At 43.3% G+C, this 288,358-nt stretch overlaps 1 protein-coding gene across 1 annotated transcript; it reads left to right on the top strand.

Annotated features, from left to right (window-relative positions):
- The first annotated feature begins 94,999 nt into the window (after positions 1-94,999).
- On the top strand, positions 95,000-275,305 carry LRFN2 (leucine rich repeat and fibronectin type III domain containing 2). The gene is made up of 4 exons (XM_064158330.1): positions 95,000-95,310; positions 95,986-96,112; positions 229,474-230,866; positions 273,557-275,305. The coding sequence occupies exons 3-4, from the start codon at positions 229,494-229,496 to the stop codon at positions 274,473-274,475; spliced, it is 2,292 nt and encodes a 763-aa protein (XP_064014400.1). The 5' UTR covers positions 95,000-95,310; positions 95,986-96,112; positions 229,474-229,493; the 3' UTR covers positions 274,476-275,305.
- Positions 275,306-288,358: the final 13,053 nt, after the last annotated feature.

Genomic DNA, 288,358 nt, shown 5'->3' with positions numbered 1-288,358 from the left:
GGTTGACAATCGATTGAACGTGAGCCAGCAGTGTGGCATCCTGGCCTGTATCAGGAATGGTGTGGCCAGCAGGACCAGAGTGGTCATTCTGCCCTTGTACTCAGCACTGCTCAGGCCACACCTTGACTACTGTGTCCAATTCTGGGCCCCTCAATTTAAGAAAGATGTTGAGGTGCTTGAACGTGTCCAGAGAAGTACACCAAGGCTGGTGAGGGGCCTGGAGCCCTGTGAGGAGAGGCTGAGGGAGCTGGGGGTGTTCAGCCTAGAGAAGAGGGAGGCTCAAGAGTGACCTCATTGCTATCTACAACTACCTGAAAGGAGGTTGCAGCCAGGTGGGGGTTGGTCTCTTCTCCCAAGCACCCAGTGACAGAACAAGAGGACACAGTCTCAAGCTGTGCCAGGGCAGGTTTAGGCTGGACATTAGGAAGAAATTCTTCATGGAAATAGTGATTGGCATTGGAATGGGCTTCCCTGGGGAGGTGGTGGAGTCACCATCCTCAGAGGTGTTTAAAAGGAGACTGGATGAGGCACTTAATGCCATGGTTTAGTTAAATAGAAGATGTTAGGTGGCAGATTTGAATCGATGATCTTTGAGGTCTTTTCCAACCTGGTTAATTCTATGACTGTGTGATTTCTTTCTAGTTTCTCCAGTTGTTCAGGAGGTCTCCCTGCCTCTGTATAAAACAATCAGTGACTGCCACCAGGGACAGGTATTTTCAGTGTCCAACTTCAGCAGCCTACTCCAGCATTTCTTTGTGTAGTTTTCTGGGCCACTGTATTCTCACTATGCAGCTACTGTAGTATCAGTATCCTGGTATCAAACACTTTTCTTACAGAGTGCTGCCAAAATAGTCTGCTAAAAGAGAGAGTTATGCATTGCAGATAGACTGAAAAAATAGCCAAGCTGTTTTCATTTATAAAGACCATGAAATTAGATTATCATAGATGGAAAAGAAGGCAAGGTTGGCATCATTGTAATGAGCTGAAATAATGTACACTTTGTAAACTTCAGGGTTTTTTTTTGTGCAGAGCACAAATTGGCAGTATTCAAGTCACACTTATGGCCCATCCAACATTCTTGGGACCTGTAACTGTACCCCCATATAAATCAAATGTTATACATTGTCTGCTCTGCTGGCTCAGTGAGACTGCACATTTCTGTGGGCAGCACAGGCCTTTTTCTTTTAGTTGCTGCCAGCAGTTGAATTAGCACCATGGAGCTGGTTAGCTATTGATAGCAGTGAGCACATGAGCTTCCAGACTCTAGATGTGTCATTACAGAGTGAAAAGGACTATTATGTAAAACTTTCACCACTGTAATTCAAAATGAGACCTTCCCTTATATTGGAGTAAGAACCATAGAATCATAGAACTGTAGAATCAACCAGGTTGGAAGAGACCTCCAAGATCATCCAGTCCAACCTAGCACCCAGCCCTAGCCAGTCAACCAGACCATGGCACTAAGTGCCTCATCCAGGCTTTTCCTGAACACCTCCAGGGACGGTGCCTCCACCACCTCCCTGGGCAGCCCATTCCAATGCCAATCACTCTCTCTGCCAACAACTTCCTCCTAACATCCAGCCTAGACTTCCCCCAGCACAACTTGAGACTGTGTCCCCTTGTTCTGTTGCTGGTTGCTACTGTCCCCACTGCTGAACTGGTGTCTCCCTGCTCCTGTCCCTTGAACACCAAACCCTTCTCTGTGTGAGGAACAATAAAGAGGTGCAAATGTTTTTAATGCACACTGAATTTCAGAACAGACAGACATAGTCCTTTTTACTTATGTTTTTCTTTGGCATAGTGTCTTGTGTGTATGGAAGGTTTTCTCCCTTTTCTGGCAAGATATTGCAGGGTAAATTAATAACATAACAGGAAATTTTTTGATAGTTAAATAGTACAAACAGCCATCAAAAAAATCCCAAACAACAGAAATAAACAAAGAAACAAAACCAAATCCCAAAGCAATCAACCAAAAAAACCCAACCCCAAACCAAAACGAAGCAACAAACAATAATCCCCCAACCAACCAAAACACCAAACCAACAAAAAAAAAAAAACCAGACCTGAAAAAACAGTTCATGAAAGTGAATTAGAAAGTATACAAATTTAAGGGCTGATCTTTGTCCTAGCAGAAAATGATAACCGTGAAGACAGTGATGGCAAAGGTGTAGTGCTGAGACAGCTTCCTTGCTCAGGAGACTGGAAAATGTCTTCCTTAGCACTTTTCACCTTTTCTATAGAAAGCACTGATGTGCTCACATTGTCCATCCCAATATGGAGGGAAGTTGATTCAGCTAAGTCATGGCTAAGTGTTCAAGGGGGTCTCTGGTTGTTAGTAACTTCTGCCTGTTACTACCTTCTTCCTGTTAGTACTTTCTACCTGATTTATCTTGATTTCAGTAGAGCATTTGACACCATCTCCCACAGCATCCTTTTGGCTAAACTGTATGATAGGGTAGTGAGGTGGATTGGGAACTGATTGAAGGAAAGAAGCCAGGGAGTTTTGGTCCATGACACAGAGTCTAGCTGGGGGCCTGTAACCAGAGGAGTCCCACAGGGGTCAGTACTGGGGCCAGTTCTGTTCAATATATTCATCAGTGACCTGGATGAGAACACAGAGGGCACTGTCAGCAAGTTTGCTGACAACACAAAACTGGATGGAGTGGCTGCCACACCAGAAGGCTGTGCTGCCATTCAGCAAGACTTGGACAGGCTGGAGGATTAGGTAGGAAGAAATTGAATGGAATTCAACAAGGGCAAGTGTAGAGTCTTGCTCTTGAGAAAGAACAACCCCAGGGCTCAGTATAGTTTAGGGATTGACCTGATGGGGAGTAGTGAATAGGCAAAGGACCTGGGGATCCTGGTTGATGAGAGGTTGACCATGAGCCAGCAATATGCTCTTGTAGTCAGGAGGGGCAATGCCATTCTGGTTTGTATTAGAAGAGGTGTGCCTAATAGGTCGAGAGAGGTTCTCCTGCCCCTCTACGTTGCCCTGGTAAGGTTGCATCTGGAGTACTGTGCCCAGTTCTGGGCCCCCCAGTTTAAGAGGGACATGGAACTGCTTGAGAGAGACCAGCACAGAACCACAAAGATGATGAAGAAAATGGAATATCTCTTTAATGAGGAGAGACTGAGGGAGCTGGGGCTGTGCTGCTTGGAGAAGAGGAGACTTAGAGGTGACCTCATCAGTGTTTATAAAGATGTGCAGGGTGAGTGCCAGGAGGCTGGAGCCAGGCTCTGCTCAGTGATGCTGGGTGACAGAACAGGGGGCACTGGGTGGAAGCTGAGGCATAGGAAGTTTCATTTAAACATGAAGAGGAATTTTTCACAATGAGCATGACAGAACCCTGGAGCAGGCTGCCCAAGGTACTTGTTGAGTCTCCCTCTCTGGAGATATTAAAACCTTCCTGGATGCATTCCTTTGTGATCTGGTCTAGGTGATCCTGCTCTGGCAGGGGTATTGGACTGGATGAGCTTTCAAGGTCATTTCCAGCCCCTGACATTCTTTGATTCCTTATGCAGCTACTCCAAAATATAAAAAGTCTCCATGAAAACACTTTCTCTTCAAGGACTGCCTCATATTAAACAAAGACAAGGCACAAAATTCAGTAAAAAATTACTTCAAGGCAAGTTTTGAAAATCTAATATAAAAGAAGAGATCCTGTCTACTCACCCTAGAGTTGAGCAGCCTTTCATAGTGTCTATTTTCCCCCAAGTTTTTATTTGAATATCTTTAAAGAAATGTCTTCTTTGGCAGCAAAAACTAAAATTAAACTTCAGAAAAAAAAAAATCTAACACTACAGAGCTGAGCATTGTGTGTGGATAGATTAGAGCTAAGGCTCATTTGCAAGAGAAAAGCCAGCACAATATTTGCAGTGAAAAGAGCAGAAAGGATCTTTGCCTCGCTCTTTCATTTAATAGAGGTAGTTTGGGGAGAAATTCTAATGAATCCTATCCAACCATAGAATCATGTAGAAAATGAATTGTAGCTGACAATAAAATAAAAGTCAACCAAATTACAAGGTTTCTATATTCACAAGACAAATTAATTTCATGTTTGGAATACTGATTGTTCGCTGTATGGCCTGCAACTATTTGTTGTCATTGCTTCATTTGTTACCAGAAGTTTTGCATGTGAGGGTGATATGCTTTTGGCTGTATCATCAAATCAAAATGAGCAGTCTCTTGGAGAAGAGACTTTCTCATGTGTTACCCACTCTACTGCCCAGAAGAATTGGTGGAAATGCTTTTGAAGGGTAGATGACTTGTCCTTTGAGTTGGAGGTAAAACTACAGCAAAGCTTGATCAGTGCTATTACCACAGAATCACAGAAACGTCCAAGTTGGAAAAGACCCTCAGGATCACCAAGTCCAACCTATAACCCTACTCTACAAGATTCACCTTAAACCATATCTCTAAGCACCACATCCAAATGACCTTTAAACACATCCAGGGTTGGTGACCCCACCACCTCCCTGGGCAGCTCATTCCAGTGCCTGACCACTTTCTCTGTGAAACACTTTTTCCTAACATCTAATCTAAGCCTACCCAGTCTCAGCTTGAGGTTGCTGCCCCTTATTCTGTCTCCCACTACATGTGAGAACAGACCAGCTCCATGCTCTCCACAATGTCCCTTCAGGTAGTTGTAGACAGCAATGAAGTCTCCCCTCAGCCTCCTCTTCCTTGAACTAACCATCCCCAGCTTTGTTGCCCTCCTCTGGACCCACTCCAGCACCTCTGCATTCCTCCTGTATTGCAGTGCCTTGAAGGACATCATAGAATCATAGAATCAAGCAGGTTGGAAGAGACTTCCAAGATCATCCAGTCCAACCTAGCACCCAGCCCTAGCCAGTCATCCAGACCATGGCACTAAGTGCCTCATCCAAGCTTCTTTAGAGTACCTCCAGGGATGGCAACTCCACCACCTCCCTGGGCAGACCATTCCAATGCCAATCACTCTCTCTGTGAAGAACGTCTGACACAAATTCCTCAAAGTCCTCATGAAAGGAAGAAGAAGCAGATGGGGCCCATGATGCCTGCATATCAGAGGAGCCTGGCTCTCTTACAGCAGACAGTGTACACTTAAGATCTAAAAAGCAGCTATCATTTGGCATGGTTTTAAGGACCAGCTCTTCTTTGGTGCCTGGAAGACAGCTGCAGAAATACCCAGGTAGTTCAAAGGAGACACCATTGGAGGAAAAAATGTAGTTTATCTCTCTGAATTAGTGAAAAAGTAAAAAGAAATAGAACACTTTCTATCACTATGTGAAGGCTGAATTTACATGTAGTTTAAAAATGTTTCCAATTTAACCCCCCCCCACACACACATTAAATGTAAACAGCAGCTTAAAGAAATGGTAATTCATTGGGAAATGTTGACTGTTCAATTCCATGATGAGTTCCATTAATATGACTGTTTCTAGGAGAAAGAAATGAAAAGTTGTTTCACCCAATAGGGAACTTGGAGTAATAATTTTTCCTAAAGAGAGTTCATTTTGAAATGTAAGCCTTCTCCTGAGACCAAATCCTGACTCCCTCTATCTCCTAAAATTTCAGATGTGTTACTGACTGTCAGGTCTAATGAATTGCTTTTGCATTACTTCAGAGCCACCTGATACTTGAATTTAGTTCAGAGCTGCATAGAATCACAGAATCAACCAGGTTGGAAGAGAACTCCAAGATCATCCAGTCCAACCTAGTACCCAGCCCTATCTAATCAACCAGACCATGGCACTAAGTGCCTCATCCAGGTTTTTCTTGAACACCTCCAGGGACAGTGAATCTCCCTAGTTGTGCCCTCTCTACTCTGTATTAATTTTTCTCTGAGGTAAAGTTAACCAGAAGACTAGACTGGGCTCCAGTCACCAAGATTCTTTTTGGCACCTTTAAAATTTTAGAAGAGTTTGGACATGTGATGGTTTGGGTGTTTCCCACCCCCCTGCTCCAGTGAAAATCACCCAGACTAGACTCAGCTGAGCTGGAAATTAGAGCTAAGCTTTATAGATACAGCTTAGCACAATATACAGGCAGATTCTTACAATATATAAGCTATAGACAGAAATACACAAGTTAAAAAAGTAATACAGAAACACAACAGCCCTCCCAGAAACCAGAGTCCCCAGGAGGGGCTCCCAATCATCCTTCCACTTCCTTTCCACCCCTCTACCTCATCCCAGACTTTGCCTTATGTTCAAGGTGAGTTTGGAGAATTGGCCAGGGAAGTCAGGAAGCAGATGGATTAGTTGCACAGACAGCAGGTTAGAGAGAAGAGAGCATGCAGCCAGAGCCAGAGAGCAACTGTGTTATCTATATTTGTGTTCTTGATTTTATGCATCTCAGCTAGCCTATGAGTGAAGTAGACATCACTATTGTTTCAGTTTCACAGCCTATAATCTAATTCCTCTCACTAAAATATCCCAGCTAGGCTCAAACTAGCATAGGACAATACAGTGCAAACTATGAGGGCTCCCCCTTGTCCAGTGTCTCTGTTCTAGCATCAGCTTCTGAAACAAAGATAGAATTTGGGAATTTCTCAGGTAGGGCAAGCAAGTCCTAAAAGAGCTGAATCAGGGAGCTGGATCCAGTATCCTCACAGTTGGGAAATGTGCTCATTCATTTGCATGCTTTGCCAAAATGATGGGCCAAACATGAGAAGTCATGGTCATCTGGGGAATTCTGAATGATGCAGTCCTAGTCTGTCCATGTTCTAGTGGGATGCTTCAGTGCTCCTCCATCTGGAGGGGAGAAATGAGATGCTATGGCACCCAATAGGATGCTTAAAGCAGCCATTTTCCTGGAAGATAAAATTGTGAGAAGAGATATGAATTACAGGACAGCACAAAGTCTTACCTTTAAGACTTCATCCAATGTTGGATAGAGGGCAGGTCTTTGGCAGGCCAGGTGGAAACATTTGCACTTCACACTCTGTTTCATTTCAGACCCTTCACACTAGTTTATCTTGTTTGCTTTCTTTTCCTTGCCCTACTAAACTCACTTTTGAGGGGCTTGAACCATCTCCAAAGCTGTGTTGCAGCAGAGGAATTGTTTTTTTCCTACTGACTGAGACAAAGTTTTGATTGAGAGTGCCTATGCTTTTCATGTTTTCCTCCTACTTGCCTTTTGCCTGAATCCATGCCTTGTCCATATGATACACCATTGTGTTATTCGTTTATGTGCTCATTCCCTCAATCCCTTTCTTCTGAGCATTTAAACTGCTGCTCTCACTTTGGCAAACCAATTTTAGACAGTTTGACAGGATTTCCCACAACTTAGGAGGATTTGTGCTTAGTATATGTGTCTGCCAAGAAAGCTCTGATTTATTGGGCCAAGGGCTGTAGCCTTACACTCACCACTCAATCCTGCTGATTCAGCATTTCCCCCTGCCAGGCATGCAGACCTGCTATCATGGAATGCAAGTGGCTCCCTGGATCTTCCTACAGCTGAATCCACCAGCGTGTTCTTCCTTCACTTGGAGTGTTGAACGATTCCATAGAAATCATTTTGGAATGAACAGGATGAGCAGATCAAAGCTTAACTGAAAAGACCAATGGGATGGGTAGAAGACAGAAATATTGCACGCAGCAATGATGGCTACTTGCATTTTGTTCCAAAGGATTTGACTCTCCCCACCTGACACACTTAGGCTCTGAAAATTTTCCTAGAGAAAGAAAAAAGAAAACCTGCCTTCACCTACACTGAACAGATTAAAAAGTCCCTTCACTGAAGAGGAGTGCAGTATTCTTGTTCAATTTTGCTTTGTAGGAAGAGCACAGTCTAGGGGGTTCACTGGCAATGAAAAGAAGGATATACAAGCAGACAGAACCTTTGCAAGAGAATATAAGGCTGCAGATCTAAATAAAGAAGTGGAACATTTAGAGAGTGAAAAGAAATGAAGGGAAGGAGAAAGAGATTCAGACTTTGTTAAAAGAGACTTCACCTAAAATTTCAGTAAGAGTGAAGAAGAATCTGTCCTCCAAAATATTCAGACATATATTAGAGATTTACTTGTGCACTTATATTACCACTGAGGTTGAATACTTCCTTCTGAACTTTAACTTCTAATTTTTCTGAGTAGACATGCATTAGATATCTCAAAAAAAAATAACAGTTGATAGCTGAAAATATTATTTTTTATTAGATGTATTTACTATCATGGTAACTGTGAGAAATGTTCTCAGTAATAGTGTTCTGTTCTCTCCAACTAGCCATGATAAATCCAATATAACGTGAGTAAAATGCTTTAGGAGGTATGAATGTAAAATTCTTCCCATCAAAGATCATCCATAGACATAGACAACTACGTGCAGATGTGTTTAACAACCTGGACTTGCAGCCTGGGATAGCTGGAGTCATAGGCTGCCAAATGAGGAGACCTCTTGCTGCCATGTAGTGGTTTTGAAGTTTCCAACCCCCCACTAGATGAACTAACTCAGCCATCTGGAGTTTAGGAAATGAAGCTTTATATTTACAGCATAAAATATATTACAGATATTTACAACTATATATAGTAGTGTACAAGTTAAAAGTAGTATAGAAATACAAGACCACTCCCAGCAGCCCAGGAGGGACTCCCAACCACTCTTCCAACTTCTTTCCACCTCTTCCCTTATCTCAAAATCTCCTTTATGTGCAGGGTCATCTGAAAAGGTCAGCAGGAGGTCTTAGAAGCAGAATGATTAGTTGGATGTGCAGGTTTGGGCAGAAGATTTAATAGGGCAACAGCCAGGCAGAAATTGTCTTATCTTTCTTTGTGTTCATGTTTTCACACATCCCAGCAGAACGAATGGGTAACACAGACATCACTTTATTTTCTTTTCACAGCAAATAATCTAATTTCCCTCATTAAAATATTCCAATGAGCCTCAAACCAGCACACATGTTCATAGACCTGGCATGATGTCTGGTAGAGAGTCTCTACTGGATTTCTGCAGATCCTGTACAAGATACAGGAATGACAATCCCTGCCTTATTTGGAAACAACATAATTTACTTCTGATCAATCCATTTGAACCCAGAATTTGGCAGCAACCAAGGTCAAGTACTTCCACACACAGAAAAGATAACCCTAGTTTGCAGTTTCTTGCATTTAGGCAAGCCAGAAGCTCATGCCATCGGGCAACCAGCAGCAGCTCCTGCATAGATACAATATACACTTGGTGCCATGGTCTAGCCTTGAGCTCTGTGGTAAAGGGTTGGACTTGATGATCTGTGAGGTCTCTTCCAATCCTAATAATACTGTGATACTGTGATACCATTGGTGTACCAATTAGTGATCTCCAGATTCTGCATAAGACTGTATTGACAGTCAAGTCTGAATGTGTAGGTGATGCTAACATCTCCCTTGAGTGGCCATGCTGATGAGAGGTGGCAGATCTGTCTGACCATGGAAGGAATGAAGCAGCAGCAGAAGCTGCATGCTGACCTTTTCACTGTGCTGTAGGGATATTATCATTCCTGAGCATCAGGTCATTAAGTTAAGGAACCAATTTTTCTGAGGCACAAATGCCCAGACATTTGCTGTGTGAGTTGGTTTCAGTGGTGTGAACATGTTTTGAGTGGTGCAAATTGAGATCACAGAACTCATGGCACACCCACTGTAAGCTTCTTTGGAGTAAAGGGAGGAATAAGCTTCCTTGGAGTAAAGGGAGGAATAAGCTTTACACCTATAATGGAAAAAAAAAAAAAGCTGTGTGATCTCTTACCCAACCAGCTCCCCAGTAAACAAATGTTTGTGAAGGAAGAAAATATATGTGCTAGTTGGAAGCTAGCTAGAATGTTTTGGTGAGAAGAACTAGATTACAGGCTGTAAAAGGAAAACAAGGGTGACGTCTACTTCACTCATAGGCTTGCTGAGAGGTATAAAATCAAGAATCCAAACTTCTGCTTCTTGGGGCATTGCCTGAGCTGCATTTCTCTCTCTAGCCTCTCTGCTGTTTCTTTAATTAATCCACTTTGCTTCCTAACCCCCTGGCCAGACCTCCATTCTTCCTTGGACTGGGGTAAGGTTGAGAGGGGTGGGAGAAGGTGGAAGGGCATTTGGGAGCCCCTCCTGGGGACTCAGGTTTCTAGGAGGGCTGTTGTGTTTCTGTATTCCCTTTTACCTTGTCTATTTCTGTCTATAACTGTATATACTGTAAATATCTGCTTGTATATTGTGCTAGCTGTAAATATAAGCTTCATTCAAATTTCCAGAGCTGGCTGAGTCTAGTCTGGGTGATTTCCAAAGTGTGGGGGGCCAGGGAACACCCAAACCACTGCAATATACTGTAAGTATTAAAGAAAGATGAACTCAAACATTTAAGAAAAGGAAAAAATAGGAACATTTTCTTCTTGTGACATTTAAAAGTCCCATTTTACCATGGTAATAATCATTACCATTAAAAAAAGTGTGCCCTATATGCTTGAGGTTACAAAGGAGGAAGAACATCAGATGCCAGTGAAACATTGCATCTTGAAACCCAGCACAAATAAAAAGAAGTTTTATAACATAATTACATTCCCATTAATATGTTAATCTCATATATACAGACATAAAGAAGCAAATACATTACTTTAAATAATTAACTCTGCAGCGAGGTTTTATTGCTGGGAAAGAAGGCTTCTCTGTGTAAGGGTATTTAACATTTTAATTAAACTTCTTTTGATAGATGTTTATTGTTGCTTCTATTTCTGCTTGAAACAAGACCCAGAAGGATCAGGAGAAAATGTAATTTTCTCCTGAGAAGGGGAAGATATGCTTTTGAAGGAAGGACATACATTTCTTATGGAAAGATTCCATTTTGCTTTCTTTTTTCTGTCAATAATTTCTTTCTTTTAGTGCTACTGAACACTGCCATCATATTGAACCTTCCACTCAAAGTTCCTTATGTTTTGTTGAGAGAAAAGACCTCAAGAAGGATTAAAAACAAACTTTAAAAAAAAAAACAAACCCTGATGGTTCTCAGCTAAAAGCTGCCTAAGAAATCAATAGTATGGGGAAAGTATCCTTAAGGAATTGCAGAATCACAGGATCTGGGCAGAGAAAATGAAAAAAAAATGGGGAAAAAAAAGAACAAGGCTGAAAAGCATAGAAATCAAAGGTCTGGTGAGGATTGTCAGGCAGAGAATCTGGAAAATGTACTCCTCTGAAAAGAAGTCAGCAAATTTTATGCATGAACTGGCAAGCGAGCTTGATACATAAATAATAATAATTTAAAGGCTTTGCAGAAGGACACCTGCTTTCCAGGTCTGAAAATGTGCATTCAGAGAAGCTAACCCTGCACTGACTTTCTCCAGTGAACCTGGGTGTGAGACAAGGCAGAAAATGGCTGTGTGAGAAAAATTGGTATAGTCTGCATGATTTCATAAGCAGTGCTTGAAGCTGCCAACTGCAAGGGTCATATCTGGTGATGGATTGTGCCAGCATGAGACTTAGCCCTGGTAGGAACAGTCCAGCAAGCCAGCACTTCATCTTGTGTAAGTTTTTGGATAGTCCAAGGTGTAGGACATGCTGTGTGAAACCCAGGTAGGAAGTGAGACTGCCGAGTTGGCCTCACTTTGGCCGCGCAGGAGAGGGAAAGACACGGACTCGTACCCATGTGGTACATAGGTGGTCAGGCTGTCTATTGAAGCTCAGTGTAGTGCTTATATTATGGATTCAGTACAGGGGCGTGTACTTCTGATAGGCTCACACAGCAGAGTGTGGGCTGTCCACATGCACAGAGGCAGACCTGACCCCCTCTTTATTCCCCTTTGTGCAGCTAGCCATAGATTTTCCCATTCCCAGGGCTGACCAGCCTGCCCTCCTTGCACAGCTCAGCTACAGATAGCAGCTTCTCTGCTAGCCTCCCAAGGCCACTTTTCTGCAGCTGTGTCTCCTTATCAGAATGACCCAAGTCCATTCAGTTACTCAGCCCTGCTCAAAGCCTGACATGAGACAAAAAAAAAAGAAAAAAATAATTTCTTCTCTGGTTCCCTGAGCAAATTAATAGCACCTTCTCCTTTTGGTCCTTTCACCTGGAAGGATTTAGGTGTCAAGTCGGTGATTTCAGAACAAATCTATAGAACCCTGTTTTGAAAATGCATGAAAAGTCCTGCAGATGACAAACATAAGACTCCCTCTGCAAGCCATCCTGACACCACATGCACAAGATATATGTTAAACTGCTTAGGTGGGAAAACACCTTTCAAGCATTTGCAACAGCTCTGGATGCTATTCATCAACAAGGAGAGATGAGCGCTGGGGCTATTTGTCTTAAAAGGAATTCACTAAATACAAGGAAGTTCTGTTACAGTAGACTTTGAAGTCCTTTATTGAAAAAAAGAGTAAATGAAACCAGAAATCAGGCCATGCTCTCCACTGGTTGATAGTGACCTACACAGATGATAAAGCAAACACCACAGCCTCAGCAGATTTGGTCTGTGAAAAGCCATGGGGCACTGAAGCCTGTCTCTGATTCTGGGACCTCTTAGGTTATAGAATCATAGAATCATAGAATCAAGCAGGTTGGAAGAGACCTCCAAGATCATCCAGTCCAACCTAGCACCCAGCCCTATCCAGTCATGTTGCGGGCCAGCTTGTTTAGCTCCTGAGCTCCAGGAGATAGGCTGTCTCTAAACATGTACACCCTGTGGCACTGGCAAATAAGGCTTCTGCCATTCATAATCCACAAATACACCCCCCAGAAGGGTGGCTGGACAATCATGACTCAAACTTGCACAAGAGCTGGGCATTTCCAGATTTCCTTCTAATGCACATACTAGTGAATTGGATGGATGGAGAGATAGAATCCTAGAATCATAGAATGGTTTAGGTTGGAAAGGACTTCAAAAATCATCTCGTTCCAACCCCCTGCCATAGGCAGGGACACCTCCCACTAGAACAGGTCACTCAAGGCCTCATCCAACCTAGCTTTGAACACCTCCAGGGAGGGAGCAGCCACAACTTTCCTGGGGCAATGTCTCACCACCCTCACTGTAAAGAACTTCTTCTTAACATCAAGTTTAAATCTCCCCTCTGCCAGTTTAAGCCCATTACTTCTCATCCTGTCATTACAAGACCTTGTAAATAGTCCTTCTCCAGCCTTCCTGTAGGCCCCCTTCAGATACTGAAAGGCTACTACAATGATTGAGACAGAGAAATAACAGAAGCTACATTTCTTTATCACAAAGCAAAGCAACGAAATGAGCCTGCACAGGTGACTGCAGGCCAACACTGCACGAGTCTTCCACACCACCTACCCTGTGTGTTCTGGCGAACAGCCCTGTGCTGAGCTCCATGTGCGTGTCAGGTTATTCGCTTTCATCTACAATGAGAAAGATGAGACCTCATAAAACATTTTTTTCTTGTTCCATCGATAAGGGAGGAAGAGAAGAGACAAGATGGTCCTTTTGGGTAGGATCCCAGTGGAGAAGGTCATTGCTGATTAAGTCTGATGATGTGGCAAGGTAGAACAAGCGGTGTAAACAGCATTGTCCTTGTGCTACATGTCAGGCTGTATCTTTCAGCTCATCTCTGAAAGAGGCAGGAAGAATGGGGTCTCAGAAGATAGAGGCTTCAGGTTTGATTGTTGTTCTCCCAAGATACCTATTCCTTTCTGATGTGGAAATCACACAGAGATTAGTAAATTCTGTACTACATGCTTATACTATCTGTTACAGTGTCTTTTCCTGAGGCAGAGCAGACAATGACCCAAAGGCTACCAAAGCACCACCACAAGCTAAAGTTAAGATCCTGGGAAAATCATAACAAGATAGTAATTTTGTGACCTGATCAGATTTTTCTTGACACAGCAGACAGGAGCTACATCTGAAAATGAAAATTTTGGCCACCAATACTGACCATTCATTTACAGGGATAGCATGACAGAGTTCTTCAGCTTGAAGAAGACTAGACTCTGGGAGTATCTTATAACTGCCTTCCACTATATGAAGGGAACCTACAGGAAGGTTGGAGAGGGACTTTGCGTAACGATGTCCAGTGATAGGAAGGGGGAATGGTTTTAAGATGAGGGAGATTAGATTTTAGGAAGAATTTCTTCAGTACAAGAGTGGTGAGACTCTTGCCCAGAAAGACTGTGGATGTCCCCTCCCTGGAGGTGTTCTAGGCCAGGTTGGATAAGGCCTTGAGTAACTAAGTGTAGTTGAGAGGTGTCCCTGCTCGTATCAGGGAGGTTGGAGTAGATGATCTCTAGGCCTCTTCCAACATGATCCATTCTATGGTTCTATGACTCTGCAACAGTCTTTAGAAAAATAAAACCACTTATCATGGCAAGAAGTCCAATGATAACTTTTCTTTCTGAAAATCCTTTTTTTTTCTGCTGCTACACAGTGATTGACTTCAGATGACTTTGTGTCTTGTCTCTCTGCATCCTTCCACCTATTAAGGGCAGATTTCCTTACTCTTAACTTCTATCGAACAATACTTTGCTACAATTTCAGTGGGATTAACTTAGAATCATAGAATCAACCAGGTTGGAAGAGACCTCCAAGATCATCCAGGCCAACCTATCACCCAGCCCTGTGCAATCAACTAGACCATGGCACCAAGTGCCTCATCCAGTCTTTTCTTGAACACCTCCAGAGACAGCGATTCCACCACCACCCATGGCAGCCCATTCCAATGCCAATCACTCTCTCTGCCAACAACTTCCTCCTAATATCAAAAGTATAACTCCCCTGGCACAACTTGAGACTGTGTCCCCTTGTTATGTTGCTGGTTGCCTGAGAGAAGAGACCGACCCCCACCTGGCTACAGCCTCCCTTCAGGTAGCTGTAGACAGCAATGAGATCACCCTTGAGTCTCTTCTTCTCCAGGCTAAACAATCCCAGCTCCCTCAACCTTTTCTCACAGGGCTGTTCCAGGCCTTTCATCAGCTTCATCGCCTTTCTCTGGACACATTCTAGTATCTCAACATCAATGCTAATCTATATTGTAACCAGGTGTTTGCCTTCTCTTTTTGTTTCTTTTCTCTTCAGATATCGTGAAGGATTCTGATACCCATGAGTAGTATGAAACTTCAAATCCCTGTCTTAATTTTACAGGATGTTCTCTGTCATTACTTATCTCTGCATGTGTCATACCCAAAACAGCAAACATGCTGTTGGAAGAAAGCGATGCAAAACAAAGCTATGTTTCACTGCCAGGATGCTTTTAACCTCTTCTCTGACTGCAGTGAGATGCTCAACAAAGAAAGAATAAGGAAGTTATTTAAAAATAAGGCAGGCTTTTACTTTTGATTTGGAGAGCTCAAAAGTCAAGAACAAACAAAACCAGGTTACCACAAAAGAGCAGCATGTCTTCTCTGCGAGGTAGAGAACAGGAAATGCCTCCCCACAGGTACTTCAGTGATCTTGGAGTACAATATAAAGGAAAAAAACCCCAGCCCTATGAGTCACACATTACAGAAGCTAAGATTATTGGTTTTGCCTTCATATCCTCCTCTTGAGGACTGGCTGTCCAGTGGGCACTGCAGTAGCCCTTTTCATAGAATCATAGAATCAACCAGGTTGGAAGAGACCTCCAAGATCATCCAGTCCAACCTAGCACCCAGTCCTATCCAGTCAACCAGACTATGGCACTAAGTGCCTCATCCAGGTTTTTCTTGAAGACCTCCAGGGACGGTGCCTCCACCACCTCACTGGGCAGCCCATTCCAATGCCAATCACTCTCTACCCCAGCACAACTTGAGACTGTGTCCCCTTATTCTATTGCTGGTTGCCTGGGAGAAGAGGCCAACCCCCATCTGACTACAATGTCCCTTCAGGTTGGTAAAGACCCATGACCATCAATGCTGAGGTGTTACTGCGTTTGCTGTAGGTACATTCTGGTTTCCCATGCCTGGCTGCGAGTGGAAAATTGAGAAACAGAGTATCTTTGCTGTGTGCTGGGCTAGAAGCTAGAACAGGGGTTCTCAAACTACATCCCGCAGGCCAGGTATGCCCCCCCAGGGTCCTCAGTGTGGCCTGCCGGTATGTACAGAACCTCCCCACCCCATGCCCGAGGGGGGTTGGGGAAAAACCAAGCGGCCGCTTCCCGCCGTTTCATCTGCTCGCCGGCACCCAAGCACCCACCGGGGCTGGGCTGCAACCAAACTGCAGTCTGGCCCCTGACACTACTGGGCTGGAACCAAACTGCAGTCCAACCCCTGACACTACTGGGATGGAACCAAACTGCAGTCCAGCCCCTGACACTACTGGGATGGAACCAAACTACAGTCCAGCCCCTGACACTGCTGGGCTGGAACCAAACTACAGTCCAGCCCCTGACACTGCTGGGCTGGAACCAAACTACAGTCCAGCCCCTGACACTACTGGGCTGGAACCAAACTGCAGCCCAGCCCCTGACGCTACTGGGCTGGAACCAAACTGCAGTATGCCCCCAACAGTGTCCGAGGGACAGTGACCAGCCCCCTGTTTAAGAAGTCTGAGGACCCCTGAGCTAGAAGATAGGTGCACTCCCGAGGTAGAGTGGAGGGAGGACTCTAGGTTTGCTTTCCCCTAGCAAGGGTTGTGGTTCTTCATCTCTCTCCTTCCCCTGTCTCCTCCTGAGCCTCTTCCTTTCTGAAAGATAATTGAAGCTCTTGCTCAGGCACTACGTAAATACAACAGATGTACCCCATGCAGTGAAGGTATTGTGAAATAAAATACAAGAGGCTCTGAATTGCTGAAGAGAAGGAGCCATTTTGGCAGTGCAATATCATCACTTCCTCTGCTCAGCTCAGTTTGTGAGGGCAACACTCTGTCAGCCCTTTGCCTCTAAAAGAAACACTCTAACACTCATTTTAAACAATTTCTATCATGCCTTTATGATGAGGAAAAGCAAAAATGGAGTCCTGTTGCTGTAATGAACTCCATTTTTTCAGAGATAGCATCAAGCAATTTTCAAGGAAGGCCAAGTGACTTTATTCTCATTCAATAGGAGAAGGGAAATGGGCAGAGATACAGTTTCCTGACACCGTCTGGACAAATAATGATAGGAGGAGGATTATTCTGGTCCCTAAAGTGAGTAGGTCTATCCACAAACTGTACTGGGGGTGAAAAAAAATAGTATTGAATTTGCAATGAGTCTGAAGAGCAATAATCAGTTAGCAATCGATCCATAGTTTCAGCAGCAGCTCTCCTAGGCTGCTGAAACCTTGGTCACATCACATCTCTTTGTCGCAGCTCTCTTACCTCCGAAGTGAGGATGAACTGGTAGCAGCATAACTACTTGACATGAGTGACTGATCCTGAAGCTCTCCAAGAACCATGAATGCAAGAGGTGGACTGAAGAGTTGCTAATTATTTTAAAGCTCCTTCTTGTTCAAATTAATCAAAGTGTCAAACTGATCCTCTCTAATCTAACTAAAGAAGACAGAGCTTTCACAGTGGGAAATGCTTTAAAGTTCACCATGCTTGCATGACAAATGTACTGTATGCTTCCTTCTTTCTGGCTCTGTGCATGCCTGAGTGGGTTTTCTTCTGCTGTTTCTACTAATTGTCAGAACTACTTCCAGTGGCTTTAAACAAATGTTGACTCAATCCTGCTGTGACATCTCGAAGCTGAATGTTTGCTACCACAGATATAGGAATAAAATACTACTCAATATAGTACCTGATTGGTGCAGAGTGAGGCTATGAAGACACAGCCTGACCCAGAAAATGTGTTTAATAGACAGAAAAGGAAGCTTCTAAAAAATGTATGAATACATGTATAAGTGGATCTAAAATATGCATTTGCAGAAGCCAAAACAAGATATTCCTAGAGAGAACAAGCTGTCTTCTGGGAAAACATTGCATATTTCAGACATTTCCATGGATGGTTTTGCTTTTGCTTTAGCAAGAAATTCAGTGCAAAACCAGATAAATCTACATTTCCTTTAAACGTTGCCTGTGAAACAAAAGATTTTGTAAAAACTCACAAAAGTCATGAAATTCCAAGTGCCTTCCCACTGCTTTGCTCTTCAGTTAGTGTCTCTAAGGACAGTGTGCACTTGTGTGGCAGCAGGAAGAGCATAGAGCATCAGCCATAACGCAATGTTTCCCAGGCATTTTGTCATTTTGATCATGTTTTCATAGCTGGGAACTATCTGAACCAAAATGCTAGACCCAGACAGCCAAACACTGTTGGAGAAATTCTTGTTAGCAGAGCACACAAGAATTGATAAAACAATGAGCAACCCGTGGTGGGAATGTCCTTGAATCCATCTTGGGAGTTTAGATAGCAGGCACAGGGTAGCTTCCCCCCACATGCAGCTGCAGGGGGTGGAGTGCAGCTGCAGGTGGGCAGAGTTTAGCCAGCCCCAGAGGCTGACCCTCAGATTGTTATGGTATGCTGACCTATTGATGCCTTACATGTAACTCTGGACCCTCTGACTGTAACCAATCTTGGTGGAGCACGCCTATTGCTAGAAGTGCATATAAGTCACTGCATCACAGAAATAAAGGGGATTTGACCATCTAACCATATTGGTGAACAAAGAGTCATCTTCCCATAGCGCTCCACTGAACGTTTCCCAACAAAACACAGAGCCACTTTGCTACTTACTGTGCTTAGTCCACAGAGGTGATCAAGGTTTTGTTGGACAAGGGGATGCCCAAAGGAGAAGGTGGGTGAAGTAACTGCAAGGCATGGGTATGGGCATATTGCAGCAGTGATCAAGACGTTAAAAATCAGTGGTCATAACTTACTATTAGCTGTAGTAGAATCAGAACCAACCAGGCTGGAAAAGACCTCCAAGATCATCCAGTCCAACCTAGCACCCAGCCCTAGCCAGTCAACCAGACCATGGCACTAAGTGCCTCATCCAGGCTTTTCTTCAACACCTCCAGGGACGGTGACTCTACCACCTCCCTGGGCAGCCCATTCCAATGCCAATCACTCTCTCTGCCAACAACTTCCTCCTAACATCCAGCTTGTACTTTCGCCTGCACAACTTGAGACTGTGTCCCCTTGTTCTGTTGCTGGTTGCCTGGCAGATGAGACTAACCCCCACCTGGCTACAGCCTCCCTTCAGGTCGTTGTAGACAGTAATGAGGTCCTCCCTGAGCCTCCTCTTCTCCAGGCTATAAAAACCCAGATCGCTCAGCCTCTTCTCACAGAGCTGTGCTCCAGGCCCCTCACCAGCTTTGTCACCCTTCTCTGGGCACGTTCCAGTTCCTCAACGTCTCTTGAATTGAGGAGCCCAGAACTGGACACAGTACTCAAGGACCAGATGGATGGTGGTAAGGAATTTCTTCCCTCTAATATGATCCCTGTTTTTTTTGTGTCTGTGTGATGAAATGTATCATGCAGATGATGACACTTGGTACAAAGGACAGTAAATGCTGGAACTTGAACTATTCATAATTCCCTTTGCTTACTTGAAGCTACAGATGTTTTCACCAGTGTTAGCTGAAATGATATCCAGTGACAGGGGTTGGATTTCTGTATTCTGTGTCAACCTCTGAAACAATGTTTCTGTCTATTTTATTATTTTCACTTGAAGGACTTCAGTCATATTTAAGAGAAAAAGCCATAGGCCACCGTGGATGGAAGAGCTGTAATTTACAATAAAATGTTATTAACTTAAACAAATCAAAATTACACACCCCTGTACACTTAGCTTCAATAAACAGACTGACCATTATGCATCACATTGGCATGTGCCTGGTGTCTCTCCCTCTCCGTCGTGGCCTAGAAGAGAGACCAACTCAACACTTGTTGTACTTCATATTTTGGGTTGCCAGCTTTTTGGGGTTTTGTTTGTTGTGTTTTTTCTCCTGCATTTTCACACTGCTACAGTGTTCACCCCAGCTTCTTCCAATCCATTCACTTAGCTCACAGCTAAGTCTGACCCACATGCTTATTTCTGGTCCCCCAGCAGTTTTTCTTGTTTATCTCTGCACTTTGATTGAGTGCCAGTCTACCACAGGCAGCTGACAAAGTCATATTCATTGATTTAGGCTTCTCTACAAAATGAATGGAGCACATCCGCATGACAGCAGGTCGAAGGATTACAAATTATCATTTGAGATATGAAAGAAGAAAAAATAACTGTTTCCCTCCCCCCCACCTTTTCTAATATTATTCCTATACTCCCCCTGCTTGCTGAGATACTTGCTTTACTGGGAACATCTAAACAAAGCCAAAAGTTCAAGTCAAATGTTTGCCACTGGAATCAGTAATTGTCAAAAATCTCCACTGAGATGTGACTTTTGATCTACAGTTTGAAATAGCCACAGGTTAAACTGAGACCTTGTATGAGATCGTGCCTGGTTTACAGTCTCTCCAGAATCTGCCTTCAGCTTGCAAGTACAAAATATTGCTAATAGGTATCTAAAAACCTTAACAGGAAACCAAACCAAACCAAACCAACTACTTAACTCAGGAGTTAGGAACCAACCTGCTGTCGTTTGCTAATGAAATGTTAGCCTTGGTGTGCTGAGCAAGGAGATCAGGGTCCTTGTGCACCTTCTCTGAAGACAAGGTAGAGCAGCTGGTTTACACCAAACAGGGCCCTGCTCATCCATTTTCATCACATTTTCCTCTAGAAGTGCAAATCTGCTAAAGCAAAATCATCATTGTGCTTTATAGCTTCAGCAAAAAGTAAATACATGTTTGCTCGGTCAATGTTTAAGTTAAGCGGAGGCAGTGTATGAGCAGAGGCTTCTCTGACCTGGATTTATGTATTCTGTGGAAACTGTGCAGTGCTCTGTAAAAACTGTCAGATTAATTATCCTTCCTTGAGACTCATAGTAGTGACAATAATCACCCCAAACTGGTTTTTTATGCTTGCATGAATGTCACATGCAGTTGTTTGGGAAGTCCATCACTCTTCAGCAGGCACTAGTGTTCAAAGCCCAGAGCTATGCAGGGACAGTCCAGAACAGCCTCCAGTGCAAGTGGTTCCCAAACACACACCGATCTTAAATGATGAGTGTGGATGTGGCTGGCAATGACAAGCTAAGGTTAATAAAATCAAAACCTCTGTTGTGTATGCTTGGAAGGAAGATTCTCACTGCATGTCATTGTATAGGTTAAGGGTATCCTTTGAAGGGTATTCATTTTGGTGGGAAAATTCCCCAGACTAGCAAATGTTAAATACTGAAATCAATTCAGGGCAATCCTGCTTCAAGAGGATGCATGTGTATGTCTCATCTTACAAGTAAGGGAAGCAAAGGCATTTGTAATTCCTAATCATGGCAGATTAAAAATTATAATTAATATAATCATTATACTGATCCAAACCCCTGAGGACCCTTGCCTAAGCGATAAGCTTACCAATAGCTTACTCTTTGTCCTGGTTTTGAAGGAGCTAATACCACATAAAGCTGGAAGTGAGATAATGGATAGGTGGACTTAGGAGTGTGTTGGGAAAGAATAAGCACAATTTGGTATAACTGGCCAGATGTACACAACATCTTGTGATTCTGATCTCTTGATCCACTCTAGGTGAAATTTGCCCCTCTTTAGTCAAAGTCTTTGGGTTATTTTTAGTATCAGAGATAATGCTTAACTGAGTATCTGAATGTTTTGTAAATGTCATGCTCATGCCATGCACAGCAGCAAGCTACCTACCTTTCAAGGACTAGTTTGCCTGTTGATGGATGTTCAGTTCTAGCCCTTACTGGGGTAGAAGGCTCTCTTCTCAGGGGTCTTCTCAAAAGGTAGGAGGGCACTATTCCTCACTAACTGCAGTTCATTACTATGCTTCTTTTTCCCCAGTCATTTATTATCAACCTTACGTGAAGGTATGGATAGAGCATGGTTTGCAAAGACTCCTGTGGTGGCTTTTGAAAGGGCAGCATGGATCTTGGAAATTCAAGGCAGCCCATCAGTACAATTCTTCAGAAAGTTACAAACAGATCATTTTACAGTTATAATGGGAAAGGCTTTATAGTCTCAGACAGAATCTTTTTTTTTTTTTTTTTTTTTTTTTTTTTTCCTTTTGGTCAAAAAGCTGCACAACCTGGATTGCTATCAATTACCAAAAAAAAAAAATTAAAGTCTTTCTTGGACATCAAAGGAAATATCTGTTTAAATTTTGAAATACAGAAGAGGGAAACGGAGAAAGAAAAGTTACTTTTAATGAGGAAATCCAAATTTAAATTCCTCAGGAAAAGTCAGATTGTGCTAGTTTGAAGCTAGCTAGAATGTTTAGGTGAGAAGGATTAGACATCAGTGCTGATGTCACAGTATCACAGTATCACAGTATCATCAGGGTTGGAAGAGACCTCACAGATCATCAAGTCCAACCCTTTACCACAGAGCTCAAGGCTAGACCATGGCACCAAGTGCCACGTCCAGTCCTGCCTTGAACAGCCCCAGGGACGGTGACTCCACCACCTCCCCGGGCAGCCCATTCCAGTGTCCAATGACTCTCTCAGTGAAGAACAATAAGGTCACCTCTGAGCCTCCTCTTCTCCAGGTTAACCAATCCCAGCTCCCTCAGCCTCTCCTCGTAGGGCTGTGCTCAAGGCCTCTCACCAGCCTCGTCGCCCTTCTCTGGACACACTCAAGCATCTCAATGTCCCTCCTAAACTGGGGGCCCCAGAACTGAACACAGTACTCAAGGTGTGGTCTAACCAGTGCAGAGTACAGGGGTAGAATGACCTCCCTGTTCCTGCTGGCCACACCATTCCTGATGCAGGCCAGGATGCCACTGGCTCTCTTGGCCACCTGGGCACACTGCTGGCTCATGTTCAGGTGAGTATCAATCAGCACCCCCAGATCCCTTTCTATCTGGCTGCTCTCCAGCCACTCCAACCCCAGTTTGTATCTCCCTCTGTGCTTTGCATGAGAGAGAAAAGGTGCGAAATACCTGTTCCCTCCCTTGCCCTGCAGGTGTGAAGTGGAGGGAGCAAAGGGCCCTTCCTGTGCGTGGGGTGCCCTGTACAGATGCCTGTGCTGGAATTGGGCTGGTGATTGGATGTGGTCTTCACACCTAAGAAGTGGTAAATTGACTCTTTGTCTAGTAAAGGTATAAATATTGAGGTACTTCTCACCTTGGGGGTCCCTCCTTAGCATTCTCCTCTGCCTGGATACTTCCTGCAGAGAAGGACAAGCTCCTGAGGGACCGGAGTGTCCCTCCTTTGGATGTCAATTTGTGCAAGCTTAATAAGCCTAACAAGCCTCGGATGCCTGAAAGAGAGTGACCTGGCAATCATCTGGATCACTCTTTCTCTCAGACAGCCTTGCTCACCCGTGGGTAAATTTTCTGCTCATCCTAATTAATAGTGGGGAATGCTGTGTTTATAGCTTAGCCTTTTCCATTTCCTTTGTAAGATATTCTCTATGAAACCAAGTCTGCTAATTAAAATAAATTAATTTCTGTATATAGATTTGGGGGTGGGTTTAAGGAAAAGAAATCAATTCTATTTTTATATATATTCCTGACTTGGCCACATTAATTCCCTGCCTCCACAACAAATTCCATTACAGAATAACATCTCAGCCCTATTTTTGGGGTGGATAGTAGCATGCTTTTGTGAATAATGCACTATTTGGGTGGGTAAGGGACTTTTTTATTGCAGGAGATAGCTTCCTACATTATATAGCTTAAGTTCCTGAATTGTAGGAAATGGAATTGACATGTCCCAATGGACTTATGAAGGCACTAGTTATTAAGTAAAACTAACAACAGTAAAACTCTTGCCTCAAATTAGCTCTTGTCATAGAATCAAGCAGGTTGGAAGAGACCTCCAAGATCACCCAGTCCAACCTAGCACCCAGCCCCAGCCAATCAACTAGGCCATGGTACTAAATGCCTCATCCACTCTTTGCTTGAACATCTCCAGTGACAGTGACTCCACCACCTCTCCAGGCAGCCTGTTCCAAAGACAAATCACTTTATGTGAAGAACTTCCTCCTAATATCCAGCCTATACCTACCCTGGCACAACTTGTGACTACATTCTATTGCTGGTTGCCTGAGTGGCCCATAACTGGACACAGTACTCAAAGTGTGTGGACTTAAGTACATTTTTCCCACTTCCCAATCTCAAAGCACTTTAAAAATATTTTGATGTAAGCGTCACAATACCTCTAATAGGTATGTTAGGAATTTGTTGTTCTCTTCTGTGAGAGTCTAAATTGTCTCTCCCTTGTTCAAATCAAGAAAGATAAATACTGCCTTTGTTAACTTCCTGAACTCATGTTCCTGGCTGAATGCTCAGGGATGTAAATACAGGGGTTTTGTGACCTTCCCAGACTCAGCCCAGATTGAATGCCAGGATGTGTATGAAAAGTCTTATGGAATATGTGTATTTGGGGTATGGACAGGTAAGCTGTGCAGGGAGGGGACAGAGGCCCTCCTTGATGTTGTCACTGGACCCCTGCAAATGCATGAGAATACACAGGAAGATTCCTTGAGAAGCTGCACCTGGACATCAATTTAAAAAAATGTATTAAAAGGCCAAGAAGAACACCTCCACCAGAACACCTCCACCAGAACACCTCCACCAGAGCATCTCCACCAGAAGAATTTGAGGAACAACTCCTGCAGAACAACTCTAGAAGAAAATCTCCTGATGAACTCCATGGAAGAACACCCCTGGCCCACACAAATGTCTCTCTCTGCTCCCCCCATCTGTGGCTGATGGTAATATAATCCTTGCTCTTTTCCTTCCCTGCTCTTTTCTTTTTCTCCATTGTTCCTTCTCCCTCTCTCCCCACTTCTCTCCCTCCCTCTGTTTTGCTCAACTTTATCCTTTAATAAATAGTTCTGTGGTGATATATGGTCTTGCTTGCACCTTAATTTCACAGCACAGAAATCCATAAGAACAGATCTTGCTTCTCTGGACAGAGATATTGTTAATCTCTGTTCTTCAGACCTTGACATTTTCTGATTTTGGAAAGGAAAACAAAAGACATTTAGTGATTCACCTGAGGTCATGGAACAAAAGCTAGATTATGTCCTTCTGTTCTCAGTTTTTGCTCTCACTTGCAAACCCAGACTGTAAGCATCACATTGTCTGGTTAGGGTACAGCAAGGCAACAAGGCAAATATAAGTGGCAGAGAATACAGGAAAACAGCCAAGTGGGAAAGCCTGAAATGAGGCTTGCAAGTCCAGCAAGGAATTGGCTCAGGGATCTTTTAATCTCTGAGCAGCAGAGCTAACTATTGTGCAAAAGAAGCAGCTCTTTAGGTGAAATCATTAAAAGCAAGCACAGAGAAGCTACAAAACAGAAAATACCATCTTTTCACAGTGGGCACTCAGCCAAGCCACTGAGAGGCCTAAATCAGCTCAGCTCCTACATGGAGATGAAACCAGGCACCAGCAGGCTATGTGATCTTCGTCAGCCAAGTGGGTTTCTTTTTGTCACTCCTGACAAAAAGATGGTTGCTCACACATTGGGTATTTGTCACACCAAGGGGCAAATCAATCAGAACACAAGGCCAGAGACTTGATGTCTCTTTCCCAGAGCTGAAGGCTACTTCCACACTCAGCAGAGGGTGTTGCGACCCTGGCTGCATCCCTGGCTGCATTCCTGGCTGTATCCCTGGCAAGACTGATGTGGGTTGTTTGTAGTGCTGTGGCCCAAAGAAGAGCAAACTTAACAGGACCTAAAGAGTACTAATGATCCTTGGGCTTCTGGGAGACCACATGGTGTTGGGACACACATTTTACAACACTAATAGTAAGGGGTGCAGGAAAGAAGTTGACATCCATAATTTCTTTCCACATCAGCTTTTCAAATATATAATTCACATCACATCAGCTTCTCACACACACACACACATATATATATTTCCAGGCTGCCTGGTTGGAGTTGTGCATGGATATGTTGAATACATACATAGACTGAGTGACAACAAAGGGTGCAAGATTAATTCTGACCTTTCTTAATTTTGAAATAATATTGATAAGGAATGCAAATATTCCGTGAGCATTTTATGACAGTTACTGTGTTACTACAAATAGAAAACCTCCCAATAACATATTTTTTTCAGCATTACTCAATGAATCTTTTCCTAGTCTACATTGTGCAAATATACAAGGTCCACTTCAAAAACAATCAAACCAGAAGATGACTCTATTAAAAGAGACATTTCTCATCATTTAAGCAAGATGCCCACAGTGAAGCAAAAAGATTTGCCTTGAATAGCATTTTAGAAGCTTACAACTTTATTCTTCTTTCTTTTCCAGAAAAAGCAGCACCTTTAGTGGCATGATGCTTACAATGTTGCCCTAAACCAGCACTGGTCAGGCCACACCTTGAGTGCTGTGTCCAGTTCTGGGCTCCTCAATTCAAGAGAGATGTTGAGGTGCTGGAAGGTGTCCAGAGAAGAGTGACAAAGCTGGTGAGGGGCCTGGAACACAAACCCTATGAGGAGAGGCTGAGGGAGCTGGGGGTGTTTAGCCTGGAGAAGAGGAGGCTCAGGGGGGACCTCATTGCTGTCTACAACTACCTGAAGGGAAGTTGTAGCCAGGTGGGGGTTGGTCTCTTCTGCCAGGCAACCAGCAACAGAACAAGGGGACACAGTCTCAAGTTGTGCTGGGAGAAGTCTAGGCTGGATGTTAGGAGGAAGTTGTTGGCAGAGAGAGTGATTGGCATTGGAATGGGCTGCCCAGGGAGGTGGTGGAGTCACTGTCCCTGGAGGTACTCAAGAAAAGCCTGGATGAGGCACTTAGTGCCGTGGTCTAGTTGAGTGGCTAGGGCTGGGTGCTAGGTTGGACTGGATGATCTTGGAGGTCTCTTCCAACCTGGTTGATTCTAGGATTCTATGTTTGCCATTCACTGAATCCCCAAACCACCTCCACTGCTTTCAGATTTCTCTTAAGTGAACATCCATCCAGTTCTATTTAAGAATGTTAAAAGAAACCAAACCAATCCAACAAACCAACAGGTTAAGATGCAGGGGAACTATAAGAAAGCAGTTGCTTTTGGCCCTAGGTAAATTCTGGTTGTGTCTTAAGTAAATAGTGAATAGTCCTGTAGGAAGTAGTATTGTGGAGAACTATAGAAATAAACAGAAATTAGTTAAAAGCACAATCTGAAGAGTGATATGAAATATTAGAAGTCAAATTACAGGGATGATTTAAGGTAATCATAATGTAGTTGTCAACTGTATTTTCAGCTGAGAGCTGTAGAAAGCAACAGAAAAAATTGGACTACTTAGAAATAATAATAGCAGTGGACTGGGAATTGCATATAGAAGCAACAGACCTGAGGAAAAGGTGCTTTAATCTTTGCTTATATCTCTGCTCATCATAAGCAGGTATTTAGTCATGACCTGGCTCAGATCTCTCTGCCTGGGAGAAGAGGCTTCAGAAATTGTGAGGAGAATTAGTGCCAAGAGGAAGATAAAATCTGAAACTCCTTAGTCATGCACACCAATGCTTTAGCTCAAAATTCACCATGTGAAAATAGCAGGGCATGCTTAATGATGAATCTCCTTGAACTTTAAGATGGTAAAAAGTCCCAGTAACACAGCCTTTTCCCACAGTCCAATTTGTCTGGCTGTGGTGGAGTCAAAAAGTCCAGAGAACAAACTAACTTATTTAGAAAGAGAAAGTTCTTCCCAGAGAGAGTGATTGGCATTGGAATGGGCTGCCTAGGGAGGTGGTGGAGTCACCATCCCTGAAGGTGTTCCTGGCATTTAGTGCCATGGTCTAGTTGATTGGCTAGGACTGGGTGCTAGGTTGGACTGGATGATCTTGGAGGTCTCTTCCAACCTGGTTGATTCTATGATTCTTCCTTGCATCTGAACAAAAGCAGCAGCACAGGTAACTGACCTAGTGCTTTTCGATGTGTACATCTATGGCAGCTGCTGAGAACCAGTTGGAAATAACCCTGAGGGAGGCCACAGTCACAGTCAGACATGAGAGACTCTCACATTTTACCCAGAGGCTACATAAGCACAGGTTCTATTCAATGCACTCATGCACAGAAATTTGTTTTCAGTTTTACCTTGCTATCTAAAATCCCAGTCTGCTTAGATTGAGTTACTGCTTCAAATTTGCCACATGTATGTCCAGTGTAGAACTGGACTGGTTGCAGGGAAAACTATGGGTAGCTTTAGTCCTCAAGTCCTCTCCCCCAATAAAAGCCTCCAAAGAGGCTATATCCATGTCTAAACATCAGGCAGACATCCCAGTCATGGGGACCAATCTTCTGACATCTCATATTGTAGCCTTTGCCTTCTTCTTGTTTCCAGTGCACCAGGAGCAGCCATGCTTGCTGTGTAGAGTCCCAAAGCTGGAGAGACAGTAACTCTTCACTGAGAATTGCAGAATGTTCTGCTAGAGGCAATATGGGGATTTTAGTAATTTGGAATCTGTAAGAAAAGTTAAGAATGTAAGAGCAGATAGAACTGAGTCAGGGCAAAAGTCGACCTCTCACAGAATCCATGCTCTGAGGTTGACCCAAATTAGAAGGATGAGAAGGAAATGAACAAGAATAAAAATATATATAGAGAACTTTCCTCATCTATTCTCCTACTCAACCATTTTCAAGTCAGGAACTTCCTGACCTAAGATAAATGAGATTTCTGCATATTTATGAAACCTCAGTAGGTTTCTTTTGAGTTTCCTCTTGAGGCCACATAACCATCCTTTGGCAAGAAGTGCCAGAACTCCACTATGTGTCGTGGGAAATCTTTTGCTCATTTTGAATCTAAGTACCTCTAGCACCATTGGATGCCTCCAGCTTTTGCTTTGGTAGTGACAGAGAGCAGTCTTTTCACTCTCCATGCCATCTCCATGAGATTGTTAGGTATTCACCTTGCAATGCCTCTTTTCCCAAGTAAAAAGTCCTAGCACAGTAAAGCATTCCTTGTGAAGAACTTTTGATGCTGCAGCTTCAGTAGCTCCTATGAGGCAAAAGAGCTGGAATTGCAAATGATACCAAACATGTGGCTAAACCTTGGAGTTATATTTTGAGAGAGAGAGAGAAAAGGTTTTCTGTTTTGCTTCTTGTGTTTCTCTAGTATTTTATGTGATTTTTGAGTCATAGAATAAAAAATCATTTCAGATGGAAGACACATTTAAGATCATTGATCATTATCCAACGCTACCAAGTGTGGTGCTAAACCATGTGCTTTAGCACCATATCTATCTTTTAAACACCTCCAAGGATGGTGGTTCAACTACCTCCCTGTGGAGTCTATCCCACTGTTTCAGAACCCTTTCAGTGGAGAATTTTCTTCTACTATCCAACCTAAGCCTTTCCTTCTGCAACTTGAAGCCATTTCCTTTCAGCCTATCACTTGTTCACAGGTAAATTTAGTATGATTGCTGGTCTTTTAGGTTCAAAGGATTAGAGGATGTCAGGGATTGGAAGTGACCCAAAGAGATCCTAGAGTCCAACCTCCCTGCCACAGTAAAATAATACAATCTAGCACAGAGGAACGCATCCAGACAGGCCTTGAAACTCTTCAGAGAAGGAGACTCCACAACCTCTCTGGGAAGCCTGTTCCAGTACTCTGGGACCCTTACAGTAAAGAAGTTGTCCCTTGTGTTGAGGTGGAACCTCCTGTGCTGCAGCTTACATCCACTGCTCCTTGTCCTATCCCAGGGAGCAAGTGAGCAGAGCCTGTCCCCCCCTCCTGACCCCCAGCCCTCAGATATTTATAAATATTTATTAAATCCCTTCTCAATCTTCTCTTCTGCAGACTAAAAGGCCACAGGTCCCTCAGCCTCCCCTCATCAGGCAGTGCTCCAGTCCCCTCATCATCCTCATTGCCCTCTGCTGGGCCTTCTCCAGTAGACCTCCAGGTCTTTCTCTACTGGACAGCTTTGTAGTCACTCTTCCTCAAACCTCTAGCATCATGTGGGGTTGTTGTGACTGAAGTGCAGGAGCTGGAACTCAGTCTTATTGAATCTCAGAAAACTGGCCTTGGATCCAGCTTGTCAAGGTCCCTCCCAGAACCTCACACAGTATCACAGTATCACAGTATCACCAAGGTTGGAAGAGACCTCATAGATCATCAAGTCCAACCCTTTACCACAGAGCTCAAGGCTAGACCATGGCACCAAGTGCCACGTCCAATCCTGCCTTGAACAGCTCCAGGGACGGCGACTCCACCACCTCCCCGGGCAGCCCATTCCAGTGTCCAATGACTCTCTCAGTGAAGAACTTTCTCCTCACCTCGATCCTAAATTTCCCCTGGCGCAGCCTGAGGCTGTGTCCTCTTGTTCTGGTGCTGGCCACCTGAGAGAAGAGAGCAACCTCCTCCTGGGTACAACCTCCCCTCAGGTAGTTGTAGACAGCAATAAGGTCACCCCTGAGCCTCCTCTTCTCCAGGCTAACCAATCCCAGCTCCCTCAGCCTCTCCTCGTAGGGCTGTGCTCAAGGCCTCTCCCCAGCCTCGTCGCCCTTCTCTGGACACGCTCAAGCATCTCAATGTCCCTCCTAAACTGGGGGGCCCAGAACTGAACACAGGACTCAAGGTGTGGTCTAACCAGAGCAGAGTACAGGGGCAGAATGACCTCCCTGCTCCTGCTGACCACACCATTCCTGATGCAGGCCAGGATGCCACTGGCTCTCTTGGCCACCTGGGCACACTGCTGGCTCATGTTCAGGTGGGTATCAATCAGCACCCCCAGATCCCTCTCTGTCTGGCTGCTCTCCAGCCACTCCGACCCCAGCCTCCCTATCCTCAAGCAGATCAACACTCCTTCCCATTTTAGTGTCATCTGCAAGCTTACTGAGAGGTAATGTCTTGAGATGGGGTTTTCAAGGAAGTATCTGTTGTAACCTTCAAGCCCTGAGATGCAGCTCTCCTCATTTTACAGAGTGTTGTTCCCTGAATGTGGCTGATGGCATTTGTTTGCACCAAATTTCACCTATCATGTCATTGTTCATTCACTCTCACAAGGTTGATCAACAAGACTGGGTGGCTTGCAACATTGACCTGGGTTAGACACCTAAAGTTAGATGAAGCTACCAACAAAACAGGAGTGCAAAGCAGGAGAGACATTCCCCACATGAGAGAGTGCTTTTGGATTCTTGCTGTGCTAACACTGTGAGCTACTACACCTGAAGTTTAGACCTGAGTCTCTAGACTTAAAATATTACATAGGAGCTCCTAGCTCAAGAATAAAGGCCAGGCCTCTTCTCAAGAATTCAATACAAGGAAAGAAGCAAGGCAAGTGTTGTCTTTCTAATATTTTCTAGCATCATTTTCTTAGCATCAGTCACAGAGGAAAACTGACACCCACGCAGGGTGAGGAGGGTGACAGCACTGCCCTGTGATGGCTAGTGTGAGTCCCCATCTGCTCTGTCAAACTTCCTTCTACTGCTCCTGTCTTGCAGTTCCTTCTCTTACTCCTGACCAGTCCTGTGCTAGTTTGAAGCTAGCTAGAATGTTTTGGTGAGAAGGACTAGATTACAGGCTGTCAAAGGAAAACAAGGCTGGTGTCTACCTTGCTCATAGGCTTGCTGAGATGTATAAAAATAAGAATCAAAACATAGATAAAGGCACTTCTGCTGCTTTCTCTCTCTAGCCTCTCTGCCGTTTCTTTAATTAATCCACTTTGCTTCCTAGCCCCCTGCCTGAGCTCCCATTCTTCCTTGGGGCTGGGGTAAGGTTGAGAGGGGTAGAGGGAAGGTGAAGGAGTGGTTGGGAGCCCCTCCTGGGGACTCAGGTTTCTGGAAGGGCTGTTGTGTTTCTGCATTACCTTTTCCCTTGTCTATTTCTGCCTATAACTGTATATACTGTAAATATCTGCTTGTACATTGAGCTAAGCTGTACATAATGAGCTTCATTCATATTTCCAGAGCCCAGCTGAGTCTAATCTGGGTGATTTCCAAAGTGTGTGTGGGGGGCAGGTAACACCCAAACCATCACAAGTCCCAAATTAAAGGCAAAAGCTCAGGCAGCTCGACAGCATGGGGCTTGGACACCCAAAGGAGGTTGCTACAAGGCATGCTATTCTGGCAGCAAACCAAGCACAGCTCACCCTATGGCCTGAAGACAGATCCATTGACACCCTTCATTCACTTAGCCCTAAGGGGAACACCTTGCTTTAGTGACAGGGGGCAGCAGCCAGCGTACTGTGGCTGGTGGTAAACTTTGCTTTGTAAAATGGAGACAATTTCCAGTGACCTTGGTGAGCTTTAGCCCTGCACTTTTCCTAACCTGCAATGTAATAGTTCCCGCTGTGGGAACAGCAATGTTTCATCCTCACCTGAAGTCACATTTGTTCATTGTTTCTCTGAGATTATGTGGAGTGCGAGTGGGCGACTTTGTATCTCTGGGCCTTGACCCAAGGTTCATTGATGATAATTTGGCACACAGGCAGTCTACTAAAACAAGCAACACAGAAACTACTCTGCCTGATCTGCTGCCATGGGCTACGATGCCACAGGCATCAGAAGAGACGGGGAGATGCTTGATGCAAGCGATTCCAACCCGTTTATTGCATTCCAAAGGTGTTTCTATACCTTTCATCAGAAGGCTACACATTGTATTAAACTGCAATTGGTTACAGGTACTTGTGTTAGAAACTACATACTAATTAGCATAGATACCCATCATATTCTCTCAGCAACACCTACATTGTGTCTAAGCAATCTAAGTCAGCAGAGATAGGTGAAAACCACAGGCTCCAGCCTTACATTTGTTTGTATTTGTTACACCATTCTCTAAGGTCATCCCAACCTTCTATTTTATCTTAACTCAGCACTTCTGAGCTCATCCACTCTCACCTGTCCATGGCTTATGTTCCAGTGTACCATAATCAGACAATTCCACAGAATCACTACATTTAATATTACTATTCCCAACAATCTGCTGTCTCATAGGAAGCAGATTTTCAAGTGTTCTTCTCCCTGTTCACTTTCAAAGCAGGTAATTAAAAGTATCAAAGGGAAGTATCACTGTCTCATTACATTCCTCATTTTTATGAACATAATATGCCAGAAAATTATTTCAAGCATGAAAGAAATAGGAAAAGCAGCCTAGCAGCTGCCTAGTCCAATGCTGTAATTTTGTAGATAAGAGAATGAAGACCTAACTCTTAATAAATAATAAAACAAAATAACACTTTAACCTAAGTAAAGAATTAAAATAATGGATACACTGCATATAAATACATGATTAACTGTCTGTGTAGCTTATTTTTTTCAGCAGGTATAAATTAACATCCCCAGTAGCATAAGCACTTATAACTGCTTATATATTTTGCAGTATCTCACATCAGAGTCTCGTCCTAATAATTATTCTTTTTTTCAGTGCTGAAGTGCAGTCATTTAAATAACACTTTTGTCATATTAGAAGTTTAACGTAAAAGGAGGCTTATTATCAGCATGTCAGCATTTGTTTCCCAAAAGTGCATGCTTGTGTGCTTCACTGAGGTGTTACACTAGAAAGCTGATAGGAGAAAAAAAAAAAGAAATGGAATGAAAAACTTGCTTGCAATTGGATAGTGTCTCTGGGAGTCAAACCCAGGTCTCCTGCTGGGCTTTTGTAGCTCTGTTGATAGCTTCCTGTTGGATGCAAGATTTCCTATTTGTAAAATAGAGATATCCTTGCAGAAACACTGCTAATGAAAAGGGCTATTTGAAGGATTGGCATGTGCTTGATGCTCATAAGAAGTTCGACTGGTATCAGCCTGATACTACAAGTGGTGAGGTAAACAGGAGGTCATTTCAAGGACATAAAGATATAGCCTTTTGTTCAGCATTTTCAACTGTATTAAATGCTTTGAATTTGCAATGTTATTGACAAAAGTCAGTTTTTCCACTCCAGTGAAACAATTAAATACTTGTACACCTTCACAGAGAAGTCACACATTAAAGAAAACTGAGGCTAATTAACCTAATTAACACACACCGTACTTAATGAAGCAGGAAAATCAAAAATTCAGCACAGAACCATTATGCTGAGAATCATAGAATCATAGAATCAACCAGGTCAGAAGAGACCTCCAAGATCATCCAGTCCAACCTAGTACCCAGCCCTAGCCAGTCAACCAGACCATGGCACTAAGTGCCTCATCCAGGCTTTGCTTCAACACCTCCAGGGATGGTGACTCCACCACCTCCCTGGGCAGCCCATTCCAATGCCAATCACTCTCTCTGGCAACAACTTCCTCCTAACATCCAGCGCATACTTCCACTGGCACAACTTGAGACTGTGTCCCCTTGTTCTGTTGCTGGTTGCCTGGCAGAAGAGACCAACCCCACCTGGCTACAATCTCCCTTCAGGTAGTTGTAGAAAGCAATGAGGTCTGCCCTGAGCCGCCTCTTCTCCAGGCTCTGCACACCCCCAGCTCCCTCAGCCTCTCTTCATAGGGTTTGCATTCCAGGCCCCTCACCAGCTTTGTTGCCCTTCTCTGGACATGTTCCAGCACCTCAACATCTCTCTTGAATTGAGTGGCCCAGAACTGGACACAGGACTCAAGGTGTGGCCTGACCACTGTTGAGTACAGGGGCAGAATAACCTCCCTTGTCCTACTGGCCACACTGTTCCTGATGCAGGCCAGGATGCCATTGGCTCTCTTGGCCACCTGGGCACACTGCTGGGTCATCTTCAGCTATTATCTACCAGTAGCCCCATGTCTGTCTCTGCCTGGCTGCTCTCCAGCCACTCTATCCCCAGCCTGTAGTGCTGCTTGGGGTTGTTGTGGCCAAAGTGCAGAATGACTAGCCCCTCCACTCTTTAGATATTCACTGCTTGGAAGAGTTTAGGTGTACACTTTTGTACAGTTGTGGTGTAGCATAAATAGCCAGGAGAGCAGAGTCCCAAAATTCAAAAATGGGTCACTTCCTGGAGGTCTGCTTGAATCTGGAAGGGAAAACATGAAGACAGGACTAGAAAGGACTGCAGGCATCTGTACACAGGTGTTTCCACATCAAGCTGCAGTCAATCCCATAGTATTTATTGATCTGGCATGACGAAGGCAGGTGTGGCAAGACTTTCTTAGGTGAAGCCAAATATGGTGGGTTTAAGATCTGGAGGACTCCTCAGTCTTATTTGATACTGTTCCCCTTGGCAGATCCAGCCAGTAGCAAGGTTTAGCTTGGAGTTCAACAATGAAAAAAGGCACCACACAATACATGCACTGCCAAGCACACACACCAGCGTGGACAGAGAGTAGACACATTTATCAGCACCCACAACCCTCATACTAACAACAGCAGCATATGTGCCTGATTCTGATCCTGTTTGCCAGCTCACCAGGGCTGCACCTTCCCAATGAGCACGTAGACACTCCTGCTCTCTTGATTTAAAGGCTTAAGAACTCTCAACCAGACTCTAAGTCCATCCAAAATCTTACCTGTTTAATCTCAGATGCAGCTTTGGGATTTTTGGTTACTGATCTCTGGGTAATGCATCCTGAAGCTTGGTAGCAAGTCACATACATGCTGCCCTATGCACATTTGGTAAAGTAAGCAAAGTCAAGAAAACAGAAGTACATTTTAAGGCAACAACAGGACAGATTGCTGTGATCAGGCAGATGTTCTGACTGGCATCACAGTTACACATACCTCACTTCTTTTGTCCCTCTTTCTGTCTTTTTCTCGCACTTGTTTGTCCCCAGATAGCAATGTGATGCCTCATTTCCCAGCCTCTATTTATCTTCTAAGCATCCCAGCCTAAGCTTCACACAATCCCACAAATCCCTCCACTATCCATCATAACTTTTGTCTTCCCTTGTGATCCCTGAAGATTTTGTTTCACTCCTTACAGCTACAAAGTTATGGGTGACTTTTTCAAGGGTTTCAGCTGCACAGCTACTAACTAGGTGCCATTACAAGCCTAGCTGTCCTTGCTGTCCACTTGTGTTTGCAGGCATCACTTCCCTGGGCTGCAGTGTGGTACCAGCACATGAATGATCTCTTTTACCTGGTAAACATCAGCAATGCATATGTCACTGCTCAATAGTTTTTTCTGCATTAGCTTTTAAGACATAGTGTATTACTGAAGAAAAATATACATGCTATTAGGCACAGTTCATTAAAAATCATTGCTGTCTGAACTAATCTAGAATGGACAGACCAAGACAAGGCTGTGTTAGGCAGAGAGATTATTATTTTTTGTGACATGAAACACTAAAGAGTCATTAGTTAAAGAAAGGGCATGTGTGGAACTATTTGCATACTCTTTTGAAAAGTGAAATAAGCCTGCACTGAATTTCCACCACCAAGCTGTCAACATTAACAGCACTGTCATGATAACATGGAAAGAATTGCAGGGATAAAGGTAATGGAGACAGGATCATTATCACTGGATGAGAAGCTTTACTTCTGAGCAGAAAAAAGAGATGACTTCCTGTGCTAGTTTGAAGCAGGCTAGAATGTTTTGGTGAGAACTATTAGATCACAGGCTGTGAAAGGAAAACAATGATGATGTCTACTTCCCTCATAGGCTTGCTGAGATGTATAAAAACAAGAATCCAAACATAGATAAGGCACAACTTCTCCTGCTGGGGTGCTTCAAGCTGCATCTCTCTCTCTAACCTCACCCTCTGTTTCTCTGACTAATCCACTTTGCTTCCTAACCCCCTGGCTGAACCTCCATTCTTCCTTGGGACTGGGGTAAGGTTGAGAGGGGTAGGGGGAAGGTGAAGGGGTGGTTGGAAGCCTCTCCTGAGGACTCAGGTTTCTGGGAGGGCTGTTGTGTTTCTGTATTCTCTTTTACCCTGTCTATTTCTGTCTAAAACTGTATGTACTGTAAATATCTGCTTGCATATTGTGCTAGCTGTAAATATAAGCTTCATTCATATTTCCAGTGCTGGCTGGGTCTAGTCTGGGTGATTTCCAAAGCATGGGGGGCAGGGAACATCCAAACCATCACACTTCCCCATAGCAGGAACCCATGTGGCAGAGACTCTATGACAGCAGGATCAGTTTAAGATGGAGAAGTGATAATTAGTTGTCTTGTGGGGACATAGTGATTGTTGCTTTTGTTAGACACAGAAAACAATATTGCAAAGAAGCCTAGAGGAATTCACAAGAGATGGAAGATTTTCTGACCTTTCATCAGCTTCTTTATGCAGGATTGGGGAACATTTTGCATAGATGCTTCCTCCTCTCCTCTTAGTCATAAAGCACTTCTTGGAACTCACAAGAACACGAGTGATCATACTGTGAAAGACTCAATACTGCCAGCATTTTTATCACATTACTTGTGTTAGAAGAATGTCAGTCATGTTAATTAAAGTGTTGTAGTACAGCGTGGGTCAGCTGGATAATAAACAAGGGCAGCTGTTGGTAGCATTGCATAAGAATTATGTTCAGGCTTGGATAAAATTCTGGGACAGCAACACTTTTCAGGAATTTATTAGGCTAAGTTCCAGGCCAGAGTGACTTATGTTTAAGGGTCATTTGGATGTGGTGCTTTGGGATAGGGTTTAAGGTGAATATTGTTGAGTAGGATTACAGGTTGGACTTGGTGATCCTGAGGGTCTTTTCCAACCTGCTAAAGATCTGCAACACATCTTCGAGGGCCAGACTGTGGTTGTAGCAATTTGTTACGAGTTGGATCAGAATGAAAAGTCTTTCAAACTCTTGGCTTGCAACATTAGAATTCTTAAGTCTTTCCCCCTCCTCTCTGCTCAAACACCTTGCAGAATATGATTGTAAGTAATTTCAGCCACATTTTATTCCAGTTATCATGGAATATTCTCTTAATTTTCCCCACTTGTCCAGTCCCACTATGGTGTTTCTGATCAGCAGTTTCTCTTCTCCTCTGTGTTAAAGCATAGCAGCAACAGTAAGAGAAGGAAGTTGGAAGAATTGTGCTGTATACCCGAAACGAGGTGATTTATGGTTCTAGTCAGGAGAAGACATAACATTGGTGCGTATTTAGAGACTAATATTTTAAGAGCAGTTTTGAACAGTGGTTATTACTGCAGCAAGACAGAGAAATGGGTGAGGATATCCTCTCTGGGCTGAGAGTAATCAGGAAGAATGCCAGTGTCTGGCTCTGTAGATGAGTAGAATTTGCAGGAGGGCAGAGAACTGGGTCTTGAGTTACTCACTCTGGCAGCCACTGAATGTGGAGTCCCATGTAGGAGCTGATGGCTGCAATTTGGCTACTATATTTTCGTATGGATCTACTTTGAAATGTGGTTGTGAAACCAGCATTTTCTCTCTACATTTTGCTGCTTGGTGTTTCACAGGGTTGTTGAGGTTTGAAAGCATTTCTGGAGGTCATCTGGTCTAATTCCACCCTTCTTAAGCAGCAGCCACTTATGACAGGCTGCCTAGAACCATATCCAGATGGCTTTTGAACAACTCCAGAGATGGATCCTTCAACCTTTCTGGGCAACCTGTACCAGTGGTTACCATCCTCTCAGTCATAAAAAAAATGTTTTCTGAAGTTCAGATGGAGCCTCCTGTGTTTCAGTTTCTCCCCATTGCCTCTTGTCCTATCCCTGGGCACCACCGAAAAGAACTAAGCTATTTTGTTTATTCTGCTCTGGCTTCAAGAGCAAAAATTAAACAAGATGCCCCAGAGAGTAAATTATCCAAGACTAAGACTATCAAGGAGCTCAGTGGGGCTTGTTTTAAAATCCCTTGTCCAAGACAAGATACTTCCTTTACGTGGAAAGGAATTGAGAAGAGCATTTTCACTGAGTTGCTCTTTACTTATAAGCATTAAAAGGTAGATATTATGATCTCTTTAAAATACCACTGTTAAGGAATGCAATATTTTTATCTGGATTCTTGAAGACACATCTTCTAACGAGCTCCTAATGTTCTCTCAGTGCTACCTATCCACAGCAACCACTGGATGTCAAGGCATTTTTGGAAAGGCTTTTGTGTGCTCTCACAGTGAGCTAATTACATTTCTTTGTGTTCTAAATGTGCACTTTGAGGATTGAAACACTTTTTACTTTGTCAGAACTGGCCATGGACTGGATTCTGCTTGGCTTTTGCTTCTGCTATGATGCTTCAGTTTTGTCCACTTCTTGGCAGGGTCAGACCTGACATCTCTCGTCACTGGCCTATGCTTGGTGTTCGTTTCAGGCAAGCCCTGTTTTCTATCAAATTTACTCCCCTCCACTCTTTGGAAATCACCCAGACTAGACTCAGCCAGCTCTGGAAATTTGAATGAAGCTTATATTTACAGCTAGCACAATATACAAGCAGATATTTACAGTAGATACAGTTATAGACAGAACTAGACAAGGGAAAAGGTAATATAGAAACACAACAGCCCTCCCAGAAACCTGAGTCCCCAGGAGGGGCTCTCAATTGCTCTTCCACCTTCCTCCTACCCCTCTCAACCTTACCCCAGTCACAATGGAGGCTTGGCCAGGGGATTAGAAAGCAAAGTGAATTAATCAGAGAGACAGCAGAGAGGCTAGAGAGAAATGCAGCTCAGAGCTCCCAAGCAGAAGAAATGCCTTATCTATGTTTGGATTCTTGTTTTTATACATCTCAATAAGCCTATGAGTGAAGTAGACATCAGCCTTGTTTCTCTTTCACAGCCTGTGATCTAGTTCTTCTCACCCCAAACATTCTATCTAGCCTCAGACTAGCACACACAGTTTCTAATTAACTGCCAGTGATGTGTCTGTTCAGTCACAGGCAGCTGTGTCCAGGGTCTTCTGGACACATTAGCTTGCCAAATATTTACCCTGTCTCTGTAAACTGCTCCACACAGGCAACTATTGGTGTAAAAGAAAGTAACATTGAGGTGCAAGCAAGTGAGGACAGGAATTGCAGGTCAATAAAATATTGCTTATGCTGCAACAGTCCACAGGCTTCCAAACTCATGTTGAAAGACTTTTGTTGTTTGCCCTGTTCTTTCTATTTAGTTGCAGCATTTCAGTCAGTGGGGTGGGGCAAGGAGGTGTTGCAGTGTGTCCTCTCTGATGCTGAGCAGCACCAGGAATTTTGGGAGTTTCCAGAACCCATGCATATGTGAGGTAGTCTTGCACTTGCTACAGTCTCCTGAATTTGCACAAAACAATTAAAGCCTGGAAGCAACAGATGTTATCCTTTGCAATTGTCTTTCTAGTCTTCCTTCTAATACCTGCTTCCAAAAAGCAGTTGATGTATTTCTGGATGGGTTTGTTCCAAATATTTTCCCCTTTTGAATCCAGTCAGAATATTGGCACGTTGGCAATGAGTTCCCCAGCCTGATTTCACACTGGATGAGCAATGCTCCTTTTTCCACATTGCAGCTTCCTTTGTTCTCATACTTTGAGACAGGGTAACTTGGATGCTCTCAGCCCAGTTTCTTTGGGCTGTGCACCATTCTATAAATTATTTCCTTTTTTCACTTGTTTATTGCCCAGCCCAGGTATATATAGATATAGATATAGATATAGATATAGATATAGATATATGATGATTGCTTTTCCCTAAGCAATTGCTTCCCTAAGCATTTGCTCAGTTTTATCACTGTTCTGAGTCCTTTCTACTTAAGAGATGTCTTATTTGGATGGCATGATCATCACACAGCACTCCAGGGAAGACTGTGCTGTTACTTGCTGTTCTAAATTCCTCATCTAAAGGAGATTTAATAATCTATGGAAGATAAACAAATGAGTTTAGAATTGGATGTGACCCAGAAAGCTGGATATAAGCACGTTTAATCTTCAGTGAAACTTGGATCCAGATCAGAGGGGTTTTGGCTCATATTTGGAGCGCAGTCAGCAATTATTTCCATGACTGCTGAACTCAAGCAAAAATTTAGTAGAGGGTTATGTATGGATCTTTTAATCTGCTTTGGAAAACTGCCCATTTCTATGCTAGTCAAAGAGTGAGAAATTGGAAAGATGACCTAAAGCCACCTCTGTCTCCTTATCTCTTGCAGAGAAGACAACTTGGTGCACTAGAAGAAACATCCAATTGCTTTTCTTGTGAATGCTTACATCTCATATTGCCTGCAGGTCCTATGTTGTGCCAAGCCCCTTGTTTCCTAAGTTGTGCTGGCAAGTTAGAGACCTCTTCAGTATCTGTGCTCAGCCCCTGTGAAGTATCTTCTGCCTGAATTTTTGTCTTACGTATGGAAAACGACACAGAGAAGTTAGTGGCCAGATCTGAAGATACTTTGTTTTCCTCGTGAGTAAAGCTCTCTAGGAACATGAAGCACCTATCAACTGGAACTGCTAATCTTCCAGGAATAGGAAGTTGTAAAGAAAACAGTAAGGTTGGACTGGTGAAACACAAGATGTCAAAAATGAAAGTTCAAACATCACCAGGAAATTAAAGAGGTTTTAAACTTATTTTCCAATTTAAACTGTTCAGGATGAGAGGCAGTGGTGAACTGACCCTGCTTTGATCCTGTGATCAGAGAACACCTGCTTTTCACCTCTGACTTTCACATATTGACAGGAATTTGCTTTTGACCCCACTCTCCTCCCCCCTCTTTTTTTTTTTTTTGTCCTCTTTGAAAACTATTATGTCCCTTGTTGAGTTATGAGAGCCCCTCCTGGGGACTCAGGTTTCTGGGAGGGCTGTTGTGTTTCTGTATTACCTTTTCCCTTGTCTATTTCTGTCTATAACTGTATCTACTGTAACTATCTGCTTGTGTGTTGTGCTAAGCTGTAAATATAAGCTTCATGCAATTCTCAGAGCTGGCTGAGTCTAGTCTGGGTGATTTCCAAAGTGTGGAGGGCAGGGAACACCCAAACCATCACAACAGTAGTGATGGACAAACTTCCCTACCCTTCTGCCCTCACAGACTGAAAATTTGAGCATTGCTCAGCTTTTAATTTTTTCCCAGTCATGGATGAAAAGCCAACTTAGTCAAAAACCTCTTTAATGCATCTTAATGTGATGGCAAAAAAAAGTAAGCAGAGGCAGTTGGAAAATATAATTTCCTCTAAATGAGTGGTTAGCTGATTTTCTGCTTGGTGAGGACTATGAGCTTCAACAAGGCCAAGTGCTGGGTCCTGCACTTAGGCCACAACCACCTCATGCAATTCTGCAAGCCTGGGGAAGAGTGGCTGGAGAGCTGCGTAGTGGGAAAGGACTTGGGGGCACTGATACACAGAAGGGTGTATATGAGACAGTAGTGTGCCCAGCTGGCCAAGATGACCAAAGGCATCTTGGCCTGTATTAGAAACAATGTGGCCAGCAGGACCAGGGAGGTGATTATCCCTCTGTAGTCAGCATTGGTAAGGGTATGCCTTGAATACTGTGCTCAGTTTTGGACACTGCAGTACAGGAAAGACATCAGGGCACTGAAGTGGGCACAGCGAAGGGCCAGTAAGCTGGTGAGAGCCCTGGAGAGCAAATCGTATGAGGAGTGGCTGAGGGAACTGAGGTTGTTTGGTCTATAAAAAAGGAGGCTGAGGGCAGACCTTATTGCTGTCTACAACTTCTCAGGCTGTGTCAGGGGAAATTTAGGCTGGAGGTGAGGAGAAAGTTCTTCCCTGAGAGAGTCATTGGACACTGGAATGGGCTGCCCGGGGAGGTGGTGGAGTCGCCGTCCCTGGAGCTGTTCAAGGCAGGATTGGACGTGGCACTTGGTGCCATGGTCTAGCCTTGAGCTCTGTGGTAAAGGGTTGGACTTGATGATCTGTGAGGTCTCTTCCAACCCTGATGATACTGTGAGACTGTGATACTGTGAACTACCTGAAAGGAGGTTGTAGAGAGGTAGGCACTGGTTTATTCTCACAAGAAACTAATGACAGAGTGAAATGGCCTCAAGATGCACATGGGGAGGTTTAGGCTGGACATTAGGAAAATAATTTAGTGGAAAGAGTTGTTAGGCATAGGAACAGGTTGCCCAGGGAAGTGGTTAAATTGCCATCCCTGGGCATGTTTAAGAGCTATATGAGCAAGAGTCAGTGGGTGGAAGTAGAGGCATAGGAGGTTCCATGTGAGACTGAAGAATTTTTTTCCCTGTGAGGGTGACAGAGCACTGGAGTAGCTGCCCAGGGAGGTTGTGGAGTCTCCCTCTCTGGAGGTATTCAAGAACTGTCTGGATGTGTTCCAGTGTGATCTGCTGTAGGTGATACTGCTCTGGCAGGGGGGCTGGACCAGATGATCTTTTGAGGTCCCTTCCAATCCCTGACATTCTATGATTCTATGATTCTGTGGTATTTTACATTTATCTTCAGGTTAATACAGACTTTGTTGATATAATTGTTTTTGAATTTTATATTCCCTGTCTCTAAACCTCTTCCCTTATATAACCTCTCATGGGGAAAAAAGAAACACCACCCCTCAAAAAAAAAACCCAACCAAAAAAACCCCAAACAGTTCCATGTCTGGGTTTTTTTTTTGGCCAATGATCAAGATAAAGCCTTACTTTTACACTTCTCCTGCAGCACTTTATCCAAGTCTCTCATTTTCTCAGCCAGAACAAAATCATCCACCTCACTGGATTCTTCCACCTGCTCCTATGCCTCTGGAACTGATACTCTGTTGACTTTAATGCATGTTCTTCTGGGTAAAGAGCAGCAGTCCATTTGGTCCTGGGGGCACAATAGTACCTTTGTCTCTAGACAGTAGAATTATCTCCTAGGCACAATCAAAGACCACAGAATGTCTTTGTTCTGTTCAGCCAGGTCTGGCCTTAAGGTTTTATTCATTGAAGATCTTTATTCCACACATCAGATGTCCATCAGACAGTTCACTTCAATAGTGTGGTGCTTCACCAAAGATTTGCTTTGTCATGGGATGGAAGTCAGAGCCACATCTATTGTGGGGAAAGAAACAAACAAAATAACAAAACCCCCAGCCCCAAACATGATGGATTATGCTGGCCAGTGTATGCCTTGGTAAGAACATCTTTTCCATGTTCTTAGGTGTTGAGCTAGGAACCACAATGCAGGAGACATGTGGAGGTGCTGGAGTGGATCCAGAGGACCTGGAGAATAAATCTGATGAGAAGTGAATGAGGGAGCTGGGGATGGTTAGTTTGAAAAAGAGGAAGCTGAGGGGAGACCTCATTGCTGTCTGCAGCTACCTGAAGAGACATTGTGGAGAGGCTGGAGCTGATCTCTTCTCACAGGTAATTTGAGACAGAACAAGGAGCAATGGCCTCAAGCTGAGACTGGGGAGGTTTAGACTGGACATTAGGAAGAAGTTTTTCATGGAGAGAGTGATCAAGCGCTGGACTGAGCTGCCAAGGGAGGTGGTTGATTGACCACCCCTGGATGTGTTTAAAGGTCATTTGGATGTGGTGCTTAAGGATACAGTTGAAGGTGCAGCTTGTAGAGTAGAGTTATAGGTTGGAATTGATGATCCTGGGGGTCTTTTCCAGCATGGATGTTTCTGTGATTCTGTGATGGTACAAAGCATCCCAGCTCACAACTGAAACTGTGAACTAGTGGGAGAAGCAAGCACAGTTTGTGGTCTGAAGGCCTGTAGTGCTTTCCAGTGAATTAATTGAGTGAATTAATTCAGTCTGAGGACAGCTCTAAATCTCTCCTGGGGTGTTCATGTTTGAAAATAATAACTCGTGTTAAGTTTAATACTACAGAGCATGGTATGTATTCACTAGAAGTGTGACTGTATTACCTCCTAAGAGGAGTTTAAGTAGCTTTCCTGCAGAGCAGTCAAGGAAGATAGTAGGATGGAGCTAAGCAACAGCACAGGGCTTATCCTTTGCAAATCAATAGCTTTGTATCTTGATGACCCTTCTAAAATGCATCTACATTCGGGCAGCTGTCGGTCCACAAAAGCACTTTGCAGACAATGTTTGGTACACAGATTAAGTGAAGCTATTTGATGTCCTGTAAGGGTGGAAAAGGTCTCAGTCTTGCAGGGTTTCATACTGCTAAAGAGAGTGCCTGGCATCTGAGTGCCCATCAGCTAAATCCCTGTGCAATGAGAGATATGGTAAGACTGTCAGGTGCCATGTGCCACTTTTCTGTCAGTGGATCAAGCAGTGTGTGAGAAGAGATGTGACAGCATGCTGTTACAGGTAGACCAAAGAGAGCTGTTGTCTGCAATTTGCAAGCTCTCTCAGAGTTGCTTGCACCAAGAGAGGCAGCTCTGTGTGAACTTGCCTTAATCTTCACAGGAATGTGGTTATGTTTAGGAAAACTGAGCGATGAAGGAAGCTAAAGAGTTTGATGTTATTGGCAAGTGTGCAGAATAAGCAGGTCTTCAAGAAAAAGGGAGGGAGGGTGAGGACTGTTGGAGGAAGACAGAGACTTCTGACCTCCTAGAATTGGAAAACTTTAATTTTGCTGAGAAGCAATTCATAAAAAAACGGGGCTAAGGTCCTGTCCAGGGGTACCCCAAATTCCTTTCTTGTCCCTCCCACTCTATAGGTTTGAATGAGAGAAAAAGGGATCAAAACTGCTTCCCCCCACCCTGCCCTCTGGGCTTGAAAATGGGCAGCAAAAGATCCTTTTGCTGCACATGGGCTGACCCTGTGGAAGCCTGTGCTGGAATCAGGCTGGTGGTTGGCTGGGTTTTCATGCCCAGTATAAATGGTAAATGGACACTTTGTCTAGAAAAAGGATAAATAGAGTGAGACCTCCTGCCTTGAGGTTCCCACACTGAGAGTTCCCATCTTCAAAGTCCCCTGCCACTGCAAAGGACAGGCTCCTGCCGTGACTGGACCACTCCTGCTTTTGGACAACACCTACCTTTTGTAGGGCTCTTGTTTTTATCCCGTCTTTGCTTTTGGACAGTTCTCCTCACTTTTGCACCCTTCTGTGAAAGCTCGTAGGCTTGGCAAGCCTGGGGTCTTTTGAGAGAGAGAGAGAGCCAGCAGCATCTGGACTGTCCTCTCTCAGACCCTAGCAGTAGCCAACTTCCTGGTTTCCTCCCAGATTGGGGATGCTAGCAGTTTTGGCTTTCTCCTGCCACTGTGAAGGGCAGCATCATTCCATGATCATCCCACTCAGGAAGAAGTGCTCGAGACATTTCTGAGTTTGGCATCTCTCCAACTCACCTCAGGCTTCTGCTGCATGGATCTCTATTACCGGATATTGCCTGCAATGCCAGAAGGTTGCTCCTGCAGAGGAATCCAGCAAGGGATCTCTGCTGAATGCCTATCTCACCTGCTGTTCCCTTAACCTTCTGCTCAGCCTGATTGATAATGGGGCAAAACTGTGTTTATAGCTTAGCCTTTTCCATTTCCTGACTTCCTAAACATCTAAATTTATCTATAATATCCTTTTGGAAGAAATTCCTGATCAAACTGAATCTATTAATAAACTAAACTAATTGTTGTATATAGTCTGGGGGGCAGGATTCCAGGAGAATGAAATAATTATATTTTTTATATTTTCTGACTTGGTCACATTAATTCCCTGCCTCCACAACAAGTCCTTGGTAAAGCAGATTTTGCAGGAGAAGTAGTGGGGTTGTATGTCAAGGAGAACAGGCTTTGGAGGGAGAACAGGCAAATCAAACCATGAAACCTCAGTTTTTATTTTATTATTTATATTTTTCTAATTGGCAGTGTCTGAAAGGAGCACTGGCCAGGAAGAAGCACAGTGGAATGGAAATGCCTGGGCTCTGGTGCAGATCATGAGTTAAAAACCTGGGAATTATAATTGTCTCTGATGCCCAAATGGTGCTTGCTTCTGTGCATTACTGCTGGGTGGTGGAGCATGAAGAAATGTTGACAGCCAGAGGCAAGTGACCTTTGCTTTGAATGATGGATATCTACAGCTTACTGTGGTTGGTCCAGGACTTCTCATGGCTCTGTGTTGACAATCTGTGGAGAGAAACAGGATCTGAATGAGCCACACATGAACCCGACCAGAGGTGAGCCCCTTCTTCCATGAGGCCCTGCAGCACTCCAGCAGTGCTGCAGCTGCACAGCGCTAGTCAGGTAGGTAAACACACTGCTGGAAACCAAAGTAATTGATAGCACTTTCTGTTTGATGGAATTCAATCTAGTTTTTTATTGCATTAATTTTAAATAGAAGCATATGGGGAGGTTGGAATGCCTGGAAATACTAGAACTATCAATGGTTGGCCACCAACATTTCACAGTATCACAGTGTCAACAAGGTTGGATGAGGCTGTGTAGCAGTGTAGGAAACAGTGTAGAGTAGCCTGACAAGATCAGCATCTGCCTCACAAGGAAAACAGCAAAAGTAAAGGTAGGAACCTGAGCACAAAGTCAGGAGTAACAGGTTTAGTGTAATGGTGAATACCTGAGCCACTCTTTGAAATATGCCTAGGTGTAAACGTGTAAATGGACATAGATAAGATGGAATGATTTAAAAGGCTGTACCTGAGGCATGGCTTTTGTCCCTGAAAGATGGAATGCTTTTATTAAACCAGAAGCTCTAGCTGAGGAAAAAAAAATCAAAACAAGGAAACCTGACCACGAACCTCACTGCTTATACAGTATCACAGTATCATCAGGGTTGGAAGAGACCTCACAGATCATCAAGTCCAACCCTTTACCACAGAGCTCAAGGCCAGACCATGGCACCAAGTGCCAAATCCAACCTCGCCTTGAACAGCTCCAGGGACGGCGACTCCACCACCTCCCCAGGCAGCCCATTCCAGTGTCCAATGACTCTCTCAGTGAAGAACTTTCTCCTCACCTCCAGCCTAAATCTCCCCTGGCACAGCCTGAGGCTGTGTCCTCTCATTCTGGTGCTGGCCACCTGAGAGAAGAAAGCAACCTCCTCCTGGCCACAATCACCCCTCAGGTAGTTGTAGACAGCAATAAGGTCTGCCCTGAGCCTCCTCTTCTCCAGGCTAACCAATCCCAGCTCCCTCAGCCAGAACTACAAAAATACTGCTAAGTGCCCATTTCTTTCTGTCAGCAGACAAAACCTGGAACGCACTGCTACAAGAGCAGTGCAGTGACCGTTGACAGGTACATCTGTTGTATATTTACACTTCCTTCAGCAATAACTGCTTGAATGATCCTAGTTCGTGTTGTCAGACAAGGGCCACAGTCACTTCAGAGAGCTGTCTCTTCAAGAGGAAGAGTACACTTCAGCATGATCAAAACAGATTCTATTCCCAGATACATTGCCATCAATGATCTGAATTATTTCAGTCAAGGAAAAGAGAAAAGGTGGGATCAAGCTAAAGTAATCGAGCATGGTCTGTTCTCCACCCACAGATACACTCTGTATCTGAAACTGGATTGTTTCTTCTGTGATGGTGCAGCAACTGCTTCTTTATGGCCAGTAAGCTGCTAGACATTACACCTATAGAAAATAGGTGTCTAAACATGCCATGTAATACTCTACCAGAACAAAATAAAGTTATACTCAAGGTGCAAACAATCTCTCAGCCTCTAGCAATAAGATATAGCTGTGATCATCCATGCAATGTTTTGCTGGTTTAATGTTGGTTGAGGAAAGCACCTGTCATGGACACAACTTGACATGAGATTTAAAAAGGCAATAGCTACATTTTCAAGGAATATCCAGAGTGTGCTAGTTTGAAGCTAGCTAGAATGTTTTGGTGAGAAGGATTAGGTCACAGGCTGTGAAAGGGAAACAATGATGATGTCTACTTCACTCATAGGTTTGCTGAGATGTGTAAGGACAAGAGTATGAACATAGATAAGGCATTTGGGCATTTGAGCACTGCTTGGGCTTTGAGCTGCATTCCTCTCTAACCTCACCTTCCGTCTCTCTGATTAATCCACTTGCTTCCTAACTCCCCTGGCCCACCCTCCAGTCTTCCTTGGGGCACAAGGCAATGTCTGGGGTAAGGTAGAGAGGAGTGGGAGAAGGTGGAAGGGTGCTTGGGAGCCCCTCCTGGGCACTCAGGTTTCTGGGAGGGCTGTTGTGTTTCTGTATTCCCTTTTCCCTTGTCTATTTCTGTCTATAACTGTATCTACTGTAAATACCTGCTTGTATATTCTGCTAGCTGTAAATATAAGCTTCATTCCATTTCCAGAGCTGGCTGAGTCTAGTTTGAGTGATTTCCAAAGTGTGTGGGGGTGGGGAACACCCAAACCACCACACAGAGAGGTGTTTTTTGTGGAAAAAAAAGGATTTCCTGCACAATATTCCAGGTAAGTTCCTACCCAACACCCAACAGGGACATTTGACTCTCCCTGGTGACTTATTAAAGGATTTGTTTATCCAACTTTATTTCAAGCTATGCTGTCAGACTGAGCAATGTATCCAATAATTTATCTCCTGCTCAAGTATGACTCAGAAAGCCCCAATGGGTCCCTTACTTGTTTGGGTGTTTTTAAACTTAATTTTTGTTTTTAAACAGGATCAGACCAGATTTCCAGGTGGTTTCCACTAAAGTACTTCAATTGTTTTAAATCCTAAATCAAGAAATCTGGCAGGTCCTTCTGAGTTGCCATTCTGGTCACTTTAACTTCTTTAACTTTAGAAATCTTAAGCATTGGATTATTAAGTCCTTCTGGGAAATCTTGTGTTGATCATAGACACAAGGTGTCTTGACTGCCACTTGAGTCTTGAGCCCAGAAGGAAAGTGAGGTCCTCTTGCCAATACTCTCTGAAAGGCTACTGAAGTTTTAGTTCCTTGAATGCCTGGAGTGTGGTGTATATGTGACTGAGTTGTGTGTTAAGAAAATGTGTCACAGAACTGTGCTTTTTTAAGTTGCTGTTATCTCATGTAGCTTTCAGGAACATTGTAGGAAGCTTTTACATGCTCAGCTAGATGCTGCATGATGAGTCATGACAGTTGGCATTCTGTAATCCTTCTTCATCTAGCACTATGGTAAGAAATTGTACAGTTTCTGTGGATCATCTGAAGAGTTAGAAGATCATGGTTGCCATGGAGGGCTCATAGGCTTACAAAATAGGCTTACACATGTCCTGCCTTGCCTAAACATGTTCTTCTGCTCCACCAGAGAGGCAAATGCTTCAGTGCAATTCACTCCTAACCCAGATTCAAACCCCCTCCTTAACAAAACAAAACAAATAAACCAAACCAACCCAAACCAAAATACACTCCCCCCCCCCCAAAAAAAAAACCCACAACAAAAAAACCCAGCCCTCAAACAAGTAACAAAACCTTGAAAATCAACAACCAACACTACTGTGGAGACCTTGGGGACTGTCTGTTTTTTCATTCTTTCTATGACCTCGCATGTTCCTTTCTCTGATCAAGGCAACCTGGATCCAGAGGCCACAAGGCATCCTCAATCATTTTTGAAATCTAGAGCCTGCAGGTTTTAGGGATCTTGAATTTGGAGCTAGAATCGAGACATCTTCTATTCTAAGTCTGGTTATTCAAGCAAATTTCTCTCCTACTTTATAGCTTCAGCACCTCCAAATGGTTTTAGAATTAAGTAATGCTCACATTAGAGATGATTTAAAGCATCACTATACTACAAGTTACATTTTGGTTATAGATACCTCATCAGCTGCTTTTATTTGTAGATGCTTTGCCTTGCTGTGTATGTGTCACCATCTACAAGTTTGATTGCCACAATTTCAAGTGCTGAAGACTGAGCTGATCAGTTGCAGTTATGATGTGGTAGTTCCATGTTTGATTCTTTTCTTTTTCTCTTATCTGTACTCTGGGGATGAGCGGTTGGAAAGCTGCCTGCCAGAAAAGGATCTGGGGATGCTGGAGGACAGCCAGATGAATATGAGCTAGCAATGTGGCCAGGAAGGCCAATGGCATGTTGGCCTTTATCAGAAATAATGTGGCCACTGGGAGTAGGGAAGTTATGTGCTGATGTTGTTGTTGGTGGTGAGGCTGCAGCTTGGGTACTGTGTTCAGTATCAGGCACCCTAATAGAGACATTATGGTGCTGGAGTAGGTCCAGAGAAGGGGAATCATGTTGGTGATCAGCCTGGAGAACAAATCTTATGAGGAGCAGCTGAGGGATCTGAGAAAAGGAGGCTGAGGGAAGGCCTTATTGCTCTCTACAACCACTTGAAAGGATGTTGTAGTGAGGAGTTGTTGGTCTCCTCTTTCCAGTAACTAGTAGTAGCACAAGAGGAAATAACCTCAAGTTCCACCGGGGTAAGTTTAGATTGGATATTAAGATAACTTTCTTCACTGAAAAAAGTGATCAGACATGGGAAAAAGCTGCCCAGGTTGGGAACAAGCTGCCCAGGTAGTTGTTAAAAGCCCACTGTCCCTGGAGTTGTTAAAAGCCATGTAGATGTGGCACTTTGGGACATGATTTAGTGGTCATAGTAGTGTTGGGCTGATGGATGGACTTGATGATCTTAGAAGTCTTTTCCAATCTGAATGACTCCATGTTTGTATTTTAGAGGGGTACAGTGGGTAATATAGAATTGGTCTCTCAATAGCCATCTATCAGCTAGACCATCTGCCACTCCAACTTTTGTACCACAGCTTAAAAGCAAAAGCTGTATCCTTTTTTTTAGATGAGGAAATAAAAATAACTTCTCTAGAAGGTATTTATACAGGGAGAACTTGAGATGGTGAGAATAAACATAAGGTGACTTCTAGCACTGCAAGTCTTTGCAAAGCATCATTGTGCTTACTAATAAGTATCAGCAGTGAAGGCTTGAAGTGTCTCTTCTAAGCTGGCACAGATACATATAGATGATTTTTAACACTTAATAACACACTATTTTTTCTTCCATGTTTTATCCTTATCTGTCTTTATCCTTACCATATCTGCTTCATTGCAGAAAATGACTTGTCACTTATGTTTGCCTGAGTGTCAAAGAACTCTGGGATTGAATTGAGATTCTTGTGCTGAGGCCAGTGTAAGCTGCTTCTACTGCAGTGATGTTTCTTTCAAACAGCATGGGTTCACTGTACTAGGCTAAGCTTTGCTTGAAACTGGTTGCAACCTCCCATGTTCAGATCCTGGGGAACATACAGTGTTTTTGGACACTGGAGCTTTTTCCCAGCAAAGCTAATCAGCATCTCTCAGTTCCTTGACTGTCCATAGGGGCCTAAAAGACTGTGGAGAACATATTTTGTTTCCTTTTGTCTATGTCCTTGTACAAATAGCAATGAAACAAGAAAGCACAGTCTTGCAGTAAGGATGTTATCTGTGGGGAGGATTACTTATTTGCCGTGAGTTCACAGGTGTATAATGCTTAGCGTGGCTATGTTGGAACAAACTCAGGTATTAACTAATCTTCCTGGCAAAAGGCAAATTTGTTGTGTTCCACTCTCTGTCAGGTAGCAGATGCATTTCAATAAAAGACTGAAAAATTATCTCAACCTACAGGTTACAATAGAGAAGATGCTGTTGAAGCAAATTTTTACAAGGCAACGTAGAGCTTACAGAACAGAATAGATTTGTCTACCCCATCACCAACAGTGTCTTATTCTGTTTCCACAGGGACAGATTGACACCTAAGTTGTTTATATTTACATTTCACAGAGGAAATTGTTGATTTGTCTTAATGTCACCAAAACAACCAAAGAGGTGAGCCGAGTTTCAACTTCAGAAACGCAAAAAGCTTTGGAGGGGGACTGTAGAAGGACATTACTATTGAGATGTCAGCTATTGATTGCTTTCACTAGTTTATCAACTGGGATTGTTTAGCCTAGAGAAGAGGAGGTTCAGGGGTGATCTCATTGCTGTCTACAACTACCTGAAGGGAGGTTGTAGCCAGGTGGGGGGCTCTTCTCCCAGGCAACCAGCAAGAGAACAAGAGGACACAGTCTCAAGTTGTGCTGGGGAAAGTATAGGCTGGATGTTAGGAGGAAATTCTTCACAGAGAGAGTGATTGGCATTGGAATGGGCTGCCCAGGGAGGTGGTGGAGTCACTGTCCTTGGAGGTGCTCAAGCAAAGCCTGGCTGAGGCACTTAGTGCCATGGTCTGGTTGAGTGGCTAGGGCTGGGTGCTAGGTTGGACTGGATGATCTTGGAAGTCTCTTCCAACCTGGTCTATTCTATTCTATTCTATTCTATTCTATTCTATTCTATTCTATTCTATTCTATTCTATTCTATTCTATTCTATTCTAATACCCTTCACTGTACACCTGCCTCTGAACCTCTCATTTAGCTTGATTTGTATGTTGTGTCTAATACACAGACATATAAATCCCCAAACAAATCAGCAGTAATTGTAACTGTTACTATCCCTGGAGGGTCAGTAGCAATTAAACAATGATGCCAGAGGCAGAAGGAGAAGGATTACTTTAAAAAGTAGTTGACTGACATCCAAGCCATTCTCCTCCTTTTGTAAACCCCTCTGCAGCAAGTGAATTGCTAGCACTACAACTCATAGAAATTTTGATCAGTTTTGACAGGGTCAAATTTCACTCCAATGAAGATTGAAATGGTTTAGGAAATGCCATTGAAAGGATTCTGAATGTCCTTTAAAACTTTAGAATCAGCAAATGAGATGTTAACACAGCTGGATGAACAGAATGATAACAGAGGAAAATGTTTTGGTTTGCTGCTTTTTTCCTTTCTTTATTCCCTGGAAATGGTTAAGTTATTGCAAACTGTGGATTACTACACCAAGGAATCACCCTGTGATATTTATCATCTGACCTATACTTGTATTAACAGTAAACTATTGATTGATACAGTCAATTGCACCTGTAATGTGTACTCAAAAAACTAATTATTCACTACATTGTCCTTGTCAAACAAGTAATTAAAACCTCTTAAGTGCAAATATTAGAAAGGTATTAGTGTGTAGTCTGCACTACTTTGCTCAGATATTGTGCTGTCTAAAATAATTTAATGAGATAGTAAATAATGATCTTTCTTCTCCTCTCTTTTGTACAGCTTCTGGTATAAATGGCTCTGGAAAGGCAAACCTGTATGGGCTGAGAAAACTCTAAAAAGGGAATGAACACACAATGGCAATTTAAAAAGAGCTGTTGTCTAGCATGTAAAGATGATATATGTCATTAGGATGCTCTAGTGAACCTGAGGGACCTGAGGTTGTTCAGCCTAAAGAAGAGGAGCCTCTGGGGAGACCTATAATAGCAGCCTTCCAGTACCTGAAGGGAGCCTACAAGAAAGATGTGGAGAAGCTGTTTACAAAAGCCTGTAGAGATAGGACAAGGGGCAATAGCTTCAAACTAGAGAGGAGTAGGTTTATATTGGATGTTAGGAATAAGTTCTTTACTATGAGAGTGGTGGAACAGAGGAACTGGTTGCCCAGGGAGGTGGTTGGGGTCCCACCCCTGGAGATATTCAAAAAGTGAGGCTCAACAGGGCTCTGGGCAGCCTGATGTAGTTGAGGATGCCCCTGCTTACTGCAGAGGGGGTTGGGCTAGATGACATTCAGAGGTCCCTTCAAACACAGACCATTCTATGACTCTAGGATTCTGTGAAGGTAACTCTTGGCATACAAGAGACCACAAAATAACAAAGCTGTTCATGTTTGGGTAGATGTTTTCCTGATAATGACTTCATAGGTACTGAAAACCAGTAGAGAAAATAGTGTTTTGCTCTGTTTCAAGGACAGGTTCTATATAAGCTAATGCTGCAGTAAAGAAGTAAGCATTTGTAGTGGTTTGGGTGTTCCCCACCCCCCCACACTTTGCAAATCACTCAGACTAGACTCAGACAGCTCTGGAAATGGAATGAAGCTTATATTTACAGCTAGCACAATATACAAGCAGATATCTACAGTAGATACAGTTATAGACAGAAATAGACAAGGGAAAAGGTAATACAAAAGCAGCCCTCCCAGAAACCTGAGTCCCCAGGAGGGGCTTCCAATTGCCCTTCCACCTTCTCCCACCTCTCTCAACCTTTCCCCAGTCCCAAGAAAGAATGGAGGTTCAGCCAGGGGGTTAGGAAGCAAAGTGCATTAATCAGAGAGATGGCAGAGAGGCTAGAGAGAGAAAAAAAATGCAGCTCCAAGCTCCCCAGCAGAAGTGCCTTATCTATGTTTGGATTCTTGTTCTTATACCTCTCAGCAAGCCTATGAGTGAAGTAGACATCATCATCACTGTTTCCCTTTCACAGCCTGTGATCTAATAGTTCTCACCAAAACATTCTAGCTAGCTTCAAACTAGTGCAGCATTGTTTCAGGCTCTGTTACCTACTTTGCAAACCAGAGCCTGGAAATGGTGTTTATTTTGTCCTGCAAGCTGCTTGTGTGGTTCAGTATATAATGGCAAATACTCCCTTGTGTCAAAGCGGATTTTACTTCTAAGAAATTTGTTCTTTCAAAGCAATGCTTGGGAGTCTGGTGGTGCTTACAGCTCAAGAATATAAGGATTGGACTGCTAACACAACTAAAATGGTCAGTGAATACAGAGAGGCAAAGATGGGGAAGCTGGTCAGCTCGTGGAAAAAGGACTTGGGGACAAACCTTGTAAGGGTTGTTTGCATATAAAGACCTCTTATTTTCTGGCTCCAATGTAACAAAATTACCCTTTCTCTTGAGTCGGTGACACAGACTATTCAAGCAATGGTAATTCCTTTCTGTTATTAATATAGCAGGCAAGAACTGTGGCTAAATCATAACACAAGCTAGTAGACAATACAGTAAATAAAACATATGCTGGCAAAGGTTTTTTTTTTTTGTGTGGTTTTCCATTTGTTTTGCTGTGTTTTTTTTTCCCCACAAAGACATTTTCTTTCATTGTATTTCAGCCCTAAGAAAAAAAAAAGTATATCAAGGTCTTGGTTGATTTATCTCTTTTCATGGGCAGAAATACAATGTGACATTTTAAAAGTGCACAGGGAAATGTACCAACTCCTTCAGTTTCTGTATGAAACAGTTGCCTAATCATCATCTATATCTTTAACATACATATTTGAGTGTTGAGAACATTTGGTGGTGCTTGGTGCCTGTGATGCGCCTTGCAGAGGCAAGGACAAGAATTCTCCTTAAGTGTCTCTTCCCACAGTAGGGGGTTTGGAACTCTATGATCTTTAAGTCCCTTCCAACTCAAAACATTCTATGATGATTCTTCTGTTAATTGTTGGGTACTATGGATTTATCTCCATGATACTGTTCTACAGTTGGCAATAGATTCAGTGTTAAACAGCACCATCCAATTATTTTCTTTCCATACATTAATGTACAGGACCCTGTATTAACTTCAGTTAAGAATGCTTACAGGATCATAGGATGTCAAGAGTTGGAAGGGACCCAAAGAGATCATCAAGTCCAACCCCCCTGCCAGAGCAGGACCATACAGTCTAACTCAGGCCACAGAGGGACACATCCAGACAGGCCTTGAAAGTCTCCAGAGGAGACTCCACAACCTCTCTGGGGAGCTCTGTGACCCTTACAGTAAAGAAGTTCCCCCTTGTGTTGAGGTAGAATCTCCTGTGTTGCAGCTTACATCCTATCCCAGGGAACAAATGAGAAGAATCTGCCCCCCAACTCCTAACACCCATCCCTCAAGTATTTATAAACATTTTCTTACTTCAGCAGCTCTGGTTGCTAACAGGGGCAGCAAATTCCCATTAGTGAGTAAATTAGTCTCCCACCTCATCAGATGAGTGCCCTCACTCATACCACTGTTTGCTATCCTTCACAAAATGGAATAGGGAATCAAGGTAGCTGTTTTGCAGTATCTCTTTTGCTCACACACCTCCTGCTTTGCTTCATAGAATCATAGAATCATAGAATCAATCAGGTTGGAAGAAACCTCCAAGATCATCCAGTCCAACATGCAGCAGACTCCCATATTTGCTCTTGCTCTAACAGCTCCTAAGCTCCTTTTCACTGTTCTCACTCTTCAGCTGCCTCAGGGAGCACTTTCACGGCACAAAAGGTTAACTAGGGAAATGCTAAGCCTGTCTCAAGTAACAAGGATGTAACATCATGCCCTAATCAATCTTCTGTGGCTGATCAGACCTGCAATAAGGCTGAGGTCTGATAAAAACAAGTTGACAGCTCCAACCCTCCATTACATTTCTAATTTTCATTTTAGGCCATTTCAGATTCTTTTACTCTCTCTCCTTGTTAGTATGTTCAAGCAAGTACTGTTGGCTTTGACCAATAAGCCTCCAGTTTACTACCTTTCCCTCAAATAGAAAATCCAGGTACTAAACATGTTCAAATTCACACCTCAAAAAATCACAGTTAAGTGCAGTTCCTGCTAATAGTCAAGAGCACAAGTATGCCTAGTGCCTAGTATTGGATGGAAATGAACTCTATTAAAGACAAGGTTGTGATTCTCTTATTTGGGATAAAAAGTGCTTTATTCCATGAGTAATTTAATAGAAGAAAATGGCAGATATGATCACTGTGAAAAAAAAAAAAAACAAACCTATAAATATGTGTAAGATTTTGTTCTGCTCTGTGCTTGCATTTTAGTAATGATAAACTCTTAGTAGCCATATAGAGTTTATTTATCATTTAAATTTGCTCTATTATCTGAGGTCTGGATAAGTAACAAAATAATTGTTTTTGAGTGTTGTGAATCTGACCTAATAGGTGGCTATTTTCCTTAGGTACAGGTTGTTGCTGCTTCGTTCTCTTGTTACCTGCATTCTCCATCACTTCACAGTATCACACAGTATCACAGTATCAACAAGGTTGGAAGAGACCTCACAGATCATCAAGGAGGATTTTTTTCCCTGTGAGGGTGACAGAATACTGGAACAGGTGGCCCAGGGCAGTTGTAGAGTCTCCCTCTCTGGAGGTATTCAAGGCCTGCCTGGATGTGTTCTTACGTGATCTGGTCTAAGTGATCCTACTCTGGCAGGGGGATTGGACTGGATGATCTTTTGAGGTCCCTTCCAGCCCCTGACATCGTATGATTCTATGTGTAGATCACAGAGCTGTCAGGCACTTACCTTCTTAAGGCAGGCATCCCAATAGGAAAAAGCAATTGTCCGCTGCCAAGACTGGTGCTGCTCCAACCCAGCTACGTAGGCTCTGGGCTCACATGGGTCCAGAGTGCTCTGACGTGTGGCCACTACACCCAGGAAGGCTGAACCAAGGAGAACGGAGCTCCTCCTTTATTTTGGAATCTGTTAGATAACATCTCTCCCTACTGCTCATGCATGCACTTGCAAGCCCTGTTTCCCCCAGGTCTTACCTCTGACAATCTAGTGCCTCTCAGCCTGTTGCAAATTCTGAGCAAGCACACACCAAGTCTTCCCTTTTGCAGAAGATTATGACATTTTAAGACATCTTTCAGCACAGCAGTTGTACTTAACATTGTTCTGCATTTCTTTTGTACAGAATTTGGATGCTAATTCCTTTGGACTAGGCATTGCATAACATCTTTTCTTCCTTTTGAACCTTTGGAGGATATCATAGGACAAGGAAATAACAGGAGATTATAAGATGACTGATGGTGATATGCTCAGGGAATCGATACACAGACACTGTAACATCATTTAACAGCTTGTCACATCCCTGAACTGTGTTTCATGGAATTAATTCAACTGTCCACTTTTTCTTCTTCCCCCCCCCCCCACTTTCTAGTTATAATACGTCTATGGAACAATATTTTGAGGAAGGTATCTCATGGAGCAATCCTCTATGTGTTCTTCTCCATCCCTTCTGTTGTTTCTCTTTCTAGTGTGTCAAGTACTTCTATATTGTGAGGGAGCTGACCTCATCTTGAGAGTCTTCAGATTTTAGACAAAGAGACCTGGCTATTTATCTGAAGTGCAATAGGCTCATCTTCCCTATCAGGCCTGAATACATCCAAATCTTGTGCCTAACAGAGACAGAGAAAAGCTGCAGGTCATTTCTTTACTTATGTAGTTTCCTGTTTCAACACCTGTTAGGAGCTGTTAGATGGATAGGCAACTTGGTCTCTTTCTTCCAATCTTTGTTTGAAACTAAAGGAAAAATCTACTCAGGCAGTACAGCCATGGGCAGAACAATGGTTGAGTTATTAAGAACACATTCTGAGCCCTGAAAAGTTCAACATAACTTTGTATTTCATTAGTACTTTCCATTTAAATGAGCTTAAACCTTTCTTTAATCTGAAAGGAGACTTGCATCTACTTAGATTCTCTTGCTGTGTGTCTCATAGAGCTCTCCCCAAATATTGCCCTTTTTGCATACTCATTTTGTTGGCAGATGAGAATAGGATCATAGGATCATAGGATGTTAGGGGTTGGAAGGGACCCAAGGAGATCATCAAGTCCAACCCCCCTGCTGGAGCAGGACAATATTATCTAACACAGATCACAGAGGAACACATCCAGATAGGCCTTGAAAGGCTCCAGAGAAGCATAGGCAACAATAGAAGACATGCACACTGCAGCCCTTCATATCATAGCTCTTATAGATAATTGATTTTTCTTTAGGCTCTACAAGAGTTGTTTCCACAAAGGCTTTAAGAGTCATTTAAGTGGTGTCCCTTGCATTTAAGCACCATTTTGTGTTCATAAGGAGAGAAGACTTAGCTGAAAGCAAGCAAATTAGATCACAGTGCTCTAGGTTTAGATTCTGGGGGCAGCCAAGTTGAGTTTAATCTCTTCATGAGGGGGTTGGATTAGATGGCCTTTGGAGGGCCCTTCCAACCCAGACCATTCTATGGTTCTATGATTCTATGAAAGTCCCTACTTCTTTAACTTGCTGCCTTTCAAATAAACTGGGCCTACCTGAAGAAAGATTTTAACCACCAAGACAAAAAAGATGAATGTATGGCAGCTGACACACAGTCTTGTTTGGTACCAGTGTCAAAGTACATTTATAGACCAAATAACTGAAGATCTGTGGGTTTCTTTTTTTTCATTGTACTCTATTCTATTGCTTACTGCTTTGATGCAAGTGCACAGAAGGACCATAGCAAAGCAAAGGAAAAAAAAGCACTCTGAGCAGTCTGAGCATGAAATGCACTGTAAGGCCACGGTATAAACTTGTATGAATAGAATAATCTTTTCTATGTTAAGTGTTAGTAGAATATCACAGGTCAAAAGATGATTTGGCTCAACTCTACTGCCATGTCGACCTCAACGTTTATAAACTCCTTCACCTTTTATGAGGCTACTATTGTCACATCTAGTCAGCAGCAATACTGGAATAAATAGTCTTCACACTTTCCCAGGTGAGCATCAGCAGGTTTTCTTTAAGTGTCCTTGTACCATGAAGGCAACTGAATTCTTGTTGTCAATGAGGTCCTGCAGCCTGTGAGAGGGATTTTTTTCAGGTAGCTGTGTGAAATGGAAACTGACTGATTTTAGTGTCCCAGGCAACCAGCAACAGAGGGGACACAGTTTCAAGTTGTGCTGGGGGAGATATAGGCTGGATGTTAGGAGGATGTTCTTCACAGAGAGAGTGATTGGCATTGGAATGGGCTGCCCAGGGAGGTGGTGGAGTCACCATCCTTGGAGGTGTTCAAGAAAAGCCTGGATGAGGCAGTTGGTGCCATGGTCTAGATGACTGGCTAGGGCTGGGTGCTGGGTTGGACTGGATGATCTTGGAGGTCTCTTCCAACCTGGTTGATTCTATGATTCTATGATTACTACAATACTGCAATTTGTAACATTTAGCCATAGAGAAAGGACAATTTCCATTATGAACTGCATGCTTAAATTCATACAGCAAATTCTTTGTTGGAAGGGCTTGTTTAGGTTTTATCAATCCACATGGACATTCTCAAAAGATAAGCAAACCTGACTGTCTCAGATTAATTTTAAATATCTTCTGTAAGTGGAAATAATGATGCCTGATGATTATGAGATAGTGGCTGTTCCAGCTCTAGGTGGAAAAAAATAGACCTGAAATTATGAACATGCATCCTGGAAGCACTGTTTTCACTGAGGAATCCTGTCCTGCTTATCATGATTTGACAAGATTTTATTAAAAACTATTTATTTTTTGTATAAAGAGTAAAATACTACAACTGCAAACAAATTCTAATTTGCTTGATACCATCAACCTCACCAAAGGTAGTGACTGGGAATAACAGAGAAAAGCCCAGTCCTTTTGAAGCTATATGTTATCAGCATTTTCTGACAGTGGAATCTATAGAAAAACATTTCAATATCACCACTGCTCTCATCTGAAGAAACATTTAAATACAAAGAGAGACCATTTTACTCTATACAAACCAGTAACCCACAAAAATTGTAGTCTGCCATAATGAGGTAACAAAAAGATTCAGGCACAGAAATAAAATGCAATGGAATGTGGAAAATAGAGACTGCAGCAAGTGGATCTGGTATTACAGGTTGCCACGGGGGCTTTTCTGTGTTTCAGAAAGCTCAGCATCAGGAGACCACGGGAGGATCATGATTTGTTTCCTCTTCAGAGAATGAGATCAAGAACAGAGCCTAGAGCGGCACTTTGGGCAAAGCTCAACCTCATCCAGGGTGGCTTCCACTGAAGCACTGCTGCTATGCTCATACTGTGCCCTGAAATTGCCAGCTAGTGACCCTGGGGCTGATAGAATGTGTGTACAGCAGAGGTGATAACAGAAGAGCTCTCCTTGCATTTTGTCCCTAGCTGAGAGCACTGCACCTAAAGAGCACCACAGATACATCTGAGGTAGCAAATTGTTGTGCAGGTCAATACCAAGCTAAACAAAACTAAAGAGCTGAGGCTCTATTTAATGTATATTTAATGTAAAACACAAGTGATTTGTTGACTGCTTTTTATGTACTGATAAATTAACACTGCAATGTATGCTTCTGGATGAACACATCTGTAATTCAGATCACTGACAGCAAAGAACTTAAGTTCTACTAAAATAACACTTGGCAGGGCATGCCAGATGATTTAGAAAGCAGATATAGTCACCAGGGTTACGATTTGGCTTTAGCACATGCAATACATATTAATGAGGGATAATGGGCTGGATCTTCTGGTCAATGGACAGCTCAAAAAGTAGAAAGTAATAGCAGGTTCAAGCTCTTACATGTCAACATGGAGAAAGGTTGCTCTCTTCTCTCAGGTGGCCAGCACCAGAACAAGAGGACACAGCCTCAGGCTGCACCAGGGGAAATTTAGGCTGGAGGTGAGGAGAAAGTTCTTCCCTGAGAGAGTCATTGGACACTGGAATGGGCTGCCCGGGGAGGTGGTGGAGTCGCCGTCCCTGGGGCTGTTCAAGGCAGGATTGGACGTGGCACTTGGTGCCATGGTCTGGCCTTGAGCTCTGTGGTAAAGGGTTGGACTTGATGATCTGTGAGGTCTCTTCCAACCCTGGTGATACTGTGATGCTGTGAAAGTTTCCCCCTTACAATTAAGGTCAAACATACATGCAGCTTTACTTCTGTTACCTGAGCTCTGAGGATAAATGCATATATTTGGAAAGAACATTTAATTACTATTACATTATCTATACAATGGTTTGAACCAGAACTTGCAAAATATGGCTTCTATCCTATGTATCTCTTAATTTCCACATAACAAAATATACAGAAATGTTTTAAATAGGTTTAATGTACTGAATACAACAATATCTAATTCAATGAATAATTAAAGATCTAGTTTTGCTGATCATGCTATTCCAGGCAAAGGAAATCTTCCAGTGACAGCTTTGTTGTTTTAAGAGTGTGCAATTTAAATAGGCTACACCAAAAATTAAAAGTAGAATACACAAACACAAGATTAAGGATGAAGGTAGAGAGAGATTTCAGCAATACCTAAGACTTGCAATACAAAGTAGGAGTAAAACTGTTGTGCTTTGAACTCTCATCATCAAGGGCTGAGGAGAACAAAATGGTAGTCTAAGTGACAGAGAGAAAAACAGGTAAACATTGTATAGGAATATAAAGTAATTCAAGCCCATGGTCATCTAACAGATTTTAATAAGTGGTCATAAGAAATACAGATTTCATACCTCACATTTTAAACTGAAGGTGAAGTTATTTTCATACTGATGCATCTTGTTTTGGATAGTCAAGATTTTGGGGTGTTAGACACAAAATCCATCTTTCTGCTCAGGCTTTCTGCTCAGGCTTTAGGGGACACAGTCTCAAGTTGTGCCAGGGTAGGTACAGGCTGGATATTAGGAAGAAGTTCTTCACAGAGAGAGTGATTTGCCATTGGAATGGGCTGCCCAGGGAGGTGGTGGAGGCACCGTCCCTGGGGGTCTTCAAGAAAAGACTGGCTGAGGCACTTAGTGCCATGGTCTAGTTGATTGGTTAGGGCTGGGTGATAGGTTGGACTGGATGATCTTGGAGGTCTCTTCCAACCAGGTTGATTCTATAATTCTATGATTCTATGAACTTCTGAAGGAATCTGTGGAGAGAAAAATCAGCTTCTGGAAGAAATTAACATTATTTAGAACCTTTGAGCAGGCAACCCACTCACCTCAATCAATGATTAGCACCACCATGCAAAGAGGACTGACAACTCCCATGATGTGACCACTAGTACATTAGAACAGCTTCACACCAAACTTCATCCACCATGGGCCAGGAGCAGAGTTTTCAAACATAGCACAGTAGATGATCAATAGTAAGTAATTATTTCCATCATATCATTGCTTGCAAATGAGGAACTCTGTGATGGTGTAGTTCAATATTTTGAATGTGGCTACCTAACTTACATATCACAAGGTAAATCTGAGTTTGTTTGCTGTGTACAGCACTGCTGCTTCTGGTTTTGATTTTCATGACTGGGACATATAGCAGGGCTGTCTAAGTTATATACTACAAAGTAAATCTGGTTTTATTTGTTATGTACATCACTACTGCTTCTAATTTTCACTTACATGAGTGGGACCTATAATAAGTTTCATAAGGGTTTCATCCAGCCTGTAACAGTATCTAACAGTAATTTTATTTGGCTGTGCAAGTATCACTTCAGAAACCATTCTTCACTGTGATTCAGCTCTTCTTTCTTCCCCTCTCAATCCCCCAAAGCAGAAAAGGTTAATGATGGCATCTTTGATAAGATGGCCATTTTCCTTTTCTTCCAGTAATACCTGTGAAAATCATTCAGCTGCAATTACTGTCTCTGTTCTGAGCCCTGTGTGCAGAACAGTGCCTAGGTTTTATCTCACAAAATGTTGGCACAAAATAACATAGCAGTTCTGGGAGCAGGGACTGCAGCAGAACTTGAACTTCTCCTACTGTCCACTACCAGTTACTAGACTTCATGCACTATCGTGATCAATAAAGCATAGTTGTGCCAGTTTGAGGCTAATAGGAATATTTTAATGAGAGCAATTAGATAATTGGATGTAAAAGAAAATCATAGTTATGTCTATATTACCCACTGGTAGTACCCACTGGCCAAAACATGAACAAAGATTCTGTCTCTCACTGGCTGCAGCTTGCTCCGATAACTCCTTTGCCTGAACCTGTGTAACTCAATCTAATCATTCTCCTTCTGATCCCTTATCTGGCATCTCACCTCTGCACATAAGCCTTCTGAGATAAGGGAGGGGGTGGGAAGAAGGAGGGAAGTTAGTTTGGAGCTCTCCAGGGTGGTTCCACTGTTCAGGAGGGGGGTTTGAATTTCTATATTGATTTTAACTTTTATGTAATTATATATAGTTGTAAATATCTGTATATATTGAGTATATATGCCTGTACATGTGTGCAACTCTGTAAAACATAGCTTCATTCCTTAACTTCACAGTCTTCAAGAAATCTTCCAAGTTTATGTCAATTCATGATATGAGGAGAGGCAGATTCCTATGGTATTGGATACTATGCATGAACAATTTTGCTTGGCTGAAGTTTATCTTCAAGGGTGGGATTGTGGAGTCTGACAGATGATCCAGGCCACAGATCTGCAGCACATGTTCAAACAGAGGGACCAGTGTGCAGATCAGATGTCCTGGCAAACACAGAAATGCTGGAAATGTGGAACTGATCTGTAAGATCTGAGCCATCTTGCTTTACATCTGGAGGGAAAATGAAAAGCAGGAAATAACAGAAGAGTCATCATGATGACAACAGTTTTGATCTTGACCCCATAGGTACTAATGAGAGTGCTACTGCTGGCTTGCTTTCTGAAGAGGCAGGTGGGTACTGAGAATCTTAACCATCCTAATTGAGGATGTCTGTCCTCCTACTGAGACACCATGGTTCATTATTATTCATCAGCAAATCGTGCAAGAGCAGGTCTAGGAATTACTGATTTTTTTTCTCCTCTCTTTGTTAACTTCTCTCTCTTCCCCTCCCCCTCCTATTTTTTCCCTCTTCTGAACATTGTCATGGATCCCAGCTTTGTTCTTGCAGTCTGTGCCACATTAATATTAGATTGCTACAACCTGCTTGAAAAACTGTCCTTCAGGTACCTTGCAAAGACAGGTTTTTTTGCCTAGGCATTTGAAAGGCTGGGGAATGGGGGAGAGGATGGGAGGTCACAATGACAGCTGTAGTGTGTTCTCAAAACAGCACTTTTCTTTAAAACAGATCTATGAGGTCTCTTCCAACCCTGATGATACTGTGATACCAGCCATGCTAATGTGCCTCACCCAAGTGCCTCAGTACTTCTGAAAACAACGTTGACTCGGATGGGGAAAAAGACTTAGGCAACTAAAATCAGCAGGTTGATTCAGAATACTCCTGTTTAACATCTATCTGCCTGTGAGACTAAGACCTCTAAAATACCGACTCATTTCACATGCTCAGATTTGCAGCTGTTTTGACAGGTCTGAAACACTCTGCATGTGCCTCCTGCTCAAGCCATTGGAGATGCTGAAGCAAGGCGTTCCTCTGGTGGTATCCCCGAAGGGCCGGCTCTGTGGTACCTAAAGCACATCTGTCACACCGAGCATGCTGCCGGTCATCACAGGAGTCACAACTGCTCTCGCTCACTGAGCGCGAATATGAAAGTCTGAGCTGATGAAGAATCCAGCCTTTATAGCAAAAATGAGAATGTGGATAAGGACTCTCATCTGCAAACTTGCTGAGGGTACCCTCAGTGATATGGACAGAGGAACTGAGCGCACTCTCAGCAAATGTGCAGATGACACCAAGCTTTGTGGCACAGTTGGCTTGCTAGAAGGAAGAAATCCATCCAGAGTGACTCAGACAAGCTGGAGAAGTGGGCCCAAGCCAACCTCATGAAATTCAACAATTCCAAGTGTAAGGTCCTGCAAATGGGTCACCATAATCCCAAGCACAGATCCAGGCTGGGTGAATTATGGCTAGAGAGCAGCCCTGAGGAAAAGGAACTGGGAGTCTGGGTTGATTAAGAGCTCAACATGAGCCTACACAGCAACTGTGTCCTGGGCTACAGTAAGATAAGTGTGACCAGTAGGGCAAGGGACCCCACCTGGAGTACTGTGTACAGTTCTGGATCCCCCAGCACAAGAAGGACATGGAACTGTTGGAGCTAGTCCAGAGGAGGCCACAAAGATGATCAGAGGGCTGGAGCAGCTCTGCTATGAGGACAGGCTATGAGAGTTGGGGCTTTTCAGCCTGGAGGAGAGAAGGCTTCAAGGAGACCTTTTAGTGGCCTTCCAGTACATGAAGGGGGCCTACAGGAAGACTGGGAAGGGACTATTTACAAGGTCTTCTAATGACAGCATGAGGAGTAATGGGTTTAAACTGGCAGAGGGGGGCTTTAAACTAGATGTTAGGAAGAAGTTCTTTCTGGTGGGGGTGGTGAGACACTGCAACAGGTTGTCGAGGGACGTTGTGGCTGTTCCCTCCCTGGAGATGTTCAAGGCCAGGTTAGATGAGGCCTTGAGTGATCTGTTCTAGGGGGAGGTGTCTCTGCCTATGTCAGGGGGTTGGAACTGGCTGAGCTTTGAGGTGGCTTTCAACCTAAAGCATTTGTTGATTCTATGACTGTGGAACGGATTTCCTGAGGAGGAAATCAGTGAAAGCAGGAGACTGTGATAGATGGATGTTTGTGTTAAACTGATCTGGATTCTCCTTTGCTTCTGACTGGCATTAGATTTGTTGGTTTTTTTTAAGATTAATTAATTAATTCAGAGGAGCTTTGATAGCTAAGCAATCAAAGAGCATAAACCAAATCGGTGGCACTTGGTGCCATGGTCTAGCCTTCAGCTCTGTGGTAAAGGGTTGGACTTGATGATCTGTGAGGTCTCTTCCAACCCTGATGATACTGTGATACTGTGAGTGAAGATGTAGCAGAGAGTGAGGAAATGAGTTTGCTTCATCCCCAGTTCATGAGCCCAATCTCGGGGTGGATAGTGATGGCTCTGTAATCACTCAGGTAAGTCAGCTGGGCAGGGCTTTCTTGGCGTTGGTTCCTACTTCTTTCTCTGCACTCTCTGCCTGTGTAAATTGCTAAAGTCTAATTTTGTGTTTAAAGCAAGAGCTCAAGGAGTGCAGGGACCTCACCTCTCACCAAGCAGTGCTGTAGTTCAGACACCTTTCACAAGCAATCGAATCAGAAAATGTCAGGAAGGCAGACGTGAGGCGAAAGTCAAATGGATTTTTGCTTTAGGCCCAAAGGACCAAATCTGAAAGTCATTTGGACATATCTCCTTGTTCTCTGCACAGGAGATAAGGTTAATTCCCTGCAGATAAAGTCAAACCCTATGTACTCACTCTTCAGACAGACAGTAAAACGTTCACTGTCACTTTAAAGGAGGCTGAATCCATCCTGTCCTCTGACAGCAAAAGTAATGTAGCAGACTCATTTCCATCTCATTCAGAAAGCAGATGAGGTGTGAATCAACTTGTTTGACAGATGAACACCCCAGAGATAATTTCAGTTTGTCACTGTACGTGTGGCACTGCGCTGTGAGTGCAAAAAGCTGGCCCATAAATGCCAGCCATCCTGCTTTCCTTAATTCCCAGGGTACAAACCACTCTGTATCCTAATTTTAAACATGAAAAACATAATTAGATATTAAAGCCTTCCCTGGGAAAATAAACATTCTTTCTCATGTTACAGGCAGAGAGGAAAAACAGGAAACTCGTTACAAAATGGAAGGAAGATGAGGGTTTTTTTTACTTCTTCTCTCAGACTACAAGTGAGATGAGCTTGAAGGAGTGACTTGATGTACCTGCTCCCTTCCTGCTTCAAAACAGTTCAGTGCACCGAGTAACTCTGTACCATGCTCTCCTTAAATGATACCTAGTGTGCTAGTCGGCAGCTAACCAGAATGTTTTGGTGAGAAGGATTAGATTACAGGCTGTGAAAGGGAAACAAGGCTGATGTCTCCTTCACTCAGGCTTGCTGAGATGCGTAAGAACAAGAATCCAAACATAGATAAGAGAGTGCTTCATCTTCTGCTGGGGAGCTCGAAGCTGATTTTTCTTCTCTCTATAGCCTCTCTGCCATTACTCTGATTAGTCTCCACCACCTCCCTGGGCAGCCCATTCCAATGCCAATCGCTCTCTATGCAACAACTTCCTCCTAACATCCAGCCTAGACTTCCTCCGGCACAACTTGAGACTGTGTCCCCTTGTTCTGTTGCTGGTTGCCTGGCAGAATAGGCCAATCCCCACCTGGCCACAACTTCCCTTCAGGTAGTTGTAGACAGCAGTGAGGTCCCCCCTGAGCCTCTTCTCCAGGCTAAACAACCCCAGCTCCCTCAGCTTCTCCTCATAGGGTTTGTGCTCCAGGCCCCTCACCAGCTTTGTTGCCCTTCTCTGGACACATTCCAGCACCTCAACATCTCTCTTGAATTGAGTGGCCCAGAGCTGGACACAGGACTCAAGGTGTGGCCTGACCAGTGCTGAGTACAGGGGAAGAATAACCTCCCTTGTCCTACTGGCCTGGTTCCTGATCCAGGCCAGGATGCCATTGGCTCTCTTGGCCACCTGGGCACACTGCTGCCTCATCTTCAGCTACTATCCACCAGTACCCCCAGGTCCCTTTCTTTCTGTCTGCTCTCCAGCCACTCTGTTCCCAGCCTGTAGTGCTGTTTGGGGTTGTTGTGGCCAAAGAGCAGAACCCTGCACTTAGCCTTGTTAAATCTCCTCCCATTGGCCTCTGCCCACCCATCCAGCCTGTCTAGGTCCCTCTGCAGGACTCTCCTACCTTCCAACAGATCCACAGCTGCTCCTATCATGGTGTCATCTGCAAATTTACTGATGATGGTCTTAACCCCCTCGTCCAGATCATCAATAAAGATGTTGAACAGGACTGGGCCCAGCACTGATCCTTGGGGCACACCACCAGTGGCAGCTGCCAATTGGATGTGGCACCATTCACCACCACTCTCTGGGCCAGGCCCTCCAGCCAGTTCTTGACCCATATCAGAGTGAATCTGTCCAAGCCATGAGCTGCCAGCTTGGCCAGGAGCTTGTTGCGGCAGTCGGTGTTAAAGGCTTTGCTGAAATCCAGGTAGACTACATCCACAGCCTGCCCCACATTCCCCATGCAGGTAACCTGATCATATAAGGAGATACAATCATAGAATCATAGAATCGAGCAGGTTGGAAGAGATCTCCAAGATCATCCAGTCCAACCTAGCACCCAGCCCTAGCCAATCAACTAGACCATGGCATTAATGCCTCATCCAGGCTTTTCTTGAACAGGTTGGTGAGACAGGACCTGCCCTGCCTAAACCCATGCTGGCTGGGCCTGATCCTTTGACCATCCTGCAGGTGTATTGTGATGGCATTCAAGATGCCCTGTTCCATCTCCATGCCCTGCACTGAGGTCATGCTGACAGGTCTGGAATTTCCTGGTTCTGGAGAAAGGTCTCAGGAGAGGCATGCATGTGAGTGCTTTCGGTTGATGCTGATGCCTGTGTATAAACCTCTCTATTTCTGTAGGAGTGAGTACCAGTCTTTCCCTGGTGATTTTGTTTTGGTCACTGCAGTCCTGGGGAGGGAGCAGATTGCCAACAGAGATCATACGATGGCCTCAATTCTTGGTGTGGCTTAGCCATGATGCATCTGAAACAGCTATTAGGTTACTCCAAATGAGGCCTTTGAAACAAAGTCTTTAGTGAACTGCCCACCAGTGGACAACTGGCATCTACCCTGCCTCTTTCACCCTGCAAAACATCTGCTTGACACCTCTGCTCACCTTGTTCTATTAGAGCAGTGGTGGCTTGCATCACTGTATCCAGAGCTACAACAGCACTTTAATGTGTAGTATTTCTGAAATTCAAACTCAAATGTCATGGATTTTAAGTGGGATGTTTGCCAAGTGTAATTCCACAGGTATCTAGCATTTGTAAAGGAATGAGTCTTTTCCACTTTCTGCTAATATTCTTCTAGTAGCTTAGGTCTCTATTTTTGCCAGCCCTGAATAACCTCATAAATGTCATACAGCAAAACTTTCTGTGTCCTTTCTTCTCCAACTGACTCTGCATCTTTTCACTTTGCCAAACTGACCTCCTCCTGCACATCTGCAGAATCAGGCCTTAAGGAAAGAAGTGTTCCCTTCTTCCTCTATGCAATGGTCAGCTAAGAAAGATTTCTTCCAATACTGCATCTGACTCTGAGGTCATCTTTTGTGCCTCTTTTTTTCCCCTCAAACATTTATTAAGTAACACACAGTGCAGACAGGATCCCTGAAGACCTTCCCAGGAACTGGGTTAACTGGTAGCTCCATTCTGCCACTTTTTAGTTCATTAAACCCAATTTTCTAATACAAAGAAGATTTCTAATAGGAAGTAGTAGTATATCTAATACTAGTAGCATTTATAATAGTAGTAGTATTAGTAGTATTTCTAATAGTAGTAGTATTTCTAGGAATAGCATTTCTAATAGTAGTAGTAGCATTTCTAATAGTAGTAGTAGTATTTCTAGTAGTAGTAGTAGTATTTCTAGGAGTAGTATTTCTAATAGTAGTAGTAGTATTTCTCCTAGTAGTAGTATTTCTAACAGGAATATTTTAATGTCTCTACCAGGCTAACTCAAAGTTGAGTGGTTAGGACACTGCCATCTCCCTCTTGCTCTGGAGAAATTCCTAATGCAAGCAACATAGTCTAATGAAGGTATTTGACAAAGGAGTATTGGCCACTTCTCTTGCAAAGATGAGCTAAAATAATGTAGTGCTTTATAATACTCTTGGGACTTGTTTCTGGAAAAGATGACTTGAAAGTCTATCTTACCTAAGTAAGCTTCAAAGATGCAGTTTCTTAATGGATTTAGAAGCCTCCCCTGCTTAACAGTTAGGAATCTAACTCCCATATTTTGCTTGCAAAAAGGTTGCCATTGGTGTACTTGTTCTTCTAAGTCCCCTTCTGTGGAGCCTGGCTTAGCATTTGAGACTACAGTTTCACAGGTGAATGGAAAGAACAAAAAATATGTGCATGGGAATTGGCCATTAAAAAAATACCTAATTGTCTCTGTGAATGTAGTTTCTGTTGCATGCCTGGAAGTGGTTCACACAAAATGAACACAAAGCTGTAGCTGTATTAGCTAGTCCTAGATTTAAAGGCTTTGTAGGCATACCAAGGGAAAGAGATTTGTTTCATCACATATATAATTTATGCCTGTCTTATCACTTATTTTTGCCTGTTTGGGCTATTACTGTGAATATTGGGTGAAGCTCAAAGTGGTAACAGGGTCGAGGCATTAGAGAGGGAGGAGGAGAGAGAAAATAAGACTAAGAAATATTTATACTCCCTCCTGCTAATTATTTTGCACTTAAAGTCTCACCAGCTGATCTTGTGACTCCTCTAAAATTGTATTGCTTATTAATCTCCTTATCTTTCATCCTTTGTGAATCTTTCATCATCATTTACCAGCCTTCTGATTTTCTGCATTTTCCTACTCAATCCATCATGAAGGAGATGAGTGCTGCACTTTATACTGGAGAGAAGCACTGCTCTTTGCCTGTGTGCTCTCTCTAGTGACTTTACCAACTGTCCTTCCCACTTTCCTGAATGTCACTTACAAGCTTTTCTTGTGCAGAGCAAGCAGGGACATTTTCTGTCCTGGAAGATACTACCATGGCTGTGTTTGTTGGGAACTAGTAGCACACAGAGAGATCTGTGGAGCAGAGTTGCACTTCTCATCTGTGGAGAGATTCTAACAGCAACGTTTGTATATTTTTCCATTGATTGGCTGAAATGTTGAATTTTAAAGCATTTGTTTGTTTGTTTGTTTTAATTCTGCAAAGAACTACATGGATAAATAGAAACAGTCCTAGAGTTCATCTGTAAACATAAATGAAACATTCCATATCCATCTTCTTCCTACACAATGCATGTAATTCAGTGACCAAAGATATATCTTTTTCTGTAAGCTACCAAACAACTTAGTTTGAGACAAAACTATCTATATTCTTCTCTGTGATGGTTTGGGTGTTCCCTGTCCCCCCATGCTTTGGAAATCACCCAGACTAGACTCAGCCAGCTCTGGAAATGGAATGAAGCTTATATTTACAGCTAGCACAATATACAAGCAGATATTTACAGTAGATACAGTTATAGACAGAAATAGACAAGGTAAAAGGGAATACAGAAACACAACAGCCCTCCCAGAAACCTGAGTCCCCAGGAGGAGCTTCCAGACACCCCTGCACCTTTCCCCTACCCTTCAATCTTACTTCAGTCCCAAGGAGGAATGGAGGTTCAGACAGGGGCTTAGGAAGCAAAGTGGATTAATCAGAGAGATGGCAGAGAGGCTAGAGAGAGAAAAAAAAGCAGCTTCGAGCTCCCTAGCAGAAGAGGACGCACTCCCTTATCTATCTTTGTTCTTATACCTCTCAGCAAGCCAATGAGTGAAGTAGACATCACCCTTCTTTCTCTTCCACAGCCTGTAATCTAGTTCTTCTCACCAAAACATTCTAGCTAGCTTCAAACTGGTGCATTCTCCACCCAGCCTGAAGGATCAGATGGGGTTTCTCTCCTGTATCAGTGATCATAAGCACAAGGCTGTCTAACCCCACTGCAGCGAGACCTGTAGCAATCACTCCATCCTACCAGTTCTCTGTATTGTTTTTAATAGAATAATTGGGAGAGGTTGGAGGAGGTGATGAAAGAAGCAGAAAAAGTTTTAAATTCCATCTCATCAGGAAATTATTTCAGCATTTGTCACTGCTTCTGTATGAACTGTTGATTGTTTGGAAAACCCTACAAGTTCCATGCAAGGCTGTTGGACATCTGATGTCATGCTGCTTAACCATCAGGTAGTGTGCCCCTGAGCAGCAAGAAGCTGTTTCTGTTCTCCTCCCGCAGCATTCAGAATGTTTTACAGTATCTGAGCATCTCCTCTTTCTCCCATCTGTTACCTGTGCTTCTCAGCATGACCCAGCATGATCCTGGATGGAATAGGAATGGATGGTTAACAATCTTGAAAGAAATTAAAAAAGGAAGGATATAAACTATGAAGAAATTAATGCAGTTCCAAAAATCCTGATGTTAAAGAAGTTCACATGAAACTGGTGCTGATATAAACTGGAAGGTGTCCAGAGAAGAGCTACAAAGCTGGTGAAAGGCCTGGAATACAAACCCTATGAGGAGAGGCTGAGGGAGCTGGGGGTGTGCAGAGCCTGGAGAAGAGGAGGCTCAGGGGGGACCTCATTGCTGTCTACAACTACCTGAAGGGAGGTCGTAGCCAGGTGGGGTTGGTCTCTGTTCCCAGACAACCAGCAACAGAACAAGGGGACACAGTCTCAAGTTGTGCCAGGGGAAGTCTAGGCTGGATGTAAGGAGGAAGTTGTTGGCAGAGTGATTGGCATTGGAATGGGCTGCCCAGGGAGGTGGTGGAGTCACTGTCCCTGGAGGTGTTCAAGAAAAGCCTGGATGAGGCACTTAGTGCCATGGTCTAGTTGAGTGGCTAGGGCTGGATGCTAGGTTGGACTGGATGATCTTGGAGGTCTCTTCCAACCTGGTTGATTCTGTGATTCCAAACACACAGCTTCTGTTTTTAAGTGCTCATTTCTTGATGTGTTCTCATCAGACAGACCAAAGATACACAAATTTTACCAATGGTCCAGATACTATTTTTAGTGAGCTTTTTTGTAAAGACTGCTTAACTGGAATATATGCAGAGTGTAGGAAAGAACCAGAAAGGGTAGACTACTTTTTCAATTGTGTTTATTCTAGCTTCAGCTGGTAGAGGGTACCTAGTGCTTTTACAACCAGAGCTAAGGGCATGCTCTTACATTTTGTCTACTGAAGCAAACAACCTTAAGCAATGTTACAGACTTGGAGCTGGAGAGCTGCCTGGCAGAAAGTAATCTGGGAGTTGCAATAGCTGAATATGAGCCAGCAGTGTGCCCATGTGGCCAAGAAGGCCAATGGCATGCTGGCTTGGATTAAAAACGCTGTGGCCAGCAGGAATAGGGAGGTGATTGTCTCCTTGGACTCAGCTTTGGTGAGGCCACACCTCGAATATTGTGTTCATTTTGGGCATTGCAATACAAGAGAGATGTGGAGGTGCTGGAGTGGGTCCAGAGGAGGACAATGAAAGCAGGTCTGAAATTAAGGTTTTATTCATTGAGGATCTTCATTCCACACATCAGATGTCCATCAGACAGTTCACAAAGCAGTTCACTTCAATAGTGCCACCGCACCAAAGATTTGCTTTGTCATGAGATGGAAGTCAGAGCCACATTTATTGCAGGGGAAAAAAACAAACAAACCAAACAACAAAACCCCCAGCCCCAAACATGATAGATTATGCTGGCCAGTGTATGCCTTGGTAAGAACATCCTTTCTGTGTTCTTAGGTGTTGAGTTAGGAACCAAAACACAAGAGAGATATGGAGGTGCTGGAGTGGATCCAGATGAGGGCAATGAAACTGGGGAAGGGCCTGGAGAATAAATCTGATGAGGAGTGACTGGGGGAGCTGAGGCTGGCTAGTTTGAAAAAGAGGAGGCTGAGGGGAGACCTCATTGCTGTCTACAAGTACCTGAAGGGACATTGTGGAGAGGATGGAGCTGATCTCTTCTCACAGGTAACTGGAGACAGAACAAGGATGAATGGCCTCAAGCTGAAACTGAGGAGGTTAAGATTGGACATTAGGAAAAAGTTTTTCATGGAGGCAGTGGTCAGGCACTGGAATGAGCTGCCCAGGGAGGTGGTTGATTCTAGCTAGCTTCAAACTAGCACATTCACCAACCCTGGATGTGTTTAAAGGTCATTTGGATGCGGTGCTTAAGGATGTAGTTGAAGTTGCACCTATCAGAGTAGGGTTATAGGTTGCTCTTGGTGATCTTGAGGGTCTTTTCCAACCTGGATGTTTCTGTGACTCTGTGAAACCTGTGCAATGGTGAACACTTTTGCTCTTCAGTGCAGAGGGAGCAGTGTTGAAACATAAAATTTATTCCAGTGAAGAGGAGCGACTTAGCAGAGTTCATTCTGAATGACAGTACCAGTTTTCATTTCTCCATTTAAACCTTCCAACTAATTCTACTGTGAATTATCTTCTAGCAAGAACTGCCAGGGAGCTGAACCTCTCCAATATCAAAGGAATTGAAAACAGTTATTCATTTTACCTAGAAATGTTTTATCTTGAAACAAACAAACAAGATGTTATTTAGGAAACCTTATAGTTATTCTGCATGGAATTAATGTTTAAAAGCTATCACTAAATGTGCTTGTTAGAAGTGAGAATGCAGACAACAGTAGCCTATTACTTATGACAACTCCATATTTATTTAATAGTGCCTTAACAAAGCAGTGAGTTATGCCATGAAATGTAAGTCAAGATGGTACAGCTTTCTAATGAAGATTAATATGCAAATGTTACAGACTGAAAGTGTTGAACTTTGAACGGTATCTGCATATTTAATGGTGTGTCCTGAATGCAAAAAACCTTCTCTTCATTTATGAATTCCACCACAGTGAGTGCATTTTGAAATCCAAAATGCTCTGCCAGTGGATTGGGTTTCTTTCCTTTTTTTTTTTCTCTTAACATGTTGATTTTATTCTTAGTGGATTTTTATGACCTATTTTCCCATTCCAAGCTTGAGTCCCTTTTCATATACACCTCAGGTGCTGAAGTTTCTGCCACCTTATGTCATCTTCACATCTCCATCTGCCACCTTATGTTTTCTCTGGGTTACTTACTTTCATCTGAGCTTCTCCCAAAATAGCCCTGTATTACAGAATCATAGAATAGTTTAGGTTAGAAGAGACCTCCCTACCAGGGAGGTGGTGGAGTCACCATCCCTGGAGGTGTTCAAGAAAAGCCTGGATGAGGCATTTAGTGCCATGGTCTAGTTGAGTGGCTAGGGCTGGGTGCTAGGTTGGACTGGATGATCTTGAAGGTCTCTTCCAACTTGATTGATCTCTGATTCTATTCTATGATTCTATGATTCTATTCTATGACCTCAAAAATCATCTAGTATCAACTCCCTGCCAGAGGTAGGGACACCTCCCACTAGAACAGGTCACTCAAAACCTCATCCAACCTGGCCTTGAACACCTCCAGGGAGCCACAACCTCCCTGGGCAACCTGTGTCAGTGTTTCATCACTCTCACTGTCAAGAAAGTCTTCCTAACATCCAGTTTAAATCTCCTTTCTGACAATTTCAATCCATTACTTCTCATCCTGTCATTACAAGACCTTGTAAATAGTCTCTTCTTAGCCCTCCTGTAGGCCTGCTTCAGATACTGGAAGGCCTCCTTGAAGGTCTCCTTGAAGCCTCCTCTTCTCTAGGCTGAAGAACCCCAACTCTCATAGCCTGTCCTCTTAGCAAAGCTGTTCCTGCCCTCTGATCATCTTTGTCTCCATCTTTTGTGCCAAAACTTGACCCAACCCAGCACCACCTTCTTTGTAAGGAGTATTATTTAAGTTCACCTTCCTCACTAAAAGTGATCCTACATGTTTGGAACATCCATTATGATAATTTGTGTCTGCAGAAGTAACCTAGAATGATTGGAACTGTATGACATGTGTTTATTAGTGTTACCACCAGAGCTACTACTGACAGATGAGCAGATGCAAGACTGTTGCACAGACCTCCTTATTTTCACTCCTCTGCAGGTTTTTCCTTCTTTGCAATTTATCAATGAATTCTATCTCACTTCCATTTTCATGCTTATGTTCTAAGCTCCTGTTATTTTATGTTTTTTATATTTTGCTTGATTTTATGTTCCTCTAAATTGACTGCTGCACAGGCAGCATAAAAGCCAGTTTTGTTATGAACAGAATAGGGGAAGGTCAAACACTAACATAAAGGGTATAGAATGACATCAGCTATTGACTGTAACTGCAAGAAATTAATGACTTTGTTGACAGAAAGACATAAATTTTGAGTAAAACCTTTGCATAAAACCTAAAGAGAGAACAGTTTTTATATAGATATCTTCTCAATTGTAGGCTAAACAATCAAATTCATTATCAGAGTGAAAGCTTCTTGCCAACAAAGAAAAAACAAAAGAATGCAATTTATAATCAGGCTCCACAACACAAAATGAAATAGACAATTCCTTTGGAAATGGCAGTGTGAAGTGGCTGGAAATATGACCCCTACCGAGGCCTCTGTAAATAGCTCTCCTACTCAAACAGAGCCTCTGGTACATATATGTGTAGAAATAAGCAATCAAAATAAGGTGGTGGTGTTCTTTTCTTGTCTGTATCAATTCTTAATTATCTTGTTAAGAATGGTGATGAATGTAATTTGCTGCTTATGGCAATTTACGACTGAACTGACAAGGGCGACCAAGCTGGTGAGAGGCCTGGAACACAAACCCTATGAGGAGAGGCTGAGGGAGCTGGGGGTGTGCAGCCTGGAGAAGAGGAGGCTCAGGGGGGACCTCATTGCTGTCTACAACTACCTGAAGGGAGGTCGTAGCCAGGTGGGGGTTGGTCCCTTCTGCCAGGCAACCAGCAACAGAACAAGGGGACACAGTCTCAAGTTGTGCCTGGGGAAGTCTAGGCTGGATGTTAGGAGGAAGTTGTTGGCAGAGAGAGTGATTGGCATTGGAATGGGCTGCCCAGGGAGGTGGTGGAGTCACTGTCCCTGGAGGTGTTCAAGCAAAGCCTGGCTGAGGCACTTAGTGCCATGGTCTAGTTGAGTGGCTAGGGCTGGGTGCTAGGTTGGACTGGATGACCTTGGAGGTCTCTTCCACCCTGGTTGATTCTATGATTCTGTGATCCTATGAGCAATGCTGTGCTGTTGAAGTGCCCTGTGAACAAGGTAGAACCAGGCAATGCACAGCCTCACTCTGTGTCTCTGGGACCTGATTGCTCATTAAACTGTCATTCCATGAAGTGTCATTGGATATCCTTGTGCCTGAAGAGCTTTTGTAAACCCTAGGATTGTGGGAAGAGGAGATTTGCCACATCCAAGAACAGCAAATACACTACAGTATTGTACCAATTCTCAAAGAGTATTTATGGCAACAAGTATTCATTCACTTCTTGTGCCATAATTATAGCTTTTTTTTTGATTGAGGAAATGGTTTTATTGGATTCTTTGGTGATAGATTGGTTTCTTCTGTAATGCAGAGGCTGCAGAATGCTTTAAAAGCAAATCGTTCATTCAAGTGCTCTGAAACAGAAAGGTGTGGGGGATGTTCAAGAAAAGATTGTATGAGGCACTTAGTGCAAAGTCTAGTTGATTGGATAGGGCTGGGGGATAGGTTGGTCTGGATGATCTTGGAGGTCTCTTCCAACCTCATTGATTCTATGATTCTATGTCAGAGCTCAACTTCAATGATGACCTGTTTAATATTAAAGCCCACTAATGTGACCACTTCCTGAGGCTATGATTTCTTCTTAAAGACTTGTACTTGAAGCCTGTTTCTGATGCTGAAGTCTCTATAGGTCAACAGTTCTCATGTATGCTTCATAAATAACAGCAAAGTAAGAAGAACACCACCCTTTAATTCAGTATCACACTGCTGTCAGTAGTGACTTCAGTGAAGTGGTACCAGCTTTACTTCTCCAAGGAAAAGTCCAGTTCTCCTGCAGATGTGGTACAGACACCTTGCTTCTTCTGTCTTTCAAAGCACTGAAATGCTTTTGAGGTTGAGAGTAGCTGTTTAGATGGCAAAACCAAAGGATGGTATTTAGGCAAACATTGTGAGTTTTGAGGGGAAGCAGAAATCTCTGTTCTCAGACTGTCAGTTCTCATGGTGTGCATTGTTTTTTTTCCTCAGAACTTTCACCTAACACTTGTTCTAAGTTAAAACAGGGATCAGTTAGTTAAAAGTGCATTACAAATTGATGATTGCTTAATTTCTGCAGCACTTCCTTGCTTGGATTATCCAATCATATACAGTTACACCAGTATCTGTATATCCAATCATATACAGATACACCATTCAGTTTAGTATCTCAGCAGTCCTGTGGCTCGTATACAAGAAGTTTCACTACACCTGATCTGCCATGACACAAACTGCCACAGAGTTTTTGTGATTCGGGTCAAATATCTAATTCTGGGTAAGGTCCTGCATCTTGAACAGATGGCTTTCATCTGGTTATCCATTCATGCTTGCAATGCACAGCTTTATTTTTCCTGCTGAGAAGCTTTTGTAATACAAAAGTATATTCCAGGAAGCATAAACAAAATAGCTTTCTTCTTGACTAGTGTGCACAGCAGAGCCTTGTATACAGTGGTGCTGTGCAGAGACTCTTTGACTTGAGTTCCTGGAGAGGAACAACTTCCAGTTAATGTCTTTCCTATGATGGGACATTTGTAAAGTTTGCACTTAGTGAGATAGCACTGCATAACTTGCTCTCCTCAGGGATAAAAACAATTGGTCTTCCTCCCAGCTGTTCTCTTCTTTTTCTTTGGTGGCATTTGTAGTTTCTTTGTAATTCTAAGGTTTCCATCTGTCTTCTGGAGTTAATTGACTGATCAGCTAAATTATCTGAAGGAGAACTGTGGGAAAGCAAAGTAAAGAAGGATAATAACAGGCAGATGCTGACCTTGGTTCCCACCAGCTGCTGGCTACCTTATCTCAGAAGGGATAGATAACAGACACTTCATTAATGAGGAAAACAAGGCGTGGTTTATGCTGATGGAGTGGGTTGTCCTTAACTAACTATGCTAATGTGTAGGTGTGTGCCTTATGCCCTGAGGGTATATACTGAGGGTCAAAATGATAAATGAATGTCTCTGGCATAATTCACATTGAATTGTCTGGAGTCCATGTGGCATCACCTTGATCACATTGATCTCTGGGGCCTTGACCACATTCCCGTGGCAAGCTAAACAGATTTCTGCAACAGAGAAAAGGGAGAAGGAAAAGGTGGGGTGGAAAGATTAAAGAGTGTTATTTTTTCAAAGCTCTCTTTCTTAAGATACTTCTTCCCTCTTATCCTTCAGATATTTTTATCTTGTTCTAAAGAGTTTTTAATTTTAATTTTACAATTTAGATTCCATCTTTTTTTCCTTTTCTGATTTTCTACACTGGCAATAGAGGATTTCTGTAATCTGAGGGAATATCAACAGAGGCACATGAGGTCACTGCATTACATTGCCAGTTCCGTCTGTAAGGGATTAGATTGCTGTTTTCTTATTTTCTCCATTTTTGTTTTTAAACATTAAGCTGCATACTGCAGCCTGCAGCCTTTTCAAGCTGGAAGGAATATAACACAGGGCAGAGCACCTCTGGCATTGCTTGTCACTTTATAGTGGAAAATTAATTTCTGGAGACAGGGGTTTGGCTGCTCTTGGAAATAAGCCTGAACCTGATCTTAATTCAGTTCAGGATATTTTTCAGTGGTGGTCACAGTCCTAAACAGCTGCTTAAAGCTACCTACATGCCTTGAGCCAAACACTTGAACAACCTAATTTTTATAAAGCTTTTGATCTCTCATCCTGGGCAGCCTTGTCACTGTTAAAATGAATTAAATCTTAAATGGTCAGGCACTTGGCCTCATACTTAGATGGACTGTAATGTACTACTACAGTGGTAACAGCATATTTTGGAGAACAACACTGTCTCCTCTCTTCCCCTTGCATGGAAAGATGAATCCTAAATTGTCTCAGAGTGGGATTTAATCCACCATGAATCTTGTCAGCTCCGGGTTAATCAAGCTCAAGGAAGGAGGGGAAAAGTGCCACATTTGAACTCACTTTTGATCTTTGCCATGGTGAGGCTTAGACAAGCCCAGTCATGGAAATATAGTCTTGGAGGTGTGCTGGTGTCTTGTGCCCTGGCACAGACACCTTTTGGCAGAGGATTCTCAGTTCTGTCCAGGCTGCTGTTATTATGTCCCACACTGCCAATGCCAGCATGAATGGTGTGTCAAGAGTCATTGAGACTCTTGGAGAAAGCTTTGGGTATATTCTTTTTAATTAAATTTGTAGAAAAGGTTAGAAGAAAGGGTTACTAGAGACATATCCATGTGGAGTGGACAATCCTGACTCTTACTGACCATCATGGACTCTGTCATCCAAAGGAGTTTCTTGGTGTGTGGCACTGCCCACCACAGAGACCTCATATGTCCCTCTATGAAGGCAAAGCAAATGAAGTGAGAAAAGCTGCAGCAGTCATTCCAGAACACCCTCTGACATAAGTGTACATAAGTGGGACACAGGCACCATTCAGTTAATTAATGCCTCAATGGTGGTCTATTATAACACATATGTTACCTACAAGGGTGAGAAAAGGTAGACTGAAATCTGCCTGTGATTTTTTCTCTCTGCTTTGACCTGAATTTAGGTTAACCATAACAGCAACCTTTCTTTTTAGCACTCTCAGTTACTTCTCCATCCAGAACAGGCATTTCATCTACTGCATAACATTTGGCAATAAAGACATGACATATTTTTCTATCAATGCAATAGAGGTATGTTGGAAATGACAGCAAAAAGTGAATTTAAAATCTAGCAAATTATATTCCCCAGGTCCCACTAAACTCTCCAGGCTCCCAAAATGTCACAAAAACAAGCTTTAACTATGACATTCGTTACTTCCTAATAAGAGAGAAGGATGTGTGAAATGCTTGCTTGCTGCTTTTTTGTTTGCTTGCTTGTTTTGTCTTGAGGGGAAACACTTTTCCAATAAATTCTAACACCTCCACATAAGAACATGTAACAATAATTGTAACTCAGTTCATAAAATTGGCCAGAGCTGTTAGTGAGACAATTGCATGTTGGTAAGTTCCCTGAGATGTGGCTTTCCAAGAACGATGTGCATGGGGTAACTGATTTGCTAAGGCATCAATAATAGGCATAAGTAAGACAGAGTTAGGGTGCTTCTTCTTTGAAAGGAAGTTAATTGGATTTTTAGGGAATTAATGACTATTCTTGTTGAAAACCTAACCTGAGATATAGTTGCAGCTGTCTAGATATAGGCAGACAGATTTGTTAACCTCCTCATAATCTCCACGTGCAGCAGATGTACATTTGACATGGCCTCTCCTATTCTTCCCCACCCAAGTGTGTGTGTAGTTTATCTCACCAGTTGAACAGAAGCAAAACAAGCACTCAGCACCTGGTGACCACCAGAGAAACTGTTTCACAGACACTTCATCCCCATGGTTGCTTTACTGGAGTCTGTAACTCACTTCTTGATGAAGGGAAGAAACCATAGAGTGGAGACCATAAAAACTTTACCACCTTTATTTTTTTTTTCATCTCCTTGAGGGCTGTTTGAGACATTTCTGTAGGTGTTTTCAGGTTGGTTCATGCTCTGTAGACTATTCTGCATGAGGCTTGAATAGAAGCATTGTATCAGTTCTACTGTGTCTGGTCAAAACTAGCTGTTTTGAACTTGTATTTTATGTGATTATACTGAATATGTAGGTGTAGAGAGGCTGCCTCACTCATCATATTTGATGCAGGGTTTCTCTTTAGAGTATTTATTATGGCATCGTCCAGAGGAGCTTCAAATGACTGCAGTTATAGAGCTGAAAATTGTTTCACTTAAGGAGACTGCACGGAGAGCACAGTACATAGACTGCATGCACACTCTAGGCAATAACACTGCAGGCTTTACACACCTCCTGCATTGAAGTTTAAGAGGGAGCAGCAATCAAAGTGGGACAGGGATCTGCTGGAGAGGGTCCAGTGAAGGGCTACAAGGATGATTAAGAGACTGCAGCACTGCCTGATGAAGATATGCTGAGGGACCTGGGGCTTTTTAGTCTGCAGAAGAGAAGACTGAGAGGGGATTTAATAAGTGTTTATAAGTATCTGAGGGCTGGGGGTCAGCAGTGGGGGGACAGACTCTGCTCACTTGCTCCCTGTGATAGGACAAGAAGAAATGGATGTAAGCTGCATCACAAGAGCTTCCACCTCAACACAAGAAGGAACTTCTTCACTGTAGGGGTCACACAGGCTTCTCAGAGAGGCTGTGGAGTGTTCTTCTCTGGAGACTTTTAAGGCTCATCTGGATGTGTTCCTCTGTGACCTGAGCTAGATCATATGGTCCTGCTGTGGCAAGGGAGTTGGACTCAATGATCTCTTTGGGTCCCTTCCAACCCCTGGTGTCCTGTGATCCTGGGAAGGGCAGCCACTAGACAACTGAAGCAATAAGCCATAGAAGATTTCACAGGGGGAGCACGGGCTGAACAATGTCACCTTTCCTGCCTTTGATGAAGACTTTGTGCTAGGCTCTTCAGGAATTTTTGGTGTGCAGCAGTTTCTGGAGCCTGACAATTTGACTCTGCTATTTGGATATCCAACCTGCAGCTGAATACATCTTTTGGGGACTGTCTTCTCCTATAAACAGTGAATTCAGATAAAACTCTTATGTTTCTCTAGATTGCCTATTTTTCTTAATCATTTATGAAATAGTGGGATTAGTGCAGAAGTTGTGTGGCATGCAAGAGGACTCACTAAAGGTTTGTAAAGGTTGCATAATTTTTCTCTGTAAAAAAATAAACCTTCTCAAATCTACTCCTGTCACAGATTTTCACTGAAAGCCTGAGTCAGGCTAGAGTGCATACATCCATAGCCTTTGCTTGGTGATGTTACTCCTGATGAGGACCTCAGGTTGTAGCTCGAGTTAATAGCAGGAAGGATGAGCTTGAATCTTAATCAGTTATTACTTGCCTTCTTATTTTTTTTTCATCTGATTTGTTTGATAATGCCTAACAAAAGGTTGTGTCTGCAGGTTGTATACACCTCCATTTCAGTTTAATTACTACCTAACGAAGCAACTTCCATCATTCATCCTCTGAAACTGGTCAATAAACACATTCACTTCTGCTTTTCTTAATTTGCACAATGAAGTTTCTTTGCTGCTGCGTTTCTGCTCTCTGGCAGAGGCAACAGATATTACAGAGGCATTAAAGCATTTACTCATGACTCTTATTAATCAATAATCACCCTCCGAGGCTATGTCACAGCCTATTACTAGTGTCCATACTTCAGGGGAGTCTTTGCCCATGGACTTTGAGGCTGGAATCCTCCAATTTCAGGGGAAAGGAGATTCTTCCCGGCTTGTGGGGAAATGACTGTCTCTGACCTTGTGCTGCTGGCTTCTTCTGGATACTCTGTCCAGGGATTCTTAGGCAGGATCTCAGGTGCAGGAGTAGGCTGTCGTGCAGTCTCAGCATGATGTAACACTGGCCAGACAGGCCAATCACATGCAGACAATTCAGAGTCTGCTTCCTAGTAACTTGGTGGCAATGGCGCACACCAGGCAATGACAAGGCAGCAGGCATGCAAGGTGTGCACGGCTGCCTGGGACACTATGGGCTCCACATATATATAGGCAGGCTTAAGTGAGCTCTGCAAGTGAGCATGCAGGCAGGGGAGTCTGAGCTATCAGGGGAGTCTGAGCACGTTGTTTACCTGTGTACCCCTATTTATTAAGTGTGGGTCGAGATTAATGGCCCCTTGGCCACTAGAATGACCAATCAGGTTGTCAGTCAGCCAAACAATACCATACTAGGCAAATGCCACAGGCCTGGACTTTCCCCAGATATGGGGATCACACAGGCTTACACCAGGGAAGCACGAGCTGGGCGTGTGGGGGCTTACACAACAGGTTTACAAACAGGGATCCTGGCAGACCAGAATTTGTGGCACCAGGCCTATTGTGCCCCCTTTATCCATTTAATGTGTTTACCTCTGGTTTAGGCAGAAAAACTTGTCCAGGCAGGGCAAGGCATAAATAAGCCTATTTTCAGGCCTACAGTGTTGTGGAGGGAGTAATTAATATGTGGTAGAGTCAGGAATTTTTATACAAAAATAGTTATTTTATTTTCCCAAAAACCTGCCCCCAAAACTATATATACAAAGATTAATTTAGTTTAATTAGCAGATTCAGTTGCTTGAGAATATCTACAGGGATACCATCGATAATCTGACTATTTTGGAAGTCAGAAGTTGGAAAAGGCTTTGGCTATTAATTAATAGCGCTTTTCTTACCAATAAAGTTGAGCCAAAATAACTCACGATCAGGCAGACTTCCTCGTGTGATCTGTCTCCCATCTGTCATTCCCTTTCAGCAGCTGCAGGTGGACCATTAAGGGTCGTTAAGCTTACAAAGGGTGTCACAGTATCACAGTATCATCAGGGTTGTCCAGAGAAGGGTGACGAGGCTGGTGAGAGGCCTCGAGCACAGCCCTACAAGGAGAGGCTGAGGGAGCTGGGATTGGTTAGCCTGGAGAAGAGGAGGCTCAGGGGTGACCTTATTGCTGTCTACAACTACCTGAAGGGTGGTTGTGGCCAGGAGGAGGTGTCAATAGGTGAAGCGGTCTTTGAGGATCTCTCTGCATCCAAGGCGAGGCGAGAGAGGTGGGGGAGCACGAAGGTTCAGGCAGGAACAAACTCCAAGCGGGAAGGAACTCCAAGGCGGGAACCCCCAAAGGCGGGAAGCCCCCAATATTTATACCCTCTCTAGACAAAGGGCAGAGTTACCACTTCCTTAGGCACGAAAAGGCACGGCCAATCCCAGCCAGATTCCAGCGCGGGCACTACACTGGGCAGTCCTCTTGCAGGCAGGACCCCTTTGCTCACTCCCCCTCATGCCCGCAGGGCAGGCGAGGTGGGGGGGAACCAGGCAGCTTTCCCTTTCCCCTGAAGTCATGGCAGGAGAGGAACCTAGGGGTATACAGGACTCCAGGACATACAGGCCCTCCACAACAAAGACATGGTGTATTTCTGTGTGATTTGAAGGGCTTCAGCCTATGAAATGTCAATGGCTTAACAACTCGGACCAAAATTTCCACGGATATTTGCATGCCTGGCAGTGCAGATGAGCACTTAGTGGGCTCTTCTGCCTGGCGCTAGCAGGTCTGGCATCTAGCCGTTCCTGGCAGCAGTGGCAGTTAGCTACCTAATTCATCATCGTTGCATGGGTGTCTCCTTTATGCAGGAAAAGGATGTTTGGTTTTCTGTCAGATGGTTTTTGCTCTTGGCAAGACTCCAAATGCAAAGTATGCACAAGGGTAAGTAACTGAATGCCCAATTATGAGTAACTAGATAGGTCAAGAATTGAGTGGAAGTCTTAACCATGTAAAACCAAGTTTCTGGTTCTGTGATTGTCTTTTGCATCAGGTCATGGGAGCTCTGTTTTCTGATCAATACCTTTTTGGATGCCATCTCTAGGTGAACCACGGTCCTTGTATAAATTAGTAGACCTTGTTCCCAGCCAGAGAGGTTCCTTGAAAGTGACACATGCTTTTTAGTAGCTACCTGTGTGTTATACAGCAGCCAGTGATGGGAGCTGTTCCTGGAGCCACCCCTGAGCCCCACCACAAAAGCTGGAGCAGAGATGAGAAGGCTGCACCCTGGATCCCAGTGCTGCGTGCTACCAGTCCACTCTTTAGCATTTGTCTCCTCTGTGGCCTCTCTAAGCAATGGCATGTTTGATCAAAAGGAATGCACTGCCAAAATTGAAACATATATACACCACTCTCCTCCTCTCCCTGCATGCATTAAACTAAAGTACTCACACATAGGTGTTTGATTGCACAGCAGGCTTCCCAGATACATTCTCATCAGGCTTTCAGCAAATGTTACAGTTTTATTACCAAGGGAAAGGCTCACATTTATTATTTTAATAGAAGAAGTTGTTCTGGATTCTATTAAATATGATGTAACCTAAGAGACTGTTTGTTTTGAAACCTTTGGCATGAAAGAAATTAGCATTTCAGTTTCGTAGCTTTTATAATTGCTGCTCTGAAGCAGGGACTTCTTGTTATGTTTATTTGTTTAAAAGTACCCACCTTGGGTTCAAGGCAGTCGTGTTAATACACTAATACAGGACTGTAGGATAGCATTTAAAAGCATTTGCAGTCTTCACCAAGGCCTCAAAAATTTCTTTTGCCTTGCCCGGTGATGCAAAAGCCATTATCACATATTTAAGTTGCTGCCCAAAAAGGAATGGGAAAAGATGACCACAAAAGCCTTCTGATCCTTTTGTCTCCCTCAACAATTTGCTTTCTGAGCTCACACATCTTTTTTTTACCTTTATTTTCTCTTCTTCCTTAGATCTCCCTATTTCCACTCAGATTTTCTGTTCTCATATACATGCAAGTCTCAAACCCCTTTGTGATGCTCCTGTTCATGTTCCACTTTCCTGTTTTGCCCATAGGTGCCATGGTCTAGCCTTGAGCTCTGTGGTAAAAGGTTGGACTTGATGATCTGTGAGGTCTCTTCCAACGTTGGTGATGCCGTGATACTGTGATATACCTTTGGTCCCTCTCCCTTTTATTTGTGCCATGACAAACAGATTCCTCAGCTTTTCCCAGGATCCCTGGGAGACCTCAGGGTTCCTCTGTTTCCTCTACTTTAAACCATGATTAAAACCTTTCTATTGGATTGCAGAGCAGTTCTGCAGTATAGAAGGACAAAACGCATCCACAGATTTGTACCATCACCTTCCTGCAACACCATCTCCTCCTACACTGCTGTAGTATGGGAACAGATGTGAGATCTGAAGAGAGAAGTGCTTTGGGGTGCATTTAGTCATGGACCTCTTCCCTTTGTAAAGCAGGATAGTGTCAACTGTTTGGCTTCTGTAGTCAGTTCCTAGGCAGGAAAACCAACTTCCATTTATGTTAAAACAGCATAAATGATAGAGACATCATCTATAGATATGCTTTGTGTGAAGTGGTCTGACCCAGCATCAGTTAATTTAATGGGCAGTCCAGGAATGTGTGGAGTAGGCCCCTCACAGGAACTTGGGTCATCAGCAATCCCACAGCTCTCTGCTTGCAAGGGGACTTCTTAGACCAAAACAATGAGCAACAGGGCCAATTCTCTTTACCATTGCACATTAATTAATCTTTCTGACATTCCACTTAGTTTAAAAACCCTGCAGATATAAAAGAGTCTGGTTTTGAATGTGGTTGGCCACCTGAGCATTATTATAGCCTTTGAAGGACCCCAAAGTCTCTAAGTATCCAGCATCCTCTATCTTTAATATTCTCAGCTCTCCAATTCTTGTGGAATCAGCTGCTGCCTCCACAATATTTAATCCAGCTGTACAGTAATTGTCAATATGTTCTAAAAATCCCATTTTATATCAAATGATAAAGCAAATGATTTCTGTGTACAAGAGGAACATGGAAATATTTCAGGCTTCTGTTCTGGTGGCCTCATGTTCAATCCTGTGTACAGAAAACTGGGCAGTTGTCAAACAGAAAATGAGAATTGCTTGTTCTGGTTTATACATTTATGTGTCTTGTTTCTTAGAGAGTTGTGTAGCTCTTTCAGAATAATGTCCTTTTAACTTTAATATAGTATTTATTTGCTCTTTAGTGCTCATAATCACAAAGGTGTTTTTCATGTCTTCTGTAATAGAACTATGATAAAGACACAGCAGTTGGCCAGTCCTTCTGAAAATTGTCTTTTTCCTTTATTCTGAAACTGAGCTTGTACTGAACAGTTTTAGATAGATGTGAAGTCTCTGGAGGTAAATTGCATAGTAGCAGGACAGGTATTACCTGAGGAAGACCCAAGGAGCTGAAAAGAATAGCAGCACAAGAAACTCATCTGATTTGACATAGCTATGAATATTTAACATTTTATAAGGAAATACAGAAATGCAATTAGCCTTACTCACTCTGATGCTCTAGGTCTGTCTTCCATGTGCTGTCTTTGTGAACATGAGATTGAGGAGACTGGGAAAGAGAAGCAGCAGCTCGTGTTGTCCAGCCTGTATAGAGCAAACTGACTTTAAAATTCAAATTCCCAAACTTTTTAAGTTCAGTACTACAACACTGAACTGAATCATAAATGCCTTGCAGTAAATGCTCAAGTTTTTAACATGAGAAGAGTTTTCCTCTATGTATGATAATTGCTGTGTCTTCTCCAGTTTCTCTGAACTGCCATGGGCTTCAATGCCACAGGCATCAGAAGAGACAGGGAGAAGGCTTGACACAAGCCAGCCCAATCTGTTTATTGCATTCCAAACATGTGTTTCTATACCTTTCATCAGAAGGCTACAAGTTGTATTAAACTGTCATTGGTTACATGTACTTGCATTAGAAATTACATACTATTGGCATAGACATTCATCATATTCACTCAGCAACACCTACATTGTGTCTGAGCAATCTCAGTCAGCAGAGATAGGTGAAAACCACAGGCTCCAGCCTTACACTTGTTTGTAATTGTTACACCATTCTCTAAGGTCATTCCAACCTTCTCTTTTATCTTAACTCAGTACTCCTCTCCAAATATAATTCTGTATTATTTTCTCCAATTTCACTTGAGAGTTTAATTTCTGTTGCTATCTTTAAAAGCCATGAGAACTCCAAAGCCTCCAATGGCTACAAATCACTGACAGAAACCCTCCACATGCTTTGGGTACTGCCTGAGACTTTAGTGCAACCCCAGAAATCTGGAGTTACTAGCTTGTGAGGAAATACTCTAAAAAGCCTCTTTGTAATTAAAGTTCTGAGTCTGTAACTGACGTGATAGTTTGGGTGTTCCCTACCCCCCCACACTTTGGAAAATCACCCACACTAGACTCAGCCCGTTCTGGAAATATGAATGAAGATTATATTTACAGCTTAGCACAATAACAAGCAGATATTTACAGTATATGCAGTTATAGACAGAAATAGACAAGGGAAAAGGGAATACAGAAATACAACAGCCCTCCCAGAAACCTGAGTCCCCAGGAGGGGCACCCAACTTCCCCCTACCCCTCTCAACCTTACCCCAGTCCCAAGGAAGAATGGAGGTTTGGCCAGGGGGTTAGGAAGCAAAGTGGATTAGTAAAAAAAAAATAGGAGGGTGAGGTTAGAAGAAAGATGCAGCTCAGAGCTTGCCAGCAGCAGAAGTGCTGAGTGTGTTATTTATGTTTTGATTCTTATTTTTATACATCTCAGCAAGCCTGTGAGGGAAGCAGACATCAGCCTTGTTTTCCTTCCAGAGCCTGTAATCTAGTTCTTCTCACCAAATCATTCTAGCTAGCTTCAAACCAGCACACTGTAAACTCTATTGTGCCTTCTGCCTTAGCAGAAAGGAGCCTCTCGAGGGCAAGCAGCATTTTGACCACAAGATTCTCTTTCCAGTTTAAATTATTTTGCTAGTTTTTCTAGCAATCTTTAGATTGCCTGTTTCCTCTGTGTAAACACCCACAACCCGGTGTTCAAACCTTGTAAATAAGTTTTCTGATGAGATTTAATATTAATAAAGATTTTTTCACAGCTTATTTAATTTTTTTCCCCTGGGTATTCAAATAAAAATAACATCAATATTAACTTTGCATATACCATAACAGTGTCTTGTTGCTCCACATGGACAAGTAATTCTTGTTGTGCCTTTTTTTCTGGTGACAGCTTAAATTTAGGTACATAGGTCTTGCTTTTCCTAATGATTTTAAGAGAGCTGCCATTTGCTCTTTGATTTTTCTTAACATTAAGAAGTAATTAAGAAGAAATGAAGTAGATAAATTAAGATCAAGGAAGCAAATAAGAAGTAAAAACATATGTACTTTCTCCTTGCTTTTTATCTTCTAATGTAACCAAATGAGGATGAGAGGAATCCGAATCACTTCCTACCCTGACATTACTCTTCTATGCAGCACCTCAAGATTTCTTCCCTCTCCTTTCTTTGTGTGCACCCACCTGGATTTTGAATGGCAGCAGAAAGCTCTCATTTGTACAGCCTACAAATGCTTCCAAGGTCTCAGATGAAAGCCAGGAAGACACTGTTGAGTTCTCCTTCCTGCATGCTCTCCTAGCTCTCCTACATGAGGCTTAGCAAGAGGGAGCAGGGAGGAGGCCATCTTCAACCCAAGCCAGAGCTAAATGTAGCAAGCAGAAGTCATGCACTGCCTTTTCTGTTTCCCATTCCTCTCTGCATCAAACTTTCCCATACACCCCAGTGTCCAGGTCAGACCTCAAGTTCATGTTGCCTTGGTTTTGAGCTCTCTACAGTGATTACTGCTGCTTTTCTTTTTTTTCCACTTAAAATAGTTTGCTGAAGTCATGGAAATTTTGTTTCAGTAAGAGGAACCACTGCTTGCATAGTGCTTAAGGTTCATTAAATAAGGCATCACCTTGTTTTTTCTTTTGCTCTGTGTACTGCAAACCCTGTGCTATACTCTCAACTCCTTTCAGAGGCCTCAGATTCTTCCTATCCTTATCAAGCCTAATATGTTGCAGGTAGTTTTAATCACAGTAGCTAAGAGCTTTGTGACTAGGCAGAATTATACTATGCAGATTATTGATGGATTCATTTGGTTGCCACCTTTCGCACATGGTAGTTGTAGAAAACACTGATTTCATTTGTGGTGATGGCTATAGCTGTGACACAAAACAAGGGTCTGTCCAAAAGATCCTCACCTCCCCAGCATATTCATTTAGATAGAGAATTGCAGCTGTTCCTTTCCATGGCTGAGATAAACAAATTTAAAAGTATCAGGATGATACATAAAACAGCTTAAGCAGCTGACCTTGTCCTAGATATGGACTCTCATCCCTTTTATGATAGACTCTACCTGCCTTCTCACATGATTAGTGTAATACTAGTTTCACAACATTATCCCTAGTTAACAAATCCTGTCTAAGGGTTATCTGTCCTCAATCTCTTATGATTCTTCTCTCCTTGAAGGTTAAAATCTCTCTAACAACCTTCCTCCTCTCCAAACAGTTTTAAGTGACAATGAGAAAGTAGACCAAGATCTGTTTCATTTAACAGTGCATCCAGAAAAAATGACTCAGCTTATCACAGAAACACAGAACCTTAGAGGTTGGAAGGGACCTCCAGAAGTCAAGTCCAAACTCCCTGCCAAGGCATAATCACCTAGGGGATCACATAGTTATAGAATCAGCCAGGTTGGAAGAGACCTCCAAGATCATCCAGTCCAACCTAGCACCCAGCCCTAGCCACTCAACTAGACCATGGCACTAAGTGCCTCAGCCAGGCTTTGCTTGAACACCTCCAGGGACGGTGACTCCATCACCTCCCTGGGCAGCCCACTCCAATGCCAATCACTCTCTCTGCCAACAACTTCCTCCTAACATCCAGCCTAGACTTCCCCCAGCACAACTTGACACTGTGTCCCCTTGTTCTGTTGCTGGTTGTCTGGGAGAAGAGACCAACCCCCAACTGGCTGCAACCTCCCTTCAGGTAGCTGTAGACAGCAATGACGTCCCCCCTGAGCCTCCTCTTCTGCAGGCTAAACACCCCCAGCTCCCTCAGCCTCTCCTCATAGGGTTTGTGTTTCAGGTCCCTCACCAGCTTTGTTGCCCTTCTCTGGACACGTTCCAGCACCTCAACATCTCTCTTGAATTGAGGGGCCCAGAACTGAACAGAGCACTCAAGGTGTGGCCTGACCAGTGCTGAGTACAGGGGCAGAATAACCTCCCTTGTCCTACTGGCCACACTGTTCCTGTGCAAGTCAGGATGCCATTGTCTCTCTTGGCCACCTGGGCACACTGCTGCCTCATCTTCAGCCACTATCTACCAGTACCTCCAGGTCCCTTTCTTCCCAGCTGCTCTCCAGCCACTCTGTCCCCAGCCTGTAGCGCTGCTTGAGGTTGTTGTGATCAAAGTATAGAACCCTGCACTTGGCCTTGTTAAATCTCCTCCCATTGGCCTCTGCCCACCTATCCATCCTGTCCAGATCCCTCTGCAGGGCTCTCCTACCCTCCAACAGATCCACAGCTGCTCCTAGCTTGGTGTCATCTGCAAAGCTGCTGATGATGGACTCAATCCTTTCATTCAGATCATCAGTAAAGATATTGAACAGGACTGGGCTCAGCACTGATCCTTGGGGCACACCACTAGTGACAGCTGCCAATTGGATGTGGCACCATTTATCTAATGATGAAGTCTATGTCATTCATTGGTTTGCTAAGATGGATAAAACAGTAATGCATAATCAACTTCCCACTCTTTGTTTCCTTTGCCTTTTGCTTCCCACTTCCTCCACTGCTCTTCTGTGCATGGTTGAATACTAACCTTGAAAGAACTGGTAACATGTGAGCCTGCACTTTGGTCACAAAATCTCGATGCAGTGCTACATGCTTGGGAAAAAGTGGATTGAAATTTGTTTTGCAGAAAGGGATCTATGGGTGCTGGTCAGCAGCCAACTGAACATGAGGCAGCAGTGTGCTCAAGTGGCCAAAACTGCCAACAGTATCCTGGCTTGTGTCCATCAGGATGAACAAAATAATCTTACACTTGTACTCAGCACTGGTGAGGCAGCTCCTCAAATGCAGTGTTCAGTATTGGGCTCCTTGCTACAAGGGCATTGTACTGCTGGAGTGTGTCCCAAGAAAAGCAATGAGACTAGTGAGGGGTCTGGGACACAAGTCCTGAAAGGAGTAGTTGAGGGAGCTGTGATTGTTCAGCCTGGGGAAGAGGAGGCTGAAAGCAGACCTCATTGTTCTCTGCAACTACCACAAAGGAGGTTGTAGTGATGTGGGGGCTGGCCTCTTCTTCCAAGCAACAAGTGGTAGGATGAGAGGAAATGGACTCAAATTGCACAAGAGGAGGTTTAGAATGGATATTAGGAAATATTTCTTTACCAATAGGTTCATCAGGCATTGGTCTAAACTGCTCAGGGAAATGATGGAGTCACCATCCCTGGAGGTATTTTAACAGATCTTTGCACGAGTGCTTAGGGACATGATCTAGCAGTTGTGCACAGGGAAGTAGTAGGTTATGGTTGGACTCTATGATCTTAAAGTCTTTTCCAACCAGATGTTTGTATGATTCTATGATCTATTTTAGTGCACAGTAAGGCTATAACTGTTGTAACACTTGGCTTCCCTCCCAATGAGAGCCCTTCAGCACTGTTCTACATAAAGCTGGGGAAAGCTGGATATGCTGAAAAATAGACAATTGATCTGTCCACAGTCCTGCCTGCTCTGTTTTACTTCAGTGGAATTGCCTTAAATGTGACATCTGCAGTTTTCACCTTGGGGATAGAGAGAGTTGCCTGGGAATGTAGCAGGCATAGATCAAAGGAGGATCTTTTTCACGAACCCCCTCACAAAAAGTATGCACTGCTCTATGCAGTCATTCTCAAAAAGATCATCAAAGTTTTCAGTTCAGTCTTGTTTCACTTTTCAGAGGCCAAATTTGATAGCTACATAGGAACTCAGTGACCTACTTCTCCCATCTTCACTGGATGGCTTCTTGGAATGCAGCTGTTGATTCCACCAGGAGTAAGGAGTAAATGAGGAGAGTAACTAGGCTAGGTTAGGCTGTATAAAAATATAGTTCTTACTACCTGGGCTGAAATACTATGTCTCTATCTGAACTCATGCCCTTTTTTCACACTGGGGTGTTTACAGCCCACCAGATGGTTTTACACTGGTGATCTAGGGTGTCTAAAAGGAAGAATATTTTACACCAAGTACAAAGGACCTCAGAATCGGATTTTACATGTTTCACCTGGATATGCAGAGGCAGTCTGTTCCCCTGCCCATGTTTCAATGCTTTGGCTCACCTTTAAAGAACAGGGATTAGGGAGAAGCTTTGCTCATGAACAGGTTAGCCCTGGCTGTCTAGCCCAAGCTGCACAAGTTCATTCAGATTCCGTGGAGGTGTGCAGTGCTGACCGTTCTCCAGAGGCAGGATACTGGGATGGATGGACCATAGCTATCAGCCAGTGCCACAGTTTTCAGGTAAATTCCTACTGCAAAATCATACTTCTTTTTTGGCTTTGATTCCTTCCATAGCCATTATAAATAGTTCTGTCTGTTTGTGTGTTGGTACTGCTGTGCAGTAGTTTGAATGAGTTGTCTTCTTGCCTACTCTTGTTTAACCAGCATAGCCCATGCTCTGCCTAGGAGCCTCTTCAATTGAGGGAGACAGAAGTAAATGTATGTCTCTGTGTTTGGAGGACCTTAGAGAGGAACCTGCCAGTAAATAGGAAACATTACTCAATTCTCCTGAATCCTTTTAGCTGATTTTATTTTAAGATATCTTAAGGGTTATTTAGACCTTCCAATACTGTTCAGTATAAAGGGAGAGATGCTTCTTACCACCAGAATCAGAACTACACAATATTTAACGTGTAAATCCTTTGTAAATACTCTTCTCTTGAATATTTAAGATACTAAAATATGGAAAACAAAATCTCTGGTAGTATTGAATAGTATGAACGGGGATGGAAATGTTATTGTCTTTATCTCTCCCTATATAGATACACATGCATATGACTTCCACTACAACACTTCAGGCACTGGCACCACCTGAGATCTCTTTGCAGCTGCAGCTTGTGCATTTTGCAGCAAATTTTCTCCCCCTTTCCTTTCTCCCTCATCTTTCCCCGCCCCCAGAGAAGTGATACGCTTCCCACTGACAAATGTTGAGTGTAGCTCCTGAGGATTTAGCATGTCAGGCTGTGTCTACACAGCTTAGGTTTCTATTATTATGCAATGGCTTAGAAGGCAGTGCTTTGCCACTTAATTACAGAGCCAATCTATATTAGGACCCTGAGTCTGGATGCCTCTTGCTGTACCAACTACTAGCCTCTCATCCACAGGAGCCTCCTCCCTGACACTTACACTTGTTTAAGGGCTTCTCTTCATACCTTCCTTTCCTCTGATTTCTGATTTTTTTTTTCCTTTTCCTATGCTACTTTTTTTTTTCTCTCCAGAAGTGAGGGGTCTGAGCCGTGCCTGCACAGATTTCTATGCAGCAGAGAGCACTTGCTGCGTGTTGCATCGTCAGAGGAGGTAAGAAGAAATTCCTGAGGCTGCCTGCTACTTCTCTCGGGTTTGTTGGTGTGGGTTGGTTTTTTTTTTGAGGTTTGGTGTTTTTTGTTGTTTTTTTCCTTTTCGGTGTGTGCACATCGCTTGTCTTACAAGCCGTGCAGGCTCTGCCATCTAGAGCACTTTGTGAGATCACTCCAGTTTGCAGTTTTTCCATCTCTGTGTGAGCGTGTGTGTGCGTGCGTGTGTGTGTGTGTGTATCTCCCTCTCTCTCTTCTCCCCCCGGCACCGCACAACTCGACCCTCCTTCCCAGCACACACACACACACACACACACACACAGAAGCTGGGCTTGCTAGTATGAACTTGAAGACTTGCAGTACCAAAATATGTGTGTTACCTTGGGATGCATTAGGATCCGACAGCTTGAAATGCCTGCAGGCTGCTTAGTCCTCCAAGAGCAACGTTTTTAAACCACACAAGAACAGAACAAGTTATTCACTTCTTTCTTTCTCTTTTTTTTTTTCCTAGCTTCCTTCCTTTCTCCTTAATTTTTTTCTTCCTTTTTTTTTTTTTTTTTTTTTTTCTTGCTTTGGATATTACTGGAAAAGGAGTCTCAGGGATTCCCACACTTGGACTTGACTGAACCAGGCATCTGCATCTGACAAACATTCTAGTCTGCATTTTGGTTTGTTATAGATCAACCAGGATATTTCTTCCGATTATACCTTCATTTGCAAAGAAAGGATGCACGGCATAGGAAGAAGGTCCAAATGTCTGTCTGAGACTGTTTTACCAAGTCTGGGATAAATGTGACTTTCCAAAGGTAAGTGCAAGTGTGGATTGGGGGTTTTTTATTGCTGTTTTTTGGCTTCTTTTTTTTTGATATATATATATATATATATATACACACATATAAACTATATAGCTATAATATAAAGTATATAGACACATCTGCATGAAACGTTTATACATAGTTATCTCTGATGGCAAAATAATTCTGTTGTCATGCCTTTTGAAAGCATTAGAAATGTATAACTTTATCTCCCTTTTCCTGCCAGTTTAGATGTGATTGTTCATGTTCAAATTCACCTCAGCTTGATTTCTGCTTCTTGGCATGAAAAGGTTGTCCAAGAATCATTGTTTGATTTCATTTTAAGGTGTCAATAGGGGTTTTTTTTAATGGTATTATTGAAATGTGATGAAAAGGGATTTGGCAAAAAGATAACAATTTGGGGTTTAATGCAGGAAAAGCCAAGCAATAGAGTAAAGCTGTGAAAGTGATTTCAGCTTTCTGGGGGTATTAGAAAATCTCACAAAGCTATGGAAGAAGTTTTCTGGACAGATCAACTCTGTTGTAGATAAAACCACACAGTAAAAGAGTGAGGACCTTGAAAAATGTCAGGTGAAGAAATGGAAGGCAAATAAACAGGGAAGGGAGTGAGGGGTGTGGACCAGGAATGGGTATCCACTTTGCTGTCACAGAGACTGGTGTTCTTGGTAAAGTGATGCCACTAATGATGGGCATGCAGAACTGGCAAGGGATGGGGCACTTAAGCAGGTATATGCTATGTCATGCCTGCCTGATGTCATCAGACATATATGCTCTTTGCAATAAGTGTGTTGAGAATGTGTGTGGGGGGGAAGCATCTAAATGGCAGTGCAGGATGAAGTGTTACAAAATGGAAAGTGGGACTCTCCCTTTCTTGCATGGACATGTTTTGCACCACAAAACAAGTGGATGACTGCATAAAGCAAGACAGAAACGAGACGAGAGAGCAGGAGTCAGTGATGAAGTCAACAAGTCCCAGTATGACGGATTAGTAACCTGGGAATGCAAAGTGGTCAGTTGTGGAAATATATACAAGGAGGAGGGTGGCTCCTTACCTAAAGGAGATAAATAGCATTGATTTTTTTCCCCCCAAGGCTAATATTTTTTTTGGGGGGGGGAGGGGGGACAGTGCCATGGTAGTGTTAATAAGACTGGAATTTGTTTTACCTACTCCATCTTTGGGATGAATAGGATAGAATACTTATCTGACAAGAAAAGACAGGCTTTGAAAGGCAAACGGCAAGCACCACTTAATTTATAAAGTTGTGGTTAATTAAATTGACACTTCTTTATTATGTGGTGCTCAGGAGGACTAAGTCCAGCACACACCACACGATTGTCACTGGCATTTTCTCTCTCTTGTGGAAGAGGAAACATTCTTGTGCAGGTTATCAGTTTTCTATTGGACTTCACTGTGCACAGAGGATGTACTAAAGCAAGCCTGAAATGGTGATGGTAAGTTAGGCAATTACTTCTGCTCTTGCTCTGTTTCAGGCTGGTTACAGTTTCATTGTTTACAAGCTGCCCTGTGCTGGTGGTTAGTTTGCATTGCCTACAGATCACCACTTGAGCACAACAGAGTGCTTTTTGTGTGTGTTCTGCTCATAGCTGCCTTATTGCAGCAGCACAAAGCAGAGCTTCAGACCTTCACTGAAACTACTCCTAATTTTCAGGGAGAGAGAGGGTGTAATAAAAGATGAATAAAGTGATAGGAGACAGGAAGAAAAATGTCACTATACTCAACCAAGGCTTTTTAACCTATGAATCTGTATTGCCTCTCGGATCAGAGACAGTGTCTGTCCTGCTCTCCCCAGCATAACTCTTGTTTTCTCTAGGATGATGCTGGACCCAGTGTGCCCCAGTATCTGGCTGTGTTAGGTGCTGGCAGGCAGGCTAGCAGGCAGCCCTAGGTGCACCATGCAGGGTAAAAAATGCAATCCATCCTCAGATCAACAGCTGCTGCTGCCTTCTCTCTCCATGCCTCGCAGCACTAGCATTTCTTGTTTAAAATTGTGTTTGTAACATAACTCTTCCTTTTTTCCCAGTGGCAAGCACAAATTAAACATACAGCCTTGCCCCACAGCCTCTGTGCTGCCTGCTGCTCAGGTGGACCAGAGCTGATTGCTTCCTTGGCAACCCTGTCAAAGTGGTCCCTCTTTTTGCAGAAGACCCTGGCCACTGGCTGAACCTTGCAATGCAGTGTTGCTAGACCCAGCTGAACTTCTTTATTTTTTTGTCTTTTTGGAAAAGAAAAAAAGAAAATAATAATAATAAAAAAGAATTTAAAAAAAAAAGGAAAAAAAAAAGAATAAAAAGGGAAAAAATAATAAAAAGAAAAAAAGAATAAAAAGGGGAAAAAAGAATAAAAAGAGGGGAAAAGAATAAAAGGAAAAAGTAATAAAAAGGAAAAAAAGAAAAGGAAGCTGGTTCAAGAGTATCAAGCTTTAACTTTTAGTAGCCAGGAATATACTTCAGGTGGCTTAGAATGAATCTAACACCCTGGTGAGAGGGAGGCTGCAGGCTGATACCCTCAAGACTAAATTTGCTATCCACCTACAGAAATGAAAGGGAAGAGGTTATGGCAGTGTCTGTTCACTCCCAAACCCCTTTTTTTGTATTACCAATTCATTTCAGCCTTGACTTACACAGATTAAAAAGTTCTTTGGTCCAAATTTGTAACTCAGTCTTCTTTCTGGCCTGGGTGTTCATGTTCAGCCTTACTTACTTTTGGTTTGTTGCAGTGTGCTGTTGTGTGTTTGTTTCATGGAGAGAGCACCTGCCCTTGGCATGCTGGACTGAAAAGAAATAACACTGTTAATGAAAGGTAGAAGACAGTCCTGATGACTGTAGAACTCATTGCCCAACACCAAATGGGCCATTGCAGTATCCCTTATGTTTCCTTTTTGCCCTATCCATGTAGGCTTTGTTTATTGTGACTAAGGGTCTTGCCAAGGTGTCAAATTTACTCTGTCAGTGTTCAGAGGCTGTATCTCCTCGCAGGGCACTAAGCAGCTCCTAGTCATCAACTGAAACTCATAACAAAAGGCAAGGTTTCCTCTGAGCATGCCAGAAAGATAACAAACCTCCAGAATTCACCCAGTGTGATGCAACACCCCAGTGAAGGGCTAGCTGTCACTCACTACCCAGCCCAGTGTAGGCTGGATGGTAGGAGGAATTTCTTGCCAGAGAGTGATTGGCATTGGAATGGGCTGCCCAGGGAGGTGGTGGAGTCACTGTCCCTGGAGGTGTTCAAGCAAAGCCTGGCTGAGGCACTTAGTGCCATGGTCTGGTTGAGTGGCTAGGGCTGGGTGCTAGGTTGGACTGGATGATCTTGGAGGTCTCTTTCAATCTGGTTTGATTCTATGATTGTAAAGATGCATGGGAAGTTTCTAAGCAATACTTCTGCCTCTAGGAACTGAACTTACTGTCTACATGAGTGGCTGCCAAACCTTGGCATCAAATTAACAGATGTAAACAAGCTGTTAAAAGGCCCAGAGTGATGCTACATGGAAACTGGGAAAAGGACATATAATATAGAAATATTTCTACTTCAGGAGAGGCTGAGGGAGCTGGGGCTTTTTAGTCTGGAGAAGAGAAGTCTTAGAGGGGATTTGATAAATGTTTATAAGTATCTGAAGGCTGCCAGGAGTGGGGGAACAGGCTCTGCTCACTGCTCCCTGGGATAGGACAAGGAGAAATGGGTATAGGTTGCAGCAAAAAAGGTTCCACCTCAACACAAGGGGAAACTTCTTTGCTGCAAGGGTCAGAGAGGACTGGCACAGTCTCCCCAGGGAGGTGGTGGAATCTCCTTCTCTGTACCCTTTCAAGACCTGTCTGGATGTGTTCCTCTGTGATCTGTGTTAGTATTGTTCTGCTCTGGCAGGGGGGTTGGACTCGATGATCTCTTTGGGTCCCTTCCAACCCCTAACATCCTATGATCCTATTCCCTTGTGGCAGCAGTAGTCTTCATACTTCAGAATGTTTTCATGACAGTGTTTCCAGTTTTTCTCTCTTCCTGTCATTTGCTCTATCCTGCTTATGATCCAGGTCTCTGATGACACCCTTGTCTTCACAAAAAAACATTTGTGACAAACACAAGACATCACTGTTAGCACAGAAAACGAGCAGCAGCAGGGAAAGTCAGTAAAGATCTTTCAGTAGAAAGAAATCTGCTTTGAAAACATGGGAGAAAAGGAAGAGTTGTGCTGTTAGGGTCTGGTCCTGTGCAGAATCTCTACTGTCCTGTATACGAGACAGATTTGAGTGTGGGTTTTTTTTTTTCAGTGATAAATGTTCTTGTAAGTTTTCAGGAAAATATAGATTGAGCAGAACAAAATATGACTGGGAAGTGGTTGCTTTGATGAGTTTCCTCAATGAAAAACCTGTAGGGAGAAAATTGCACCCCACCCTACTTATTCCTGGAAGATAAGGCTTTTTCTTTCCAGTTTGTGCATTTCATATGAAAACTGGGGAAAAAAAATCTCACCACCCATGAAACTTCATTAGAAAAGAGGCCATGCTCAAATCACATGACAAGCACAGCTCTCAGTCAAACTGCAACTTAACACTTCTAGCTCATTAGAAGGCTTGGGCCAAGGAAATTGTAAGCACCTTCATCTCACTTCCCAGTATTGGAAAACTACCCTCTGCCAACCTGCATATGAAAGTCAATTTTATTTGGCCAAGTGGGATTATTCCAGAAGCATCTTGCCAATGAGTGCTGTCATATATCAAGGCCTTTGAGTGTCTGCTCTTGAAATTGTTCTTCCAGCTGTGATAAACTGAGAGGATATGCCAGCTAAAGAGGAGCAGACATGAGAGAATGGCTGCAGCCATAGTATGAGCATTTAGGAGGCTTCTGTTAATCGCTCCTCAGGAAGGAGCTGGTCTCTAATCCTCTGGCAGATCTGCTTTCACTGTGGTGTTATGGACAGAGGTGAGACAAGGAGAGGGCCCTGGAATAGCAGTAAATCCAGGGTGCTAGAACCTGGTTGGTCAGCAAGTGACAGGTAGCACCGGTGCATCCCAGTGCACACCGATGTAGATTCTGTGCAGAACACAAAGCTGGATTAAGGATAAAATCAACAAAGTACATGACAGCTGGAAGCTTGTCTATTTAGAGTTAGTGTTGCACTGAAAATCCCAGGAAAACACATGTGGCATGCAGGGAAGCAGAAAATTATCAGGGTGACTCTCTGAAGCCAAAGGAGGTGGGTCAGGACTGAGCAGAAGTCTTTATGTGTAGGACTGAGACAAATTACTGCAAGTGTCTATTTAAGACAACAGAGTTTGAGTTATCTTAGTTGGGAAAAAGCACAGACTTTGAAGGACTTTGATATGATCAAGCCACATGGACCATGGGGATCAGACTTGTCTCCTGTGGGGAAAACATACACACCAGTTGAGGAGGTCAGGAAATTTTCCTCTTCTCCTTTAGAACTGAAGTTTGCTGTGGCAGGCAAGGAACAAGGGAGCTCAAAATGGCACCAGATGCAAAGAGTCCATAGCTGTATCTTCCCATGCCCAAGCTCCTCAGAAAAGCTTCAGTCAGAATGTGTCAGTCAGAATGAGCAATTCTTTGTTAGAGGCTAAAGAAAAAAATTAATAACAGGAAAGAAAAAGAGGATGTCTTGAACATGCTGCATCCTCTGTTGCAGCAGCAGGATGGGTGGGTTGTGCTATCAGTGAAAGGGCAGCATCTGTATGTGTGCTGGAAAAGGAAAACTGTGCACTAGAATTTATATCAGATCCCCCTGTTAGTAGCCTTAAAAAACATTCCCTGTCTTTTCAGTACAGAGTGAAAACAAAGAGCAGCCAAATGGCAAAAGGAAAAGTTGAGAAGAGAAAAAAAATGCCTGTCATCACTCATGCAGCAGTCCCTGTCTGGTTTGAAAGCAGACGACAACAAATGTCTGTCTCCTCAGAGATAAAAATCAAAACCTTCCCCATCATTTCAGCAGCCATTTGATCTCCTTCCCTTTGTGAATATTTCTGTGACTAGATAAATACATGTAATACTCAGAAAGCTCTCTATGGTTTGTATGTGAGACAAGTGTACTAAAGTAAAAAAGAAAGCAGGCCAAACTGCACTGATGGAACATAAATTATCTGGACCAAGAGCATTATGTTGGTTTCCTAAGCTGGTGGTTAGTTGGCATTTTGTATGAGTTATCTCCAGTGTAAGTGAATGTTATCACTACTGCTGGCAGGTATTTACTGTGCATTGGTTTTTAAATAAGGGAACAACATCGATTCCCTGCTCTCCAAATTACTGGCTGCATTTTCTAGCTGTAGTTAGCTCAGAAAACTTCTAGGGAAATGTTCAGAAGAAAAATGTGTTAGGTCCCAGAAACTCTCATGCAGGAGAGGATCAATGCTTTATTTTCTTTCTTTCTTTCTTTCTTTCTTTCTTTCTTTCTTTCTTTCTTTCTTTCTTTCTTTCTTTCTTTCTTTCTTTCTTTCTTTCTTTCTTTCTTTCTTTCTTTCTTTCTTTCTTTCTTTCTTTCTTTCTTTCTTTCTTCTTTCTTCCTTTCTTCCTTTCTTCCTTTCTTCCTTTCTTCCTTTCTTCCTTTCTTCCTTTCTTCCTTTCTTCCTTTCTTCCTTTCTTCCTTTCTTCCTTTCTTCCTTTCTTCCTTTCTTCCTTTCTTCCTTTCTTCCTTTCTTCCTTTCTTCCTTTCTTCCTTTCTTCCTTTCTTCCTTTCTTCCTTTCTTCCTTTCTTCCTTTCTTCCTTTCTTTCTTTCTTTCTTTCTTTCTTTCTTTCTTTCTTTCTTTCTTTCTTTCTTTCTTTCTTTCTTTCTTTCTTTCTTTCTTTCTTTCTTTCTTTCTTTCTTTCTTTCTTTCTTCCTTTCTTCCTTTCTTCCTTTCTTCCTTTCTTCCTTTCTTCCTTTCTTCCTTTCTTCCTTTCTCCCTTTCTCCCTTTCTCCCTTTCTCCCTTTCTCCCTTTCTCCCTTTCTCTCTTTCTCTCTTTCTCTCTTTCTCTCTTTCTCTCTTTCTCTCTTTCTCTCTTTCTCTCTCTTTCTCTCTCTCTCTCTTTCTCTCTCTCTCTTTCTCTCTCTCTCTCTTTCTCTCTCTCTCTCTTTCTCTCTCTCTCTCTTTCTCCCTTTCTCCCTTCCTCCCTTTCTCCCTTCCTCCCTTTCTCCCTTCCTCCCTTCCTCCCTTCCTTTGTCTGTTTTTGGTTGGTTGGGGTTTAGTTTAGTTTAGTTCTGGTTTAATGATGGCTATAATCAAAATAACCTCTAGTTATACCTGAAAAACATCAATTTAATTGACACACATCACTGTGAGTTATATATTGCCAACTGCCATTTCACACAACCAAGGTATCATGCCAAGCCATGAATGCTTTGGATGACATCCACTTTACAAGGACACTGTGACCTTTCTTTATCGCCACAGCTGATGTTCACATCTCCCTAGATGCACTTTGACAGTGACATCTTCTTGAGATGAGGGGAAGGTTGTTGAAAGGCTTTATTGCCACGGGCCAAATGCCATGGGTATTAGAATAAGAGATGGGGCAAGCTTAACATAAGCAAGTTCCAGTTTATTGTACCTCAAGCATGGGTTTATATACTTTCCATCAGAAGGCCAGATAAGAAGCCTTACAAATGATGTTAGACTCTAATTGGTTACATATGTTTGTGTTAGAACTACACTAGGATTACACACTAATTGCTAGGATACATTAATTAGGTATTACTTATCTTCTAGCAAGACACACAATAACTTTTCTTAACAAAGCTATATTAATCATAGAATAGTAGAACCAACCAGGTTGGAAGAGACCTCCAAGATCATCCAGTCCAACCTAGCACCCAGCCCTAGCCAGTTAACTAGACCATGGCACTAAGTGCCTGGCCTTGAACACTTCCAGGGAGGGAGCATCCTCAACCTCCCTGGGCAACCTGTTCCAATGTTTCACCACCCTCACTGTAAAGAACTTATTCCTAATAATAGGCCAAGATCTGGGTCTTCTGTGCTGGGTGACAAATGGCTCTGCTTCATGCCCATCTTAGTGTTTTGTTTTCCCATTTGACAAAACGTTCACCTGCTTAATTCTGTGACCAATGCAGCAAAAGTCTGTAGTGGCCCTGTGGGTCTGTGGCTCGGGAAACTTCCCTACACTTGGGATTGTGCCAAGAAAAGAAAGAAATCTATCCTTCTGCAGGGAGGCTGAGATAGGACTTTGCATTTGTGGCTTCTACCCTACATGTGCCTTACCACAGAATGGAAAAAATCAAATTTATGCTATATCTTATCTCAACTACAGGATTTACATTTAAAAATAAAAGATGCCTTCGGGCCAAGGAACAGCTGCTACAGTTCTTTGCAGCATGGCTCATTGATTTTGTCTTCTCATTTGACACGTTCTGCTACTCCCATGTTGCAATACTTATTGTGAAATCATAGACAGTTCACATAGTGACCTAACAGAAACTGAGACTTAGTTGGAGTAGATTTTAAACACGCAGGCCATCATATATCACAGTATCACAGTATCACAGTATCATCAGGGCTGGAAGAGACCTCACAGATCATCAAGTTCAACCCTTTACCACAGAGCTCAAGGCTAGACCATGGCACCAAGTGCCACGTCCAATCCTGCCTTGAACAGCCCCAGGGATGGCGACTCCAGCACCTCCCTGGGCAGCCCATTCCAGTGTCCAATGACTCTCTCAGTGAAGAACATAAATATGGACCCTTACACCACCAAATCACTACACAATGGGGAAAGACTTGAGAATGAAGCCTTTTTTAGGCTGTACTATCTCAAGAAGGGCAGGGAACTGCTTGAAAGCGTCCAGCACAGAGCCACAAAAATGATTAAGGAAATGGAACATCTGCCTTATGAGGAGAGACTGAGGGAGCTGGGGCTCTTTAGTTTGGGTGTATTAGAAGGAGTGTGGTTAGTAGGTCGAGAAACATTCTCCTATCCCTCTACTGTGCCCTGGTGAGGCCACATCTGGAGTATTGCATCCCATTCTGGGCCCCCCAGTTCAAGAAGGATGGGGAGCTGCTTGAGAGAGTCCAGTGCAGAGCCACAAAGATGATTAAGGGAATGGAACACCTTCCTTATGAGGAGAGCCTGAGGGAGCTGGGGCTGTGCTGCTTGGAGAGGAGGAGACCAAGGGATGACCTGATTAATGTTTATAAGTATGCAAGGGGTGAGTGCCAGGAAGATGGAGCCAGATTCTTCTCAGTGATGCCCAGCGACAGGACAAGGAAGTTGAGGCATAGGAGGTTCCATGTGAACCTCAGGGAGATTTTTTTTCCTTGTGAGGGTGACAGAGCACTGGAACAGGCTGCCCAGGGAGGTTGTGGAGTCTCCCTCTCTGAAGATATTCAAGAACTGTCTGGATGTGATCCAGGGTGATCTGCTGTAGGTGATCCTCCTGTGGCAGAGGGAGCTGAACTAGATGATCTTTTGAGGTCTCTTCCAGCCCCTGACATTGTATGATTCTGTGATACATTTTATATGTATCTTGGGGTCATTTTATTGTTAGGATATTTTTTGAACTTTTGCTGGTCTTTTTTTCCTGTCATCTTACTAGGAAAAAGATAAGAAAGAACCATGTGTCTTTTCAAAACACTTCTTTATTGATATCTTGCAACAGAGTAACAGATGTCACTGTATGCTTGCAGGGCATCAGGTAGTAAAATCATATTGATCACAGATAAGGACAGGTAGAGCTCATGAATAGAGATTTGGGATTTATAGGCAAAAGACAATTCCTTGTAACGAAGCTGGTGAGGGGCCTGGAACACAAACCCTATGAGGAGAGGCTGAGGGAGCTGGGGGTGTGCAGCCTGCAGAAGAAGAGGCTCAGGGGGAACCTCATTGCTGTCTACAACTACCTGAAGGGAGGTTGTAGCCAGGTGGGGGTTGGTCTCTTCTGCCAGGCAACCAGCAAGAGAACAAGGGGACACAGTCTCAAGTTGTGCCAGGGGAAGTCTAGGCTGGATGTTAGGAGGAAGTTGTTGGCAGAGAGAGTGATTGGCATTGGAATGGGCTGCCCAGGGAGGTGGTGGAGTCACTGTCCTTGGAGGTGTTCAAGAAAAGCCTGGATGAGGCACTTAGTGCCATGGTCTAGTTGAGTGGCTAGGGCTGGGTGCTAGGTTGGACTGGATGATCTTGGAGGTCTCTTCCAACCTGCTTGATTCTACAATTCTATAATAATTTGGTGGATGAAAGCTTAGTGGTACTAAATTATGTTGGTCACTTGGATTCCCATTACTTTTTCTGACTCTCAAGCAGTGTGATATTTGAATGCCCATGCTTCCAAGAGTTTAGTCATTCAGAGAAGCAGCAAATTTCATGTCACATTAGGGTGACCAACAATCTGAACAGTACATGAACAATGATGAAGCAGATCATGGACATGAGAAGCAGGCAAATCACACATGGCTGGAACATGAGGCATTTGTTAGTCAAATATATATGAAGCAGTCGAGATGAGATAAAAAAATGAAGTGAGGATTAATTTTTTTTCAATAAATACTTTTAGCTACCATTAAAAAAATAACCAGAATAAAATGGAGACTGTATTGCAGTGAGTGCATTTTAATAGTGATGTTCTGGCATTTCACAATGGAGAGGAATGGCACTAGCAGCCCCTGTGGCATTGTGTATAGGTCTAGATACTCAAAATCAGAAAACAAAACAAACAAACAAGCAAAAACCAAACCCAAAACAAGCCAAAGAAAGAACAAAACAACAGCAAACCCCACAAAAGTCAGGAAGGAAGCATAGGCTTGTAATTAAGGCTTTGGTCTTAAATTCAAAGGAACCTTACAGAAAACCTTGCCAAAAAACACACACTCAGTTGCAAAGAAAAGGGAAGTGCAGCTTTCATAATTACAATTTGCTTAACTTTGGAAATGTTTCCCCATTTCATATATTATACTTGGAGTGTTTGTGAAATGGAAATGGTGATTTGAGGTTAAATGCTCTGATAATTCACGATTATGTTTCCCTTTCAGAATCAATGAATACTTTTGGAAAGGTTAAATGAGTCCAACTTAAAGTATCTTCCTCCTGTTTGAAGAAAACATTTCTGATCAGCTCAGAAAATGGTTTTAATTCCTTTCTATCCATTTTAATTCCTTTTTCTCAAGTCATTATACATATATGTTTGTGCAATGTGCTGCTTATGTGCATGCATATGGTTGCATCTATTCTTGGCCACAGGCATAGACTTTGCTTTTCAGCTCTGCTTCTGTAATAGAAGATAACACTAACATATGTCAGACACCTGTATTGATATTTATGAAATGCTTTTAAATGAGTAGAGGTGAGGGAACCAGATGAAGTTCAACAAGGACAAGTGCAGAGTCCTGCATCTGGGGAGGAATAACAAACTGCACCAGTACAGGCTGGGAGGTGATCTGCTGGAGAGCAGCCCTGTGGAGAGGGACCTGGGAGTGCTGCTGGATAACAAGTTGCCCATGGCACAGCAATGTGCCCTTGTGGCCAAAAAGGCCAATGGGATCCTGGGGTGTATTAGGAGGAGTGTGTCCAGCAGATCAAGGGAGGTTCTCCTCCCCCTCTACTCTGCCCTGGGGAGACCTCATCTTGAATACTGTGTTCAGTTTTGGGCTCCCCAGTTGAAGAGGGACAGGGATCTGATGGAGAGGGTCCAACAGAGGGCTACGAGGATGATTAGGGACAGGAGGGCATGGCTTATGAGGAGAGGCTGAAGGAGCTGGGGCTTTTTAGTCTGGAGAAGAGAAGACCTAGAGGGGATTTGATAAATAAGTATCTGAAGGCTGCCAGGAGCAGGGGGACAGGCTCTGCTCACTGCTCCCTGGGATAGGACAAGGAGCAACAGGTGTAAGTTGCAGAAAAAGAGATTCTGCCTCAACACAAGGGGGAACTTCTTTACTGTAAGGGTCCCAGAGCACTGGCACAGGCTCCCCAGGGAGGTCGTGGAGTCTCCATCTCTGGACCCTTTCAAGGTCTATCTGAGTGTGTTCCTCTGTGATCTGTGTTAGATAGGATTGTCCTGCTGCGGCAGGGGGGCTGGACTCGATGATCTCTTTGGGTCACTTCCAACCCCTAACATCCTATGATGCTATGAAACACTCAGAGGAGTAACTCTATGTTGGCAAAAAGAAGGACATAATTTAACAGGAGCTGGGGAAGAATTTCCAAACACCTATTCTCATCAGAGATAAGATTTTGTCCAAATTGCTTTACTGGGTATGTTGGAGTGGGGGGCAGTGGTGGAAGGTTATTCAGAAATGTTGTTTTTCCTTTTCCTTTTTAGATTAATACTATCGACTGGAATGTTTATGGGCTTTCTTTTTAAGCAATACCGAGCTCATTATCACATTAAAAGCTGTGATGTGGCATGTGAAAGCTTTTGAATTCTCTAAAAAATAGACAAGCTCCAAATTATTAGTCACTCTCATATCTCAGCCTCTGATAAAATCAGGCTTTAATAATGTTTATGGCATTGCTAGCTGTGCAGAGATGGTACCATTTCTCTTCCTAGAATTTTTCTTTTTCTTTCTTTCTTTCTTTCTTTCTTTCTTTCTTTCTTTCTTTCTTTCTTTCTTTCTTTCTTTCTTTCTTTCTTTCTTTCTTTCTTTCTTTCTTTCTTTCTTTCTTTCTTTCTTTCTTTCTTTCTCTCTCTTTCTTTCTTTCTTTCTTTCTTTCTTTCTTTCTTTCTTTCTTTCTTTCTTTCTTTCTTTCTTTCTTTCTTTCTTTCTTTCTTTCTTTCTTTCTTTCTTTCTTTCTTTCTTTCTTTCTTTCTTTCCCCTTTCCTTCCTTTTCCTTTTCCTTTTCCTTTTCCTTTTCCTTTTCCTTTTCCTTTTCCTTTTCCTTTTCCTTTTCCTTTTCCTTTTCCTTTTCCTTTTCCTTTTCCTTTTCCTTTTCCTTTTCCTTTCCTTTCCTTTTCAGATGATTCAATGTGAATTATGCCAGAGAGCTTTATTGATCATTTCGGCTCTCAATGTATCCCTCAGGGCACAAGGCACACACCCACACATTTGCATATTTAGTCAAGGACAACCCACTCCATCTGAATAAACCACACCTTGTTTTTCTCATTAATGAGGTGTCCATTATCTATCCCTTCTGAGAGAAGGTAGCCAGCAGCTGGTGGCAACCAAGGTCATCATCCACCTGTTATCATCCTTCTTCACTCCATTCCCACATCCTTCTTCACTTTGTGTTCCCACATGCTGACACTAGACTAACAAGTCCATATCCTTTTAGTACATCTTCCACTCAGGACTCTGAGCAAATAGGAATAAATTGATCCTTGGAGCTTCCAATGTAAATTGGGTTATAGGTACTGTTCTGTAAGTGAGAAAAACAAGGCACAGACTTTGGCTCAAACTACTTGTGGTCACACGCAGAGTCTGCAGGACAGCTGTTGCTCAGGTTGCCCGTTGCAATAGGTGTCATTGTGATGAAGCTAAGGCAATGATGAGATCATGTGTCGTGGTTTTTAAAGATAGCCAACAGAAATTAAGCTCTCAAATGAAATTGGAGAAAAAATACAGGATTACAAACTGAAAGCCCTATCCCCACTCCCCTCACCATGCAGTAAGCAGCAGCACGTTATCTTGTTTTTCTTGATGCAAGGCTACAGCAGATACGAAAAGCAACAATAAATCTTCAAAGACAACCACAGTGATTAGCAAACATAATCCATGAGAGATGTAAGCACAGCAGTAGTTATTAAATATAGATGGTTTGCTCACTGTGTCATCAATAAACTTGTGATTTGTGCATTTCTGAAATGGTTTGGGTGATGATTCATTCATCATTTCATTTACTTTTCTGTGTAATCATATAGAAGGAAGAGATTTTGGCTGATGCCACAAAGATCTCTTTATTTGCTGAGATGTCTTCCTGTACTCCCTAGCTCAAGAAATAGAAGTTTAGGGCTCTAATTCCTGTGAAACTACTGGACATCCCTGCAAAGTGATGTGTGAGCTTTTCTAGTGGTACAAAGCAGTACTATTTACTTTGTAGGTGCAGTAGATGTTTATACAGTGACAGTCCACTCACCAAAAGACTTGCAAAGACAGTAGCTTCAGCTAACAGTGCTAGCTAGACTACGAGCAGCTAAGAGGCCAGCAGAGAGAGTTCCCTGGGGAATTATCACTGTAGTCTTGCATTGCTTTAAAGTATTTTTTGGTAACGAGATACTGGTCTGGAGGTGCCATAGGCATAACACAATTCAGGTCTGTTCAGACTAATTTGACTTGGGGAGACTTTTTCCTACAGTCCTCATAGCACAGCCTGACCTGGTGTTTGACTGAGCCCACAGCTGCATTTCAGCAGGGTGAAAAGTGGTACTAATTACTCAGTGCTTACAAGTATGGGTGGGAAAAAAAAAGGGATCTTCTAACAGGATATTGAGACAGATCTTCACTGATGAACTTACTAAGTTATGAGCTCCCCAAGTTCTGAAATGTTGATGTAATCATAGTCCCTGGCTCAGGTAGTTCAGGTAGCTTTTATAGTGTTTTATGCTTTGCTAGGTGAGAATTGTTCTGTCTGCATCTTGTGCTTCCTGGCAGCTGTTCTAGCTGGCTGTGTCAAAGTCATGTTGTATTCTAGGTCTCTTTCAGCTGAAGAATGGAGAAAGAGCATTTTGCTTTCTAGAGAGAGACTGTTGATCTGGAAGTATAGTAGTGATAACTTCTGAATGTATAGGAGGCTTCCTGGAAGACTATGGATTCTGACTGCACAGGAGTCTGAGCTCCTGCATATAGGACTCAGTCCCTGTAACAAGTTAAAAGCTATGCAGAGAGGGGAAAATCTTTCAGATAGACATTAGATTAACAGATATCATTTCTATAACCTGCACTGCTTAAATTTGGGATCTTTGATGTACATCTACCCTCTTACTGGCCTGAGTTTTACACAGCCTGTATAAATGACAAACACCTGCCCTGCCTCTCCAGGGAAGTTTCTGCTATTGCTAGCAAATGATCTTCCTATGGAGAGGCTTTTCACACAGAAGAGAATGCAGGAGAGGCTTCAAACCAAAAGGAAAAACAAAAGGATAGACTAAAGGACTGGCAGAGAGACGACTACTGTCAGACTCTGGAGTTCAGCTCTTTCTTGAGGCTGGTGTGGTCTGGTTTTGTTAAATCTCTTTATTTATGAGCTGTAAACAGACTTATGGTTGTATGTTTGTAAAATAAACCTATTAAATGAGACAGAAGTAGTGTGATAAAAACATGGCTTTATTTTTACTAATTTTGAGAAACAATTACACTGAGTCTTTAGCACATTCTTTCAGGTGTTGCTGAGCTGTTATGAAAACCTAAGGAAGTTCTGAGCTGTTTCATGAAATACCTGGGTTCCAGGAGGGGATGCTTTAGTCACACTTCTTCAGCCTCTTCTGTGTGTTTTGAATACAGGTTAAAGAAAGAGTTTAACTTGGAAGATGAATCTGCTTTTATAGACAATGACCATTTTTGCTTGACTTGAAATATAAACCACACTGAATGCACTGCATTTCTTCCTGGGATCGCCACATTTATTTTTAGTACATTTATCTCTTTTCCTTATTTTTTTTCCTAGAGTTTTGATTTTTTTTTTAAATTCACATTATATCATAGAATCAACCAGGTTGGAAGAGACCTCCAAGATCATCCAGTCCAACCTAGCACCCAGCCCTAGCCAATCAACTAGACCACGGCACTAAGTGCCTCAGCCAGGCTTTTCTTCAACACCTCCAGGGACGGTGACTCCACCACCTCCTTGGGCAGCCCATTCCAATGCCAATCACTCTCTCTGCCAACAACTTCCTCCTAACATCCAGCCTAGACTTCCCCTGGCACAACTTGACACTGTGTCGCCTTGTTCTATTGCTGGTTGTCTGGCAGAAGAGACCAACCCCCACCTGGCTACAACCTCCCTTCAGGTAGTTGTAGACAGCAATGAGGTCCCACCTGAGCCTCCTCTTCTCCAGGCTGCACACCCCCAGCTCCCTCAGCCTCTCCTCATAGGGTTTGTGTTCCAGGCCCCTCACCAGCTTTGTTGCCCTTCTCTGGACACATTCCAGCACCTCAACATCTCTCTTGAATTGAGGGGCCCAGAACTGGACACAGTATGGTGAGACAAAGTGAAACCTGCCCCCAGGTGAAAGTTGCACTGTTTTTTTTTCCTAATACAAGCATTTACACAAGAGCTAGCATGTTGTAGCAAACATGAAGGCTCAGTTTTGATTTTAGAAATTGTTCCACATAGTATTTAGATTTCCCCCCCCTCCCCTTTTATTTTTCTGATTAATTTTTCAAAACTTAGCTTTAGGCTGAATATAAATAAAAGTTTTCCTGACAGCAGGCTGTGGAATAGTCTCCTAAGGGAGCCCATAGAAACTTTGTCACTTGGGTTTTCAAAACCAACTTGAGTGGCTAAGGTGGGGAAGGGAACCAGCCCCAAATCCCAAACTTTTAAAACATATTGCATGAGGAAAAAATGTGTTGCTAGAGAGAGAATGGACTAGCTGGCTTGATAAGGCTGTTGCTAGAGAGAGAATGGACTAGCTGGCTTGATAAGGCTATCTTTTTGCTTCTAGTTTCTATAGATATTTGCATAGAAACATGGGCATTGCTAATTAGCTGCTCATCTGCTTCATGTGCTTATGGCTTACCAGCTACAGTCAGATCCCATCTGTCACTTGAGGACAATTAAGTGGGCTGAGAATTATCATTTCATGACTGCACCTGGCCACGAGGAGGTATTCCAGATGGACATCATAGGAAGAGGGAAACATCTAGAAGAGGAAGCAGGGAGGCTGTCTTCACAATAGGCAATTGCAAGATGTTGTAAATGCACTAATTTAAAGCTGAAAAAAATTGTTTTGGATTGGCACTGGTAGAAGTATATAAAACTCATGGATGTGCTCCCAGTATCAATACCTTATATTGATACTTAGCAGTTTTCCTCAGACTGCTGAGGTTTTTGCCTTCCATTTTGCATGAATTTTATAACTGACACTGGAGACAGGCAAAGGCATTTGGAAGTTTTAAGAGCTGTCTAAAAGCAGACAAACAGCATGAAGGATGTTAGAGAGGAGGTGTCCCTGCTCACTGCAGGGTGGTTGAATGAGATGGCATTTTAGGGTCCCTTCCAACCCAACACAATCTGTGACTGTGAATATGCATTCATATCATTAAGTGAAACCCAAAGCTAGCTGTTAGGTAATGGGTGGTGTCTTTTGTCTGTTTGGGGGACAGACAGGGTTGGGGTTTGCCCAACTTTTCCTTGGTAATGTCATGGCTCTGATTTTCTGCATTCTCATTTAGTCTTCTCTTACTGTCCATTGCCTGTACCTTACAATTCAAAGACACTTTGATTGGAGCCAGAAAACATGTGATGAATAATTAAATTTGTCCCTAAATACGATGTTTTCACAAAACTCTTCAAATGAAATCAGTGGCTTTTTAAAGGCCATTTCCCAAGCTGTATCCTCTGATACTGAGATAATGATATTGCCTCAATTATGTGCTGCAAGGGAAGATGAAGACATAAACTGTTATTTAGCTTCAGAATTACTGCTGTAATTTTAAATGTATGTGCCCTCAGTTTCTCTTTAAGCAAAATCATCCCACCCCATTTGTCAAGATAATGTTATCCGTGGTCAGGAAGAGCCTCTCCTTCCAACAATAGCTTCCATCAAACAGGTGATGTTAACAGCCTCCTTTCATAGACCTGAGTCCAGATAGTATAATTCATCTTAATTCCACTATTTTTTGTTTTTGGCTGTTACTTGCTGTATTTGTCCATTATGCATGACCAGGAGATGGAAATAAGAGGCATCAACCTTTGTCCTGATATTTTCCAGCAAAGACTCAATACAAACAGCTGCATAAATAGATAAATAGATCACCTGGACAGACGGGCAGAGTCCAATGGGATGGGGTTCAATAGTTCCAAGTGCAGGGTGCTGCACTTTGGCCACAACAACCCCATGGAGAGATACAGGCTGGGGTCGGAGTGGCTGGAGAGCAGCCAGACAGAGAGGGATCTGGGGGTGCTGATCGATACCCACCTGAACATGAGCCAGCAGTGTGCCCAGGTGGCCAAGAGAGCCAGTGGCATCCTGGCCTGCATCAGGAATGGTGTGGTCAGCAGGAGCAGGGAGGTCATTCTGCCCCTGTACTCTGCACTGGTTAGACCTCACCTTGAGTACTGTGTTCAGTTCTGGGCCCCCCAGTTTAGGAGGGACATTGAGATGCTTGAGCGTGTCCAGAGAAGGGCGACGAGGCTGGGGAGAGGCCTTGAGCACAGCCCTACGAGGAGAGGCTGAGGGAGCTGGGATTGGTTAGCCTGGAGAAGAGGAGGCTCAGGGGTGACCTTATTGCTGTCTGCAACTACCTGAGGGGAGGTTGTGGCCAGGAGGAGGTTGCTCTCTTCTCTCAGGTGGCCAGCACCAGAACAAGAGGACACAGCCTCAGGCTGTGCCAGGGGAGATTTAGGCTTGAGGTGAGGAGAAAGTTCTTCACTGAGAGAGTCATTGGACACTGGAATGGGCTGCCCGGGGAGGTGGTGGAGTCGCCATCCCTGGGGCACTTCAAGGCAGGATTGGACGTGGCACTTGGTGCCATGGTCTAGCCTTCAGCTCTGTGGTAAAGGGTTGGACTTGATGATCTGTGAGGTCTTTTCCAACCCTGATGATACTGTGATACTGTATGTGGAAGAGAGTGTCACTTTTTAGCGGGCCGAAACCAAAGTATTGCAACTTTTTCTGGAAGCAGATATCGCAGAGCCTGGCATGTCAACAAATTGCTGTGGACGCTGGCCTGTCTTCCTGCAGGGCTGCACTGCCTGTAGACCCTGCCTGGTACTAGTGGAGGATTGCCACTATGGCTTTGTAGTGTGCATGCCCTGCTTCACCTTTATGTGTGGGAGAACAGGCAAATGTCTGGCTTCTCTGTTCCTCCTTGCACAGTATAGGCTGAATGTTAGGAGGAAGTTCTTCACAGAGAGAGTGATTTGTCATTGGAATGAGCTGCCCAGGGAGGTGATGGAGTCACCATCCCTGGAGGTGTTCAAGGAAAGCTTGGATGAGGCACTTAGTGCCATGGTCTAGTTGAGTGGCTAGGGCTGGGTGCTAGGTTGGAATGGATGATCTTGGAGGTCTCTTCCAACCTGCTTAATTCTATGATTCTATGTTTCTGTTCTATGATTGTATGAAGAAAGGTTTCAAATAAATCCACCTCTCTTTTATAGATTGGGGTGGAGGGTGGGGCTGTAAGATTTTTGGGAAGAAACACTAGGAAATATCAAGTCTTGAAACCATAAATATTCAGAGATTACTCTGAATATCAAATAGCATAATCTACCTCCTGTAGAACTATTTATAGACACCCTTCTATCATTTCTGAATTATCAACTTTCTAAAAGAATATAAAGCATTCCCTAACCTCACAGTCCCAAAGTAAAATCAAGCTCCCTTTTGAATCTTGCAGCCAACACAGAAGTTGGAATTCCTGAGTCCATACTTCTGATGTATCCTCTGAAGTTGTGCTAAGGACCATTGTGTATTATTTTCTCTTTATGCATTTACAACTCAAGCAAGACAGTTTCTTAAAACAGTGTTATGCAGGATTTTGTGGACTTTCTTGTGGCTTGTTTTTTCTCTTTGGTGCCTGGTTTGATTTGTTTGGTTTGGGTTTGGTTTTTGTGGTTGGTTACTGTGGTTTAGGTGTTTGGGGTTTTTTTTTTGTTGTTGTTGTTAGTTTGTTTGGCAAGCTTCAATAAAGAACTTGTGAATTACATTTCTGTAAAAGATCAGCAGTCCAGTCAGGGTTCTGCACTTTGGCCACAACAACCCCAAGCAGCACTGCAGGATGGGGACAGAGTGACTGGAGAGAAGCCAGGAAGAAAGGGACCTGAGGGTACTGGCAGATAGTAGGCTGAAGATGAGGCAGCAGTGTGCTCAGGTAGCCAAGAGAGCCAATGGCATCCTGGCCTGCATCAGGAACAGTGTGGCCAGCAGGACAAGGGAGATTATTCTGCCCCTGTACTCAGCACTGGTCAGGCCACACCTTGAGTGCTGTGTCCAGTTCTGGGCTCCTCAATTCAAGAGAGATGTTGAGGTGCTGGAAGGTGTCCAGAGAAGAGTGACAAAGCTGATGAGAGGCCTGGAACAGAAACTCTATGAGGAGAGGCTGAGGCATTTGGGGTTGTTTAGCCTGGAGAAGAGGAGGCTCAGGGCTGACCTCGTTGCTGTGGTCTAGTTGATTGGACAGGGCTGGGTGATAGGTTGGACTGGGTGATCTTGGAGGTCTCTTTCAACCTGTTTGATTCTATGGTTCTATGATCACTTCTATTTTAAAATCAGTATCAATATCAGCTCTCATAATTGTTCAAAACCTGTAAAAGCTCCTGAAGGTAATTAGAATGCTTGGTTGTTTTAATTCTCATCATTTAGTGTTCTCATAAGTTGCTGATGCCTCACAAAGAATTTGGTTGCTTTAGAGAAGCAATGTTTCCAGATTTTGAAACACTGAGTTTTAATTCTTCCCTCCAGATCTGATTCAAGCTTTGAGGTCTTTCATAGCTCTGAATGAGAGATGATGAGTCATGCGTATTTTAACCATTTTTTCTTTATTTCCCCCCCTTTTTTTTTTTTTAATTTCTTTTTCCTTTCACATTTTTAACCTCTGATCTCCCTCTGTACAGAGATTCTGCAGAGAGGAAAATCACACTTTGGTGCCAGTATCTGCAGCAAGCTTAGCAAACAGCAGCAAATAACAGACTCATATTCAGGCGTGTTTTATTTTGGCAAAGTAGATACCCAGATTCAAATGACTGTGATTACACTTTTCTTCTCCCTTCCTTTTCTCACTAACATGACAGCAAGCACATTTCCTTCAAAAAACACATTTTGTGTCTGTCAGAGATAATCATTTAAGGCCAAATTTTCTCAACTGTGTTTGGCAGGCTGAACGCAGATGGGCTCTCTGTGTGCTTCAGGGGTTTTTATGGGCTTGGTTTTTGGTTTGGTTTTTGGTTTACCTTGTTTTCTGGTTTTGCTTTAGAGGATCCTATAATAGGACTTCTCGGTACAAAATAGCTTTGAAAAGTCAGCTTTTACATAACTGCTTCAGGTCTGCAATGGCTGGCTCTTAATAGGTGTTTCTTGTTTTGGAGAAGGTACTCTGGTTAGGCTATTTTCAGGCAACCTCTCAGCTGGCCAAATTCTGCTTTCACTGAAATCAGTGAAAATACTTTTTAGTTTGGTTTAGGGTTGATTTGGTTTTAATTGGCCAAGGCAGGAATTATAAAACTAGAACTATTTTCATTTTCCCAAAAACCCTGCCCCCAGACTATATGTAGAACTAGTTAAGGTTTATTTACAGGCTCTAATTCAGTCAGGAAACCTTCACGAGGATGCTTATGGGTAAGTTGATGATGTGGATGAGGGGATTGAGTCCAGCATCGGTAAGTTTGCAGATGACACCAAGCTAGGAGCAGCTGTGGATTTGTTGGAAGATAGGAGAGCCCTGCAGAGGAACCTAGACAGGCTGGATGGGTGGGCAGCAGCCAATGGGAGGAGATTCAACAAGGCCAAGTGCAGGGTTCTGCACTTTGGTCACACAGTATCAACAACAACTCCAAGCAGTGCTACAGGCTGGGGACAGAGTGGCTGGAGAGAAGCCAGGAGGAAAGGGACCTGAGGGTGCTGGTAGATAGTAGGCTGAAGATGAGGCAGCAGTGTGCCCAGGTAGGCAAGAGAGCCAATGGCATCCTGGCCTGGATCAGGAACAGTGTGGCCAGTAGGACAAGGGAGGTTATTCTGCCCCTGTACTCAGCACTGGTCAGGTCACACCTTGAGTGCTGTGTCCAGTTCTGGGCTCCTCAATTCAAGAGAGATGTTGAGGTGCTGTAAAGTGTCCAGAGAAGGGCGACAAAGCTGGTGAAGGGCCTGGAACACAAATCCTATGAGGAGAGGCTGAGGGAGCTGGGGGTGTTTAGCCTGGAGAAGAAGAGGCTCAGGGGTGACCTCATTGCTGTGAATACCTGCTTGTATATTGTGCTAGCTATAAATATAAGCTCCATTCAATTTCCAGAGCTGGCTGAGTCTAGTCTGGGTGATTTCTAAATGTGTGTGTGTGGGGGGGGGCAGGTAACACCCAAACCACAACCATCTTTACCACTTGTCCATAGGTATATTTTAGGAGCAAACATATCTAAGCTTCAGAGAACCAAAATTGTGCCTCAGCTCTTTGACCCTCTTCTGTAAGAGGACCAGGCGCATGTGGTACTAAGGGTCATAATCAACTAGAGGAAATGGTCACAAGTGCACCACAGGATATTGGAAAATATTTCTTCCCTGGAATGCTTTTCTAATATTGGAATGGTCTGCTCAGGGCAGTGGCAGAGTCACCATTCCTGGAGGTGTTTAAAAGCGTGTGTATCTAGCACTTAGGAACAGGGTTTAGTGTTGACCTTGCAGTGCTGGGTCAAAGGTTGCAATAGATGATCTTGAAGATCTCTTTCAACCAAATATTCTGTAACATCTTAGCCTGCCAACAACGTAGTATTTGTGAGTTTTTCACAACCCTGCAGCAGATATTTGGGACTTAGATGCCAAAGAGGTGCTTTATGTGTGACCTTTCAGGATTGGTGAGGAGGACTAATCTTTCACGGTGTAGTTCTGCTCAACGGTAGTAGATAAAGCACTTTCTGAGGTGGATATGTATAGTAAGCCTGGTGAGTCATGTCCTAGAATTTTTGAGGTCTTTTGATTCATTCATCAGATGACTAAATGATATGTAAAAGTCTATCTCATGAGCCTCAAAGCCACAGCTGGACATGGTTATCATTGTGGAATGAAAGCTCAGTGATCATTCAGTACGCAAAAGCTCTTCATTCCCTCTCTTAATTTTGTGTCCTTGCTTTATTTTTGCCTCTTAGCTTCGTTTGGGAAAAGCAATTCAATGTTAAACATTTCTGAAACCTTTACCTGTGTACCTATACAATCTCCTCTAGCCATTTGCCTTTAAAACTGTTGCCTTTTTCTCATTGTGAGACAGTTTGTCCCTTGGACTGCATTAGTACCACAGACACAGAAATAGAGCAGTGACTAACTGTTTCATGATCCAATCCATCATGTATTTCATATTGCATCCATCTGTGGTATGACACTGTCATTCTTTAGATCATTATGTTCCTTGAACTCTCTAGATGCTAATTTTGGAAATACTTCACATAGGTTTTTTTTGGTAGACTTTTATGTTGGTGGTATGACTATTATTGTGATAATTATTATTATCACAATGAGCAGAAGGAGATATTTAGTCTGTTTGCTTGGCTTTTTTTCTCTATTTATGGAAAGATTTTTATTTGTAGTAGACAAATCTAGGATAAAGGAGAGCAAAATCTAGCTCATCAGTGCTTTATGGTTCTTACTGTAAGTGGAATACATTTTTTTTCCCCTGACTTATCATATGCCAGTATAAATATGTGGATTTTTTTGTTCAGTTGGTTGTTTTGCTTTCCATGCCTTCTACCTCCTATTTTCTTGAAGCATATTCCAAATATGGAACCTAGAGCAGAGGATCAGTGTAAAGCATCTGTTGCAAATTGTCTGAGTGAGATGGATTGATGTTTTATGCATTAAACTCTCCTGGTTGGAATTTCAGCTTAGACCTCAGATGAGTTTCAGTAATGGTACACGCCAGGACTTTGCTCCTACAGAGCTCCTGGAATTCAGCCTTTGTCATTAATTGATATCTCGTCACTGGTTGGCCTTACACCTTTCTAGTAAACCTTCAGAGATCTATTATGTTAACACATAAAGTGCTCTTCTGAAACATTTCTTGTGGATTAGGCTTCCAGGGATGTCTGACACTGAAGCTTGAAGTCTTTCTGCACTTGAAGTTGGCTTGTCCAGGAACCCCTTGTGCTGCTGAGGTTTTCTGCAGTCCTCACAGGATTGTTTAAATAGGATTTATAGCCAAGCAGTAAACCAAACTAGCAGTAAAAATCCTCAAATTATGGCAGTAGACAATTTTCTAAGCTGTACTGCAGATGTAATCACTTTCACTTATGAGTCCTGATTTATCCTTTCTGAAAGAACTTCTGTACTCTGGTGGTGTTTTAGTCAACTTCCTTTGTTGCAGCAATAACTGCAATGTACCTAGTTTTCTACTTCTATATCTTTCCATATTTACTACTGTTGGAAGTAAATCTCATTTAGTTCAACAAAATTAGCAAGATAAGAGAGTAGGCAATCCATCTGTGGCTACACCATGCATTCAGTGTATGGGTCTCAACCGAGCCTGGGGAAAGAATGCAGATTCAAAAGACATTGCAGGCAGATACAGAATCTCGGTTACCTGCTGCAAACCCAGGGAACTGGGAGCACTCCCAAGGCAAAGTCAGCAAAATAAGAGCTTTCACACTGCAGGAGGTCTGTCTCCACCACCACAGGAGAGAACTGAGGCAAGGTAGGCACACAGCCAGACTTCCTCCTTTACTCTGCTCCTCAGCAGGAAGATGAACATAGGTGGCCATCATCACTGCTGACTCAGGAAGAAGAGGCCTGAGGAGATGTGGTCACTAATGTAATATTCTGTTGCTTTTTATCTGACCTGTCTTACAACAGTGGCCTGTTCTTTTTCTGGTTTCACTTTGTTGTTAGCTGAGCCTTCCTGCTGCATTGCAATCCAACAGATGGTTTTGCTTTCTGTAACACATCCTCTTTCACACTGTCTCATGCTACTCTGAAAACACCAATGTAAACAAAGCAAATCCATTATATGTGACTGCATGACGAACAGAGAGAGACAGAAGAGGTGTTGCCTGCTCTCTTCTTGTGACTGAGATGAGATTTGGATGCTGTATGATATATCACAAAAGATTTTGTACAGCATTTGAAGTTTCATTATTTGTGGCCAGAAATGACTGTGACAAATAGTTATACTCATTCTCTGCTTTTGCCACTTGCATTCATATTTTCTGCTCAGGACCAGGGAAGAAAAGGCAGTCTTATTACAATAATGCTATATTATCCTCTTACAGTACTTGCCCATGAACACAGATCTTCATTTGATTTGTGTAATGGACAAGCCAGAGATTTGCACTGATGTGTGCCTAGTTTTGTTTTGTTTGTGGTTTTTTAAATGTTTGTTTGGTTTTGAGAAATTAAGGAGTGCAGTTATGCTGGTTTGAAGCAGGCTAGAATGTTTTGGTGAGAAGAACTAGATTACAGGCAGTGGAAGGAAAACAAAGGTGATGTCTGCTTCCCTCATAGGCTTGCTGAGATGTATGGGAACAAGAAATAAGAACATAGATAACCACTCTCACTCGGGCTGCTGGCTGAGCTGCATCTCTCTAACCTCACCCTCCAATTTGGACTAATCCACTTTGGTTCCCACACATACACACTTTGGAAATCACCCAGACTATAGTCAGACATCTCTGGAAATATGAATGAAGCTTATATTTACAGCTAGCACAATAGACAAGCAGATATTTACAGTATCACACAGTATCACAGTATATACAGTTATATATACTGTAAATATATAGACAGAAATAGACAAGGTGAAAGGGAATACAGAAACACAACAGCCCTCCCAGAAACCTGAGTGCCCAGGAAGGGTTCACAACCACCCCTTCACCTTCCCCCTGCCCCTCTCAACCTTACCCCAGTCCCAAGGAAGAATGGAGGTTTGGCTGTGGGCTAGGAAGCAAAGTGGATTAGCCAGAGAGGCTAGAGAGAGAGATGCAGCTTGGAGCTCCCCAGCAGAAGAAGTGCCTTATCTATGTTATTATTCTTGTTCTTATATCTCTCAGTAAGCCTATGAGTGAAGCAAACACCACCATTGTTTCCCTTTCACAGCCTGTAATCTAGTTCTTCTCACCAAACCATTCTAGCTAGCTTCAAACCAGCACAGAGGTGTAATACTGCTGGTAGCAAACAAGAATTTTTGTGACATGTGCTTTTCTTTTTTGTAACCATTTATGGGATGGATTCATCTTGAAACCACATTCTTGGGTCTTGCTTCTTTAATATGAAAAATATTTTCCAGACTAAGGTTAGAAATATTTTTTTGTTTACTTTTAGTTTTTTCCCAAGAGCCACAAAGCAAACATGACCTTAATTAGATGGAAGATGTATGCTTGCAGAAGTTAAGGTGTCTTTTTTAAGGTAAACAATTTTGGTTGCCTAGAGCCTCTTTAGAGAGGAAGGGAGGGAAACAAAACAAAACAAAACAAACCACTCCAAACAAACAAACAAAACCCAACAACAACAACAAACCCCCCAAACAAGTAACCAACCAGAAAACAAACAAACAAACCAACCAAAAAAACAAAACCCAAAGAAATCCCAACCAACCAAAACTCCACTCTGGTGAGACCCCACCTTGAGTACTGTATCCAGTTCCGGAGTTCCTGCTACAGGAAAGATCAGCATATGCTGGAGTGTGTCTAGAGAAGACCATGAGGATAATCAGAGGGCTGGAGCATCTTTCCCATGGAGACAGAGAGAGTTGGAGAGGGGAAGGCTCTGAGGAGACCTTATTGTGTCCTTTCAGTATCTGAAGGGGGGCTACAAGAAAGCTGGGGAGAGACGTTTTAGGATGTCAGGCAGTGATAAGGACTAGGGCAAATGGAACAAAGCTAGAAATGGGTAGATTCAGACTGGATGTTAGGAAGAAGTTCTTCTCCATGAGGGTGGTGAGACCCTGGAACAGGTTGCCCAGGGAGGTGGTGGAAGCCCCATCCCTGGAGGTGTTTAAGGCCAGACTGGATGAGGCTCTGGCCAGCCTGATCTAGTGTGAGGTGTCCCTGCCCATGGCAAGGGAGCTGGAAGTAAATGATCCTTGTGGATCCTGATGGTTGGGGCTGTACAGTCTGGAGAGGAGAAGGCTCAGAAGTGACCTTATTGTGGCCTTCCAGTATCTGAAGAGAGCCTACAAGAAAGCTGGAGAGGGATGTTTGAGGCTGTCAGGTAATGATAGGACTAGGAGGAATGGAGCAAAGCTAGAAGTGGGTAGGAAGGTTCAGATTGGATGTTAGGAAAAAGTTCTTCACCATGAGAGTGGTGAGACACTGAAGCAGGTTGCACAGGGAGGCAGTGGAAGCCTCATCCTTGGAAATTTTTAAGGCTGGGTTGGATGGGGCTCTGAGCAACCTGATCTAATGTGGGGTGCCCCTGCCCATGGCAGTGGAGTTGGAACTGGGTGATCACTGAGGTCTCTTCCAACCCTGACAATTGTGTGATTCTGTGAAATCAGGATCCCTTCCCCCCCCACCAAGAAAAAACAAATGAAAACCAACAAAACAAAACAAAACAAAACAAACAAAACTGTATCTTGCTCTTCTCTTACGTTGGAAGATCATTTTGCTTTTTAATTAAGGCAGATCCTACACAAACTTCCAGTGACTACAGCTTTTACTGTTTCTTTGACAGATGTGTGTGTGCTTGTTTTTAACAGTCCTGTTTTACCTTGCTTGTGTGCATTGTGTCATTTCTAAGCACAGGAAAGCTAGCCAATATGTTAATACAGTTCAGTTGTGGACTACCTGTCAGTAGAAATATGCTTACAAGCAGCTGGAGTTAGCACATATTTTATGGCTTGTCTGAAGCAAAGTTTTGCTTGTTGGGCCCTGCAAGCTTGCTAGTTTCACAGTATCACAGTATCATCAGGGTTGGAAGAGACCTCACAGATCAGCAAGTCCAATCCTTTACCACAGAGCTCAAGGCCAGACCATGGCACCAAGTGCCACGTCCAATCCTGCCTTGAAGTGCCCCAGGGACGGCGACTCCACCACCTCCCCGGGCAGCCCATTCCAGTGTCCAATGACTCTCTCAGTGAAGAACTTTCTCCTCACCTCCAGCCTAAATTTCCCCTGGCGCAGCCTGAGGCTGTGTCCTCTCGTTCTGAGAAGACAGGAGCTACTTGCTCCTAGCATCCTTCTAGGGACAGGGAGTGTGAGGCTGTAAAATCCTTGAGTGCCAGCCTTCTGCCATACTTGTTGCTGTTGCTTTGCAAGAAGCTAGGGTGGTTTCTTTATTTTTTTTTGCAAAGAACTGGGACCAGTCCCAGATTCCTGGACACAGTTCCTTTGCTTCAAAGTGTGACACCTGTTTGTGTCCATGGGTTGTATTTTGTGCTGTGGGTTTTGCTGTGTTAGCTAGCAGAATTCTCAAGACTGGACTGGCTTTAGGCACAGGCAAAGGGAATGCTTGCCAGCAAAGCAGACAACTGGGTAGTAACAAAGCAGCCTGTGAGTCTCTGTACTGTTTTGCCTGTGTTTAGGAACCCAGAAAGCTGAGCCTTAGAGAGACCTTATGGAAAAGAGGCAGTAATTGCTGCTGCAGAAGAATATCTACCATCCTTCTCCCTGAAAAAAAAACCACAAAATTCACCCTCTGGTTTTCTCCTCTCTTTTTGTCCCTTATCTTTATCTTGTTTCTTTCCATAGCTGGAGTTGTATACCCATATTAGAGGCTTAACTTTTCATCCCTGGGGAAGAGAAATTCTCCCTGTCTTCCTCAAAAGCCTTGAGTTGGCTTCATGTGCCACTGCGTATCTGGATTCCCTACTTAGACAGCTATGCAGTCTCTGAGTGTTATGGGTCACTGGAGCAAATATTTTTCTTCCCCACATTCACTTGCAGAAGACTGAGTTATTCTTTTTTGCCCTTGTGTGGCACTGAGACCCTGTGAAAGCACCCATTTTTCTATCTGTAGCACGGACAGTGTGGCCAGTAGGACAAGGGAGGTTATTCTTCCCCTGTACTCAGCACTGGTCAGGCCACACCTTGAGTCCTGTGTCCAGTTCTGGGCCCCTCAATTCAAGAAAGATGTTGAGGTGCTGGAATGTGTCCAGAGAAGGGCAACAAAGCTGGTGAGGGGCCTGGAACACAAATCCTATGAGGAGAGGTTGAGGGAGCTGGGCCTGTTTAGCCTGGAGAAGAGGAGGCTCAGGGGTAATCTTATTACTGTCTACAACTACCTGAAGGGGCATTGTAGCCAGGTGGGGGTTGGCCTCTTCTCCCAGGCAACCAGCAATAGAACAAGGGGACACAGTCTCAAGTTGTGCCAGGGTAGGTATAGGCTGGATGTTAGGAAGAAGTTCTTCACAGAGAGAGTGATTGGCATTGGAATGGGCTGCCCAGGGAGGTGGTGGAGGCACCGTCCCTGGGGGTCTTCAAGAAAAGCCTGGATGAGGCACTTAGTGCCATGGTCTGGTTGAGTGGCTAGGGCTGGGTGATAGGTTGGACTCGATGATCTTGGAGGTCTCTTCCAACCTGGTTGATTCTATGGGGTCCCAACACTGCCTTTATCTTCCTTTACCTCTCATTTTGTCCTTCTGTGTCCTCTCTGAATTGCAGCACAAGAGGGACTCCACAGCACATGGGGGAGGCATGTGTTTTGCACATACTTGTACCCACTGCACGCGTGCTGAAGCTTTTCCACCCAAAGCAAATGAGGGAGATTTAACACCGCATTAAATGTGAAAGCAAAAATAGGCACAGGCGCCTTTGTGATGCGAATGCAGGAGCGCAGAGTGCCTGAGAAGTGCGAAGGGAGCGATGACACCAGGCAGGACCCAAAGAATGGCACAGATAGATTTTTGGCTGGTGAGGGAGCCCTTCCAGCCTGCAGCAGAGCAGCTGCTTCACAACGTCCAAGCAGCACCAGATGGATCAGAGGGAGGGCCAGCCCCATGGAAACCTCAGGAAAAATCTGGCCAAGTTTGGGTCGTTAATGCTGCGAAGCTCAGCAGAGCTCTGTGATAGACACACATGATGATGTCAGCTCCCTGCTCGATGCCAACAGAAGTGCCATGGATCCTCAGAAGTCCTTTTCATCGCATTAGCACACAGGCAACGCACAGGCACAGCTGCTGAGCAAACCAGCTCTTGGGCCAGCCTGGCTGCCTGCCACACACGTGCAGGCTGAGCCCTGGGTGCTGAGGCTGGATTTCAGTGGGCAACTTTCCATCTCGTTAGTGTGCCTGTTAACGCTGCATGCTGCCATACCTCTGGCTGGTAGCTCTGCTGCGGGGTTTTATTGTGGGGAATCTCTGCAAAACACCTACCTGTGGTTGTCACTGGACAGTCTTTCACTTTCGAGTGCCTTTAGCATAGCTGAAATGAGCTCTACAGTGCATTGCTATTATTAGCATTTTTTATAAAGGAGTGGGGCTGTGCTAAGCCCCAGGCAAGCAAGTGGCTACTTTGCACAGTCTTTTACCAAACCTGGTAGACTGGCTGCTTCTTGTTTGGGGTTTTGGGGTTTTTTTCTTGTTGTTGGTTGGTTGATTGGTTTTTTTCGGTTGGTTATTTTATTGTGTTGGTGGTTGGTTTGATGGTTTGGGTGTTCCCTGCCCCCCCACACTTTAGGAGTTACCCAGACTAGACTCAGCTGGCTCTGGGAATATAAATGAAGCTATTTATTTATAGTTAGCAGAATATACAAGCAGATATTTACAGTATATACAACTATGTACAGAGATAGACAAGGTAAAAGGTAATACAGAAACACAACAGCCCTCCCAGAAACCTGAGGCCCCAGGAGGGGCTCTCAACCACCCCTGCACCTTCCCCCTACCCCTCTCAACCTTACCCCAGTCCCAAGGAAGAATGGAGGTTCAGCCAAGAGGTTAAGAAGCAAAGGTGAGTGGAGGGTGTGTTAGAGATATGTAGCTCAGTCAGAAGTCCAAGGCAGAGTGAGACAAAATGGCCAGAGTGTTATCTAATGTTTTCCTTTCTTCTTCAGCAAGGCTCTGAGGGAAGCAGACATCAGCACTGTTTTCCTTTCACAGCCTATGATCTAGTTCTTCTCACCAAAACATTCTACCCTGCTTCACACTAGCACAGTTGGTTTCTTTCCTTGTTTTGGAGTTGTTTTTGTTTATGTTTTTTTCAAACTTAATAGATTTTTGGTGCAAATTAGTTCCCTCAATGGAGCTCTTAAGATTCAAAGGAAGAGAAGCTCCTGAGAGTCTGCTGACATGTGCAGGGGGCAACTGCAGTTAGGAGCTGGCATAGCCAGGCAACTGCTGTGGGAAAGAACTGTTAGAGATGTGCCTGCACCCTTTGGTGGGCTCATCTTTGTGACCAATATGTGGTTCTGAGTCTCTGAAACTCTCTGAAGAGTTCTCTGTAATGGCAGCTGCCACAATCCAGTGGGATGATGGTGCAGTAGTTTGAGGACCAGAAGTTGGGGAAGTTTCCAGCGTTAAATTGTGTATGAAAGCTTCTGGAGAAGCTGTCATCAAAAGAGCTGTGTTGATTTGTCTTGTCATGTAAGAAAAACCTCCCTGAAAGGCACAGCAGTTGAATTACAATGATAGAAGAAGAGAAGTAACATTAACCATGCTCCACACAACATCTCAGATCATCTTCAAGAAATCCCTCCAGAGTTGTCTGCTGGGAGGGAACGTTTCTGAAGTTCTCACATTATAACCTATGATTGCTGTCAGTGGAGCAGACTTAATGTATGGACTGGAGAGCGTTTTCTTGATGTATTTTCTCCTATCATAGGGCATTCTAGAATATGAACATCTGATGGAAAAAGCTCTAAGTTGCCTATCATAGATGCATGACTGGATTGCATGTGCAAAGTGGTCAGAGAGTCACTCTTGTCCATTTTCACTCTTCTCTTTCTAGTCTCTCTTGGTCACCTGATGATGGTCATGTCTGAATTAAACAGGCACAATGTATCCCAAACCTGAGTTGCAATCCCAACTGCTGTCTTATGCCCATCCTCCTAACATTTGTAATGCACTTCTCGCCTGCACTGTGGTAGCACTTTGTACTTCCCAGGTTTGGTAGCTACCTTCTGTATCATAGAATCAGAGAATCAACCAGGTTGGAAGAGTACTGTGTTCAGTTCTGGGCCCCCCAGTTTAGGAGGGACATTGAGATGCTTGAGCATGTCCAGAGAAGGGCGACGAGGCTGGGGAGAGGCCTTGAGCACAGCCCTACGAGGAGAGGCTGAGGGAGCTGGGATTGGTTAGCCTGGAGAAGAGGAGGCTCAGGGGTGACCTTATTGCTGTCTACAACTACCTGAAGGGAGGTTGTGGCCAGGAGGAGGTTGCTCTCTTCTCTCAGGTGGCCAGCACCAGAAGAAGAGGACACAGCCTCAGGCTGCACCAGGGGAAATTTAGGCTGGAGGTGAGGAGAAAGTTCTTCACTGAGAGAGTCATTGGACACTGGAATGGGCTGCCCGGGGAGGTGGTGGAGTCGCCATCCCTGGAGCTGTTCAAGGCAGGATTGGACGTGGCACTTGGTGCCATGGTCTGGCCTTGAGCTCTGTGGTAAAGGGTTGGACTTGATCTGTGAGGTCTCTTCCAATCCTAATAATACTGTGTGATCCAGTCCAGCCCATCCAACCAAGATCATCCAGTCCAGCCCTATCTACTAAGTGCCCCATTGAATCTTTTCTTGAACACCTCCATGGACAGTGACTCCACCACCTCCCTGGGCAGCCCATTCCAATGCCAATCACTCTCTCTGCCAACAACTTCCTCCTAACATCCAGCCTATACCTCCCCTAGCACAACTTGAGACTGTGTCCCCTCGTTCCATTGCTGGTTTTTGGGGAAAAGAGACTGACTCCTACCCAGCTACTACCTCCCTTCAGGCAGTTGTAGACAGCAATGAGCCTCCTCTTTTCCAGGCTAAACAACCTCAGCTCCCTCAGCCTGCCCTCACAGGGCTTGTATTCCAGGCCCTTATTATCCACATGTAGACCAACCAGCACAAAAAACCTGCTTTATTAAAATATTAACTCAAAAAAGTAACAGAAAACTTACAGCTGCTATTTCAGAATTCAGCAGCAAGAATATGCTTAAAAAAAAAAAAAAAAAAAAAAAAAGCTTGAAAAAAGAGAATTACTTCCCATCTGGTCATAAATTCTTGAAACCAAATCTTCCTTCCTAACTGTTTCTCCATGTCTCATTATCACTGTGTTTCTAATTTTAAACTTTGCCTAAATCAGAATTGTCCTATGAAATCATAGAATCATAGAATCAACCAGGTTGGTAGAGACCTCCAAGATCATCCAGTCCAACCTAGCACCCAGCCCTAGCCAGTCAAATAGACCATGGCACTAAGTGCCTCATCCAAGCTTTTCTTGAACACCCCCAGAGATGGTGACTCCACCACCTCTCTGGGCAGCCCATTCCAATGCCAATCACTCTCTCTGCCAACAACTTCCTCCTCACATCCAGCCTAGACTTCCCTGGCACAACTTGAGACTGTGTCCCCTTGTTCTGTTGCTGGTTGCCTGGCAGAAGAGACCAACTCCCACCTGGCTACAACCTCCCTTCAGGTAGTTGTAGACAGCAATGAGGTTCCCCCCTGAGCCTCCTCTTCTCCAGGCTGCACATCTCCAGCTCCCTCAGCCTCTCCTCATAGGGTTTGTGCTCCAGGCCCCTCACCAGCTTTGTTGCACTTCTCTGGACACCTTCCAGCACCTCAACATCTTCCTTGAATTGAGGGGCCCAGAACTGGACACAGTACTCAAAGTGTAGCCTGACCAGTGTTGAGCACAACAGCTTCCTGTTTCCTGGGAAAGTGACCTAGAATCATAGAATCAACCAGGTTGGAAGAGACCTCCAAGATCATCCAGTCCAATCTATAAACCTGTGAAGCAAACGTTGGAGTGCCCACTGAAGATTTCAAGGTTAGAGTGTCAGGGTTCCAGAATATCCAGAGAAACCTGATGTTTTTCACAGAGATGCTCAGATTTTCTACATGGTACTTCTCAAATCATGTATTGCATTTTCCCTGTGGCATTAATCTTGTTTCAGTAATTGAAAGCTACAGAAATTGGAGCTTTATCATTTAACTAGCTTTCTACTTGCTGGCTATGATCTGGCTAAAGACGTTACATAAATATCTTCACAAACAAAAAGTAGTCAGTCTGAGGGAGGAGGAAGGTCAGAGCAAGATGTCCTGGGTTTGCCAGGACAAAGGCCTAGGCCAGTCATGTTCTGCAGGTTCTTAGGAGTTTTGAGTCAGTGTCTCAGTTGTAATTTAAATTCCCAGAGACTCAAATGAATTTGATAGAACCAAATAACAATTTTATAGAGTGCCCTTCCCTCTTCCCCCTTCTTTCCCAAAAGAAAGGAATTAGATGCAGAGAGAGGAAAAGGTCAGCACACCCAAATAAATAATCTCACTTTGATTTGGAAGTTAAAAAAGAAAAGTTTAACAATAAATTAAAAAGGTATCACAGTATCATCAGGGTTGGAAGAGACCTCACAGATCATCAAGTCCAACCCTTTACCACAGAGCACCAAGTGCCATGTCCAACCTTGCCTTGAATATCTGAGGTAGGGAAGTTACAAAGGTATAGGGAAGGGAAAACAAGATACAAAATGTGTAAATACAACCAGATTTTGATGATGATGGCTTTGTCTGCCTCGTGGGTGATGGCCACATGGTAAAACAAAGAGAGCCAGGAACAGGCTGGTGATGCTGATAAGCAGGGAGGCAGGGAGCGCAGATTGAGACAAGAGGAAGCCCCCCTGCTTTTATGGACCTTTAGGCAGGAAGGGGGAGTGAGCTAACCATCACCTGGTGGTGTTCAGACCCACCTCTGGAGAGAAGTCAAGACCATGTAGGGTCAGGTTCAAGGTCACTCCACCTAGAAGGTTAACCCTGTACAGTCAGACGGTGCAGCTGACCCAGGCTGACTCACAGATGCATCTCATATAATAAATGTCAAGGTTAAAGCGTGGAAGTTTGCTGAGGACGGGTGGGCTTCCTCTTTTGGCCTTTCTCCTTCTCATGCTCTTGAGAACTACCTTCCTGTTTATTGTCACTGTTGTACCTCTGCTGGGCTGAGTGTAACTTTGCATAGTTTACATTAGCATTCTTATTATTTCGACTATTTCATCAAATCTGTTTTCATTTCAGCTTGTAAATGTTCTCTCTTTTTCCTGGCCCCAGTTCTCTGCTGGTGAGCAGAGCAACTGCTATAATTTAGCCCTGGATATTGGCTAAGTGTAGAGACAGGAATATACTAAAAACAAGAAAGAAAAACAATACACCTGCAATTCGCATTCATAAAGTCCTGATCATCCCCAGTTCTATGTGAAAACAGAACTTGTGCTGACTTCTTAACAGCTATGGAATTCTGAGGGGGTTTTGTAAAGTGTTAACCCAGGATATTTAGGCTGACATCAAGTGAGAGAGGCTTAAGAAACTGACTAATCTCTTATTAAGGCACTTTATTCTCGCTTGTCTGAAAGATGATCTCTTCAGAAAGATGATCTCTTCATATGCTTTTTTCTTTCCTATGATCTAAAATCCAGCCCTCTACTCCAGATTATGGTGGGTTATTTTGAAGTGGTGAGATATGAGTCAGTAGCAGAAACAGAATAAAAGCAAAACATGGGCTCCTTCAGGGAAAGAAAGGGCATCTGTTTGCATCTCAGCTTGAGCATTCAGCTCTGAGTCACTGAATGTTTCATGAGGATATGAAGTTGTGCATTATTAGCAGAACTCTTTTAGCATGAATGGAAGAGCACTTGATAAAGACTTGATGCTTTGGTCAATCTGCAAATGAGATTGATGTGGGCTTTTTTGTTTTGTTTTGTCTTTTAACTCTAATTTTAGGAAGAGGTACATAAAGCATACTTTCACCTGGTTTGAGGCAATTAGAGATGCTGTCAGTAGAAATAGAAGATATTGGTGGCTGGAGGAAATTTGTACCTTGAAAGAAAGTCTTGGAGATCTCAGTTCAACATAACATTTGAATTGTTTTGATAAAGAAATGTGATAGAAGACAACTAACCCCATTACAGATTGTTAGAAGTTGGAAGGACCCTTATAGATTGAGTCCAACACCCCTGCCAAAGCAGGATCACCTAGGGCAGGCCACACAGGAACTCACCCAGGTGGATTTGAGGAGACTCTACAGCCTCTCTGGGCAGCCTGTTTCAGTGCATCACCCTCAGATAAAGATGCATATACTTCTGGGCTCTGATGGTGATGAAGGACTTTAGTTATTGAGCAGAGGTAGGTACCAAGCACATTAGCTGCACAATGCATAAATATTCTAATGAAACAGGTAGGGATTATTGTATTTCTCTCTCATCCTCAGGTGATGAATTGATTGCTGGTCAGTAAGCAACAAAGCCTGTGTTTGCACAAGGCTGTTTTCTTGTAGCTGTTTGTCAAAAGATCCATAAATCCTGTATTTTTCCTTCTGATATTCTGATCATAGAATCAACCAGGTTGGAAGAGACCTCCAAGATCATCCAGTCCAACCTAGCACCCAGCCCTAGCCACTCAACCAGACCATGGCACTAAGTGCCTCATCCAGGCTTTGCTTGAACACCTTCAGGGACGGTGACTCCACCACCTCCCTGATCTGTCTGACTGTTCCACCTTGAGAGATCCAAAGAGCTTTACCCAGCTTCTGCTCAAAGAAATCTTTAAATCAACATGTAAGCCAAACTGTTTAAGAAGGAGGATGTGATTTCTGTCCCCAGACATCTCCTTTCTCCCAGGACATTTGGTATAAACTTTATTGGAAAGTCCTCCTGGCACTACATGTCCCATATTTTCCTTTAATACTGTTTTCATCTCACCTCATAATGATTTCAGGAATGTTTTTAGTTTCCAAAGCCAAGGAAACAATTTCTTCTAGGCAGCAATTTCACTTGCTGTTAAATAAAAAGAAATACACTCTTCTGGCTAAGCTCTATTGAGATAATTGTACAATCTGTACAGTACACTTGGAAACTGCTGCAACAAGAAGTGTACCATATGGTGCATGTGGCATCCCCTTACCTCCAAGTGTTTTCATAGTCAGTTTGGCATGGATGGAAATGAGACATTTTTTTAATAAAGAGAAATATGGATGTGTTTTTCATGGTGGGTGGGGGAGAGGTTGGGGGTTTTGGTATTTGTCTGGTTTTTTAGAGGGGAGATGTCTGTAGGTGCAAGAAGAACAGGGCACAGAAACACTCTTTTTCCTTACCTCAGCCATTCCTTTCATCAGCTTTAGGTGTCAGGAATTTCATTAGTAGAAAGAGAGACTCTGTTAAGCAGAGAATGAAGTTCAACATGATGGCATAACAGGAAAATACAATTTATGTAAGAGTAGCTTTAGATTCTCCTTCCCTCTGTCAAACCCAAAGCATAAATATGTTGGAAATGGGCATAATGAGGTGATGAAATGATCAGTTGGCTTTTATTGGATGAGAAACAAATGGGACTACTAACACCCTTAGGAAACATTTCTGCATGCATTTTTCTTCTTGAAAGCTACTCAGAGTAAAACCCAAGGATTGTGATACAGACAAGCCCAAACTAGAATTTCCTGTACCCTCATGGTCCTGAAAAACTGAGGTAGAGAAGGAACTCTGTTTAGACCATCACTGCTCTTAGGCAAAGTGGTTTTAGCATGTTGTCATACTTGCTTGATCTGTCCTGAACAGAAACAGCCAGTTCAGGGAAATTGTTGTCCTGTATGGCCAAGGTGATGCAAAGCACTCTCCTAGACTTCCTACTACCAGATAAAGAAAGGATGTACTCTCTGAACTAATCAAGAAGTAGACCACCTGAACCTAGGAAAGCTTAAGATGGCTTTTTTCCTCTGAGGTGCTTTATTCTACATTCATTGAATGACATATTGCTGCTGGGAAAAAACATCCAACATGAACTGTGTGCACTTCATTCCTAATAACAAATGACACTGAACATTCCTCTAAACTAAAAGCCAATTCAACACAATGCTTGATATTACTCTAGATTTTGTTATAATCAAAATAACATCATATTCTATACCTGCAACAATCTGGTAGCTGTGAGTCCCTTTGAGATTACACTGTCCTTTACCACTTTCTTGATTGGCAGATGTTTACTCCAATCCTTTTGCAGACAGATCCCTGAAGACAAGCAAAAGGAAAGCAAGGAATAGACAGTCTTATGCTCAAACTTCTGCCACCCTCTTCCCCCTATTCATCATTGCAGTGTCTAGTTGGAGATGCATTCCAGCCAAGGAAAACAAGGAATAGACAGTCATGCTCAAACTTCTGCCACCCTCTGCTCCAGGCTGAACAAGCCCAGATCCCACATAGAGCCCCCTTACCCAGCACAACTTAAGACTGTCCCCCCTTGATGTGTTGCTGGTTGCCTGGCAGAAGAGGCCAACCCCCACCTGGCTACAACCTCCCTTCAGGTAGTTGTAGACAGCAATGAGGTCCCCCCTGAGCCTCCTCTTCTGCAGGCTAAACACCCCCAGCTCCCTCAGCCTTTCCTCATGGGGTTTGTGTTCCAAGTCCTTCACCAGCCTTGTTGCCCTTCTCTGGACACGTTCCAGCATCTCAACATCTTTCTTAAACTGAGGGGCCCAGAACTGGACACAGTACTCAAGGTGTGGCTTAATCAGCCCTGAGTACAGGGACAGAATGACCTCCCTGGTCCTGCTGGACACACTTCCTGATACAGGCCAGGATACCATTGGCCTTCTTCTCCACCTGGGCCAAGAAGGTTTTGAACCTTGTCCCCACAGTTCAAAAAATAGAAAGCAAAAATTAAAGCATTTTTGGCATGATTTCAGTTCTGAATTTTCTGTCTTTGATGGCTCAGTTTATAATTTTTTCTCTTTTGTGTTTGTGTTGGTTTGGTTTTGGTGAGGTTTGAGGGTTTTTTTGGTTGGTTGGTTTGGTTTTGTGGGTTTTTTTTGGTTTGGTTTTTTTTTTTTGTGTATGTTGGGGTTTTTTACCCTCTCCCTTTTTTTTTTTCTTTGACATTCAGAACCCTGAATTACAAAGATCATATTTTAGGCTTCCTGAATTAAAATTCCCTAGTAGCTTGCAGAGGGTTTTGGATGACTAAAAATTATAGTCCCAGCATCGTATCACCACTTTGAGCAGAGATTAACTTCTCCAGAAGTAAATGTGATGACAGTTCTGTGTCTGAGCAAAGACATCAGGATCTTAGTGGAGCAGGGAATATAGATCCAGAGTTCTCTTCTGGCCTCTAAGGATTAATGTCATCTTATACTTCAGCCACTCAAATCCTCTTTGAAGCCAGAAAACATTAATATATAGACGAAGATCAGGAGCAGAGAAAGCATGAGGATCCAAGCTGTGATAACCTAAAGCCAAGTGAAGATGAAACACTGTTTTTGACAGTGAATCATAGAGTGGTTTAGGTTGAAAAAGACCTGAGATCATCGAGTTCCAACCCTCTGCCATAGGCAGGGACATCTCCCACTAGAAGATGTTTCCCAAGGCCTCATTCAACCTGGCCTTGAACACCTTCACAGAGGGAACAGCCACAATGTCCCTTGACAACCTGTGCCAGTGTCTCACCACCCTCACTGGAAAGAACTTCTTCCTAACATCTAGTTTGAATCTCCCCTCTGCCAGTTTCAATCCATCACCTCTCATGCTGTCATTGCAAGACCTTGTAAATAGTACCTCTCCAGCCTTCCTGTAGGTCCCCTTCAGATACTCAAAGGCTACTATAAGATCTCCACAAAGCCTTCTCTTCTCCAGGCTGAAAAGCCCCAACTCTCATAGCCTGTCCTTATAGCAGAGCTGCTCCAGCCCTCTGAGCATCTTTGTGGCCCTCTTCTGGACTTGCTTTAACAATTTGATGTCTTTCTTGCACTGGGGACTCCAGAGCTGTACGTAGTACTCCAGGTGAGTACTCCAGAGGTCAGATGAGAGCAGATTAAAGGGGCAGAATCCCTTCCCTTGCCCTGGCCATGCTTCTCTTGCTGCAGCCCAGGACACAGTTGCTGTCTGGCTTGTGTGCACACTGCTGGCTCATGTTGAGCTTTTCACCAACCCAGACCCCCAGGTCCTTCTATTCAGGGCTGCTCTCCAGACATTCACCACCCAGCCTCGATTTGTGCTTGGGATTGCACTGACCCAGGTGTGGGACCTTACACTTGGTCTTGTTGAATTTCATGAGGCTGGCCTGGGCTCACCTCTCCAGCCTGTCCAGGTCCCTCTGGATGGATCCCTGCCCTCTAGCAAGTCAGCTGTGCCACACAGCTTGGTGCCATCTGCAAATTGAGGCTGCACTCAATTCCTCCGTCCATGTTGCTGACAAAGATGTTAAACAGCACTGGTTCCAGCACTGCCTTCTGAGGGATGCCACTTGTCACTGGGCTCCAGGTGGGTGTTGTGCCCTTGATCACCACTCTCTGTGTGCAACTATCCAGCCAATTCCTTCTTATCACCTGGATGTGCTATCGACAGATGGGGTACGTCTGTCTCAGAGGGGGAGAAAGATCCTGTCATATGAGCTGGCAGAGCTTGCTGAAAGGGCTTTAAACTAGGCTGGAAGTAGGAGGGGGCCAAACACAGCAATACTAGAGATGAACCGAAGGAGACTGAGGGTGATGGGCAGCCCAGCTGAAGTGATCTGGATGATCTTGGAGGTCTCTTCCAACATGGTTGATTCTATGATTCTATGATTCTAAGTAGGGCTTTGTCTCCAAGTGCCACCCTCATAGAAATAATAATCGTCACAAGACAGGTGTTTCTTGGCCAGAGTGGAGTCTGGAAGCCATATGTTTGTCAGTGTTTACAAACGAGGTGCTAATAAGTTGTCAATTACCTACAGAAATGAAGGGTAATGATCTGGATGAGGAGAGAAGAGTGACCTTGAGTCAATGGAAGCTGCTGTGACACACCATGCAATGAATAACCCCATAGCTAATAACAAGCTTGTTCTCATCTATACCCCTTTGCAGGTGCACATTCCTTCATTACATCGATGATCAAGTAGTTAGTACATATGGCTGAAGGCAAGGAATTAAAAGGTATAAATAACACACACTTTAATTGAAATCCAACTGTGAATGCCTGGCCTCTGTGATTAAACCTTTCATCACATGGATTGTCCCACCACAGGTACATTTATAATGCTGGGAAAACGACTCAGCTTTTAAAAAGCCCCAGCGCATCCTTCTTTCAAATGTCCAAATTGAATCACCTTTGAGAATTTCTTTGACAGTAACGAGGCAAGGACTGTGGATTTAACAAGCACTTCCCTCTGTGGCTGCAAAATCCTCATCTAGTCTCTTCTGCTTGCTGGTGGCAAGCACTTAGAATACATCTACACTGCAAAGAGAGAATGAGCATGAGGGCTGGTGTTAAGTATATTACAGGTCAGCTGCCTTAGAATTTTCCACCCCTATAACAGCTCATTAATGTGGTTGCTAGGATTATTTCTTTTAATGATTTGTTGAATTGGGCTAGAGCTGAATTAGATCAGTTTGTGGTCTGCCTGCCTAGGGTTGCCTAAGTATCACAGGCTTGATGCTGTCTTTTTCCAGGCTCCCTGCCTCCAGCAAACTTTAATGCACGGTTTTCATGGGCTGTCTGCTGAGCTAGCAGTGCAAATCTTAGGAGGATTTAACTGTGAGAGTAGATCAACATTTGTCTAACAATAGGAGCACTGCTGGTGTCATCTTTTACACAATGTAAAGTGGGACCTTGATTACTGTGGGAGAAACAGGAATGGTAGTGGAGATATTTATTACAGGTCACTTGATGAGTGGACTGACTGCAATGTCATCCTTTACACAATGTAAAGTGGGACCTTGATTACTGTGGGAGAAACAGGAGTGGTAGTGGAGATATTTACTACAGGTCACTTGATGGGTAGACTGCCTACAATGACAATGGGCAGACATTTTCAGGAGAGAGGGGGAAGACTGGCTGTTGGTAAGCCTCAAATTTAGGAGTCTGGCTTGTTTATAACTCCACCTGAAAAGGGTCTTCCAAGCATTATACGAGGCTTCCACCTCTGTAATGTGACAACCAGTCCAAAAACCTTTGTTCTTGAAAACATTACTCAAGTATTTTCCCAGTTCTGGTGGTTCATGTCTGCAACATGATGAACTGCTCTTGGAAAAAAGAGTGCTGATGTGAACTGGATGCTTGATACTCCCTAACAACAAAAGCTCTGTGTTGAAGATACACAAAAAGCTCACTGTTGCAGAGAATAAAGGAAAATAACCCTAAACCAAGCTCAGTCCTGCTTTAGCAGTGAATAACTATGATCATGTATCTCAAATTAGTGAAAGATACTTGGCTTCTCTCAATCACAGAATCACAGAATGTCAGGGGCTGGAAGGGACCTCGAAAGCTCATCCAGTCCAACTCTCCTGCCAGAGCAGGATCACCTAGGATAATCTAGAGGTTTATCATCTGGACCCAACTCTCCTGCCAGAGCAGGATCACCTAGGATAATCTAGAGGTTTATCATCTGGACCCAACTCTCCTGCCAGAGCAGGATCACCTAGGATAACCTAGAGGCTTATTATCTGGACAGATCTTTGTGGAATGTTTTTTGAACCTAAACTGCAGTTTAGGCCAGTAAACACAACCAACCAACAAGAGGGAAGGGCTCTGGGAGCAATTAGAAGTATAAACCATTTGGGTTTACTGCAGCATTCCACTGGAAGGTGTTTTCTTGTTTTAAACCAATGCTTTGTTTTCTCCCTTGCTTTCCACTGTGTTCATACTTGTCATGCCAAATGTCCAAAGCCAGGTTTGTGCTGTTCTTAAGCAAGCTGAATTTATTTCTATTGCTGCAGTAAGCGTGCTAGTTTAATACAGCACTGTACAGAAAGAGTTCTGGGCTGAAAGTCTACTTGAGAAATCTTACTCGAGGGCAACAAGCGCTGGTAAAAGGAGAAGCTTGAAAGTGGTAGCACTAGTTCTTTATCTACAGGAGCTAATAAGCACCACAAAAGCTGTTTTATCCCTCATTCATCACCTGAGATTTTGAACCTAAACTGTTTGAGCCTAAGCTGCTAAGGCTTTTTAAGTCTTACGGTTTTTAGCCATATTTAAGTTGCTGTAAGGGAGTATGTGTTTCATGAAGAATGACCTTGGCATTTGAAAGTAAGAGAATCCAATAGGCCAATTTAGAGTAAACAATGTATTAGGTTTTTACACCACGTCCTTCTTGCAGAAAGGATACCCTAAAGCCCTTTTTAAATCAGCAGCTTCCATCCCAGGGCAGAACAGGATGAAGGCTCACCTCACTGCAGCTTACAACAGGATTTTCTCTAATGTATCCCTATCAGCTTCCCTGAGACTGCCTTTGCTTTGAAACAGAGTTGGAGAAAGCAAAATCCTGCAGGGACGGTGCAGGCAAAAGCAACTGCTCTGATGTGCTCTACTGTGGTTGATACGCAGATGGGGATGTATAAAAGCTGTTTTATTGGTAAGAGGGATATTGGCCAAGGCACCATATTTATACAACATTGCCATGGGATCTCAAAAGCAGACACTATGCATTTTGAATCATCTTTGCCTCTGAAGCATAATGCTGCCAGTGGTATTGTACCTCCACACAGTAACTGTCATTCAGCACTCAGACTGACAGTTATTCTGCCATTCCACTGTAAACCAGTGTCTCTTCTGTATTTCATGGCATCAAATTCTTATGAGTTCAACATCATCCTGAATGGGAGAGTGACTTTGTCTTACAAAAAGCTTAGTAAATTTGAGAATGCATACATTGTGCAGAATGATGCTGTGTTGTGGGGGCCTGGCCTGCTCAGGAGAATCACAGAGTCACAGAATGTCAGGGGCTGGAAGGGATCTTGAAAGATCATCCAATCCAACCCCCCTGCCAGAGCAGGATCACCTAGACCAGGTCACACAGGAACGCATCCAGGCAGGTTTTGGATTTCTCCAGAGAGAGAAACTCCACAACCTCCCTGGGCAGCCTGTTCCAGTGCTCTGTCACCCTCACAGGGAAAGAATTCCTTCTCATGTTTAAAAGAAACTTCCTATGTCTTGGCTTCCACCCAGTGCCCCTTGTCCTGTCATCAGGCATCACTGAGCAGAGCCTGGCTTCAGCCTCCTGGCACCCAGCTGTACATAATTATAAACATCAACGAGGTCACCTCTCAGTCTCCTCTTCTCCAAGCAGCACAGCCCCAGCTCCCTCAGTCTCTCCCCATAAGAGAGATGTTCCATTCCCTTAATCATCTTTGTGGCTCTGTGCTGGACTCTCTCAAGCAGTTCTATGTCCCTCTTGAACTGGGGGGCTCAGAACTGGACACAGTACTCCAGATGCAGCCTCACCAGGGCAGAGTAGCGGGACAGGAGAACCTCCCTTGACCTACTAGCCACAGCCCTTCTAATACACCCCAGAATGGCATTGGCCCTCCTGGCCACAAGAGCACAGAAGCCAGAGAAAGACTCTCATATCTATGTTTGTGTTCTGCTTTTTATACATCTCAGCAAACCTATGAGTGAAATAGACATCTCCATTGTTTTCTTTTCACAGCCTATAATCTAATTTCTCTCATTAAAATGTTCTGATTTGCCTCAAACCAGTACACCAATATAGAAGTGCTTATGTCAGTATATCTTACTCTAGATCAGTGGGAGAAAAAACTTACAGCTCCATAAGTCACTTTAAGTTATTCAGACTATATCTGTTTGGGCTTTTATTGTATCAGTTCACTGGCAGTCAGGCAAACAAGCTCACTTTCTATCCTGACAATGAATCAGAATGTGCCAGGAGGCACAGCGTTACACTTGCCTGTGTTTCAGTTTTCCCTGAGCAAGCAAAAGATAAGTATGAGATCTTGTCAGGAAAAAACAAAAACAAAACAAGCAAAAAAAAAAGGAAGTTTGAGTTTTCTTTTTGAAAAGTATAAAATCCTTTGACCTCACAAAGTAAACATGCAAAGTTTCAGCTGAAAATATGAATCAGAAACACCAATGCTAATATTCAGAATGCTTCCTCTGTGTCTCTTTGGAGATTCTTAAGTTGTTCATGTTGCCAACCTGCTTTGGTCCACTCTTAACACCCTCTGTAAGACTCATTTTCCAACCACCAGTCCTTCATATGTTGTAGCTCATCACTGCTGTCCTTGTCAAAGGGAAAAGGAGCCAGGTGGTGATCACAGGTTCAAAGGAAGACTTCTTTTACTGCCTGAAAACTCGTGGAGATACTTGTTGGTTGAAGACTTTATTTTCCTTTCTTCTTCAAAAGAAAAAGATTCTAGGAGATTTCTCCCTTTTGCTGAGAAGGACGAAATGAAAAAGATATTAAAATCACCATTTAGGAGTCAAGTAGCATTGGCTGAGATGATTCTGCTTTTATACCACAATAAACATGCACTTTCTTTCTAGTATTTTTCATCATGGCAGCTGAGACAAACATGTAAAGACCAAGTTCCAAGTAGTCATTACAACAGGCTGAAGTATTTGTTTTAAAAGCAAAGCAAGCTAAATATTACTTCAAAATAACACACAACATGTAAATCCAGATAACTGACCCATCAGATTTCTGCTCCCCTCCATTCTGAGGTTTTACATAGTTCAATGACAAAATCAAGTTTGCTGGAAGTGATGTTGAGGTGCTGGAATGTGTCCAGAGAAGGGCAACAAAGCTGGTGAGGGGCCTGGAACGCAAACCCTATGAGGAGAGGCTGAGGGAGCTGGGGGTGTGCAGCCTGCAGAAGAGGAGGCTCAGGGGGGACCTCATTGCTGTCTACAACTACCTGAAGGGAGGTTGTAGCCAAGTGGGGGTTGGTCTCTTCTGCCAGGCAATCAGCAACAGAATAAGGGGACACAGACTCAGGCTGTGCCAGGGGAAGTATAGGCTGGATGTTAGGAGGAAGTTGTTGGCAGAGAGAGTGATTGGCATTGGAATGGGCTGCCCAGGGAGGTGGTGGAGTCATCATCCCTGAAGGTGCTGAAGAAAAGCCTGGATGAGGCACTTAGTGCCATGGTCTAGTTGCCTGGCTAGGTCTGGGTGCTAGGTTGGACTGGATGATCTTGGAGGTCTCTTCCAACCTGGTTGACTCTATGATCCTATGATTCTATGATTCGTGCTGACAGATGAGATAGAGATAGTAGCAATGAAGGCTTTATTTCTCTGACCACAAGTAAAAGATTTCATGACCCACCAGTGTTCTTACAATCTTTTATAACATTGTTGTTAGTGTTTGGGAATCAGTTTTCAGAACCTTTCTCTGTAGCCTTGAAGTACATCTACAGTAGTATTTTAAACGTTTAAAGGTAATGTGCAACGCACCCAAAACAATTTGTGCACTACGTCCACTGCAATACAGTTTCCTGAGTCAGATTACTGCCAAACAATTCCTCTTAAATGCAGAGATGTCTTTAAACTAGAGGGCCAGAATAAAGCACCCAGTGACTTTCAGAGAACTTGAATCTGGATTCAGGACTCTGGCATTCTGTTGATGATTTTATTTGAATGGATTTGGTTTGGTTTGGCTTGGGTTTGGTTTGGATTTTTGTTTCATTTATGAAAGTCTCTCTCACTTTTGTTGCATGTGTGGATTCTGGTGTAGTATTAGGAGAAAGCAAAGTATCTGAAACTTTCACACCCTATGTAGAAGTATTACCAAGACTGGGGGACAAAAATCTGAGGTTTGCATGCTTGCAGACTTTGGGGTTTTTGCAAGTTGAAGCATCATTGTCGTATTAGCTTGCTCTATAGTTTGGAAAGTTGGGCTTTAATTGCTTTCATTTTTCTCCTTGGCAATTGTGTGTCCATGAGTGGTTTGGCTGCAGTCATGCTTCTGGAAGGCTGTGGTCCCAGTTAGTCCACTTTCAGGGTTGGCTTTCGAATCTGAGCAGTAGGGAGAGTAATCCCACACAATGTCTTTTGTTATACAGCCTGTGACACAGACTTTATTTGCTTCTTTCTAATCTTGATTCTCTCTCCTGAATGCTTCATCCCTGTTCAATTTTCGTGACATAGTCATACTTATGTCTGCCTTGTTCCCCCTGTTCTGTTCAACTTAAGCCCTGGTCATTATCTCTGAATTTCGGTACAACTTTATGCTTCTGGGGTCATGTATTTGCCTTGCTCCAGCCCTTCAAATTTCTTGCCCTCACTTTTACAGGCAATTCCATTCTTCTTGAGTTATGATTCTGTTTCTACTTCAATTTTGAAACTGTAATTTCCTTAGATTCTCCTCCTGCCAAACCCTGGCCACTGTCCATGCTCTGTGCTAACTATGGTGATTACCTGTGGCTTTTACCTTCACTACATGGCTGGTTTGGGCTTGATTCAAATTTAACGTGTCTGACCTGGTTTTGCCCTAAGTGGTCTTGAGTGAAGCTTAACATTTGTGATATCTTCATGAAGAAAAAGCCTGCTGTACCAAAGTTAAAATGGTCACCTCCTTTACCATTGATCAGAAAAGCAGCAGAACCACAAGTGACTATCCTGCCTTTTTATCACCACTGGTCCCTGCAATCGGACTCAAGGATTTGTTGCTCTCTCTTTGGTTCATCTACTGTCCATTTTGTGGCCCATCCCTGTTCTTCACTTTTATGCCCTTGTACGACATATTAAATGATCCTGTGGGCAGGCAATTTATGATAAAGGATCTCACAGTGCATTTCAAATTGTTACTGTTCCCAAGACACATTTTGCAGACAGCTGGTTCAGCATGCAGAGGCTCATAACTCAGTGTCTCCCCTCAGCATCTTATGTGGATTAGAATTGTCATGGGTATTTCTTTGGGACCATTTGCAGAAGAAGTGGGCTGACAGAGAAATGTTTTGACTCAGTTTGCAATGAATTTGCCAGGCAATGCCTATTAATAATAACAGTGATGATGATTGTTATTGTTTGTTTCACTGGGATGTGTTTCATTCAGATGTAGATTTTGGTCTGTTGTGACAGTTTTATTTGTGATCTGATTTTTCCCAAGGGTCTGAATGGATTGCTGTTTACACAATGCAGCTGTGTTTTGGATACACTGGTACATAAGCTCTGGCCATGATTCTTCTCTGAGACACTGGTTTTATTTCCTTGTGACAACACAGGGAAATGAACACACAACTTTTGCAATTGGTATGAATGGTGAATTCTCTGCATATGCATCAGAAAATTGAGGAATGTGGAGTTTCTAAACAGCTATAGCTATTACCAATTACTAAGCTAGAGTTATTATAAAGTTACATTAAAAGAAAATAAAAGCTCAGTAAAAAGTTCAGGCACAAATAAAAACTTATATCCAGAATAATACTTTAAGATTGGGACTTATCCTTCAAAACAAATCACTAAGTGAACTTACAATACAGGACAACCACTTGCAAATATAGCATTAAAGTCTACACATGGAATATTTTTGAACACTACTACTAGGATAATATCAGAAACCAGGAGTGAGGCAGGTATCTTTTTAAAAGCACATAATATGGTAGATCAGGTTGAAAAAACTACAGCTCTAAATGTTCATGTTTGATCTAAATGACTGGCTAAGGCTGGGTGCTAGGTTGGGCTGGATGATCATGGAAGTCTCTTCCAACCTGCTTCATTCTATGATTCAAGCCCCAAAATACTCTCCTCTAGCCAGCACTTCCATTTTGAAGCTAACATGACAGCAGCATGGTATGAATAGCAGCACCAAATGTTGAACTGAACTCATGACAATGTGGAACCAGGATGACCTGAAGCCAAAAGTACTATTTTACTTTGGTCTGTATAGTGTAGCTCCATTAAAAATGATATCAGGACCCTGGTACATCTTGCAGGGCTTTGTGTCACTGTGATCACAACCTCATATGAGGTTGGAAGAGACCTCATAGATCATCAAGTCCAACCCTTCACCACAGAGCTCAAGGCTAGACCATGGCACCAAGTGCCACGTCCAATCCTGCCTTGAACAGCTCCAGGGACGGCGACTCCACCACCTCCCCGGGCAGCCCATTCCAGTGTCCAATGACACTCTCAGGGAAGAACTTTCTCCTCGCCTCGAGCCTAAATTTCCCCCAGCACAGCTTGAGGCTGTGTCAGGCTGCAAGGAAGCTGGACCAAGACCTACATTCTCTTTGTACAGCTTTCAGCCTGTTGGCTCTGACATTCATATGGTTAGCAGCAAACTGCAAAAACCAAATAACAAAAACAAAACAAAAAAAAAGAAGAAACTTAAAAGACTGTGACTCATATTGCAGGAGCTGCTAATGATCACTCTTCAGCTGCTAGCACAGTGCCTGTAAATGCCTGTTTAGAAAAAGAGCAACGTGCATCCTAATGCCAGCCATCACCGCTCTTGTAGTTAGCAGTTAAATGTGTGATGCAATTTTCTGAGGTTAACTCATATCTCCTCTTTTCCAACCAGAATGATTTCACTTTTTTCTTCTTTTGTTCTCATTAGAGATATCAGAATGTAGGAAAAGTGATTGTGGTTCATGTGTTGCCACCTTCTGATGCTAGGAAAGACAGTCAGTAATTTTTTCACAGTATCACAGTATCACCAAGGTTGGAAGAGACCTCACAGATCATCAAGTCCAATCCTTTACCACAGAGCTCAAGGCTAGACCATGGCACCAAGTGCCACGTCCAATCCTGCCTTGAACAGCTCCAGGGACGGCGATTCCAGCACCTCCCCGGGCAGCCCATTCCAGTGTCCAATGACTCTCTCAGGGAAGAACTTTCTCCTCACCTCCAGCCTAAATTTCCCCTGGTGTAGCTTGAGGCTGTGTCCTCTTGTTCTGGTGCTGGCCACCTGAGAGAAGAGAGCAACCTCCTCCTGGCCACAACCTCCCCTCAGGTAGTTGGAGACAGCAATAAGGTCACCCCTGAGCCTCCTCTTCTCCAGGCTAACCAATCCCAGCTCCCTCAGCCTCTCCTCATAGGGCTGTGCTCAAGGCCTCTCCCCAGCCTCGTCGCCCTTCTCTGGACACACTCAAGCATCTCAATGTCCCTCCTAAACTGGGGGGCCCAGAACTGAACACAGTACTCAAGGTGTGGTCTAACCAGTGCAGAGTACAGGGGCAGAATGACCTCCCTGCTCCTGCTGACCACACCATTCCTGATGCAGGCCAGGATGCCACTGGCTCTCTTGGCCACCTGGGCACACTGCTGGCTCATGTTCAGGTGGGTATCAATCAGCACCCCCAGATCTCTCTCTGTTTGGCTGCTCTCCAGCCACTCTGACCCCAGCCTGTATCTCTGCATGGGGTTGTTGTGGTCATGCACAGAAGCAGAGGGTAAGGTTTTCAGCAGCCTTTTTTCTGCAAAGGAGCATTGTCATAATTTCTTACTCCTTATCTGTCAGTCCAGTTCTGTCTTCTCCAGTTCTGTACCCAGTGCAGTATGGAGTACGTTAAGTCAACATGGTTGCTATCATCCTTTTCTATGAGATACTACTCTTCTATCTCCTATTCCTCAGTGTTACGATACTTTTCCTTCTGTTAATAGACTTAGCTACATTTGAATTCATACTAACCCCTGAACATCATCACTTTCCTCCCAAAAAATTACTCTTGGTGATGAATTTTTTATTTTTAACCTACCTGTAAGCTTATTTGGTGCTCTGTGTCTTATTTTCCCATCTTTCCTCTGTAGAATGAAATTCTGCAGAGAGTCTAGTCATGAGGTCTAAGAAGTCCATAAAGGCCACTTAATCCCTGAAACCAAATATAATGAATATTTTTTCTCTGCTTCTGCTCCTGCAACTTGTCCCTGACTCATCCAGACTCCAGTCAATGAAAGTAAATGTAACTGGGGGCAGAGGGAGCTTTCCTCAGAAGTCAGTTGTACCTTATACTTCTTTTTAGTATGGATATATGTTTTTAACCAAATACTTAAACCAAATACCTGCCCTCCACACTTTGGAAATCACCCAGACTAGACTCAGACAGCTCTGGAAATATGAATGAAGCTTATATTTACAGCTAGCACAATATACAAGCAGATATTTACAGTAGATACAGTTATAGACAGGAATAGACAAGGTAAAAGGGAATACAGAAACACAACAGCCCTCCCAGAAACCTGAGTCCCCAGGAGGGGCTCCCAACTGCCCTTCAACCTTCTCTTCCCCCCCTCCACCTTACCCCAGTCCCAAGGAAGAATGGAGGTTCAGACAGGGGGTTAGGAAGCAAAGTGGATTTATCAGAGAGATGGCAGAGAAGTTAGAGAGAAATGCAGCTCAGGCAATGCCCCAAGAAGAAAAAGTGCCTTATCTATGTTTGGATTCTTGTTCTTATACGTCTCAGCAAGCCTATGAGTGAAGTAGACATCACCCTTGTTTTCCTTTCACAGCCTGTAATCCAGTTCTGCTCATCAAAACACTCTAGCTAGCTTCAAACTAGCACAAGGGCTCTCTCAGAACATGATTGTGTATAGATAGGTATGTATATTGTTTGTACTTTAGGTGCTTCATTAGGGTGCTAATAATCAGCGAATGGACTGTTAAGAGGCGTGGTACAAAACTAACAGAGGGAAGTCAATGAGGAAGTTACTTTTGCTCTGACCACTACTTTGACCTAAGTTGCCTGGTCAGAAAACGCAAAGGTCTCTGTAATATTTTGTTAAGTCAGGCATTTTGATTAACCTTTTCTAAAGTCTGCTGACACTAATGGGAGTTTTTTCCACTGACTTGTAAAAGTTGTGAAGCAGGCTGTCTGTGCTCTGTGTCTGGAATCCAGAACAAGTGTATGCAGTTGTTCTCCAATTCATGTTAGCTTCTTGTGAAGCAGATGTTCTCCAAAATTGCATTCCACAGCTTTGAGATGGTGTCTTGCCCATTCTCTAACCTTTGGCTTCACAAAAGTTCTGGATGTCTACCAAGGCTGTGTCATCTTGAATCCCTGCAGCCATCATGCAATAAAACATCTGTAGAAACTTGTTAATCCCAGTTGCTTCCTAGTTGTTGATAAGCAGACTAACTTAGTGCTACAGGAACTTGTCCTTAGATGACTCCATAGACATCCAGAAGCATGTTGCCTTGCCCAACTAACAGAAGGACCAGCTTGAACACTTAGGGTCCATCCCTTCCCTCTGCAAAGGTAGGTCTACACAATTCATCATCAGAGGGAGGATGGTGTTAGTAGCTGGCTTGCGGCAGGTGTCAGACAAATGTATTTTTCAGAGCCATCTCTCAATAATATTTAGTCTCCAGTGTACATTATGAATACTTACAGACCTTGAAAACCCCTTTATTTGTTTACCCTCTCCAGCACGAGTAAGGGTTAAGTGCTGTGATCAAGCCCTCTGTCAGAAATAGAGATTCATTAGAAGGGGGAAGGAAAACACACTTCTAAAGTACTGTGTTTTCCTGCAGGAAATGAAAGAGCCTGCCTCCTGTTCTGAAAACTGAAGGGATAATTCCTTTCACAGGCACTAAATCCAAGTAAAGATATTTTAAAGGTAATCAATTGTTCTAGTCTGAGTGAAATAAAATGTCTGGTTGAGTCTGTATTGTAAAAGCACATTTGAGATTCACCTTCTTCTTTTATATATTTGGGCTGATTTGATTTAACAGGACATCTTTAATGTCTTAGAATGAGAAGAGAGAGAAGCAGTTATGTGGTTGAGTTACACTGTGTGCTGGGAGACCAAGGCTCTGGAGAGATAAGATAATCTCACAAATAAACAACAGATGGCTGATGGCCTAATGCTTTGGTTTGGGTGAACATGATGGGGATTTATTCTTTCAACCTGGAGATGGAGACTCAGAAAGGCTGAAACTGCAGGAATGCATGACATGTGGGCAGAGAAGTTTTTTATGAGGGCTTGGTCTGAACAGATGGGATTAGAATACAGATCTGAATTAGGCATCTGCTTCCCATCTCAGTTATACAATGCATAAGACTTAGATTAAATTCCCCAAGGAACGCCTGGATCACTTAGTAATTTACACATGTACATCTCTGTGTCTCTCTTTGAATTCAGATGATGGGCTACATCCTGAGCTGGGTTAGAGAGATGTACATTTGTAAAGCGATGTCAGAGATTGAGTTTTAATCTACTGCCATTATTCAATGGCCTCCTACCTCATGCTAGTTTCAAAATGAAAGTGCTGGCTACAGTAAAGTATTATGGGGTTTGAAGATCAGATTGCAACATGGGAGGCTTCCTGTTCCAGCTGCTGTTCATTGTTTCCTGGTTTTGGGTGTTGGCTGTCTTCCACTGAGGTGGCAGTGGGACAAGTGACAATAGTGCAACCAAGTGCAGCATCCGAACCATCTTCTCACTGCACAGAAAACTTCATAAACTAATAGTTAAGAATCAATACCCAAACCAGACAGAAACTTCTGTGTTGTCTGAATAAATGTGCATGGATTCACCTACTGATGCATAAATATTCTGTAAGATCTGCAATTAAGTAGAAAGCTCAGGGATCAGGATTTATTTTTGCCTTATCTTCACTTTCCATAGTGTTTGGGTATGTCACAGGATAAGTGCTCTCCTATCAAACTTAGTGCAGAGTGAAGGCTGCAAGGTCTGAATCTCCATTAATTAGCACTCTCATTCTGAAGCCTTTGAGCATGGGAGAGAATCATCTGTAATGCTACACAGCCCTCTTCCTGACAGCCATGCCCAAGCTCTCTTAAATGCAATAGAACTGCAGTTTCATCTGCTTAACCTTTCCAAGGAACAGGTTGTGTGAAGGCTGGGGGGAAACTAGCACACTTAATTAGAGAAAACTCCCAATCCAGCATCTCAGTACCTTCTCTTATATTTAGTAACAAGAGTGCTTTAGTGTAGGAAAGCTCCTGCCTTAGTTGTATCTCAGAGGTAGCTGAGACCATTGTGGTATTTAGCGGAAGCTCTTCACAGAGAGAGTGATTTGCATTGGAATGGGCTGCCCAGGGAGGTGGTGGAGGCACCGCCCCTGGAGGTGTTCAAGAAAAGCCTGGATGAGGCAATTAGTGCCATGGTCTAGATGACTGGCTAGGTCTGGGTGCTAGGTTGGACTGGATGATCTTGGAGGTCTCTTCCAGCCTGGTTGATTCTATGACTCTATGAAAGGGAGAAAGAATACTGAACTTAGAATCATAGAATCAGACAGGTTTGGAAGGGACCACGAGGACCATCTAGTTCCAACCCCCCTGCCATGGGCACAACTTCACACATTCCACCTGCTGGCTACACTTCTCTTGATGCACCACTTCAGCACCAGCAAACTGTCTCTTAAATAGGTAAAGCAAAATTCTAATCACTAAGAAAATAATGATGTCTGTTAAGTCATACTTCTCTGAGTCAGCTTCAGGCTAGTGTAAATTGCTCTATTAGTAAATATACAATGAATTGTCTCTCCTTACACAGAGAGTTTAAGTAATGAAGCTTAACTACTAAGGTAATTCTTTTGCCTTTGATTTCCCAGCATCTTCTGCAAAGCTTTAAAAAAGTATGTTAATTTGCTGTTCCTATCAAGGTTTTTGCAATGTCATTTATTGTCTGAGTTGCCCAACTTAGTGGCACTTGATTGTGAACAAGGTCTCACATCTCATTCCAGATAGAGTGGGACAAAAGGTGCCAAAATTCCAAAGTTTACCCCAAAGTTATGTTCTTTGATGAGCCCATGATGAGCCCATGCCCTAGGGCTTCTAACATAAGCCCTAGGGTTTCTAACACAAGCAAGAGGCCCATGCTTTGTGGCTGAAGGCAACATCCAGCCCAGCAGTCATTCAGTTCTTCAAAGCGTGTCAGGACGAGATTACTATACAATTGAAATCATTCAAGTATGGGACTTCTGACAGAGTTTAGCACAGTGTATATTTTTATGTTGACTTCTCTGATCAGCCTGAGTATACAGTCATTGTTGGTCCAGGATTTCCATGTGTCCATCAGCTTCGTTAGATCAACAGCTACATAAAATCCCATGTTCACATGTGTCCATCTTTTCCCAGTCAGTCAAGTATTCCAGCTACTTCAGACAGTGATCATGGGGTGGAGGGGAAAACTTGACATCTCTTTCCTGTTCTTTCTGCAACTGTAAATCAGTCTGGTTCAATTGAACCCAGCTCCTATGGTTGCATGAGAACAGCCATATCTCTCCCAACTGTAGTGTGGCAACAACCTTATTTAATGACATTGTACCTAATTTTTGCTTGCTACTGAGACAATGCTTTGAAAGGTTAGAAGACAGATGAGGCAGGATAGTAACATGGTAAATTCTCATAGTAAAGTCTTCCTCTCTAAAGACAGAGTGGAAATAGATGTGTGCAGATATGAGATACCAGTAAGTTATTACAGGTGGGGAGGGAAGCTAAATAGCTAACAGACTTTCTTTTCTGAACAAATCAGTGTCAGAGGCTATTGCACTGACCCAAAAAATGTTGTGGATTATTAAGTTTTGCATTTTCATTTTCAGTACTAAGTCATTCTAAGTGGAGAGGGAAAAAAAAACAACAAACAAAATGGGAAGAGAGGACAAAACCCCTTTCATGAAAAGAAATGTAATGAGCAGAGAAAATTGCCTCTTTTCATTACAGCCTTAAGCTTGACCTCATGAGCTGTCTGACAAGCTGTATTTTTGTCTTTACCCTCTGAAATATCTTACATGCCATATGTCATTTCATATCTTTTCTCCTATCGAAGAAATTTAGACAATGAAGGTAATGATGGTGATGAATAACCCTGTTTTATGGGAGCTAACCTGTGACTGTTGTTCATCCACTTAAGGCTTCTAAGAACATGAAAGCATTTTTCTCTCAGAGTTTGTAGTCAGTTTGTAGTCAATTAACACTTTTCAACCTCGGCTGATGGCATTTTAGATTGAGTAAACTGCATCCATCGTTGCTAGAGTGAGGCTGTCACATATGGAAACTGCAGATTTCTTTCATTTAGAAAAAATAAATGAAGGGAGAAAAATGCTTTATGGATAGATAAAGCAAGCAGGAGTCTGTGCCAGCATAGTTTGCAGGTGGCATACAGAGAAAATGCCAATCTTTTTATCATTAACCAGCAACAATTGGTTGTTCAGGAACTGTAAAATAGTGGTTTCATTCAGTGCAGGTCCTCTAGAAAATGCTGTGGTGATGTAAAGTGTTGTAAAAACAAACCACTATTTTCTTCAGAACTTATTTACAAGTGGTTTCTATTTGTCTTCTGGCCTCAAGTTTCTGATTAGGTTATGTACTCTTGAGCTGACACTCTTTAAGCATGTCACCAGACCTCTGGAGGTAAACGTGGATATTCTTGTCCATTTCTGTGACACTTGGAGCTAAAAATGTATGAAAATATTTTAATATCAGCAGAGATGCAGTGCATCTTTTATGGAGACAGGCTTTTGAGAGGTGGCAGCAGTCATTTTAAGCTGGTTCTTATTGGTATGTTGAGAGAACATTCATCCCTCTTTCTGTCAATGCATGTGTACCATTTAAATTCCATTTCAAGGGCTGAAAGGCTTGTGGTTTTCATAGTGTTTCTGCAAGTGAGAAGTAGTCATTAACAGGGCTCTAGGATACTGGTTTTTAAAATATTGCACTCTCTACAAGGAGCATTGTAAAGTCAGAAATTGACTTAGCATCTTAAAAAGCCTATCTGAACTTTACATTGTGGTATTCAGAGGTCATAGAGTTGCAGGAATAGTTATGCCGACCTTATTACCAGCTTTAAAGAGGGGGGTGGGTCCTGTGTCTATTACATTGTGTGATCTGAAAGCAGGTAGTGAGGAAAAAGCCAGGAGATGGGCAGGATTTTCCCCAGTCCACAGAAGAGATCTCCTCAACTTGAGGAGAAACCTCCTTCTGTGGCGGTGGGGTTGGGCTAGATGATCTTTCAAGGTCCCTTCTAGCACCTGACATTCTGTGATTCTTGTTAAACTTAAAACTTGGCAAGAGCATTGTATCTGATTCTCAGTATTTACTGAGGAGGCAAAAGCTGATGGGGGAAAGTGGCAAAAGGATTTATGTCTCCTTGAGAAAATAAAATAGAATCAGTCCTGAGTGCATCATTAGACTTCGCTAGAAGAATGAAACTCATTAATGCAGCTAAAATCTTGAAATAGCAACATAATGCCATAACCAGCTAAGGAGATCCAGCATGCATGAGTGTCCAGAAATATGCAACAAAATGAGTCTGAAAAAAAAGAAAACCACATAAATCTCTTGTTTTCATCTATCTTACTTTAATAACAGAAGCTTAAACCATGCTACCCATTAGCCTTCACCACCAGGCGACATTCTGGGAGCTTGAAGCTGTTGCTTATCAGTCGTGGCCTGGAGGCTTATTTATAATCCACTGTTTTCCAGAACAGGTTTTTAGGTTTGGTTTGTTCATTTTCCATTTGTGAGCATGCTGCTGTGCATTTGGCTGGGTCTAAAACGAAAAACAAACCAAAGTTTTTTATATAGCATTTTATTATTGTCTCATCTCATTATCATTCATAGGCTTTGTTGAATCTTTCCTTCGTTCTTTTCTTCTTAGTCTTGCTTCACAAGAGAGAGGTTTCTTGTGAACTCAGCCTGGTTTTATGCCAAATTTTTAGGTAGTCCTATTTTTCTCTGTTGTTTTGGAGATATTTGTTCACAATAATCCGTTATTTCAGATTAAAAAAAAAAGAGAGAGAGGTTCACAGTATCACAGTATCAGAGTATCACCAATTTCCCCTGGCACAGCCTGAGGCTGTGTCCTCTCATTCTGGTGCTGGCCACCTGAGAGAAGAGAGCAACCTCCTCCTGGCCACAACCACCCCTCAGGTAGTTGTAGACAGCAATAAGGTCTCCCCTGAGCCTCCTCTTCTCCAGGCTAAACAATCCCAGCTCCCTCAGCCTCTCCTCGTAGGGCTGTGCTCAAGGCCTCTCCCCAGCCTCATCGCCCTTCTCTGGACATGCTCAAGCATCTCAATGTCCCTCCTAAACTTGGGGGGCCCAGAACTGAACACAGTACTCAAGGTGTGGTCTAACCAGTGCAGAGTACAGGGGCAGAATGACCTCCCTGCTCCTGCTGACCACACCATTCCTGATGCAGGCCAGGATGCCACTGGCTCTCTTGGCCACCTGGGCACACTGCTGGCTCATGTTCAGGTGGGTATCAATCAGCACCCCCAGATCCCTCTCTGTCTGGCTGCTCTCCAGCCACTCCGACCCCAGGCTGTATCTCTGCATGGGGTTGTTGTGGCCAAAGTGCAGCACCCTGCACTTGGAGCTATTGAACCCCATCCCATTGGACTCTGCCCATCTGTCCAGGTGGTCAAGGTCCTACTGCAGGGCCCTTCTGCCCTCCAACTCGGTCACATCTGCCCCCAGCTTAGTGTCATCTGCAAACTTCTAATCATTCAAATGAAAACAAGCCTGGAATTGGTTATAAATTGTTTTGAAAATATTCAATATATTTTAAAATGGTTTGGGGTTTTTTTTGTGGTTTTTTTTGGGGTTGTTTTTGTTTAGTGTCAGATTCACAAGACAGTCTTTTTTTTGACAAGTGGACCTTTTTTCACAGAGTCACAGAACCTTAGAGGTTGGAAGGGACCTCCAGAGGTCATCAAGCCCAAACTCCCTGCCAAAGAAGGTTCTCCTAGAGTAGTTTGCACAGCTGAATCCTTTTGTTTTGTTTTTTTTTTTTTTTCCTTAAAAACATTTAAAATAAGGTCAAATAATTATTGGTAACCAAAAAGGAAGAAAAAAAGTATTTAGGTTTCATTTTTCTTCCCAAAAGCTGAAGATTGCATTCATTTAACAGGAGTAACCAAAATAACTCCACAATAATTCTGCTAGTTTGTACCATTTGGCAAACTTAAGCAATGTTTCAGGGACTAAACTGTTTTGGTGCTGATCGGGTTCAGGGTTGGAAGGGATCCAAAGAGATCATTGAGTCCAACCCCCCTGCCAGATCGGGATCACACAATCTAGCTCAGGTCTAACACAGGAACACATCCAGACAGGCCTTGAAAGTCCTCAGAGAAGGAAACTCCACAACCTCTCTGGGGAGTCTGTTCCAGTGCTCTGTGACCCTTACAGTAAAGAAGTGCCCCCCTTGTGTTGAGGTTCTTCAGTATGAATTCTTAAATCTCTTCTAAGATGGGCAGATCAATTATCTGAAGTTGAATAATTGAAGATTTTAAGATACTCCTAAGAAGCATGGTTTAGAAGTGATATGGTTTCAAACTTGGTTGACACCCTACATCTTCAGCAGAAGTTACCAAGACAGAGCTCCAGCTCTTCCAAGCCTCTTTGTGTAATCTTGAAAAAGTAAAAACAGCTTCCTTACTGCTGCCTGTGTCAGGATCAAACATTCATCCTTAGGCAAGATACCATATCCATCATTTTACAGAGAGGAGAAAGCAAAAATGTGGGACATAAATCCCATAGGAACTCAGCACATTCAAAGTGCCTAGAAGGTTAATTTTCTGCCTGTGCACCGCCACTTCCCAGTGAAAGCTGTGCAGTTGAAGAGGAAAGACCTTCTCTAGCAACTGTTTTCCTTATTGACATGATTTTTTTATTGTTTATTCACACTCACTATAGCAGGGAAGACCTATTTTGCTCCAAAGAGGCTATTTATACTGCTTTCTAATTTTCCATTTCAATGACTTTATGGCTTGTCCTTCAGCTTTGCAGCTTTCTCTGTCACAGTTTTCCTCCTCTCCCAAACTGAGAAGGACATCTTGGAAAAGAGTACCATGTAAAGATTTTATTCCAGTTAAGCCAGGTTAAATAAAACCCAACCAAACAACAACAAAGCAACAAAACTCAAACAAACAAATCAATCAATCAAGCAAAAAACCTCAACCAACAAAAAAACCCCAAACAACTCAAACCAAACACAGTATCACAGTATCACCGAGGTTGGAAGAGACCTCATAGATCATCAAGTCCAACCCTTTACCACAGAGCTCAAGGCTAGACCATGGCACCAAGTGCCACGTCCAACCTTGCCTTGAACAGCCCCAGGGACGGCGACTCCACCACCTCCCCGGGCAGCCCATTCCAGTGTCCAATGACTCTCTCAGTGAAGAACTTTCTCCTCACCTCCAGCCTAAATCTCCCCTGGCGTAGCTTGAGGCTGTGTCCTCTTGTTCTGGTGCTGGCCACCTGAGAGAAGAGAGCAACCTCCTCCTGGCCACAACCTCCCCTCAGGTAGTTGTAGACAGCAATAAGGTCACCCCTGAGCCTCCTCTTCTCCAGGCTAACCAATCCCAGCTCCCTCAGCCTCTCCTCGTAGGGCTGTGCTCAAGGCCTCTCACCAGCCTCGTTGCCCTTCTCTGGACATGCTCAAGCATCTCAATGTCCCTCCTAAACTGGGGTCCCAGAACCAAACCATGAGGTGTGGACATGCTGTCTGCATTTCCTGCATATTTCCTGCAGTACAGCCAGCTGAGTCAAGCCTCAATTTAAAACACGAAACAGGAGGGAGTAGGAATGCAGAACCATCTCTAAAGCATAATGCATTCGATACCTTTTGCGACTGTTTTCCAGGTACAAGAGAGGTATGTCTGTGCCTAGTTGAACCAGGCAAGAGTGAAAAACTGTGAGGGGCTGACACCATGACTGAGTAATCCAGGTCCATACCAAATGATGCCATAACTTTTTTTCCACTCTTTTCAGCCAAGTGGTTCCCATCATTTCCAATGAAACTGAAGCGTTGCACAAAAGAAAAAGACTAGTTCTTTCTCTTTATGAACCACTGTAGGTTAGAAACACCCAAACAAAAAACCTGCATGCATGGAATGTCTATGTAAATCCAAAAGGATTAGAATTCTGGATATTCAAGGAACTCACTACGGAATTACTTTATTTCATAGAATCATAGAATCAACCAGTCTGGAAGAGACCTCCAAGATCATCCAGTCCAACCTAGCACCCAGCCCTATCAATCAACTAGACCATGGCACTAAGTGCCTCATCCAGTCTTTTCTTGAAGACCCCCAGGGACGGTGCCTCCACCACCTCCCTGGGCAGCCCATTCCAATGGGAAATCACTCTCTCTGTGAAGAACTTCATCCAGGCTTTGCTTCAACACCTCCAGGGACGGTGACTCCACCACCTCCCTGGGCAGCCCATTCCAATGCCAATCACTCTCTCCACCAACAACATCCTCCTAACATCCAGCCTAGACTTCCCCTGGCACAACTTGAGACTGTGTCCCCTTGTTCTGTTGCTGGTTGCCTGGGAGAAGAGACCAACCCCACCTGGCTACAGCCTCCCTTCAGGTAGTTGTAGACTACCTTTGTTTGTTTGTTTGATAGCTTATTTATTTCATTATTAGGCTATACTACAACATAGGACATTGTTTCACACAGGGGAAGTAAAGCACTTCATAAAGTTGGTTAAGCTGTCTCAAAGAACACAGATATCATGACTGACAGCTTTAGAATCATAGAATGGTTTAGGTTAGAAGGGACCTCAAACATCATCCAGTTCCAACTCCCCACCACAGGCAGGGACACCTCCCACTAGAACAGGTCACTCAAGGCCTCATCCAACCTAGCCTTGAACACCTTCATGGGGGGAGCATCCACAACATCCCTGGGCAACCTGTGCCACTGTTTCACCATCCCCACTGTAAAGAACTTCTTCCTAACATCTAGTTTGAATCTCCACTATGCCAGTTTAAACCCATTACTCCTCATCCTGTCATTACAAGACCTTGTGTATAGTCCCTCCCCAGCCTTTCTGAAGGCCCCTTCAAATAATGAAAGCTCACTCCAAGACCCCCTCAAAGCCTTCTTCTCTCTAGGCTGAAGAGCCCCAACTCTCATAGTCTGTCCTCATAGCAGAGCTGCTCCAGCCCTCTTAGTGTCTTTGTCATCCATCTCTGTACTCACTCTAACAGTTCAGTGTCTTGTGTTGGGGGCTCCAGAACTGTACACAGTACTCCAGGAGTCAAGGTGGGGTCTGATGAGAGCAAAGAGGGAGAATCCCTTCCCTTGCCCTGCTGGCCACACTGTTCTTGCTGCAGCCCAGCACACAGTTGCTGTCTGGGCTGCACATGCACACTGCCAGCTCATGTTAAGCTTTTCATCAACCCAGACCCCCAGGCCCTTCTACTCAGGGCTGCTCTCAGCCATTCACCACCCAGCCTCAACTTGTGCTTGGGATTGCTCTGACCCAGGTGCAGGACCTTACATTTGGCCTTGTTGAATTTCACGAGGCTGGCCTGGGCTCACCTCTCCAGCTTGTCCAGGTCCCTCTGGATGGATCCCTGCCCTCTAGCAAGTTGACTGTGCTGCACAGCTTGGTGCCATCTGCAAACTTGCTGAGGGTACAATAGATTTTCTGTGGGAAGTGAATACCAGGTCTCTCTGGTGCAGATTGTGCTGTCTGTAGCTTGAGGCATCATTTACAAAAGTCACAGCCACTACCTTTGTCATCACACCTGCCACCTCTTTCGTCTCTTGTGTTCTGTAAGGTTTTCTCACCCTAACTTTCATTACTTTGGCTACTCAGCCTTCCTGGCTGCTTAAGGAACTAGAGGTTGCAAAACAATGTTGAATTTCTGCTCTCTGCTGGTTTTGTTGAACACATCCCACAAATGACTGAGAATAGTTGGTTAAAGGCCACTCTCGTGGGTGTCTATCTATTCCATATGAAGCTTGCATAAGTACCACATTTATTTACTCTCTGAATGCCTTATTAGGGAATGGGAAGTGGGCCACAACCAATGTCTTTATCATACAATCATAGAGTAATTTTGTTTGGAAGGGAACTCAGATGGTCTCTAGACCAATCTCCTGCTTGAAACATGGTCTGCTGTGATGTTGATTATACCTTTATCTAGTCAGGTCTTGAAAAATTCCAGGGATGAAGATCAATCCAGTGCTTTATTTTCCTCACTATGTAAAAGTTTTGTCTTGAATATCTCCATATTCAGTTTATGACCATCTTGGTTTTTGTTGTGTCATCCTGCTTCTCAGTAAAGAGCCTGGCACTGTCTTCTCAAATAATTTCTTGTAGGTGTCAGAAATTTAGATTCACAGATTCATAGAGTGGTTTGTGTTGGAAGAGACCTTAGTTCCAACTCCCCTGCCAAGGGCAGGGGCACCCTCCACTAGACCAGATTGATTAAGGCATCATCCCCCTTTTAATTCTGAATTCTGAAGTTGCCTGTGGGCAATTTTCCTTCTTAAGTCGCTGGTGCACTGATGAACTGCTACCAAGGTTTTGGTTATTGTTGTTGTGTTTATTTAGTAATTAGATATGTATTGTAAGTAAAATAAACTCCTCTCTCACCTGTCATATGGCCATAAGCACTTGTAGAGTGACTTACAAGTCCACAGGCTTTCCTCAGTTTAGACCCACTTCCCCTTTTAGTCAGATGGGAATTCTTTGTGATTCAGGCTTAGCTTTTTAATATGCAATCTTTGTCAACTGAAGCATTTGAGGCAATGCTCCTCTGCCTCAGCAATGCACTTCAAGGCCTGTTGTTTCCTTGCAAATGCAGTAGGAACTGAGAAAGCCTTATCCAGTGGCTCATGAGACACAGCATCTGCTGGAGGCAATTTTCCTAGCAGGACTGTATTTTTGAAGAGGTCTTCTTTTGTTTATTTGTTTTAATTTCATTTTTAAATTATTATAATTGTTTTAGGAATAGGCCATGGCTGTCTAGTGAAGACATTTGTGCATGAATTAGGTTATGTGGCTTCAGTTCCCAATTCTATTATGTCTTTCTGTTTGAACTGCGTGGGTCTAAGTAACGGTAATGATTTAATCTTCCTTTATAGTCAAGAAAAGAAAACAGACACTGCCTCAGAATGATCAATTCCCTCCTAAACCAGACAATTAGGACATTTCAACCTTCTTTTTGCCTAATGACTTGCTTAAGGAAAATCCTTGTTTCCTAGCTTAACTGCAAACATCCACATTTCAGATTTCTAAAAGGTGAGATGAATCCTACTTAGTTCTTGCCTTTAAAGTTGTTGGCCATGCCTCAGGAGGGATTAATTGGAGTGATAAGAGCCTTAAGGACTTTAGGCATTTAAGAGGAGCTAGGGACTTTGGTTTAGTAGCACATACATTAAGTAAGGTATGGATAATGTAGCTGTGTTGGATGAAAGTAATAGAATATGACAGAAGATCAGTAGATGAAGTCCTCTCAGAAATAGGCATCAAACACCCTCCAGATTCTCCCTCCAAGTCAGGGTATGGAGAAAGTACTGCTGCTTCTTCACGCAGGTGAATCTGCCTTTCATCATCACCACTGTGCTACAGAGGAGGAACCAAATTAATGGAACTCAGAAATTCACCTCAGCTTCCTCAGTTGCAAATCATGCTTTAAAATTTTTATGTGGAATGGTGTGATGGGTATAATGTATGATTCCATCTCAGGTAATTACATTCTGCCTGCTTAAAATTCTCCTGGTAGTTTCAGCTGGGAAAACGATTCTTCGTTTCTCCCTCCTGCACCCCGCTGGGTAGGTACCGGCGCTGTCAGCGAGTGGCTGCTGTGTACCACCCCCACGTCCTCCATGTACGTACGTACAAAGATTGTGGTTCTGTTAAACTGAGCCCTGCATACGCAGAGTTTTGTTCTGCCTGTGACTGAAATTGCTTGGAATCGCCTGGGCGTAGCTGAGAAGAATATTTGACCTGCAGTTTTCAAACCACAGGGGATGGAAGAGGCTGTGAAAATTCAGTGTAATAACCAGTCTCTGTATCTAGAGAACAACATTTTATCAAGGATACAGAACCTTGTAATTCTTCCTCATCCCCCACTGAAGCAGATGAGTATCAGCTGATGGATTGTAAAACCATCTGAAGCAAGGAGTGTTGAAGCAACTTGCTAGCTACCAGGCAGTGTGAATGGAGTCAGACAGGTGCTTGCAACATGGTCTGAGCTACTCAGAGAGGTAACAGCCTCCCAGATGGATTACATGGTTCTATAAAAGGTGATTTATTGGTTTGTTCTACTGGGCAAACAGCCTAGGAGCACTTGTATGGTCATTGCCAGTTGAAAGAGGTAGTAACCAGAAGCAGACAGGGGATGGCTCATCTTAAAGCTCCAGCCCAGACTGCCAGCACTTTTCACCTGGGCACTGAGTCAATGGGAAGACATGGCTAAAAGGGAAGTGGATACCAGTTTTTGCCTTTTCTGCCAAACCCATGTTCACAGCAGGCCTTATTCTGTTGCCCTCAAGGCTAGTCCCATGATTCATCTGGGTTCAAAACTGGGGGTGGGAAGGTCACACTTAAGCTACTGTCTCTATTTTTCCAGGCAGCTGCAGCACTGTGTTGTGCACTAGCAGTTCTGGGGGCTGGTTCCCAGTGGCATGAAATGAAGCAAGATGTTCACTCTGCAGACTGCACTGCTTCATTCATCTCCTTCATACCTACAATTGATCAATTTTCTCTTTTTCCCTTTTTTCTTTTTTTTTTTTCCTTTCCTTCCCCCAATTCCCTTGCAAATGTTTCCTTCTCAAGATATATTTACATTTTATTCATGACTCTGTCAGGACTAATTTCAGTGCTTCACACTGCCTGTGACTTCTCATGTATAATGAATGAAGCAGCAGCTGCTGCAGCTTACAGCCTGGGCACTCCAAGGGCGTATACACAGCAGCATCATTGGCAACTTCTTAGCAGAAAGGATTTTAATACCCCTGCTGTCTGAACTGCATTTCTGGCCAGGGCATGCTTTAGGAAAGAATTGTGGCAGCTTTAAGCAGAAGGTACTTTCCAAATGACTTTCTTGCTCTTTAACTATGTGCATTGATAATAGCAAAGACTTTGGATTCATCACTGTCTAAAAGCTGTAAGGTGTTGAATGTCTGGACTTGATTACCTTGGTGAAATCCTGAGGAATTACTTAGCTATCTCATTACTGTAAGAAACTAATCCTGAATCTAGAGTAGCACATAGACACAGCCTCTGGTTTTCCTTTTTCATCACACAGAAGAACTTATTTGTAACATAACTCTCCAGAGGCCAAGGATGCTTTTGCACATAAAATGTTCTCAGAGAGTCTGAATGATCCCAGGGGTCTGTCATTGAAATCTTAGCCATTGGCAAGTCCCTTCATCTTGGTGTTACATGCTCTTAAAATGAGGATTTAATATTTCTTCTTTTTTTCCCTCCTGGTATTTTGCCTATTTAAATCAGAAATTTCTTTAGAGAATGAGATATTTGGATGGACCCTAGCTTGATCTTCCTGGAGATTTTTAGGTTGAGCCAAAACAAGAGTAATCACAGTAATAAAACAATGTCTTTAGGATCCCTAACTGAATTGCTACCTCAGCCATGAATAGTACCCACTTGCAGTCAAGCAGCAAATAATTAGAGAAGTTATCCCAAGGCACAGTCTTTTGTATCTTTTTAAAGTGATGGGAGAATCAATGTTGAGGTAATTTGGAAAAATGAATTTCAGATTAACCTTTAAAGATGCCAAAATATCAACATTTCTGGATTATTGTTTACTTAAATAGAAAAGGTCATCATTTTCTGTTTGAATATTTCTAATTATCGTGGGCTTCTTTCGTTTTTACTCCATGAACACTTTTTGCATTTTAACTTCTTTGCCATTTTTTGATTTTAAAACAACTTAGAGTTTACCAGACTGCCATCTCAGACTCAAATTCTATTTTCAAACCATGTCAGTCAAAACTTCAGATGACAGAACTCTTTCCATCTTCACACCTTCTTACAAATCAAGCCCACAAGGCAGTGATACTAAATCCCTTCTAGCACCATGGAAAACTCTAATGTTTATTCTGGCTGATGTAAGTCATGACTCTAAGGAAAAAACAATAAAATCAATTTTGAGTCTTGTAAAGTGATATTACTAAAACTTCTTCCAAAATACTGTCTAAATATTAGTCTTAGTGAATAATCAAATGCTCAGTTCTAGAGAAATTAGACAGATTAATTAGCTGGTTGAAAAACTATTCATCTGGGAATTCAGGTCTTGTGCTTTGACTCTCGCTAGCTAATTTGGACACTGTTGATTTGATGAATGAAGGAGCTCAGTAATTTTTCACAGGTGGAGAAAGTGAGGCCTGTGATATGCAGATGGTTTGTCATAGACTCAGTCACTGGAAAAACTGAGATCATCACTCAGAGGGACTCCTAGCCTGCAGCACTGCATGCAGTCCAATACACTCATTTGGCATCAGAAACCTGAAATAATTAGTGTGATGCCACCCAGAAGAGAGCACATATCTTAATGATGGATTCTGCACAGGAAATGGCTCTGGCCCTTTGCTCTGTCCATTCCTGCAGTGGGGTGTAGAACCACTGTTCCTTACAGTGTTTAAACATGGAATTTTTTTCCAGCACATTTGTCCAATACTTTGTTAAAGCAGTTATTCCCAGTTACTGGGTCTTCCACTTATTCTTCTGCACTTGCATCTGCTTGTTATTCTTCTGCTAACTGAAGACAATGCAAGCCAAACTGTGCCTTTTACAAACCAGACATCTCTCCAGTCAAGAGGTTCATATTCAGATATGTCACTTAAACAATTGTTCCTTACTCATCTGTTGTACCACTGCAAATTTTGTGACCAAAAGAAGTCTAAGAGAATGTATTAAACAGGAAAATCCAGACGATATCATTTCAGAAGACACTGCTTTCCTCTTTCCAAGTGCTAATCATTTTTTTTCATACAGAATAGTTGTGATAGGACCATAACCAGATCTGATCCACCTCCCCCCCCCCCCCTCCCCCGCCAAAGCCATTCATCCCTACAATTATCGATTGCATGGTAACTCCTTTTTGGTGAGGCTTAACAACGTGGCCATGGCTGTACTGCTTGTGCAGTCAACATAAGATTTCTAAAATACACCCTGCATTTTCACCTGGGTCCTGTATTTTTTATCAGCTGCTCTAATGGTAGGTGTTGTTGCTATGCCCAGTTAAACATGGAAGAACTGCCGTTCATTCGTGTGGATATTGCTGTTTCCTGTGCTGCATTTTCTGCTATGGAAGTCTGCAGTTTCCTAATTCCCAAGCTGGTGAAAGTCAAGCCTTTGTTTTCTTTTATGGAAAAATAAAGCCAGTTACACATATCCTGACTCCCACAAGATGGTGAAAAAAGACCTGTTTGTGCATAATCTACCTCTTGGATCACCCGAAGCCCCATCTCAAGATGCCTTTAATTTTATTGTATCTGGTATCAGTCAACAACCTGCCTTTATGGAAAGCCATGAGATCCCCAGGAGAGAGTGTAAAAATATTCTTAGAAACTGAAAGGTTATGTGTGCAGTATAATTCTTCTAACTTTCACACTCTTACATGCAAAGGTCATTCTGGTGCTGAGTTCCTCTGAAAACAGGAGATTCTTGGTATTGAATATCTCCCTTTCCCTGCAATTTATTCAGATGAATTTATATCATGCTACAACAGACTTTTCACTGTTTGATTCCAACAGCAAGGAAATTAAATTGCTTATTTTCCTGTAATGGAAAAATAGAATCTTGGAGACGGCCCTGAACTGTGAGGAATGTGTGGCTTTGCTTCTCATGGCTTCAACCACGCCCATTTGAAAGACTTGCAGAAAGAAATCAATCTCGGGAGAAGCAACGGATTTGTACTGAGTGCACTTTAAAAGGAGTGACCATATGTGTGATGGGTGACCTCTGACATCTTCTACCCCTGGTGTGGTCTACGCCAGTAAGCTGTGCTCTGAACAAGTAGGCTGGCAATTGTATCTGCTGGCTTCAGTTCTACCTCGGTTCCCATTTCCTCAGTTTGTTCTAGCGTTTAATGAAAAGCAGCTAATGCTTTGATGCCTCTGAAACTGCAGCTGCAGAAACTTGCTCACCAGTGGCAAGACAGTAGTTGCCTCAGAACTGAGACAAAGTGTTTGAACAAGCCTCACTTGCTACTATCAGGGAGCCAACCAGACAAATCCTGTAGAATCTCATAAGGTAAAAGTTGTACATTGTGCTCAAGTTAGCACAGGGGATGTGCTCAGTGCTTTTTTCAGTCTAAAACATTGATTAAAAACCACTTGAAGTACCCTGAGATATGGATTGGTGGCATTTTCTCAGTCTGTCAGCAGAGAAGTCACAACAAATCCCTCATTATTGAATGAAATGGCCTGTTTTTCTGCAGAGAAGAGTCAGAACCAGGGAGGGAGAAGGTTAAAAGGTTAGGAGTCCCAGGCAGCAAGAATGCCTCTGCATACTTCATCTGAGCTGCACAAGTTGCCCAATACTGTACCCAAGGGCCAAGGTGATTTTTGCTTTTTGCATGCATGGTATCTGTCTTGGTTCTAATTTAAATTCCCAGAGACTCAAATGAATTTGATAGAACCAAATAACAATTTTATAGAGCGCCCTTCCCTCTTCCCCCTTCTTTACCAAAAGAAAGGGATTAGATGTAGAGAGAGGAAAAGGTCAGCACACCCAAATAAATAATCTCACTCTGATTTGGAAGTTAAAAAGAAAAGTTTAACAATAAATGTAAAAGATGTCTGAGTGGGGAAGTTACAAAGGTGTAGGGAAGGGAAAACAAATACAAAATGTGTAAATACAACCAGATTTTGATGGTGATGGTTTTGTCTGCCTCATGGGTGATGGCCACGTGGCAAAACAAAGAGAATCAGGAACAGGATGGTGATGCTGGTAAGCAGGGAGGCAGGGAATGCAGAGAGGTGTGGGGTACAGGCGCAGAAGAGTTGTGGGAAAGGATGCAAAGAGAATAACAACAGGCAGATCAGAGTAATAAACCTTGATTCCCAGCAGCTGCGCTACCTTTATCTCGGAAGGGATAGATAACGGACACCTTGTTAATGAGGAAAACAAAGCACGGGTTATGCAGATGTGGTGGGTTGTCCTTGACTAATGCTAATGTGTAGGTGTGTGCTCTACTGGCTGAGTATATATACTTTGGGCTGTACATAATAAAGTGTCTCTGGCATAATTCACATTGGATCGTCTGGAGTCCTTCGTGGCAGTCCACAGGCCTGACCACGGTTCCTGCGGCAAGCAGAGATTTACAAGCAGCTCCGTACTGTAACAGAGAGGGAGAAAACAGGAGGACCCCCTGCTTTTATGGATCTTCAGACAGGAAGGGGGAGTGGGCTAACCATCACCTGGTAGTGTTCAGACCCACCCCTGGGGAGGGGTCAAGACCACCTAGGGTCAGGTTCAATATCACTCCCCCTGGAGGGTTACCCCTGTAGAGTATCTTCATTTCAAGGTTTATTTTGTCGTTTGTAAATGTAAACAACACCGTAGCAAGGGCTGTTAAGCTGCCCTCCGATATTGCCGAGCTAGAAAAGAGTTTTCAGGAAACACTTTGGAAAATGCTGAGTTTGTCCTTCCTCCTTCACATCAAAAAATTGGTAAAGACTTGCATGCTGATTAAATAAAATGGATCTTTTGGTTGTATTTCTACATCTGTAGGTGACCGACACCCTGGGGACTAATCTGTTTCCTTATGGGAACTGGATACATGTGCATGGCCAAACACACTTTTTAAAATGCTCTGATTATTTTTAAAAGGTTACCTTTATTTTCAGCTTGCTAGCAATCCCTAATCCAAAACATTATGGCTTAAGCAAATTTGGTACAGCAATGCTGAGCTTATTATATTGCAGCATTTTGTGGAGTGCCAGAAAATGTTCCTGAGCACCCAAATCTAATTGCTCATTCTGTCATATTGCTAGAATGTTCCCTGGAGGGGATTTGGCTCCTGCACTCTCACAGGCAGCCGCTCTGGCTTTAGCAGGGTCCAGAATCTTCTCTCAATAGGCAGCCTGGATGAAACTATCCTGTTGTAAGGAAGAGGGATTTCAGTGGTATAGATACACACCAGTTTCTAGTTGTTCTCCTCGGTGCTAAAAAGAGCACTGGCATAAGTAATTTATGAGCATGAGAAGCAGAAGCATAGCAACTGTGTATCTGCACAGAGTTTTTTTCTCCTCCAGGGTACATAAGATTTATACTGCATATAGCCTTCGTTTGCCCTCACATGCAAGGATCTAAATTCAGGATGACAAAACAGAAATCAGTGCGGGTAAACCTGATGAGCCAGTGGTAAAAGAGAGCACAGGCACAGGAGCTCTGTTCCACTTTTCCTACATTGGGGTGAAAAGTCATAATTATTAAAGAGCACCTTACATGTGAAACATCAAAACACAGGACCAGTCTGCTCAGATTACCCAGTTTTTGCCCAGCTCTTTTCTATCCAGACCTTTAGATTCAGTAACAGTCCTTAGCAAGTAAAAGGAGACTATAGGCAGCATTTTTGCAGTCGGTATTTAGAGTGCTCTTGATTGCATTAATACTTGTATATGCTGTGTTACATAAGCAGAAAATGATTAAGACACGTTTGGTGTACTGTAACAACTGTTGTTCTTACCAATAATAACAGCCACTGTTATGCATGCGAAATGCAATCAGATGCTGTGCTTCAGGATGTCAGATGATTGTTTCTCTTGCTGAAAGCTTGCAGAGGAGGGTCAGAAAGCGATTTCTTGCCATAATGTATTTCTGTAATTTAAGGGTTGAAGTGGACTAATGGAGTGCTAGTCTTAAGGAGAACAACACATATTACTAAGATCCAGGCTACATTTACCTCAGTTCTTCGCATGGGTGACTAGTGCACCTAGTAAAGACCCTTTTCTCTGAAGGACCTTGGTCAGAAAACTGGCAAAAGGCATCTAGACCTTGTGTGTTGCATCACGCAAAAAGTCACTGGATGAGTATGAAAGAGTTTCTGGGCAGGGTAATGTAAGAGATGGTATTAAGATGAATGCCAATATGGCCTTCACTAAGCAGTTTCTTGAGCTGTCAGAAAAGTGTCTCTGATTAATTGTTTCCTCCCAGAGCACCTACTGGGGATATTGTAGCTGTGTACTCTCTTTTCCTATAAGGATAACCTTTATGATATCATGCAGGCCCACATACCCACCCTGCTACCCACTTCCTTTCCCAAACCTGTCCAAACTTGGCACTAAGGTGGGTCAGTCAGCATTTCCATTTCTCTGTAGACCATAGGGACACAGTTGTCTACAACTGCCTGAAGAGAGGTTGTAGCCAGGTGGGGTTGGTCTCTTCTGCCAGGCAAGCAGCAACAGAACAAGGGGACACAGTCTCAAGTTGTGGTGGGGGAAGTCTAGGCTGGATGTTAGGAGGAAATTGTTGTCAGAGAGAGTGATTGGCATTGGAATGGGCTGCCCAGGGAGGTGGTGGAGTCACCATCCCTGGAGGTTTTGAAGCAAAGCCTGGATGAGGCACTTGGTGCCCTGGTCTGGTTGATTGATAGCGTTGGGGGATAGGTTGAACTGGATGATCTTGGAGATCTCTTCCAACCTGGTTGATTCTATGATTCTATGATTCACAGGCCTACACTTGCATACACCAGCAGCAAACAAGTTTCTGCAGTCTAACTCCAGCTCTGCAGCAGAAAAAGAGGGAGCAGATTCAGACCAAACAACAGCCTGTGAGCGATTAGAGGCTAATGGGATTTTGCAAATACCGAGTTGGCAGGAAGCATTAGAGAAAACTCTTCATCAATGGGTTCCCCATGGTGATTTGAAGGGTCATTGTGTGTACTGGCGGGATTCTCCTGTTTTCTTGCTTCTTCCTTCCCAGAGGCGTTTTGAGGAGGAACATCATTCTCTGCCACATAATCACTTCTTTCTTCCCTCTCCCCATAGTGCATCCCTCCTTCACATGCTTATCATGCTGAGCCGTGAGGCGCGGTTTTGTTTTTCTGTTTCTCCTTTGCCCCACTTTTCTCTCCTTGCATAATTTTTTGTTACAGAAACAGAGCCTCGTGAGATTTCCTTTTTTTTTTTCTTTGATCAGTGAAATACTGAGGGCTTCATGAATTGCTTCTGAGTCTAAACAAACTCTGTGTTTAATAGGACAGTAGCAGAGAACTGAGCGAATGTCGGAGGAGGTCTTGCTTCAGATTTATCTTCACACACATCTTAGGCATGGCCAGGAAAGTTCTTGAACTCACTGCTGTGACAGAGCCATCTTCCTTTACTGACACAAAGCAGTAGATGCTGAGGAATTATGGAGTCTGGGGTGGTTCTGCCCTTTCTAGCCATTTTCTTCACTCGTTAACTGATCTGAGTAAATTTCTTTTGCTCTCTGGGCAAGAACATTTCTCATATTGGGACTGTGTGGTGCATCTAGAGGCTATTAGGTCAGACAAGGAACCAGAGATTTGAACTCCTTCTAAATTGCTATATTTACTGCGTCTTAGGGGTTAGGAAAGTCTGAAGGTATAAACTCAGTCAGAGAAAAATATTAGCATGGGAACTTGGGTGAAACTTGGGTCATTTTTTTCTGGACTCTGCTGAATTATTGGTGGTCATGACTGTTAGATAACAACAGAAGAGGTAAGATTTGCTGTGGAAAGTGAGATAATAGTCAAAGAGAGGAATTATGTCTATAGGGGGAAAAATGAAAACATAAAACTAACCAGCAATGCTCAAGCTGCAGGGGAAGTATTTATCTGGCTAAAGTGAAACAGAAAAACAGGACATCATAAAATCAAGTTTGGTTTCAAAAAGCTGAGATAGCTTCAAGAAAGCAACATGATTTTACTGCAGTGGAGTTCAGATAACCAGTTCCTCCACATAACAAGACAAGCCACCATAGAGCCGTGGGATGAGAGTTTCAGTGTCAACCGCTCTGGTGTGGTGCAGTCCTGATAGCAATCAAATAAAATTCCATGGCTGCAATGGAGCTCCTCAGATTCCTTTTCATCCCCCTGAAGGCTAGCTTTGCTGGCAGAGGCTGTCCAGAGTCAGAACCTTGGATAAGGACTTCTACGTAGCTATCCTGGCTGCTAAAAGCAGTTATATTATGGTGTCTCTGTGCTGGAAGCAGGTAAGTTGTCTATGGGTGTGAGCATGCACTAACAAAATCTCAGGGTTTGTCAGTTAATGCTTGAGGAGTTTATTTTATTCATACATTGAACTGCCTAGTGAGTCACCTGAGCCTGGTTTTGCATGCTTCATCTGCAGAGGGCAAATATATTGAGCAAATTTCTGCTGAACTGATTATGCAGTTTAGCATTTAAACAGCCTTCATTTAACATCCTTCGATCTTATAAACATATTGAACTACTAGAAAGATTATGGATGCCAGTTTTGCTGTGTCATTCCTGAAAATTAACCTAGAGATTTAATCAATGATACCATGAGAAACAAGAATAACTGACAGAGGTTCTGAGATGAGATGTGTTTAATTTTATTTGTTTGTTTGTTTGTTTTCTGCTGAGGGTTCACTTTCAAGAAGGCATACTAAAAGCTAGCATAAAGGACACAGGTACATTTCTCAAAAGAACTTGTGTGAAGGCAATTACTGTATGTGGCCATCTTTTGAAAAGGACAGAGTGGCTGGAGAGCAGCCAGGAAGCAAGGGACCTGGAGGTACTGGTAGATAGTAGGCTGAAGATGAGCCAGCAGTGTGCCCAGGTGGCCAAGAGAGCCAATGGCATCCTGGCCTGCATCAGGAACAGTGTGGCCAGCAGGACAAGGGAGGTTATTCTTCCCCTGTACTCAGCACTGGTCAGGCCACACCTGGAGTACTGTGTCCAGTTCTGGGCTCCTCAATTCAAGAGAGATGTTGAGGTGCTGGAACGTGTCCAGAGAAGGGCAACGAAGCTGGTGAGGGGCCTGGAACACAAACCCTGTGAGGGGAGGCTGAGGGAGCTGGGGGTGTGCAGCCTGGAGAAGAGGAGGCTCAGGGGGGACCTCATTGCTGTCTACAACTACCTGAAGGGAGGCTGTAGCCAAGTGGGGTTCAGTCTCTTCTCCCAGGCAACCAGCAATAGAACAAGGGGACACAGTCTCAAGTTGTACTGGGGGAAGTATATGCTGGATGTTAGGAGGAAGTTGTTGCCAGAGAGAGTGATTGGCATTGGAATGGGCTGCCCAGGGAGGTGGTGGAGTCACTGTCCCTGGAGGTGTTGAAGAAAAGCTTGGATGAGGCACTTAGTGCCATGGTCTAGTTGAGTGGCTAGGGCTGGGTGCTAGGTTGGACTGGATGATCTTGGAGGTCTCTTCCAACCTGGTTGATTCTATGATTCTATGATTCACTGAGAGAAGAGAGCAACCTCCTCCTGGCCACAACCACCCCTCAGGTAGTTGTAGACTACCTGACCGTTATAGGTACATATCTCTGGCAAAGCGCAGGATGCCCTTTAGACATTAATACTCTAGAAGGTATCTGTTTAGTCCACAAGAGTGAGTGAAATGAATCTTTGCCTAGATAACAAAGTGTCTCTGAAACGTTTTATCTGTGAAAGAGTTGATTTTATGGATGAATTATCCATTAATGTCTCTGCTTGTTTCAGTTGGTGTTGCAGAAATCTGTTTAGCTTGCCATGAGAAACGTGGTCAAGGCCCCACAGATCAGTGTGATCAAGGCGATGCCACATGGACTCCAGACTATTCAATGTGAATTATGCCAGAGACCTTTATTGATCATTTCAGCTCTCAATATATACTCTCAGGGTATAAAGCACACACTTACACGTTAGCATAACTAGTCAAGACAACCCACTCCATCAGCATAAACCACGACTTGTTTTCCTCATTAATGAGGTGTCCATTATCTATCCCTTCTGAGATAAGTTAGCCAGCTGCTTGTGAGAACCAAGGTCAGCATCCATCTGTTAGTGCCCTTCTTCACTCTGTTCCCACAGGTTAGCACTAATCTGAATGTTCATAGACACTAGAGGGTTAACAAATGCTTCACTGATATTTATTATAGCTGTTCCTCTCTATTTTTAATGGACAAATGGTAGCAAACGTGGAAATGTGTCAAAGCAGAGATCTGGCTCTGCAAAGAAAGCCATGTTGCTTGGAAACACGGTCCCTGTGCCTGCCAAGCATTGATCATGACCCCCATGCTCTGTGTAGCATTCAAGTCTGAATACAGCTACTATCACAGGGCTGCACATAGTTGCATAAACTGGCTACATGACTAAATACAGATGTTACTAGTTCCTATAGCTGCCTCCCTAAAGCTCCTTTCTGCAGAGCATGATAAATTCTTATTTTTACCATGTTACACACACCATCCGTCTCCCTTCTTTTCCTAGTTCTTGCTGTCACTTCCTTTCATAACCAGAAGGGACTTAGCACTGCCAAATGAGAAATCTGTAGTCTGTAGACAGCAGAGGATATCTGTCCTTAGCAGGGCTGCTTCAGGGCCTGTGCTCCCTCATGAACATCAAACAAGAAAAAATAAGAGTAAGAAATTCCCTCCTAACTCATCATATAGGGAGATGCAGAAGAAATAAACAAACAATAAAAAAAGCCACATCCCCCCCAAAAAAAAACACAACAAAACAAATCACAGCTAGAGATAGCTGCTGTCTGTAGCTGAAGTAGTTATTTGCACTTTGAATTGTCAAGCCCATTTTTAGCCTTGCCTCATGGATTCAGAGATCTATTTGAAGTGCCCAAGGGTAGATCTAAATGTTATGAGAGTAGGGGTAGGTGACAGAAAATGTGAATTTTCACCCACCTCTGACTATACTTTTACCTTCTCCAAATTCTCCCAACAGAGAGAGAAAATTCATATGTCATGAGTGGAACCCAATAATCATCAGGGAGGTGGGAATAGTAATATTACGCTGTATGGCATAAAAGAATGGCTAAAAGTAGCTACTGGAGAGACCAAGGTAAAGTATTTTAAGGCCAGTCAGGAAAGAGAGCTGCTGAAAGAAGCAGAAAATGAGACACACCTTGCTCAATATAACTCAGAAAAGTGTGCAAGGGTCAACATAGTCATAGCAAACCCCATCAAAGGGAAGCTATCAATAGGATCTGGAGCAGAAAGTAGCATTTCAGTGTATTTAAGCTGACAAGGAATTTATCTCTTCTTGGCATACATTATTTCACTGTCTAGTGCCCTGATATGTGTGCATTGATACAGCCTCTTCTGAAATGTGCATCCATTTCTAGGGGTTTCTGTGCCTCAGTAGTTACTGTTCCTGAGTAAGTGCAATGTATTCCTAGAGGTAACCAGGGGATTCACTAGTGAAAGCAAGAATAAAATCAACATTTTGGCAGTCATTAAGCTGATCTATGTTTTATTGATGAAGCAATACAATTTAAGCCTTCCAGCTGCTTGCTTATTGCTGACAAAATACAACACTGCAGCAGCAGCAGTCCTGTGATTAATTTCAGATAACATACATGCAATATTATTTTTAGTGCTTTTCCTCTCCTCCCTTGTTTTTTTTTGGGTCTCTGTGTGTGCAACATCTCTCTCCCATCTAAGAGCATAGGTAATGACAGTTCAGTGATACCTTATTGGTGTGTTAGGAATGGTCACTCATCAAGGCAGAACACATTTTGTATTGCATGTATTTCCTGTGCTTAATACACCTGCCTCTTGTGAAAAATGAGTTAAATGTAGAAATATACTTGCTCTCTACATGATAGGATGTTTTACTTGGATGAATGCTAATTAAATTATTACATTCAAGCCAAGTTTCTCTTCACTGATTTAGCAGAGTGCTATGGCCCAGCTACAGGGGATTACTAATCAACAGGTTTTGGATTACAATGAGGTAGTTCAAGACCTCTCTCGACTAATGATCATTAGGCATTATATGGCTAATTATACCCAATGGGATTGCATACTTAAAAATCTTTCCCATACTAAGGCATGCCACATAGCATTATTTTGGCACTCCAGTGCAGACCTGCTAACAGAGGCCTTGAAAGCCTGCATGTACTCCAGAAAAAAAAGTTGTACTAGACAAGAGCTTAGTTAGACAGTGGTACATAAGCTGACACTGACTAAAATGACATTGATGAGGGCACAGAGTGTCTGCTCAGCAAGTTTGCTGATGACACCAAATTGGGAGGCTTGGCTGAGACAGATGAAGGCTGTGTGGCCATCCAGTGAGACTTGCAAAGACTGAGAGCTGGGCACAGAGGAAACATAGGAGGTTTGACAAGTGCAGAGTCCTGTATTTGGGGAGGAATAATAAACTGTATCAGTACAGATTGGGAGGTGATCTGCTGGAGAGGAGTCCTGTGGAGAGGGACCTGGGGGTCCTGGTAGATAACAAGTTAACCATGGCAATGTGCCCTTGTGGCCAGGAAGGCCAATAGGATCCTGGAGAGAATCCTACTGGCCTGAGAAGTGTGTCCAGCAGATCGAGGGAGGTTCTCCTCCCCCTCTACTCTGCCCTAGTGACACCCCATCTTGAGTACTGCATTCAGTTTTGGGCTCACCAGTTTAAGAGGGACAGGAATCTGCAGAAGAAGGTCCAGTGAAGGGCTATAGAATAGAACAGAATAGAATAGAATCAACCAGGTTGGAAGAGACCTCCAAGATCATCCAGTCCAACCTAGCACCCAGCCCTATCCAGTCAACTAGACCATGGCGCTAAGTGCCTCATCCAGGCTTTTCCTGAACACCCCAGGGCAGTGATTCCACCACCTCCCTGGGCAACCCATTCCAATGGGAAATCACTCTCTCTGTGAAGAACTTCCTCCTAACATCCAGCCTATACTTCCCCCAGCACAACTTGAGACCGTGTCCCCTTGTTCTATTGGTGGTTGTCTGGCAGAAGAGGCCACCCCCGACCTGGGTACAACCTCCCTCCAGGTAGTTATAGACAGCAATGAATGGACCAAAGCTGTTCTCAGTGTCTTTTCCTTACATTTAAACTTGAATGAGAGAAGTTTAGAAAAAGAGGAGTTTCAGAGAAGGTGAATGGGAAATTAGTAGTGTTTATTTCTATGCAAGTATTATGAGGCATCAGCTGCCACTTGCTCATTTTGTGTTCAGAATAAACTAATAGAAGTCCTTCAGTTTTCAAGCAGGCTATGGCACTCCTTGCCATTAGATTATTAAATACAAAGCACATCCATTGTTTCAGAAAGTCCCTCATCTGCAAGTTCTTGAGGCTTCTGAGAATATTCCAGTTAAATGTTTGCTCAGCTCTTCTATAAACATTTCATTCTGTCCGCTGTCTGAGACAGAAACGAATGAGAAAGCTCTTTCATCTGGACCTTTCATCTGAAGCAGGACACAAAGTCTAACTCTCCTACACCCATTATCTACAAAGATATTCAGTTTGCCATTTAATAGCACTGTTCAGAGAAAATCTTTGGCTAGGCAGAACAGTCCATTATCAAAACCATCTCTAAGTTTTACATTTTTATATAGGTGATACAAACTATGTTGCTTATGTTATGACAAAGCTTTTTATCCATGTTCTTATCTCTAGGATAAAATAGTAGTTAGAGTATTAGACTAGGAGTTTGGAAAGCTAGGTATTAGTTTCAAATATGTTTCCTGTTTCTAATACAGCCTCAAGCAAAACAATTCTCTGTGCTTTTTCCTCAGTAAAATGATGATGATAAAGTGTTGTGAAACCATTTGGCCATGATAAAATGGAAAGTGCTCTTTGATAGCTTAGAACCTATTATTATCACCATGCACAATGTAAACCCTACAAAATCAAAGCATCATGAAATGCCTACTGTCTTCACTTCTATAACTTACTTCACAAACTTCACATTATTTCCATCTGAAGATGTATATCAGATGAAAACAAGTTATGGAAAACAAAACTTCCATATCTGTTTGGAGTTCTGAAGAAGGAAGGAAGGAAGGAAGGAAGGAAGGAAGGAAGGAAGGAAGGAAGGAAGGAAGGAAGGAAGGAAGGAAGGAAGGAAGGAAGGAAGGAAGGAAGGAAGGAAGGAAGGAAGGAAGGAAGAAAAAACCTAAACCAAACCCAAAAAACCCCAAACCCCAGTATAGCATCTCCAAGAAATTATAGTAAGGTTTGTATGCTTTGCTCCTATGACATACTGCCATAATTCAGCCAGTGTCACCCAGAGGCCTCTAAGCCAATTTGTCTGACCAGTCAAAACAGGAAAGCTGATTTTCACTTCAGTGTCTCCCTGGCAGCCTGACTTCCTCTGCCCATACAGCCAGCACTGCTGGCACAAGTCCCCAAAGCTTTCCCTCCTCTTACTGTAGCAACTGAGCTGCCCCTGTTGTATTTTTCTGTAACTTCCAGACATCTCTGTTCCATTCTTTTTCAAGGCATCATATCTATTTGCACTGTGATGTTGCTATTGGACCAAAGGGGCTGTTTAATGAGCAGATAATCTTGTTCCTTCATAAGGAAAAATTACTCAGCATTGCAGTTTATCCACAGAGCAAACAGATTGTCAAATAAAATAGCATATTATAACCTAAATAATTAAATTACTTCAGAGATATTTGTCATTCTGATATTCATAGACTCATATCATCTGAGGAAGCCAATATCTTATTCCAAATGATGTTGGTTTCTCTTTCAGTGCAGTTGCAGAAGGAAAGCAAGTGTCGAAATGGCAGTGCAGGGTTCCATATTTTTTCTCTCTGTGACTTCCTGAACAGATTTATTCTGTTTATAAGTCACACAGTGTTTATCCTAACTGTCAACGCTGCAACTGCAGACTTAGAAAATTGCACCAGGATATCTTGAGTGCTGGGTCCAGTTCTGAGCCCCTCGATTCAAGAAAGATGTTGAGGTGCTGGAACGTGTCCAGAGAAGGGCGACAAAGCTGGTGAGGGGCCTGGAACACAAACCCTATGAGGAGAGGCTGAGGGAGCTGGGGGTGTGCAGCCTGCAGAAGAGGAGGCTCAGGGGGAACCTCATTGCTGTCTACAACTACCTGAAGGGAGGTTGTAGCCAGGTGGGGGTTGGTCTCTTCTCCCAGGCAACCAGCAACAGAACAAGGGGACACAGTCTCAAGTTGTGCCAGGGGAAGCATAGGCTGGATGTTAGGAGGAAGTTGTTGGCAGAGAGAGTGATTGGCATTGGAATGGGCTGCCCAGGGAGGTGGTGGAGTCACCATCCCTGAAGGTGTTCAAGAAAAGCCTGGATGAGACACTTGGTGCAGTGGTCTAGTTGACTGGCTAGGGCTGGGTGCTAGGTTGCAGTGGATGATCTTGGAGGTCTCTTCCAACCTGGTTGATTCTATGATTCTATGAGATTATTTTGACAATGCTTAGAAAATATCTGTGATCCTAACACAGGTTTAAAAAGACCCTAAACCTATCTGTGTGTATATTTATAGTCTTTCCTACTTCTGGGAGATTTTCCCTCTTAGTCTTTCAAATCTTTCCTTTACAGTAACAGGCTTCACTTCAACCCTAGCCTGTTTAAATTTGTTACCTTGCTGGCTACCAGGGCCAGAAACACCTTTGGAAAGAGGGACTGTTGATTCTGTGATATATCCATTATCCTTTTTTTTTCATTCATGTCAGGTTGTGAGCTACATGACCTTTAAAACTGCATGCCCCTGATTCATAGACACTCCAGCTTAAGTAATATTTATGGGTATACAAAATGCATAAGTACTGACTTTGTAATGCTCCCAGGACTGTGGGCATAACTAAATCTGCTGGCTTCACAGGCATAAGAGATACAAAAAATTGTAGCAATAAAGGTTTTATTGCTCTGAAGTATTTCCAAAATAACCTCTTCCCCTCTCCCTTAAATGGGGAGTAAATGGAATACATGGCAGTGTGGCAAGAGTGTTTTATAGGTATGCTTGAGTAAGGCAGCCTTTTCAAACTCATGCCAATAAAAGGCAAGCTCCTGCTGCCATTACTCATCTCCACCATCCTAACGACTTTGATACGGTGATATGCTTGAGCAATCTGAGCAGGATTCAGTACAAAATATTCATTTCAGGACTTTATTGGAAAATAGAAATTTTTTTTATCTATGATGTAAATAATATTTTAGACTATGAAAAATGAATTGACATTTTAACAGCACATTCACACAGCTGAAATAATGGCAGACTTTGAGGCTACTTGTTTACTTTCGCCAATCTGTCTGCTGGGTTTGCAAGTGAATGGTTTTAAGCATTCCTTTTGCTTGGAAGCTTGTCCATTGGAGTCTATTCTTAAAAAGTCTGATGTTGGCTCCTAGTTCATCTCTCTGATGCCATCATTAGGATTAGCAGGGAGCACATTGTGCATCTTGACTCTGAAGCTGCTGAAACCTCATTTGGCCAGAGACTAATTTGTCCCTGGAACTGCAGAAATACCAACCCAAGGGATTGCCCCCATCATGTGCATTCCCATCATAAGTTTGCTTAGTGCCTAGTTGTGGAAGCTGAGAGACAACAGAGTTGACATGGGACTTTGCAAAGAACATCTCTGCTCTGTGCAGGCCCCCCTGAGAATAACTGTGCAGCTGCATTACCGTGGAGAAAAGGTGATTTCAGGCAGCTAAGCAACAGGCTCATTGGGCTGCTTCTCTGTGCTTCATTCACCCAGTGAGGAGCTGGTTTGTGACTAGAGCTCAGAACAGCTACAGCCTTGGAAAGGTTGATATTAGTAGCGGTTGGTGCTTAGCAGCTCCTGCATCCAAGCCCTTAGGACAACTGTAAAGCTGACATTCCTCAATCAGGGTACACACACATTTAGATGAGGAGTCACATCATTTGTTTTCCTGTCTCATTCTTAACTCATTGAACTCCTGCCATGCTGCCATTTCCTGTTATCAGACACTTGTCAGTCATAAGCAATCAGTCAGATCCTTCACAATTAGCAGGGGGAGAAGATAGAATTTCTTTGTGTTGGTACCAGATGTTTAAAGCCAGGAGCAGGATAAGTCAGAAAAATGTTCCACCCTCAGAGTGCTGCAAGTCATTTTCCTATTACAAGTCTTGTTTTCTCGCCTATGTCTTGTAATTTCTAGTAATAACACAGGAAGAGGATGTCCTTGATACATTTCCTTCGATGGAGTGAGGGTTAGCAGCAACTGTCATTGGCTGTCTCTGCATAAACTTTGGGTTATTCTGTGCATTCTCTTTGCTCACAAGGATTCGGTACTGCAACGCTTCAAAATAAGCTTGTTAAAATACAAGAACATCATTTTAGAATGATTTTCTTTTGCAAAGAAGAAACCTGTAGTGTAAGGAAGGGAATAGTTAGACCCAGAGGCACCTGCATGAGCAACTAGCCTTCTCCAAAGTAATTGTTCAATAGAGTATTTGCCATGCTTTATAAGGCTAACACCAGGGGTTTTCTCTCGAGTAATTTTGCATCTGCACAAGGTAGGTAAAGTGAGATTAAGTGAAGTGTCTGGTCCTTGTAATCAAATCTGTGTTACTTATCAGCAGTACTGAGAGACCCCAATTGCAACTGGGGCTTTGAGGAGACCTTGTAGTAGCCTTCCAGTATCTGAGGGAGCCTACAGAGGGCTAGGAGAGACTACTTACAAGGTCTTGTAATGACAGGATGAGAAGTAATGAGTTTAAACTGTCAGAGGGGAGATTCAAACTAGATGTTAGGAAGAAGTTCTTTATAGTGAGGGTGGTAAGACACTGGCACAGGTTGCCCAGGGAGGTTGGGCTGCTCCTTCCCTGGAAGTGTTCAAGGCCAGGTTGGATGAGGCCTTCAGCAACCTGTTCTAGTGGGAGGTGTCTCTGCCTATGGTGGGGGCTTGGGACTAGATGATCTTTGAGATACCTCCCAACATAAGCCATTCTGTGATTCTATGTGTGAGGAGAAAGTTCTACACTGGGAGAGTCATTGGACACTGGAATGGGCTGCCCGGGGAGGTGGTGGAGTCGCCGTCCCTGGAGCTGTTCAAGGCAGGATTGGACGTGGCACTTGGTGCCATGGTCTAGCCTTGAGCTCTGTGGTAAAGGGTTGGACTTGATGATCTGTGAGGTCTCTTCCAACCCTGATGATACTGTGATACTGTGATACTGTAACTGCATGTCTGTTGCCTGTACTTTGGTTCACATGCAGAAAGAGAGCCAATGCTGGGAGTTTTTAGACTGGTTGCCTAAGGTAAATTAAGACTGGAGAGAAAACGGTCCAGAGCAGGAGTCCTCAAACTTTTTAAACAGGGGGCCGGTCACTGTCCCTCAGACACTGTCGGGTGCTGGACTGTAGTTTGGTTCCAGCCCAGTAGTGTCAGGGGCTGGACTGTAGTTTGGTTCCAGCCCAGTAGTGCCAGGGGCTGGACTGTAGTTTGGTTCCAGCCCAGTAGTGTCAGGGGCTGGACTGCAGTTTGGTTCCAGCCCAGTAGTGCCAGGGGCCAGACTACAGTTTGGCTCCAGCCCAGGCCCGGTGGGCACTTGGGCGGCCGGCGGGATTAAGTGCAGGAAGTGGCTGCTTGGTTTCCCCCAAGCCCCGGCAGGGGCAAGGGGGGGGGGGGGGGGGGAGTGTGTTCTTTAAATACCAGTAGGCCTCACTGAGGACCCTGGGGGGCCATATCCAGCCCACGGGCTGTAGTTTGAGGACCCCTGATGCAGAGCAATGAGCACACTGGGCAGATGAATAGCAAAGAGACTCAAATCTTGTAAGTTCTTGTGATGGTTTGGGTGTTCCCTGCCCCCCCACACTTTGGAAATCACCCAGACTAGGCTCAGCCAGCTCTGGAAATATGAATGCAGCTTATATTTACAGCTTAGCACAATATACAAGCAGATATTTACAGTAGATACAGTTATAGACAGAAATATATAAGGTAAAAGGGAATACAGAAACACAACAGCCCTCCCAGAAACCTGAGTCCCCAGGAGGGGCTCTCAACCACCCCTGCACCTTCCCCCTGCCCCTCTCAACCTTACCCCAGTCCCAAGGAAGAATGGAGGTTCGGCCAAGAGGTTAAGAAGCAAAGGTTAGTCCAAATGGAAAGTGAGGTTAGGGAGTAAGATGTTGCTCAGCCAGCAGCTCAAGGCAGAGAGTGAGACAAAGTGGCGAGAGTGTTATCTATGTTTTCATTTCTTCTTCAGCAAGACTCTGAGGGAAGCAGACACCACCATTGTTTCCCTTTAACAGCCTATGATCTAGTTCTTCTCACCAAACCATCCTAGCTAGCTTCAAACTAGCACAGTTATGAAGCATGTCACACTCTGTGGCCTAGTGACAGCCACTGCTGTGTCATATTTTCCACAATGAAACTCCAAACCATCAAGAACTTGGGAATGTGCATCAGTTTACCCCAGTGAAGTACTCTGGGGGAACTGCTGTGGAAGAGTGGAATATTAGCTTCTTCTTTTATTTCTTTTTTTGAGATAAAATGCAACCCATTTCTACATGTTTGGAACCATTGCCTCTTAATTCAAGAGAATTCAGATTTTATTGAACCTTGCCCAAATGCTGCCCATGCCTATTTTGGGTAGTTCACCTTGCCCTAATCATCTGACTTCTTTTTTTTCCCAGCTGTGGCAATGTAGAAAGACAGAGTTGCATCAAAATATTCAGTTTGTTACAGAAACTGAGCATTACTGGACCGTAGTAAATAACATCTTGTGTTTTGCATAATAAGTTAAACAAATTTGTTTTTCTCAAGGTTCAGCTGAATTATTTCTATCCCCACAGACGTGAAACACTTTGCATTGATATTGAACTTTTTTTTCCATTTTCCTCAACCTTTTTGTTAAACTTTTATAGTTTTGAATAATATAGAATACATAAACAAAAGAAAGAAGGAGAAGAAGGAGAAGAAGGAGAAGAAGGAGAAGAAGGAGAAGAAGGAGAAGAAGGAGAAGAAGGAGAAGAAGGAGAAGAAGGAGAAGAAGGAGAAGAAGGAGAAGAAGGAGAAGAAGAAGAAGAAGAAGAAGAAGAAGAAGAAGAAGAAGAAGAAGAAGAAGAAGAAGAAGAAGAAGAAGAAGAAGAAGAAGAAGAAGAAGAAGAAGAAGAGAAGAAGAAGAAGAAGAAGAAGAAGAAGAAGAAGAAGAAGAAGAAGAAGAAGAAGAAGATCTTGCCATATATATGTTGACAAGTGACAAGTTGGGTGTTACTCATTTAAGTGCATTAGTGCAAAACTGGCTGTCAAAACCTCAGTGAGGGGGTGCCATTGTTTGAGAGGAAATATGGAATGGAAACAGCTCCCCTGCAAACAAATGAGTCCTGTAGCTCAAAGCACACACCAAATCCTAGACATATTCATCTAGATTAAAGAAGGGCTTTTCCTTTGGATCAGTGTTGCAAACCTCTTAGCACCTTCACATGCTAAAGCTGTGCCTGATCTAAATTCTTTTGGAAGAACAATGCCAGAGGTTGTTGTTCAGTGGCGTTAGTGATATGGTATTTGGTCTCCCCTGGAGCCAAAGCTGAACTTTTAGAGGAGGCCAATGGGATCCAGGGAATTCTTCTCTGAGAAATTAAGTTCAATGTGTCATAGAATCAACCAGGTTGGAAGAGACCTCCACGATCATCCAGTCCCACCTATCACCCAGCCCTATCCAGTCAACTAGACCATGGCACTGAGTGTCTCATCCAGATATCAACTGCTGGGTAAAATGTATGCACACCATCTGACTTCTGCCTCCCACTAGTATTAAGAGGGAAAAAGGACAGAGAATATAACAGAGGTTTGTTTGGGGTTTGGTTTTTTTTGCACCTCTGCTATTGTCCCAGTCCAGAGGAATTCTAGTTGTGGGAGGTTTGGATTCTTGGGCACAGCATTGAGGCACAAACAGTGTCAAATGCATAAGCTAGCTTTTTTTTACATTCACATGACTTACACACATGAGAATAGGGAAGGGGAGAGGGAGAAAGTAAGATAGGTGGGGGAGAAAAGAGAAAGAAAATAAAGAAATACCCCCATGCAAAGAGAAGAGAGAACATCCAGGAGTCATTCAGCATCCCAAAAGTCCCTTTGAAGAGAGTGGGTGGGAAATGCTCCATCTGCAGGTCAGAGCTTCTCTTCCCTGACTGCCTCATTGCATGTGCATGTTTTTCTGAGAATCACTTAGCATTTTCCAGGAGTGATTTGCTTAGCCAGGCTCACTGTCCAGTTGTGCTGGGCATGCTCAGTGTGGTAGGGCGTTTCCAGAGTTGAGCCTCCCTTGTCTGTCCAGTTTCTCCAGAATGATCACTGCTGTAGATAAACCAGGAGCTGCTAGACTGTGGTTGGGTCAGGATCAACATCGTCTGTCACAACAGAAAGCCTTCACCTTCTATGTGAGCTCAGTTTCAGGTGTGGTGGTCCAGAATGGTGGTCTTTCAGTCCATGCAAGCTGAGCAGTCAGGCAGGGGGTGCCATGGTAGTATGCATGAGCTCGCTCACTGTTCCCCAGTTGGTTTCTTGTCCAGTTGTTGCATACCAGGGAGTTCTTAGGGGTCTGAGCTTGTGCAGGAGAGGATTTCTGGGACAGTGAGTACAAACAGGGTGCCTGCTTAGCATTTCTCAGAAATTTAGCTCTAAACAAGTGGTTTTTCTGAGACGTTGGGCCATATTACTTATCTCAGTCTCTGACAGCCATCTACTAACACAACCATGTCCAGAGATTCTTGACTGCCAGGAGATATTCACTTCTCACTACTTTCCTTTGGAACATCCAGCATATAGCATGCTGCTGTACTGTGCATTTGCTGGCAGATAAGTAAAACTAGCCTGAGCCTGGTTTACTGAAGCACCCTCAGAGGTGCTACCATATCAAGATCCACTCTATTTTTTGATTAAGAGCCAAGGAGTGCTCTGGGAATGCCATACCCAAAGCACAAGACTGGAGGGAGATGATGCTTAGGGACTATTAACAATATTTCAAAGGGTCCCACATGAAGTCCCACTCTTTGTGGAATGGGATCTTGCTAATCAAACTTATCAGAGCTGTAACTCTTCCACAGGAGTAAAAATTCATGCTGCCGAAGAGTGTTGAGTATTTCTCACTAATAGACATTTTCACATCAGGTAGTAAAACAGAATAATTGCACTCAGCTCACAAAATTCTTATACTGGCATTGAGCCTGATACAAAAGTGTCTTGCAAAGAGTCATTCATATGCACTCATTCTGAACTAGAGGATTTCCACCTATATGTGTGTATTGTTTGGATGAATGCTGCTGGTTTGATGGTTGGGCAAGAGACATGGCTATGAGTTTTTTGAAGAAGCATAGGCTTTCATTTTTACTGGGAGGAATATGCAGTAACCAAGATACAATACAATGGGAGGAGCTTCAGAGAATGTGAGAATGAACTGGATTGGTGTAATCATAGCATACAAAAGCAGCAGGTGCAGGTTCTTTGAGAAGCAGAGAATCCCCTCCCCTCATGTCACCAGGAAGAAGGAAGAGGAATGGATACAGGTGCCTGCTCAGGGGGGCAGGCAAACCTCTTTCCAGCCTCCCTCACCTTCCCAGTTACCTGGTCAGTACTAGGACCAGTACTATTCAGTACTTCCCAAATGCTTTGAACTTACCTATTTGCACTGTGCTGTAGTCAGGAGGCTCAGTCCCTGTGATGAGAGTGACTGGAAGAGTTTGAGTAATATCTTCTCTATCCTCTATTAGAAACATGTGAAGAAGGACTGATAATATCCACGTGGATCAAACCCAAGGTCAGTACCAGTAAGTGGGTGGTTCCTGTAGGCTGCCTTGAAGAACAGTAAAGAAGCTTTTTCCCAGATGGCATGCCAAGCAAGCTGCCTCTCATAGTTTTATGGCTGGTGGTATTGGCATTTTATGTCATAATGAAGTTTATAGCTCTGGACAGGAAACAAACAGCAGTATGAATGGGCAGCCAAGTGATGCTGGTGTGCCTCAGGGGAGGAATAAGAGTGCTTCAGGTCATATTTTCACCATTTATGATATGACATTAAAGAAAGATAATTAAGCTATGTAGCTTGAGATCATCACCTCTTTCATTTTCTGAAAAGAGTTTTAATGCTGCTGACAAGTGATGGATTGGCAGCCCTTGAGTCCAGAGTCTTTTTGCTTGTCAAAGGGCAGGTGCTGCATGAACAACAACGATATGTTCTTGCATTCTCTGAAACCATCCAGGGAGATGAGACTGCTTACTTGCAGTCTTTTTTGTTTTGTTTTTTCGTTTGCTATTGAGGCTGCCTTCAGGGTAGCCAGTTTTGCTGGTGACTTTTGTTTATTCATCAAGTACCTAAGTTGAGTGCATGCCTGCTCCAAAGTCCACTGCTGCGGATGGACAGCTCTCCATGAATGACAATGAGGAACCTTCAACTTCTGGCCTATGAGCTGTGAAAGATCTATTTAACAGCACCATCACCTACCTCTGCTCTCTGCTTCGTGAAGAAGCCATAGCCCAAGCATCCTGATGTCCTGCTATTAGGTCCACAAAAATGATTCCCTCTTCCGGTTGTAAATGATCACATCATCACATCATATGCCTTCTAATCCCTCTCAAAAGATTGCAGCTCATAACATGTCTATACACACCTATGTACCATGAACAAACTACTATACCAGTAATATTAACATAAGAAAAGCTTATTCCTGATACCTTCACCTTTCTGCAGTTGTAGGTAATAGTTGCCAGCTCTCAAGTACACTGAACAGCTTCTTTGCCTTTAGTTATTTCCCTGTATATATGAGACATCTGAGGGCTAAAGGTGTAGCCATAAAGCCTACAAATATCTTATTTTCAAGTGAAATAGCAAAGTAATAAAGCCATAAATATACATTTCTTTATTAGATATTTTTTTTTTAACTCAGTGGTTCATGTGAAAAATTAGAGATGGATTCATCACTAGTTACATTTTGCTTTTCCAGACAGTATCATTACTTGCTGTTTATTTTGATGTGTTTCTTAACCTAGATCTTTCTCATTTTTCACTCCACTGGCTTTTTTTACTTGGAAGTGATATTTGTGTGGATGAAGGTAGTATCTCAGAGGGAAATCATTCAGTCCAGCCAGCTTTATTGTGCCTAGATATCGATACATTAAATGTGTGCTGTAAGCTCATTGCTGCAGTTTCCTCTATACTCCAATACGGGCACCACAAAACCTCTTCATTCTGTCTTTCTCACTCTAACATGAGATGCCTGTTTGCTTGTTGCCTATGAAAATAGCTTAATCAATCATCTCTGAATCAGAGGCTTTACCTTTAGGCAGTTAAAATGAAATGACATTCTGGAACATGATGTCACAACAGAAGAAAGACATAAGCCTGTTGGAGTGGGTCTGGAAAAGGGCAAAAAAGATGATCAGAGTGCTGGAACATCTCTCATGTGAAGAAAAGCTGATAGGGTTGGGGTTGCTCATCTTGAAGAAAAGAAGGCTCTGGGGAGATCTTATTGTGGCCTCTCAGTACTTAAATAGGGCTTATAAGAAAGTTGGGAACAAACAGTTTATCAGAACATATTGCAACAGGACAAGGAGTAATGGTTTTAAACTAAGAGAAGGCAGATTTAGACTAGATATTAGGAAGACATTTTTTACAGTGAAGGTGGTGAAACACTGGAACTTGTTGCTCAGAGAGGTGGTAGATGCTGTATCCTTGGGAACATTCAAGGTCAGGTTAATCTGGGCTCTGAGCAACCTGATCTAGAGATGTCTATGTTCATTGCAGGAGAGTTGGACTAGATAGGTCCTTTCCAACCCAAACTGTTCATGATTTTATGACATCATTCCTATTTCCAGCACACTATATAATCATTAATATTTGTGATAATGACATATAGGAGCAATAATCACTTTTCTTGGCCAAAGTTGATGTAGATTGTAGAAAACATTTGGTTTATCTGAGCTATTTCTGCTTGAATGACAGAAGGAAACTTCTGCTTCACACAGGGAGACAGAAAAAATACTTAGAAAAACTTAAACTGAATGAGTTGGTTGATAGGGATCACTTAACATTGCAATGCATTCTTTTCTCAGATGTTTCTTTTCACCTGCCATGGGAAAAAAATATTCTTTTCATTGGTTAGTTGATGGATTTTTTACTTCAAAAAAACCTTTCGACTCTATACAAAGTGCAAACTTCAAAGCCTGTATTAAAATCATAGAATCAACCAGGTTGGAGGAGACCTCCAAGATCATCCAGTCCAAAGGTGGGTTTTGTGCATCGGAACCATGCAGGTAATGTTTCCTTGGTTTAGGTTGGCCCTTCCTGTTTAAGTTAGGGAGCTTAAATCTCCTTTTAATACCCTGCTGAGAGTGAATTGTTTTAGGTTTTCAGAGAAATCAGGTTTTAAAGAGTTCTCAGGGATTTCAAGAATGGACATTTCCTAAAATTAAAAAATACTGAAACTATTAGTCAGAATTATGAGCTAAGAAACAAAGGAAGCCTGAGTATAAAATGAAAGGGCAAAAATAAAGAATCAAAGTTTATGCCTTTTAGTATGCCTTTTAGGGAAAACCTTTTAGTATTAAAGCTCAAAACTCCTGTTTCTCCTGTCACCTTAGTCTTAATAGTAGAAATAACCATCCCTGGAGGTGTTCAAGAGAAGACTGGATGAGACACTTAGTGCCATGGTCTAGATGACTGGCTAGGGCTGGGTGCTAGGTTGGACTGGATGATCTTGGAGGTCTCTTCCAACCTGGTTGATTCTGTGATTCCATGATTCTATGAAAAAGAAAAGGCTGAAATCTTACTAGAAAAATGTTGTTACCTCTAAGTCACCTTTTCCACCCCTTGTTAAACAAGGACCATTTCCAACTAATCAGTGAAAAGCTATTTCTCTCTGTTAGGCATGACAGACTTCTTTTCATTTCCTGGGAAGAATTCCATAATTCATAAATTAATTTTGGAACTTGAATGAAATTTCATCTTATTATCTTCTCGTCTTTGATGGCCCTCTTATTACAGGTTCTCTTACACTTACTCTTCATATTCATTGCATATTCATTGTGCATTGATAGATTAACAAATGATATTAAGTCTTTTTGTTTGTTTGTTTTACTTGCAAGACACTTATTGGCTTACTTTAGAAACAAATCAGAACAGATTATCCCAAGAGTTAGTAGATGCCCTGTTCCTGGAAGATGTCAACATTAGGTTGAACAGGACTCTGAGCAAGCAGTTCTAATTGAAGATGTCCCTGCTCATTGCAGAGGGAGGGAAACCAGTGGATGTAGTCTACCTTGAGCTTAGCAAGGCCTTTGACACCGTCTCCCATGACATTTTAGTGAGCAAGCTGAGGAAGTGTGGGATGAAAGAGCAGGCAGCGAGGTGGGTTAGGAACTGGTTACAAGATAGAGTTCAGAGAGTGCTGATCAATGGTGCCAGGTCCAGCTGGAGAGTTGTGACCAGTGGTGTCCCCCAGGGATCAGTGCTGGGGCCAATCCTCTTCAACATATTCATCAATGACACTGATGAGGGCACAGACAGACAGACAGTGTCTGCTCAGTAAGTTTGCTGATGACACCAAGCTGGGAGGCTTGGCTGAGACAGCTGCAGGCTGTGTGGCCATCCAGAGAGACCTGGACAGACTGGAGAGCTGGGCACAGAGGAACCAGATGAAGTTCAACAAGGATAAGTGCAGAGTCCTGCATCTGGGGAGGAATAACAAACTACAGCAGGACAGGCTGGGAGGTGATCTGCTGGAAAGCAGCCCTGCGGAGAGGGACCTGGGAGTGCTGCTGGATGACAAGTTATCCATGGCACAGCAATGTGCCCTTGTGGCCAAGAAGGCCAATGGGATCCTGGGGTGTATTAGGAGGAGTGTGTCCAGCAGATCAAGGGAGGGTCTCCTCCCCCTCTACTCTGCCCTGGTGAGACCTCATCTTGAATACTGTGTTCAGTTTTGGGCTCCCCAGTTGAAGAGGGACAGGGATCTGCTGGAGAGGGTCCATCAGAGAGCTATGAGGATGATTAAGGGAGTGGAGCACTGCCTGATAAGGAGAGGCTGAGGGAGCTGGGGCTTTTTAGTCTGGAGAAAAGAAGACTTAGAGGGGATTTGATAAATGTTTATAAGTATCTGAAGGCTGCCAGGAGCAGGGGGACAGGCTCTGCTCACTTGCTCCCTAGGATAGGACAAGGAGCAATGGGTGTTAGTTGCAGCAAAAGAGGTTTCACCTCAACACAAGGGGGAACTTCTTTACTGTAAGGGTCCCAGAGCACTGGCACAGGCTCCCCAGGGAGGTCGTGGAGTCCCCTTCTCTGGATGTGCTCCTCTGTGATCTGTGTTAGATAGTATTGTCCTGCTTCAGCAGGGGCTTTGGACTGGATGATCTCTTTGGTTCCCTTCCAACCCCTAACATCCTATGATCCTATGATCCAACCCAAACCATGCTATGATTTTATGATTCTCTTATCTTGACTTATAGACAATAATGTGATATATGGGTGTGTGGGTGTGATGGTTTGGGCATGAGTTCTCTTCCTTCACCTGCAGTACGTTTCCTCAGCCTACGAATCATTACACAAGTGTGTGGAAGGAATCCAGAGTAAGAGAAAGCATCCCAGATAAAATGCACAGAGCTTTGTTTAGATGCAGAGGCCCCAAATATTGGTGGATACATTGGTTTACAGCAGTAATATAGATTGTTTGGGGTGCCAGGAAGGGACAGTGAAGGATATGAACCAGCATTACAGTGCCAGTAATGCTGCTCCTTAGACATAGCATGTTTACAGAATGGCAGAGAGTACTTCAATCTGAAGTAAGTGCTGCAACTTTAAGCAGTGACACATTGACTAAGACAACTAGAAAAAGCTGTACCAGAGCAAGTCTGCTTTACTGGGTTTTTGACTGGTTGTTTTGATTTTCTACCAGTCAACTGGCTCATCGTGTGGCCAATGAACCAAATTCATCAGGGAAGTTTTATCATGTAAACACTGCAGTGCTCACTCATTTCCCTCATGCTTTGAAACAGCAGTTTGACTTAGCTCCAGAGAAAAATAACATATCAATTTACAGCCTGATGAACAGCACTCTTTTTTTCACCTGATTGCCACAGGTGCAGTTCCACTATGATGGGAGGAGGCCAAATGAAGAGTGGAAAAGTGAACTTATATATTTTCCTATTTTCTTTTTCCTTAAGTACTTTAAAGCAGGATGTAATGCTAAGTCCTAGTGCAGAAGCCCCATAGGAAAAAAAAGTGGCTGTCAAACACTCCAAAATAAATCCACCTGTTCACTGAACACTTCAGGAAGGTGTTGGTAGCACTACAGTGAATTTAAGTAGAAAATGATGTTTCTGCTCACCTGGTTTACTTAATTGTTAAGATTGTACCTAAAAAGAGTGGCTGTAAACACTCCAAAATAAATCCACCTGTTTACTGAACACTTCAGGAAAGTGTTGGTAGCACTACAGTGAATTTAAGTAGAAAATGATGTTTCTGCTCACCTGGTTTACTTAATTGTTAAGATTGTACCTAAAAAGAGTGGCTGTCAAACACTCCAAAATAAATCCACCTGTTCACTGCTTCAGGAAGGTGTTGGTAGAGCTACAGTGAATTTAAGTAGAAAATGATGTTTCTGTTCACCTGGTTTACTTAATTGTTAGGATTGTAGCTAAGGAGGTCCTAGAAATCTTAAACTTGCTGAGGAACAACGTGTTAAGCTCCTGTCTAGCAGGTCTTAGTGCTTCAATTGAGCTCTGAGTGTCAATGCTTGTACAGGAGAAGAGTCTTTTGTTACCAGGTGGAATGGTATATTGGAATATAAAGGAAACAACAGAAGAGTTGTCTATTTTTGGAAGGATTTTTGGCCAATATAAAAGACTAATTCTAGTTACCCCTAAAATTCTACATGGGCTTAAAAAGGTTTTGGGTTAAGGTTACAAAGGTTACAATGTAGATGAACTTTGCGTGTGTCATTGTGCTAGTTTGAAGCAAGTGAGAATGTTTTGGTAACAGAACTAGATAACGGGCAGTGGAATTAAAAACATGGTGTCAACTTCTCTCACAGTTACGCTGAGAACTCTGGGAAGAAGAAAGACTTTTTCTCCATTTTTGTTTCTCACTCTTGCTTTTGCCTTAGACCTGGTCACATCTCATTAACCCTGCTCCTACTAACCTTGCTCCCTAACCTCTTGGCTGCACCTCTCTTCTTCCTGAGGACTGGGGTAAGGTTGAGAGGGACGGGGGGAGGTGTTGGGGTGGTTTGAGAGCCCCTCCTGGGAACTTAGGTTTCTGGGAGGGGAGTTGTGCTTTTGTATTGTTTATCCTTTGTATATTTCTGTATATAATTGTATATAACTGTATATATTGTAAATAGCTGCTTGTAAATTCTGCTAGCTGTAAATAAATTGCTTCATCTATATTCCCAGGGTCCATCTGAGTTAGCTGGGGCAAATACAAAGTGTGGGAGGGGCGGGGTAACCCCCAAACCATCACATTTTTAATTGGCGCCCAACGTGGGGCTAGATATTTTGGAGTGAGTGGAAATTAGCTCTGGGAATTAAGATGAAGCTAATCAAGCAGCTATTGTACTTGGTGGGGATTGCTGTGTGGCCTGTTTTCTGGTTTTTTGTGTACAATTGGATCAAAGATCAAATTGGTTATTTCTTGCTTCATGTAGTTTTTAAGAAGGCTAAAGCTAAGGTTTCAAACATGTTCTGGAGCTGGGGTGATTTCATTCTTGGTTATGCTGGTTTTAGTGTCACTGAGAATATTACTAGTGATATTACAAGAGTTTTTGTCAATAATGTGACGATCAGTCAAAATGCTGCTTTATCTACTGCTCTCATGAGGGTCATCCAGCCCCAAACTGAAATGCCAAGTCCATGCAAGGATTTTTACAGAAAAGAGATTGTCACGGGTTTGGTCTGCAGTAATCTGGCTCTTATGATTTTAATATTCATATTAATTTTGGCATTATTGGTGAAAAATTCAAAACCAGTTTCTGTAAGAGCTAGGAAAAATTCTGTGTCTCAGAAGCAGTCTCTTTCACAGCAAAACAAGGGAACACAGTCATCGTCTTCCCCCTTGCCAGCCTCTGCCCCTCCTTCTCCAAGTGCTGGGAACACGGCCAGTGTACCCGCCACTAACGTAAACAATAATGATAACAGGCAGAGTTCAGCAGGAGCCTCAGGAGGACAGGCAGGTACCCAAAATCAGAATGTCCCTAGCAACAATCAAAACACGTCAGGGTTGGCAGGCATCCCAGGAGGACAGGCAAATAATCCCACTAATGTTAATAATACTACTAGTGCTAGTAACGCTAGCCCAGTCAGTCCAAATCCTAATGACACCAGCTCAGCCAATACGAACCCCCAGCCAGCAGACCAGAACCAAAATCCTCCTGTTAAAAGCAAGGCAGATTTGAACTCACAAGCTCCAGTTCAGACCCCTAAGGATTCAAATGCTCCAAGTCAGACCTCCAATAATTCAAATGCTCCAGGTCAGACCCCTAAGGATTCAAACCCACCAGCAGACACATCCAAGTCTGTTGCTGCTCAGGCCCTTCTGGCACCTGCTAAGGCAAAAGCTAAGACAAAGAGTGGTTCGCAGGAGGATGTAAGAGATGGAACCTCTGGTGATCAGCAGCAAGAGGAGGAGGATGAGATAGTTAGTCTGCGAGACCTTGTAGATGTGTTGAGACAACAATACGCAAGTGAGAGGAGCACTGTGAGGTTAGCTGCCAGGAGAGAGGATGGTTCCCATGAGTTTAGGAATGCTATGAGGAAGATTGTGTTAGGCCCGGCACCACCAGAACAACAGGAGGAAGAGGAGGAAGATGACATCCAAGGCTCAAAGGATCCACTCAGAGAGGTCAGGGAAGTTAGGAAGGAATACACAAGGGAATCAGGTGAGCCAATCTTAAGCTGGCTAGTGAGATGCCGTGGCATTGGTGCTAATGCTCTGCAGGTAGGAGACAAGTCTGCCAAGCAACTGGGACCACTCACTAAGGAGAGTGGAGTGGACAAACACCTGGCAAGTCCTCTTGGTAGGGTTAGCTTGTGGACACGCCTTCTATTGGCTGTGGCTATGAGATATCCTTCCCGAGATGATTTGCCATGGGCTGCCAAGAAGTGGAACACCGTTGAGCAGGGAATTAAGCTTCTGAAGGAGTTTGCTGTGAAGGAAGTGCTTTATGGAGATCATGGCACTCATGAGCCTGACGATATTCCTTTGGGAACAGGTCTCATGAAGAAGCTGATTAAGCTTGCTCCTTCATCCTATGCTAACATCATGGCCAGTAAGTTTCTATCAAGGAGTGATAATGGAAGATCTTTCACTGTTGGTGAATTCACTGATCAGCTCAGGCAGATTGAGGACAGCTTGTCACATTCTGGTATAATCTGTGCCATAAAGACTATGACTACAGAGCTTAAAGATGGTATTAGAGATGGCATTAAGGAGAGCATGAAAGAACTGAAGGAGGATCTTACAACCTCAATTTCCAATCTGGTCAAGGATACCATTCCTGCATCATCTGAATGGGTGCATGTTTCTGCAGTCAGGAACAGACGCCCACCTCCTACAAGGCAATTCCAGCCCAGGAGGAGACAAATTCCACCCAGACAGCAGCAATCACGTGCGTCACTGTGGATACTTCTGCGTGACACATACGGGGAGAACATGAACAAATGGGATGGTAAACCTACTTCAGCTCTTTCAAATAGGGTCAGGGATCTGCAGAGTGGCAGAAACGGAGGCAGCAATGCCAGGAAAGTAGCTGTCACTTCTTCAGCTCCTGAGAGCAACTGCAATTGTTCCAACAGTTGCAATTCCTCTCGCAACAACACCAATCATTGTGTACACCCCACATGCCATGTTCAGCATTAGGGGTGCCCTGCCTCCAGCCAGGAGGAGGAAAGGGATAGTGGAGAGAACCGAATCTATTGGAATGTATTCATTAGGTGGCCTGGCAGTTCAAGAGTTCGGAAATACAGGGCTTTAGTTGACACAGGTGCTCAGTGTACTTTATTGCCATCTAATTGTAAAGGGACAGAGTCCATATCTATTTTCGGAATCACTGGTGGATCTCAAGAGTTAACTAAGGTACAGGCTGAGATCAGTTTAACTGGTAAAGAGTGGAAGACACATACTATTGTAACTGGTCCTGATGCGCCTTGCATTTTGGGAATTGACTTTTTGAGACAAGGTTGTTTCAAAGATCCTAAGGGTCATAAATGGGCTTTTGGAATAGCATCTGTAGAGATTGAGGATGATAAATTGAAATTGTCTGTTAGACCTGAACTTTCTGATGAATCTGCAGTTGTGGGACATCATGACATAGAGGACCTGGAAGTGCCAATTGCAACGCAAACTGTTCATCATAGACAGTACAGAACTAACCGTGACTCTTTGTTGCCCATTCATCAGCTGATTCGTCAGTTGGAGAGTCAGGCTGTCATAGAGAAAGCTCATTCACCTTTCAACAGTCCCATCTGGCCTGTGCGCAAACCTACGGGCGACTGGAGACTGACAGTTGACTTCCGTGCCCTCAACGAGGTGACGCCACCCATGAGTGCAGCTGTGCCGGACATGCTGGAACTCCAGTACGAGCTGGAATCGAAGGAGGCTAAGTGGTATGCAACCATAGACATTGCTAATGCTTTCTTCTCTATTCCCATAGCAAAGGAGTGCAGGCCTCAGTTTGCATTCACCTGGAGAGGAATCCAGTACCAGTTCAACCGTTTGCCTCAGGGGTGGAAACACAGCTCAACCATCTGTCACTCAGTCATCCACAATGCACTGGAGAAAGGTAAAGCTCCAGAGCACATCCAGTACATCGACGACATCATTGTGTGGGGCCAAACTGCTAAGGAAGTCTTTGAGAAAGGTAACAAAATCATTGACATTCTGTTGCAAGCAGGTTTTGCCATTAAGAGAGACAAGGTCAAAGGACCTGCCAGAGAAATTCAGTTTCTGGGAGTGCGGTGGCAGGATGGTCGCCGTTACATTCCTCAGGATGTGATTAACAAAGTCTCTACCATGGCAGTTCCCACCAGTAAGAAGGACACACTTTCTTTCCTTGGTGTGGTGGGATTTTGGAGACTACACATTCCTGGTTTCAGTCAGATTGTCAAACCTCTGCATGATGTGACTCGTAAGAGAAACAATTTCGAGTGGGGACCTGAACAACAAGCAGCCTTTGATCAGATCAAACGAGAAGTAGTCCATGCAGTGGGCTTGGGTCCTGTGAGATCTGGTCCGGACATTAAAAACATTCTGTATACGGCTGCCAGTGAAAATGGTCCAACTTGGAGTCTTTGGCAGAGAGCTCCAAATGAGACACGTGGTCGTCCACTTGGTTTCTGGGGACGTTGTTACAGAGGTTCAGAGACAAATTACACTGCAACTGAGAAAGAGATTCTAGCAGCCTATGAGGGAGTGAAAGCAGCTTCTGAAGTGATTGGAACTGAGTCACAATTGCTTTTAGCTCCTAGACTGCCAGTTCTAAACTGGATGTTCAAGGGCAAAGGTTCATCACCACATCATGCCACAGATGCAACCTGGTCTAAATGGATGGCTTTGATAACCCAACGAGCACGAATGGGTAATCTTGACCGACCTGGTCTGGTGGAGGTGATCACCAACTGGCCGGAAGGCACAGACTGTTCCAAACCTCCAGAGGAGAAAATAACTCGTGCTGAGGAAGCTCCTCCCTATGGTGATCTCTCTGATCAGGAAAAGAACTATGCTTTGTTCACAGATGGTTCCTGTCGTCTTGTTGGGAACAAGCGAATATGGAAGTCAGCAGTTTGGAGTCCAACCAGGAGAGTTACCGAAACGAAAGATGGCGAAGGAGAATCCAGTCAGTTCGCTGAGGTAAAAGCTGTTCAACTTGCTCTTGATGTGGCTGAACGTGAGAATTGGCCTATCCTTTACCTCTACACCGACTCGTGGATGGTAGCCAATGCTCTATGGGGTTGGCTGAAGGACTGGAAGAAGAATGGTTGGCAGAGGAAAGGAAAGCCTATTTGGTGTGCTGATCTATGGCAGGACATTGATGCACGGCTGGAGAAAATTCCAGTGAAGGTGCGGCACGTAGACGCACACATGCCCAAGAGCAGAGCCACTGAGGAACATCAACACAACCAGAAGGCAGACCAAGCTGCTAAGATTGCTCAAGTTGACACCAACTCTGAACTTGACATTGACCTTGATTGGAAACACCGAGGTGAGCTGTTCTTAGCTCGGTGGGCCCATGACTCATCTGGACATCAAGGCAGAGATGGAACATACCGATGGGCTCGCGATAGGTCAATTGACTTGTCCATGGACGCTATCACCCAAGTCATCTATGACTGTGACATTTGTGCTGCTATTAAGCAGGCTAAGCGAATCAAGCCCTTATGGTATGGTGAGAGATGGTCAAAGTACAGGTATGGTGAAGCCTGGCAGATTGACTACATCACTTTACCTCGATCTCGTTCTGGCAAGCAGTATGTGCTGACGATGGTAGAAGCCAGTACTGGATGGTTGGAAACCTATCCAGTTCCACATGCTACTGCACGTAACACCATTGTTGGTTTGGAGAGACAGATCTTGTGGAGACATGGAACTCCAGAGAGAATTGAGTCAGACAATGGTACTCATTTCAAGAACAATCTTGTGAAAAACTGGGCCAAAGAGCATGGTATTGAATGGATCTATCACATACCCTACTATGCACCAGCTTCAGGGAAGATTGAACGCTACAATGGTTTGCTGAAAACCACCCTAAAAGCCATGGGGGGTGGAACTCTAAAAAACTGGGACAAACATTTAGCACAAGCTACCTGGTTGGTAAATAGTAGAGGTTCAGTAAACAGAGCAGGACCTGCACAATCAGATTTGGTCCAAACAGTAGACGGTGATAAAGTTCCTGTTGTACGTGAGAAGAATCTGTTAGGGAAAACTGTTTGGGTATTTTCTCCTTCGGGCGAAGGGAAACCTGTCCGAGGGGTGGTGTCTGCTGAAGGTCCTGGTCATACATACTGGGTAATGCAGGAGAATGGTGAAATTCAGTGTATTCCACAGAGAAATTTAACCTTAGCTGAGAGAGTTTAAATTCAAGCTGTTAGGAGTTTTCTGTTCTAGGTAACATCGGCACCCAACACTGAAAGAATCTACGATAGAATCTACAGTACGTGAGCACGAACCCAACATCATCTGGGAGTCCCTGTTCTGAGCTTTTGAATCACCTACATCTGATTGAAGTGTGAACTGAACTTGTATATATTGCTTTAGATGTAAATATTGGTTTAGATTAGTTTGGATAATTCTCAGCGATACTCTGAGCGAAGTAGACAAGGGGTGGATTGTGCTAGTTTGAAGCAAGTGAGAATGTTTTGGTAACAGAACTAGATAACGGGCAGTGGAATTAAAAACATGGTGTCAACTTCTCTCACAGTTACGCTGAGAACTCTGGGAAGAAGAAAGACTTTTTCTCCATTTTTGTTTCTCACTCTTGCTTTTGCCTTAGACCTGGTCACATCTCATTAACCCTGCTCCTACTAACCTTGCTCCCTAACCTCTTGGCTGCACCTCTCTTCTTCCTGAGGACTGGGGTAAGGTTGAGAGGGACGGGGGGAGGTGTTGGGGTGGTTTGAGAGCCCCTCCTGGGAACTTAGGTTTCTGGGAGGGGAGTTGTGCTTTTGTATTGTTTATCCTTTGTATATTTCTGTATATAATTGTATATAACTGTATATATTGTAAATAGCTGCTTGTAAATTCTGCTAGCTGTAAATAAATTGCTTCATCTATATTCCCAGGGTCCATCTGAGTTAGCTGGGGCAAATACAAAGTGTGGGAGGGGCGGGGTAACCCCCAAACCATCACAGTCATTATCTCACTGTGTTGTGTATTACTGTTTTTACAACACTTTTGGGAAAGGAGCAGAGTCATGTTGTGAAATTTAGTGTCAGAAGGGGAAAAAAATTAAAAACTAAATCCCTTTCATTCTTTGAGTACTATAATTACAGTAAATCCATTGTGTTTTGTGATTTCAACCAAAGGATTCACAGAATATACCTGCAGTCTCTATTCTTCTACCTCCAAACTATGCAGTGTGACTAGGAGCAAAGAATACCCTAAGTGACCAGGAAATGTATGCCATCAACAACTCACAAAGTCTTTATGAAGTAATGTTCAGATTGTATAGCTTTCACTAGCAAAATATTCACTACAGAATAGCTGATGTGCTTCTTGAGGGTAATGTCCCTGGAACTAAATCCCTTCATAGGCATATTACTTCCTGCAGATTAGTGGAACAGGTAATTTGAGACCTCCTGAGCTACTTGAATGAATCTAGCCCAAAGATTAAAACCTCGTTGCTGAAGCAAACTCTGTGCCTCATCCCATACTGACCTAAGTGCTAATGTGCTAACATTTGTTTTAATGGATAAGATTGTACTTCAGGGCAGCTGGCTGACATTTGCTCATCCTCGTGGGGATAGTATAGTCATTTATGAAGGATTTGGCCTTTTTCCACTTGTTTTATCCTTCAGTAAGGGGTAGAGGGACCCTTTGAATCTGAAATGGGCTGTACTGTTGACTAACATTATAGAGGAACTACAGTTCTTTTCCCTAGTAACTTCAGGAGACTTAAATCTAAAGGTCAAAGCTTTCCTTTTATGTTGATTTTTTGCTGCTTTTCAGTGGAATCTTGAAGGATTCACTGACCAGTTCTTATCTGTTAATACTTAAGTCAAATATACCCAGCTCCTGCTTCACTCTTGAGGCCAAACAATTACATTCAGGGAGCTACACAAGGTACAAGTACTGCAAACCCCATTTTTATATGGGAAGACTGTCCTGCAGCTGTTCTCTCTGCCCACTAAGCTCCCTGAAGCAGAAATCTTCTCCTAGCAAAGTCATGGGCAGTAGCATAAACCCATCAAACTAAAGTTAACTTCAAATTCTGCAATTAAAACTGACATATGGACCTGCAACTTTTAAAGATGGAAGGTGAGACAGTAGGAAGCCCAAAATTCATGTTGCTGCTGTAAGGATAAAGTGGAAAAAATATATCCCAGGGAAATGCCTGTTAATCTTTTATTTCCCTTCACCAGGACAAGGCAGTCAGGTTCTGGATTCATTGTGTCTAACTTATGGCACATGAGAGCATAGTAGTCACTTGAGTCTACATCTCTTCTCAAAAAGATGGAGATAAACACCTTTGGATGATAATTCAGTTTTGGGGTATGACGAAAAGTCCATCTTGTTTCATTGACCACTGAGAGTGATCTTACAATTACCATAAGCTCAAATCAGTTTCTTCCCAAAAAGTCCCAAGTGTTAGACAGTGTTAAAGCCTAACTAAAGTTTCACCTGATGGTAAGAATAAACTAGATGTGTGTTTGCCTATAGTAAGATATCTGGGCAAAAGATGAGTGAATGTTCTAGTTCTGAACATGAATTCCAGCCTTCCATTTGCATCACAGATATGCCCCTTCATCTTCACTTGAAAAAATGGGATGATTTGGAAGAAAAAGAAAAAGAGAAAGAGAAAGTGAAATCAAGCTGGACTGGATGGTCTTGGAGGACTCTTCCAACCTGGTTGATTCTATTCTATTCTATTCTATTCTATTCTATTCTATTCTATTCTATGCTAAGCATTTAAGTAAAAACACATAGGAAGTTGGATTTAGAATAAAATCTAATGGACTTTCACTCAACTAGCAAAATAATGAAAACCACTATATTTATTGAAATTATCATAATTCTTCTGCTCTGGCAGTTATTTGCTATGTAAAATTGCAAGAATAGAACTGATCAATCTTTAAAAGGGTAAGAAGCCAAAAGTTAAGAAATAATAACAGCAGCAGCAACAACAACAACAACAATACTACTACTACTACTACTACTACTACTACTACCTATTGTTCATTCCCTAAAATCAAAACACAAATATTCAGTTTTGGTAAGTCACAACACATCAGTCAGTCAGAACCAGTACTGGTAGTGCATAAGGGCAAAAGAAAATGTAGCCCCAGGTCCATCACAGAGGGAATGAAGAGATGGGTTTTGAAAGGAGGAAACTAAGGGGGAAATGCATTTTAGACAGGTGTCTGCTGTGCTGGAGATTAGAGCGATGGAGATATTGCTGTGGGATTAATGTCTATGCTTCTGTGATAACATGGAGCAGTGCTGGTCCTTGTACACCAGTAAGCAAAGACAACACCTAGTTTTTCTGGGAAGATGACAGAGTGGCTTCCTGTTCCCTTACTTCCACAAAGACCACTACAAATCCAGCACTGTCCATGTCAACAACTGCTAACAGATCCTGAAGGAAGACAGTAAATCTCTTGCACTGACTGCAGCTTCAAGAGACCTCAGTTACAGCTCTCATCTCTCTGTATTTCCATATGCTCCTTTCTTTCAAAAGCTATGAAGTCATACCCAAGATGGCACACTACGATGCTGGGTGGCTTACAGATGTGAAAACCCATATCAAATAGAACTGATAACTGACAGCAGCATGTCTCTCAGGTGCATTTTCTCATCAGCTCTTCAGAGGGAGTTACAGACTTAGCTGGTGCCACCTGAGAGAGGCTTTGTCATGTATTCTGGTGTGCAGCGATAGAGATGGTGGTAAATAGCATTAATAGTGAGTGACAGTCATGCCCTATTTTCTCCACCGTGAGTGGATTTCACTCAGCTATAAGCCAGTTGCCTTCATTAGGGGAAAGTTGCCTTGCACTTTGCATAAGGTTGAATTTTGGACTAAGTGATATGTGCATAGTCAGGGGGCAAGGATCTATACTTGTTGAGGAAAATGGACTGCAAATTTTGGGTTATGCACATGCACATAAAAGAACAGAAAGAAAAGGAAGGAGCATCTGTGAAATCTGGCACACATAGGATTCATAGAGCTAGACATAATCCATAGAAAAACTGTGAGGGGAAGGGTATACTTCAGTAAATAAGCTACTTTATTAAAAATGTAAATGACATGACACCAGAGCTATAGAATTAGTGCCAGCACTTCAGCTTGCTCTGGAAGATGACAGGAAAGTATGATTGACATTTTTTCCCCTGCAGTTTAAATGATCCTTTTTTTCATTATCCAATATATAAAGCTATGGGCTGTAGAAAATGTTTATTAGATCTACAAATGAGCAATTCAAGCACTTGCATGAGCCATAGCACAACGATAAATGAGGGACAAGTGAAATAAGAGCACTAACAATGGTGGCTGCATTCTTTTCAGGAAGGCTGAAAAAGAATACTGTTTCTGTCATCTTAAATATAGGGATTGTCAGGACAGATAAATACTTGAAAAGTCATAGCACAACAAAGTAGATTGTAGATCTGACAAGATTAAATTAGTATTTGATCCTGGATCTATGATACATACAATAGAGGGTCTAAATGAGCCAACAGTGTGCCCAGGTGGCCAAGAGAGCCAGTGGCATCCTGGCCTGCATCAGGAATGGTGTGGTCAGCAGGAGCAGGGAGGTCATTCTGCCCCTGTACTCTGCACTGGTTAGACCACACCTTGAGTACTGTGTTCAGTTCTGGGCCCCCCAGTTTAGGAGGGACATCAAAATGCTTGAGCGTGTCCAGAGAAGGGCGACGAGGCTGGGGAGAGGCCTTGAGCACAGCCCTACGAGGAGAGGCTGAGGGAGCTGGGATTGGTTAGCCTGGAGAAGAGGAGGCTCAGGGGAGACCTCATTGCTGTCTACAACTCCCTGAGGGGTGGTTGTGGCCAGGAGGAGGTTGCTCTCTTCTCTCAGGTGGCCAGCACCAGAACAAGAGGACACAGCCTCAGGCTGTGCCAGGGGAAATTTAGGCTGGAGGTGAGGAGAAAGTTCTTCACTGAGAGAGTCATTGGACACTGGAATGGGCTGCCCGGGGAGGTGGTGGAGTCGCCATCCCTGGAGCTGTTCAAGGCAGGATTGGACGTGGCACTTGGTGCCATGGTCTAGCCTTGAGCTCTGTGGTGAAGGGTTGGACTTGATGATCTATGAGGTCTCGTCCAACCTTGATGGTACTGTGATACTGTGTAAATGCCTAAATGCCAATGTCTAGATGCCAGTGATGTGATTCTTCCATGTGTGTACATAACTGTGGGTCCAATTCCCTGTGCAAATAGCTTACAAATGCTTTGAGACACTGGATGATTACTGCCATCAAGGAATGTTAACTGTGATCATTACTAATCATTATTTTATTACTGCTGTAGCAAAGCTCTAGAAATAGGCACATCAGATGTAAATCTGCACCGCTCTGTTGACTTTTAATTTGGCCATACTGACGTGCATCACAAAGGAAAAGTTCAGTATTTGGACACAGATACAAGGGCAGCTTCCTTCACACGGACAAAAGGTGTTTGCATTTCACCTGAGATGTATCAGTATGTCACTGTTTCCCTCACCAGGTTTAAAATGGGTCCATTGAAAGAGATATTTACCTGTACACCACCAAAAGTTAGCATAAATTCAAAAACGAGCAGATGGTCCAGCCTGGTGAGCTGGTGCTCTGTAGAGCTAAGATAATGGAAGCATGATATGTGTCTTTATGAATTGATTAGTTTGCTGTGAGAATTATGTGGCTTGTGCTGTAGCTTTGAGATTGTTGATCAGACCTGATCAGAGAGTTGTTCTCCCTCATATGGGAAGCCTTGCATGGAGAGGGATGCTCTACCAGTAAGGATTCTGCTAGGGTGGCTGACAGGAGACCCCGTATACACCAGGGCTAAGCCAGAGCCTCCAAAAGGCTCAGGGGCACCCTCTGCAGCAGTGTGGCTGCTTCTTTAGTGAGCACAGTGCACCAACTGAAAGGGTTGGGCCCATAGCTTCCATTTTCTAGCTAACTGCAGCTCATCTCTTTGCTTTCTGCTCTCCTGAAATTCTCCATATAGTTTCCATAACACAGGGTACTTCCCCAGTTCAAAGGAGGGAGCTGAGGGAGGGCTGGGTGTTGAGCCTCCACAGGAACAGCTACATATCAGTAAGTGGGCTCAAAATTATTATTCCTGCATAAACAGTATCTACACTGCCTAGGGGTCCAGTTCTTCTGGATGAAAAGAGCTATAAAAGTAAGGTATTATTAGCACATGGCTTTGTAGTGAGCCACCCTCAGGCCACATTAAGGTTTTTGATGTCTCTCACTTGCAGCCTCTAAAGGGATCTTAACATGATTTCTGAAAATGAAAGAAGAAAAATAAAGAGCTTTCCATATCTGTTAAATTTTTAAACCAAAATGAAAATACTTTTCATTCTGATTTCTATTTGGAGGTGATGTTTTGCTGGGATGCAGGCTGAGCATCTCGATTATTTTCTTGCAAAAGTGACCTTGATCTTTTAAAACATGTGAATTAAAATAAAAGATCTGGTGACCTTTTTATTCAGGTCTCCAGCAGCTGAGAAGAGCCAGCCCTGTCTCCTAATGTTGCAGGAATACCTCCTGCTAGGGAATGCAATATCAGACTGCGTTCAAAATGCCCCAAGGGCTGTGCTGATGAGGGGAAACTCACTCTCCACGGACCTTTTAACATTCAGCAACAACACAGCTTGTTTGTTTCCTCTGTGTTGGAAATATTAACAAATGTCACCCAAGTTCTTTGTTTTCCTTACTTCTCTTTTGACATATTATTTGATATGTATGTGAGAGGGTAGAGTATATTAATAAAACAACTTTATTCTCCAAGGAATTAACAGAGCATAAGGGTTGTACTGTTTCTTCTATTGGTTTTGCCATCAGGGAAAAAATATTGCTCTATAGAAGATTTGCTGAAGAGAGAGGGAGATCAAAAGGAGTCCTGTTAGCCTATAGTGGTCTATTCTTCTTCTAGCATTAAATCTCTCTTGATTACTCTAGGACTTTCCTTGGGAGACATTTTAAATGCTTTGACCAGACTATTTGTTATACAGTTTTTAGCAACAGGACTCCCATTATTTTTTCCTGGGAGTCTATTTCATAGTCAATATTGCTGAGATTAACATTTCAGAATTGCCTAGATGTCTTTCACACCTGAATCAAAACTTCAGAAATTACTTAGTTTCCCAAAAGTGAGAACCCAAGGGGTTCTAATGATGATACCTAGAGCATACAGCTTTAGTTAATTTAGCAAATAGGTCTGCAGTCCCTAAACCACTAAGATTTTTTTTGAAAACATATTATTAACTTTTAATGCTGCTGCTGATAATAGTCACATTAAATTATCATTTGAAAACAGTGATTTATTATATGTCCTAGCACTAGGTACATAATATAACCACAATAGGTAGAATATGGCATCTAACATTTATAAGGGACATTTTGTATTAGCATAATTATTTAATCAGGGCAATGCTGAGAGGTCCCTAAAGCAAATGAGTTTATAATTTCTACATACAATATGAATGAGGAGAAAGAAACAACTTCAGCCCAAACTGCTTCTGAATGCATTGACAGAACAACAAGGGGAGAAAGTCTTTGCTTTTGTTGCAAAGACATAGAAGACTATATGAAAAATATGTGCTTCTATGATTCCATTAATAATAAGAGACTTTTCAAAGGACAAACAGCAGTTGTCTGTGACAAAGCAGTTAATTTGAGTTTCTGTACATGACAAGATTGTCTTTCCTTTTCATCTTCAGCTCTTCTACACACACTAAATTCTGATGATTTCGATACCTCTGCAATATGTTAAAGAATTTTGTTTCATCTTTAACAGTCAGGTGTTTCAACTATTCGTAGATAGTTACTCATTGCTATATATATTTGCTTTGTTTTGGGTTTTATTCTGATCTGTCCTCCTTTAAAAAAAGAAAAAAAGTTCTGTTAAAATATGCATGACTCTGTGAAATTGTACCCTGTAAAACATTAAAGGCTAGGTACCAATGGTGTCCTCTCTCCTTAGTGAAATGTGCTCTGACTGCAGGTTTCAGCAGCTGTGATGGGATGTGATGGTGTGCTAGTTTGAAGCTAGATAGAATGTTTTGGTGAGAAGAACTGGATCACAGGCTGTGAAAGGAAAACAAGGGTGGTGTCTACTTCACTCATAGGCTTGCTGAGAGGTATAAGAACAAGAATCCAAACACAGATAAGGCACTTATTCTTAGGACATTGCCTGAGCTGCATTTTCCTCTCTCTAGCTTCTCTGCCGTCTCTCTGATTAATCCACTTTGCTTCCTAATCCCCTGGCCAAACCTCCATTCTTCCTTGGGACTGGGGTAAGGTTGAGAGGGGTGGGAGAAGGTGGAAGGGTGGTTGGGAGCCCCTCCTGGGGACTCAGGTTTCTGGGAGGGCTGTTGTGTTTCTGTATTCCCTTTTCCCTTGTCTATTTCTGTCTATAACTGTATCTACTGTAAATATCTGCTTGTATATTGTGCTAGCTGTAAATATAAGCTTCATTCATATTTCCAGAGCTGGCTGAGTCTAGTCTGGGTGATTTCCAAAGTGTGGAGGGGCAGGGAACACCCAAACCATCACAGATGGCAAGGTAAAGGTCCAATGATGGCAATGCCCACCCTGCTGCCTGTCTCCCAGTTTGTAGCAATGGAAATTTCCATGAAAGCCTCACAAAAGTAAGGCTGTGGAAGGCCAAATACCTAAGTCATCACTTCAAAATTCCTCATATCAGGTGTCAGGAATTTCCTGAAACTGATCAGTTCTTGAAGTGGTATCATATTAAATTATTACTGTTATGAGAGGGTGAAAATCCTTACAGGAAAAGCAACAAACCTTGCATAATGCTTCTATGTTCTTTATGACCACTTTATCCCACTCTAGTTATCTTTCATCTTCATTTTGCACCATGTAGTTACAACTGTTGACAGTTTTATATTTCACTGGGATGTGCCAGGGTAGGTATAGGCTGGATGTTAGGAAGAAGTTCTTCACAGAGAGAGTGATTTCCCATTGGAATGGGCTGCCCAGAGAGGTGGTGGAGGCACCGTCCCTGGGGGTCTTCAAGAAAAGCCTGGATGAGGCACTTAGTGCCATGGTCTGGTTGACTGGCTAGGGCTGGGTGCTAGGTTGGACTGGATAATCTTGGAGGTCTCTTCCAACCTGGTTGATTCTATGATTCTATGATTCTATGATACTCAGATGAGGAATCCCATCTTGCATTAATTCTGATGACCAAATTTTGTCCAACCAGCGGTATCAGTATATGTTCTTTCCCTTTCTTTGTTTGGGTTTGGTTTGGTGTTTTGGTTTGTTTTTTTTTGGGGAGTTGAATAATAAGTGAAGGTTTAAATGATGAAGTCTTTAACTGTTTCCAGTTGCTTGCATTTGAGGTATAACTAGGGTCAGGTCTCGATGTTTACTCTGCCAGAGCTCTCACTCAGCTCAGTTCTGTACAAAAAGAGTGGAGGGCAGCTCTGTAAAATCAACTGTCATTAAAGAATACCCTTCCCATGCAGTAATTTCTTGCAGAAATACAATTTCTCACCAGGAATCAATGCAGGCATAGTGGAAATGTTGGGAAACAGTTAGGCACCTGAAATGGGATGGTATCTTTTCCATTTCCTCCCAGCAATTCATGCTTTAATCGTTTGCTTGTGTTTTGAGAAGCAGCTGAACATTGTGGATGTGTCCAAACCTTGATATATTCACATTGTTTCAGTGTATTGCATCATATGGAAACAGTTTCCAGATGCTTCCTGACTCATATTGGTAGAGAAGTAACTCATACTTTACTAGATTTAAAGGATGGTAAATGCCTCCAAACTGAAGGCTCCTAAGCAATAGAAACATTATTAAGAGAAGTTAGGTTTCTTTCATGCTTCAACAAAACAGCTGTGGTTGTCAGGTTATGAGCAGTTAGATGGAGGAATTATTTTGGCAGTAAGATGGCTTTGACAAGCATTCTGTATTTCAGATGAAACATATTGTAAATACTCTGGGCTTGTATGTCACTGTAGTGATGATGAACTCAATTCCAGAGGCAGTGACAAGACTTGTTTTGTTCTCAGTGCCTTGTGTGTTGGATGGCAGTGAAACAATTCACAGCTATTCAGTTTGGAGAGGAGAAGGCTCCGAGGTGATGTTACTGTGGCCTTTCAGTATCTTAAGGGGGCCTGCAAGAAAGCTGGAGAGAGACTTTTTAGGATGTGAGGTAGTGATAGGACTAGAGGGAATGGAATAAAGCTAGAAATGGGTAGATTCAGACTGGATTTAGGAAGAGGTTCTTCACCATGAGAGTGGTGAGACCCTGGAATGGATTCCTCAGGGAGGTGGTGGAAGCCCCATTCCTGGAGGTGTTTGAGGCCAGGCTGGATGAGGCTCTAGACAGCTTGATGTAATGTGAGGTGTCTCTGCTCATGGCAGGGGGATTGGAACTACATGACCCTTGTGGACCCTTCCAACCCTGACTGCTTCTATGATTTTATTCTTACAAGCAACAGTGCTGATTTAGGGTGTGCCTGCTTGCATGTTTCCTCTGGGGTTCTGCTTCATAGTTTTTCTTTGCAGTGTCTGACCATGTTCTTCAGCATGAGCTGTGGACTTGAGGAAGACATGATCCTCAAGGGAAATATTTCCACATATCTAGTTAGGTTCAGGCTATCTTCTGAACTTATTTGTATTACCCCTGTTTTCTATGTCTCCTTATGTTGTGTTAGCCATGCATTTTTACCTCTGGAGTTGGAGCTCTTCTTCAAATGCCATAATATTTTCAATCATATTTCTTGGCATTTTCTACTCAGCACTCTTCCTGGAAGGACATTAATATATATTAGTCCAGATAATCTTAAGTCACTTCACCTTTTGCTAAAGAAAGTTTACATTCAGGCAAGGCATATTGCTGTAATGAATCACATAAGCTGAACCATCAGCCCAGGAGAGATGGGAAGTTGGGATAAGCCAGAGAGACTGAACTGCCTGCACTTCATTCATTTCTGTGCCAAAACAAAGCCTGTTTTATCCCTCTTCTCCCTTTCTCTCCTCACAGCTACGAGCCTAAGTCTCCTTTCTGCTGTTCCTCTGCATTGCACTTCTATGACAGGCTTAGGAGATACGATTATTTCATTTGCTGCCAAAATTTACCTAAACAAAAATAGTTTGGGGTTCTTTTTTAAGTGTAATTTAGTGTGCTTTCCAAAATGAGCAATAATCTTGAAAGAGAGTCTAGGACCTTTGCTTCTCTGACCATCATTTGGTTGCAATCAGTCTCAGTCATTTTAACAAAGCATTGATTTCTAACAATGACTTTACCATAGTTTATCAACCAGTGCAATCTAACCCCCTCTTTGTGTGCAGAATATTGATCCATGAAAGCTGACTCTTCTCAGCTCTGCCTGACACCTAAGCTAGCACTACAAAGTGTGATGGATGGGGGGAAATTGTTAGCTTGTGAGCAGTATTTGCTATAATAAGAGCCAGTGTGACAGAATAATTTTCCCTCAGAATGAATTTCCTTATGAATAGAGTTCATTATTGCAGAATTCACTAGTTTAGTTACTCATCTCAATTACGTTCAAAATTGTCTGTGAGACAGGTAATGCTACAAGATGGCACAAGGGCAGAAGCTGTTCTGGCTCTGCATTGAGACCAGAAATACCCTTTAGAGAAATAACATAGAAATGGTCACCAGTTTGCACCACAGAATAGTTTGGAAGGCACATCTGATGATCATTTAGACCACATGTCTGTTCAAAGCAGAGCCAACTAAGACAGTTTAGTCAGGACCACATCCAGTCACGTCTTGGGGTGCTGATTGATACCCGCCTGAAGATGAGCCAGCAGTGTGCCCAGGTGGCCAAGAGAGCCAGTGGCATCCTGGCCTGCATCAGGAATGGTGTGGCCAGCAGGAGCAGGGAGGTCATTCTGCCCCTGTACTCTGCACTGGTTAGACCACACCTTGAGTACTGTGTTCAGTTCTGGGCCCCCCAGTTTAGGAAGGACACTGAGATGCTTGAGCATGTCCAGAGAAGGGCGACGAGGCTGGTGAGAGGCCTTGAGCACAGCCCTACGAGGAGAGGCTGAGGGAGCTGGGATTGGTTAGCCTGGAGAAGAGGAGGCTCAGGGGAGACCTTATTGCTGTCTACAACTACCTGAGAGGAGGTTGTGGCCAGGAGGAGGTTGCTCTCTTCTCTCAGGCGGCCAGCGCCAGAACAAGAGGACACAGCCTTAGGCTGCGCCAGGGGAAATTTAGGCTTGAGGTGAGGAGAAAGTTCTTCCCTGAGAGAGTCATTGGACACTGGAATGGGCTGCCCGGGGAGGTGGTGGAGTCGTCATCCCTGGGGCAGTTCAAGGCAGGATTGGACATGGCACTTGGTGCCATGGTCTAGCCTTGAGCTCTGTGGTAAAGGGTTGGACTTGATGATCTGTGAGGTCTCTTCCAACCTTGGTGATACTGTGATACTGTGATACTGTGATGTCCTAGTTGGGCGACTCCTCAGCTTCTCTGTGAAACCCATTCTGGTGTTCATCTGCCCCCATAGTATTTTTTTTCCTTTGAAATTTACTGTATTTCAATTATGTCTGTTTCTTCTAGTCACTAGATAGCACTGAGAAGTTTCTAGTTCCATCTTATTTATTCATCCCCTTGTAGACACAGATAAGAGACTTTTCTTCTCCAGATTGAACAGTTCCAGTCTTTTCAGCCTTCCCTCACAATAGAGACACTTCAGCCCCTTAATCATCTTTGTGGCCCTTTTCTGAACCTGGTCTGATTTGTCCATGTCTTTTGACCTGGAGAGCCCAACATTGAACCCAGCACTCCAGCAACAAATGTGGCTTGCAGCTGAAGTACTCATGTGAAAGATGGCATTTATTTAGCACTTCCTATTGCTGTTCTCTAGGTCCCAGCATGTCATCACTGAAGTGTTATTAATCCCTTACACTGAACATCAGGTTTTGAGTCTCAATACTCTATACTGGGCAACAGAATTTGGTTTTTCAGTTTTGAGGGGAAATAGATCACAGAGGGGGATAGAAGCCTAACACAAGCTATAGAGTAAATTATCAGCAAAGATGAAACATCCTAAACCTTAGCTCAGTGTCTTCATTATATTTCATTTTTATTTACTCCAGTTTAGTAACTGCTTGCTGTTACCAATGAAATGAGAGACTCCTTGGCATCCAGCACACTCACAGTGCATCCTTACTGCTGATGAACAGAGAACTCTGTACTACAGTGCACATCAGAGACCCAAGAGATAGTAAGGTATTGAAAAAGGAGAAAGCCAACCAGATTAGTTGTATGAAATCAAAATATACCTTCGGAGAAGGTTTTGATGTTGTGATCATTTAGGGCTCTTCAGCCAGCTCAGAAATTTATGATTACTCTGGGCAAATAAACATCAAACACTCACTGATGTCCTGGAAATGACACCCTGCAGAAGACCTTGCACAGATGCTGTATTTGCCATCTCTATTATTATTGTCAGCAGGCAATCTGTACTGGGAGAAAGGATATGTGCTAGTGACACAACTCCCAGTTAACACAATGGGCTGCATTGTACAGGCTTTTTGCCTTTTTTTTTCTTTGGGTACCTTTTTCCAGGAGTTTGTGACTCAGAGGTCCCAGTCTAGAAATTCTTACATTTCACTTGGGCAAATCTCCTACGGGTTTTGAGGATGGAGACTTCAGAATTGAACTAAGAAAAATGGACAGATCAGTTTCCAGTAATCAGATAGAACATCATCCATGAGCTAGGAGGCATGAGGCAGCATGAGTGGGAAAATATCAAGCAGGAATTGATCCCTGTATGGAGGATAATTCCCTCCCCCTTCCCATTTTGAGTAGTCATTACAAGGATGTGTGACAAGGTTTGCAGACCTTGCTGTGAAGGTCTCCCACTCAGAAGTGGGAGGATGTGCTGGGTGTGTATTGAGCAGATAAATTTCATCAGGAAGCTGGGATGGGCTGGGTTGTTATGAAATATTTCTGAGACTGAAAGGTGTTAGGTTGTGAGTTGCTTGGTTGAGGTAGGAGATGTGCTACTTAGGTTGTGAGTTGCTTGGTTGAGGTAGGAGATGTGCTACTTAGGTCATATAAACATAAGTAGGAAAATCAGTGGGAGCTATGAGATGGTAAAATATATAATCCAATAGGGTTTTTTTACTTATTTTTGACTTTAAATGATTTGATTCCTTTAACCTCTTCTTTCATATGAACATTTATCTCCTAGGAAAATTTTCAGTGACTTTCCATACCATGTGGTTATAAACATACAGAGACCACAAGGGAGATAATAGTACTTTTCTCCTATATTTAAAATGAAAACACAAACCAAGTTGAAATCTTCCATCAACATGAAAGATAACATTTTATGATGGTCATGGTAAGGAAGGAGAGACTGTCAAAATCAAAGTGGATTTCATCACTTCTCATTTTGAAGGCCAGGAGGCCAGCAAATCTTCCCTCCAGTTTTCGGTTTCTGCTTCAGGAAATGGATGTTGTGGTCCTGAGGCAGCTCTGATTTTATCCAAAGGTTCTGTTTCCTTGACACTTTTTGGTCGGGGTTAAATGTAACACTTGTGCTATTCTCACTCAAGCCCTTAGGTTTTGGCAGCAGACAAGGATAACATGTTTGCACTGCTCTCCTTAGTTTTTACATCCTTGGCTAGAACTGGACAAAGTGGATTGAGGCATTTGTAGATCCTGTCAAGCACAGAGCTGCATTTAATTAGCTCAACCTAATTAAGAGAGACCTTTGCCACACCTCATGCTCACTGGGCATACGCAGTCCAGCAACACAGTTGCAATAGCCCTGAGTGTGCACTTGTCACTGAGCTTTGCATAGGGCTGATTCTCCACTAACTGCAAACTCCATGGAAGCAATGAATAGCAGCAATTCCCTGGGACATTTCCCCTGCCTTTTTTGGCTAAAATATTATAGTGTTCCCTCCCTGGGATAAGGGAAAAAAAAAAAAACCAAAACAAACATAAACCAACCCAGTATCACAGTATCACCAAGGTTGGAAGAGACCTCACAGATCATCAAGTCCAACCCTTTACCACAGAGCTCAAGGCTAGACCATGGCACCAAGTGCCATGTCCAATCCTGCCTTGAACAGCTCCAGGGACGGCGACTCCACCACCTCCCCGGGCAGCCCATTCCAGTGTCCAATGACTCTCTCAGGGAAGAACTTTCTCCTCACCTCCAGCCTAAATTTCCCCTGGCACAGCCTGAGGCTGTGTCCTCTTGTTCTGGTGCTGGCCACCTGAGAGAAGAGAGCAACCTCCTCCTGGCCACAACCACCCCTCAGGTAGTTGTAGACAGCAATAAGGTCACCCCTGAAAATCTCAACAAAAAACCCCAAACCAAACCAATAAACAACCAACCCCTCCCCCCCAAAAAACAAACAAACAAACAAACAAACAAAACCAACCCCACCAAAATAACCAGCCTGGGAAGTTGTTCACATATATCAGACTGAATGTCATCAAGACTGCAGGTCTTGCTTTGCAGATGTTCTACAAGACTCTTGTTCTTTCTTGAAACCATACATTTGTTTTTCTACCTCCAAGCTTGAAACATCTTTCTGATGATCTTGAAAGGTGCCTGACTGGAGGAGAATTTATGAAGAGAGACTCTAGTAGTGTTGGATGTTGTTTTCATGATAGCCCAACATAAATTAAAGACACAGACCTTTGCAACGTGCTGCAATGGACTGAAAAGTGTGATCTATTCTTTGAGGATGTTTATGAATTGGGAAGCAAGGGTATCTGTTGTAGTATAAGAATACCTCTAATTGTTTCCTTTTGGCTTTGTATTAATGCATCTAAACCTAAGGGTAGAGTGCATTGCCTCAAGTGCAAATAAATTAGTGCAGTTAACTGCTGAGGTATGCAAACTGACCTTGAGAGCTAATATACGGATGCTCCTAATATCAGGAATCTAGTTTAGAACTGATAGTACAGGGATCTGGCCCTGGATCAATGAAAGAAATGGCTTGAACAAATTAGGACCACAGAGGTCAGTCTTCTGAAAACCATAATTAAATTGGCCTTGAACTGGAAAGCTCACACATCAAAAAACTGCAGTGATCAAATGATTAGGGGATGAAGGAAGTGTATGTGTGGATATGTGTGGATGGGTGGGTGGCTGCAGAAAGGGAGAAAGGAATAGCAAGCAATGTATGACACAGCAGTTTTAGAGACTGTGTTTGTGAAGCAGTGCTTAGAGACAGTAAAAAATGAAATTTAGTCAAAGGCAGGTTAAGGAAAAAGCCAAAATGTTTAAAACAAATAGCAGAATATGTTGGCACATACTAGAATGCAAAGAGCACATAAAGAAATGAAGAACAATAAAGCATGAAGGAAGACAATATTAGGAATGCAACTAGAAAATTCTTGGGTAATGGAGCCTGCTGTTTGCAATATAAATTTAAATGCAGCATATAGCAGCTGGCCACTTTTATCTGATAAGACTGTCATTCTGTGAGTAGTTGGTAAGCAGAAACTGTGAAGTGAAGCAGAATATATATTTGAAATATTTGGGCCTTACATGTTTTATTTTATCACATGTTTTCCCCTAATTTTAATTTTGAGAGACTTGTGCTTTTTTGCTTAGCACCAGTGAAAGGTGAGACATGGAGAGCCCTGGGAATTGAAGGCTTTTGTTTCCTCACAGCCAGTGCAGGACAAAAGCGTCTGTCCTCATCCTGCTTTCCACTCACCTTCTACTAGCATCACCTGCAAGGCTTCCTATCTTTCCTGAAACAACGTCTCTGCAGGTCAGCCAGAGTTTGACAGGAAATTGCAGAAGCTTCTGTGGTTTCACATTCAAGCCTTCAGTCTCATTAGCATGACTGAAGTGTCACAATGCACTTGTACCACTGTTATTTATAAAGTAATAGAGAAGAGATGCTTTTTGTTACCTTCCATTTGTTTTCGTGGTGCTGTGCACTTACTTGCACTAGTCAAGTTTTCTCCACAGCCAGGAGAGGTAGAAATGTACTCTACTATGTATAGTCTTCTTACTTGTGAAAGCTGAGACTGATAACTGGTTAACTCATTGAAGCAGAAGAAGCTGAAATGCCAGGAAAGTATATAAAGCTTCCTTCAGGGGTTTCTGTCCTACAGGAACTTGGGATAGCTGATGGGCACTGGGGACTAGATAGAGTCATAGAATCGACCAGGTCGGGAGAGACCTCTAAGATCACCCAATCCAACCTAGCACCCATCCCTGTCCAATCAACTAGACCATGGCACTAAGTGCCTCATCCACTCTTTTCTTGAACACCTCCAGAGACAACAACTCCACCACCTTCCTAGGCAGCCCACTCCAGTGGCAAATCACTCTCTCTGTGAAGAACTTCCTCCCAACATCCAGCCTATACCTCCCCCAGCACAACTGCAGCTGACAAGACAGTAACAGAATTCCCTGAAAGCAAAGTACTACTTGAACTGTAGCTGGCCCTTCAAGATAATTTGTGTGAGTACATACTTAAAGCTTCTTGTAATTCACCATGCACAGACTTCCACTGCCTGTGACTTTTGTTGACTGCCAGCCCTGGGAATGGTCTAGGGACAAGACTGTAAAAGCTGTCTCTTATTTGCAATGTCTCTTCCTGTGCCATGACAACAGGCTTCCCCATAAACTGTTTTTACACACACACAGAGTGTGCAGGTACATTGCAAACAACTGATTAGTAGAAATTAGTAGGAATAAGTTCTCCCTATCTTGCAGAGAAGAAAGAAAAGTTAAGTAAAACTCATCCAAGTCTACATATCAATACAGTGGTAAAATCACCCAGGAGTCAGAACTAAAGCCAGACCTCTTTCTCAGTGAGGCAGGCAGCACAGTCTCTCATTTCAAAGTAATTACATAAACACTGTCCATGACACTAGATTTGTGTTAACAAATTGTACAGTGACTTCCCTTACATGTTGGAAATATTACTGTGCAAATAAAAAGTAGGAGAGCTAGGCTTTCCAGGAGTGATTTAAATAATCTTGGGCAAGGTATTTTTTGCTCATCTGTGAAAAGGAAGCATTAAGAAGCTAATATGAAAAGAACAGGTGTTGTTACTACCTGGATGGCAAGGTATTTTTTGCTCATCTGTGAAAAGGAAGCATTAAGAAGCTAATATGAAAAGAACAGGTGTTGTTACTACCTGGATGGCAAGGTATTTTTTGCTCATCTGTGAAAAGGAAGCATTAAGAAGCTAATATGAAAAGAACAGATGTTACTACCTGGATGGCCCATGGTTCCCTTCTCCTTTCTGTCCAGTGACACAGCAGTTTGGAAATGCATAGCTGTACAACTAGACTGAAACTTCATTCACATGGCCAAAATAGTGAGTGCTAACTCCTTCAGAGAAACAGTGACTTATCCCTCTGCTTTGAACTCAGAGAGTGATTATAAAGAGAAATTTAAGAGAAAAAAAATCTAGTTCCATCTAAACTAAGCAAAAAGCAAGAAAACAGAGTAAAAAAAACCCAGGCTGACAAAGAGCTTGGAGGCTGTGGAGACCTCATACTGTGTCATGCAGTGATGTAGCAGGGGTCTTATATTTCCTTTTCAAACACCTGCTAATTTCCTTGTGCTAATTCCTTACCAAACCATGAGTCATTCAAAATGACAGTTGACTGGGGTTGTATTCCTTGTAACAGGGGACATCTGCACTGAATGACCATGCTAACGTGCTTAGGAATCCTAGTCAGCAAAAATTAGGGTTTGTTTGTTTGTTTTAATGGAAAACTCAATTTGCCTTGCCCATGTTTCAAAATGTCTCCAGATCTCTGCATAGGATTTCTGTGCTCAAACTCATAAGAAACACCAGGGAAAAAACCCATCTTCTTGTATGTTTACCTTCTTTTCCCTACCAGTCTCTCTTTGCAGCTTTGATTGCACAAGAAAGGAAAACTGCAGTCTGTATTGCAAATAAAGAATACTTCCTAGGAAGTATTGCACAGAGTCTGCCTCTAGGGCTAAATGAAGAGGCAATGAAAACAAACAACCAAACAAAGGAACAAGTCCAGGGGATGAATAGAATCCCAATTTTAATTATGCCCTCTTTCCTTTGATGTGGAAGGAAATAGAAATATATGAAGGCTTTTATAAGTGTTAAAGTAAGCTAGGGATAGATACCTGATGGTTTTGCTGTAATGGCTCAGATCAGAATGGAGTTTGGATTCAGGTGGTAACAGTTCTTCAGTTATGCTTGCAGAAAGCAATGGGGTATGTTGATGGGCATCTATGTTTTGCACCATAGTCAATACCTCTGAGAGGGCTGATCAAAGGATCAACCCTTTGCATCTTCCCTTTGAGTTCAAAAAGAGTAAGAGGTGGAATAACTGTGACTCTCTTTTGTGCTGTTAAAGCAAAATGCAGAATTACTCTAAAGAAGCAGATAAATATATGAACTGAATGAATAAAAATATCCAAGGAGTTCAGCTTAGCTGACTGTCATGGTTATTAATAATTGATATGAGGCAGGAGTTATGAAAAGATAATTAGTTACTGACCCAAAAATTCCACCCTGAAATATATACAGAATTTAGGGATTTATTTACAGGTTTTGGGTATTTGGTTGGGAGATACTGTTCATAATGAAGGAATATTAACAATAACAAACACTTTGGAAAAGTTTCAGAAAGAAGGAAAGGACAAACCACAAGCAGCCTTTTCCCCACTATAAAGGCAATGTCGTGGAAGACTAATAGGCCTAAAATATGTCTTGTCTTGCTTCATCTTTCTGCTGATGGGGGAAACAAGGGCAGGCAGAAAACAAAGGCTTGGGCCATTATTTCCCCTCCCAAAGTGAATCATAGAATCAACCAAGTTGGAAGAGACCTCCAAGATCATCCAGTCCAACCTAGCACCCAGCCCTAGCCACTCAACTAGACCATGGCACTAAGTGCCTCATCCAGGCTTTGCTTGAACACCTCCAAGGATGGTGAACCTCTTTCCAGTTTTAAGTGTAATGTTTGTATTTGCTAGTTGTTTCTTAAATGTTCTAGGTTGCCTGCTCCCCAGGTGTATAAATATCCAAACTCTGCATTTCAAACATTGTACATCAGTTTTCTGGTGAGATTTAAATGTTAATAAGCAATTTTCATGGTTATTAACAATCTTTGCCTAGATATCAAAATTAATATAGATTATTAATTTTGCATCATTTGTAACAGACAGCAGGCAAGATCCCAGGAAATCTAGGAATGTGAAGATGAAAGAGCCAAATTTCCTCACGAAATAGGTGCTGTGAAGGTGAAGAATCTCTTGTGGTTTTATGGCAGGAAACAGCCTCTGAAACTGCAAATTATAATCCAGTACACAAAACAAAGCCAAAACTGAGCTCATACATGCCCCATTGCTAGGCATGCTTCCCCAGTGCAGCATGGCAAACAGCTGCTTTTACAGCAGGAGTGATGCAGCAGTTTGTCCAGCATGGAGGAGGAGATAGCTGTCAGGGGTCCCATAGAAGTTGGAAGAAGCCCCAGAGAAGCCTCCTGCACTTCTGACTCACTCCAATTGTAGTGGCTCTGGGCACCACCTGCCCCTCCCACACAAAGATTCACCCGGACTAAATTCAGCTGGCTGGAAGTTAAGGAATGAAGCTTTATATTCACAGTTTAGCACAATTTACAAGCATATACATGCAATATATTACAGATATTTACAGCTGCATATCATAATGTACAAGTTAAAAGTAATACAGAAATACAAGACCCCTCCCAGCAGTCAGAGTGCCCAGGAAGGGCTCCCAAACAACCTTCCACATTCTCTCAACCCGCTCCCTTATCTCAGAATCTCCCTTGCGTGCCAAGTGATTTGGAAAGGTCAGCAGGAGGTGTTAGAAGCAGAATGATTAGTTGGAAGTTGTGTAGGTTCAGGCAGAAGAGTTAACACAGCAAAAGCCAGGCAGAGACTGTCTTATCTATGTTTGTGTCCTTGCTTTTATATGTCTCAGCAGAATGAATGAGTAATTTAGACATCTCTATGTTTTCTTTTCACAGCCAATAATCTATTTTCTCTCATTAAAATATCCCAGCATATCCATAGACAAATTGTTTCCATTGCTGTATATGCTGAGTGGGAATTACTCAGTCTATAGCAACTCAGCATGGGAATTTTATGTGGTGTGGGGCAATGCACAGGTGCAGACCCCAGCCTGAGGCAGCCTGTACCCCTTTTGGCTCCTTTCGTGCTGCTCAGCTTTCCCTATTGAAACCCATAAGGTGGAGATGGAAAGTAAAGGGTCATTTGGGGCATACTCCCCACACTACCTGAGGGGTGGTTGTGGCCAGGAGGAGGTTGCTCTCTTCTCTCAGGTGGCCAACACCAGAACGAGAGGACACAGCCTCAGGCTGCGCCAGGGAAGATTTAGGCTGGAGGTGAGGAGAAAGTTCTTCCCTGAGAGAGTCATTGGACACTGGAATGGGCTGCCCGGGGAGGTGGTGGAGTCGCCGTCCCTGGAGCTGTTCAAGGCAGTATTGGACGTGGCACTTGGTGCCATGGTCTAGCCTTGAGCTCTGTGGTAAAGGGTTGGACTTGATGATCTGTGAAGTCTCTTCCAACCCTGATAATACTGTGATACTGTGATACTGTGACTCAAGAGTTTGTAAATCTGATGGACATTGACATACAGCATTAAATGAACAAACAAAAATGACTGGACCTGCAAATGGTCTGGGTGAAAAAGGGACAAAACCCTAAACAACAACAAAACAGTCCAAGCCATTCTAATTAGTATGGTTGAAAATGCTGTTCTGCATTTCCTGTGTCACTCTCATTGGGCAATCACCATCCTCCACAATACCCATCATATATATCTGTTTGCTGATGCAACACCACCCTCAGCGCCTGGGGAACAGATTATTTTTTCCCCTGGCCAGAAGCCACCAGGTAACTATTCAGCTGCTTCGAGGCTTCTTTTACCACCCACCTGTTGGCTCAGAGAATTCAGAAACACTCTAGCATCTGAAGAAGAGTGACACTGTGTGCAGCTACATTAAATACAGGTGCGCTGCACATATCAAATGGTGTGACCTAAGCCTATCTGGTTACCAAAAGTCTATGTCTGGGTTTTCTAAGTGGTCTCTTCAGCTTCTATTTTTGTATATTTACAAGAATCTGCATGTCTGAATTTTGTGCATATTCAAAAACCATGCAGGGAGCCAAGTAGTTGTCTTTGCCCCAACAAATGAGGCAGTTAAAGCCTGCTTTCCACTAAATGAAGGTAGAATAATGTAAGTGCAGATGTTTTCACACACTAGTCATCAAAATCTATGATTATTAAGATTATCATCTGTCACTCACAGGGTCTGGCTAGAACTATGTAATTTTTTATTTGTGAGTCTGTTCAGGTTCCATGAGACCACTTTAGTAAAGATATTAAATGAAGCATCCAAAGGATTTGTTTCTAGTGTTTCTGAGGTGCAGTGTTTTCATTTTGAAATGATGTGGTTTGTGTAGGCATTTGCCTAAAGTAGCATGAGTTTTAGTGAATGAACCAAACATGCCTCTTGGATTCATGCTACAGGTCCTGGCATTACAAGACTTTGTAAAGAGTCCCTCCCCAGTCTTTCTGTAGCCCCCCTACAGATGCTGGAAGGCCATTACAAGGTCTCTTTAAAGCCTTCTCTTCTCCAGGCTGAAGAGCCCCAACTCTCATAGCCTGTCTTTGTAGCAGAGCTGTTGCAGCCCTCTGAGCATCATCATGGCCTCCTCTAGACTCACTCCAACAGTTACATGTTCTTCTTGTGTTGGGGGCTCCAGAACTGCACACAGTACTCCAGGTGGGGTCTGACGAGAGCAGAGTAAAGGGGCAGAGTTCCCTCCCTTGCCCTGCTGGCCACACTGCTCTTGCTGCAGCCCAGAACACAGTTGCTGTCTGGGTTGTGCATTCACATTGTAGGTTCATGCTGAGCTTTTCATCAACCCAGACCCCCAGGTCCTTTTCCTTAGGGCTGCTCTCCAGACATTCACCACCCAGCCTGGAGTTGTGCTTGGTATTGCACCAACCCAGGTGCAGGACCTTCCACTTGGCCTTGTTGAACTTCATGAGGTTGGCCTGGGCCCACCTCTCCAGCCTGTCCAGGTCCTTCTGGATGGATCTCTGCCCTCTAGCAAGTCAGCTGTGCCACACAGCTTGGTGCCATCTGCAAACCTGCTGAGGCTGCACTCGATTGCTTTGTCCATATCACTGACAAAGATGTTGAACAGCACTGGTCCCAGCACTGACCCCTGAGGGATGCCACTTGTCACTGCTCTCCAGGTGGACATTGATCACCACTCTCTGCATGCAACCATCCAGCCAATTCCTTACCCAGCAGTGCTCCCCCCATCAGATTCTCAAAAACTGTCTCAGGAACATAGCCCTTCAAGGCTGATTGCCTGACTTGGAATAGGGACCCGAGATTCCCTGAAGAACATTCCAGGTCTGCATCCTCATCAGCATTTACATCCCTGAGCTGTCTGCAATACACTTTTCTGTGGAAACTAGTAGAAAGTTTGGCTTCCAAAGGATATATGTCCCTGACTGACCTACTCCTGAATTACATTAACACTGCAGAGTGAGTTTACTGTTTATTAGACACTGGAGAACCCGACAGCTCAGGGCACTTCAAAAGCAGAGCGGAACACCTCTTGTCTAAAAAGGCTGGGCTCAGTTTAAAGCCTTTTCAGCAGCTAGGATATGAATAATGTCCCTTCTGTATGCGGATTCTCTGCTGTCCAACAAGATTTGGATGCAGAGTGCATTATTTCCTTAGCAAAAGTCTAATAAAACTAATGAACTCTATCTTCTCTGCTTTCATGAATTAGTAAGTATCAAGAGGAAATATACCTGAGCTTTCTGCACCTCAGAGTTATTAAGAAGTTATCAAAATATCTCAAACATATTGTGGGGAAGTGCCACATAGGCAAATGTTCAGATGCACAGAGAGAAATTAATGAAAATCATCAAGGGCAAGTGTAGAGTCTTGCACCTGGGAAAGAACAAATCCAGGTAACAGTATAGGTTGGGGACTGACCTGTTGGAGAGCAGTGAAAGAGAAAAGGATCTGGGGGTCCTAGTGGGAGGAAGGATGGCCCTGAGCCAGCAATGTGCTCCTGTGGCCAAGAAGGCCAATGCCATTCTGGTGTGCCTTAGAAAGGCTGTGGTTAGTAGGTCGAGAGAGGTCCTCCTTCCCCTCTACTCTGCCCTGGTGAAGGCAGGCACAATATCTGCAATGTTGTGTCCAGTTCTGGGTCTCTCTGTTCAAGAAGGACAGGGAACTGCTTGAAAGAGTCCAGTGCAGAGTCACAAAAATGATTAAGGGAGTGGAATATCTTCCTTATGAGGAGAGACTGAGTGAGTTAGGGCTTTTTAGCTTGGAGAGAAGGAGCCTGAGAGGTAACTTCATTGTTTATAAATATATAAAGGGTGAGCGCCAGGAGGCTGGAGCCAGGCTCTGCTGGGTGATGCCCAATGACAGGCCAAGGGGCAATGGGTGGAAATTGAGGCATAGGAAGTTTCATGTAAACATGAGGAAATTTTTTTTCACTCTGAGGGTGACAGAACACTGGAACAGGTTGCTATGGGGCATTGTGGAGTCTCAGTTTCTGGAGATATTCAAAACCTGCCTGGATACATTCCTGTGTGATCTGGTCTAGGTGATCCTGCTCTGGCAGGGAGGTTGGACTAGATGATCTTTTGAGGTCATTTCCAAACCCTGACATTCTGTGATTTGGTGATACTTAGAATGTGTTCACTAACTGACTCATCATGGAAGATCTATGAAAAATAAGGGAAAAGCTTCTCAAAAATGCACACAAATAGACACAAGTTTTGTCAATGAAAGACTGAAAGACACCAATATCTTACTGTATGATGTAGGACTGACTAAGAAAGTATCATGTTATTTCTTTAGAGATCTGTTGGATGGATTAAATCAGCCTTCACAGAATGAGTGCTCATGAAAATTGCCTTGTATGGATTAACCTTATCTCTGTTCTGGATCCAGTTCTTTAAAGATTGCATCAATAACAGAAACGTTCTTACATTTAAGACCATTCCATGAGTCAATATCTTTTGGTAGCATTGTCCTCTTTAGCTTAGCTCTTGTTAAATATTATCAAACTAGAGCTGCTTCTGGGGCTTGGGAAAGCAGAGCAGATAAGATGGGCCCTCAGCTGCTTGGGAAGGTGAACAGAGCAGCACTCAGATAAAGCAAATTGCATAAGTGAACCTGATGGTGGCTAGGGCAGTAGTCATTTTTTTTATGGTTGCAACTTTGTTGTGGCTACAGCATTCAAGAAAAAGTATCACAGTATCACAGTATCACCAAGGTTGGAAGAGACCTCACAGATCATCAAGTCCAACCCTTTAGCACAGAGCTCAAGTGCCACGTCCAATCCTGCCTTGAACAGCTCCAGGGACGGCGACTCCACCACCTCCCTGGGCAGCCCATTCCAGTGTCCAATGACTCTCTCAGTGAAGAAGTGTCACAAATGACAGTGAATTTGTTACACAATCTTATATTGTTACGTAGGTTTGCACATAAATATAATACATATATATATGTAAATATATAGATGTGACACAATCAGAGTTCTTTTTTGTTCTGGTACTAGGAGAGTAGTATCAGTCAAATTAATGAGTGATGCTTAGTAAAGGCAGCCACAAAGATTTAAAGAAATAGATGCTTGTAAACATATGCTATGATTTAGAAAGTGTAAGGTGGCTGAAGAAAGCAAAAACTTCACATGTTAGAGTTATTATTTCTTTTCAATAAGGCTGCCTCCTAAAAAGGATTAGCCAAAATCTAAATTGGACTGCACATATGCACACATAATACCCCCCAGGAATACAGAAGCATAGGAAAACACAAGAGACAAAAGCTAAACAAAAGTAGCATTAGCTATCCTGAGTTTGAGCCTGTAAGCACACAGGTACATAACTGACTTTAAACACCTGCACAGCCTCACAGATGCTCACAAAGCAGTGGATTAACACCCAACCTATGTTTCAGTGCGTGTAGCACTGAGGGCAGATTTAGATGCAGAGATGTATACTTTCCTTACAGCCATTGTCATTGCTTGATGAGTCAGGCATAAACTACCTGCATGGATCAGGGAGAACAGAAGATCATTTTCCTACAGTTTTTTGGCAATGGATGGGATTAAGGAGTAATTCTTACCCTGACATAGTCCTATCCCATTTTACACATTGTAGATTAAACTTCAGAGAATATGCATGAAATTTCACCCATTGCTGCAGTCCTTCAAGCTTTGCAGCTAGGAGGGCAGATTTCTTAGTTGCAGAGGTTCACTGAGAACAGAGATAAGAGAAGATTAAGAAAAAGGAAAAGGGCAGCTCCCAAGAAAAGAAAATCCAATTCTTTCACAGCACCTACAAAGATGAAGCAAAGCAGACTAACTCACCCATGCAGTTCATGCATTTGGAGACAGCAGAATCAGAGCTAGAAGCCATCTGCCTCTCCATACTATGTGTGTGTGTCTGGGTCTTTTTTTGTTCAGCCTGTATGCTGCAGCTATAGCTTATTTGTCTGACAGTTACCTTGTACTTAGTGCTGTGGTATGCAACGGCTGTTAGAATTGATATGCAAAGCTCCACGACTATAGAATTAAAAAATGCCTCAGAGACATTCCTGAAATGAGATGCCAAATCTCAGAATTTGTATCTTTATGAGGAGAATCTGAATAAAAAACACCAAAGTTTATGACTCTTGCACACATTAATTCACACCAATCCATGTTATAAGAGGACTAAAGGGGATATTTTTCACCTTGAGCTGCGGCAGGAACTGTGTCAGATTTATTGACTTGCTGTGGAAAATCTACTTTATCTGTCTGATAGATACCTTTAAAATGTAAATGAGAATGGTGAGTTTGTAAAATGCTTGGTCTTGCAGGTCACAAGAGATTTTAGGAACAAGGCAAGGAAACTAGTCAGCAAAACCAGACCCTAAAATTGACATTTTATTTCCTGTCTCATATGAAAGTTACCAGAACTATCAAAATGATTTTTGTCTGCCACAAGAAGCTCCTAGCCAAGCTGGCAGCTCATGGTTTGGACACATTCACTCTGGCTGGATGGCAGAGCTCAGAGAGTGGTGGTGAATGGTGCCACATCCAGTTGGCAGCTGTCACTAGTGGTGTGCCCCAAGGATCAGTGCTGGGCCCAGTCCTGTTCAATATCTTTATTGATGACCTGGACAAGGGGATTGAGTCCAGCATCAGTAAGTTTGCAGATGACACCAAGCTAGGAGCAGGTGTGGAGCTGTTGGAAGGTAGGAGAGCCCTGCAGAGGGACCTGGACAGGCTGGATGGGTGGGCAGAGGCCAATGGGATGAGATTTAACAAGGCCAAGTGCAGGGTTCTGCACTTTGGCCACAACAACCCCAAGCAGCACTATAGGCTGGGGACTGAGTGGTTGGAGAGCAGCCAGGAGGAAAGGGACCTGGGGGTAATGATAGATAGTAAGCTGAAGATGAGCCAGCAGTGTGCCCAGGTGGCCAAGAGAGCCAATGGCATCCTGGCCTGCATCAGGAACAGTGTGGCCAGTAGGACAAGGGAGGTTATTCTGCCCCTGGACTCAGCACTGGTCAGGTCACACCTTGAGTGCTGTGTCCAGTTCTGGGCCCCTCAATTCAAGTAGGATGCTGAGGTGCTGGAATATGTCCAGAGAAGGGCAACAAAGCTGGTGAGGGGCCTGGAGCACAAATCCTATGAGGAGAGGCTGAGGGAGCTGGGCCTGTTTAGCCTGGAGAAGAGGAGGCTCAGGGGTGACCTTATTACTGTCTACAACTACCTGAAGGGGCATTGTAGCCAGGTGGGGGGTGGCCTCTTCTCCCAGGCAACCAGCAATAGAACAAGGGGACACAGTCTCAAGTTGTGCCAGGGTAGGTATAGGCTGGATGTTAGGAAGAAGTTCTTCACAGAGAGAGTGATTCCCCATTGGAATGGGCTGCCCAGGGAGGTGGTGGAGGCACCGTCCCTGGAGGTGTTGAAGAAAAGCCTGGATGAGGCACTTAGTGCCATGGTCTAGTTCACTGGACAGGGCTGGGTGATAGGTTGGACTGGATGATCTTGGAGGTCTCTTCCAACCTGGTTGATTCTATGATTGTATGATTCTATGAACTGCACAAGAGTCTAGGTTTTAGTAGATAGTATTATAATTGTGCAGACTCAAACATACTTACCTCTTCTGTGCTTTGTCTGGAGACAAAAGTAAAACAAACTGGAGACAAAGTAAAACCCTTTGCCCTATGAAAAACTCCAGATGTTCCCCATAAAGAATCCTGTCCACCTCTCCTTTCTCCAAGGTCTGATAGGCAGCTTTGTGTTTGTACCGTATTTGCCGTGCCATGAACTTCAAGATTACGCTGTAGAGAAATCCAAGGTTCAGAAGCTTGAAGTACTAATGGTGTCAAAAGATCTGAAAGGCAAGAAACATGTCCCTGTAGAGAAACAATATTTATAGTAATGCTTTCCAATTCAGTCAACAACTGGAATGACAGCAACCAAGATGTTTCCATTCTAGTATGGTTGTTACTGATTTGTCCTCCTGCTGGTAAAAGCAAACATTGCACTCTCTGTGCCTTTCATGCACACATGCAAACGCACGCAGGCAGATAATGGGCTTTAAACTGTCCACAGATGGTTTCCCCATCAGGGTTTACTTTGCCATTTAGACCTACTGCTTCACAGCCTTCTCTTGGTGTTGCAGTCCCTATTTTCTGTGATTGACTTCTGTTCCTCCTCCCCTGTTTTGTTGTGGGTTGTTTTTTTTTTAACAGCCACTTTTCACTCTGGTGCCTACAGTCAACTCTCTTCCCAAAGCACCCAGAAAAAAATGTGGTTAGAGAATTGGGACACTTAAAAGGAGACAGTGCTCTTGTAAGTGTGCATTCACATATCTGAATAGATATTCAGAGGGTGGGAATGTAGATGAGGGAGAAGCTGTAAAAGGGCTTATTACTAATTAACTGCATCTATTTCTCCCCCTTTTAAACTGCTTTTTGTTTATCATTTCAGCTGTCAGGGTAATGCACTAAATTAAAGTTGCAGAACACAATTATAATTAAGATTCAAAAAGCCAATTGCCTATCAGTAAGCTACCAATTGATAATAAAGTAAGGGATATTTATAGCTCTTTGCTAAGCATGCCACAGATTTACACAAATAACATACTTGCTAATCTCCAAACATTCTATTCAGTAGCCTTTTCTTTACTATTGAAGACAAGATTGCTCTTCTTTTGCATCATCCTTTATAAAAGTATTTTCCTATCATCTTGTCTGCAAACACAGACACTTCAGCCTCTCCTATACAATAGTAGTAGCAGCATATAATGGTTAACAACACACTGTGCAGAAAACCTTGCCATAAAAAACAGGCTAGACGTAGTTCAGCACTCATAATATTCTTGCAATACTACAACTTGCTCTTTCTGTGTCATCTCACACATTCTGTAGAGGAAAAAACAAACCACATGGGCCAGGTGAGGAATTGGCCACCTCTGGACAGAACCCCAAAATTAGGGCCCTGTTGGGGAAGGGAAATTAATTGATGCCAGATCATATTTTCCAAAATTAATATTGTTTATTAGTTTTGCTCTTCAGAACTCTCCCCACCCCTGACCAATAGTTTTAATAATATTTCAGTTCTTACATGGTCATGGAAACATTCTATGGATAATATCTACATCTAGTAGTAACCAGCAAAGTATATAAACATTAATTGAACTGGAAGAGAAGGTTCTGTGATCAGATGCCACTTGTGGTCAAGACGCTGCTTGCCCAGTAGCTGGGCTCAAGCTCTTTCTGCTCTATGGCAGCAGGCAATAGAGAATTACAAAGAGGCATTGAAGCATTTACTCACAGATTATTATTATTATTACCCTCTCATGGGGGCTAGCCACAGTCCAGACAGTGCCCAAATGCTCTCAGGGGACTCTGTCTTGCTGGACATTGAGGCTTGAATCTTCCTGGCTTCTGGGGACAGGACACAGACAATCTCTGACCTTGTCTGCTGGCTTCTTCTGGATGATCTGTGTATGTGTCCAGGGCAGGACCTTCAGGTGCAGAGGCAGATGTGGTGCAGTCTCAGCACCATGTCACGCTGGCCACACAGGCTGATCGCCTGCAGGCATCCAGGCTCTGCTCCTGGTAACTGGCGGCAGTGGAGTTTAGCAGGCACCAATAAGGCAGTGTGCAAGAGCAGCAGGGCTGGGCACAGCAGAGAGAGCAGGCACAGAGCAGGGGAGCAAAGCAGGGAAGCACAAGCAGGTTGTTCACCTGCCTATCTCCTTTTATCAATGTGGGCTGAGATTAATTGCCCTTTGGACACAGAACAGCCAATCAGGATGGCAGTTAGCCAAACCAGACCATATTAGGCTAAGCCACAGGCTTGCTCTTCCCCAGTCTGGGCAAAGCAGAGGCCTTGCACTGGGCAGGCACAAGCTAAGTGTGTGCACCTTACACCACAGGACTCTGGGCAGGCCAGACTCAGTGGCTCCAGGCCACATGCTCTCTGGTGGAGCAGAAAAGCATGCCTAGACAAGGCAAGACATGCGTAAGCCTATTTTGAGCCTACCACAACAGGCCCTTGTTTGCATTGCTGTCCTGGGGGGGGGTAGAGCAAGACCTATTTAAAGAGTTTTTTAAAGGTTGCTGATGTGCTAGGCTTTTGCTTATGTTTGGTGTGTGTTACTGGGGGATTAATAATTTACTTTTACAATGAATTTTCATTATTATAAACATCTGCACAAGTGTCATTTCAGCTCTGTGATGAAGCACACATAATTACAAAGTGACCTTTTATTTGTGTGAAATGAATTTCCTGTGTCATATGTTTGCTAAAGTTTGAGCAGCCTTATAGTGTTAATTAGCTGTGTGTTATCCCATCACACGTATAGCGGGAAGGGAACCAGCTTAGGCACAACCGACTGCCTGCCATCCATTGCTTAGGCACTGCAGAGGCAATTGAAAAATGAGTGTCTCACTTCTCAGTGTGTTTCAGGATCAGGCATGACATGAGTGCCAAAAAGTGACACGAGGTTATATGGTGGGGTGACATAGGTTAAACAGAGCCAAAATGCCCACGTTGGGAAATACAGCTTGAATTGCACCTGTAGCTACTGCCACAAGGGAGTGTTTTGGACACTAGAGCCATCAGATTTCTGCTCCCCTCGATTCTGAGGTTTTACATAGTTCAATGATAAAATCAGTTTTGCTGGAAGTGATCTTGAGGTGCTGGAACATGTCCAGAGAAGGGCAACAAAACTGGTAAAAGGCCTGGTACATAAACCCTGTGAGGAGAGGCTGAGGGAGCTGGGGGTGTGCAGCCTGCAGAAGAGGAGGCTCAGGGCAGACCTCACTGCTGTCTACAGCTACCTGAAGGGAGGTTGTACCCAGGTGGGGATTGGTCTCTTCTCCCAGACAACCAGCAATAGAACAAGGGGACACAGTCTCAAGTTGTGCTGGGGGAAGTCTAGGCTGGATGTTAGGAGGAAGTTGTTGGCAGAGAGAGTGATTGGCATTGGAATGGGCTGCCCAGGGAGGTGGTGGAGTCCCTGTCCCTGAAGGTGCTCAGGAAAAGTCTGGATGAGGCACTTAGTGCCATGGTCTAGTTGAGTGTCTAGAGCTGGGTGCTAGGTTGGACTGGATGATCTTGGAGATCTCTTCCAACCTGGTTGATTCTGTTCTATTCTAAGATCTTGGCAAAAAAAAAACTTGGGAGACTCATTGCAATAATATAGGTCTGTGTCAATTTACCCCTTTCCTCAGAGAGAAAATGAGAAGCAGAAATTAATGATCTGTCTATTTCTCAGACCTCTTGATAAAGTCAGGGTGAGGGAGAGGCAGAAAGTAAACAGGTTCACCTATGTCCTGCACATGTGGCAAGAGTGTCAGCAGACCAGTGTGAGATATTCCTGAAAGTGAAGCAGGGCTGCAACTTATCCCAGCCAAAACTGACCCCACGAGTCACCCTTTCTTTTATTCTTCAAAGAGAAATGAACAGGATGCAAGTGAGGGAGGTCTGTGGTTGCAGAGGTGAGCTTTGCAGTCACTACAACAAAAAGGTTTTCTGCATGAGACGATGAGGTAGTCAGAAACCTTGCCCAGGGCCTAAGGCAGCACAGATTCCCCACGCATCTCTTCTCCTTGGAGCTGGATAGCATCAGCCTTCCCACAGGTTGGCTGAGCACAGAGTGAATGCAGGTGATGATTTTGCAAGTGATTTCTGCTTCCTGCGCTGCCTGTCAGGAATTTTATTATGGGTGGGCAACTGAACTGACTTGTTCTAGGACTGGCCAGATAATTACATGGTCATTACTAACCATATTACTGAAGGGTATATATTCAGCTATTTTTATCCATAAAATCAGCTCTTTCAACCCTAAGACTAATTCCACGTTATTATGCAGCAACATGTAATTACTATAAGACAGCTTCTGCCCTCAAAGAAGTAGGCAATATTCCAAATGAAATCTTTCAGGGTTTTAAGTAAGCCATGCAATTTGAAGACAGGATTTGTCCCCTACCAGCTACCCAATAAAAATTACAAAACTCTAACTGTAACACTTTAGCTGTCACAAGACCTATTACCAGGCATAAGCACTAACAATTCCTATCCTATTTACATATGGACCCAATTCCACTTTTTTGTTTGGTTGGTTATTTTGTTTTTTAAGAAAGAAAAGCATTATGCAGAGAAACATCTTACTATAACACTTAAACTTACCATCTCGGAGTGCTGATCAATTTAGGTTTGACAGAACAAGGGGGAATGGCCTCAAACTGAGACTGGGAAGGTTTAGATTGGACATTAGGAAAAAGTTTTTCAAGGAAAGGATGGTCAGGCACTGGAATGAGCTGCCCAGGGAGGTGATGGAGTCACCAACCCTGGATGTGTTTAAGGGTCGTTTGGATGGGGTGCTTAGATATATGGTTTAAGGTGAATCTTGTTGGGTAGGGTTATAGGTTGGACTTGGTGATCCTGAGGGGCTTTGCCAACCTGGATGTTTCTGTGTTTCTCTGATTCTGTGACTCCTAAAAGGAGGCACTGCTAAGTCTCTTAAACATAAGCCATCTATATCAAACCCACCAATAGAACAAGGGGACACAGTCTCAAGTTGTGCCAAGGGAAGTCTAGGCTGGATGTTAGGAGGAAGTTGTTGGCAGAGAGAGTGATTGGCATTGGAATGGGCTGCCCAGGGAGGTGGTAGAGTTGCCATCCCTGGAGGTGTTCAAGAAAAGCCTGGATGAGGCACATAGTGCCATGGTCTAGTTGACTGGATGGGGCTGGGTGCTAGGTTGGACTGGATGATCTTGGAGGTCTCTTCCAACCTGGTTGATTCTATGATTCTATGAAAACTGCTATTGATGTTCTTGTAACTCTTTTCATTTCTTCCAGGTACTGTAGCTTGATTTACCATGGAAAAATTGCTCTTCAGCATCCTGGTGTTTGGAATGGTTGCCATGGTCAACGCTTGTCCCAAATATTGTGTCTGTCAGAACCTGTCTGAGTCACTGGGGACTTTGTGTCCCTCCAAGGGTCTCCTGTTTGTACCACTAGACATAGATCGAAGGACCGTTGAACTCCGACTTGGCGGCAACTTCATTATTAATATCAGCCGACAGGATTTTGCCAATATGTCTGGACTTGTTGACCTTACTTTGTCCAGAAACACCATCAGTTACATACAGCCTTACTCTTTCACTGACTTGGAGAGCCTTCGTTCTTTACATCTGGACAGCAACAGGCTGCCTGATATTGGAGAGGATATTTTGAGAGGCTTAATTAACCTTCAGCATTTGATTTTAAATAACAACCAGCTAAGCAGCATCTCTGATGAAGCCTTTGAGGATTTTTTGCTGACACTGGAAGACTTAGATCTTTCCTACAATAATCTCCGAAGCATTCCCTGGGAATCTATAAGGAAGATGATAAACTTGCACCAGCTCAGTTTAGATCATAACCTGATAGATTATATTACAGAGGGGACGTTTGCAGACCTTCAGAAACTGGCCAGATTGGATCTGACATCCAACAGACTTCAGAAGCTCCCCCCTGACCCTATATTTGCCAGATCTCAAGTAATCTCCTTAGCTGTTACCCCATTTTCTCCACCTTTGTCTCTCAGCTTTGGGGGCAACCCCCTGCATTGCAACTGTGAACTACTGTGGTTAAGACGACTTGACAGAGATGATGATATGGAAACTTGTGCTTCTCCTCCAGGTCTAAAGGGAAGGTACTTCTGGTATGTAAGGGAGGAAGAATTTGTTTGTGAGCCTCCACTTATTACGCAACACACTCACAAGCTGCTGGTTTTAGAAGGGCAAACTGCCACACTGAAGTGCAAAGCCATTGGGGATCCCACCCCCATCATTCATTGGGTGGCCCCCGATGATCGGCTCATTGGGAACTCTTCAAGGACAGCTGTCTATGACAATGGTACCTTAGATATCCACATCACCACTTCCAAGGATTATGGGACTTTCACGTGCATAGCAGCCAATGCTGCTGGAGAGTCCACTGCAACGATTGAGCTCTCAATTGTTCAGCTCCCCCACCTCAGCAATGGCACAGGACGAGCAGCCCCACCGAAATCCAGGCTTTCAGACATCACCAGCTCCAGCAAGTCTAATCGTGGGGAAACGAAAGGCCCACCAGAAAGGGCTGTTTTGGTGTCAGATGTGACCACTACCTCAGCTTTGGTCAAGTGGACAGTGAGCAAGTCGGCCCCTCGGGTAAAAATGTATCAGCTGCAGTATAATTGCTCAGATGATGAAGTCCTGATCTACAGGTAAATGCAATAGCTGCTTGGTCTTCTAATGAGGTCAGATGGTGGAAAGCAGCATACAAAGTGTTATACTCTTTGGTGATTGATGTGGCTTTGAACTGAGTTAGCACTGCCACAGGTAGCATTAGCAGTGTCTGATAATTATGCATTGTGGCTGTCAGTTTATCTGTCAGTCTGCATTTCTGCCTAAGTCAGGCATTACAAATCTCTTCAATATTAATTCTCTAACAACAACTGACTTTAGTAACACTTTCAATTTAGTAAAAAAAAGTATCACCATTGGTAGCCTCCTTGTTAGTCTCAACAAGGAAGGAAATAATTGACAGCCTGGAAGTCAGAAGTTTCCCTTTCCACCTCCTGTAGGTGGGATTGAAACGTACTGCTGAGAGATAAAACCATGTGGGAGGAAGTTTGTGCTATCTACCCATAACACAGACTCTAATTATCTTGCTATTTAAGATTTGGGGTTGCTAACATGAGACTTTTCACCTGTATGAAGGAGCTCGTTTCTTACTTCACTAACATTTGTTTTGTGCAATTGTAATGGCTGACAACTTTGGAACACTTAATGCTTTATACCATATTAAATGTAAGAAGCGATAATTTCAGAACCAAGCCAGAAATGTTCTTTATGCTCTTTCAGTTCTATGGCTTCCCCAGCTTTTAAGAATGTAGAGTCATGGCTGCTCTTGCAGTGGAGAAGCAGTAGAATTTAGAGATTAAAAACAGGGAGAAAGAGTACAGGAAAAGAGCATTACTCGATTTTCTTTCTGTCTTGGAAGAATGATAGACATAGCATGTTCAAGGTACAGATGCAAAACCTGCTAGTAGGACAAGGGAGGTTATTCTTCCCTTGTACTCAGCACTGGTCAGGACACACCTTGAGTACTGTGTCCAGTTCTGGGCCCCTCAATTCAAGAGAGATGTTGAGGTGCTGGAAGGTGTCCAGAGAAGCACAACAAAGCTGGTGAGGGGCCTGGAACACAAACCCTATGAGGAGAGGCTGAGGGAGCTGGGGGTGTGCAGCCTGGAGAAGAGGAGGCTCAGGGCTGACCTCATTGCTGTCTACAACTAACTGAAGGGAGGTTGTAAGGCAGGTGGGGGTTGGTCACTTCTCCCAGGCAACCAGCAACAGAACAAGGGGACACAGTCTCAAGTTGTGCTGGGGGAAGTCCAGGCTGGATGTTAGGAGGAAGTTGTTGGCAGAGAGAGTGATTGGCATTGGAATGGGCTGCCCAGGGAGGTGGTGGAGTCACCGTCCCTGGAGGTGTTGAAGAAAAGCCTGGATGAGGCACTTAGTGCCATGGTCTAGTTGAGTGGCTAGGTCTGGGTGCTAGGTTGGACTGGATGATCTTGGAGGTATCTTCCAACCTGGCTGATTCTATGATTCTATGATTTTTATTGCAAAGACAGCAGTGTCAGATGCCTCTCTGGCATTATGTGTGCTATCAAAAGAAATCAGAATCTGAGGACTTTAGCATAGCATATTTACCCAGACAGAGTTAAAACACGAGGTAGTAGATGTGAATGTGATGTTTTTCACTCACCTTTCTCCTACAATGCAATCCATATTAAAGGTGTTTTTTTTTTTCAGAACTGAATGTTTAGTTGTCATGGACAAAAAAATTTGTGCTAAAGAGACTTTTCTCTAAATTAGTTGTAGAAAAGATATAGTAAGGTGATTTATTTAGCTGCTCCAGACTTACTCATTCTTTGCCAAAACTAACAGTATTGACCAGGATGTCTAAAAAAGCATTTTTAAATTATTATTATTTATTCAAATGTTGAAATAATCTGATGAAATTTGCTTCCATTCATTTCCCTTCCTCATTTACAAAAGACATATTGAAATTAATCAAAACTATTAGAAAGCAGAAATTATTTGCCTTGCTCTGGCTAATGTACAGTAGGACTAACATGTTAGCTTTAGGACTTAGAATCACAGACTCATAGAATCAGTCAGGGCTGGAAGGGATCACAAGGATCATCCAGTTCCAACCCCTCTGCCATGGGCAGGGACCCTAGATCAGGCTGGCCAGATCCTCATCCAACCTGGCCTTAAACAGCTCCATCCCTGGAGCCTCAACTGCCTCCCTGGGCAACCCACTCCAGAGTCTCACCACTCTCATGGTGAAAAACTTCCTCCTCACATCCAGTCTCAAGCTACCCATCTGCATCTTCTCTCCGTTCCTCCCAGCCCTGGCACTACCTGATACTTGCAACTTTGTGGAATTACACAGAATGAAAAGGATAGGATAAAACTGGGAAATGGCAGTGTATTAGGAATGGAATGAAAGCAAATGCACTAGTGTCAGCTTTTCCTGAGGCAAAGCTTTCGGCAGCAACTGAGCAGTATTTAAGATCCTGTGGGCAGTGGAGTCTGAAAAAGCACTCTGCAGAATGTGTACAGTCATATGACACTGAATAGTACATTTGGCCCAGACAACAGCAGTATCCCTGCAACCACAAAGAAAAGCTTGCAGAAGTTGTCAGGTGTTAGAACTGGTCTGGTGTCTTGATTTGCTGAGGAAGAGCATGGCTAGAGTAAATAATGCAAACAGCAAAGCAGTCAAGTCATGCAGTTTGTAGCTGGAAGGCTTAGAGTCACATGCTGTGGACTGAAATTACAGAGGTGCCAACTTACCAGCCTGATCTGGAGGAACAAGTGCCTGTCCAGGTGTCAGGCAACCCTAAATTCTTATCCTGTCCCTACTGCTGCCTCTCAGTGAGATTTTGGCCCTTTGTTGCTTTATTTGATTCAAGAAGCACTTCTTGACTGTGTGACATAGCACTGATACAGGCTCCCCAGGGAGGTTGTGGAGTCACCTTCTCTGCAGACTTTTCAGCTCTGTCTTGATGTATTCCTGTGTGACCTGTGCTAGGTTCTCTGGTCCTACTCTGGCAGGGGGGTTGGACTGGAAGATCTATGGAAGTGCCTTCCAACCCCTAAGATCCTGTGATCTTGTGATCCTGTGGCTCAGTTTTCTAGAATTGAAGACATTACCATTTCCATAAATCTCCCACTGGGAGACACAGCACTCTTTTCACTCACAGCTCTCAAAAGCACTTCACCAAAGAAAACAATTTTTCTTTCTCTGCATTTTGCATCAGGGAAAAATGAAGCATAGAATGATAGAATGAATCGTCCAGCATCTGAGAGTTAATCAGTGGCACTCATAATATCAAAACCAGCTCTTATGATTTTCAGTCAGGGACCCACTCAGTCCCTTAGAGTTAATTAACTAAAGCTGTTTCATTTTAATTGGTCAGATGCATATCACTGCCATGAGCATGTAGAAAAACCTAAGGGAAAAAGATTTCTACAGTGCTCTGCTCTATAAAATGTTTTGTATGTGCTAAATGGGATGTGATACTGCTTAGCCAATAAAATGATGGTCGCTTAAGATGCTTTAAGATATGTATGGATGCAAGGAATGTGGCACACTGGCTGTGCTCAACTTGTAGGAATCCTGCCCAAGTAGTGACGTGACCTGAATCTCAAACCCTGGGCTTGGAGATGGGGCCATGTTGGGTTCTGAGATCCTTGGCAGATAAACAAAAGTGAATCCACCACCAAGGGCAGAAGTAACAAAAAGGAGAGGGAGATATTACCAGTCACGGCTCCAGCGTCATGCAGTGTAGTCTCCAAGGTCTGAAGATGGTGGGGTGCCAACTTGGCTTGGTTAACTTTGCCCCTTTTTATAGTGTCCTGTCCCTTGGTGTCCTCTCTGCTCAGGCAGTTTGCTGGGCATGTGCACTGTCTTGCTCTGGAAGGTTCCCAAAATAGGTGTGGGGGACCTCAGGGGTTGGCTTACTCCCCTTGAGGTCATTAATGTGGTATGAGCTTTCTGCATGCTCATGTGCCCTTTGTCCTGAGCTGGAGCAGAGGAGATAGGCACCACAGGACAGGCACCACTCCACCTTCACAGAGCTTATTGCCTCACCACTCACTGGCCTCACAAAATAGCTCATGTAAGGCAGATCTTTTAGGTCACAGCCATGACAATTAGTGATTGTGCAATGTATGCACAAAAGACACAAGTTTTCTGCATTCTCTACTAAGATCTGTGCATGAACATTGAAGTCTTCAGAATGAAAGAGTGACAAGTGGAAGTTCTTCCCTCCCCATTGATAAGAACATCTCTCCTGATCACTACCTGTAACACCAGTCCCATTTCCATCCCATCTGTGGTCTTTCACTAGCAGAAGCTACAGATGGTGCAAAAGGGAATATAATAGGGTGCAGTGGCCCTGTGAAAATTCAGAGGTGTGGGAGACATTGACAGGACAGGAAATGGATGGAGATATCACAGTATCACAGTATTATCAGGGTTGGAAGAGACCTCACAGATCATCAAGTCCAACCCTTTACCACAGAGCTCAAGGCTAGACCATGGCACCAAGTGCCACGTCCAATCCTGCCTTGAACAGCTCCAGGGATGGCGAGTCCACCACCTCCCCGGGCAGCCCATTCCAGTGTCCAATGACTCTCTCAGTGAAGAACTTTCTCCTCACCTCCAGTCTAAATTTCCCCTGGCACAGCCTGAGGCTGTGTCCTCTTGTTCTGGCGCTGGCCACTCGAGAGGCTGTCTGGTTTCACTGAGTTGGAACAGCACCAGAATATACTCTGGGTACACCAGTGAGTGCCATTTAGTGAAGGTTCAGCAGGAGGAGCAGTGTTTGTCTGTTTTGCCCATCTGACCTTCACTTCTATTTGCTGTGTTAGGGACATTGCTGAAGCTAGCAGCAGGTTTTTATCTCTTTCAGTGGATTCTAGATGCATGTTTCTGATACTGATCTAACGAGCACAATCCTGGATCAACACACATGGCTTCCCAGAGAGAGAATAACAAGTTGGAGGGAAGAGAATGATAACTTGTGCAAATGTCTCAATGGGGCAGTTTGGTTAATGTCAATTTGCAAAGACAATGATTGCCCTTAATAATGGCTACCCAGGGGTGACATGCCATGTTATTATTCCTACGTCATGGGAAGAAGGAAGCATTCTCTCTTTAATGGAGCATTCATTTAACTCTTAGTAGTATCTCAGTATTATCTTCCTTGGCCTGTGCTCATCTTAACAAAGATAACTTCCAGCACATGAATGTGCTGGAGCTAGGTGTCACATAGAGGTGAACATTGCTTGCTGAGGCGTGTGTGTTCCCAAAGAACCTCTGTCTCTCTGACTTGTCCTTGCACGGGTTTTGGTAATCCAGCTGTCAAGATGATGCACACACTCAATGTGCATTGTACTCACTACTTTCAGCAAGACCAGAAGTTTATTGCAAAATTCACAACTGAAAAATCCATTCTTAGCTGAAGGAAAACCACACAGGAAAAGAAGACAAAGTCCAACAGAAGAAGATATGGAATGACATTGTAGCCAGGTGGGGGGTGGTCTCTTCTCCCAGGCAAGCAGCAACAGAACAAGGGGACACAGTCTCAAGTTGTGCCAGGGTAGGTATAGACTGGATGTTAGGAGGAAGTTATTCACAGAAAGAGTGATTTCCCATTGGAATGGGCTGCCCAGGGAGGTGGTGGAGTCACCGTTCCTGGAGTTCTTCAAGCAAAGCCTGGATGAGGCACTTAGTGCCATGGTCTAGTTGACTGGCTAGGGCTGGGTGTTAGGTTGGACTGGATGATCTTGGAGGTCTCTTCCAACCTGGTTGATTCTATGGTTCTATGATTCTATGATTCAGGTCTACAATGCAATATCTGACTTTAAACTGATGCTTAAAGAAGCAAAAGTTAGGAGATTTTCTCTAATAAAGAAATCCTACCTGTGCAGGTTTGGGACTTTCCCTCCTCTCTAACACATAGCTAGGAATTCACCAGACTAACTAAGCTGGAAGTTAAGGAAGCTATATTTTACAGCTTGGCACAATTTACAAGCAAAATATAAACATAACTTGTACAGATATTTACAACTATATACAGTAATATACAAGTTAAAGGTAATACAGAAATACAAACCCCCTTCCTGAGCAGCCAGACTGCCCAACAGGGGCTCCCAAAGCAACTTCCCACCTTCTTTCCACTCCTTTCCACCCCCTCCCTTATCTCAGGATCTCTTATGTGCAGGGGGTGAGAATGTAAAAGGTTGGCAAGAGGTTAGAAGGAAAATTATTAGTTACATGGGTTCAGGCAGAGATAGGGAAGTAGGCAACAGTCAAGCAGAGACCGACTTTGTTACGGTTTCTTGTTTTCATATGTCTCAGCAGAACAAGAGGGTAATATAGACATGACTATAATTTTCTTTTCACAGCCAATGATCTAATTTCTCTCATTAAAATATTCCAGCTAGCCTCAAACCAGCACACTAGCTTCTCTTGAGAAAGTTATTAGCATCTTTCTATCAGTTTAGATTCTAGTTTAGACATGTAAGAGCTTCAGACTTATGGTCAGTGCAATTTAAGCACTGGCATACTTGATTCACTTTGACTAAGGGATTAAACTGATATATAACAATTTAGAAGGTAATATCTTTGGGTCTTGGTTTCTCTATGTGACCTAGGGTGACAGTGCTGCCTTGCATCACAGGGATAAACACATTAAAAAATATTGTGGAATCAAGATCCCACCTAAATGAACAGGGAGATTGCTGCTTTGAAGTCATTTTGTGGTCTATAGCAACAGGGATAGTCATGAATGATTAAGATGGGGCATTATGTAACTGCAACATTTGAATTCAAGTAAGGCATCTGGGGATAGAGATTGTGTCTTTTTTATGTAGAGAACACCCTACATGATGTGGGACCAAAGCTGAATTTTGTTCATCAGGCATGGGTGTAATATAGAAATTCCCCCCTATTTCAAAAGATGAACAGATCTAGATCTGCAAGTGTTTTGTAGAGCTTCCTAGGTCATACTGAGCCTGCTGGCTGCTGTTTTGCATGAAAGCAATGATTCAGCCACTTTAAAATGTGCATCTGGAATGCGACACTGCTATTAGATTTACTAGAGATTTATGTCTGGTTTATTTTGTGGTTTTTCACACTAAGAGTGATGTTAAAAAGAACTACACACATTAAGAATTACTGCAGCACTGCAGTCCCCATAGGTTATAAACTCAGAACTGGGTAGGGGGGGGAACAGAAAGAAAAAAGAAAGAAAGGCATTTTACATATTTCTGAAAGCTTATTATTTCCATATATATATATATGATATAGCAGACAGTCTGAGCACAAAAAAATATGAATAAAAGGCTCATTATTTCTTTAAACAATGGTGTCTTGAATTTGATTACTAAAGCAACGTAATAGTGATTTACATTTACACAGCTGTTCTTACTGCAAGAGCTTTAAGGACCTTCTGAACAGAGATCACTTCACCAACTACTGCTATCCTGTTGCCACTCAGTTAAATATTAGCTGCAGTTTGGCAATGAGGTGATAGTGTAACCCCATCTTATGAGCAATAGATAACTTTGAGCATTGCAGTTATCTGTCAGCTGCTGCGGGAGATGTGGTCAGGGCTCAGACAGATCAGTGCCAGCAAAAGCAATGCCACATGGACTCCAGGCCATTCAATGTGAATTATACCAGAGGCTCTTTATTGATTCTTCTGACCCTATTATATAGTCTTTGAGCAAGGAGCACACACCTACCCATTAGCATAATTAGGCAAGAACAACCTTTGCATAAAACTCTGCCTTGAGTCCTGTGTCCAGTTCTGGGCCCCTCAATTCTAGAGAGATGTTGAGGTGCTGGAACGTGTCCAGAGAAGGGCAACAAAGCTGGTGAGGGGCCTGGAACACAAACCCTATGAGGAGAGGCTGAGGGAGCTGGGGGTGTGCAGCCTGCAGAAGAGGAGGCTCTGGGGGGGACCACATTGCTGTCTACAACTACCTGAAAGGAGGTTATAGCTGGGTGGGGGTTGGTCTCTTCTCCCAGGCAAGCAGCAACAGAACAAGGGGACACAGTCTCAAGTTGTGCCGGGGGAGGTCTAGGCTGGATGTTAGGAGGAAGTTGTTGGCAGAGAGAGTGATTGGTATTGGAATGGGCTGCCCAGGGAGGTGGTGGAGTCACTGTCCCTGGAGGTGTTGAAGAAAAGCCTGGATGAGGCACTTAGTGCCATGGTCTAGTTGACTGGCTAGGGCTGGGTGCTTGGTTGGAGTGGATGATCTTGGAGGTCTCTTTCAACCTGTTTGATTCTATGATTCTATGATTAATGAGATGTCCACTTATCTGTTTCTCTGATAAGGTAGCCAGCAGCTGTGGGAAATCAAGGCCAGCACTCGACTGTTATTATTCTTCTCACATCCCATTCCCATATTTGAGTTTGCCCTTATGGCTACTTTAACCTAGGTTAGGAAGTAATTAACTGAGCTTGAACTTCTCACAGTGTAGTGTGATAAATATGACCATCCATACTTCCAGCCAGTTACATGGCAGTAAGAAAATGCTTTATGCCTAAGATACTGGAAACTTCAGAAATATCTAAGCTGTGTAAGGTTGTTCTTTCAAATAGCAGTACCATATTGAATACCATCTCATGCATCAGAGAAGATGGCACTGTCTAGATTGCTAGAGCTTCTTGCAACAAAAGCCTATGGCATGAAGGTCTACCAGCCGAAAACTGAAAACAGAGGAAGCCCTACTCTGTTGCTGTTAGGGCAAATAATTTCAGCAGCCTAATGCTGTAGTAAAGCATGATGATGTCATTTTCTCCAAGGAGAGTAAGAAATACATAGTTCTGGTATGTTTAGAAAAGCCAGAGGATTACAGAATCACAGAATGTCAGGGGCTGGTAGGGACCTCATGAGATTACCCAGTCCAACCTCTCTGACAGAACAGGATCACCTAGAGCAGATCACACAGGAATGCATCCAGGTGGGTTTTGAATATCTCCAGAGAGGGAGACTCCACAACTCTTCTGGGCAGCCTGTTCCAGAGTTCTCTCATCCTCACAGTGAAAATAAATCCTCTTCATGTTTAAATGAAACTTCCTATGCCTGAGCTTCCACCCATTGCTCCTTGTCCTGTCACGGAGCATCACCGAGCAGAGCCTGGCTCCAGCCTTTTGGCATTCAGCCTTTACATATTTGCAAACATTAATTTATTCTCAAAGGCCTGAACATCCTGCCCTGTGATCTGGGTGGTGGGTTCACTGAAATGAATACCTGAAGGTAAATATTTGCCACTCTTCTACCTTTTTTTTGCAGTTCCACCCATCTCCAGTCCCACTAGGCAATGATCTTCCTCCACGGCTCACATCTGGTGTAAGAAGCTCTCTTCAGCCTCTGCTTATGAGCTGAGCGATTCCAGTTGAATTGCATTCAGGACACAAACCTTGATTTGGTCAAAGCTTTTATATAATTACACACTGAATAAAATGAGATTAGGAGAAAGGATAGCATGTGAAGACAATAACCATCATGTATGAATAACTGAGACAGGTTGAGACAGCAGCTTTATAAGAATGAAAACGTGAAGTCGTAGTTCAAAAGAGAAGCAAAAATTATACAAGCAGAACATGGGAATGTTTGGCACAGACATTTGGTATTTCAGGTTATCTGAGAGTGATTTGCAGCAGTAGTGTGCAATGACTTTTAGAGGACTTTGACAAGTGCAGGCTTACTGAAAGGCACTAGACATAATGAAGAAGCCACTTCACAGGGACAAGGTTCTAGGTTGTTTTCAAGGTTTAGGGTTGTTTTTTCTTTGCTTGTGTTTGCTTTTTTCTCCCTCCCTTAGCAAAGCAAGAAGTCTAAAGAGTAAGACAGAAAATGTAGTGAAAATTACAAAAATTACATGTAATCCCAGGGAAAGAGGCTAAAAAGAGAAATAGAATCATAGAATCAACCAGGATGGAAGAGATCTCCAAGATCAGCCAGTCCAACCTAGCACCCAGCCCTAGCCACCCAACTAGACCATGGCACTAAGTGCTTCATCCACTCTTTTCTTGAACACCTCCAGGGATGGTGACTCCACCACCTCCCTGGGCAGCCCATTCCAATGCCAATCACTCTCTCTGCCAACAACTTCCTCCTAACATCCAGCCTAGACTTCCCCCAGCATAACTTGAGACTCTGTCCCCTTGTTCTGTTGCTGGTTGTCTGGGAGAAGAGATTAACCCCCACCTTGCCACAACCTCCCTTCAGGTAGTTGTAGACAGCAGTGAGGTCCCCCCCCAAGCCTCCTCTTCTCCAGGCTGCACACCCCCAGCTCCCTCAGCCTCTCCTCATAGGGTTTGTGTTGCAGGCCTTTCACCAGCTTCTTCACCCTTCTCTGGATACCTTCCAGCACAGGAAATAAATATAAATAAAACAAAAATATGAAGATGAGTAAGAATTAAATAAATGCAGATGAACACCTTAGTATTGTGATCCTAGTCTGTTGTGGCAAAAAATCATTCATCTATTACTTGTACAGACACTGAGGAGAAATCCATCGGACAGAGCCAGTGCAGTTTGTGATCAGCAGAGGCAAACCATGCAAAAGATACCCAAATTAGTGTTTTTTTTTCTCATTGTGGTTTAACCCCAACCAGTAGCTAAGCACCTCATGGTCACTCACTCTGCCCCAGCCAGGAGAGGAGCACTGGGAGGAAAATAAAAGTAAAACTTGTGGATTGAAATAAAAACAGTTTCAGAACCAAAATAAAATCATAGACACAATAATAATCATGTACTGGAAAGAAATGTAACAGAGAGAGAAATAAGCCCCACCAAAAGACAAGTTATGCACAATGTAATTGCTCACCACCTGCTGACCGATGTCTGAGCGGTGATCAATCCCCATCAGCTAACTGCCTCCAGTTTATACACTGAGCATGACATAGTATGGCATGGAATACCATAGAATATCTTTGGCTAGTTCAGGTCAGCTGTCCTGGTCATAGCATTAGAGAATCAAGCAGGTTGGAAGAGACCTCCAAGATCATCCAGTCCAACCTAGCACCCAGCCCTAGCCAGTCAACTCAACCATGGCACTAAGTGTCTCATCCAGTCTTTTCTTGAACACCTCCAGAGATGGAATGCTCCATCCCAGCTTCTTGTGCACCTCTTTGCTGACAGAGCTTGGGAAAAATGAATGATCCTTAACTTAGGATAAGCACTACTTAGCAACAACTAAACCACATCACCATGTCGTCAATAATAGGCTCATGCTAAATCCAAAACATAGCACTGAACTAGCTACTAGAAAGGAAAGTGCCTCTATTTTAGCAGGACATCTTGCTTGGGAACTGCCACAGAAAAGCAGAATACAAAATGGCCACTTTTTCCTGCATGTGAGTATGTGAGGGCATGCGAGGGGGCACTTGTATTACTGCTGCCCATGCTTCAGTGCCCCAGCAGAACACAGAAGGGCAAGAAGATAAGGGCAGAATATCACCTTTCACCAACTTGGAGGCATTTTAATTTCCTTCAGAGTTTAAAAACTGTCAAATAACATTTAATGAGTTGCGTGCAGAAGTTGTATGCTACAGCTTTACCCCCGAGCTCAGCTTCAGGAGCTGAATACAAAGGCAAAGAGCCTGATTCTCAGCTCAGCTTCTGGTGTGCTGCTGGGAGGCAACCCTACCACAGCCAAGGGGGTTTCATAGGGTGGAAAGGAAACCAGAATAAATTTTCAGCATAAGACAAGCAGTACACCCGTTTTATCTTTGCTGCTAATTATTTATTTAGCTTATCAAAGGCTCAGCATTTCCATTTGAGGGGAATTTGGGATGAGCAAACGCTTAGCCATAACAGCTGCCACATCCCCTGTCTCAGCTGCTTGTAACCTAAATGCCAGGAGCTGTCTCCACCCGTCATTGCAATAATGAGCTAAACATCCAATGCCAAAACGAGCTACTGAAATAAAACTCTGATAAGCTTCAGGTGACACAACAATTTGATCTCTAAATTAAAAGGTTTGGCATATTCAGTTTCATACCATTTCTGAGGATTCAGGCAGCAGCAGCACACAGCTGCACCGTTACAGCTATCTTTCCTCTTTCAAATCCAGGATAGACTTACAGCAGCTTGTGAGCTGCTCTGTGTGAAGGAAGCTGTTGCCACTTGCTGACTACTCCCATGTCATCTTTGTAGTCATGCAAAGTAGTAAAAGTTAGCACTGACAGTTAAAAATATCAACTGACCAAGTCCTTGACTGAAGGCTTGACTCAAACCCCTCGGAAATCGGCAGCCCACTACTGACTCTGACGGGCTTTGGTTCAGCCTGAAGGTTTTGTGTTAGTGATTATCACTGCTTTCTGGAGAGGTAGATGGAGGAAGAAGGACAGTAAGTAGTTTGCTCAAGGTAATTCAGTAAGCCAGCAGAAGGACTCACAGGTAGAAGTAGTCCTGATGTAGGTTTTGTAGTGTTTCCAATAAAATGCTTCCTAATGTTTAAAACCTGATAATTTACTCTCATAATGTCATGATTTGGGGTGAAAATACAGTTTGGGGCTTTTGTTTTGTTTTGTGGTTTGTTTGTTTTTTTGTTTGGCTGGGGTTTTTTTTGGGGGGGAGAGGGGTTGTTTGTTGGTTTGGGTTTTTTGTGTATGTATGTGTGTTAAGTAGAGGTTATAAAGGCATCTTCCACATTATCACATTGCGATTAGAGCTTCACTGTAAGCATAAACCTATGCAACAGAGGTATGTCACCTCCTTAAGAGAATAGTGGAAACAATGAGGCTTCTTCAGTCTCAAGTTGTGCCAGGGTAGGTATAGGCTGGATATTAGGAAGAAGTTCTTCACAGAGAGAGTGATTTCCCATTGGAATGGGCTGCCCAGGGAGGTGGTGGAGGCACCGTCCCTGGGGGTCTTCAAGAAAATACTGAATGAGGCACTTAGTGCCATGGTCTGGTTGATTGGATAAGGCTGGGTGCTAGGTTGGACTGGATGATCTTGGAGGTCTCTTCCAACCTGGTTGATTCTATGATTCTATGATTCTTTTCCTCCATAGTTTGTATGTGTAATGCACTTTTAAGCATCCAAGATATTCCATATGTTGTTTATTTTCACTTCTTCAGGTGGTGCCTACAACTGGCTCCCTGTATTCCTTGTGTCTCCAGTGCTGATCTGCTAAGTTCCAGGTGGTGTCAGAAATCCATTCTAATCCCCTTCTCATTTTGGGTCACAGCTATTGACATCTGGGTCCTTTAGGGAAACGTGGAAAAAAAGTATCAGTGATCACAGAGTGTAGCTACTCCTAGCCTTTCAAAACCTGTATCCAAGAACTTTTTCCCTCCTCCCACATCACTTTCCATCTTAGGTGGAATACAAGTGATCCAGACTACTACAAAATCTGCTTCAAGAGTAGAGATTGTGTCCCCTTGTTCTATTGGGGGTGGCCTCTTCTCCCAGGCAACCAGCAACAGAACAAGGGGACACAGTCTCAAGTTGTGCCAGGAAGAAGTTCTTCACAGAGAGAGTGATTTCCCAATGGAATGGGCTGCCCAGGGAGGTGGTGGAGGCACCGTCCCTGGGGGTCTTCAAGAAAAGCCTGGATGAGGCACTTAGTGCCATGGTCTGGTTGATTGGTTAGGGCTGGGTGCTAGGTTGGACTGGCTGATCTTGGAGGTCTCTTCCAACCTGGTTGATTCTATGATTCTATGATTCTGTAGTAAAAGTAGTGGCCTGAAAGCTACCTTGAAGCAGAGTGTGATTTATTTTTGTCCACAGGTGTTTTGCAAGAAAGATATACATAAAAAAATGCAGGCTTAAAAGCATATGGTGTTCCTTACACATATTGAGCTCCTAAAATTTGCCTTTCCAGTTTGAGATTCTTCTGCTTAACTTAGCTCTCACTTGCTCACGCACAGGCTCTAGGCTGTGGGTAGCTGAAACAAGGTGCCTTGGCAGCTCCTGCCTCCCCAGCCATCTGACTCCTTAGCCTGTACAGCTTCCCTCTGAAGTCACAGGGGACCTTTTTACACATTCTGAAGCTGGCTTTGGTTTTAAATTGTTGTTAGGAGTGACTTGGAGGAGGGCACCTCCTCCTCCTGTAACAAGTTCCTAATACTCCTTGTCTCTGCAGTTGTGATCGATTGTGTTTTGCCTGCAGCCTTTGGTTTGGGGGTTGTGCAAGAAATTATGGGTTTGATTTTTTCTAATGCAGGACTATTTGATCTATCAAAAACAGGAGACAAGGCAAGGAGTATGACATGGGGAGTATACCTCAAAGTTACAAATATAGCCAAAACCTAGTGCCTTATTTCACTGCCACTGTCTAATCGCTTGTTCTGATTTATCTATTATAGCCTCTTTCTTTCCTACCAGGATTTCTGCTTACATGCTCAGGCTGATTTCAGGCTGTTATACAATGATTGCACTGGTTAACCCTGACACATGATAGCAATGAGACAACAAGACAGCTTATTTCCTTAGAGAAATGACTTGAGACTCATCATTTGAAAAGTATGGAACTGAATAAGACACAGCACTAGGGGGAAAGAAAAAGGAGAGGACAGGAGAGAGACATGAATGAATTATATTATAAAATATTCCTTAGCTTTAGCTCTTACAAGCCTGATTAGTTTTTGGATTTGTCTATAGTAGGCAGGTTATGAAAGCAAAATATATACACTCAGACCAAGGAAAAGATGTTTCTTTTCAGGCCATCCAATACAAGGTGAATGCAACATTTGTTTCTTATGTCAATCTATTCTGAGGCTTTAATTGAGATGTTAGTGGTGAGTAGTCTGTGAGAATCCTCTGGTCAGGGAAGGATGGAAAAAAAAGAGGATTTCAGATAAGCTGAGGAACTTAAAATTTGAGGCGTAGAGTCATACTCTATGTAAATGTTTGGTGTTGCAGATTTTCAGAGAGGGCTTGTTCTACAAGGAAGTCACTTATCCTTTCTTTGTTCTTAAAAGGCCACATAAGAGATGTATTTTTAGTAGTAAAGAAAGCAACTGTGAGGCAATGGATGTCTTTGGAAACATCATTTGGGTTATTTCTTTGTTATACCACCCTTTCTCCCCAAATGTGTCCTGTTTTACAGTCTGAGGATTGTATAGATGTGTACTCTGTCATCTGTAAAATAATCTGTAATAGGACCAAGGAGAAAGAGATTCCATTCCTAGCTGGGGGTAACAGGCTAGTACTGCAACCAAGGAAACCTTCACATTATAATGCCACTGAGAAATTTTTATGCTTGAAATGAAATGGTCTGATTTTCCTACAGGGGAAAAATCAGCCCAGCCAATAGATTTATCTGCTCTATTGCCACAACCCTGCTGAGTTCTCAGAGCTGCAGCATGGTCATATTAGGTCCCAGAGCATTTGACAAGAATCCCACAAAGTGATGCTGCCCAGAAAGGAAATGAGAATTGGCTTCAGCTGTTGGCAGAGGACACTATAGATTAGAGGCAAAATCACAGCGATAGAGAGGGATGCACTGGTAGCCTGACATTCTAGGGTGAGAGAGAACTCTTCTACTAGAGGCTACAACCATGCTTTAGGGTGGCTGAAAATTCTCTTTAGACAGCATAGTGAAGCTATACCATAACCCCCTTCTGTTCAGCTGCTTGTGGTTTACAGATTAGTTATTTGCAGAGATCAACAGCTTGAGACAGCCATCACTGGGTGTGAATTTGTACTGAATCTGACCATCTGTCCTGACTCCCTTTCCCCTTACACCACTTTGAATTGGCTTAGGTTTAAATTTTTTAATATATTTATTACCTCATAATCTGCTTCATTTTGACAAGAAAACAAACAAAAGAGCTGTTTGATCAACCCAAAACTTTTTCATCTTTTTCTTTTTTTCCCCAAAGTATCTGTTTGCTTATTCAATCAGTTTGGATTGTAGAATTGGATTCTTAATGTAGACGTTCCAAACTGTGCTCTGATTCTTTCCCATAGTGGGGACTGCACAAGCAGTATCTGCCCAATAGACATATGGGCAGCTGACAGCACCAAGGCACTTTACCAGCAGCTCTGTTGTCTGGCAGATTGCCTCAGAAAGTCAGGCTTGGTGAATCAGTCCTTCTGCTGGTGCAGGGAGGGTGGGGGATGCCTGTGACTCTTCTCCAGAAGGCTGCTGCAGAATGAGAAAGGCACACAGAAGTGATCACTGAGCCTCCCCACGTTATACTGCAAAGATGGGGTGGCAGCATCCCAGTGAACTTGAATCTTGATAATTTGAGTGCCTAGAGGCGGAGTTTCATCTTGGTTACTCTGGGGCAAGGATGGGTGACCAGTCTGCTGCATGCTCTTCTCTCTGATCTGTGCAGAAGCTCATGGCTTGCAGTGCCATGGGGAGGAGTTTAACAGTGCCACCAAGGTTGGAAACTCGGAGAGGGGAGGAGACATAGAAGTAATTGGCTTGAAGCTGTCCTGGTTTTTTGGCTCTCCTGTGCTGAAGTTTTTTAAGTTGTTTCTCCTGGATAAATCATTTGGACCTACATTTTATGAATTGAGTGGATGGATTATCCATATGCTTTCTCTTTTCACCCCACTCTTTAGAGATACTTCTTGTGCCAACCATGATTTTACTGAGCACAAGTAGATGTGCACAGGACAGTTCCATGAGTCAACACAGGTGTTCCAAATACATGTACTCAGCACTGGTCAGGACACACTTGAGTATTGTGTCCAGTTCTGGGCTCCTCAATTCAAGGGAGATGTTGAGGTGCTGGAATGTGTCCAGGGAAGGGCAACAAGGCTGGTGAGAGGCCTGGAACACAAACCCTATGAGGAGAGGCTGAGGGAGCTGGCAGTGTGCAGCCTGGAGAAGAGGAGGCTCAGGGCAGAGCTCATTGCTGTCTACAACTACCTGAAGGGAGGTTGTAGCCAGGTGGGGTTGGTCTCTTCTCCCAGACAACCAGCAACAGAACAAGGTGACACAGTCTCAAGCTGTGCCAGGGGAAGTCTAGGCTGGATGTTATGAGGAAGTTGTTGGCAGAGAGAGTGATTGGCATTGGAATGGGCTGCCCAGGGAGGTGGTGGAGTCACCGTCCCTGGAGGTGTTCAAGAAACGACTGGATGAGGCACTTAGTGCCATGGTCTGGATGACACCTGCTGAGAAGGGAGATTAAATTTATCTGGAGATGCAAAGCCAGATTCAAAAAGCTTTGCACTAGATAAAATGTTTCATTTTAAAGTATTAATATAAAGGTTAAAATCAGTTTTTTTTTTTCTTTCTGGAGTAAAGCTATATCACTATTTTCAACTCAAAAGACCAAAAAAGTAACTAAATTCTCCAGGAAGCTTTTTGTCAGTGTGGTGGTCCTATGAGTATCTCACCTCTGCCCTTCCGAAGTGCTAACTTGGATAACCTTCACGTTCATAAGCACCACTGCAGCTGGTTATAAATACCTGTGCTACCACACAGTGAAATGCAAAGAAACTTCTAGGAGAAAGCCAAATGGAAGCTGCTTAAGAACAAGTAAGTCTTTACTTCGAAAACCACTCCAGCTCTAAGTGTAATTAGCTAATTAAACCACAGACAATATAATTATCTAGCATGAGAGAGCCTGGATGAGGAAAACAAAAAGAAAAAGTGAAACAACAATATTATGTTTTAGTGGGGGGGAAAAAAGGACAACAAAACAAAGCAAAACAAACAACTAAAACCTTCAGTGCTTCCATTAGCCAGAGTTTGTATAGCACAAGCTCTCACCACTTCATCCTGCTCCAACCTGCTGTGCAAAGGTGCAGTACTGAGCCCTGAAATGGAATTGTTGCAGAACCTCAGGCTTTTGTTAACACTCTTCACAGGTGTGAATTCTGCTGCCAGTGTTTATTTCACCCTTTTCCCTTGCAAACAGTCCTTCACCTCATAAAAGGCATTTGTGTTTCTGTGGAAAGAAAACAGAATTTAAACTACTAACTATACATACAGCCTTGTGCCCTCAATGTGGCTCATCTGTCTAAGCAAATGATAAAAGTGTTGATCAGAGGTACTTCTGTAGTGTCTTTCTAGCAGAGACATTACAGCACTGCTAGTGCTGTGAGGGTGCAGGTTTCTCTGACACTGCCTAGAGTAGTTGAGGCACTGTTCTTAAACAGCAGCCTGTGACAGCAGCACCCTGCACACCATCAGGTCCTTGACAGGAGAAGCCAGTTTCTGAAGAGTGCAAGGCACTGTCATATGATTGAGTGAAACAACGGGGAAGGCTGCAAAGATCAAGGAGTGGAGGAGAGAAATGGGGGTCTTCTTGGGTCTGTTGCCTACTCATCATAGGTGAACATCTGGCACCCTTTCATAGAATCATAGAATCATGGAATCAATCAGGTTGGAAGAGACCTCCAAGATCATCCAGGCCAACCTAGCATCCAGCCCTAGACAGTCATCTAGACCATGGCACCGAGTGCCTCATCCAGGCTTTTCTTGAACACCTCCAGGGACAGTGACTCCACCACCTCCCTGGGCAGCCCATTCCAATGCCAATCACTCTCTCTGCCAACAACTTCCTCCTAACATCCAGCCTAGACTTCCCTTGGCACAGCTTGAGACTGTGTCCCCTTGTTCTGTTGCTGCTTGCCTGGGAGAAGAGACCAACCCCCACCTGGCTACAACCTCCCTTCAGGGAGTTGTAGACAGCAATGAGGTCTGCCCTGAGCCTCCTCTTCTGCAGGCTGCACACCCCCAGCTCCCTCAGCCTCTCCTCATAGGGTTTGTGTTCCAGGCCCCTCACCAGCTTTGTTGTGCTTTTCTGGACACCTTCCAGCACCTCAACATCTCTCTTGAATTGAGGAGCCCAGAACTGGACACAGGACTAAATGATGTGCTGAACTAGATGTTATAGGTGAATGAAATCAAAACTCTCTGGTCTTTCTTTAAAAAACCCAAGGAAAATAAGGAGTAGCACAGAGAAGCAGACAAGAAAGTTGATCCTTGGCCTGATTATGTTGTCCTTGACCTACTGTGTAGTGCTAAAGTTATTGTTGCTGCAATGTGGAAGTGTAATATTTGTTCTGTGTTTTAGAGTAGCAAGGGGAGTCCAGAAAAAAGCTATAGAGGCAGAGCCCTCCTTCCTACTTAGAGAAAGTCCCTGAGAACATAACCTGCAAGTGCTTGTCTGTTTGCAGTTTTCCTCTCTCCTGCTTGACTCTGGGTAAGCTTGTTGATGATGGGTGGGCATATACTCAGAGGAGCTGCAGGCTGCTTTTCAAATAAGGCACATTTACTTGTCTGCAAACAAGAGATATTATCTTTGGGAAATTTTGAAGCTAGTGCCTCAGTTTACTCAAAGCAAACCTTGATCTGATCTATAATAGGACAGAATCACAAAGTAGTTGATTGCTTCTTACAGGATCACAAGATGTCAGGGGTTGGAAGGGACCCATGGAGATCATCCAAACCCCAGCCAGAGCAGGATGATACCATCTAGCTCAGATTACAGAGGAACACATCCAGACAGGCATTGAAAGTCTTCAGAGAAGGAGACTCCACCACCTCCCTGCAGAGCCTGTTCCTGTGCTCTGTGACACTTACAGTGAAGAAGTTCCCCCTTGTGTTGAGGTGGAACCTCCTGTGCTGAAGCTTACATACATTGCTCCTTGTCCTGTCACAGGGAGCAAGTGAGCAGAGCCTGTCCCCTCTTCCTGACCCCCAGCCCTCAGATACTTATAAACATTTATCAAATCCCCTCTCAGTCTTCTCTTCTGCAATCTAAACAGCCCCAGGTCCCTCAGCTTCCCCTCATCAGGCAGTGCTCCAGTCCTCATCATCCTTGTAGCCCTCTGCTGGAGTCTCTCCAGCAGATCCCTGTCCCTCTTAAACTCAACACAGAGATTTTGAAAGTGATTTGCAAAGTAATATAAGGGGAAAAAAGAAGAAAAAGGAAGTGAAAAAAAAAGATGCCCACTGGCTGGTCTGACAGTCCTTGCAGACATGTGTAACATCTGGTTAGTACACCACCCAACCACCTGTCCCCACAATGGCTGTGAAGAAGCAAACCGTGTATCAAGGCAGTTTTATTTCCTAAGCCTGTTTGAAACGGAACAGACCCTGGGATATCTGTCCCATGGGAAATTCCAATATTGCAACATCTGTTTCCGTCAAGACTCGGCCTGAAAATTCTCCACAGGAGTTGCTTTGTTTGCTGATGCAAAGAAAACATTTCATTTGGAAATGTGGGAACCTTGCTGTCAATCTGCCTGTGGATGTTACAGACTTGTGAATGACAGCCTCATGCAGCCCATACATCATACCCCGTGGGGAGCTATTCTTGTCCTGAAAGTAGAACTCTCTAAGCTCATTTTGGTCTCTCTTTCCCCTTGATATGGAGGTTGTCCTTTACCACATATTGTCCCTCTTTTCAGCCCCTGCAGTGGTGAAAAGACAATTAGGGTTTACAAGAAGAAGGGGCAGCTATCTGATGGGGGTTGGGAAGGAAGAATGTGAGGAAAGAGGCCAATGGCTGGAATCAGAGCACCCCTCACAGGCACCAAGGAGAGGTAGTGTTGTGGCTTCTCACAGCTATAGATTTCATTTTAATTTTCCTAACAAGAGACAAGAAAGAGTGGTTCTAGAAGAAACCTCTTTTAATACTAAAAAAGTGTGTCATTTGAAACAGCTTTGCCACCAGAATACCTTTTTTTTTTCCTAGATGCATCTATCGTTAGTGCCTGTAAGAGCTTTGAACACATGGTCTGAAAGACATCCAACTAATGCAAACTACTTCTGCACTGTACACAGGCTCCCTCAGGGGAGGGGTTGATTTGGCTTGAATAATGAATCTCTCTGCCAGACAGGGACTGAACAGCTCTACCTTACATAGTCACAGCTACAGAGCTGAAAACCTCCAGATGCAGTTCATGTTCTGGGAGCCACCACATTACTCTTCAGTGCTAGCAGTAGATATCAGACTTGTCTCATCCCAGCTGTGTCATCCCCATTAAAGTTTGCAGTTAGGTGAAACAATAAACCCATCTTATATTTGCAGATGTTTTTCCCCAATTTTGAGTGTGTGATGTTTTCTCTTTTCCCCTTGGAGTGACAGCACAGCTTACCAAGTGATACACTGCTGCTTATCACAGCGCTGTCTCTTACACGTTGCTTTAATGACAGTCCAAAAATACAGAGAGCTGCACAACATTTAGCTAAAGACTGAGGAGTGAAGATGGAAGACAAATATGAAAACACATCTGAACACTTAAAATAGGTACAAGAAGGCAGAGGTGTGGGAATGCAAAGTGAAGAAGGATAATAACAGACGGATGCTAACCTTGGTTCCCACCAGCTGCTGGCTACCTTATCTCAGAAGGGATAGATAACAGACATCTCATTAATGAGGAAAGCAAGGCATGGTTTATGCTGATGGAGTGGGTTGTCCTTGACTAATTATGCTAATGTGTAGGCGTGTGCCTTATGCTTTGAGAACATATATTGAGAGCTGAAATGATCAATTAATATCTCTGGCATAATTCACATTGAATCGTCTGGAGTCCATATGGCATCGCCTTGATCACACTGATCTGTGGGGCCTTGACCAGTTCCCATGGAAAACTAATCAAGGTTCTGCAACACAGAGGCATCAATTCAGAGAAAAATTATTCTTTATCTTTCCTTCCCCTTTCTATTTCCAAATATGAACTACATGCAATTTGGCTTAAAATATTAGTTTCTTTTTGTTTCATTCCTCTATGGATTTTTCCACAAATCAAGACACGAGTAGAACCAAGTCACAATGGACCACTTGTCAGGACTGGCTCCTATTTTTTCCACTTCTGATTTAATCCATGACCAGGCTGAGATTTCTTCAGTTTTATCTTCTCTTCAGAATCCCCAACCTAGAGGTTTTATGATTTATTTTTTACTAACTAGTACAATTACAGGGGCTTTGAGACTTTTTGCTAGCTAATGTAACTATGAGAGCTATGACTTTTGGCTCTCCTGTGCTGAAGTTTTTTAAGTTCTCCTGGATAAATCATTTGGAACTACGTTTTATGAATTGAGTGGATGGATTATCCATATGCTTTCTCTTTTCACCCCACTCTTTAGAGATACTTCTTGTGCCACCCATGATTTTACTGAGCACAAGTAGATGTGCACAGGACAGTTCCATGAGTCAACATAGGTGTTCCAAATACATGTACTCAACACTGGTCAGGACACACCTTGAGTGCTGTGTCCAGTTCTGGGCTCCTCAATTCAAGAGAGATGTTGAGGTGCTGGAATGTGTCCAGAGAAGGGCAACAAAGCTGGTGAGGGGCCTGGAACACAAATCCTATGAGGAGAGGCTGAGGGAGCTGGCAGTGTGCAGCCTGGAGAAGAGGAGGCTCAGGGCAGAGCTCATTGCTGTCTACAACTACCTGAAGGGAGGTCGTAGCCAGGTGGGGGTTGGTCTCTGCTCCCAGGCAACCAGCAACAGAACAAGGGGACACAGTCTCAAGTTGTGGTGGGGGAAGTCTAGGCTGGATGTTAGGAGGAAGTTGTTGGCAGAGAGAGTGATTGGCATTGGAATGGGCTGCCCAGGGAGGTGGTGGAGGCACCGTCCCTGGGGGTGTTCAAGCAAAGCCTGGATGAGGCACTTAGTGCCATGGTCCAGTTGAGTGGCTAGGGCTGGGTGCTAGGTTGGACTGGATGATCTTGGAGGTCTCTTCCAACCTGGTTGATTCTGTGATTCTATATACGTAAAAGCAACTGCATTTGAAATAATCACAGGTGGAGGCAACCTGCCATGAGAACTCAGAGATAAGAAATTGTTGGGGAGGGGAAACTAACTGACACAAGGTGATCTTTTCCAAAATTACTATTGTTTATTAATGTTGCTTTTCAGAACTCTCACCACCCCCAACCACTAATTTTAATAATATTCAGGTTCTTACACAGTCATGGAGACATTCTATGGATAATATCTACATCTGGTAGTAACCAGTAAAATATAGAAACATTAAGTGAACTGGAAGAGAAGGTTCCTGTGGACAAATGCCATGGAAAAGGATCTGGGGTTCCTAGTTGATGGGAGGTTGACCATGAGCCAGCAATATGCTCTTGTGGCCAGGAGGGGCAATGCCGTTCTGGGGCGTATGTGGCTAGTAGGTCCAGAGAGGTTCTCCTGCCCCTCTACTCTGCCTTGGTGAGGCCACATCTGGAATACTGTGTCCAGTTCTGGGCACCCCAGTTCAAGAGGGATGTGGAACTGCTTGAGACTGTCCAGTGCAGAGCCACAAAGATGATTAAGGCAATGGAACACCTCTCTTATAAGAAGAGACTAAGGGAGCTGGGGCTGTGCTGCTTGGAGAAGAGGAGCCTGAGAGGTGACCTCACTGATGTTTATAAAGATGTGCAGGGTGAGTGCCAGGAGGATGGAGCCAGGCTCTGCTCAGTGATGCCTGATGACAGGACAAGGGGCACTGGGTGGAAGGTGAAGCATAGGAAGTTTCACAGAAACATAAGGAGGATTTTTTTATCCATGTGAGGGTGACAGAGCACTGGAAAAGGCTGCCCAGGGGGGTTGTGGAGTCTCCCTCTCTGGAGATATTCAAAACCTGCCTAGAAACATTCCTGTGTGATCTGGTCTAGGTAATCCTGCTCTGGCAGGGGGTTGGACTGGATGAGCTTTCGAGGTCCCTTCCAGCCCCTGACATTCTGTGATTCTATGATTCTATGTTCAAGCTTTTCTTCATTAGGCTGTTGTTAATTGTAAATACCTACAGGTAGAGCAACTCAGAAAACTGTAGATCTTTTTCCTGCAAAGTGAAAAGTGAAACTGTGCAAAGTGTAAGAAAAAGATGTAAAAAAAACCTCAATTCTATTAAAATTTAGAGGATTACAGAGAAAAAGAAGCAATAAAAAGGAGCTTCCTTGATTATGCTTTTAAAAACAGAGAGAGGAAAAGGATCTTTTTTTTTTTTTCTTGAACTTGTGAACATTTGTTGCAAATAAAATATATAAATTACTTAATTTTATTTTTTTTTGTAACTATGGGAGACTTTTCTGCTATCAGTCCAAGTGAGCTCTGTTAAACTTCAAAGCAGAATTTTACATCGTGTAGCTGAGTCCCTACACTTAGCATTTTGGCAATCTCAATTGCCTTCTATTTACAAAGAAAAGGTTAGTGTAGCTGACAGTCACAGGAACAGACTGCCTGGTTCCCCAGGAGGGGTGTCAGTATCACCTAGCCCCAGTATATAGTTTAGACAGTGAGTGCAGAGGCAGGACAATCCAAGCCTTTGTCCTGTCACCAGCTGCACCATGGGGTTAGAGCACAGTGACAAGCACTCCCCCTTTCTCTGTGGCTCACGTCTCAAATCACTATGTGAGCTGGACTCAGCACCTGCCCAGGCATCATGGTTACTCCCTCCACGTTGTCAGGATGCTGGAAAGAATGTCTCTTTCTGCAGTGGCAGATTCTGAGCTCTGGCCAGCCTGGAAGGTGGAGCTTTTAATGGCTGAGCCATATGTAGATGATGCACTGGCCTAAACATAGTCCATCTCTCATCAATTTGTTCTACAAAGCTATCAGAAATAAAACCAGTGGATGGCTAAAATCAGGAGATCCATCTCTGAATGACGTGACAGAGACACTACTCCCACAGGCAGTCCTTTGGAAGGCTGGTTCGTGATATTATTACACAGCTGCTTCTGGGCTAAGTTCTGTGCCTCAGAATGCACATCCCAGCACAACTGCAAATGAAATGACTGCCAGAGAAGAAGACACTGTGGACAGTAAGTGATGTCTGCCTGTCTGATATTTTCCTCTGCAAAGTGAACAGACTATAGAAAGCAGTATTGAGGCTAGCCTCATTTTTTTTTCTTTGACTCATTCTGTTTTTCCCTTTGATTCATTCTGTTGGTGATCTGTTTTATCCCCTCGTATATTATATTCACATCTTTATCTGAAAACTGTAGCCTGACTCGTGAAGAAACTCCCAGAGAGCTGGCAATTTTTTATTGGTTTGGAAGGATTTATTAATTTCTCTTTTACAGAGATGTTCCATCATTCTCAAATGCTGAAGCTTTGAGTGAGTTATGGCCCCAAGGAGAGTGAAATGCAACTTGCATTGGCAGCAATGGCACATCCTCTGTGGGCATCGTGTGCCATTGTCAATCGATCGCAGAGCTGCTGTTGATCTTGAATGGAGAACAGTGAAGGATAAAGGTCATCTTTATTACATCTGCACAACAGAAGTTTTGAAAATGACTCCTTATGAAAGCATTAAACATCTGCTGCCCCAAACCCCTTTGACCAAATGATATTGGCTTCCCCCACAGAGGGATCCTTTTAAAGCTGAGTAGCGCTGTAGAAACTGGAGCTAACATGCAAAGCTGAAAGGATGCAGGTGTTGTGTTCTTCTGTGTTCATATGCTCCCATCAACTTCAGAAGAAACTACTCAATGTTTTGATGTTTTTCTATTAATCTTTTAATTGTGACAGCAACACACAAAGCCAACTCACAGTCCCAGGCCCATTTCAAGTGCAAGTGGCTGGATACAAAACAAATGTGTTCTCTCTCTCTGGGTGCTCCAGAGATGGCTTTAGATATACAGGACTAACTTTTTGTCTTCCTCTTTTTCCATGGAGTCTTTTCAGCCTCTTCAATTTCAACCAAGTCTCCTAGGTCTTTTCCCACATACTAACTTCAACCAAGTCTCCTAGGTCTTTTCCCACATACTAACTTGTCTTTATGTTTCTCATGCCTTTGGGCAGATTGCCTGTGACCAGCTGTCTCAAGCCTATCCCTCAATGATTTTACAAGGAGCTATTGACTATTTAGCTAGTTAGGTTGGACAACAGTAGATCATCCATTGCCTATGGTGGAGTCACCATCCCTGGAGGTGTTCAAGAAAAGACTGGATGAGGCATTTAGTGCCATGGTCTAGATGACTGGCTAGGGCTGGGTGCTAGGTTGGACTGGATGGTCTCTTCCTCCTGAAGGGAAGGGGGTTCAGTCTCTTCTCCCAGGCAACCAGCAATAGAACAAGGGGACACAGTCTCAAGTTTCAGTGAATGCACAGAAACAGCAGAGGAGCCAACTCTACCTGCATATAAATGTCCTATAGCCAAGAACAGTCAGGTGCTCCTTCAATTAAGGGTATCTGTTTCTTGAATTTTATAGAGTTTCCAATATAAACTATTCTCAGTAGATACTTTGTGCAAATGCTTAAAGCATACTGAAGTCCTCAAAGTGGGTACTATGAAATAATGTCACTTTGTTGTCAGCACATGGGTCTCTCTGTAGAGAAGAAGGGAAGAAGAACCTTGTAGTCTGAAAAGATTGATCTGGGTTAAAATAGGAGAACATCTTCTCTTTGAGAGCAACATAGAAATTTGGAAATTTGGTGTCCTGTCTTTCTGTGTGAATACAGGTTGCTCTCTTCAGAGTGACACAAGTGTGACATAATGTCACAAAGAAATGCTGAACACAGAAACTTTTCCATTTACTAGTTGTAGCTCACACAACTAGTCCTTGACAGTAAAGCAAATGCAAGTTTGCTGAGCAATAGATTAAAGCTAGTTGTACTGGGAGTGGGCTTTCCTCTCTTGAGGAATCATGAGCATGTTGAAAAGCAGAAGACAGAAAAATGCTTAACATGAGCAGATTGAGAAAGAAAAAAACAGTGCTATCTCCTAAATCTTCCATTGGGAACTGTGTGATAAGTGATCCATATAGATACACTCCTACAAGATAACTCTTTTTTAGGCTGTACCATATGTTAAGGAGCACTAATCACATTTGTCTTCGTGCTGCAGGGAGGGTGCAGTGACTCATTCCATAGCAAGGTAAAAAAAAAAAAGATATAAAAAAGAAAAGAAGAAGAAAATCCACATAGCCATGGATTCAGAAATATGCCTATGAAGAGCATATTTCTGTGGCTTCAGAGAATAAAGAGGTCAGTACCTGCAGGCAAATCCAGAACATGTATGAGAAAAACTCCCCTAGGTGACACCTGTAGCACACCAATATGCATCCAAACTTTGGGGTGAGAATTGCACTGCTAGTAACAAAAACATTTCTATCTGTTCACCTGTTCTACTGCCCTGCAAGAAATTACCAGCAGGCATTAAAAACTGGCTCATTTTCTGAAACAAAGGTGTGATGGTTTGGGTGTTCCCCATCTCCTCACACTTTGGAAATCACCCAGACTAGACTCAACTGGCTCTGGAAATTGAATGAAGCTTATATTTACAGCTAGCACAATATACAAGCAGATATTTACAGTATATACAGTTGTAGACAGAAATAGACAAGGGAAAAGGGAATACAGAAACACAACAGCCCTCCCAGAAACCTGAGTCCCCAGGAGGGGCTCCCAAGCACCCCTGCACCTTCCCCCTACCCCTCTCAACCTTACCTCAGGCCCAAGGAAGAATGGAGGTTCAGCCAGGGGGGTAGGAAGCAAAGTGGATTAGTCAAAGAAAAGACAGAGAGGGGTGAGGTTAGAGATGCAGCTGAGGCAGTTCCCCAGCAGAAGTGCCAAGTGAGTTATCCATGTTTTGATTCTTATTCTTATACATCTCAGCAAGCCTATGAGTGAAGCAGACATCACCCTTGTTTTCCTTTCACAGCCTGTAATCTAATTCTTCTCACCAAAACATTCTAGCTAGCTTCAAACTAGCACATCTACCATACACTCTGAGCTACACTTCAGTGCTTCTGATACAATCATTTATTGAGAAAAGAAGTGAAAATGCTTTACTGATGGCAACCAATTTTGTTCTTTCTTGACTGTAGATGTGCAAAACTCTCCCAGTTCACACAGTGATTAAGGAGGGACACTTAAATCTCATCTGAAGGACTGCACTGGCTTTTAGAAGTACTGAGTCAAATGCCATCATTGATAATTCTCAGGATAAATATAGGCTGGATATTAGGAAGAAGTTCTTCACAGAGAGAGTGATTTCCCATTGGAATGGGCTGCCCAGAGAGGTGGTGGAGGCACCGTCCCTGGAGGTCTTCAAGAAAAGACTGGATGAGGCACTTAGTGCCATGGTCTAGTTGATTGGATAGGGCTGGGTGCTAGGTTGGACTGGATGATCTTGGAGGTCTCTTCCAACCTGGTTGATTCTATGATTCTATGATTCTATGTATGGGAAAACAGTCACAGAATTACTGTATCCTAGAATGCTGTCCTTTCTAGGAAGGATAGAGCCTAGCTTTATACTTCTTAGTCTTTTTGGATGGGTCAAGTCACAATTTTGATGCAGCTTGATGTTACAGATCAGTGTTCAGCTCCTCTTTTTTGCTGGTAAATATCAATGAACATTTGTACTAGATTGAGTGCAGAGGAGGGCAACGATGCTGGTGAAGGGCCAAGAGAATAAATCTTATGAAGAGCTATTGAAGGAGCTGGGGCTGTTTACTTTGAAGAAGAAGAGGTTAAAGAGAGATCTCATTGCTCTCTACAACTACCTGAAAGGACATTCTAGAGAGGTTGGTGCTGGTCTCTTCTCATAGGTAACTAATGACAGAACAAGAGGGAATGGCCTCAGACTGCAACAGGGCAGGTTTAGACTGGGCATAGGGAAAAACGTTTTCACAGAAAGAGTAGTCAGACATTGGAATAGTCTGTCCATGAAGATGGTTAAGTTACCATCCCTGGATGTGTTCAAAAGTCATTTAAATGTGGTGCTTGGGGATATGCTTTAGGGTTGAACTTTGTAGAGTCAAGTCAATAATTGGACTTGATGATCCCAGTGTTCTTTTCCAACTTGGATGATTCTGTGATTTGGCAAATTCCTACTACTGTGCATCTTGAAATGGTTTTCCTTGTCTGATAGCAGACATGACAAACAACTCTGTATTATTCAAGCAGGAAAAAAACAACTCTGAGCCTAATCATCATTGTGTATTTGGTTTTCACTTTATTCCATGCTCTCTTTTATTATCTCTCAGGGTAATTTTTTTTTGCCTTTTTTGTCCTACTTACTTGTGATAGTTGAACAAAAAGTCAACAGCAAATTTGAGCAGTATCATATTAATAAACTCATTTAACAGGTAACATTCATTAAAAGTAGCTTCCCATCAGGGAAACATTTCTAAGTGATGATATCATGCTTTTGTTGGAATCTGATGCTGACTTCTCCTTTTCTTTCTCCAAGTGTCATTAGAAATGAAAACTTGTTTTCTTACTGGATGGATTTTACCTTCCCTTTCAGTAGTGAATTTGTCACTTTCCACACAGCATGATTTTGGTCCAGGTTCAGCTTTGAAAGAAGCAGCATGTCTCTGACTGCAACTAAAGTTTGCAGCTATGTTCTGGATGTCCATAGAACATTCCAAAATGCAGCATGTCCCTCTCTTTCCAGCCTATCACAGAGTATCACAGTATCATCAGGGTTGGAAGAGACCTCACAGATCATCAAGTCCAACCCTTTACCACAGAGCTCAAGGCCAGACCATGGCACCAAGTGCCACGTCCAACCTTGCCTTGAACAGCCCCAGGGACGGCGACCCCACCACCTCCCTGGGCAGCCCATTCCAGTGCCCAATGACTCTCTCAGTGAAGAACTTTCTCCTCACCTCAAGCCTAAATTTCCCCTAGCACAGCTTGAGGCTGTGTCCTCTTGTTCTGGTGCTGGCCACCTGAGAGAAGAGAGCAACCTCCTCCTGGCCACAACCACCCTTCAGGTAGTTGTAGACAGCAATAAGGTCACCCCTGAGCCTCCTCTTCTCCAGGCTAACCAATCCCAGCTCCCTCAGCCTCTCCTCGTAGGGCTGTGCTCAAGGCCTCTCCCCAGCCTCGTTGCCCTTCTCTGGACACGCTCAAGCATCTCAATGTCCCTCCTAAACTGGGGAGCCCAGAACTGAACACAGGACTCAAGGTGTGGTCTAACCAGTCCTTCTACCCTTTCTTTTCCTCTGCTTTATAAGGAATACTCAAAAGATTGAAGTGTTGAACCTCTGTTTAGGAAATACCTTTTTACACATCCAGTCTGTTGTGAGTGTTGGGTTTTTGGTTTGGTTTGTTTGTTTAGTTGTTTTTTTCTCTCTGAAACACAGTGCTTTCAACTATTAGTGGCTTTTGCAACTTCATTCTGTTATGAAAAAGAACATTTTTTTCCCCCCAATATTATCCTAAAAGCCATCCTGACTCATCCTGGTTCTCTTTTGTATTGTTGTGCATGTTTCTCAGAGATTTTTCCTGGAAATTCCTGGCCCTCCTCTAACTCAGAAACTAAAAGCTTGATGCTTTGGTCATTTCTTCAGATTTTTTTCATGATTCACAGGAAGTAAACAATTGTCCCAACAGAAGAAGGACATGGAACTGTTGGAGTGAGTGCAGAAGAGGGCCATGAAAATTATCAGAGGGCTAGAGCACCTCGCCTATGAGGACAGGTTGAGAGAGTTGGGGCTCTTCAGCCTGGATAAGAGAAGGCTTCGAGGACCTTGGAGTGGTCTTCCAGCATCCATAGGGGATCTACAGGTCTAGGCTGGATGTTAGGAGGAAGTTGTTGGCAGAGAGAGTGATTGGCATTGGAATGGGCTGCCCAGGGAGGTGGTGGAGTCACTGTCCCTGGAGGTATTCAAGAAAAGATTGGATGAGGCACTTGGTGCCTGTACCCCCACTCCTGGCAGCCTTCAGATAAACATTTATCAAACCTCCTCTAAGTCTTCCTTTCTCCAGACTAAAAAGCCCCAGGTCCCTCAGCCTCTCCTCATAAGCCATGCCCTCCTGTCCCCTAATCAGAATCTAACCATAATCTGTCCCCTAATCACAATCTAACCATGATCTGTCCCCTAATCAAAATCTAACCCAATCACAGTCTAAACCATTCTATGATTCTACAATTCTATGTATCCATTTTACACACTAAAAGGGACTTCCAGTGTGTGCTGAAAGACGAGAAGTTTGGGTCCTCAGCCTTACAGTTTTCCTACTTACTTTTCATCCTAGCTTTGGAGGTAAAAATCTCTCCAAATAATCACCTTTTTTCTGTTTCTGCATGGTGTCTGTTTTCTTTCATACATTTACTCTGGCTGTATATTTGTGAATTGATATTTTCTTAGCTCCTTTTTTTTTTTGAGGGTTGGCAAATGCAGTGCTTCATTCATCTCTCCTGGGAATGAAACTCTTTTTTTTCCAGTTTCATGACAAGAGAGTTTCTCAAGATTCTGGTAAATAACTCTTCCCAGTCTCTTGAGGCTATCTGCAACACGTTCAACCCCACTGGGGTGGGGGAACACTTAGATATATGCTATAAGATTTTTAAATAATGCATAAATTGTGTCTTGAATTGGTGTTGAAACACTTTCTTATGCAGACTGATATATCAGGATACAGACAGTAGAGGGCCAGCCTCTCCTCAGTGTCAAGTGACAGGAGTGTCAAACTGCACCAAGGGAGGTTCAGGCTGGATATTAGGAAATATTTCTTCACAGAGAAGATTAGCAAACATCAGAATGGTCTGCCCAGGTAGTGGTCACCATCCCTGGTGGTGTTTAAACAAACCTAGTGCTTTGAGACATGGTTTAGTGCTGACCCTTCAGTGCTGGGTAGAGAGTTGAATTTGATTATCTTCGAGGTCTCTTCCAGCTGGCTCTTTTCTGTCCCCTAATGGCACAGCAATGTGCCCTTGTGGCCAAGAAGGCCAATGGGATCCTGGGGTGTATTAAGAGAAGTGTGACCAGCAAATCAAGAGAGGTTCTCCTCTCCCTCTACTCTGCCCTGGTGAGACCTCATCTTGAACACTGCATTCAGTTTTGGGCTCCCCAGTTTAAGAGGGACAGGGATCTGCTGGAGAGACTCCAGCAGAGGGCTACAAGGATAATGAGGGGACTGGAGCACTGCCTGATGAGGAGAGGCTGAGGGACCTGGGGCTTTTTACTCCAGAGAAGAGAAGACTGAGGGGATTTAATAAATGTTTCTAAATATCTGAGGGCTGGGGGTCAGGAGGGGGGTACAGGCTCTGCTCACTGCTCCCTGGGATAGGACAAGGAGCAATGAATGTAAGCTACAGCACAGGAAGTTCCACCTCAACACAAGGGGGAACTTCTTTACTGTAAGTGTCACAGAGCACAGGAACAGGCTCTGCAGGGAGGTGGTGGAGTCTCCTTCTCTGGAGACTTTCCAGGCCTGTCTGGATGCATTCCTCTGTGACCTGAGCTAGATTATGGTCCTGCTCTGGCGGGGGGTGGTTGGGGTGGTTGTACTCCATGATCTCTTTGTGATCCTGTGCCAGCCTGGTCCCGTTAGCTGTGACAGAATGCTACTGTCAGTTCTTAGCTGGCACCACATTTCTTCCACCAGTGCACAAAAATTTTGTGACAGAAGAGCCTGAAACTGCACATTGGAATTTGGTTTGACCCGTCCATGATGAAACACAGGAGAACATAACTCCAAGCAGTGCCTGGAGCTTTTGTCATTCCAGCACAACTTTCTGGAGACAAAATTACCTTGCATGTTAAGACACAGAATTTCTCTAGGACATGCAAGTTGCATCTTGGCATAAGTGCTCTGCGTAGCAAGCAATGAGTGAAAATGGAGGTGAGTCACTGAAGATCCTCTTCACCTCAGCTCACATGAGCTCTTACAGAAAAAGAAGATGTGCAGCTGTTAACCTCTACAGGATCCCAAGCAGTTCTCTTCGATCCCACCATTATAATTTGCACAGATTTTACAGCCTCTAAGTGGAAAGCCCCACTGGTAGCTCTCAAGACAGGACAGTGTATAGATGAATCTCAGAGGGATGTTTTGCCAGGAAAAGAGCAGAATCCTTCCTGCAAGTTAATTTCCTCTGAGCTTCTAAATGCAATCATAACTTCTAATGTTGTTTCTTTTCTGGGAACTTCTGTTGGTATGGTAAGATGACCTTTACTAACTGTCCAGCTGCATTAAATAGTCCAGAATTACTTGACTCTTGGTGCCATGGTCTAGCCTTGAGCTCTGTGGTAAAGGGTTGGACTTGATGATCTGTGATGTCTCTTCCAACCCGGATGATACTGTGATACTGTGTGATACTGTGACTCAGAGAGAATAGGTGTGACAACTCAGCTAAATGTACAGGTCATTCATCCTGGGAAAACCTGGGAAAAGAGTATCCCAGGTCTCACACTCTGCTTGATGACTTGAACACATTTCATAGATAAGTTTAATCTCTTCCTATCTTCAGCAATGGGATAACCATAACATGCTGTTGCACTTAACAGTCAATTAAGTGACTTGAGGTATTAACCTCAGATTTACTGCCTGGCATTCTGAAAAGTTGCTGTGAATTATGATGTCTTCTTAACTCTGTATCAGCATAAGACAGAGTGAATTTGTTAGTGTAGCAATGTGGGTCTTCAATAACTCTGCTAATGAGCTTGAATATGGTTTGGTTGCATCTGAATTAATGTGAGGATTTTTTTCTGAAGGAGTTAACATCTCAGATATAATGAGGTGAAAAGAACTCTATCTAAGTACTGGATGAGGCACTTAGTGCCATGGTCTAGTTGAGTGGCTAGGGCTGGGTGCTAGGTTGGACAGGATGATCTTGGAGGTCTCTTCCAACCTGGTTGATTCTATGATTCACTCTTTTGTGCTGCCAGATGTTGTTAGGGTGCTCCTGCATTCCCTTTATAGATATAATTCAACGACCATGGCACTAAATGCTTACTGCTTCATAACCACATGAAAGAAATGATAGAACAGAACAAGAGGCTTAAAAATGTAATTTCCTGTTATCATACCAACATTAACAAAATTAGATTGTCCCAGTGCAGTAGCTCATGCTTGGACAGCAGAACTGAACACCTTCACTGACTGAGAGTTTTATGAGATGGTTCTGGCAGTCTTCATTCATGCAGCATTTCCTCATCAGTGCTGCCTGCCTGTGGCTCCCTGTTGTTTGCAATTATTTGGTTGGGAATGATAGACAAAGTAGTGTTTCCTTTTACAGAAATGGCTATAAAGAGGGCAGCAGAATACGCTGTCCTACGTTTGCCCTTTCTGCCATGAGCAGTAATGTCACTTAGAAGGCTACAATTTATTCTCTCATGTGCTGAATGACTTCAGCATACCCTTAGGGACAATGTTCAGTAGTCTATCAGTGTGCTAGTTTGAGCCCGGCTAGAATGTTTGGTGAGAAGAACTAGATTACAGGCTGTGAAAGGAAAACAAGGGTGATGCCTACCTCACTCATAGGCTTGCTGAGATATATAAGAACAAGAATCCAAACACAGACAAGGCACTTCTGCTTCTGCTGGGGAACTCAGAGCTGCATTCTTTTTTTTTCCTCTCTCTAGCCTCTCTGCCATCTCTCTGATTAATCCACTTTGCTTCCTAACTCCCTGGCCGAACCTCCATTCTTCCTTGGGACGGGGGTAAGGTTGAGAGGGGTGGGAGAAGGTGAAAGGGTGGTTGGGAGCCCCTCCTGGGGACTCAGGTTTCTGGGAGGGCTGTTGTGTTTCTGTATTACCTTTCACCTTGTCTATTTCTGTATATAACTGTATACACTGTAAGTGATAAATGATGTGATGGTTTGGGTGTTCCTTGCCCCCCCACACTTTGGAAATCACCCAGACTAGACTCAGCTGGCTCTGGAAATATGAATGAAGTTTATATTTACAGCTTAGCTCAATATACAAGCAGATATTTATTGTATATACAGTTATAGACAGAAATAGACAAGGTAAAAGGGAATACAGAAACACAACAGCCCTCCCAGAAACCTGAGTCCCCAGGAGGGGCTCTCAATCACCCTTCCACCTTCTCCCACCCCTCTCAACCTTACTCCAGTCCCAAGGAAGAATGGAGGTTCAGCCAGAGGGTTAGGAAACAAAGTGGATTAATCAGAGAAGTGGCAGAGAGGCTAGAGAGAGAAAAAAAATGCAGCTCCAAGCTCCTCAGCAGAAGAAGCAGAAGTGCCTTATCTGTGTTTGGATTCTTGTTCTTATACATCTCAGCAAGCCTATGAGTGAAGTAGACATCACCCTTGTTTCCCTTTCACAGCCTGCAATCTAGTTCTTCTCACCAAACATTCTAGCTAGCTTCAAACTAACACAAACACATATCCCCATAAATCTGTATTCTCTGAGATAGTAGTTTAATGTTTAGGGCTTTTTACTTGGTTGTTTGGGTTTGGGGTTTGTTTGTTCAAGGGTTTTGTTGTTGTTTCTTTTTGGTGGGGGTGTTTTTTTCTTATATGCTTGGGTTTGATTTTTTTTTTTTGGGTTTTTTTTTGGTGGGTTTTGGTTGGGTGGTTTTGGATTTCTCTTGCTGTTTTCTTTCCCCTTTAGCACAGGGGATTTATTCATTATCAGCATCTCCCTGGCTCATCATCTTGTGACAGACATATCAATTGTTTTGGCTCTGCCTTCCCTTCCCCACCCCAGTTCTCCTAATGAGCAGGAAATACCAAAAGCAAATTAGGAAATAATAATGAAATGATGGATGAGATGTGTTTCATTTGACAAGACCTATTCTCTGAAGGGCAGCTGAATGCATGAGTGATGAGGAGACAAGATTCAGAAAAGCAGGAAGGGATTTGTGTTTAATAATGAATGTTCCATCTGAAGGCAAAATTATGACTGTAGTCCGTAAAAACATGCAAAACTAATAAAATTTAAAATGCAGGAAATTATTTATGCTGGCTTGAGTTAGTGTTTACTGAACAAGTTTGGTTACCTCCTGGTACTATCTGACATTTCCTTATGTTGACATGACTGACAGAAGAATTACATCCTATTGCTAATGCTTTTCTTTCCCAGGATACCAGAAATAAATCTTCCTTTTTTTTTTTTTTTTTTTTTCAAGATGTGGGTCACAGTAGATCTCTGTCTCAGTGTGATGGTTTGGGTGTTCCTCACCCCCCACACTTTGGAAACCACCCAGACTAGACTCAGCTGGCTCTGGAAATTGAATGAAGCTTATATTTACAGCTTAGCTCAATACACAAGCAGATATTTACAGTGTATACAGTTATAGACAGAAATAGACAAGGGAAAAGGGAATACAGAAACACAACAGCCCTCCCAGAAACCTGAGTCTCCAGGAGGGGCTCTCAACCACCCCTGCACCTTCCCCCTACTCCTCTCAACCTTTCCCCAGTCCCAAGGAAGAATGGAGGTTCAGCCAGGGGGTTAGGAAGCAAAGTGGATTAGCCCAAAATGGAGGGTGAGTTTAGAGAGATGCAGCTCTGCCAGCAGCCCAGGTGAGAGTGATGCCGAGTGTCTTATCTGTGTTTTGACTTATGTTTTTATACATCTCAGCAAGCCTATGAGGGAAGTAGACATCACTCTTGTTTCCATTTCACAGCCTATGATCTAGTCCTTCTCATCAAAACATTCTAGCTAGCTTCAAACTAGCACACTCAGATTCTTAGATTAAAAAGTATTGAATCAGGTGTAAACAAGTCTGTGAGATCTCACACAGCAATATATTTGCTACTTTGTGTTTCTGTTTTGATCCTTGAGACTCTAAGGCCAGCTGAAGAAATATATTCCAGGGCATTTTCTGAAATGCAAAGAGTCAGAAATTAATCTCAGTTGTTAGCTTACTTAATTGGCAACCAGCAACAGAACAAGGGGACACAGTCCCAAGTTGTGCTGGGGGAGGTCTAGGCTGGATGTTAGGAGGTAGTTGTTGGCAGAGAGAGTGATTGGCATTGGAATGGGCTGCCCAGGGAGGTGGCTGAGTCACCGTCCCTGGGGGTGTTGAAGAAAAGCCTGGATGAGGAATTTAGTGTCACGGTCTAGTTGAGTGGCTAGGGCTGGGTGCTAAGTTGGACTGGATGATCTTCCAGCCTGGTTGATTCTATGGTCTATGCTACCAATGGTCAGCACAGTTCCTTGAATGCTTTTGCCATCATGCTTCAGGACTCAATATTCCATGCTAGTTTGAGATTAACTGGAATATTTTAATGAAAGAAAATAGATTATAGGCTGTGAAAAGAAAACAATGGTGATGTCTACTTCACTCATAGGCTTGCTGAGTTGTATAAAAACAAGAACAGAAATATAGATGAGACAGTGTGTGGGGGTCTTTGTCAGAGTCTGTGCTTTCTCCCGGGGCTTTTGCTGTGTAACTAATCCTTCTGCTGTCTAATACCCCTTGCCAATCCTCCAAATTTACCTTGCATGCAAGGTATGCTCTGGGATAAGGTAGAAGGATGGAAAGAAGGTGGAAGGGTGGTTGGGAGCCCCTCCTGGGGACACTGACTTCTGGGAGGGCTGTTGTGTTTCTGTAATACTTTCAACTTGTGTATTTCTGCATACAGCTGTATATTTTTGTGATGTACTGTAAATACCTGCTTGAATATTGTTCTAAGCTGTAAATGTAGCTTCATTCCTTACATTCCACCTCATCTGAGTCTAGTCTGGGTGATTTCATGAGAGTAGGGGAGCAGGTAACACCCAAATTATCACATATTCCAAGGGCTATTCTTGATATAAAGCTTTTTGAAGTCACTAAAGAAGAGAGTTTACCCACCCTCAGACATGATATGCAGACATAGAATCTTACAGAGTTTAGACTGAACACTTAGGCACATTAAATTCACACCCAAGCAATTAGGAGTTTTTTTCCTCAGATAGAAGCATTTAATAAATTACTGTGACTTTCCATTTTGAGCTCCTAGCATTCGCTTCAACAGAAAAAAACTGTATTGCAACAATAGGTAATATGTACCCCTGGATAATACACAACAAGGACCATAAGAAAACCAACACAGTCTAGCAGGTCAGCTGAGTCTTGGGAGTCACAAGTGCCTTTGTCTTGACAGGTCTCTGCAAAGCTCTGATTAAAGCAGTTTCAGGCTAAAACTAGATGGTATCACACTCCTTTTTTGATGGAGAAAAGCCACAGAATTGCCTAGCCAATTAACCTAATCTGCCTTTTCTCTAATTTGTCTGTTTTGCATAACCACCATATTAACCAGCAGTTCACTTCTGCTAATCCCCATTGCTACAAAGAAGAAAAGAACCCATTTGTCTATTACAGTGTAATCATCATATCTACTAATTTCCTTCCATACACTACAATCTTGTTTTGAAAGGAGATTGCTGACACTATCCCAGTTTTATAAATGAAAAGTCTAACAGTACAGCAAAATGATTTCTCAGGAACTGAGAGCTGCTGATAAAGTAGAGCCTGATATCAGTGTAACTGATAAAGTGGAGAATAGAACTCAGGTCTCCTAAATTCTCGATGCAATTCATTCCCCGCAAGCTTGAGTGCTTGCTTGCATCTGGAATTAAGAGTGAAGTCTGCAGCAAACCTTTTTCTCCTGCATTCCTAAGATATTAATTTTCTTGCTATCACCAGACACTGAAGTGAGCAATTAGAAAATTGCTGGCATTCTGTATGTTGAGTCTACAAGGACATAGCAAGGACTTTTTAGTGGTGATAGCAGGAAATGAGGTTGACTTCAAAGAAGAGTATTAGCACAGCTCCTTCTTTATTTTTTATTCAAGGGTTCTTTAATTCACAAATATGAGATTAAAATCTCAATGGAATTAAGGGAAAGTGTTGTTTGCCAAAGCCATGCAAACTCCCATCTCCACCTCACAGATCTTCATCACACAGGAATTCTCACAGAGACATCTAATTCAGACACTCATGCCGTGCCCCAGTCCCAGCCAGGGGTCTCCTTCTCCACTCAGTGATAGTATCATGCCAAGGGGTGAGACAAAGGGCTTGTTTGGGAAATTAAGGTCAGTTTTGAGACCCCTATGCTCATTTCATTCCATAAAGAAGATTTTTTTGAGAGCTCATTATCATGTTCTTACACAGTTTTCTTTGGGGTACTTTGATCTTCAGACAGGATTCAGAAACCAGTTTAAGAAAGCAGGTAACAAAATCCTGGCACAAATGTGGAGTAGATTTTCCTGCTTCTGCTACCCCAAGGGAAACAAAACAGAGGAAAAAGGCAGAAATGACTGTGTCCTGTGTGTCTGAGCAGTGAAATTTCTGTAAGGAGAGTTTCAAATTTCTTGTTGTAGCTAGGATCATATTCACAGTTATACTGCTAATGTATTTGAGTATTTCTTTCCTTTCCTGGTCCTCACTGTTCCTGAGGTCCTTAAATGGTATACTTTAAAACACAGCATAACCTATGGTTAGTTCAAAATAAAGCAAGTGTTTTGCTAGTTGGTCTCCTCTTGCAGTTAGTCAACTCTTACTCCTGCTTTCCCTAATGAAAAGATAATATCAAATTTAGACCTCCATTCTTTTTCTGTGATAGGAAGCATCTCTACAAGCTGACACTGCCTTGAAAAGCAGGTGGAATCAGGCTTCTTGCCTCAACACACTGCTGCAATTATTGAGCTAAGCTGTAAATATAAGCTTCATTCATATTTCCAGAGCTGGCTGAGTCCAGTCTGGGTGATTTCCAAAGTGTGGGGGGGGCAGGGAACACCCAAACCATCACATACTGCATTTTGAAATGGACTGGCTTCACATTTTGTGCTGCTATTGCTCCCTGCCAGTACTTGAAACATTCCAGGCAGTTACATTTCCTTAGAAGCCTGTGTGTAATCATAGTTGAAAACAAGTTGTAAATTATTTAAGTTATCAGTGTTCACTCTTGGCACAGCGAGTTAGGCTGAAAGACTCTATTTCTCTACGCATCAGATATGCCTCAAAGATGTATACTGTGTGAACTCAGTTGTTTGCTTTTCACTTGGAGAGGATATAGACAGCTCTCTGTATTTCATCTGTGCAAAGCAAGAGGAGCCATTCTAACAGACAGTGCTGTAACTCTGTTCTTCTAGAGTTATAAGCCAACTACAAGATCCGGTTTGTAGGGCTGTCAATTCTTTCTGCTAACAGTGCTACTTGTTTGAAATGAGGCTTTGAAGTGAAATCATTTCAGAATGACATGAGTTGCAGAATTTTTTAAGCATGTGGCTGAGAGTGAGGGTAGAAAGTGAAGTATAGGACTAGGTGAAACAGGAGGTGGTACAAAGCAACTTGTGAAAACTCCTAGGGAGTTTGAAGATCACATATTTGAAAATCAATCATGTTCTGTAATTCCACATATCACTCTTGGTGTGCACATATGAAATTCAACAGAATGTAGGCATTGCTTCAACTCTTTCTGGAGACAGAGGGGCTGGAGAGCAGCCAGGCAGAAAGGGACCTGGAGATGCTGTAGATAGTAGGCTGAACATGAGCCAGCAGTGTGCCCAGGTGGCCAGGAGAACCAATGTCTTATGTTTGTTTGGATTCTTGTTCTTATACTTCTCAGTAAGCCTATGAGTGAAGCAGACATCACCCTTGTTTCTCTTTCACAGTCTGTAATCTAGTTCTCCTCACCAAAACATTCTCTCTAGTTTCAAACTAGCACACTGTTTCAGATGGCCTCTCAACTACTCACATTAAGAATGCAGTTAATTTTCATGGAACTCCTCTAATGTGTAAATATTCCCTTTAAATCTGCCTACAAGGATTTCAAGCAGAAATACAGCCAAGGATCTAATTTCTCTCATTACAACATTCCAATTAGCCTCCAACTGGCACAGTTGGCTGAAGTCAGCTCAAGTCCATTGCTCTCTTCAAAACTCTTCTTGGTCATCCAGGTTTCACTGTGTTGGTCTGGGTCAGGAAGTCACTGCTCACCACGCCAGCCTGCTGAACTCAGAGAGACAAACACACTCTTGGCCCATCCAGCACCTGCAAGTGACATCAGAAGGAGCATTGAGTACCGTACCTAGCCTAGCTAGCCGGGGGGCCACCGAGGCCCCCCGGCCTTTTGTCCCCTTCACCATTCACCCAGTGAGGCACCATCAGTACTCACCAGAGAGGATGGGAGGAGGATCCCTCTGCCCAGATGGGCAAGCTTGGAGCTCCTGCCTTTCCTGGGCTGATTAAATAGGGGAGTGGGCAGGGAGGGCAAAGTGATCACACCTGGGGTGGGAGGAGACTCCAACAGAACCCAGGTGCTCTGAGTCTGGGGAGAAAAAGGGCAAAATGAGGTGTGGGGTGGGAAGAGGGCAGGTGTGGAGGAAAAGGGGAGGTGGGGCTGAATGAGGGAGATGGAGAGGAAAACAATGGAGATGAGAAGAGGAAGATGGGGGGGAAAGAAGGAGATGAAGAGGAAGGAGATGAAAAGGATGAAGATGGCAGAGATGAAGAGGAAAGGAGGAAGATGGGGGAGAAGTGGAATAACAAAAGAAAAAAGAGAACTGGACTGTAAAAAAAAGGTGATCCTACTCTGGCAGGGGGGGTTGGACTGGATGATCTTTTGAGGTCCCTTCCAGCCCCTAATATTCTGTGATTCTTCCACTGCAAGGCTTTATGGACAGTCTCAGTCATTCTCCATTTACAGGCTTAAAAAAAAAAAAAAAAAAGCTCTAAAACTTTAGAAAGAGTAAATTCAACACAACTGAAAAGCATGGAACAGAAAGTGGGTATGGGAACAATAACATAAATATAAATTTATGGTGCTTCAGGCCCCATCCCTGGAGGTGTTTAAGGCCAGGCTGGATGGGGCTTTGGCCAGCCTGAGCTAGGGCAGGGTGTTCCTGTCCATGGCAGGGGGGTTGGAACTAGATGATCCTTCTGGTCCCTTCCAACCTGACTGATTCTATGAGTGTTAGCATATCCCTTCCAGTATAAATAGTCCTCATTACCTATGAATCCTGGGTGACACTTTATCCTTTTAAGAATCATTCCTGTTCTACATTTCTTGAAGATGAAAAAACAGTTTTGTTGAAACACTTCCCAAGGAAGAATGGAGGTTCAGCCAGGGGGGGTTAGGAAGCAAAGTGGAGAGACAGCAGAGATGTTAGAGAGGGAAATGCAGCCCAGAGCTCCCAAGCAGAAGTGCCTTATCTGTGTTTAGATTCTTGCTCTGATACCTCTCAGCAAGCCTATGAGTGAAGTAGACATCACCACTGTTTCTCTTTCACAGCCTGTGATCTAATCCTTCTCACCAAAACATTCTAGCTAGGCTCAAACTAGCACAATGCTCCAATAAAATCATATTACCTTATCCACTGTTGCCATTATATGGCCTGTCCCTAGAATGTTCACCTCTCCATTCGGAGCCTTCACTTCTAAGTTCTCCGTTCCCAACTTTCTTATGTCTGATCTAGAAATCTAGCTCAAAGCACCACAGCGAAGAACAATATCTCTAAATGACCAAACTGGGATCATAGCTTGGGCCTAGGTATTTTGTTTATTAAAATGAATTTCTATTTGAGTAGAAAGTTTTATTTTAAAGAACCTTTCTTCTTTCCATCCTTTCATCTCCTGAATTCTCCTCAAACTACCACAGATGATATTGCCAATGCCCGTATTTCTTTTTCACTCACACAGAAGGCAGTTGAAGGAATAGATTTCTGGCTGCATTTCTAGGAGATATTTTCCACAATGGTGGGTAGGAGGATGGAGAAAGATGGTGGGAGAGTAGTGAAAGAGAGGGAATTCATTGCCTTCCTTCCATTTTCAGGGAATAAGGAAATGTAGCCTCTTGTTTTCACAAGGTAAGCAACCTGCTGATATTAGGCAGTAAGTGTTCAGACCCCAGTGAAGCAATGTGACAGCTGCCAGGTTCAGACTCAGCAAGTGCAATGCTCATTTGCACACCTGGAAAGAACTGTTTTTCACAGGTACACATTTGTATTCTGAGTTAGTTGTTCAAGTTTGAGTATGTTTAAGATTATAACAGATGCAAATGAAGAGGAAAAAAAAAGTCAGACTAGTTTGGTCTGCTTTTTCTTATTCCTTTCATTGCACTTTTGAGAGACAGCCCTCAGACTTTTGTATCACTGTATGTTGGACCTGCAGGAACTAGGAATGCTTATTTGAATTTTATGGGTCTGACTCCTCTTTAGGAGTACCCAAACCAGCAAATGCCACATGGTTCTTATAGCTGTTCTCTCTCCGTTAGTGTCAAAAGTAATCAATTTTCTCTCTCTCTCTCTTTTTCTTTTCTTTTAAGGATGATTCCAGCTACAAACAAAGCCTTTGTTGTAAACAACCTCGTTTCTGGAACAGGCTATGACCTCTGTGTCTTGGCAATGTGGGATGACACAGCTACAACCCTTACTGCCACCAATATTGTGGGATGCGCCCAGTTCTTCACCAAAGAAGACTACCCTCAGTGCCAGTCGATGCACAGTCAGTTCCTGGGTGGGACCATGATTCTGATCATTGGAGGCATCATTGTGGCAACTCTGTTGGTATTCATTGTAATACTCATGGTTCGCTATAAGGTCTGCAACAATTCCCAAGGGAAGATGTCTAATGTCAGCAATGTCTACTCACAGACAAACGGAGCACAACCAGTTCAGAACGGAGTCTTGCCCCAGGTCAACCCCAAGGTGGTGGTGAGAAACGAACTTATGGAGTTTAACTGTCAGTCAGCACGGAGCAGCATCTCCTCTTCCTCCAGCTCTGCAAATAGCCGTGACTGTGATGGCTACAGCCTCCAAAGTGAACAGGGCACATTGTCCAGTAAGTGGAGGCCTCCTTCCAGGTCAAAACACAACATTGACCGGCTAATGGGAGCTTTTGCCTCCCTGGAACTGAAGTGTCAGAAAAAGGAGGAGATGACAGACTCCAGAACTTCCACGGTGGCCCGACACTCAGACAAAGAGCCACTGCTGGGCCAGACGGAGTCCAAATTCCGCAGTCTCCTCACATTGCCTCTGGAGGGCAAAACTAAACGTAGCCATTCTTTTGATATGGGAGACTTCGCCACATCGCAGTGTTGCACTTACCCCAAAAAGATTACAAACATTTGGACAAAGAGGAGCCTCTCAGTGAATGGCATGCTTTTGCAGTATGATGACAACGACCTAACAGGGGCAAAAGGGACTTTTGGGAGCTCAGAGTGGGTAATGGAAAGCACAGTGTAAATACCAGTGTCTCCCTACTCCTCATCTCCCCTCATGTGTTATAAAGCATGGTTTGCTGCAGGGCCATGCTTTTGGAAAGAGAGGACAGGAAGTGTTTTCAGTTTTACTGGCCAAAAAGATCAGCAAACAAATAATAAGCAGGGATACTAAAAGAAGGGAATGAAATGTGAATAGGCACGTGTGACACCCTGCTTGTTTGGCCCCAACTAAACTATGAGTCAGTGTTTCAAGGAATTTGCTAGCTGTATTTAGCAGTGCTTTCCAAAAGTTACTCAGACCCTTGGAGAAGCATCACACAAGATCAACCAGCGAGGGTGAAAAGAGGTTTAACAGCACAAATTTAATTTTGCAGGGTTTATTTTGTTTTGTTTATTAAATGGCACCTCTTTTGCCACAGAAATGGCCTTCTGTGGATGTAAGGCTGGTGCTAGCATACATGTCATTGCAAGTGATTTTCTCAGAAGTGCAGGCAGGACATCCTTAGGGACAGATCAAAGCGAGTTGTTCAGCGTAATCTCATGGTGTTAACTGTGACATCTGGGAAAACAGTATTTGTTGTGGAGTAGGCTTTCGGTTGGGATTTAATGATTTCTGTTCTGTTTTGCCCTGTTACTGCCTTTGAATTGTTCTTTTTTTGATTCCCCACAGCAGAAAGTATGTTTCCATGCATATTTGAGTTTTGTTTTCAGTCTCACAAAATGCCCTAAATGAAGAGAAGAATATGTGCAAAGGTCAAATTTCTGATGTATTATATAACTCACCTCCAATGCCAACCCTTTATGTCCTAGGGAAAGATAAACCTAGGAGCTAATAAATTTTGAAAAAACACACTCTTTCTTCCATCTTCTTCATAGTCTCTGCTTGTCAATGCTCAAGGCAGATAGCAGCAGCTATTGGTATCTGCAGAGGTGCTGCTATCAAAGATGGGAAAACAGTAATCAAGATTTCCTATTAAAGGATAAAGAAAGGAAAACTAAAAGTAGCTTCCACGAACTCTCCACATTACGAATACCAATCCCTTCTGGCAAAGTTCACACTATCACTCCATTCAATTGACCAGGAGAACACAGACTTTCATTCTGTTGTGAGAAGGGTTCTTTGTACAATTGCCATGACTCAGCTTTCCTGTCTCTGTAGCATCACAGGAAAGAGAAGTTCTTTTTAAAGAGGATCGAGTGTGTGCTTTGGATTGCCTCGATCAGCCTCAGAAGCCCAGCTAGATTTGGATGTGTCAAAGTAAGGGTTCTCCCATGTGTCCCTTGCATTCTCAGACTCACTAAGGTACTTGCTAGCTAAGAACAGAAGCTCCTCGGGGCCTGTACAACTTTGGGTTTGGGGAGCATTGCCATGGTTGTGGAAACATATATGATTCATCCATCTGACTTCATTGTCCTTAACAACTTTCCTGTGATTTCCAGCATTCTGGTGACTACTGCAAATGTAATTTCATTTGGTTATTCATTTGGTGGCTCCCCCACAAGCAGGTGCTGGGAGCCATTCTGAAATTGCACATTGATACCACGATTTTGTAAAAGACATGGGGGAAAGAAAAAAAGGTGCAAGAAACAGAGAAATTAATACATGAAAAAAAAAACCACCACCACCAACAACAAAAAAATAAACCTCTATGTATATTTTTTTTTAAAGATGCAAAGATTTATTGTGACATGGCTGTGTACTTGATCTTGTATTTGTCACGGTTCCTACTTGGAGTTTTAAAGAAAAAAATCATCCCTGTAATAAGAATATTTTTTCCTCTTTTTTTTTTTTTTTCTAGAAAATGTACAGTAAAAAGACATTCTTGGGGAAAAGAAAAGTACCTGCTTTTCATTTACCTCCTGGTCTGTGGAATGCTTCAAAACCTAAGTAAGGAGTAATTATAATTTTTTAAGTTACCTTGAAAACTCAGATGTTTGATTTTTCTTTGCCTCAAACTACCTTTGACTTTGGAATTTTAGGTGTAAAGTAGGAATTAAGAAGCACAGAACTTTGTAGACTATTTGAGAACAGATCTTGTGAAAAGGCATTTCACCTCTTTTTCTGTGACTGCATTTATATAGATCTCTATCACTAAGATAGTTTAAACCATAATCCAAAATCTACAGAGATAAGAGGAAGCCTTTTTTGGCTTAGGACCTGCCTTTCTAGGTTTTTTTTTCTCACCACCAACATTAATATATGCAAACGAGACCCAGTCAAACCTGGTTTGCAACAACTTTCCAAGTCTTGTTTCTCGTGCTTTCCAAGAGGAATGATACCTTTAGTGCCAGAATCCACACCATCCAGTGTCCAAATAGCACCTTCATATTAACCATAAGTAACATCTGCATTTATGGTATACTGAAGACTCTTAAAGATGTTCATATGGAATCACAGAATCAGTCAGGGTTGAAAGGGACCACAAGAATCATTTAGTTCCAAATCCCAGCCATGGGCAGGGACACTTCACATTGCATCAAGCTGTCTAGAGCATCATCCAGCCTGGCCTTAAACACCTCCAGGGATGGGGCTTCCAACACCTCCCTGAGCAACCCATTCCAGGGTATCACCACTGTCGTGGTGAAGAACCACTTCCTAACATCCAGTCTGAATCTACCCATTTCTAGCTTTATTCCATTCCCCCTAGTCCCATCACTACCTGACATCCTAAAAAGTCCCTCCCCAGCTTTCTTGTAGGCCCCCTTAAGATACTGAAAGGTGACAATAAGGTCACCTTGGAGCCTTGTCCTCTCCAACAGCCCCAAGTTCCTGAGTCTCTCCTCATAGTAGGGATTCTCCAGTCCTTTGACCATCCTTGTGGCCCTTCTCCAGACATGTTCCAGCATGTCCATATCCCTCTTGTAATAGGAGCTCCAGAACTGGATGCAGTACTCCAGGTGAGGTCTCACCAGTGCGGACTGGAGGGGGAGGATCACTTCCCTCAACCTCCTGGCCATACTTCTCTTGATGCAACTCAGGCTTTCTGTTCTGCAAGAGCACACTGACAGCTCATATTGAGCTTCTCATCCACCAGCAACCCCAAGCCCCTCCCCTCAGGGCTGCTTTCAAGCTGGTCACTGCCCAGCCTATATTGGTGCTTTGGATTGCCTCGACCCAGATGCAGGACCTTGCATTTGGTCTTACTGAACTTCATAAGGTTGGCCTGGACCCACCTCTCCAGCCTGTCCAGCTATATTGTTGGGTTGTTATTTTTTTGCTACACTGTAGTGAGATTGGACTTTTGTTATTATGTTGCTTTGCCTTGAACATGACACATGAATTATTTTTAATTTAGCCATCCAATTAATCATGAGTATTAGCAGCATATGCAGCCATGAATTTTCAAAAGTAATATCCTGTGCTATTTTCTTTATTAAAAACACCTCTTTCACTTTCTCCTACAAGATTAGATGAAGTAAGTCAACAGATGTTGTTTTAGAATAATGCACTGTTGCCAAAGAAGCTGGGTAATAAAGTCCACAATCTAACAGCTGCATCGTGACTTTACTTCAATTAACTTTAATGAACGAGGCCCAATTCACATCAGCAAATCTGCAAATAATGAGAAAATGAACTGAGCTCCCACTGTTTATCTTTGGTGTGCATAGCATTGGGTAGAAAGAGGACTCAGGTGCTCATAGGTGAAACAGAGAGTCCCTCCGTGAGTCAGTAAGCGGCTAGCCTTGAGAGAGGGATGGAGCCAGGCCTGCATGTTGATGTCAGTGCCTGGGTGCCTGTTGGACTGTGATCATCCTTCAGGTGGACCTCACACAAGTGTGACTTCGGAGTTTTCCACACACAGTATGACCAATCTCTTTCTTACCTTTGTTTTGTTCCCATTTTCAAGTCTGCACCTTACTCAGCATCTCTGGTTTTGATAATCCCTTTGCGGTGCTGCTGCATGGTGGGGAACCTTCCGTGCTCCATTTCTGAGCACAACTGCACATCAGGGGCTTGTGAAACACTATATAGATATCTACTTACCTGGCTGTAATAAGTATTTTCACACACCATTGAGAAGCCAAGCTAGTTCAGATGGTCTCACTACGCTGCACTGTAAAATTGATACAGGTCTCAAGTAACAGTGCTTCCTCCAAAATTACTGTTCGGCTTTAGAGCAAATAGCAAGGGCAACAACAAAGACTTCAGAAGGAAAAGCCTGGGGAATTGAAGGTACTACAGAAATTAAAGTGAATCCTGTGGGAATAATTTAAGGGAAATGTATACACATATGCAACACCTCTAAGGTATTTTTTTTTCACCTGTCTTATAACAGTAGAAGAAGATTATTTCCTAAAAATACATGCCATTTCCTTTAAATTTAGAGCAGGATGTGTTTCCACTGTGAAATCCTGCATCCAGAAAAAAAAAAAAAGCCACCACAAATCCCCAAAATATCATCCTGGAAATTATTCAGTGAGATGACAAAATGGGAAATTTCTGAAATTAGTGATGATGTGAAATTAATTTGATGCCTGCTAGGAGCCGAACGGTTGCTGTATGAAATGAAAATATAAGTGCCTGTGTTTGTCTGCATATATGTATGGCAAAGCAGATATAACTAGCTGCTAACAGTTTATAGCCTCTTCACAGATTTTATGAATTGGGATATATATTTGGTTTCAGATGTCTCTTCTGGGCCTGTCAGCTCTAGAGAATGGCAACCAATTTGCTTTCCTGCTATCCTTAGAGAATTGTAACCTCTTATGTGTCTCCACACTACACCCGATAGTTGGTTGCCATTTGGATTGATTCGCTCAGAAAGCAATTCATACAATGAGGCAATGAAAGATACCTCTGCCCTGCATGAAGCAAGACAGGTAGCTTTTCCTTTGCTAAATCTGTCTGCATCCCACACCATGGGATTGATCTGCTCAGCAAACAGAAGAAAATAATGTTCAAAAATACTCTGCTTGTTTCATTCTCATTGTTACCCAGCAAATGGTCACAAAAAGAGTCCCTGAAGGTCTCTGTGAGAATGCCATAAATCTAACAACGATACAAACACTTTCTAGACGGAAGGACAATGAATAATTCCACCTGATAATCAAGATAACATTTTAGTCTTTGAATAGCTTGAATGTCACATCTGTTTTCACTGCTTTGTACCCATTAACCCGTGAGTAACCCAAGGCACGCCATATGACGCATGCAGCACCCCCTTCTATTCCTTGCAGCCTGTTTCTTTGGGACCTTTTCTCAGTCACCTCCTCCCCTCTGTGGTCAGTGTCTGTACTTCAACACTTGGGCAATTCTGGATGCATGGCAATATTCTGAATGTGGAATTAAGAAGTGATGTCATTAACATCTTACATGTTTCATGTCCCCTAAAGGTGATGAGGGAAGCCTTCTGAAAACTTTAGGTTTTGTTTTAGGCTTTAGGCCAGGCCAGATGAAAACTAAGTCAAAGAGTACCTTGAAACTCTTGCTTTCAATATAGGCATTTTGTATTCCTCAGTATGTTTTCCTTGTCCTAATTAATTACTCTTTTTATCCCCAACAGTACAGTATTCCCTACCATCATCTGGCAAAAGGCCCTACTATACGAAACAGTGCCAGCTGCTCTGTGTATTACATTCCCAACAGATGGTGAATGCCAAAGATATATCAGCAAATGCATGCATTTTTATTCATGCATACATGTTTGTGGGAACTCATACACACATATCCTTGTTGTGCTTGTTAAGTATACGGTTTGTGATATACAGATTTCCTAGTTTGGTATTCAAGGAACATTTGAGGGTTTTCATAAAATATTAATGGGAGAAAGACAGCGAGAACAGAAACCTCCACTTTCTAGGGAGCAAATCAGCTCATAACACACAGCTCATTCCAGCCATAGTTAAGTGCTTCAAATTAATTCAATTGGAGGTGAAAGGATTCATTTGTTTCATACAACTACAGGAAAGGCTTGGCTCATATTAGGACATTTATTCACCTGATACTCCTTTCACGGGCTGCAGGTAAGTCTCATGTCAATATGGACTCACATATTTCAGGGAGGTAAGTAACATAGGGAGCTGCTGTTCAGTATCCCTGGAGGTGTTCAAGAAAAGACTGGATGAGGCACTTGGTGCCATGGTCTAGTTGACTGGATAGGTTGGACAGGATGATCTTGGAGGTCTCTTCCAACCTGGTTGATTCTATGATGATTCTATGATATGATTCTATTCACTGTCCCAGTTTGTGTTCTTACAAGTGCTGACAATGTAGTGCCTTACTTTGTTAGATGATTTGGGTTTTGGGAGAGAGTTGCATCCCATGTTATACTCAGTCATATGAGGATCCTGAATAAAAGGCTAGAGAAACTGGTGCAAACCAGAAACACTGAAAATCACTGGCCTGTACGAGGTGGTTAAAGTTGCTCAGCCATGTTTGCCCGTCTTATTTTTCATGCAATGAGAAATGGAATGGATGACATTTATGATACTTGTAAAATTCCATCTGTGGGGTTAGTTTATTTTGAAAGTATTATTACCCATATCCTCTCTCCCAAAATAACAATGCAGGAATATTTTAATACTTAGCAGTTAATTGCTACCTGTGCCATTTAAGAGTCAAATCATAAGATGTGTGCCTATGTGCCTACATAGGAAAAAAGGAGACTCTATTGTTTCAGGCAAGTTGGTCCTCTTTGCCAATGTTATTGGTAGAGAAATACATAATGTAGGATCTGATGAGGCATAGGCAGGGCTGTACGTAGTGAAATGTTTACATTTCACTCTGTAGCATTAAGGCTTAAACAGAAATCCAGAGGATGGATGTGTTAATCCTTCCTTCTTTTGAACGTAACTCAGACATGTAAAACTTCAAATAATCAGGCTTAGGAACTTAATGTGCCATAGACAGAAATATGGCACTCCTTGTACTGATGTGATCTAAGTGTTTTTGCAGCAGAGATGCATGCTGGTCACTGCTGGAACTGGTGTCACACATGAAAGCCAAGACTGGTGAAGACAGCCAGCCAGGTGGCAAATGCTGCACAGGTCACATCACAGACAGGAGGTGTGGTGATGAAAGAACTTGTTAAACCTGGCTAACCTAATAAATTACTCTCATCCTAGTATTGTGTGGTAGTGTTCAACACAGATTATTTCAGAGAGAGTATGTACAGGAAAATTTCAGAATGTTCTCTCCCAAAGCCTGGTGAGCTGAGAGTCTTAACATGCTCTCCATAAGGAAACATGTAACTTCTGCTAAAATTCACACCTGGCACAACTGGGACAAGAATACATTCATCTCTATAAATGTAAAGAGAGCAGGGTAGCATGTTCCATTACCTGTGCTCCCATGGTGAGAATGGGTGGTCCATATTGCTGCTCAGAATAAAATCTGGCATATTAAAACAAGTATCCTGCAAAATCCACCAGGGTAAATCTCCAGTCTTTTAAGAATGGCTTTATACCCCAAGTACAAACTAAACTGAGACAATTAGAGAGAAATTTGACATAATTCTTGAGAGAAGTATTCACATATGCTTTCTGCACAAAATTTCAGTCCCAAACATGCTGAACAGAGGTGGATCTTCAGTCTTCTAATCTTAACCTGTCTCCTAACCCCCATAGGAGAGATGTGTCTAAATTATGGTAGTTCTGCAGGTCTAAGTTGTGTTTCTTTTTCTGTCATCCTTAACACACCCATCCACCTGGCCTTAAACACCTCCAGGAATGGGGCCTCAACCACCTCCCTGGGAAACCCATTCCAGGGTATCACCATTCTTGTGCTGAAGAACTTCCTCCTCATGTCCAGTCTGAATCACCTCACTTCCAGTTTTGCTCCATTCCCCCTAGTCCTGTCACTCCCTGATATCCTAAAATGTCCCTCTCCAGCTTTTTCGTAGGCCCCCTTCGGATACTGGAAGGCCACAATAAGGTCACCTCAGAGCCTTCTCCTCTCCAAACTGAACAGCCCCAACTCCCTCAATCTCTCCTCATAACAGAGCTGCTCCAGCCCTCTGATCATCCTTGTGGCCCTTCTCTGGACATGCTCCACGATGTCCACATCCCTCTTGTAATAGTGGCTCCAGAACTGGATGCAGTACTCCAGGTGGGGTCTCACCAGAGTGGAATAGAGGGGGAGAATCACCTCCCACGCCCTGCTGGCCACACTTCTCCCAGTGCAGCCCAGGCTCTGGTTGGCTTTCTGGGCTGCAAGTGCACACTGCTGGCTCATGTCGAACTTCTCATCCACCAGCACCCCCAAGTGCCTCTTCTCAGGGCTGCTGTCCACCAACTCACTGCCCAGCCTGTGTTTGTGCTTGGGATTGCCTTGATCCAGACACAGGATCTTGCACTTGGTCTTGTTGAACCTCATGAGATAGGCTTATGCCCACCTCTCCAGCCTGTCCAGATCCCTTTGGATGGCATCCCTTTCCTCCAGCACGTCTGCTGCACCACACAGCTTGGTGCTGTCAGCAAACTTTTTGAGGGCGCACTCATTTCCTTAACGTCCCTTAGGGAAGGGAAAAGGAAGGTACTGCATAAATAAGCTTTGTAATAAATAAATAGAAGTCTGAGAGTGGATTTGTAATCCAGACATAATGAGCAGTTTGCTCACGGTCTCCAGATTACAGGAATTTATCACAGATCAAACCCCTTGAACAGAAGAGAACATTTTAAATCCACTTCAGCATTGCCCTTATTAGGAAGGAAGAAGAGAGGCTCCTTCCACAGTGAGGAAAGAATCCCTTAATTCATGGCTTGTCAGAAGAAAGGCACTTGCTTCAGCATCGAAGCAGGTTAGTTATGGCCCTAATTTACACAGAGGCATGTCATCCTGGTGGAAGGGGCAACACCTTTAAGTAATAATGAACAAGCGTGCGTTGACTGAATAATAATCACGGATTGAAAAGGTTACAGTGGAGAGGGTGGTAAAGCTAAGTGCCTGCTTTAATTCCACTGGGTGCCATATCTCAGGCGTTGGGAGCTGCACTTACAATATAAAATAACATTAGTGTGGCAATTAGGACTTAATGGTTTGTGGAAAGAAGTCTGCAAGACTTTATAAAAACATCCAAATTAGTCTATATTCAAGTTGTACTTTAGTCTCACTTTTTTTTCCTTGGCTGTATTTTCAACTTCCTCAAAGACAGTGTTCCTTTAAAACATACTGAAGAAATGCTAAGAGTATCAGGGCCACTTCTCAGTCTATATAGATGGGTATAACCTCAAGGGCACTTCTGCCAATTTATCTGGCATAGGCTGCCCATTAATAAAATCGTTGACCTAGAAAAACTCATTTGCTCTGGCAAAAACCAAATCACTAGTTATATATTGGCCTGGTCTCCTGTTCACAACAATCTGACCTCTCTTAAACTGCATGAGAGGGCTAATCCAAGCATTTAAAAATCACTACAGACAGCCTACAACACTTAGAAAATGTAAGACTCAAACGTGAGCCTTCTGAGTGAATTCAAACCCCACGGATTTTGTTAAGACCTTCTCCATGCCCCCTCAGGAGGTGACAGCCCAGATTTCTGGGAGCTAAGCTGCATTTTTTACGGTTCTCCTGGATTCTTAGGGGTCCCTGCTGCCATGATAGCAGGGTACCAGTGGCCTGACAGTACTGGGATTGGCAGAAAACCCTGGAGAGCTAGTGAAAATATCTAGGTGTGTAGGGGACAGAGGGCAGACAAAATGGGCATTTGGGTTTTGGGGGTTTGTTTGTTTGCTTTGGTTTTGGTTGTTGTTGGTGGTGGTGGTGGTTTTGGTTTTCTTTGTTTTGTTTTTTTGTGGGGGGGAGAGGGTAGGGGTTTGTGTTTGGGTTTTTTTTTTTCTGTTTCTTTGTGAGTGGGATTTTTGTGTTTGGTTTTGCTGTTTGTTTTTTAGGGTTTGGGGTTTTTTTTGAGTCCACTGCATGGTAAAAGACTTTTAACTTCTGTGGAAATATTTTTCTTCCACGCTCTTCGTATGTGGTGCACATTCAACACATCAAACAAACAGCGACCTACAGAGTGTATAAATCTCTGGCACTATCTTCATTCCCAACTGACCACTGCACAGTTCTGAAGTTGTCTGAAGGCTGGTTTTACCCATAGGCCCTCCATCACTGACAGGAACAGCGAGACTCTAGGTTATTTGTTTGGGCATTTCCTCAGTGTAATGCCATTACTTTCAAGGGTTTTCAAACTGTTCCTTTCCTTTTTAAATACCATTTGAACAGGCTTGCTGTGGAAAAAAAAAAAAACAACCAAAACCCACAACTATACATACATGCAGGTTTGCATTTGCATTCTTTCACTATACCTTGAGTACTGTGTCCAGTTCTAGGCCCCTCAATTCAAGAGAGATGTTGAGGTGCTGGAAGGCGTCCAGAGAAGGGAGACAAAGCTGGTGAGGGGCCTGGAACACAAACCCTATGAGGAGAGGCTGAGGGAACTGGGGGTGTTTAGCCTGCAGAAGAGGAGGCTCAGGGGGGACCACATTGCTGTCTACAACTCCCTGAAGGGAGGTTGTACCCAGGTGGGGGTTGGTCTCTTCTGCCAGTAAACCAGCAACAGAACAAGGGAACACAGTCTCAAGTTGTGCTGGGGGAAGTCTAGGCTGGATGTTAGGAGGAAGTTCTTCACAGAGAGAGTGATTGGCATTGGAATGGGCTGCCCAGGGAGGTGGTGGAGTCATTGTCCCTGGAGGTGTTCAAGCAAAGCCTGGATGAGGCACTTAGTGCCATGGTCTAGTTGAGTGGCTAGGGCTGGGTGCTAGGTTGGACTGGATGATCCTGGAGGTCTCTTCTAACCTGGTTGATTCTATGGTTCTGTGATCCTATATGAAAAAAAAAAAAAAAAAAAAAAGTGATTTGAAAATGTCTGGAATAAACCCAACCCTGATAAATAAACCCATGAATGCACTTAGATGTACTTATACACATACACACATATGCACATACACACACATATACATACAGTGTTTCTGTCAGTCCCCAGCACCAGCCAAAGTATGAGACAAGAAACTGAACATAAACACACCACACTAACTCCTGCCTGCCTCTAGTGCTGATGTAGCTGATCATTGCTTACTGAATATCAGGGACTGCACTCACCAGTGCTTATGTTAGTAGCCTCATTCCCACTAGATGTATGCCTCTTTTAAAAGAGAAAAGAACAGCCACTGCCTCTAGTAGCCCTATAGGTAACTTCATTTCAATGGTAACTAGGGACTAAAGAGCTTCCAGGATCAGGATCATAGTTTTCTTGCAAGACCAGCAGGAGACAGGAAAATAAGAGTGCAGCAAGATAAGCAGAAGCAAGATTATCAACTCTGGAGTGCAGCTGGTAAGGTCATCTCAGCTCCATGTCTCATACATCTCTCTCAACATATCATCACACACCTGCAAGTGGCAGTGCATCTGGCAGACTCCTTGCTGCAGCTTCTTCCATCTCATATCCAAGATGCTAAGCAGTGGGAATAAGGAATGCTATGTTAAGAGTCAGAGGTGTGTTCCAGGACAGCTACTCCCTAATGACTCTGCTGCAGCCATGAATCACCTACCCAGGCTGCATTCCTTCTGGCTTTAGAAAACTTATTACAGATGTGCTGGAAGGTGCTCAGAGAGGATGATCAGAGAGTGTGAGAGTCCAAATCCTCTATCTTGTTCGTCAACAAAGATAAAGACTGCATGGTCCTTCCCTAATCAACAAAGATAAAGGTTGCCTTCGTTAACCTCCCAGACTCAGACTCGGTGCTTGGCTGAAAGTTCAGGATGCAAATCAACAGACAATGCCTTGGAAACTCCTGGACCTCAGCCTGAATGCCCAGGATGTACTCAGCTGATGTCAGCTACCCCGAAGAGAAGAGGCTGATGTGTATTCAGGATATGGACAGGTACAGCCAGGGAGGGGGTGGAGGCCCTCCCCCCGGCGGCGCCGGACCCCTGCAAATGCATGAGAGTACACAGGAAGAGTTCCTGGGGAGCTGCAGGTGGACACCGAGCAGAAAACTGCATAAAAGGACATGAACGATGCCTAACAAGTGTGGGCCTCCAAAGATGCACCACCACCAGCAGCAAGAACTCCAGAGCTGTCCTTCACCAGAAGAACCCCTGATGAACTCCACAGAAGATCATCCCTAGGCCATGCATCTGTCTGTCTCTCTCTGTCTCTCTCTCTCCCCATCATCTGACACTGAGGGTAATATGATCCCACCTCTTTTCCTTCCAACCTAAACCAGTCTATGATTCCAAGATTTGAAAAGCATCTAGATTATTGAGTTTTACTGTTTTTCAACTCTCTAAATCTGGGAGGTGATCCTATAAGTACTTAATTAACATTTTAGCCATGTCATTGTTCATATGTACCTGTCTCTTGGTCTCATTTTTTTCACACCTTTCATATGCAGGAATAGGAGACTTTAAAAAGTTGTCTTGCCTTCTCACTGCTGTTGGAGGCAGGAATTTCAGTTTGATTTCACTTTAACGTTTTGTGGAACAGCTGACTTAACTCTGAAGAGTTAATGACTGAAGTCGCAACTTAGCCTGATTTCAGGTTCAAATCTGTTCGATTTCAGGTTCAAATCTATTCTCTTTGAACACGATCATGCCCTGATATTGTAGCCTTGAGAGGCCACATGCAAAATCAAGTGCAAAATCTTATGTTAAATAAATAAATAAACTATTTCTTCATGGGAAAGGGAGACTTACTTTAATTACTGCCAACAGGCAGTGACCTTGAAATTCTTATTACATTATACATTTATGAGCTATTCGGATATTGGATTGATGGAGACAGAATAAGTTTCAGGGCTGAATTCACTAAATTATTAGGGAAAATGTTTCAGTAGAAGGATTATTTATTTAATTTCCCTAAATAATGATAGGATCTGCAGCTACTCTTGTTGGCATCAAAATTCTAAGGGCTGTCATTCTGCATGCTTGAGGGCAAAAAAATTGGATCCAGTGTCAGTGATTTTTGTCATGATGCTGCTATATTTGGTGTGTTTCATAGAAGTCTTACCCTCACATTATTCTGACAGATTGTCAGCTTCCATTAAAGAACCAAAAAGTTTTTTACCCCTCCTGTCTGAGGCAAACCCCCCTCCACTAAATCTGAAAACCAGAGGGTAATTCCAATGCTAAACTTTTCATTTTAGTCCCACAGTACTTTCTGGTTGGGTTAAAGTGAGTCTTACTCATGATTTCTGAAAACTTGAGGAGACCCATCCTGTGTACCAGATTGAGTCAGAAGGTAACCCCTCTTTCCACCTCCAGAACAAAGCCCAGTACAGCCTGTTGGCTTTGTCTTTCACCTCTGGCAGAGCTGACAGTCAGCTACAGGACACTGAAACTACAGATTTCAAGAGACCTTTTAGGGCAGCCAATCCTCTCAACATCTGTTAGCGAAACATATCACCAGTAAGTTTCCTAAGGTGCCTTCCACTCAATTCTGAAAGAGCAAACCAGCAAGCTAACCCCTCACTTCTCACTATTCATTTGTTGTCCATCACATGTTAGAGTGACAACTCCCTGCCTTGTTGAAGGTTCCAGCCTCCATGCACTTTAAGCCACTAACCGGATAACATCCCTCCTCCACATCCTCCATGTACCTTTAAAGGACAGAAGAAGGCTTAAGGTTAATTAACCTCTTTCACAAGATTACAAATAATAAGATGAGACAGGCACAAGAAAAGATGCTTTGGACTCAGGTACACGGAGGAGAGAACAGGGAAGACTCCCGCCTCTCAGGTTGTGTAGGTGGCTAAGTTCTGCCCTGCTGATGGTGAGCAGGTTCTGGCATGGGGAAAGATGGGCTTGTAATGCAGATGTCCTCATGCACAGCTCTCAGAGCCATCTGCTCTGAATTAGACTGGATTAAAGACATAGCACAGGCAAATCCCTTCTCACTGGTTGTGTGACACAGATTTGTCTCGTGTGTAATACGGCTCAGAGGAAAGGGCTGCATTTCCCTCATGCAA

Source organism: Pogoniulus pusillus, chromosome 18 (genome assembly GCF_015220805.1).
Source record: "Pogoniulus pusillus isolate bPogPus1 chromosome 18, bPogPus1.pri, whole genome shotgun sequence".
In the NCBI taxonomy this organism is placed as follows: Eukaryota; Metazoa; Chordata; class Aves; order Piciformes; family Lybiidae; genus Pogoniulus; species Pogoniulus pusillus.
Note: the sequence above shows the minus strand (reverse complement) of the source record. Positions and strands in the feature narration are given on the sequence as shown.

Bases quoted from the DNA above. Each gene is read 5' to 3' on its own strand.
- LRFN2 (XM_064158330.1), top strand. From the start codon at position 229,494: ATGGAAAAATTGCTCTTCAGCATCCTGGTGTTTGGAATGGTTGCCATG. The intron at 230,867-273,556 runs GTAAATGCAATA...TTTTCTTTTAAG, and splicing joins GATGAAGTCCTGATCTACAG to GATGATTCCAGCTACAAACA.